General features: G+C 42.3%; 2 protein-coding genes across 11 annotated transcripts; one reads left to right on the forward strand and one right to left on the reverse strand.

Moving 5' to 3' along the window:
- Positions 1–42,727: 42,727 nt before the first annotated feature.
- On the reverse strand, positions 42,728–176,776 carry ZDHHC14 (zDHHC palmitoyltransferase 14). 8 transcript variants are annotated; one of them, XM_074990317.1, is made up of 10 exons: positions 174,729–176,776; positions 110,810–110,982; positions 96,815–96,973; positions 84,857–84,994; positions 77,506–77,554; positions 66,464–66,566; positions 59,702–59,811; positions 58,332–58,434; positions 46,604–46,707; positions 42,728–45,555 (listed from the first exon to the last, which is right to left on the reverse strand). In XM_074990317.1, the coding sequence occupies exons 1-9, from the start codon at positions 174,977–174,979 to the stop codon at positions 46,624–46,626; spliced, it is 1,170 nt and encodes a 389-aa protein (XP_074846418.1). In that variant the 5' UTR covers positions 174,980–176,776; the 3' UTR covers positions 42,728–45,555; positions 46,604–46,623. The 8 variants fall into 8 exon arrangements, 7 of the variants coding, with proteins under 7 accessions (XP_074846418.1, XP_074846415.1, XP_074846413.1 ...); XR_012645014.1 differs by having other exon boundaries at positions 45,542–45,555; positions 46,604–47,351; XM_074990318.1 differs by lacking the exons at positions 42,728–45,555; positions 46,604–46,707 and adding exons at positions 47,276–47,351; positions 55,988–56,089.
- Positions 176,777–177,176: 400 nt separating this feature from the next.
- On the forward strand, positions 177,177–233,098 carry TMEM242 (transmembrane protein 242). Of its 3 annotated transcripts, none has more exons than XM_074988700.1 (4): positions 177,177–177,385; positions 179,063–179,163; positions 192,709–192,846; positions 229,008–233,097. In XM_074988700.1, exons 1-4 carry the CDS (start codon positions 177,265–177,267, stop codon positions 229,104–229,106), a joined length of 459 nt encoding a protein of 152 aa, XP_074844801.1. In that variant the 5' UTR covers positions 177,177–177,264; the 3' UTR covers positions 229,107–233,097. The 3 variants fall into 3 exon arrangements, with proteins under 3 accessions (XP_074844801.1, XP_074844802.1, XP_074844800.1); XM_074988701.1 differs by having other exon boundaries at positions 177,280–177,402; positions 229,008–233,098; XM_074988699.1 differs by lacking the exon at positions 177,177–177,385 and adding an exon at positions 177,499–177,624 and having other exon boundaries at positions 229,008–233,098.
- Positions 233,099–288,358: the final 55,260 nt, after the last annotated feature.

A 288,358-nucleotide genomic window follows, 5' to 3' on the forward strand; every position in this document is an offset into this window, starting at 1 on the left:
ACATAGGCTTTGTCATAGACATCAGTGGGACTTCTCATATGACTAAGTACTCACCAGTGCCAGTAAGGATCATGTTCTCTCCAGTCTATAACTTCTCTGCACCTGACAACCTAACCGTCAACTGAGAACAATATTAGTCAACTTCCTCTAGCTCTAAATGATTTGCCCCAAATCCCACAGGAAGTATATGGCAGAGCCAGCAACAGACCACAAATCTCTTTGACTTGTGCCTTGCACACAAGACTACATGAGATTTGATTCTGAGACCACCTGAAACTGTAGCAAAAGAAGCACATCACAATACCATAAAAACTACATTTTCTCAGTTACACAAAGCCATGGACACACAATTGCTGTACAAATCCATTAGTAGAGCTACAGGCGAGTAAAGGAGCTCAGGACCACAACCCCCAGATAGGTGTGGCCGACTCAAAAACCACCCTGAGACACACCAACATGTAAAACTCCTGAGGTGGCCTGGACTTTGAGGTATACCTTGTCATACACGAAAAGAATGGATAACAAAAGAAACAGCAAAACAGGCCCACTGCTGAGGTAATACCCAAATGTAGAGGGAGGAAATGGACTAATCATTCCTAAGAGCTATGGTAAGGATTTATGCTGGGATTTAGGAAATTGGGTTCAATTCCTGGCTCAGCCACAGACTTCCTGGGGCAGGTCACATAGAATTAGAGAATGTTGACTCATTGTCTTACTATAGCCATATCTGTACAATGGGGATAATAGTATTTCCTTACATCAGATGAGGTTCATAAGAATAAATTCATTAACATGCATAGCTATTGCTGTAACGGTGACCATATCAGCTCAGAACTGTACAGAGTACCATATACTGGATGTAATCCTCTACGCCAGAGCATCCTAATTTTACAGTGAGGTAAGAAGAGAAAAGCCTACCCCATAATTGTTCAGCTACCAGTTAAGTGGTACTGTATTAACTCTCGGAGGGGTAGCCCTGTTAGTCTGGATCTGTAACAGCAACGAAGGGTCCTGCGGCACCTTATAGACTAACAGAATGTTACTATTCACCTACATAGATGACTACCTACCTACGGAGACGACGACGACTCCTTTTCAAAAGGCAATGATTTTTTTTTTTACTGCCTACAGTAAGAGAGGAGTTAATACCTTTACTACTGATGAAGGTTATACATTTTAATCCATAGACTAATTGTACAGGAGGTAATTAATATTCAAACTATGAATTCACACAGAATTTAATAGAAACAGTGACTGCACAGATTACAGAGAGCAGTAACAGTGGGGAAAAAAGGCCCATGGGATAACAACACCCTGAGCAGCAGACTCTGGGGCTACGGCTACACTGAGCTGTAATGTTGGCAGCTTGATGCAAATGAGCAGTCTCTAAAATGCAAATGATGTTCATTTGCATATCTAGATGGCTAATTTACATATTTACATGAGCTCATGCTGCCAGCAGAAAACAAGCAGTGTAGACATGGTTCTGTTGGCAAAAACCCCCTTTGTCAGCAGCTCCTTGTGCCGGGAAAAATCAGGGATAAGGGGCTACCAACAAAGACAGTTTTTGCTGTCAGAACCACATCTACACTGTGGCTGTGTCTACACTAGTGAGTTTTGACAACAGAAGCGGCCTTCCATCTTCGTAACTCAGGGACCATCTACACACACAAAGCATCCTGTTGACAGAGTCTCAACAGAACTCTGCATTTGCCTCGACAGTGTTATCCCTCAACAATTTGAGGACTACCACGCGGTTGACAGAGCAAGTTGTGTGTAGCAGCAAGCCGTCCACAGAGGTTGTGTTGACAGTTTGCCTGCTATATTTGGGGGCGTGGCAGAAGCATGCATGTGCATATACACCCATCACATAAATGTGCTCACTGAAGACTGTTCCCTGGGCTCACTGACTATCTGCATGTCTGCAGTGATACCTGGGCTGCCAGTAGGGAGGGGAGTTGGGACATCTTAACAGGGGAGTCGTGACTGGTGACCACTCTGGCACTGCCTGATGCAGCAACGTTGCTGCTCTGGTGTTACTCTAGCCACCTCCGTTCCTTTCCTCATTGTCTCCTGCTCCATCCCCTGGTCTATACCACCCTTTTCCTCCATCTCTTCCCCTCCTCCATACCCACCACCTTTTACCCTTCCCACTCCTGCAGACAGTCACCATTATACAGGAAACAGGCATGGATGTGACATTCCCTGCCCACCACTGCTTCCTCCCATCGCTTCTGCTCTTTGAAAATATGCTGGTGGGGGGAGGAGCAAAGGGAGAAGAATAGCGCCCCCCCCATCAGCAAACCAAGCCCAGCAGGGCAGCTCAGAATGCCGAGTGACTGGGTGGAAGTGGGTTGCCATCCAGGGTAGGCGGTTGCCAGGGTGGGGGGGACCTGGCACCTCCTTACCATGGGTCACAGTTGAGGGCACCCTCAGCAGCAAATGTATTCATGACTATATCAGTGGACATCCACGCAAAATATGCCGACTTTGCCCCAGTTCTACAACTGGAGCAATGTTTGGTCCCATGGGCTACTTCCTACCCTGTTTTCCTATGCTGTCATCTACTGGTTTTCTGGGCCTCAGGGGTATTTGGCCAATAGAGCTCCTGATAACTCTCTCTTTCTCTCTCAGCTTCTGCATATCTACCTGGGTCTTGGTGTGTCTAGCCTCTGTGTTGTGGGGCTCCAGCTGCTCTTGGGAAGGAGCCTGCAACATTCATCCTCTCTCCTCAGCAGTCAGCCCTGACTGAGCAGGGCATCTCTCTTTTATACTGATGCTCCATGTGGAGCCAGGCCCATGCACTGAAGAAATGGGGCAAAAGGGACAGTTGACCCTGGGCCTGGTGTTTCAAAGGGGCATGGAGCTCCAGCTGCCACCGCCGCTGCTACTTTGGAGCTCTGGGCCCCTTTGAAGTGCCGGGGCAGCGCTGCTCCATCTGGGGGCAGCTGTGAGGGAGTTGGGGAAGCCCAGTGCCACAGTCTGGGTGATGCTGAGAACTGACTGCTCTTGGCCTCACCTTTTTTGCTTTTAGTCCCACCTGCTCTTGGATGCGGAGCCGGGGCCTGTGGTGGCTGCGGGCACCACCGGTTGGCACGTGCCGAGTAGTGATGCAGGGGTGTCGCTTACTCAGCCCACAATATAAAGCTCATCTCTTCTTGTCCATGGCCAGAAAGGGTTACCCTGGCAGAGAATATGACAGTAATTTTTTATTTTTTTGGAAGGACCCTGGACATATTACTGAACTCACTCTGGCTTCTGCCATTGACAGCCTGACTATTAACACTGGGAGAAGGGGTACACACCTACTTTATTATAAAAGGCCAAATTCTGGGGCCTGCTCCAGTTCCCTTCTGCCATTCACACCGCAATGGTGTGCAATGGAGAGAGGCTGCATCTCTTTAGCTAGGGACAGCTCCTGCAGGAAGCGCACAGACTCCAGAGCGCCAGCTTCCATTTTGCCTGCTCTAAACCACAAGGGATGTTTTCAAGTTTATATCAATAAAGTCTTGAGTAGGCTTTTAACATTCCAATTCTGGTCTGTGAGGCTCAAAACAAAGCAAGATTATTTGTCACATAAACACTAAATCATTCACTAAGAGAACACTCTGCCAAGCTGCCTACTCATTTGGCCATGGCCTGCACTGAAGAGAGTTTGGATTTAGAAAAAGCAGATGATCTTTGGCTAAAGGAAATGCCCTTCTGTTAAAATAGCAAATCAAGCTCCCCTTACACCCTCTCAAACTCAGAAGATAGTGAGACTTGCTCCTTTGTTTTCTTATTTCTCAACATTTCAATGCTTAAAACTAAAATCCTTTAAGCAGTTCTCTAGCTCTCGTGGATCCTTCCAAGCAAGGGGTGTGTTGGATTAAATCCATTCACCAGCAGACTGGAACGGAAAATGCACATTTTTTTAAACCACGCACTGCTCAAGCAGTCTCTGTTCCTTACACTGATTCCAAAGACTTAGAGCTTAAAGCTCTTTTTTCTGCAGCCAGAAATGACCAGGATCTACCATCATGCTGGAAACATTCACCAGGTCTCAGCCTCAGAGAGAGAGGGGCCTTCTTTGTATGCAGGGATTGTACTGTGCTGTGCTCCTCTTCCAGCAGAACTGACAAATGTAAGCAAAGGGCAATGCACTTCCTCACATACAGGAGAAAATTTAATTTTTTTGCAGTGGTGACTGAAAACAATGTGCTTTTAGTATTTTATCATGAGAAATAAACACTATGGTGCAGTTCCAAAGCCCGTTGCAATTAATGGAAAGACTCCATTGACTTCAATGGACTCTAGATTTGGCCCTATTTGAGAGCCCCTTACCGCAGAACTACCGCTGGGTCTCTGGATTAACACCTACACTGAAACTGGCAGCTCTAAATACACTGGTCTTGCCATTAGTGCCTGTCAGAATAAAATGAGCAGATAGAGCTGACACTTAAAATGTTTACATTAGCAGACACCAAAAGCAATGAACACACAGCGGGTTGCAAAACTCTGCTATTCACCTCTACTGCTCCTGGCTCCCTTACTGTGTGTGGAATGCTACAGGCTGCGCTCAATTCATGAGTTGTTTTTACATGTGTAATTCCACACAATTCAGCAGAGTGCAGCAATTAAGCAACATTTGGATGTATTTTTCCATTGCTCGCTCACTTCCCTCCCCCGCCATTGTTTTTCTTCCCACCCTTTCTGTCGAGAGAGATACTGTGCCAAATTAACATCAATTTCTGATAGTCAAAAACTCGGAGGAGGTCTTGACGGGAAAAGATTACTAAGAAATTAGGCCACCATGGCGCGAAACAGCTACTACCTCGTATATATTCCAGAGAAGCCTGCAAGGAGTGAGTCAGCACTAAAAGTGTATGATACGCCTTGGCATGGAGATGTGAGTAGACAGTCAGCTGGGTCAATGGCTCTCTAGACTTGAGACTCTCCCTCAGAGTTCTGGTGGGAAATAAAGGCTAGAAGAACCACTGCCTGCTTGCTACAGAGGTACATTTACCCTAGGAAGTTAGGGGCATTGTTTCTTCAGGGATATGTAATTTACACCTTCCTGCGTTAGCTTTGACAGGTTGTTTCTGTGTCTTTATTTTTCCTTAACTTTCTTTAACACATTGCACAATTACTGTGTAACTACATTACAAGCCACAATAAAGCCACAGGACACAATCAGGGAAGCTGACAGACTTGCTGGGCCCCTAGACAAGGTGCTGGAGGAGCCTGTTCCATGCTCACAGAAGGCATGAGGCATCAGGCAGAAGCAGCAGGACTGGGGGCAGCTGTCCCTCTGCACTGCCCGCCCACACCTCACTCGCCAGGCAGCCTTCAGAATTACCCAGAGCAACTGTGCAGTGTTCCAGCCATGGTTTAAAGAGCCCCGAGTGCCAGCTGCCACTGCTGCCAGAGTGCAGTAGCTGGGATTCCCAAACCCTTTTGGATCCCCAGGCCCTGGGGCAGTTGCTGTCTTTGCCACCCATTGGCAGGCCTGCATGAAACAGTGCTAACAAGTCACATGCACTACTAAGCCCTCTTTTTCCTAGGTATTTCAAGTAACCAACAGTTTATTCAGAAAAGAAATTTTTAGGGAAAACAATAATTATTCTGTGATTGAAAACCTATGGCTTAAATTAATTCCTCTGCATGGAATCCTCTGCTACAATGGGGATGAATTTGTCCACAAGGCTTCATCTACATGGCATGCTGCTGCCAGCGGGGTCATGCAAATGAGGGCACTCAAAAATGCAAATAGGGCACTAATTTACAAATTGTGCACAGCACTTGCATACTCTTGCGTGATCACTGTCCTGGCAGAGGCTTCTGTCACCCCAAAACAAGCCACGTAGACAGGGTTCTGTTGACCTAAACCTTCATTGTTGACAGCCCCTTGTCCCTCATTTACATGACCTTGCTGGCAGCAGCATGCTGTGTAGACATAGCCCAAGTGTCCTTAAGACTGAACTGGTGTTTCAAAAATCAATATTCTAGTGCCTTGGAATCCTCTGACTTTGCTAAATAAAATAAAATGTTGCTTTAAAAAGCATGTTTAGTTTCTGTGTAAAGTCTTTTTCTGTTTAAGACATTTATGTAATTATGGTTTCTTTTTGCAAGATACTGACTAACAGCATGGCTCTAGCTTTAAACACATTAATGGGTTATGCCACTAGTTTGTGGCAAAAGGGTATTTAACACTATTCGTAAAGCCACAATTAAGCCATACTGTCCTCCATATAAATCTTCTGGCGTGCATACTCCTTTAGCTCACTTACTTCTCACTTCAAAATCATATGTGTTCAGTGCCAGAAGCATTCCACTCCAACTGACATCATCTTTGCCCCTGTAAATGGGCACACCCACATCAACAAACTCTAAGTCACTCCTGCAGCTCAGAGAAGCTATATTATCTACTTAGGAATTCTACCACTGGTGCGTTATTGTGAAATCACTGTTGTCACAGGTAATTTCCTTCTACATATTCTCAAATGATTAACTGACAGAAGTCATTTAATTGATTTTCTGACAGTTGTCATTGAGATTTGCATCCTACAAATTAGATTCTGAAAATTTTATAGTATTTATTTCTTTTAAATGGTGTGTTGGCTAAATTGCCCAGCATCCATTGAATCATCTTATTCTGCCATTTTTTCCCCTCCATTGCTGTAAAAAACACCCATGATCTGTTCATTCCACTCAGCGGTAATACCCACATATTAAAATTACATTAGCAGAGCATTAGGGATGTAGCAAACCAAAAGAAACATGAAGGATCACACCTGCCAAAGGCACTAGACACCCGTGAAAAAAAGGTGATATCTCACTGGCCTGAGATTTCAAGTATTGATCCTGACCTGCTTGCTTATTTGAAACAAACAAACAAACAACCCCCCCACCCCAGGATTAATGATTTTAATGTTCCTGAGGAGGAGCTGCTTTCCAGCCTTGAAGAATGAAATCCTCTATGGACGTAACAGATACAGTAGGGCAGCAACTGTGCAAGTTTGTTCCTACTGGCTGTCTTACATGTCTCAGCCTAACCTTCACTGGTTGGTCGCTATCTATAGATGAAAGAACAGTTTATTTCTCAAAGTCCATTCAGTTCTTGGCCTCTTTGCAGAGATTGTCATCCTGTGCATGGGTCAATGCTGAGTGGCAGTTCCCGTGAGTGGACACGGGGAGGGACAGCGTTCATTCTGGAGAAATGGACAGCAGGTAACTTTTTAAAAATTGACTCAGTTGCCTGAGTCCTATTTTCAAAAGTCTCAGTGTGGTTATGATCCTAAAAGCAATGGAAAGTCAGTTTGGGGTTTAGGCTTCTAGAGTAGATTTTTTAAAGGTGCTTAGGTGCCTAGTGAGATTTTCAAAAGCACCGAGTGACCTACGTCCTAAATCGCAGCTGTAAATAGGAATTAGGCACCTCAATACCTTTGAAGGTTTGAGCCTAGGACACTCTGGGCAAAATGTTTCAAAGTGCCTAACTAACTACAGGTTTATTCATAGAGTTTAAGGTCAAAAAGGTACATCAGAGCATCTAGTTTGCCCTTGTGCAGATGACATGTTGTTACATTTCACCCAGTTACCCCTAAATTGAGCCCAATAGTTTGTGTCTGACTGTAGCATAGATTCTGTCAAACGCATAAAGCTAGCACATTCTATACACTAGCGCTTTTCATCTGTTACCATAAGATGCTTTGTCCTTCCTTTGAACTAGTTCTGTAGCTCTTGCCTGCAGCTTCACCAAGTTTTTTCAGCATCCTTTTTAAAATGGGAACACCAAACCTGGACACAGTATTCTAGTATCAGTCTCACCAATGCCACAGGCAGTGGTGATGTCACCTCCCTTTGCCTACTCCCCTATTTACACAGCCAAGGATTGCATTACCCCTTTTTTGTCACAGCATTGCACTGGGTGTGCATGTTGAGTTACTTGTCCACTATAGCCCCTAATTTTTTTACAGCAGTGTTTTATTTGGCCACAGAACCCTTTTAAACTCAAAAGAATTTTGCAGAACCACATCCCGAGGCTCTACCCCCTTGGTCCCCGAAGCCACCTTCCATACCCAGGCTTCACCTGCCTCAGCCCCCCACCCCTCTGCTTTACTCCCCATCCCTCAAACACACCTCCCCCATTCCAGGATTTCCCTGCCTCAGCCCCAAACCAGCCTCCAGTGCTAACCTGTCCATGCTGCTGGCTGGGGAGCCTCCTGTGGGCAGCCGTGTGCATCCGCACCCAGCGGAAGAAAGGCTGGTGTGAAGGTGTTCTGCTGATGGAGGTGAGCTGAGCCATGTCCCCTGGGGTGGTGTGGCTGCTTAGGTAGTGGGGTGAGTGAGAGGCTCTCTGCAGCTGCCTACCTTGCCACCACTGAAATAATGGAACAAAATTAATTTGATTTAATGGCCAGAGCCCTCCTGCCACCCTGCTGGCCATTAAACCTATTAAATTTAGTTCCACTGTTTCAGTGGCAGCTGGGTAGGGAGCCACAGAGGAGTCAGCTATTGTACTGCAATTTTCTTGCAGAACCCTTTATTTTCACTCCATGGAAGCCCAGGGTTCCATGGAATATCATCTGGGAAACACTGCTTTACAGGGAAACAAAAAAGCAGTCCAGGAGCACTTTAAAGACTAACAAAATAATTTATAAGGTGATGAGCTTTCGTGGGACAGACCCACTTCTTCAGACCATAGCCAGACCAGAACAAACTCAATATTTAAGGCACAGAGAACCAAAAATAGTAAACAAGGTTGACAAATCAGAAAACTTATCATCAAGGTCAGGATATCAGAGAACAGAGGGGCAGAAGGAGGTCGAGGGGGGAGGAGTCAATAATTAGATAAAGCAAAGTATGTAAAAGAGCCCCTGTAATGAGCTAGAAAATTGTCATCCCAGTTCAAACCATGTGTTAATGTGTTGAATTTGAATATAGAACAGAGTTCAGCAGCCTCTCTTTCCAAACAGTGGTGAAAATTCCTTTTCAGTAAAAAACACAGACTTTCAGGTCATTAACAGACTGGCCCATGCCATTAAAGTGCTGGCTTTACAGGGTTGCGACTTTCCACGTTACAGTCCCCCTTCTTTGAGTATGGCCTTAATTCTTTATGCCTACAAGTATGACATTGCACTTAGCAGTATTAAAGCATATTTTGTTTGTATGGTTCCAATCTTCCAAGTGATCCAGATCACTCTGTGTGACTGCTCTATCTTCTTTATCTACCACCCCCCACTGTCTTTATGTCATCTGCACATGTTATCAGCAGTGATTTTATATTTACTTCCAGATCACTTATGAAAATGCTGTAGTGTTGCTCCTACAATGGATCCCCATGGAATGCCACTCGATCAGTGTTTTCTAATCTATGCTCTGCGGAACACTGGTGTTCCAGGAACAACTCGCAAATGCACCACGGTGGCCTAGCAACGACATGTGGCACATATATATATTCTCTGTTATTAAAATCAGATACAAGATTACTTCTTCATTGCTATAACACCTGATTAAATTACTTTGTTTGGTTTTTGTTGTATATGTTGCTGTTTGGTTTTTCTTTTTTATTTGGTCTGACAAGTTTTTTAAAGTGTTCTACATAAAAATATTACTGTTTGGGGTTCTGTGGTTGCAGAAATTTTAAGAAACACTGCACTAGATGATTCATCATTAACAACTAGCCAGTTCTTAATCCATTAAATGTGTGCTTTTTTGATACTGTATGGAGCTAATTTTTGAATCAGAATCTCATGCAGTACTCAGTCAAATGCTTTACAAAAGTCTAATTACATTTACGCAATAACCCCAATCAACCAAATGTATTATTAATCTCAAAGAATTAAATTGGGTCTGTTTTACAAAACTTATTTTCAATCAAGTCATTTAGAAGAGGGATAATATAATTACAGACAGTCACATGGGTAGTAGGTTCAAAACTAATAAAAGAAAATTTTTCTTTACACAGCGCACAGTCAACCTGTGGAACTCCTTGCTGGAGGAGGCTGTGAAGACCAGCACTCTAACAGAGTTTAAAATAGAGCTTGATAAATTTTTGGAGGTTAGGTCCATAAATGGCTATTAGCCAAGAGTAAAGTATGGTGCCCCTAGCCTTTAGTCAAAGGCTGGAGACAGATGGCAGGAGGCAAATCACTTGATCATTGTCTTCGGTTCACCTCCTCTGGGACACCTGGCACTGGCCACCGTCAGCAGACAGGATACTGGGCTGGATGGACCTTTGGTCTGACCCAGTATGGCCATTCTTATGTTCTTATGTAAATCTAAAATAGCAAAGTGCTCCTGAAGGGACCAATACATTGGACTCCCACCTGTATCACCAGCACCACATCCTGCAGAAGCTGTGGGAGGGGTAGGGTTTTCATTCTGAAATATTCTGTCTCCTGGGCTTGTTCATCTCACTAAGCTGTATAGTTTGGCTGTGTCAAAATCAATTTTTCTCATGTTATGGAAGTACTTAAGTCCTCTGATCTCTATTTTGTGCCTACATTTTTTTTTTTTACTTTAAAATTCAGTTATTTTTGAAATGGAGAATAATTCCAAAAACACATGAAAACAGTGTTCTAATTTCTCTCTCAGCTGCATAAATTGCACTTGGGCTCCAAGAGCAGAATTGGGTGAGAAAGGTCATCTTCCCCCCTGCCCCACTCTCTTACCTATCCCTTCTTCTAAAAACACAAAGGCTGCGTCTACACTACAGCTCCACTTCGAAAGGACGGTTTTCGAAACGGAATGTCAAAAGCTACCCTTACAAAAGGGAACGTCCACACAGGCAAATGGGGACCGAAGGTTCGATCTGGTCTTTCAAAAGTCCCCAAGTGCAATTTCAAAAGAGAGTGTCCACATGACCCAGGGAACTCTTTCAAAAGTACAGGGGCAGGAAGTGCAGTGGGCAGGGTCACATGGCGGATGAGCCCTTCCAGGGTCACCACCCGCCATCCCTTTAAAGGCCCTCCCTCCTTCCATGCCTCAGCCTGCACACACTGAGGGCCAGCAATCTGTCCCCAGGCATGCAGGGAGACCCAGCTGAGGAGGCATTCCAGGCCCTCATGGACCCCGAGCAGCACCCTCCCCACCACTGAGGCTGTGGCCATGGTCCTGGCCACTGTGCACCAGTGGTTCCCGGTGGCCATGCAGCTACCCACCCTCCTGGAGGTCGTCTTCAGGGGATGATGTCCCCAACCAGTCCCCCCTGTCATCTGCTGCCTGTGGAGCTTCCCCACAAGCAGTGACTGGTGGGACTGGCTGGTGCTGGAGGACTGGGGTGATTACTGGTAGCTACAGAACCTCAGAATGACCAAGGGGACATTCCTGAAGCTGTGCCACTGGCTTGCCCCAGCCCTCCAGCACCGCGACACCTGCATGAGGCCAGTGCTTCCGCGGTAGAAAAGAGTGGCCAGTGCCCTGTGGAAACTGACCACCTCGGACAGTCATCGACCCATCGACCACCAGTTTGGGGTGGGCAGGGCCACCTTCGGGGCCATCCTCAATGAGGTAAGCCATGCCCAGGTCACACCCACACTGCACGTGGGGAGTAGGGGGGTGACCCAGCAAGGGGCACCATTGGGGACTGGTGGGGCAGCCACCAACAAGGACTGGAGGGGAACCTCTGTTGGGGAGGTGGACGGGTGTGCATGTCTCATCCCAGGCTACACTCACGAGCGCGTCTCCCACTGCCCTGCAGGTTGTCCAGACCACCACCAAGATGCTCCTGAGGCAGCTGATCCACGTCAGTGACCTGGACGATGCCATCCAGGGCATCTAGGAGTTGGGCTTCCCAAACTGCTTCAGGGCCCTGGACAGCACCCACATTGTCATAAGGGCCCTGGAGCACAGTTGTGGGGCCTATGTAAACCACAAGGGCTGCCTCCACTGCAGGTTGAGGGGGCCATTAGTCCCAGTCACAGAACCCTGTGGCCCCCCTCTCCCCTCAGGTGCCCTGTGATGCCCTTGTCCTGAGGTTCCCTGCATGGGTGCTGAGGGTGCGGGCTCCCGCTCACTGGCTCCCAGTCCCTCCACAGCCAGCCGGCCTGTGGTGCTGTCCCAGCCTCGTGGTGCTGAGCGCCATGCATGGGTCCCCTGCTCAGGCCCAGGGAACGCGGCCACCTGGGGTGCACAGGCCCCAGGGCGGCAGCCATACGGGAGGGCTGCAGCCACCCAGGGCAGGACTAGATGCCCACTCCCCAGTCCCCGAGGTGGCTGGTGTACATGCCACCTACCTGTGGATCCCTCCAGGGGGTCAGATGAGGCCTGACTGCATAGTCTGGACGGGCCGTCGATGACGAGGGCTGCCTTGCTTGAGCCCTCGTCATTGCTGGTGGTATCCAGCCTCTGTGGTTGCCTGGTGCTGGCTGCATGTCTGGGTCAGTCCTCCCTCTCAGTCCCGTCTTGGGTTCCTGCTCCGTCCCCAGGTCTGTGGTATCCAGCAGCATGGCTGTGGGTCCCCCCTCCTTAGACCTAAGGAGGCGGTCCAAGTCCTTGTAATAGAGGCAGCTGGTGGGCACTGCCCCTGATCACCTGGCCGTGTCCCAGGCCCTGCAGTAATCCCGGTGCAGCTCCTTCACCTAGACCTCACCGGGTCTGGTGTTTGAGTGGGGTGACCCAGGCTGGTGAGGACCTTGGTGAGGTGCTGGCATGCTGCTGCATTCCTGCGCCAGACCCCCCATCTGGTGCAGGACCTCCTTGTCTGCCCCGAGGTCAAGGAGGTCCCACAGCTCAGCCTCTGTCCAGGAGGGGTCCCGGCGCTTGGGGGGGGGCTGGCTCCCCTGCTGGGAGGGCTCCCCAGTGTCCCTGGGGGGCTCCTGAGGTGGGCAGGGGTCAGGAGCTCTGGCCATGGTGCTGGGAAAGGCGCTGGGCTGGCTGGGGTGTCACGGATGCCAGCAGGATGAGCAGCAGCATGGACTCCTTGCTGCCTGCACACTCTCAGCTTCCTGCCTGAGGGTTTCTGGGAGCCTGCTTCCTTACACGTAGCTGGACGCTGGAGCCACAGAGCTCCACTTGTGCTGTGAGCGGCGCCGCCACGGAGGATTCCCTCTTTCGAAAGGTGGGGGGGGCTATGGAGCATCTATGGTTGCTTTCTTTCGAAGGAGGGCGCCCTTCCCACCTCAGGAATGGAGAATCAACTTCGAAAGAACTCCCCCCCCCTACTTTCAGAACTACTTTTGAAAGAGCACCATGTGTGTAGACACTCTGTGGGTTCTTTCGAAAGACTGCTGGCTTCCCACCTGGATTTCAAATGTACTTGCTAGTGTAGATGCACCCAAAAAGTAACTTTGTTGATTATTCATTAAATGTTTGAAAAAAGCCCCTCTTCCCCATTGCATTTCAGTTTGTAAGTAAGGGTATTATAATATGTATACATCTCAATGGATTTTTATCTGATTTAAAACTCTAGTTATAAAATTGCAGTCTGTTAGTCTGTGACACGCAAGAAAAAAGTGTTCTAAGGGGATTGGCACGATCATTCAGTCTTTAGGCATGGAAGGAAACTGTTTAAAACCCCAGGAAACTTCACTCATTAACAGACTCTCAAATTTGACCCCATGTCACTTGTTTGGAACAAGTCTAATATTCTACTTCAGCACTGCTGTATAGATTGCCCATAGTCACCTAGGGCTTGCTTTTCAAAAGGAATGCAGCTCCCGTCCGGGCACCAAAATAAATGTCCAGATTTTTTAAAAGAGTTTTGCATGCAACATACTGAGGTCTTTTGGTAATTTGTCTGAACCATAAGTACTAAGCACTTGAAAATCTGACCCTTTGTGGCTATTTCTGCCCTTTACAAACAGAGGAGGAGGAGGAGAAAGAGGATTCCACCATTGTGTACAGTGATAATTAAGGCGATTTGATCATCATCCATATTAGGTTTAGCTCATAACTTCTCTGGGGGCAAGGACTGTCTTTTTTTCTGTTTGTACATCTGGTCCATGGTTCCTAAGGGCTAGAATACAAATAATGTAATGAAGAATCTGGAGTCCCAACCCTGTTGTCACTGAAGTCCATGGGAGTTTTGCCAATGGCTTCAACAGAAGGCAGCTCGGGCCCACAGAAGAATGCAAGATTCAATGTTACTACAGGTTGAACCTCTCTTTTCTGGCACCCTCAGGATCTGACCGGTGCCGGATGAGAGAATGGGCCGGATGACAGGAGGTCATTATTGTCTAGCAGCACTACCAAAACTTCCACTGCTTACTTGACTCTTAGAAGACATGTGGGGCTAAATTACAGCTAAATGACAGCACAAAACACAGAAAGCCAGGACTGGTGGCCGTAAACAAACTTTATGGTACCATGAGAAACTTGTCTCACCCATGATAAGTGATCTTCTGGTTAACTAAGATCATGCCAGATTATAGATGTTGCTGGATGAGAGAGTTACGGATTAGACAAAGTTCCATCTGTATTAGTTTTTTACATTTCATACAGAGTATTCTTTCCTGACACTCACAGGGGAGGGAGAGGATTGTTACACATGACACTCTTTAGTCTGAGAGTACTTCCAGATTGGAAGGCTTATAATAGCATTCAGCACTTACATCAGGCTTTCCTTATTCAAAGTACTTCAGAGCTACTGAACTCTTCCTACCAAGCTACAGGCTATAGCAGCTCTAGCCAAAGCCCAGTAAACAGGAGTTTTTCCATTGGATTTCAATGAGCTTTGACTCACACCCCAAAGTCCAATGCACCTTCTGTCAACTTCAGTAAAGGTGCTGCATTATATCTGCCCCTTACACATTTTACAAAAAGTTTTGTCCAAGTTAGATACATTTTCAAATAAATCTTCAAAAAGCACTTTATCATCTTTGCATCTTGAGCATTATACAATGGCCCCTATCAGATCACTTTATTAGGTCAAAACAACAGCCAAATTCAGGAAGTCTGACAGAATGTTTCTTTTTGGCAGGCCAGTGAAGGAAATTTAGCGTCACTTGCAAATTGGTAAGATGGATATTATCCGGTATTTGACAGTCTGCTGTCTCGCAAAGAAAGCATTTTCTTTTCCTAGTCCTGGACACTCAGCCAGGTCGCTCTCACTTACTCGAGAAGAACTTTAAAAAGGGCTGGGTTATTTATTGACTAGTAGCAGCACAATGCTATAAGTTAGGTTAACCCTGTTTCCTGCATCAGTACACTGAGGTAATTGCCACAGAGGTCAAAACAGCATGTGTTAAACCCATAGCCTTGCAGAGTTGCTCATCATGGAGAGGGTGGAATGCATATGGCATGGCCAAACACATTATCATTTTGATGTCCTCTGAAATATCGGCAGCCTGTTTTTGCCAACACCTTGCATTTTGTATTGTGGACCCTCCTATCCTTCCATCCACAGATAGTCAGGAAAGGGGAAAGCTTAGGAAGGCTATTCTGATAAGTAGGTGGCTGTCATTTCTGTGGAACAGCTGTGAAACTGTTTCATGCTGGATTATGGTCAGAGGGTGATTTTTCTGTCTGGGGCCCCAAATGCATCTTTCCAACACCAACTCTTCAGTCCAGGAATGAGACTTTCAGATTATGCACACCCAGATTCTGTGTGCAAAACATCTACAGCTTTTTCAGTGCCTTTTGTCTGGGCTTGGTGTTAGAGATCTTCATCTGTTCATAGGACACTCCAGGGTAAGTAAGAGAGGACTTCAGAACAAATACTCAGAAGTGCCAAAAATTTGATACTTTCCAAAAAGAGTTGTGTAAAATACTCAGAGAGCAATTGTAACAGAGAGGGATCGGTGCTAGTCTCTATACTATCAAAAAAAAAAAAGGCAGTCAAGTAGCATTTTAAAGACTAACAAAATAATTTATTGGGTGAGCTTTCGTGGGACAGACAGCAATTGTTTTACATAATTTCTCCTTTACTGACCCTGGATTATTTAGGCAAAGGATTTTCTGCACAAATATTGCGTGCAGCATAAATAATTCATGGGACAGACCCTCTTCTTCAGATCATAGCCATAGCAGAACAGACTCAATATTTAAGGCACAGAGAACCAAAAATAGTACTCAAGGTTGACAGAAAAACATTATCAAGGTGAGCAAATCAGAGAATAGAGGGGCAGAAGGGGGGGGGGGGCAAATCTAATTCTTCACTCACCCCCCCCCCCCCCCTTCTGCCCCTCTATTCTCTGATTTGCTCACCTTGATAATGTTTTTCTGTCAACCTTGAGTACTATTTTTGGTTCTCTGTGCCTTAAATATTGAGTCTGTTCTGGTACAGCTGTGGTCTGAAGAAGTGGGTCTGTCCCATGAAAGCTCATCACCTAATAAATTACTTTGTTAATCTTTAAAGTGCTACTGGACTGCTTTTTTGTTTTGATAGTATATAGACTAGTATGGCTTTCTCTCTGTTATTACCCACATCAGGGTGTTGAGAACTCCTGCCCATGCCTTCTTTTTCCCAGCTCTGAGTCTTAAGGCAGTCATCAGGAAGGGGTGATTTAGGACTTACTAGTGTCTATATCTGATTGTGCCAAGTTTAGAGCTACTCTCCTCTATGCAGTGTAATGCATCTGCAGCACACGAGAGAATCTGGCTCAGTAAATAATTGTATGAATTTACATTAAGCACATTCTAATGCACCAGTCAGACAGATGAAGTCATGTACACACAGAAGGGTTTACTCTGGCTTTCACATACAGCATATCCTAGAAGTCTGTCTCATTCCTTTCCTTCTCTTTAAAAAGACAGAAGTCACACCAGAATGAGCCAAAAATTCCTCCTGAATTCTTGACTCCGCCTTTGACTTACTCAGTGGCCTTTCCTCTGTCACTTAATCTCCCTACCTTTGTTTCCCCCTTTGAAAATAAACACAAAGTTGGATGTGACTAAATTAGGCAATTTTCCTTTAGGAAACTGACACATAGACAGGTTTGGAGAAAAGGTCTCTCCAGAGAGGCTTGCCAGGAACAGAGAACAAAGAACAACGGCCAGACATGGACTTTGACATGCAAAGTAATAGTTAACCAGCCTTTAATCTTTAAAAACTTTTCCTGAGATGTGGCAGCACAGCTTCTTGATGACATAAATGTAAAGGTGTGAACTTTTCTCTCTTGCCTCTATTTACAAACAATTCACTGCTTTACTGCAGCTATACCTGGAATGGGCCTTTTGCAGTAGAGATGACCTCTGCTTCCAGCTTTCTCCCTGGGAATGAAGGAACCTCCCTAGTGACAGAAGAAGAGCAAATAGGTGGAGTCCACTATGCAAGCAGTGCCAAAGTCACAAAGAGAGATTCAAAGTGGGAAATGTTTACTCTCCTCAGAGATGGCAATGTCCAAAGGCTCTTACTTGCAAGTTTAGGAGCACAGGTTCATGCATCAATGCATCCACAGCTCTGAACAACTATAAATCAGAAGAAACAGCAAGTGTTTAATTTGTGCCAGGGTTTGTCAGGACTGAGCCCCAGAACTCAAGGGCTTGCTGCATCAGTTATGAATGCCAGAGAAAAACTTGCTTGAGCCCCAGCACATCTTTCATTACAAATGAAGCGCTGGAAACAGCTCCGCCAGGAGAGGACCAAAAAGCAAAGCAAAACAAAACACCAAGTTTGAGCCAACATGCACCAATGAGAAGAAGTTCATCCTAACATGGTAACAGCTACACTCTGTGAGCATCAACAGAAGTTATCCAGTTACCTCAACCATGACAAGACATAGCTTTGAGAGGGGGATGCCAACCAGGCCTGGCAATTCATAACCCAACATGTAGTATTGCCAACCCCAAGCCTTCAAAAAAAAATCACAAGTCAGCCCCCAAAAACCTCAAAATTGACTTAAAAAGCAAGAAATATATTAAAAAAACATTTTTTTCTTCAGTTTCCCAAACCTTTAGGTGCCCTCAGATCATGTTTTCAAGCTTTTCTCCACAACTCCAAAGCCCATTTTCATTTAAAAAAGCAAACCAACAAAAAGAGCTGAGATTATGTAGTTACTTGACTCCAGGAGTTGAGGCTTTAAAGAGACACCTAGAATGTCAAGACTTATGATAAAATCATGAGTTGGTACCACAGTAACATGTCAGAGCCAGTGCTCAGATCAAGAAAGAGAGGATTAGAGCTGATGGGCACTGAAGAAAGAGCTGAAATCCACTGTAAGTGATTGATATGTCCCTACGCCCATTTAGCCTGGATGGAGGGAGGTGAAGGAGATAACTGGCTGATCAAAGTGTTGGCAGACACAGACATTGGATTTGGGTATTGCCAGTAGCTGGGGCTGCAATTCCTGTTGCTTTTATAGCAACCCAGCAATGAGGCATCCTGCAGAGGCAGGAATCAAGCAATCTTACACATTTATTCTAAATTGCACTGAGCCCCAGATTGTTCACATATGCAGGGGATCACCTGTATGCTGGTTGTGCCTCTCTTGCACTGAAGGGCACAACCTCAGTTGCCTGTACAGTACAATACAGTCCTTCTCCAGGCTCCATGGAACATGCTTATGTGGTCAAGAGTACACACTGAGGAGGGAGTGGTGACTGGAAGGCTGCCCCAGCGGGGAACTAGATTCTTCCAAAGAAGGTGAGTAAAAAAAGACATAATAGCTCAGGGTGCAAGGGCAACCAGCACTGCAGAGCTGGCTGTGGTGAGCTCCAGACTGGAGGTGCAGGGCCCTCCATGAAGATGGGTTTGGATCTGCTAGTTTCCGATCTCACCGGCAGGGAGATGAACCCTGCCTGTATATCTCCTATGCAATTAGATAACGTGACATGGAAAGAGGAAGATCTACAAAATGATCTCTGCAGAGATTTCTTACCCAGAATCACTTTCAAGGCCTTTTCACCTAGAAGAGGGGCTGACCTAAGATAGCGTTTCAGATCTTTCTCAGCTTGGGAGAGGGAAACAGCCAATGCCTGCTGACAGCGTAAGTGGTTATAGTGACTAATGCACCCTGGGTTGACCAAAGCCACATATATAATAGAGTCACCTCAAGCATACATCACAGAGCCTCAGAAAAAGGCAAAGAAAAGGTCACAGAATTCCAGCTGGGGAAAGAATAAAGCTGATTCAGAGCATGTTCCTTTAGTGCATCTTTGGAACTGCAAAGTCTGTCTGGAGAGGAAGTCTTTGACTTGTGTTAAGATCATTCTCCATGGCTGGTGCCAAATTCTGCTCTCAGTCACAGACGAAAATTAAAAGCAATTCCATTCCCTCTGGACGTACACCAGAGTTATTCCAGATTTACATCTATGTAACAGAACAGAATTTTCCCCCTTTAACTAAAAAAACCCTACATAACAGAAAAATAACTGACTTGATGCATGACAGCCACAGAACTAATAGCATTCAATTATTGTTCTTGTTTCCACAGGACTGTTGCTATGCATCAACAACACAAGCGACGTCCTGTCCTGTGCAGTGCTCCCCATCCTCATCAGGGAGGAGGAACTTATGGTAAGAGCTAAACCCAGGTTGTCTGGGGCCCCTAGGTCACTTAAAGCCCCTCAAACAGTAAGCTGATAAGGTTCTTAATTTCTGTGGCAGAAAAGAGAAGTTACTCACCGTAGTAATGGTGGTTCTTCGAGATGTGTCCCCGTGGGTGCTCCACGTTAGGTGTCGGGCTCGCCCCGGTGCCGCAGGTCGGATCTTCCAAGCAGTTTCTGCTGGACTGCGCATGCGCTGGTGCGCGCTGCTCCCTTGCGCGCTCCCGGCCACGTGCGCGATCTGGTCCTCGCCAGTTCCTTGACCAAACGCCTCGGATGCTCCTGCAAAACACTAAACAGAGATCCGAAGCGGGGAAGATGGGCAGGTGGTAGAGCACCCACGGGGACACATCTCGAAGAACCACCGTTACTACAGTGAGTAACTTCTCTTTCTTCGAGTGTCCCCGTGGGTGCTCCACGTTAGGTGACTACCCAGCAGTAACTCAAAATAGGAGGTGGGTAATCGGATCATGTGCCGCTTGTCCCCGAGAGGACCGCTGTCGAGAGCTGGGTATCCTCTTGGAATACCCTGTGAAGGGCGTAGTGCTTGGCGAAGGTGTCATAGGATGACCGGGTCACCACTCTGCAAATGTCTTTTAGCGCAACACCCTTGAAAAAGGCTGTTGATGCCACCACCGCCCTAGTGGAGTGAGCCCTGGGAATGGCCAGTAAAGGACTCTTTTTGAGTTCGTAGCACATTTTTATGCAGGATATGATGTGCTTCGAGATTCTCTGTGAAGAGAGACCTTCTTTCGATTTGGGAGCAAGAGAGACTAGGAGTCTATCCATTTTCCGGAAGGACTTGGTCCTGTCTATATAGAAGGCTAGCGCCCTCCTCACGTCCAGGAGGTGTAGGTGCGCCTCTTTGCTAGAGTTATGAGGCTTTGGATAAAATGAGGGTAAAACTATAGGTTCGTTAATATGAAACTCAGAAGACACTTTAGGAACAAAGGCTGGATGCAGCCATATGGTTACCGCCTCCTTGGAAAATACTGTGCACGGTGGCGTTGCCGTAACTGCCGCAAGCTTGCTCACCCTGCGAGCTGACGTGATTGCGAGAAGGAAGGTCGTCTTTATCGTAAGGAGGCGGAGGGAAACCGTGGCTAAAGGCTCGAACGGTGGTCCCGTTAGCGCACTAAGCACCAGGTCCAAGTTCCACGAAGGTGGAAGCGGTTTCCGAGGGGGGTATAGGTTTACCAACCCTTTGAGGAACCTGGTAACCATGGGATGGGCGAACACCGTGTACCCTTCCTCTTCGTGTCTGAACGCCAAAATGGCGGCAAGGTGGACCTTTAACAAGGATAGTGAGAGTCCTCCTCTCTTGAGGTCCAGTAAATACTCTAATATTACAGGTATAGGCACCTAAAGGGGGGCTAACTGTTTGGTAGAACACCTTGCCATGAAGCGAGTCCACTTCTGCTTGTAGGTCTTCCTGGTGGAAGCCCTCCTGCTACTTTCTAGGACTTGTTGCACTTCCTCCGTACATGTGCTCTCTAGGGAGCTGAGCCATGGATTAACCACGCTTGTAGTCGCAGGCCTTGGGGGTGCGGATGCACTATGGACCCCTGGGCTTGCGTGAGCAGGTCCGGCGCCACCGGGAGAGGCATCGGTGGATGGTCCAACATGCGCAGGAGTAGGGGGAACCATTGCTGTTGATCCCACGTTGGGACTATCAGGATCATTCGGGCTCCTTCTCTCCTGGCTTTCTGCAAGACTTTGTGGATCAGCACTGTGGGAGGAAAAGCGTAAAGCAGGGGGCCCCTCCAGGAGATCACGAATGCGTCCCCCAGGGACCCCCGTCCCAGTCCTGCCCTGGAGCAGTATCGTGGGCACTTCTTGTTGTGTTGAGTGGCAAACAGGTCTATCTGGGGAAAGCCCCATGCGTGAAAAATCGGTTGTAGCAGATCGGGACGGATCTGCCACTCGTGCGTGAGTGCGAAACGCCTGCTCAGCTGGTCTGCCTTCACATTGTGAGCGCCTGGTAAGTACGAGGCTTTCAAGGTTATATTGTTGGCGATGCACCAGTTCCACAACCGGACTGCTTCCGCACATAAGCCACGGGACCGAGCTCCTCCTTGCCGATTTATATAAAACATGGTGGAGGTATTGTCTGTACTGATCTCGACTACTTTATGGTCTTGAAAGTGTCTGCAGGCATTGAACACCGCTCTGAGCTCCAGTATATTTATGTGCAGTGACTGTTCCGTGGAGGACCATAGTCCTTGCGTCACCTCTTCGCCCATTTGTGCTCCCCACCCTATGTGGGAGGCATCTGTAGTAAGAAAAACCGATACTTGTGGTTGGTGGAAGGGTACCCCGTTAGCATGTTCTTGGGGTTTACCCACCTTTGCAGGGATTTGCGCACCTCTGTCGTGGGTGACACCACCCTGTGAAGAGTGTGTGCTGCCAGTTTGTATACGCTCGCCAGCCAGTGCTGCATGCTGCGCATGTGTAACCTGGCGTTCTGTACTACGAACGTCGCCGCTGCCATGTGGCCCAGCAGCTGTAAGCACGTCAGAACCGGCACCGTAGGGCTGAAGGTGATGACTTGCACGAGGGAGCCGATGGCCCGAAAGCGTGTCTCTGGTAGATACACTCTCGCTGTAATAGAATTTATGCGTGCCCATATGAACTCTATGTCCTGTGTGGGGTCTATCTTTGATTTTGCCAAATTGATAACCAGGCCGAGCGAAGAGAACGTGCCTGCTGTGACGCGTATCATGCGTAGTACCTCCTCCTTCGAGGCCCCTTTGAGTAGGCAGTCATCCAGATACGGGAATATAAATACCCCCTGTCTGTGCAGGTAGGCTGACACCACTGCCAAGGTCTTGGTGAAGACTCTGGGGGCCGAGGAGAGGCCGAACGGTAGGACCTTGTATTGAAAATGTTCTTTGCCTATGAACCAGAGGAATCGTCGGTGAGCCGGATGGATAGTTATGTGAAAATACGCGTCTTGTAAGTCGAGGGCTGCGAACCAATCTCCATCGTCCAGTGCCGTAAGGATGGAGGCAATTGTGATCATCCGAAAGCGTTGCTTGTGCAGGTACCGGTTGAGGCCTCGAAGATCTAAGATGGGCCTCCAGCCTCCTGTCTTTTTCTCCATGAGGAAGTATCTGGAGTAGAACCCTTTCCCTTGCAGTTCCTCCGGCACTCTTTCCACTGCCCCTATGAGCATAAGATGGTCTACCTCCTGCTTGAGTCTTGCTTCGTGGAAGGCATCCTGCAGGTGGGGCCTGGGTGGAGACCGTGGCGGTGGGAGCGACTGGAAGGGGATCGCGTACCCCGTGGCTATGATCTCCAGCACCCATTTGTCTGTGGTGATCCTTTGCCACTGGTCGTAGAATGGTCGGAGGCGATGGTGGAATAACAGCTTCGGATGACATTGTGCAATGGTAGTGATGGCGCAGCCCTGGATCTGTGTGTCAAACTTGTGGCCTTTGGCCCTACCCCGAGGACGCACAGCTCTGTTGGGAACGTCGCCTGGGAGTTCTATATTGTTGATGTGGCCCTTGCTCGTAACCCCTGTGGTACTGGGGACGCTGTGGCTGATACTGGTACCGTCTTTGCTGAGGGTAGTACTTTTTCTTTCTGTATGGAGGGGTGTAGATCCCTAAGGTCCTAAGAGTGGCTCTTGAGTCTTTACTGGAATGAAGGACCGAGTCAGTTGATTCAGCAAACAGCTTCTGCGTGTCGAAGGGGAGATCGACGATCTTCGCCTGCAGATTCCTCGGTATACCCGATGTTTGGAGCCAGGACTCCCTTCGCATTACCACTGCTGTAGCTGTTGAGCGTGCTGCTGTGTCCGCAACATCCAGGGCGATCTGAACTCCCATCCTCGAGGCCACGTAGCCTTCTTGCACGATAGCCTTGAGCACCGGCTTCCTGTCCTCTGGAAGCGAGTCCATGAGGGAAGTTAACCTAGAGTAGTTGTCGAAATTGTGGTTCGCTAGATGTGCTGCGTAATTCGCCATTCTCAACAGTAGGGTGGAGGAGGAGTAGACCTTTCTGCCGAACAGCTCTAGCTTCTTGGCATCTTTGTCCGTTCCCCCTGTTTTGAACTGAGACGTTTTTGATCTCTGTTGAGACGATTCTACCACCAGAGAATTTGGTTGCGGGTGGCTGAATAGGAACTCCATGCCCTTCGCCGGCACGAAGTATTTCTTGTCTGCTCTCTTGTGGACAGGCAGAATAGTCGCAGGGGTCCGCCATATCGTGGTGGCGGACTCCAAGATTGCTTCGTCAAGCGGTATGGCTATTTTAGAGGAAGCCGGAGGTCTCAGATTTTTAAGGAGCTTATGGTGCTTCTCTTGCACCTATGCTGTCTGGATGCCTTGCGTGAAGGCCACCCTTTTAAACAGCTCTTGGAACTGTTTGAGATCGTCCAGAGGATGGACGTTCCCTGGGGCCGTAGCCTCATCCGGGGAGGACAGCGAGGAACCACTAGGGTACACCTCTCTGGACCCCTTCGGGTCCTGTTGACGGTGGTACATCCGCTCGCTAGAAGCTTGCGAGGAAAAATCTCGGGGTTCCAGAACCAACTCCCCCTGAGATATCTGAGGCTCTGTCCCCATTCGCGCTTGCCCTCGGGGATACGGAACCATCTGTGGGGATCTGTCCCTGGTAGTATGCCTATGGTATCTATGCCCTGCATGATAGGGGCGACCATGGCAACACGGGCACTGCTCCTGGGATGGTGACCTGGACCACTCCCTTGCTGCATACCCCCTACGTCTGGGGGAGCGAGATCTTCTGGAGACATGGGACGCTGGAGAGACTGATTTGTGATAGTACTCAAGTGGCTTGAAGCCCAAGAAGGGCGAAGGTGGTCCAAGCCATGGGGAGGCTGGCTGTAGAAATGGAGATGGGGGCTCCGGATAGGCTAGGGGTGACCCCTGCCTTCTCGTTGGAGTCCGCAGCACGAGCAGAGGGCTCAGAGAAAGCAGCTCTGCAGCCCTGTCTGGAGAGGGACTGCGGTGCCGTGTTTTCTGTGCTGCCTTTCCCCTCCCCTGTGGGGGTGGCTCCACCCCCTGACGCGTCGGGGATCTCGGCCCCATAGTCTGCACCGCGCTCGGCACGCTCCTCGGCGGTGCCGCGCGGGCGGTCTCCCCCAGTGCCTGCAGGCTGTGTGCCTGCGCGCTCTGCGCCGCCGGTTCCCTGGGTGTCGGTGCCGCTGTTTGTGGAGCCGCCGGTTCCGGTGCTTGCTTGGCCGCCGCCCTGCCCGCGGTGCGGGGCGGCTGTTTGATCATCGGAGGCTGAAACTCTGCCACGTGCGTCTCCGCGCCGCCGCCGATCAGCTGTAGCCGCGGCTGGGGGCTGTGCGCTCCACCCATCCCGCTCGCTGTTGCTGCCGGCAGGGATCGGGTTGGAGAGATTTTCCTCCAGTTTTGCGCTGATGGGGTTAGGGACGCGGCTTTCCTTTTATGGGCCCCAGAGGGTCCCTCCTGCTGCAGCCGCTCCGGCATGTCTGGCTGGAGGGCCTTGTTGAACAGCAGCATTTTCAGGCGCGTTTCCCTGTCCTTCCTTGCTCTGGCTGTTAACTTGGCGCAGAAGGAACATTTCTGAGTGACATGGGATTCCCCCAAGCACCTTATACACTGACTGTGCCCATCAGACGCTGGCATCGCCTCGCGGCATGACTCACATTGCTTGAATCCTGAAGAGGACATTGTGGTGAGTCTTTGAGTTGTTAATAGGGTATTTAGCACCTTCTCTGTGCTTGTTCCCCTCTCGGATAAAGCCTGCTGCAGCAGGAGGGCTAATGGCCCTAGGCTCCTGGCCTCCGGTGCTCCGCTTGTTACTAGGATTGGAAGCTTTGAATTCCTTCCCTTTCTTTTATTTATTTATTTTTTTTGTTGAAAACAACAACCGACTAACTTAATCTAAGACTGAAGAAACTTTAAAACAATTAAAACTTTAAATATGCTAACTCTGGCCGTAGCCTGAGCGGATTCCGTCTGCAGCCGATGGTGGTTAGAGAGGAACTGGCGGGGACCGGATCGCGCACATGGCCAGGAGCGCGCAAGGGAGCGGCGTGCACCAGCGCATGTGCGGTCCGGCAGAAACTGCTTGGCAGATTCGACCTGCAGTGCCGGGGCGAGCCCGACACCTAACATGGAGCACCCACGGGGACACTCGAAGAAGAACTGATGGATCCATTGACCTTCAAGGAACTCTTAGACCTATTGTAAATCCATCTTGACTATCAGCCCTACTCACCATCTGGGCTCAAGCAAATATGTGAGGATTATTTTAAAGACTGAATTAATGGGGGGAAGCAGAGAAAAATCAGTATCCTGTCTGGAATGGTCTTAGTTGCAGTCAGCATGGATTCTCTGATAGTCAGCCTGAGAATAAAAAAAAAAACATTAGGATGATTGTAGTAAGGCTAAAACAATGGGCTTGCATGACTACTGCTGGATTTTTCTATAATTACACACATACCAGAGAGCCTAAACTCAAACAGCAGATCACTGACACTTGGTAATACATCAGAACTGTCAAGGACTATCTGTGGAGGCTCTCTGGCATAAGAACAGGTGTATGTTGGATGATTTTGTCAGCAGTACTAAGCAGGAATGAGAGGGCCTCAGTAAATATGAGAAATTCTGTCAACTCTGGAGCCTGTCAGACATCTAAGACACAACCTACAGAACCAGAGAAGCAGGGGCACCATTTCAGATGGGGGAGGTTGATATGTGCATGTTGCAATGGGGGAACACGCTCAGTACAAGCCAAGCAGCAAGTTGAGCGGGGAGAGGAAATCGATCCCATCTGCCCTCCTGCCCACATTGCCGCTTTCCGGGAGCTACTGAGGCACTTGAAAACTCCAGTGTTTTGGCAGGTAACTTATCAATTAGCTGGCAGGAGCACTGCATCTAATTCTAATTCTAATATTAAAAATTAAATTAAATAGTAGACCCACTGAGCTCTAATACTAACATATTCTGACAGCTTGTGGCAAGTCACTTAAAGGACACTTGTTAGCCTTAAACTTTTAATGTATATTCTTAATTTGTTACTAACTTTGCATAGAGAGAGAGAGAGACTGCTGGGCTCTGTCTCAACTCTGGGAGAGGAATGGGGTCTAGTGGGTTACTTCAGGGAGTAAGTACAGTTAGGGTGCATCTACACTAGCTGGCTACTTCAAAGTAGCTGGCACAATGTCGAAATAGCAAGCGTCATGTCTACACGCGCTGTGCGCTATTTTGACATTGAAATCAACGTTAGGTGGTGAGACGTCGAAATCACTATTCCTATCCGAAGATGGGAATAGTGCCCTACTTCGACATTCAACATTGAAGTAGGGCGTGTGTAGACGATCCGCATCCCGCTACATGGATATAGCAGGGTCCTCCATGGTGGCCATCAGCTGAGGGGTTGAGAGACACTCTGTCCAGCCTCTGTGGGGCTCTATGGTCACCATGTACAGCAGCCCTTAGCCCAGGCTTCTGGATGCTGCTGCTGCAGCTGGGGGTCCATGCTGCGTGCACAGGATCTGCAACCGGTTGTCGGATCTGCGGACCTCGTGCTGTGCAGGCTGAGTGTGTTTGGGAGGTGCCCTTTAAGGGAGCGACTTGCTGTTTGCCCCAGAAGGGCTAGTCCAGCCTATGACCCCATCCGCAGGCTTTGCTGACCCCTTATTTCGATGGGGAGTGCTTGTGTGCGTATGGACGCTTCACATTTCATTCCGGGGTGGCTCCTTTTACTGCTCCCCGTTACTACTTCGACGTTGAATGTCAACAGCCCCAGCCCCAGAGGACATGTAGATGATATGTGTCGAATAGCCTATTTCGATGTTCTTACTTTGAAATAGGCTACTTTGACGTAGTGTGCTAGTATAGACATAGACCCAGTGTCTATAAAAGAACATTATAATGGCTATATTGGGAAAGACCAATGGTCCATCTTGCCCAGTATCCTGTCTTCCAAAAGTGGCCAATTCCAGGTGCTTCAGAAGGCATGAACAGAAGAGGCAATCATCATATGATCCATTCCATCACCCATTCCCAGCTTCTGGCAAACAGAGGCTAGGAACACCATTTTTGCACATTTTGGCTAGTGGCCATTGATGGATCTATACTCCATAAATCGACGTTGTTCTTACTGAAACCCTCGCAAAACAAATCAAGTGGTCCTGTAGCACCATAAAGACTGACATTATTATTTATTAGGTAATGAACTTTATCGGGAAAGACCCACTTCTTCAGATTGTGGAGGACAACTGAATGAACGTTGAGGAATCAGGTAAATAGGAAAAGAACGAATGTTGGGGGTGGAGTAGAGAGAGAGAGATCAAAAAAAGAAAGAAAACAGAAGGATCAGGCCCAAGCTAAGAGACTGCTTAGCTTATGAAAGAATTGTTTAGAATAACTGTTTGGGGTAAGAATTTCCATGTAACAATTTAGTGGGTTAGAACTAGCTAAGCATTTTTCATTTATTTTAATTTAATTTAGTAGCTTACATTGATCTGACTGTTTTTACTTGCAACTGCTTATATCCTGTACTTTTTATACTTAAACAAAAGTGTTTTTATTATCATCAAACTAGTGTAAATAATTGTTACATGGTTGGGATTGGGGAAGGATGGGAAAGCAAGCACTTTGCATCTCTCTTTCATTCATAAAAAGGGTGGATATCCTTATAAGCTTGTGCAGTGTAAACCTTTTGGTTTTTCTCAGAATTGACTTCCTTGGCTGCTGAGCACTTAAAACTGAGTCCTCTCAGAGCTGAATTGGTTCACTGTCTGTGTTGCAGGGGGACAGTAATCCCAACTCTGTGCCTTGTCTAGGGAGACCAGAGGATCTGGCCCAGCAAAACAGGGTGACGGGGCAAGAAGGCAGGTATCAGTGGCATGATCTACACCCTGCAGGATAACCTTAGGGGAACATCTGGGATCATTCTAGCACAACGGCTATTGCTGATTTACATACAAAAGTGCTGGAAGGAAAAAATTTCACAGCCCAAATCACCCACCCCATTGTCCCCAAGAAAGCAATGAACCAAAACTGAATATTCTTGAGCCATGCTTATATTCTAAAAATATGTAAAAGCTACATTTGAAAATGAGCTATTCATTTATAATATGGTGGCTCTGGTTTGATGTGGGAAGAGATCCCTAACTATTGGAATCTGGGCACTGCTGACAGTACTCCCACATGAACCTTCTTGTGAGGAAACAGTATAAACAATTACACTGATAACCTCGAAGGAGGCCACAGCTCCAGGAACATATGAGGACCATTTCCTCACAAATAGAGCTTGTGGTCATACAAATGTCCTTCATAATAAAATTACGGAAAATGTTCTCTAAAGAGAATGAGTTTCATACTTTCTTAGAAGATACCAGTGACTCTTTACAGGCAATGCCTGTTTTTTTTTTTTAAACAAGTACAACATTTTAAAGTTTCAAAAATGTTTCAGTTGGACACAATTCCTGTTTTTTAAAAAAAAGTGACAAATTTTCACAGAAATAAAAATGTAATCAGTCATCAAAATGTTTGGCTTGGCTCACTGCTGCTTCAGGACTTGGGGAAGCCCATGGCTGAATTTTATGCTCCCTTTGTACCAGCACCATTAGCAGTGTTCTCCCCTCTGGTTGTCATGGGAGATCTAGCCGTGTACTTTTACTCTGCTTTCATGTTTCAGTTCCCACGTGTGACTTTAGAGTGCAAATATGCACCTATGTAAACAACCCACCCACACTGAGGCCTCCTACAGTTTGTAACGTGAGCGTGCAAAACAAATCCTGATCTAGGTGGGCAAATTCTCTGAGAAGACCAAAATAATAAACATTTCCATGAAATCAAGCTCTTGGCATCAAAACTGAGCTGAATGTAGTACATCCTTTAGGGTAGGATTCCATTACTCATCTAAAACGCAGGCAAGAGGGCTCTACCAAGCTTGCATATAATTTTACCTTGTTTTGTCTTCCTTTTGAAATAAGGATGAGGAAATCATTGGTCCTTGAAAGGTGCTTTACATAGAGCCCTGGAGAGTTATGTCCAATATATTCAGAGAACATATAGAGCAAAGGAAAGGTCAATGTAAATTTCCTACCCTGTCAACTGTACTATCAATGTTCGGAAGAGTTTATTTCTATAGATAAAAGGACCGCTGAGGTCTCATGCCCATTCCATCTTTGGCCTCAGTATTTAGATTGACAAAATGGTTGTCAATTAGTAGCAATTTTTAGTGGCGGCTTTATTACTGTAGAGCTTAGAGATTTCACTCAAGATGCAGATCTCCTGTGCCAGGTAAAAAACACAGAAAGAGACCATCCGTTCCCTGTTACGTTAAAGGTGCCTACTAGGGTCTTGATGAATAAGCAGCCAGACCCCTACTGAAGAGATGAAGTAGGTTGAAACACCCTAGTTCAGGGGTCTGCAACCCAAATAACGAGAAGAGCCATTCATCTGAACTGAGTGACCAAACCAATACTGCCAGAGCCGCAACACATGTGCATACGGGACAGTCCTCCTCCCACAGTGCTTCCCTCATGTCACCACCTCCCAATACACAACTGTCCCACCTCCATGGAGCACCCTCAGGCTCTCAGCCACCCTGCCCACTCATACCACAGCTACCTCCTATGCTACTGCACCACTTCTCCCTCCCCACAGCTGCCCCCTAGCACTGAATGCTCTGGCTGCGTCTCCCCACCCCCACAAGCCATGTGCCACCCAGGGGCCACAGCCTGATCACCTCCCCCCACTACACACCAGTTCACTCATGGTCCCCACCCCTCAGATATGCAGAGGGAGTGAGGGTGCATGGTGGGGCTACTGAAGCGGGGGGAAGGCAGAAGTCATGTGGGGGCGAAGAAAGCAGCCACATTCCTGCTGCAGCAGCAGCTCTGGAGCTCTTCCCCCTTGCCTCTGCCAGGGGCGGGGGGGCTGCATTCACCCCACTGCCTGGCAGCCGCAGCCCCTGGCCCACTTGCTGTGCACTCCCCAGCCCCTGCCATGCTGGGTGAAGGCACATGTCACACACATCGCCCCCAGGCGGGGGAGCTTCTACGGCCCTGAACTCTCTCCGCTGGCACTTGGGTCTTGCCATGCCCTTCTCGCCCCCCACTGCAACCCTGAGCTGAGTATCAGCTTTTCCCACCATCCTCTCCCCCTTGATTTCACAGCCCAGCTCTGGTTCAGAATCTTTGCACTACCTGAGTCTGGGGCTCACGTGTGCTGCCCCTTGACCCTTCCTTTCTGTGCCCCTTTTCTCACCCTCTTGCAGTCCAGGCTAGGAGAGGGAGCTGCCTGGGCCTGGTCCCCTGCAGGGTGCACAGCTTGCAAGGCAAAGCGGCCTCTGCCCGTCACATTATGGCATCCAGAACTGCAGAGGAGTTGGCATCAGGAGCTACAAATGACTCCTTAAACAGCCACATGTGGCTCCAGAGCTGCTGGTTGCTCACCCCTACCCTAGTTTATCTATCTGGCAATTAAAGCACTGAAGTTCCTTTGTACTGCAGAGCACCTACACTAAAAGAGAAATGATACCGAAGATCTTGTTTGAAGGTCACATGTTTATAGAGCAGCTCTGCAGGGTTTCCCACAGTGTAACACTTAGCGATTGGGAAGCAAGGGAAAACTATTTTGCCCAGCAGCTGATTTTAATGCGAGTTCTAGAAAGAAAGTTCACACAGCTGCTTTTGGGTGAAGGGCATCAGTGCCTGACTTGAGGTTTCTGAAAGGAGAAGTCACCTGTACGTAATCTGTTAGCATGTCTGGTTTAAGGAACACAACTTGTGTGTTTTGTAAATAGGCAAATTACACTAAGCAAATGTCTGACTCCTTATCACTGCCTGCCATGTACTAGCTGAGTGTCAAGGTGCCTGCCTGCCTTGTAGAACACTCTGCCTCATTCTCCTTCACTAGTTCTCAAGAATAATTCAGAGGCTCACATTTATAACAAACCGGTTTCCAAGGTAGGGGTTTTACAACATAAAAAAATATTAAAAACATTTGAAGTCAAACCAATGCCCAATCTCTTTCAACCCAGCCTCTGACTGGTCACCAACCTTCTTCCATGAGGTCTGTTTGGTTCATAGCTTCCCCACGTGACCCAATTTTCATTCACTCCAGGCTCTCCTCACAGCTCAGCCTTGGCACATCCATTCCCTGGCCAGTAGTTTCTTCTCTTTGCCATCAGAGGATGGCATAGGTCCCTGTTTACAGGTCTCCCCACAGCTTTGCCCCCTATTGTCTCTCGCTTTAGATGGTCTAGGTGCTTTCCCTAATGCCCAACTGTGGAGCCAGCAATTAGTTGTAGGTGCACTGCACCTTGCTCCACCTTAAAAGAGGCCAGTTACCATATGAAACTAATTATTTTAATCATAGATTCAGACACATCCATTTTTCCCCAGGGACTTTAGTTCTGCAGGGTCAGATGATTCACTGTTGAAATATCTAATGCTGCCGATAGCATCAGCCATGCCAATCAATAAACTATTTACTGTATTAAGCAGGTCAATTAAAACCAACACTATGGGCGCTACATCAAATCAGGACTATAAACAAACAGATAAAAGATTATGCTTCAGATATCCCCACAGGCATACAACAGGATTTCAGAGGGGTAGCTCTGTTTGCCTGTTTCAGCAAAAACTAGGCTAAGACTCAGAAATTTACTTATGCATAAGCTTTCATCGGCTGGAACCCACGTCATCAGATGAATGAAGTGGAGATTTCAGCTTGGCAGAGATGTATATACACATACAAAGGTGGATGTGTTACACTACTATATGGTAGACCAGTGTTAATGAGGTCAATTCAGTTACAGTGGCATTTTCAAACCTCTGTTGGCTCAAGTAAGTGCTCACCCTTAAATACCCCCTGACTTTTAGGAAGTTTAGGTGTCAGTCTCTACACAGTGTGAGACTGGAGGCCACTTCCAGATGTGAAATTAAACTATTAAGAAACATTGGGTACATTTTGTATCTGTTTACCCCATCTCTCAACATGGAAAAAAGGAGCCTTTAGAGAAAATGAAAAGACGACCAATGTAAAATTGACAAAATGATTTTCACATGCAGTGTAGAATTAGACAGTGGACCTTATTGCCAAGAGACATCACTAAAGTCAAGAGTTCTTGCAGGGTTCAAAACCAGATTGAACATTTATGGGGATAGCAAGAATGCCCAGAGTTATAAAGGCAGGGAGAGGTGAAACAGGGGCCCACAACACTACCACACTCATAATCCAAGAAATCAAAAAAGCAGTCCAGTAGCACTTTAAAGACTAACAAAATGATTTATTAACCGATGAACTTTCATGAGACAGACCCACTTCTTCAGATCTGAATTATTAATCTAAGAACTTGGAAAGGGTACAAATTTCATATTTCAAGGCTTTTTACAATCTCTGTTTGAGTTAAGAAGAAACTTTCCTCCTTGGAGCAGGTACTCCATAACTGTCTACTGCAGGATTTCTTGCACCTGTCTCCGCATGATCTGCTGCATCCTCTCACTGCCAGGATATTGCACTAGATTCTGATCAAGGTTGACAAATAGTAGGTTGCATTTGTGATTAAACTTAAAAGCAGGAATAGTTTATACGTTCAACTTTTTGCAGAATTTTCATGCAACTCTACTCTCAAGCCGTCTGTACTGATCTTATGTTTTGTGAAAAACAGAATGATTTCAAATGAAACAGTAATTAAAAGTCTTCTGATTACTTTAATCAGAAAATAAATTAAATTGTCTGCAGAAACCTCTTTATGCAATCGCCACTGTGCCTGCAGCGAGCATTTATTAATGAGCTTGAATGATTTATTTGGCCAGTATGAATGCCACCTTCTGGCTCAGAGGGAATCGAATTAGAAGAAATAAATCTTTAAACCTGATTCCCTGTGGAAGACTTGGCGCCATTAGTTGATCATTACCAAAGCAAACTTACAGCCTCAGTCAAGTTTCTACAGCAACTTTCTGGCTTTGTATTAGTAACAGAGAGGGATGTAAAAGGGTAAACAGCACCCACTAGGCCAGACACTGCTGGGCTACGTCTACACTAGCCCAAAACTTCGAAATGGCTGTGCAAATGGCCATTTTGAAGTTTACTAATGAAGCGCTGAAATACATATTCAGTGCCTCATTAGAATGCAGGCAGCCACGGCACTTCAAAATTGACGCAGCTCACCGCCGTGCAGCTCGTCCAGATGGAGCTCCTTTTCAAAAGGACCCCGGCAACTTCGAAATCCCCTTATTCTTAACAGCAGATAGGATGGCCATTTTGAAGTTGTGGGCTAGTGTAGACACAGCCGTGTAGATGTAGCCAAAAGTTTTTGTACCTTCCTCAATAAATACAGAGCAAAGGGCAGAGCAATTAAAAAACACCTACATTTTTTCACGATCAATATTATTCAGGCATGGTACAACTTGACATTATAAAACATGTCCTGATTAAAATATACTGAATATTTTAGTTCTAGAAAGTCCATAGATCTTTAAAAAATATGTATCTATCCTTCAGTTAATGAGATTTGCCTCTGGTTGGTCAAGGCTTGTTTGTGTCCTCTGACACATATGGAATGTCTGCCAGGAAAGTAGCATGGCAAAAAAAAGTCTTTAGAACCCTGAAGACAAACACAAAGCTTTGGTTTCATACAAAGTTACTGTGTATGCATTTAGATTTTTAAAATTAATTGCAAGTTATGAGTCATCTTACAAAGGAAAGATTTTATTTTGTACCATATATTCTTTACTATTGTTTGCTATAAATATACTAAAGTACTTACAGGGCCTGTTTGGAAATTCATTTCAAGAAGCTATTTGCCTCAGCAGGTTCCCCACCCCCCCCTTAGCTAAAAAAACAGCCAAGTATTATTTTGCAAGAATATGGTAATGCTCACACAGAGTAAGATAGAATCCAGAACAGTGACTAATATTTCCTGTTTTTCTTAACACAGATTCAGCTGATCACTCAGTTTCCCTACAGTAACTGAGAACAGAATATTTTTTTCTCCCAAAGGGCATTTTGTATCTACACTCTGATTACTAACTAGTTCTAGACTTTTCCGTTATTGCTGGCAAAAAAATGAATCTTAGGACACACTTCCTGTCTACTTCTGCTGCCACTGAAGTAAGTCGAAGAAAATCAAGACACTGCAACAGGAAATACACTGATTGTCTCATGTTTTCATGTTCGAATAAGCCATATGTTCCAATACTATAACTTCTTTCACACAGGCTTGGGATCAGGGCTTTCAGTGGTACCCTTAAGAAAACCTAATGGTTACCTACATTTTGTAACTGTTGTTCTTGGAGATGTGTTGCCTATGGAATGGCAAACACTTGAAGAAACAATATTATGGAAGTTGATGATTTTTTCATTGAAACACTCTATAATAAGTAAAATCCTGGACCAACCAATCAATGGAAAAAAAATCCTTTTGATTCCATTGGGGCCAAGATTTCAACCAAGATGATCTGGCCCTCAGCAATAAACCAATACAAATATTGTAAAATTCCCTATTCCAATTAAAATCATTAGATTCAAGACAATTAAATCAATACATATTTTCTAACCTCATCAATGAAGCAGATTCATAGAAACAAAATCTTTCTACTATACAATTGATTTTCTAATTAGCATTGTATTCAAATGCAAAAGTAGAACCGCTGTAAAGGTCACCAGCATTTCATTTCAAAACTAAGAACATTTTTCACTTCCCCTCCACCCACCCCATGCATTATTTTTAAAGGTGGCTGTGGTCAGAAAATAGGACTGTAAAAAGAAACATCTTTTTATTGAGCATGACTGTTCTCTGGGATTATTGTGAATTCTATGTGCTTTAGTGACAAAAATAAGCACCATAGTTAAAGTTGAGCAGTGCCGTCTGTTCAAAGAACAACTCTTTTAAATGCTCTAAAATCCTCATGCTTCCTCAGATTGCCTTGAAATTGACTGTCTTATGATAGTGCTGAATAGAGTTAAGTGGTCCACATTTGGTATTCCTGAAATATACCCCTACCCTGAAATATCATTTTATGAAATCAAGAGGTTCTTATAAAACTTTTTTTTGCACACAATTTGGGCTTAACCTATGACTCTTAATTGTTCTCCATGTGATCCCAGTCACTCATCATTTATCTCAGCTAGCTCCCAGCAACTACTGATTATTTCTTGACTTAGGGAAGCAAAATTGAAAATGGAGTTAAGGCAAGAGTTTAGATCTCTATCTAATGATGTTTGCTAAAACTCAAGAACCAATACAAAAAAGCAGTCCAGTAGCACTTTAAAGACTAGCAAAATAATTTATTAGGTAATGAGTTTTCGTGGGACAGACCCACTTCTTCAGATCATAGCCATACCAGAACAGACTCAATATTTAAGACACAGAGAACCAAAAATAGTAATCAAGGTTGACAAATCAGAAAAATATTGTCAAGGTGAGCAAATCAGAGAGCAGAGGGGCAGAAGGTGTGGGGGGTGTCAAGAATTAGATAAAGCCAAGTGTGCATAAGTGTGCTATAATGATCTAGAAATTTCCCATCCCGGTTCAAACCATGTGTTAATGTGTTGAATTTGAATATAAGAGTTCATCAGCCTCTCTTTCCAAACTGTTGTGAAAATTCCTCTTCAATAACATGCAAACTTTCAGGTCATCAACAGAATGGCCCCCTCCATTAAAGTGCTGACTGACTGGTTTGTGAATCAGGAGTGTTTTTATGTTGCTTGCATATGATGGCATATATGATGTAAAGATCTTGTACTTTTCGGTCTCTGTCAGTAGGATCACAGCAAATGTGATTGTACCTAAGGGCTTGACTGTAAACAATGGATTTAGTTGCGTGTGCAGGATGGAAGCTAGAAGGCTGTAGGTAAGTATAGCGATCAGTGGGTTTCTGGTAGAGTGTGGTACTGATCAGGCCATCCTTGATTTGTACTGTAGTGTCCAGGAAATGTCTCTCTTGCGTGGAGTAGTTGAGGCATAAGTTGATGGTGGGGTGCAGATTGTTAGAGTTTCTGTGGAATTCTTCTAGAGTCTCTGTACCATGGGTCCAAATCATAAATCACATTTGCTCTGATTCTACTGACAGAGACTGAAAACTACAAAACCTTTACCAAATATTCATAAACCTGAATTACCCATCAGGAGAAATAAAAAAACAAAATCAACAGGGCCAGATGAATACCAGAGACCAGCTACTCCAAGATAGGCCCAAAAAAGCCAAGAACAGAACACCACTGGTCATTACCTACAGCCCCCAACTCAAACCACTGCAACGCATTATTAAAGACCTACAACCTATGCTTAATCAGGATGCCACACTCCAGAAGGCCCAAGGTGACAGGCCTGTTCTCTCCGACAGACAACCTCCCAGCCTTATGAGGATTCTCACCAACAGCCACAGTCTATACTGCATAAACACCAGTCCTGGAACTTTTCCTTGCAACAAGGCCCGTTGCCAACTTTGTCCACATATCTAGTCTGGAGATACCATCACTGGACCTAACCAGGTTATTCACAGAATCATGGGAACGCTCTCATGTTCCTCAACTAACATCATATGTGCCATCATGTGCCAACAATGCCCAGATGCTTTGTATATTGGACAGACTTCTAACTCTCTTAGACAAAGAATTAATGGGCACAAAACAGACATAAAAACACTTTTGATTCACAAACAGGTCAGTCTGCACTTTAACGGAGTGGGCCATTCTGCTAATGACCTGAAAGTTTGTGTCTTACTGAAGAGGAATTTTCACAACCGTATGGAAAGAGAGGCTGCTGAGATCTCTTTTATATTCAAATGTGACACATTAACATGTGGTTTGAACTGGGATGGGAATTTTCTTGGTCATTATACTTGGCTTTATCTACTTCTTAACTTCCTCCCTACCTTCTGCCCCTCTACTCTCTGATTTGCTCACCTTGATACTATTTTTCTGATTTCTCTCAACATACAGGGCATCCAGAACAATGGGCAGCCCTGCCTGCTGTGCTTCTGGGCGCCTGTTTTGTTGAGAAAGCAGCCAGGCAGTCCAGCCTCTCTGCTGAACAGAGTGCTCTTCCGATTGGCTTTTGCGTAGTGCTGCACTCTGTCAACAGAAATTTTGTTGGGAAATCTCTTCCGACAGTGACTTCTGTCGACAGAGCACTGTAGTGTAACTGTATCCTGTGAGTTTGAATGCTACCTGAGGCAAAAATCTGGGCATTATCTATAGTCATATTGTTACTCTGTTTTCTATGAGGGCAGTTATGCTCTTTTGGTATTTGTATGAGGGATAGCTGTTAATTTGTAGCACTAATTTTGAAGGGTGTCTATTTTCTGAAAGATGATAAGTTACAAATGCTCTGTGTAGATCAGGGGTCAGGACTTGTGGCTCCGGAGCTGCATGTGGCTCTTTAAGGAGTAATTTGCAGCTCCTCACACCAAGTTCTGTGAGGCTCCCGATACCATAATGCAACAAGCAGCAGAAGCCACTTTGCCTTGCAAGCTGTTCACCCCGCAGGGGGCCAGGCCCAGGCAGCCCCCTCTCCGAGCCTGGACTGCAGCAGGGTTGGAAAAGGGGCAGAGAAAGGAGGGGTCAAGGGGCAGCACATGTGGGCGCTGGACTGAGGTAGCACGAAGGCTCTGAGCCAGAACTGGGTGGGAAACTGAAAGGGAGGGAGCGGTGGGGGGAGGCATGGCAAGAGCCAAGTTCCAGCAGAGAGGGTTCAGGGCTGCAGCAGCTCCCCCGGCTGGGGGGTGTGTGAGTGTGACATGCACACCCCCCTCCCCTCCCGCATAGCTGGCAGCTGGGCAGGGGCTGGGGACAGCACGGCAAGTGGGCCAGGGGCTGTGGCTGCTGGGCAGGGGGGTGAGTGCAGGCCCCTCTGCCCCAGCACTGACAGCAGGGGGAGAGCTCCAGAGCTGCTGCTGCTTTCTCCACCCCCTCTACCTTCCCTCCCTTCAGGTTGCAGAGAGAGGGGCTCAGGCTGTGGCAAGGAGAGCATGGAGGGGAGATATAGAGATGTGCAATAGGTTCTGTGCTAGATCTTTCTGTACACCCGGATCTGGGGTTACAGAACCTCTTTCTCTCTGCCCCCACATTTATGCTGAAATCTGGGGTGAGGGTGTGAGCCCCTCTCCATGGCCTCCCACGTACACAGTGTAATTTGAGGGCAGCTGGCCAGTGTTACAGAAAAGGCTCTGTTGGAGATGGTGGACACTGTAGGGGTGAAGGGCATAGACGGATGTACGTCTGTCTACATCAGCAAGGAAGCATGTGACCCACTATTAAGCTTATGCCTGTAATGTGCATATAGCAGCAGTGTGCACCAGAGAGCAAAGATACTACTTTTAAATGACTAATCCCCAGTGTTTTGTTTTTTTTAAAATAAAACTAGAGGTGCAGGTACTCAGCCAGCTCCTCCCCCTCTCCCCACAGCCAGTCCCATGGCTGGGGCTGCCGAGGTGCCAGTACTCAGTAGTGGCAAGTACCAGCATAAGCAAGCACTGCTAATTCCTTTCTAAGTGCCAATGTCTTTATAAGTCAAGAAGGGGAGGCTTAGCTCATAGTTCAACATTGTCACATGGACCATGACTATCTTCTCACTCTTACGCCCGTCAGCAACTCTGCCCTCCCTAGACCTCAAAGCACAACCATAATCCTACGGCACTATACCCATATGAACAGCAGATGTTACCCTTTACAATTATCTTCTCACATCAACATCAATAACCGTGGGCTCGGTGCCCATTGGTGTCCGATGCCTCTCTCACTATTACTTTCCATCTTTCCCTATCCAGTGAAGAGTGGCTTAGTTTCTGCAGACTAGCTCCACACGAATCTACTACATCATCTATCCATTCTCTTTGGGGTCTGCCTCTCCTATCAAAACATCCATTATGCCGAACATTAGGGTCTTGATTTTTCATTCTGCAAATATGTCCAAATAGATGTAGCTTCCGTTTTATAACCTTCTGTAGCAGGTTCACTTTTGGCTCTATCTTCCTACATAATGCCTCATTGGTGACCTTCTTCATCCATCCTATTCTCAGAATCTTTCTATCACAACTCCTTTCAAACATCAATGTTCTTTTTTTAGAATCTTTTGTTATCACCCATGTCTCACATCACATTCACAACATGCTGCTGAATACACACGTTTTCAAGACACCCAGCTTTGTTCTTAAGTTAATTGCTTTGCTTTTCCAGATCTTATCCATCGCCTTCAAACTCACTCTTGCTTTCACTATTCTAGTCTCTATTTCCATCTTACAGTCTAGATCATACATTGTTGCTCCCCAGATATGTAAACTTCTCTACATTTTCTAGTTCAATACCATCCACGCTGATCTTCGTTCCTATTTCCTTATCTCCAAATACCATTGTTTTTGTTTTATCAATTTTCATAATCAGTCCATACTGCTTCACTTCTTCATTTAACACCAAGTTTGTACAGGGATATCTCATGTCCTTCCAGAGCATCAAGTTCAGCTACATTCAGTCCTCTGAAAACCAAGAAAAACAGCGATGCCCCCAGACATTTGTAATACATATAAAACATTCTACTTTCTCACTCACGAAATAGGCTTATGAACCCTATAAGACACAGACTAACCTGAGTTCTTGGCTATGGCAAAACTCATGTCAGGGGCATGAACGGGACATACATTTAGCCAGCCCCAGGACACCATCACATTTGATAAATTTTACCACCCTTAAATGCCTTTTACAGTGCCTACAACTTTACACAGATGATGTCACTTAATACTTTGCACTTATCATTATATCCACATGCCATTGTCATAACCTGGGCTCATTGCTTACAAACCCCATAGAAAGACACTGGTGCACTATTATTGAAAAAACCCACAGAACTGAGCACTGAAGTGATACTGAATCTCAGGGAACACTTACTTCTTTCTTTTGCTCAAATGTATAAAGTCAGGGCAAATAGTTGGCCCTGTTACCTTCACGCCCTGTGGGCAGGATTTCTTCAAATCACAGTGAGAGCTCTGCCAAGCTGCTCCAACTAATGCTTTTTCCATTCCAGAAAGCTAGAGCTAACTCAGTAGTACAGCTGGAGGGCCTGCAGAAAATCCTGGTGTCTACGACAGATCCAAGGGATCAGAGTTACGGTTGTGCTGGTATGTATCTTAATTGTATTTTCTGGTGTTCAGAGGACAAGCTTGAGCATAGCTGAACTCAGCCTTTTGGAATGGCAAAAGTTACGAGTGGATTACTAAACTATTGCTTGGTGAATTTTACTTCTGTTTACACAGCAGTGAATAGTGGCCCAGATTCTATTCTGATTTGTGCACCATCAAGCAGTTAATTAAATCTCATCAGTAGAATCTTTACTCACGGTTATATATGAGCCAGAGGAACTAAGCTTGAACTGCAGGTCCTAAACTCAGTTTGTAAAAATGGAAATTAGGAAAACTCTTTTTCTTACCAAGTGAGCAAATCTCACCTGGGAGCAATTCAGAAGCAAGCCTGGAACCCCATTATGCCAATGTAACAGTTAATTATACAAAATATCAGACCTATAACTATTGTCTAAATATCATGGGATGAAATCCTGGCTGTATTGAAGTCTATGGGGGTTTTGACTTCAATGGGACCAAGATTTTACCTGTTCTCCTTTATATATAGTACTTTAGTCTCATTGATTTCTCAATAAATATGCAGAGAGTCAGCAGATCTTAAAAACTGAAAAAGTGTGACAAAGGTGAGGGGGCAGGTCCGGTTTCTCTTAATGGGAGGATTTTGGCTCTCCTTTACCCCTTCTCTCATGTGCCCTCCACTCCCAAGTCTGACATTACATCTTCCTCCTCCCTTTTGTCTATAAATAGTTCCACATTATGGATTTATTTTAGTATTGGAATATCTTTTTACTCGCCATCTCCTGCAGTTCCACATTCTATTTTCTTCATTTTATTCCTCTCCCTCCTTCCCACCCTTGCTATCTCCTTCCTTTTGCCATTCATTCACACTCTATGTTCACTCTTCTCTCAATTGTCCCCTTACTGCGATGTTTTCCTTCCTTGCTTTACTCCAGAATCATGCTCATTTAAATCCTTCTGCAAACATCTGTTCACATCTGCTGCAGGACAAAGGGGAAAAATGCAACTAAATTGGATGAAGGCTTTCCACTTGCAAAAGTGTGAGAATTAATCTTATTCCACATTGGTTTGGTTTTCCGCAGGCTCAAGACATATTGTCACGTTGGTTCACAGGCAATATGTGACAGATCTGACGGTAGTCTTTGAGGTGCACACATACACAGACAGCTTGCAGTTGAGTGCAGCCTGAGCTGGCTGATTTCTCCTCCAGGTAGCCAAATGGGCAACCAAAAACTGAGTTTTTGTAACGCTAAAATAGGTAGTCCTTGAAAACAGGGTTATTTCCACTACAGATGGTTTATACATGCATAAGAAGAACCCTAATGCACTTAGATGCGTTCATATTTAAGGCTCAGCTGTACCTGAAATGGGAGGAAAGATTGAAATACACTCTCCTTCCACTTGTGCTTTTTAAAAAAATCAGTTGTTCAAGAACGGATGTTAGATTCCATATGGGTCTTGTGGATAAATATTGCATTTCTGTTCAGGATCAAGATCAGTGATGGGCAACCTGTGGCCTGCAAGAAGCCCATGGGATCTCCATCTGCGGCCCTTGGCTCTTCGCTTCTGGGAGGGAGGAGGAGGAGTGGAGATGGACTATGAATCAGACAATTCACAGTGCTCTGAAAATGCTGCAAGGGAGGGGGAAGAGCAGGGAGACGACAGGCTCTAGTGCCCCGCTGTGCTAGAGGCATGTGGTGGTGGAGGAAAGGGGCAGAGGTGGGATCCCTCTGGGTTGCAGGCTGCTGTGGCCCACTGAAATGAAGGAGGACTACTCATGAGACCCACTCACTATTTCCAGCTGCCCATTGCTGATCTAGATCCTGTTGAGTTTATTTTTCCACCTCTCATTAACATCGCAGTAGTTCCCTCCTACACTCCAAAACTAGAAGTAGAATGAGGAACATGCTTTCCTACACGCAACATTCAAGTTTTGTTGACTTTAGAGCCTAAATACACTGGCCCATGAGAAATGCAGCTTTGTTACTGGTTACTACTATGCTGCTACTGCAGTTAACATGGTGTCAAGAACAATTGAGACAATTTTTCTTTTAAAACCTAAAGTATTGTATAACGCATCAATTGCAAATGCCAAGATTTATGTACGGAAAAAATCTTTGTAGCATCTCGGTTTAAGCATCTGTCTTAAAGCTCACGCTGCATATACTTTCTTAAATTTATGAGATTGAAAATAATTGCACTTTGTCTGACCCATTCATCTATTAAGACCAGATGAAAAACATCTAATCTTCTCTCTACACAATTTTAATGGCTTAATTAACATAGTAATCACTTGGATTTGGAAATACATCTTGCTTGTATTATCAGTAAAACATACAATGTGCAAGTTGATAAAGGATTCACTGATTTACAAAATGCAATCATCTCTGACATTTATTACAATGAAAACATTATTGTTTAATCATTAGTAATATAAAGTTACTTTGAAAATAGGGAAGTCTGAGAAAAACAAGAAAAAAGGAGTGTTTTAAAAACAGATCTTATTTAGGAAGTATTGAATTTCATTGTACACCACCTTGTACTGTACATCCAGGGAAAACCCAAATAAAGGAAGAAAAATTGGTGCAAGATTAACCAGTATTGTGAATTTCTGCACATTTATAGGTACTTTTAATAAAAAAACATACATTTATTTTTCTATAAATATCAACTTTCATTTAGATTTTGCATGTATACAAATCAAAAGGTACCAGTATGAAGAACATTCATACTTTTTATAAGATTAATTCAATGTAAAGTATTAAAGAGAAGAAAAGAAAGAAGAAAACATAGCAATGTTCCTTGGGATTATCAGTTTGAATCTGTTGCTTGTGCTCTGCAATGCAAACAAAATACAATCAAAACTAAGAACCCTGCAGAGCAAAGAAGGGTTAGTCACTTTGCTGAATGGCACCATGTGTGCACGTGAATTCCATCGGAGGAAATCCACATGAGCGAAAGCAGTTGCTGTTGGGGAAAAGTAAAACAGAAGAGATGCTCTACACAGGAGTTTCAGTAATTCTGTCAATAGATTCCCTGATTTTACTGTTAATTGAGAGCTGTTATTACTGAAAATTAATTCAGTTCCAGTATTTTCCAGCAGATGTCCTCACAAGTCAATAGTGTCAGGGAGACCAGAGATGCCATCATAACAAAAACTTTAGGGTGAGAAAGCAAAGGAGAATAGATTTAAATGCAGGTGGTATGAAAACCTGTAAATGAAAACAAGGTAATAGCAAAAATACACTATTTATTTTAAATACAATATGGAAAAAAATTGTAGACAAGGGTGAAAATATGGCTTATCACTGGAATCTAAATGAATACATGGTTCTAAAATAGGCATTCACATTACTTCAGTCCTCTTGTCAGGCTTGCTATCTCCTCCTCCAGCACTAAAAAAACAAAAGGTTTTAAAAGTGATGCTTTATCATTTTAAACATTAACATGTGAAGATTGAACAGCATGTTTCAACTGGGGAACAGCATAAAACCTAATACAATATCCCTTTCTCCTAGATAAGAATGTCAACATAAAACTTATTGGAGGCACACAGTTGATGTATTTCTGCCTGCACTACTTGCTAGTGGCAAGGACATACGAATGTCACCAAACAGTTTCCTGTAAGCATGAGATGCCTTGGGTATTCCGGTGAGTTTCCAAGCAGATGAATTTATAAACGAAGATGATCCTTTGAATTAGCTCAATAGCTGTGGAGTTTTAATACCACACTGAAATATTTATCTTACTTGTTTCACACAGGGGACAGTCTTTCCTCGGAGCACTGGTATCTGTAGAATTTATAAAATATTAAGACCAGCTTAACAACAGATTCACTGATCTTGTCAAGTATTGTTTCTGGAAGGTTACAAGATAGTTGCCCATAAGGGCAACTGATTTTAAAGGCATTTCCCTTCTATTAACAAAAACAAATATTTCACTTACTGTTCAGTACTATGAGCAGAGAATAATTTTTCTTTTTTTTTTTTCCTAGCAAAATTGTAGTGCTTATGTCAGGAAAAACCGAACACTAACCAAATCAAATCAAATGTTGCAAAGTGCAGTGGATGTTTCATACCAAACTTTAGTTCATCCAAAATATAAACTTGATATGAAATATCCCCTTTTCTTCTAGCTCTAAGAGAATACAACCAATTTTATATTAAGCATTTATCATGTGCTAGGTTAAGAATACAAACTTTGTTTCTGAGATGTGAGACTACACTGTGTTGTACTTATCTTTATTATTTGGATGCTTTCAAATCACTCTGACATTCAATGTGCTTTGAATACCTAATTCCTTCTTTGAAAATTCTGCCCATAAGGAATACATTCTCCTTCCCCCACTAGAGCTAATGCTGTTAGTTTTGTGGAAACATGTATATCCATCTCCCTGAGTTCTTCTGCAGGCTCCATCTGTATAGTACCTGCCTGTCTAGCTGTAGATTTGAATCTATACAGAGTTCTTCTTTGGAGAGGATATACCCAAAAAAAGACAACATCTGAAGAAGAATGTCTGAGCAATCTTGCAAAATTGAATAGGAAAATAAACCAAGAAGCTATATCCTCTTGCATGAAAGCTTGCAAACATTTCAAATGGCTCACCAACACTTATAATGGTGGAGCATGCATAGACTCATTGAAATTTAGGGCAAGAAGAGACTTCAAGAGGTCATCTAGTCCATTCTTAACCAACTGTAAAATGGGACCCAAGAAATCAGTTGATGATATATCAAAGTTTTCTTTTTATATTTTCTATACCTACAACTAGGTGACAGTTCATATCACTATTTAGAGAAATAAAATTCGTTACAGAACCTCTAATCTGAAAGCTCGTTAGCAGGTAATCTGACTTTTCAATAGCATAGATGGCTGTATTCCAAGAGGTGTATTGTGCTTTTTTAAAAATATGGCATTTTTTTCACTTGATATCTGTGAATGACCATGTATCAATGATGCAAAAGTGGCATGAGTCTTGATCAATCAAGGAAACATTTTACATAATCGTAGTTTGCTCTTGAAATAATATCTTGAGCTTGCTGGAAAGACGCTGCATCTAATTTATCCTGAGAAGTTATTATTGCAGGTTTTAGAATCTGAAAAGCAAGACAGATATTATGTTTGAGTCCTCTCAGCTTATGTACAGGGTCTTCTCAAGTGTCCCTGAGTGGAGATATTTTCCATAAGCCATAACTCTTATTTTGCCAAATCACAAATTGAAGAACTGAAAAACTTTGTAATATAATATTGTAATATTTCCATTTTAAATAATGGATGAAAATATATTCATGAAAACTTATGACCAGGTGGCAGTTACAGTGTATCGCTTGTTTGTTCAGCTTCAGTCCATTGACTTTTCTCTTCCTTCTGAAGCCTAACACGCAGAAGCCTAGGTTCTAAGCTGATATTAAGTATGTTGCTTCCCAGGACAAACCTGCTCTAGAAACACTCACCAAAATGAACAACTATACAAAGCCATACATAATACTAAAGAAAAACAACTCATGGTCAGATTTTTCCTGTGATTCTGGGCTCATTATGCAAATATATCAAAGTCAAAAACATAACCACCCAAGGGTCTAAGTCATCCAAATGTGACCTTCTTTTGCAGTAAAATGTGTAAGGATAACTATACACATATCCAAAGAAAGAGTGGATGTCATTTTATTGGCTGTCCGCAGGTAATCTTATCACACACGGGAGTGAAGAATCTGTGGTAGGGCACAACACAATGTCTTATTCTAAACAATCAAATAGAAGGCTAAATGATATGTAACATGATACAAATCAGCAGCCCTCAATATTTTAGGTACCACTGATTAATTTAAAATAATATGTAATGAAGTGAAAAAAAATAACATTATCCATTGGTTAGTCTGTTGCACCATCTTTAAATGAAACAGTACTTTGAAACTCACATATAAAAAAGCAGCACTCTCTTTTAATACCAACACCACTGTAACACATACCTTAGCGTGGCATGCAAGTCCACATCTGCGATCATTTTTTGTATTAACAAATGGAATGGTTATTTCCTATTTCAATATTAGTAGCATAACATGTAAATGCAGATCATTCTGGCCACAAGTGTAAGCCTAACAAGTGTGTATTACAAGAGCATAAAACACATAGCGTGACACTTACATTCAAGAATCTTTCTTTTTTTATACTGTAACAAAGGCCATTCTATAGGCAGAATTCCAAGTTGCTGGAGCCAGATCTTCAGTTAAGAAGCTTAGTGATCTTTCCTGATTTTATTTAAAAAATAGAAGCAGTCACCATCAAAGCAGAACCATTAACAATCCAAACAAAAGAATGCCATAGTTCTGTTGAAAAAATAATGTGTTCGTTTAGCAAACTCCATTACATGGGAAAGTTTTCATTATATAGGCATGTTAAAAGTCTTACAGTGGTACTGTAAAGTCTTTCCTGTTGGGTAAACATTTGTACAACCACTAGGATATGGCATAGTATTATAAATAAAAATTGGTCAAACTGAGCTAAGCTTCACAAGACCACGCACTGAGTCTTCATGCAATGAATCTTGGCTGGCTAGGCTCAGGACGTGCAAGGTATGGCTGTGGGTGATAGGGCTCCCTGCTGGCAGCATACCAGGAGGTGATGGAGCTTCTTCTGGAGTCAGAAACTGATGACCTTCGTGTTCCTCTTTTAATGGTATCATGTCTGTCAAACCTGTTTCTGATGTGAGATTTGGCATGGAGGAAGGTGGTGTTGGCTGCCCTAAGGTTAGCGTGGCACAAGGAGCACCGATAGTGGTCTTTCCTGATAAAGGTAGCTCTTCACTAGCTATGCTGGGTTCACTCTGTAGTAGTGGCGTGGCTGCAGCCTGTAAAACGAATTTAGTGCTCTGAATGCACTGGTCTTGATCACACTGATGGGGTCAAAACCCACATAGGGCAAACAAAACAGAAATGGAAGGATGTGGACAGAAGACGCACAGAAAAAAATGGGATGTGAGAAGAAAGAAGAGAGTCATTAGTATCATTCCATAGTTAGCTGACAAAAGAGCATGCATAATTAAACCACCTGCATTCTGGGATAAAAATGAGAGTAGATTATGATAAACATCCCAGTGTATGACAGTCAGGGACTTCAGTTAACTCTAATGAGGTATTTTCTAAATAATTTTAACTTAGTTTTTATTTATTCTTATCTGAAAATCTTGGAAATGCAAGGTTTTGCTAGGTTCACTACATATTTGCACAGCATGGTAATCAGCCTAAGCAGTGAATACTAATGAACTGCTGTGATGAATATTCAGCACCTCATTAGGCTAACTCTCCCTGTGGCAACTTCGAAGTGCTGGCATGCTGTGTAGCCATACAACTTCGAAGTGCCCTTATTCCCTTTGGAGTTTGCAACTTCTAAGTTGCCATGGGGAGAATTAACCTAATGAGGTGCAGCATACTCATCGCAGCATTTAATTAGTATTCTCTGCTCAGGCTGATTACCACGCCCCCTTTGAAGAAGAGGGCTAGTGTAGACACAGCCTTTTGAGTTTTACAGTACTACATTAGTCTCCTTTTTAATTATTTTATTAGTCTTCATGTTAACCTAAGAATTACAGTGCTATAGAAGAGTTTCTTCAGGGCAAACATCCCTCTGAATACAATCAGTTTTCTAAAAACTAATCAAGTAATACAAACTCATTGCTTGAGATTTTGCTTCCCAGATTGTTTAAGCCATTAATATTTTTCAGCCGGGTGGGAGTAGAGGTATGTGCAAAACAATTATCAACCTTCAGCTTGATCACATGGACTTGATAGAAAAGTTCCTGTCCATGGTTCGCCATGCTGCTTATTCATTCGTTTACTCTTGACAGTGTGGAGGACCAAAACGTAGCTGATTTGTTTTCTTGCAGGCTTTTCAGAATTTTTTAAAACATAATGGGCCAAATTCACAGAAATGTAACCCCATCAAATTACACCAGGAATTAATGTGGCCTAAACTCTTTTTCCAGGACTGTATTTTTACAAAATCAGTCAGGTTGCTGAGTTGTAAGTCACAGTACCGCAATATGACTACCTAACTAAAAATTGAAATGCATTCATGGGCAACCCACTGAATGGTTAAGATATTGTTCTTTTTTCAAAAAATCTACACCAAGGCATCAGTCTTGGGGACTGGTGTACCACTCAGATCACCCGTCAAGCAAAATAGCTCTGCTGAAGATACAATAAAACGCAGTGCATGATGACCATATAATCACAGTACACAAGGTGAAAATTGTAAAAGAGCCTAGATGTCTCAGAAGCTTAGCTCCCATTTCCTTTTAGTGGAACTTAGTCTAAGCAATAGTGAAACTTTCACCCATCATGTAGTTTGCACTGTCTTTACATAGAACTTTCATCTTCCAGAATGATATATCCAGTGACTTTCAAATACAAAGACTACCTTTTCCTTCTTGCAGTCCTCTTATTCTAGGCTAAGTGGTGAACACTCTGGTCTGGATCGAGCAAAGCACTGAAGCATTCAAGTAGTCCCATATGACTTCAAAAGCTTAAAGCTGAGCACATACTACAATGCTCTGATGGACAGGCACAAAATGCTTATCACCTTGCAGGAACAAGTCCTTGATTTGTTATTGGTTGTGAAGACCCAGTCTTGATTAATAAATGGCTGTTTCACACCATCCCAAATAATTAAATTTATAACTTCTGCATCAACCTTATTAAGACTTTCCTCTAAAAATGGGGTCAGCATTTTAATCCTTCCAAAGAGACAACAAATTCCATTTCCTCTGAGAAGTGCTCGTCAAACACTGAATTCTGACATAACAAAGGCAATAACCCCTACAGCATACTCATAATAAATAACTTTAGTAGCTGATTTATTGCCTGAGTGATGTTTCAACATTTATCTTCAAAAGCAGATCATTACTTAATGTATTCCAGCACCATAAATATAAAATTTAAAATAGCATGAAGGTAATTTACTTCAATTTTTGTAATAGTTTGTATTAAATCATTTTTATTGAATTCTCATACATTTTAACTGAACAAACACCTAAAAGCTACTGGAGAAAGTAGCTTAATAAGCTCAATTAAAAAGGAAGCCATACATCTGTCACACAGTTTCACATCTGTAAAAGAGTAATCTCTTTTCTTCTCCACTTCCATAAATCCTCCCTTTATTTGAAACCCCCTCCACATTGCTATCAAGTCCCTCTGTTAAAAACATTCCTTCCAACAATCCTACGCACCAAAGTCCTCCTTTCAGTTGAGTGTTGACAACAAATATTGGGGAAAAATGAATCTAACAAGATACATGCTATCATTCACTATTCATTTACATTGCAATTTGCTGCATGTCCTTGAGTTTGCATGTTGTCCAGTACCCTAGATTTCAAAATCTTCATGGACGGCACTATGTCTTTTTAAATGTTTGTAAGTCATCTTCCTCATTGTTGGTGCTATAGTCAAAAGATTACTAAAGAACAATGTATTTCTCACTTCTTATTCTGTGAGAAGATGTTTCCTACCAAATGTGCAGTTAGGCCAGTTCGTATATACAATACAATAATTATTAAAGATGTATACATTGTTGACTTGTGTTAGCACCAACTTACTTTCATGTGTCAAGTAAAGAAAAGAGAACAGCTGGAAGATATCTATAGTGCCTAATCTACAGCGCCTCTTTCCCCCCCTCAGATGCACCATTTCCTTACATGGCTCCTGCTCAGGTTACCATTATTCTGCATTTCATGAATAGTGATGAAATATGCAACTTCAGGTATAAAATGTAACCGTAAACAACTTTCCACCATCTTAAACAGGCAAATCTTGGGATCTGTTCATTTTAAAATTTGTTCCAAGAATGGATTATAGTGGATTTATATTATAAAAGATATATGCATGCAATGAATCTCTCCAGTGTGTAGCATTTTTATACAAATATAGCACTCTTTGATTTGTGGTACATGCAAGTTACCAATGACAGAGCTGTCTACAAAGATAAAATTAGGGTATTTCTTGATTGCATGATATATTTCCTGGATCACCCAAAGTACACAGAGTAAAGTTAACAAACAGTACCCTCAAAGCTATTCCACTGAATTTTTCAATGTCCACATGCTACATGACCTCTGCCCACCCCCAATAGCAATGGGCTGCTAAATATTATAGTTCAGTTTCCAAACTGACTAGAGTTAACCCCTTCACTGCTGCTTCTCTTCTTGACTTCTGTTCTCTAGAACAGATCCTATTATATACTGTTTGCTATGCACGTCTTACCCCCTTTTATTGGAGCAGCTGAGCATGAAAAATACTGGATTAAAGTTGATTGTAAGCATACAAGTTCAACTGTGTACCTTATAAATATATCAATATGGAAATTTGTCATTTTAATGTTTATTTTACTCGAACAGCCATGTACCAAATGCAAACTAGACAATGTGGAAAAGCTAATTCTTTATTTTATTTCACAAATAATTGATATGAAAAATGTATGGACACAGATTTTTTTTTTTTTTAAAGAAAATGTGATTTTATGCCATACAACACATATTATTAGAGCTCTTGTTCATATTAATATAACTCGCATATTCTAACACTACCACCAGAAATTCTATTTGTGTTACATGCAAAATTAACTTCATAGCTAACTCTCTTTAGTAGCAATGATAGCTTGGAAAATGTTACGATTCTTGAAGTATTTAAGAAAAGTCTGAGCAACAGAGTTCTCTAATGAGTTACAAATGAACAGTAATAAATGGTTAAGAGGAGAATTGGTTGCACTGAATGATGAAGTTATGACCTAGTGGGCATTACTGACATCTAGTGAGATGAAACACAACAGGCATGTCAGTTTAGCTGGGCACAATCTACATATGAAAGACAGAGGGATGGAAGATGAAACTGCGTATCAATGTACACAATGACAGCAAGCTGTATTTTAACTATAGAAGATAGGATGATGGTACACTTGGTAAAATGGAAGGAACTGTGTTTGTACAGTGCCTAGTACAGTAAGACTCCATTCCTAGCTGGGGCTATTGTAAAATAAATATTTACTCATAAGGAAGGAAGGAAGAAAAAGGAAAGGGGAAAGTACAAAACTACAGACCATGAGAGTGAGAATTAAACTATCCTGGCTCAAACCTTGAAGTGCTAAAAGTCATAAGGCAAGTCCTCTAATGAATATCTTCATCCAGATACCTAGCGGGTAACAAACTGCTGTATAAGTACAAAAAATAATTCCTAGGATTTGTGGAGGGCAGCTTTATGACTCCATTTCCTTTCTTTCTGCAAGATGATTGGAGGACAGAGACTAATAAGGGAATTTGACACCAGAGACTGTTAACTACCAAGGTACCAAAGAACAGAGACCTACAATGCAATAATAATACAAATGTCAGATTTCAAAAAAAGTAAGTTTTAAGGAAATTTTAAAAATGGACCAAGAATGATGGAAAGGGTGGAAATATTAAGATTTACAGTTGGTAACAAGGTGGAGAATCCTAAAAGACAGCATTTTTAACTACAATTTCTCAGCGAGGGTGGGGAAATTTATACAGAATGAAAAATATTAAATGGTGCTTTATAATGGATTTCCAAATGAAGTGAGGGTAAAAATATCTTGTATTAGAAGTCAAATAAGGAAAAGATAAAGACAAAACGTGCCTCTTAGCTTAATGTTAGACACCAGATGTAAAGAGAGTAAGATTTATAGATTTAAGAGAGGAAAGAAATAACTAAATAGCAAGTAACAGGGCTGACAACAGACTTTTCTGGACCATGGGGGGAGATGGCTCCATGACCCCTGGGAAAGGCAAGTCCATGGGCAGAGGGAGTGGGGCTGGAGGCTAGTCACGCCCAGCTAGTTCTTCAAAGCCGCCGGGGCTACAGGGGGCATTGGTGGCAGTTTAGAGGGTCCAGCACTCTAGCAGTTACAATTGCCAGGGTAGCAGAAGCAGCTGCCAGGAGCCCTAGAACCTTTTAAAACTTGCTGGGCCCTGGGGCAGCTGCCCCATTTCAAACTCCCACCGCAGTTGGTGGCTCTGGAAAGTAGAAATAAATTAGGAGAAAGTAACAGATGATTCCATAATGGCTGGGACACTGGAGTCCTTGCTTAAAAAATTCCCAAAACATACCCCCACAAACCTATTTTAAACAAGAGAAGTTATCTGGACAATTGTGAAGTAATGAAGACCCCGTAAAATAGCAATGGATAAAGGCACAGGAGGAAATACGTGGGAAACATGAACAATGACCAGTCAAGATGACACGCTTCTTAGGGTAATTAAGGAATTTTTTAGCTCGTGAATTTATCAAAATATTGAAAATTATTTTGGAAAAGGGATGGAATGCTGCTAAGATATACCAGGCAGAGGCTTAGGACTGGGAAATGAAACATGGAACCAAGAGAAAAATGTTTGATCCTAGTAATTACCATCTGGTCAATCTAATTTGAGATCCTAGCAAAATAATGGAAATAGAGAGGAAAAACCTTTGTAAATATCTAGAAAATAATGGAGCCAGAGGTTTGCAAAGAACAAATTAAACCTAACATTTTCAGTGCTTCAGTGAATGAAAAGAAAGCAGATGTAATCTATCAAGATTTAAATAAATAATTCAATAGACTGCTACAGAAAATCTCAATGGCAAAATCATTGCAAAGGCCCTCAAATATAAATACCATTCCACAGACTGTAAGCGGACTGAAGATCATAAACAAGGATAGTGATAAAAGCAGAGTTTTGCATTGGAAAGAGAAGTGTAGCAGGTTACCATTGAGATAGGTCTTACAGTTATCTTAAAATCTTCAGTAATGATCCTGTAGATGAGAAACGCCATATTAAATGCACCGATGATGCTCTGAACTAAAAGATATGAGAAATGAAGATATAAAAAAAAGCAGCCAAGAGAGATTAAAAGATGGCAACTGGAATTAAAATAAGATTCTGCCTGAAAAGATGAAAACCAATGGGGACAATATTCTGAAACTGTGAACTTTAATTTAGACTGGAAATAAATAACGAGGGAGACATAGAAGTAATAGTGCAGAAGCAATTAGGTAAGTGATCACTGACTCATGGCAGAAACAGGACAATGAGACTGTGTTTTAAAGTTAAAAGCATCATACAGTAGGGTCTCAACATTCACAAGGGTTCCATGTTTAGAACCCTTGTGAATGCTGATTTTTTGTGAATATGGGGGGTGCCCGGGGCACTGGGGGCAGTGGCGGCTGCCGGCACTCCTGCCTGGAGCTCTGGGAGAAACAGCTGCTACCAGCGCTCCTGCCCAGAGTTGCAGGGGAAGTGGACGCTGCCAGAGCTCCTGCCCAGAGCCCCAGGGGAAGCGGCTGCTTGTGAATAACTGAATTTGCGAACATTAAGTTTGTGAACTGTGAGACTCTACTGTACTATGGCACAGAACAGAAAAGTGAAAACCGTTCTCTATGGCCGTTTCTACACAGGCCACTTTCTTTGAAAATGGCATGGTAATACACGGCCTGAAATATGCTAATGAGACATGGATGCAAATTCTCCATGCCTCATTAGCATAAGTCATGTGACTTGGAGTCTGGAAGACTCTTCCTCCGGACTCCAAAACGCCGTTTAGAAGCGTGGCCCCGGGGGGAGCTTCCGGAAAGAAGTCCTTCTTCCGGAGGCCCCTTCTTCCTGAAAATTTTTGGAAGAAGGGGCCTCCAGAAGAAGGACTTCCTTCCGGACGACCCCCCGCCCCGGGGGCCATGCTTCTAAACAGCATTTTGGAGTCCAGAAGAATGGTCTTCCAGACTCCAAATCACGTGACCGTATGCTAATGAGGCATGGAGAATTTGCATCCGTGTCTCATTAGCAGATTTTGGGCTGTGTATTACGATGCCACTTTCGAAGAAAGTGGCCTGTGTAGAAATGGCCTATATGACCGTGGTGTCCAACATGCTAGCCCCATGGGGTTATTTTACTGGTTGAGGGTGGCTAACTAGCTTGCTCAATAAAATACATTTTCAGAATAACATGGCTAGTTTGTGCTGACTGGACACCATGGTTATAGAGTTTGGAGGGACTGTCTCTGGAATTCCACATCCACTTCTGGGAACATGCTCAGCAACAGGGAAGTGAGATAGACCATTGAAAACAAAAAAAATGGCAAGTGGGTAGGAGGGCTTGACTTATGTGGAAAGATTTCTGGCTTGATTCTACAAAGATCAGAGATCGTTAACTTTACGTGCTATGATTAGTCCTACTGAGTTCAATGGGAGTACTCAGGGTACATAACATTAAACCCACAAGAAGTCTTTGAAGGATTGAGGCACAAGAAAGCAAAATGTGCAGCTAAATATTAATAAAGAAATTCACAAAACCCCCGACCCATAAATGTTCAAGAACAGAAAAGAGTATTTTAGGGCAGTATGAGGGTTAATTAGAAGTAATGCCCTGAAATTAAGGCAAATTTAGGCTGCTAATGGAGCAATGAGTTGTACTAGATCCAAGTTTCTACCAAACTCTCTCTTAAAAATGGCTCTGGTGGTTATTATAATGATCAGTGGCTATATGTAAATGGGCCAAACCCTTACCATGTCCCTTAACTGGACTCACAAGATGCAGGGCCAGTCCCAGAGTAGGGCCTTAAATAAAAACAAAACTAAATTAAAACTCCACTACAACTCACAACTCAGCCTAAGCATCTTCTCTCAGCTTGGTTGTTGCTCCAGGACCACCTGGCCATAGGTCTGTGGGGAAAAGCTCTCTCATATTTGGTACATAGACATGCTTTTGGTCATCTCTCTAAAGAGTCTGTAATCTTCTTGCTGCTGCATAGCCTTTCCCAGTAAGGACATTTGGAGCCAGAAATCTGGTGCAATGAAATCTGTGCCTTCCCAGGTAGACTTTCCATACGCTCCTCCAATATTATAAAATTTACTAATTTTATTAACACCCGTGTTTCAAGTTCAGTCCATCAAGCACCAGGTAAAGGTTCAAGTGCTTAAATGAATTCCTAGAGAAAGCAATCCACCTCAAAAATCACAACTGGTATTTGTTCTCCAAAACCTATAATCCATTCAGGACAGCAGCCTTCAAACAGCCCTAGAATCACTAACAACTTCTGACTTAAGAGCTCACCATGTATCTTTTCTGTCTGTCAAAAGCGTATAGGTTAATACCACTCTTCTTACTGAGCTGCAGCAACTATCTACTGAAGAGTAAACAGGTAAGGATCTGGGTCATTTTATGCTTCTCAGATTGCTGAGGAAAATCTGGGACTTACCAGTAGGTTGGTGGATAAAACTAGATTAATAAGTCTCTGAAACAGTTGTCCTAGGACCTATATTTGTTGTAGGGTTGCAAACAGGATTCAACGTGGACACCAGCTCCTACAAGACTTTTTCTATTTCCATTTTTGCAAAGGTCATCTGGAAACAGACTTTGGTAAAGGGGAGCAGATTGACTTGCTAAGCATCTTCAAAAGAGCAGACATCCCTAGGGTGGTGAGCAAATCCATCTCCTTCCTGTGATTAGGCTTTATAGAATCATAGAATCACTGTCAAGTAAGCAGGGCTCACCTGAGGAGGAGCCTGAAGTCAAGACTGGGGTCCATTGGAAGGTAGGAAAGCATGCATCCGAGGACAAGGAGTATGATGGGTGAGGGAAGGTTGGAAAAGGAGCTGTGAGGAGGAACAAAGATACGCTGCTTTGTAACTAGACTACTGGACTGGCTACAGACAGGAAATTACGAACTGTCTTCTGAACAATTTTGGATAGATAAAGAGAGATTACAAGATACTGAACAGTTCAACAAAGGGAAGATTTTTGGAAATTTAAATGTCATTTAGGCACTTAGCCACCTCTATAAGCCAATTGAAGACAGGCACTTTATTCCCATTTGTGCATTTGAAAATCTTCCCATAACTTGTATGCGATGTGTGGGTCTTTGGCATTTAAGTGCTAAGACTGGGAGGTCCTGAGAAACAAGATATCAGAGTCAAACTATTTTGATGCGTAAACACACATCCTATTCAATTTCTCAAGTGACCCAAGTTATTTTCAAGCATGAAAGCTGGACATTTGCCATAAAGGGTTCAAAGTGACTGTGCTCTCTTCTGTGGCTTATTTGCATCCCAGGTTTTTCTCACCCAGGTTCACTGAAATTCATTCCATCACAAAGCTAATCCTAGCTGATCTAATTCCAGTCCCTAACCTTATAATACTGTCTGCACACATCACTCTTTATACAGCTAAATAATTTGGCTCAATTCTTTACATTTGATCATCTCAGGACATTTCATGATCAACGTTGCGAGATCTTTCCACTTTTCCAGAGACATGAAAGCTGCAAAATCAGTTTGTTGACAGGCTATTTAATCACGAATATTTGGTAGTTGACGAGCATTCTGTTCTTATAAAACCATCTATGTCACAGTTGACTTCACCAGCGTCAGAGGTCCCAGGTGCACAAATACAACTGCATTAGTGAATTTAATTAAGCACACGAGTTGAAGTTTATAAACTATAGTATGGGCATATCTATGCTGTACAGTGTTCTAACAGAAGTTGGTTCTGAAAGCAAAGTCTAAATACACAGATGGTGGACTGGGATAATCAAAGAGATCTGTTGGAAGAGACTCCACATTATGTCGATACAGTTGTTTCAAAGTAACAGTACAGTGCGATATATATCTACTGCAAGTAATTTGCCTGTATGCATAAGAGTCCCTGCTAGAGTCCAAGGAACTGTATATTAAATTATTTCTGAAATTTGGCTGAGGCAGTTCTGAAATATTTCAACATTTCAATGAATTTTATAGTTTGAGGTCATCTTCTTGATTAGAACTTGCACTGAGGCATACCACGGACTGCGCTGTAGGTAGCTGACAAAATGCTTAAGATAAAGGCTGTGATTGTACATGAAATCACTCAAGTATTTCTTGTTAAAAACTGTATGAAATACTAAAACCTGTTAAAATTAACATTATAAAGAAACAGACAGCCACTCCACAAAACCCTTGCAGACATAAATGGTACGAATTCTAAAATCTCATAGCAGAATCTTTACAAAAGTTTAAGTAATAGGAGCATGTTCTTTCTTCAGTCAAAAATACAGACTGAAATTTTACTAAGAATTCTGTGGTGAGACTCTAGAAAGGAAAAAGTGCACTGAGTCCACACATTTAATGAAAATCTGATATTCTCACACTTTACATACACGAACAATAAGAGGTTATCTTTATTAATTATTCTCTTCTTGGCACTGGAAGTCATGCTTTCCTGATGTGAGGTCCTTTGCCATTAAGGGACACAAAAGGAACCATTGACACGTTTCTGGAAAAACTTTTAAAGCTTTGGATATGGTACTGAGGTTGCCTGTTGTTCATTAGAAATTCAAAGTTCCCCTCCTTCTCAAAATGAATCCCCACCTTAAACATCTTGTTAACCTGTCCTGTAGACATATGTGTCAGTCTAGACAAATATGCACTGCACAGGCAAAGGAAAAAATTGTATGTGAAAAGAATGCGACAGCAAATGGTGTACTTTTCTGGAAAACTGATGAATTAGGGTACATCCATGATAACTGAATAGTCCAGCTAAAAACAAGGCAGGTATCAAAAAGATTTGAAAAGTGACATTGTGTATTCAATAGCCAATGGATTTCATTTGCAGGAAAAAAAAAAATCACTTGTTTTTCTATTGTCCATGAGTAAAAACTATCATTGTATAAATATTGATAAAAATCTTCATTTTTTTTTTTTACTGCATAAGCTTATTGCAGTATAGTTAATAATGAATAACTCCACCTATCAGAGTGGTGGCCGTATCCAGTTAGTGTATTATTTGATTAGTTCACATGAAAGCAGAGAAGGGAAACATTCACAAGGATCTTGATGAACAACACTATGGGATGGTTCCTACCATGTTGCTCTGAGACTGTGTTGCCCCATACATTGTTATGCCATTTGATGGTGCGGCAGGCTGGGGTGTATCTGGCTGTATAAATCCTCTTCTGTCAATTAGACTAAAGAAAAATAAAAAACCCCACAAGATTGTTAGAAACTTCTGATTAATAATTCCCCACCTCCAATAAAATAGGTTTCAATATTACAACATCACATCTTAATGCAACATCACTACCTTCAAATGTGGATCGTAATGCAGATCTGAGAAATGTAACTTCACCTCCACTCACCAATAGCAAACGAAAATTATTTACCTGGAATTGCTTTCCTCCATGGATAGTGATTATGAGAAGAGGACATTTCTGGGTTTCTGCCTCAGGTGTAAAATTTGGACATTGACAAGCAAATAAAAAGGAGAATTTGGAACCCTTGAGGGAAAGAGATGGCATGACCCCATAATGTACTTTGCATCTGTCTCTTCTCCTGCAGTTCAGCATCTGAATTTGTTGACAAAGGCTGATACCCAGAAGTAGGACTCTATTATAATGTACTTAATAAGGAATTATCATGAAAGAAACAGGAGAGCACGAATGTAGAACATTTACCACTAGTTTTACTGATTTTATTTATCTCTGCCCCTACTGGAGCCTCCACTATAGTGATCACAAGCCGTGCTGAGCCCAGAGGAGTAAATACAAAATTTTAAAAATAGTCTTACGTCAACAGGGCCTACATTCAGATAGGTTTGTGTAGAAATTCAACGAACATGGGTATAAACAGAGGAAACAGTGTGAGTGAAACACAAAATGAACAGTCTGGTGAACAGCTGTCTGCTGGAATTCTGAAAGTAGTATGATCACACTGTGCATTACAGACTGCACTTCAGTTTTGCCAGTTAATAGCTCTAAACAAGACTGTATACACTTCTAAATAAACTGCACTTACAGCTTGTCTACATTGTCTGCACAACAGGAGTGTGAACAGCAGTGTGCAACAAATTGCTATGCTGCAACTCCCCTGTGAGATGTTGCAAGCACAAACTAAAATACAAAGTACAAGCAAAAGAGTAATTACATTATTCTGTTTTGTTTTGAGTTTCTCTTTCAACAGCTGTAAATACTGTAATAAAAAATAGAAGAATCACCAAACACATTTATGTTTCTCAGTGTATGAACCTGTACTGTTTTACTAGATCTAACTCCTGACTCAGCCATAAAATAAAATCAGAAACATGTTGATTGATATTCTTCATCGAAAAAAGGTCAGTTTCACTACATAGTACAATGAATCCCTGTTTTAGCTGAGCCAACTGAAGTCAAGACAAATATAGATCAGTAATTCTGTGGTCTCATCTTATACAAAAACGTTACTTTGAGTAACTCTTACCTTGGTGAGATGGGTCCGCACAATGCAGCACAACAATTAGTAAAGATGTTGCCATAACTGTATGGATTGTAATTTTCTTTACCTCTTTTATTTGACCAAGATCCTTTAATCTGAAGAGACATAAATATAAAATAGCAAATAATATGTCACATACAGTTGCTTAGGTAAATTATGAGTAACCACAGCAACAACAAATATGATAAACATGATTTATGATTTGAGGGGGAAAAAAAGAGGAAAAGCATATTTAAAGTATCTCTGTACCTTCTGATTTCAGCAAAAAGCATATCTATACCAACCCCATAGTCCAGAAAGGGCTTTGGGAGAATCTCTTTGACACAACCACATGCATACTATATCTACTAAGTAAATTTTCACATATACAGGTTGGAGCAATAGTTACTAAGCAAATCTGTAGCCATACATAGGTGAGCATGTGAACCCCATATCCCTTGCTGTCTATGGTGTTCCATGACTACAGACTGAATAATTCAAGCTTTTCACGGGAGGGATGCAAGCTCCTTCTTAAAGTCTGAGGAAGAGTTTGAGTTACTCTGTCTTGAAAAATTCATACCTTTGCTTAAAATGACTAACCAGTTCACTTAGGCTATGATTATACTACATGATAAAGTCAGCTTTAAGACAGTTAGCTTGATTTTACAATGTCATTGTCTTCACTGTAAATATCATTAGGTTGATGTTATGGAGCATGAAGGTCAATATTATAAACAGGCCTTTTCCCTGATGAGGGTTGCTCCAGGGACTGTCGAGAAATGTTTTTACCTCCACAGTGAGGCTGGAAAACTTTCCCCCCCGACCTTTCTTTGTACTTTACACAGATTCCTCTCCATTCAGCAGGACACGCAGCAGGAATTGAACCCTTTCTCTTCGCCATGTGGCTACTGGGGTCCGTGTACCCTCCTCCCAGACGCCAGCATTTTCCTTGTGAAGAATTATCCTGGGGACCACTGAGAAAACTTTTCCCCTGCTCCCAGACACTGGCTGGTTTCCCCTGCTTTAAATACTCCGTCCTCACCCTCAGTAAAATGGACAGTAGCTTACCACAGCCACAATAAGTTGCTCTGTCTAAGTGATGGCTTGTGCAATAAAGAGTTTGATTCCTTGTCATCCTTAAGAAGCCAAAAGCGGCCTTGCAAAAGGAAATTTCACTGATTGTAAAGACAGAGACCCATTCAGTCTATGGGCAAGTGCTCTGTGTGAATTGTATCTCAGTTTTGAGCTTCACTTTCCAGCAGGTATCCTCACTGAGGGAAACAGAACAAGGAAGTGCAAAAGATCCAAGCAGGACCTTATCTGACAGCAGCTGCGGCAGGCTGAAACAGCATCTGCTGCCAGCCAGATGGCCATAGTACAGTGGCAGCAGAGTGTCCTGGAGTTCAGGAGAGCAAATGTCACACCTGACAGGGCATGGTACAGCTCCTCTGGATTGTGAGAGACCAAACCAAGGTCCTGCACTCCATGCTGGAACTGCAGATGGACTCCCTATGCAGCATTCGGTTTGCTGGCTCCACAACCTGCTGCTCAGACTCCCCAGAATCCAGGTCACCCCGCCATCCTTAGCCCGGTGCAGTCTCCGAATGCAGGGAGGGAGGACAAGGACAGTCTGCTGCTCCAGCCCCAAGAACCACTGCAAAAAGTTATTCCATCTACCTTGACACTTCTTGTCCCTGTCACTTTACCTCTCCCCGCTCAAATAAACATATTCTTTGTATGACAACCACGGTCTGATTCCTTGGTTCCCATGTGGGGTGGGGTGCACAAATCATTGTGGGAAGTCTGTCAGAGGGAACTGGGCGAGGGTTGGAGAGCGCTGATAGCACAGCTGCTCACCGCTACGCAAAGGTCCACAGAGGACTTGCAGCAGACACACCCGGGCAGGTATGGAAAGGTTTGGGTCCCAGAGTGGGTCCTCAGTGGTGCCTGCTCCATGCATGAAGAAGCTAGGTGCCAAACCTGGCTTATTTCATGCACGTGTGCCTCTGCTAAAACCAAACCAAACCAAACCAAAAACTTTAGCCTTCCCACCCCCAAAAACACAAACATTCTTTTTGTGAAAACAACCTTCCATTTACATCCATTCTTTTTCCTGCACTTTAATCCTCTCCCCGCAAATAAAAGTATTCTGTCTGTGAAAGCCACGCTCTGATTTATTCATTATTCCATAGGGTTATTGGTTATTAAGCAATGCACAAATCATTTCAGGAAGTGGGGGGCTGGCACTACAACAGTCAAATATAGCAGAATCATGTGTCTGTTTGATCATTCATGAAGCTATTTTTCAAAGCCTCCCCAGTTGCCGCTGCTTCTTCATTCGCACTGGAAAATGCCTTTGTGGGCAGCTGCAACTAAGCCCTGCTCATGCTGCTTCTTCACCCGCACTGGAAAATGCCTTTGTGGGCAGCTGCAGCTAAGCCTCTGCACTCCAGGCTGTCATAAAATCTCCTGCCTGGATTCACAAAGGTTATGCAAAATACAGCACGCTGCAACCACGATGGGGATATTAATTTCTGAAAGGTCCAAACGGGTCAAAAGGCACCTGAACCTCATTTTTAAAACAGCCAAAGGAGCATTCCACCACCAGTCTGCACTTGTTGAGTCTGTAATTGAAGTAATCCTTGCTGCAGTCCAGGGCACCTGTGTATTGCTTCATGAGGCAAGGGAGCAGAGGGTAAGCAGGGTCACCTGATATTACTACAGGCATCTCCATGTCACCAATCGATCTTCCAGTCTGGGAAAAAATTCCCATCCAGGAGCTCTCTGTATATCCCAGAATTTCTGAAGATGTGCACATTGTGAACCTTTCCCAACCATCCCACACTGATGTTGGTGAAACAACCTTTGTGATTTACCACCTCCTGCAACACCATCAGAAAGTATCCCTTTCTGTTTATATACTTAGAGGCTAGGTAGCGGGGGCCATGATGTGTGCGCCATCTATTGCCCCATCGCAATTAGGAAACCCCATGGCAGCAAAGCCATCCACTATGATCTGTACCTCTCCCAAGGTCATGGTGTTCCTCAGGAGATGCCAACAGATTGCACTGGCTACCTGCACCACCATGGCCCCCATTGTAGATCTGCCCACCCCAAACTGATTTGCCACTGACCGGGAACTATTGGGTGCTGCAAACTTCCATAGAGCGACTGCCACTTGCTTGTGAACCATTAAAGCCAATCTCAATTTCATTCTAGTATTGTTGCACTTCAGGGTGGGGACCAGCAAATCACAAAGTTCCATAAAAGTGCAAAAGTTCTGCACCCACTGATGGTCATCCCTGGACTCAAAAAATATGTGGTCCACCAGTGTGTGCTGGTTTCACAAATCCAAAACCGCCACTCCAGGGTTAGCCATGTATCCAGGGCAGATAGCATTTCTAAGTTCCTGGTTCATAGTTGAGCGATTTCCTCTCCATCAGCCTCCTCAACCATCATTTCAGCCCACTGCCTTTGTCATCAAAGATAAATTTCGAGATGCTCCAGGAAGTTGCCATAACAGCCTGTGCAACGACTTGAAGCATTCAAAGATCCATGTTTGCCCTAGGGCTGTGCTGCGATCTCCAGTTCATTTTCATGTGGTTCGTGGGTGCTCTGTATTCTAGGTGAGTACTTCGCATTCTGAGACTGTGACATCAAACACCCACAAGCAACTGCAGCAATTTTTTCCCCATAACCCAGTGATACAAAACCCCCAGAATGCAACAGGCTAAGGCACTGTGGGATAGGAACCCACAGTGCACTGCTCACACAGTCCAACTTAGATAGGCAATGGAGATGCAGTAAGTCAACATGGAGAAATGGTAAGTCAACTCTCCGGAACATTTGTGGACAATAAACTTGGAGTTTATAAAGATCGAGGTTAAAAAGTCGAATTTCTTAAAAATCAATTGTATTTCATAGTGTAGACATAGCCTTAAATGCAGATATGCTGCACTGTCATAATTCCCTGTTATCTGAGGATTTTTCCATGGAAAGTGTTTTATTTAACAAAATGGAAAACAATTAGTTCTGTCTCTAAGACAAAGTTGACCCCAATTCTGAAACAGATGAGGACTGTTATTTCATCTCACCTGTCTTATATAAAAATACTGTGCATGTTTTTTCAATCTCCCACTACTTGCCAAGATAGTTATTACTGAAGAATGCTTTGCTTTGCACCTTTATGCTTTGTATTTTGTAAAATGCATAATTACAATTTAGGCAATAACCCAAATATATTTGACAGACACGAAAAGGCCAGGTTTGGGGTTATCAATTAATTAAAAATAGATAAAAAATAAAAAGTAAACTCGGAGTAATTCCTTCAAAAATCTTATGTCAGTATAGTTGGATTAAATGGCAAAACTGAATAATGCTCTCTTGTACCATCTGCTATTTACCTTTATTTCTTCTTTTAAATCTAAAAAATTCTTATTAATTTGGTTAGGAAAGACATTAAGTATCTGTCTCCACAGCTAGTTAAACGAACTGTTGTGACATTGGAACCGAAGGATCCATCCTCCACGTTGCACAGAGACTGTAAAAGTCCGTAGGCTGATCTCTGAACTAATGACCTTATTCCCTGGGAGAACTGCTCTCATTTGCCAGACCACTCAAATACATTTTAGTGTCAACGACAGAAAGTCAAAGACAGACAAGACACATGATTGATCTTGTTTTCAAAATCAGACTGGCACTGGTTGATACTTTCTGAAACTTTGTTCAAATGTGAGATGTTTCTGAATTAAAGTTAATGTAGGATTCCAGTGGAAAACATTGGAAAAAGGATGCTTTGAACAGCTGTATAGTTTAAGATTGCTGAGAGGGTGTACCCCGAATCGCAGTACAGATTCCGCGCAGAGAGGTCTACCGTTGACATGGTCTTCTCTCTAAGGCAGCTGCAGGAGAAGCGCAGGGAGCAGAGGAAGCCACTCTACATAGCCTTCATTGACCTGACCAAGGCCTTTGACTGTTCAAACTTTGGTCTGTTCAAACTTTGGTCTGTTCAAACTGCTCCACAAGATAGGCTGTCCTCCATGGTTTCTCAAGATGATCCAGTCGTTCCACGAAGACATGAGAGGAACCATCCAATATGATGGCACATTATCGGATGCTTTCAGAATCAGGAGCGGTGTCAAACAAGGATGCGTGCTTGCTCCGACATTGTTCGGGATCTTCTTCGCACTCCTCCTGAAGCAGGCCTTTGGATCTTCAACAGAGGGCATCTTGCTGCACGCAAGATCTGATGGGAAACTGTTTAATCTTGCAAGGGTGAAAGCTATGTCTAAAGTGTGGGAAGTCCTCATCAGAGACATGCTGTTCGCAGATGCTGCTGCTGTAGTGTCTCACACAGAAGACCAACTTCAAAAACTGCTGGATCAGTTCTCCAAAGCATGCAAGGACTTTGGGCTTACCATCAGCCTAAAGAAGACAAACGTACTCGGTCAGGATGTTGCTGAATCCCCGTCAATCAGCATTGACAACTATACATTAGAGGTCGTCCATGAATTCGTTTACCTCGGGTCCACCATCACTGACACCCTGTCGTTGGACACTGAGCTAAATAGGAGGATTGGAAAAGCGGCCACAACTCTGTCCAGACTCAGCAACAGAGTGTGGAACAACAACAAGCTGTACACTCACACCAAAATGCAAGTCTACAGAGCCTGCATCCTCAGCACCCTCCTTTATGGCAGCGAGACTTGGACCCTGTATTCCCGCCAGGAAAAGAGGCTGAACGTCTTCCACTTGCGCTGCCTCAGGCGCATCCTTGGAATATCATGGAAGGACAGAGTGACCAACACTGCCATCCTCGAGCAAGCTGGAATCCCAACCATGCACACCCTCCTCAAGCAGCGTCGGCTCTGCTGGCTTGGCCAAGTCCACAGGATGAATGATGGAAGGATTCCAAAAGACATCCTGTATGGTGAGCTAGCCTCTGGCAAAAGACCTCCCGGACGCCCCCAGTTGCGCTACAAAGATGTCTGCAAGAGAGACCTCAGAGAGGCAGACATCGAGCTGGACAACTGGGAAGAACTAGCAGACGACCGCAGCAGATGGAGGCAGGGGTTACACAAGGGCCTGCAGAAGGGCGAGATGAAGATCAGACAGCTAGCAGAGGAGAAGCGAGCGCACAGAAAGCACGCTAAGGACTTGCCAGACACCCACCACATCTGCAAGAGATGCAGCAAGCACTGTCACTCTCATGTGGGTCTTCATAGTCACAGTAGACGCTGTAAATGAAGTCCTCAATTGAAACTATAAAGGGCGCGATCCATAGTCTATGCAGACTGAAGGATGCGTACTAGTTTTCAGCTGAACTGAAGGGTATAAAGTAGACTTTTTGAAGGCCTGCCATTTACTTGCACTGTGTTGTTTTTTTGTTTCTTCTGTGTTTGTAGGTTTCTTTTCCAAGAAACTGAGCTAATGGGTTGCACTGAACTTTAGTTACAACCCAGTCAATGTTTTCCCAACAAATATACGCACTAAACACCTAATTAATCACAAAAGCAGCAGTCACTGGTTCAAATGTTACCAGGTCATGGTGCCCTATCACCTCCTTCCTCACTGAAATGCCCATACAAATATATACACAGATTTTTTTTTTTTTTTTTTTTTGGCAGGGGGTGGTGAAGCTGGCAGGGAGGATACTCAGTGGGGTCCACACAAAAGAAACTGAAAATACAAGCAACAAAAGCTAACAACCGCTTAATATTTACCAAGTGAAAAAAAGTATGCAACTTCATCATGAAGTTAAGAACTTACATCTTCATTTGTTGTTTGATTGGAGCTTATCAAATATGTATGAAAACCTGAGAGACCAACAATAGACCAAACAGAAAAAAAACACACAACAGCTTCCAGAACAGTGATTAATAGTCAAGGAAGTATAAACATTTGTATGAAATCTAACAACAATTAATAATAGCAATCACATAGTGATTTGGGCCTTTAAAGTACTGCTCTTTGAATTGCACACAAACATTAGCTGGGTCATCCTCACAACACCCATATTAGGAAAGCATGTAAGTACATAGTAGTACATAGTTTCACTTACAGAGACAGAGAGATTCATTGCATGACCTACTTAAAGCCATACAATGAGTAGGTGACAAAGATGTAATTAAAACTGTGTTTACATAGCCCCTAGCACAAAGAATGGTCCTCTGTCTTTGTGCTTTCTAGGTGCTTACAATAATCCAGATAAATAACAATAGTTGAGGAGATCCTGGATTCCAGTCACATGTGAAATCTATTAACTAGTGATAGACTGACGCTTGCAAGCTGCAAGTGACTTATGTTTTTCCTGTGGCTCTTTGCAATACATGATAACAAAAACACTGATTTAATTATTAACCAATCAGGATGCTTTTATTATGTGACTAACCAACTACAGTTGATAAAATAAACATATTGGTCAATGATTTTACTATGACAATAATATATCTAAACTAAGTATTTCCCTGCTATACTGTTTCAATATGGATATAGAACACTAAAAGATTTTCCTCGTAGGGTGGGGTGGGGCTCGGCACAAGGAGGTCAGTACGCAGCTGCCCTGGGAAGAGAGGACTACCTCAGCCCCCTCTCTCACTGCAGCAGCTTGGGGACAGGTGAGGAGTACCTCTCCATGACTGCTGTAGTTCCAGCAGGCACAGCTGAGAGAGGGGTACATATCCCCTGACTAGGACAAGTTCAAGTTAGTCTGCCCTGTGCTCTCCCCAGCCAGAGCGAGGACTGCAGCAAACTGTGCACTTTTCCCTGGATTTCTGAAAAAGGGGAACAGCCATGAATATCCCCATGTGAACTGAAGGGTGGTAAAGGAGCTGCAGCCCCCGCCCTCTGTAAAGGGTGCCTGGGAGTGGGGAGGGTTGGGGCTAGAGAAGTCCCAGATACGGGTGTGCATAACCCTAGCCAGCCTGGTGATTCTGTCCTTTATGGTCTTCTGAGCAGCACTCTCATTCCAGGAACATCCCATTTTTCTGGTACAACCAAACCCTTACCTTGCTTTAAGTTATAGTAAGAGGACACTATATAGCAAATTTGTTTGTTTTCTCTTACTGTTTAGGAAGAGTTCTTGAACAAATAGACAGCTGGATGGACTGGCAAACTCTCTCAAATAAATAGATTATAGCAAATGAAACAATGAATTCACATTACTGTGGCTTTTTTTGGGGGTAATGCTGATTGTTCAATTGACTCCTGAACCACTGAGGTTTGAGTATCGCTATAAGCCATTCTGTCTTTCCTCTGTAACTGGAGCAGAGATACTGATTATATGCTTTCTACAAAATCATAATGACAACTTATTAGCCAAAGCATAATATGTATTCCACTTGCCGTCCATTACCATCACAACTGTTCTATTATAAACATACTTGCTACGGAGAAGTGACAGAGGAATCTGTAAGGCCTGTTTACAGGTTTTATCTTTGTTAATTTTTCTACTGGAAACAACACAGCTGAAAGCACCATAAACCTTCTATTCATTACTTCAGAATGAACTTAAGCAAGATATTTCATCATTCAGTCAAATGTGCATCAAAACACATTTCAGTTTATGTACCATAGCTAGGAACTTAAAACTCTTGTCTTACTATTAATGTATTTATGTTTGATAGTCTATATATACACCAAAGAGGAAAAAGCTTAGTCTCCTTCCAAACTATATAACATGGCAATTGGAAAAGAACATAACAATTAATCTGTACCAGTAGTTTTCTAAACCAACTATTTTTCAAAATATTCACAAATATGGTCATTGTAGGCCACAAAATGCACTTTCATAGCCTCATCAATACTCGTCTACAGAAGAGAAAGAAATATGCATGACCCCTTAGCACTATGAAAATAAAGAAGCCAGAAAAAGAAGTACCAGGAATGCAAATTATAAACATGTTCATGCTATTATTAAACTGTCAACCATCATGACACTGCTGTGATCCAATAAACATGAGAACTATACATTACACAGTGGCATAAAACACTAAAATATTGCTGACTTGCAAAGACATTATAATGTCACTGGCAACAGCTTTGCTTAAACACAACTAAGTTTAAATGGCAAACTTTTTTCAAAGCCAAGCAGAAATGCAAATGAGCCAGCAATTCATTAGTTTTGCCTATGGTATAAAATATTTATATTCAGCTCTTTATAACCATCTCTTGCAGCAACAGGATGAATATAAGAACCATAATATATTTCCGAGCAGCAGGTTGGTGACTTTTCTTCCTCTCCCTCAGGAGTGATTTGAAAGGTCACAGATGAGCAAGAAAGAAGCTTGCATTAGGGATAAAGCAGTAGGTGCAGCAGCAGGCAGCTTGTGAGCTAGGACAGGGAGGCTATTGTGCAGAGAGGCCAGCAGGAGTTTGGCAGCAGCATAATACACTCAGAAGAATCTACCAACAGAAGGCAGCCTCTCTAAAGTTAATCGCTACAGGATAGCAAGGTAGAGCTCTAAAGTGAAATTGACAACAGCTCTACTGAACACCAGCTAACAGGATGTACAGGCCAATATTTAAACTCTCCTCTGAGACAGGGTTGGATTAGAAAAGACTTTCCATGTATCAGGTATGAGCAACACCAATTACCTTCCTATCCCCATAGTCAACAGTCTCCTTGGGACAGAGTTAGGAAGATACATATTTATCTTTTATTTCAACTAAGCCATTCTACCTAAAATACCTTCACCCATTTCTTTCTGTCAGCCCAACTGAACAATCATTTTAACCATGCCTGGGAGTACTTTTCAGAAAGACACCAGGGTCACCAGCTTAGAGGGTCAGTGGCTAAGTGCTCATAAGTACTCCCTTCTGACACTATTGTATACCTAGTATATTATGAAATATATGGAAAGTTTTGGAGCACTGAAACCCCAGAGCAACCTATAGGATGGGGTCACTTCCTTACAGGACAGAACACTGCCTTAGTAACTGTTAGTGATGTTTAATTAAACAAACAGTTTTATAGCATCTCATATTGTAGGTATTCTTGTAAAATGTTGCCTAAAGTCATCATTATGCAATTTCTGAGGAACAGGGATGAATTTAGGCTTACGTGACTTGAGTAAGTCAAAGAAGCATTAGGTCATTTTGACAGGCTGCGTTACCCTGCACCTGCCAGAGCTCCTGACGGAGGGAAAGAGACCTACCATTCTGGACATATTCTATTACCACCTCACTTCACACTTTCTAAGTGCAGAAGTGAACTGCTGAGCCTTGTGCTGCAGGACTCACTGGGTACGAAACTATACCTACCTATTTCATATAACTGGAAGGTACACCTATAGAGGTCATCGAGTCCAGTCCCCTGCCTTCACAGTAGGCCCTATTATCATTCCTGAAAACATTTTTTTCTTTAATCTATCTGCCCCAGACTCCGAAATGGCCCCCTCAAGGATTGAGCTCACATCCCGAGTATGAGCTTCTATAGTAATTTTTTTAATCAAGTTAAACATTTTGGAACTTTACCCTGTAGATAGTAAAACGAATTAAGTTAATTCACTCAAATAATCTCAGAGGGGTAGCTGTGCTAGTTGGTAGCTTCACAAAAAAAGGCAGTCCGGTAGCATCTTAAAGACAAATTCATTTAGTAAGTAATGAGCTTTCAAAGTAAGACCCAGGAATCTGAAAAAGTGGGTTCTACCCATGAAAACTCACTTAAATGAGAGGTGTTTAAATGAAGATGTAGGAATTGTGAGGAAAACAGAGGTATAATATAAAACATGTGACTAACTTCACCATGAAACCTCTATGAGGTCCATGACAGTTCCAAACCTGGAAGAAGGAGGAGGGTTGGTCAGATGAGTGTCAATGCACGGACCGTCAAACAACCGTATGAATGAAATCTGATGCCAGTACAACTAAATGATAAAAGATCCTGGCTTGGACGTTGCCTGGATAAACCAGGTCCGTGATACCAATCAAGTGATCGGGGTTGGGTCAATAAGTTGGCTACCGAAAAAAAATTACATCTAACACATTATCCATTGGAATATGGAACGTCCGAACACTGAGGGCAACTGGTAAATTAGAGCTGCTTTGGAAGGAGATGGAGAGATACCGATGCAATATACTTGCACTGGCAGAGATGCGTTGGATGGCATCGGGAGAGCTATGTGGTTGCAAAGTCATTTGGTCAGGAAACAAAATGAAGCATGAAGCAGGAGTCGGATTCCTTCTTAGCAAAACAGCTAGAAGAGCATTATTAGGATACAAACCAGTGAGTGCAGGAATGATGGTAGTGAGTTTCAAAGCAAAACCGCTCAACATCTCAGTCATTCAGGTGTATGCACCTACATTGGACAGTATGGAGGAAGAGATTGGGCTATTCTACAAAGACTTGACAAAAACGGTGGTGAAGATACTGAAGGAAGATATGTTGATCATCAGAGGAGATTGGAATGCAAAGGTTGGAACAGATAATGAAGGTTGGGAGAGAGTCACAGGAAGGTTTGGATATGGAGAAAGAAACAAACAAGGTGAGAAACTACTAGACTTTGCTACAGAGCATGAAATGGTGATCTGCAACACGCAATTCCAACAAAAGGACTGTAGGAAGTGGACATGGTGATTGAATGACGGGAAGTCCAAGAACATGATAGATATGATTTTGATAAGAAGAGGGATAACATCAGTACAGCAGTGCCAAACTTTCCAAGGAGAGGAAATAGACTCAGACCACAGTCTAGCGATCGCAAACATCAAGATAAAACTCAAAAGAAAGTATAAGACACAGTTTAAGAAAAGAAGAGACTTGCAAGGCTATGTGAGGAAGAAACAGGGAATGCATACAGAGCAGGGCTCAAAGAGAAGATTAAGTATATCACCACAGACATAGACCTAGATAAGAGAGTCGCAGGGATAGCCATCGCTATAGAAGAGGCAATTGAGCAGACTGTTCCAGAAGAAGAAGAGAAGATCAATAAGAAGTGGATTACTCAGAAGACACTGAAGTTGATTCAAGAAAAGAGAGCATTGAAGATCAGAAGAGATGTTTCCGAGATGGGAGAACAGCAATATAGGGTGAAATGAAATGAGTTAAGGAAAGCAGCCAGAAAGGATAAGGAGAAGCAGTGTGAAGATATAGAGAAGTATTATGGCGAATGTAAGACCAGGGAGGTGTATAAGAAAATTAGGAATATTAATAGGAAATGGCAAGTGAAGCAGATGGTGATCAAAGATGAGAATGAAGAAGTGATCATGAACAGGGAGAAGATTGTGCAACAATGGATGAGACATTGCACTGATCTACACAAGTCACAGTTGGACCCGAGCGTCTCAAGAGGGACTGATTGAAGAACTCAAAAGAGATATCTCCACCCAGCATCAAAAGCGAGACCGATATTTCGAAGGAGGAAGTAGAAAAAATAGTAAAATGACTAAACAACAACAAGAGCCATGGAAATGATAAGATCACGGGAGAGATGATCAAATACGGCGGAGAAAGCATGAGAGACTAAGATCACAGATAGAAGAACATATAGCAGATGAGCAAGCAGGGTTCGGAAAAGGTAGAAGTACCATACAGCAGATATTGGCACTAAGACTGATAGCAGACAAAGCTCGACAAAAGAATAAGAACATATACGCTTTGCATCAGTACCAAGCAAATTAGTAGAAACACTAGTAAACAATAAAATTGCAAGGCACGTGGAAGAGCACGAATTGTTGGGCAAAAGTCAGCATGGTTTCTGCAGAGGGAAGTCGTGTCTAACTAATCTATTAGAATTCTTTGAAGGGGTTAATAAACATGCGGACAAGGGGCACCCAGTGGACATAATATACCTAGATTTCCAGAAAGCCTTTGACACGGTCCCACACCAAAGGCTTTTATGTAAATTAGGTGGTCATGGGATAGGAGGAAAGATCCTTTCATGGATCGGGAATTGGTTAAAAGACAGAAAACAAAGGGTGGGAATAAATGGTAAATTTTCACAATGGAGGAGGGTAACTAGTGGTGTTCCCCAGGGGTCAGTCCTGGGACCGATCCTGTTCAACTTGTTCATCAATGATCTAGAAAATGAGGTAAGCAGTGAGGTGGCCAAGTTTGCAGATGACACCAAGTTGTTCAGGACAGTCAAAACCAAAAGGGATTGTGAAGAACTACAAAAAGATCTCAGCAAACTGAGTGATTGGGCAGCAAAATGGCAAATGAAATTTAAGGTGGGTAAGTGTAAGGTAATGCATGTTGGAAAAAATAACCCAAATTACACGTACTACATGATGGGGTCAAATTTAGCTACGCCAGATCAGGCAAGGGATCTTGGAGTTATAGTGGATAGTTCTCTGAAGACATCCACGCAGTGTGCAGCGGCAGTTAGTAAGGCAAATAGGATGTTAGGAATTATTAAAAAAGGGATCGATAATAAGACAAAAGATATTATACTTCCCCTATATAAAACTATGGTACGCCCACATCTTGAGTACTGCGTGCAGATGTGGTCTCCCCACCTCAAAAAAGATATATTGGCATTAGAAAAGGTTCAGAAAAGGGCGACTAAGATGATTAGGGGCTTGGAACGGGTCCCATATGGGGAGAGGCTAGAGAGACTGGGACTTTTCAGTTTGGAAAAGAGGCGATTGAGGGGCGATATGATAGAGGTATATAAAATCATGAATGGTGTGGAGAAAGTGAATATAGAAAAATTATTTACCTTTTCCCATAATACAAGAACTAGGGGACACCAAATGAAATTGATGGGTAGTAGGTTCAAAACTAATAAAAGGAAATTTTTCTTCACACAGCGCACAGTCAACCTGTGGAAATCCTTGCCCGAGGAGGCTGTGAAGGCCAGGACTCTATTAGGGTTTAAAAAAGAGCTTGATAAATTTTTGCAGGTTAGGTCCATAAATGGCTATTAGCCAGGGATAAAGTATGGTGCCCCTAGCCTTCAGAACAAAGGCAAGAGATGGATGGCAGGAGATAAATCACTTGATCATTGTCTTCTGTTCTCCTTCTCTGGTGCACCTGGCATTGGCCACCGTCGGCAGATGGGATGCTGGGCTGGATGGACCTTTGGTCTGACCCAGTATGGCCATTCTTATGTTCTTATGTTCTTTGTCGATTTTCAATAGCCATTTGAAAGTATAGATCAGAAAGTGACTTGGGTGTTGTTGGAGTCATATGGAGAGAATAGCAGACTGATAAGGTTGTTGAAGGGTAGCAATGACAATGCAGAGGCAGGGGTGAGAACATGTGGGGAGTTGGGAAGTTGGTTTAAAACAAGTAGTGGCACGAGACAAGGAGATCCAATATTGCCACGTATCTTCACTGCACATCTGGAGAGAGCGATGGACAAGATCAAGGTAGAGGTAGAAGGGATATCAGTGCATGGGAAAAGAATGAACAACGTGAGGTTCACAGATGATATAGTTATCATTGAGGAAGATGAGGATAAGCTATTGAAAATGGCGCAGGTGCTAAACGAAGAAGAGAAGCAGTACAGACGGATTATGAACATAGATAAAACGAAAACAATGGTATTTGGAGATAAGGATATACGAAGGAAGATCAGTGTCGATGGTATTGAACTAGAAAATGTAGAGAAATTCACTTATCTGGGGAGCAACATAACATATGATCTAGACTGTAAAAAGGAAATAGCGATGAATAGCTAAAGAAAGAGCAAGGTTGAAGGCAATGGAAAAGATCTGGAAAAGCAAAGCAATTAGCTTAGCAATGAAGCTGAGCACCTTGAAAGCATGTGTATTCAGCAGCATGTTATATGGATGTGAGACATGGGTGATAAAGATTTGAAGAGAAGAATACTGGCATTCGAAAGGAGTTATTATAGAAAGATTCTGAGGTGGACCCCACAGAGAATGGACAGATGATATAGTAGATTGGTGCAGAGCTAGTCTACAGAAACTAAGCCACTCTGCACTGGACAGGGAAAGATGGAAGGAAATAGTGAGAGAGGCATCAGACACCAACGGGTGCTGAGCCCACGATTATTGATGATGACGACGACGACGACTTTAGTTTGCAGGGAACTATGTATGTAACTCCCTGTTCATTAAGATGAGCATATAAAATGGAAGCTCTTTACATCTCTAAGAAGATAACTGATTTATACATAAATGCTGTACACACTGCAGTTATGCTCCATTGCTGAGAACAGTAATATTGTCTACTACAGCTAGAGACCTGTAAAACTTAGTTTGTCACATATTATTGAAATATTCCCTCTATTCACAATCCACCTTGCCCCAAGACAAAATTCCCAGTACTGTTGATGTACTTTTATTTTTTATCATTAGGAAATGCAACCAACCCATTAAACTGTCCAACATGTCACATTCTACAAGAGCTGCTCCTACAAAATGCTCTATTGAGCCTCTCAAACTGGCATGATTTCGAATGCAAATTATGAATAAAAAGCCTATTGTTCCTGTACAAGATCCACAAGGGTGGAATCAATTACCTTTTGATGTAAGAACAACTGAAAGCTTTTTCCATTTTGAGAGAAATGAAAGACTTTTCCATTATTAGAAGTGACTAATTCTTTTAGATGGAAATTGTTGTTGTGCTATTTAGGATAGATTGCATGTTTGTTCTTCCTAAAAACCACACCCTTGCTTAAAAAGAGGCTATGGCTCAGTGGAGACTCTCTCATGAACACACAAATCAATGAACGTAGCAGAAATTATGTCTGCAGAATTTATCGAAGTTGATATTTTAGAAATATTCAGGTGATAACATTCGGTGATCAAATCTTGTCACTTTAGCCTTTTACATATTTCTTCAGCAAGAACTGTAAAATTCTGCCAATTAATAAACTGATTTTCTCCTACAAGTCCATCTCAGGTGGAATGTGCGTGCGTGCTGTGGTTGATTTTTTTTGCTTTCAGTAGACAAAACTACCGTTTTTGTGTTCTTCTGGGCAAAAGTCTAATATGAGGCAAAACAGGAAAAAGGCTTTTCTTTTACAGAGTCAATATTTTTGCGCTGGCATTGTAAGTGATGCAAATTGTACATATCAGCCATCAACACATGCAGTTGGGGAGTTGGAAGGGCTGCAATCCCACAGAAATTTAAGCAGCAAGACAAATAGAAGTTATGTCAGCTTCCCAGCCTTTTCTGTCTGTTAGCTGCTCTCATATGGGAGCAAAAAAGCCTATTCTACCTGCAGTTGAAGAGTTGTGAAAAAGGCAAGAAGCTGGTGGAGAAAACTAAAATAGCACAGTGACGTTGAGGAAATGGTTACGACAGCCTTGCAGTTTAAGACAAAAAGGGATGGGAACAGCAGTGCACACGGAATTGCTGTGCTGCAACTTCCTGATGAGATACTGCATGCGTAAATTTCAAGGTTCTGAGCCCACACAAATATAGTCTAGGGATTTTTAAAACAGTTAACCATTTTAACTCATGGCCTGCTGTCCACCCCTACTACAGTCATGAGGCTCTGCTGCTAGTCCTGTTGTGGCTGTAGGGTATTGCAGCCTGGCCTGCTGGCCCCTCTGCAGCTGGGGCTGCTCCGGAGCTGTGTGGCTCGCTGCAATCAGAGTTCTCTGGCAAGGTCCAGTTAATCACTTGGCATACCAGTACATCTCTCACTTACTGGCATACTTATCAGTTAACCAGCAACAGAGAGGAAGCTGTGCAGTCTATATACTATCAAAACAAAAAAGCAGTAAAGTGGCACTTTAAAGACTAACAAAATAATTTATTTGGTGAGCTTTCGTGGGACAGACCCACTTCTTCAGACCATAGCCATACCCAGATGGTCTGAAGAAGTGGGTCTGTCCCACAAAAGCTCACCTAATAAATTATTTTGTTAGTCTTTAAAGTGCTACTTTACTGCTTTTTTGTTTTTATCAGTTAACCACATAACATTCCTGTGGCAGTCCTCTTCAAAGAGAACTATACTAGTGCAAATTCAGGACCTTTACAGTCATGCACGCATTGTCCACAAAGGGGAATTACGGTGGAGTATGTCAGTGAACTTTGCTATTTGCACCCTCTTAGTCCAAACTGCAGGGCTGTGTAGACAGGCCTTGAGCTACATATATAGGCTATGTCTAGATTGCTGAGAACTGTCAGCAAAAGATACGCAAATTGTGCAAAGCATTTGCATATATCTCATGCCAACAGGTCTGTCGGGAGAGGCTTTCCTAACATTTGGCCTGTCCCCATGGGGTCAAATGTCAGGTAAACCCCCTCTGTTAACACATCCCCTCTTCCTCATGTAACAAGGAAGACTGGGACATTGGTAGAAAGCTCCTGACGCAGCAGACTTTTGTTGGGAGACCGGAGTTTGCAATTTAGACACAGCCATAAAGGCAAAGGTGGATGGGGAGAGGGAATCTATGTAACAACTGTTTAGTTGACTTAATACTATTTAGGACACAGCAAAATCTGTTCTAAAGGACTGCCAAAGTTATCACCATAAATATACTTTGGAAATACGGGACTGTTTAATACCAGTTACTACTTTGGTTTTCTATTTTATAACTGACTTTTTCTATACCACCAAAAGTCAACGAATTCCAAATATTTTCCCTCTCACGAGAGTGTATTATTTAGCAAATACACATTTTCTGAATGGGTGCATGCCTTCAATAAATTGTAAATGAATACTAGATAAATTTATCTAGAATAGAATATAGTTCCTAAACAGTGAGAGAAAAAAAATTAAAAAGAGAAACAATACAGAAATGCAAGATCAAGAGGTGAAATCTTTCTTGAGAAAATCCCAATTCCATGTATCTAACAACTACAAAACAAACAAACAAAAACCCAGATACATTAAGAAATTATATGCTAAATGTAACAAAATCTACAGTGCGTTTTAATGAAAGGATATCTTGCTGGACTGTCTTTGAGGGCATTTAAGAATCCTGCTTGCTGTGATCCTGTGGAAAGAAAAAACAAATTTTACAAACGAGTTAGAGTTTTAAGTATAGGCTGCTTTCATCATAGATGACATCCATAGCTCAACAACAGTAGGAACCTGAAGATCAATTGCATAATTCTATTTTGGAAGTATTATAGCATACAAATTACTACTAATGTGAATTTGAGATTTTGCTGAAATTATTCAGCAAAAAAATGGCAAAGTTATAATCATATCTAACATCTTCAGGACATTTCTCAGTAATACCAGACTGATAGCTGCATAGTTTCCCATGAATAAAATGTCTAGTTATTTCTCTGTTCTTTTGTGTCCTAATATGGAAAAGAAAAGATTGTAAACTACATTTTCTTGTGATTTTTGAAGTTATTTTGGACTTGGAAATCCTATAAGATTTACACCTTGCTGTAGCCCAGATTTTCATTACTCCAATCTTACTCCGGGTGCAACCAGACAAGAATGTGCATAGGAGCCAAATACAGCTCTCTGGTTCTCAGGTCCATTCTGTACCACCTCTTGCCTGCTGTCTACATTATAACAGACTGAGAACTGTTAGTTGGGAAGCGCATGAGATGAACATGCTCTGAACTCACTCCCTACACCAAAGTCCCACAAAAGATGGTGAAGGAGATAGCAATGCCAGCTCCATGTTCACTGGGGATTCCTACACTGAGAAGATTTGTCTATGTTACAGTACCTATGCACTGAACAGACACCACAGCAATAAAGACAGCTGAGGAGAGTGCCCCTTAATGTGACACACATTACAAATCCCGTTGCATTCTACTGTATCATTTAACTTAATACATTTTAAAAGGCTTGTCTACACTACCACCCTCCTTCGAAGGAAGGATAGTAAGTAGGGTGTTGGGAGTTTACTAATGAAGTGCTGCCATGCATAGGCAGCACTTCATTAAGCAAATTCCCCCACCCCCGCGGCAGCTTCAAAGTTCACATCTAGCCACAGCTCACCTGTCAGTACTTCGAAGTGCCGGGGCAACTTCAAAGCCCCTTTACTCCTCAAAATTTTGCAAAGGGACTTTGAAGTACAGGCGAGTGAGCTGTGGCTAGACACGAGCCGGTACTTTGAAGTATAAAACTTCAAAGTTGCCGCCGCGGGGGGGGGGAGGGCGCGGAATTTGCTCGATGAAGTGCTGTGCATGCAGCCCAGTGCTTCATTAGTAAACTCCCAACACCCTACTTACCATCCTTCCTTTGAAGGAGGGTGGTATTGTAGACACAGCCAAAATGTCCCATTTCCCGCCTTAGCCAAAGGGGATCTGATGCGGAAAAAAAATCTTGATGATAATTTTTTTTTTTTTTTTTTTAAAGAGACACCATTTCCATGGATCACACTAGTGGTTTACAATGGTCACTATTAAAAAAGGGGAAAAAATGTTTGCCTTATTTTTTTCCATTCTTGAGCTTTTTTTTTTAAACAGGATTTGCACACTTAGGTCTTTGCTTCATGGCACAAGACTGGTAGAATTGCTCACCTTCTCCCAGGTTTGGGGCTCTTAAGGACACCAGTAGCACCTAGGTGTGTGAATAACACTCCCTGTTGGCAATCATTCATCTTTAGTAATTTTCTGATTTACCAGAAACTGATGTCTCCTCAAACCAAAAAAAGGCAATCACGAAAACAATTGCCTGAAAAATTAATGCCTACAAATGCAAGGATTTGAAGATAAAAATGTATATTGTAAAGGGTTTTCTTTCAGAAACTGAATGGAAGAAGGTGGTTGACCAAGAATCCTGCAAAAGCATGTCTTTAGAGAAGTAGAGTTAAAGTAAGCAATTTTCTCTTTTTCAAAGATACTCTATTACAGAATTCTCATTCCTGGAAAGAAAACAGCACAAAACAATAAGAGTATCATCAACCTACAGCATGAAGAAAGAACCAATCCAAAGCTGCTAATACATTTTCTCTTTCTTAAAATATGCTTAAAGGTAAGACAGCTTCCTGCCAAAAAAGTAAACAATGACAGCCTGAAGGATGAATACCAAAGAGAAAACAAGCCTCACAAATACGGCCAGCTCAAGGGACATGCCAATAAAATCACAAATCTTTAGGTGCTAGAAATTTGGACTTCAAGGGAGGATCTGCAGCACTGAGGGACTGAGGCAAGATTGCTCCAGTGCTTTATAAATGTATGGAATAAGGACCATCTGGCAACATTTTAATGCCTATAATAAACGTTTTCGTGAAATAGGCATGGAAGGCTAAGGAAAATATCGTCAAAATAAGTTAGCTCATTACAGCAGGACTCCATAAACTACCTTATAAAGGCATCTCAGGTGAGTTCACAGCTCCTTATTTGTTTAAAATTGGTAACGATTGTCTAGTGATCCTGAAAGCACTATAGATTAAAGTCAGTAACACTATGAAAATAACCTCTCATATCAGAAACATTGAACTCAAAGATACTGAGTGGCTCTAAAAGAGCTATCCTACGCTCACCAATATTCCATGAAATCAGCAATTTTTTTTTTAAATTGCGGTCTGAAAAGCATCAGTCCACCAAGAACCACACAATAAATGGCTAAAGATACACCTTTGGCGAGCTCGTGATGGGTTGCTGCTAAATGAACTCAAATTGAATTCATCTGTAAGTTAGATTCACACAGCAGAAGGCAGTCAAGCGGTTTTTGAAAACCTTTAATATTAAGTCCTTCTTTTAGACAGTTTCCACAAGGGTGAGAGAACAAACCATTGGCTTGAAAGCACTAATCCTACTGTTCTCTTTCTAGTAATCATGTCATCACACACATAGCTCCCAGCCTGTGATAAAATATACTGTCATGTTTCTGAGTCATCAGTCACAGCTAGGACTCTGAGGCTATGTCTAGACAGTGGGCGCTATTTCAGGGTAAGCTGGTGTCCTGAAATAGCTGCCTACTTCTATGCAACATGCCCATTGTCTCAAAAGAGTTTTCGAGAGAACAGGAATGATATTCTGGCATCCCTGTACACCTCATCGCATGAGAAGTACAGGGATGCCTCAAAATACTGCTTGATTTTAGCAGATGGTGCCATTTAGACAGTGCCACAGGCCAAAATAGCCTATTTTGAAATCTACTCAAAATAAGGTATGCAATTTGCATAGAATGAATTGCATAGCTTATTTTGAGTTTACGACACCATGTAGACAGTCTGACCCTCCTAGGGCCAGCTTCGGCCATCTGCAAAAGGTCTGAGAATCACACCTGACGGGGCTAACATGAAGCTGCAAGGATCAAGTATTTATCTCATCTGGTTTTGGACAGACTTGTAAAAAGACAAAGGAACATCCTTCACCATGGCTGAAAAATGACTTTCTTAAGGTAGTAACTCTTCAGTGCCTTGAGTAAAAGAAGAACGGGGGAGGGACAGCTCAGTGGTTTGAGCATTGGCCTGCTAAACCCAGGGTTGTGAGCTCAATCCTTGAGGAGGCCATTTAGGGATTGGGTCAAATAGATGTCAGGGATGGTGCTTGGTCCTGCCAAGAGGGCAGGGGACTGGACTAGATGACCTCTGGAGGTCCCTTCCAGTTCTAGGAGATGTGTATCTCCAATTTTTTTTTCTCACTGGGATGAATAGTGAAGGGAATCACATTGACTGTGATGAAATATCTGATTCACTGCTTCCTGATGCATGAGGCCACTCATGAGGCTCTAACATATCTACTATGGAATTGCTTGGGTAACAGAGCCCTCTCCCTCATTGCAAGGGCTTCCTGACACAAGAGAACTTTCTGCTGACTTGCTTACGTACAACATGGTTGCCTTGTTTGCCATTTGAATCAGGATTATTGTAAGATATATCAAGTCTCTGAAGATCTCCACTGAGTTCAGAACATTCCTTGCTGATTGAACTCTGACATGCAGTTGTTGCTTTTGGAAAGTTCAACTACCTGTATAGCGTACCTTGTCCCTGGGTGAAAACGCCTGAGATCACTGCTATTTCGACAGAATGCATTTGGATTCAGATTCCTTTTTTCTAGTTGAGAACTGTTTCTAGAGTATCAGGTATGCCTGGAGGTTTTTAGTTCTCTGGAGCAGATATAAAAGTCCTGATGATGCTTGTTTTCACTGGGCTCTCGGGGTGTGCTAGAAATAATTTTTTTGTGCAGATATATCATGTGTTTCACAACTACAAGTTTTGCTGTGAAAATCAACAATTGTAGCATTGCCAAACTGCCACTTGCTATTCCTTACACATCCTTTCTGCCAAACTGGCATTGTCCTGGATCCTGTCCTTTGACAGAGAGGCTTTTTGCTGAGCCACTGAGTGGTCTGCCTTCCTGCTAAAGGGATGAGGTAGTGGAGTAACAACCTGAAAGAGAGATAGAGGGAAGTACGTTTAAAGCTGAATGAATTCCAAAGTACTGCAGAAAGACTAAAGTCTCAATGAAATAAACTGAAGCTTTGAAAGCACCAAAGCACAGAGGTGCTTAAGTGGAGCACTGAAGCACTCAGTGCTAAATACAAAGACAGAGATTAGGAATCTGAGGCTCCTGGAGACTTTTCCTTTATCAGCACTTATCGGCAAACAGTAGCTAAACATCTGAAGAATTACAGGATGATGATGAAGAAGAAGAAAAGACTGGATATCAGAGGAAGGGAACACAGAAAGAGTATCTGAAGCAGCTAGGCACTAAGAGAGCTGAAGAGTTGCAGCTGCATTTTGATACAATTTCTGCAGAGAGCTCTTTTGAAGACTGCTGCCAACAAAGAACTGAATATACTCGGAAGTTGAGGTTAAAGACTTAGGGCTTGTCTACACATGCCCCCAACTTCAAAGGGGGCATGCTGATCAGGGGAATGGGTGATTACTAATAAAGTGCTGTGCTGAATACACAGCACTTCATTAGGCTAATTCTCCCCATGACAACTTCGACGTGTCAAACTTTGAAGTTACTGCATGCTTGTAGCTGTGGGCACTTTGAAGCGCCTTTACTCCTCAAAATTTTGGGGAGTAAAGGCACTTTGAAATGCCTGCGCTACTTTGAAGTCCCCATGGCTACACGCATGCCAGCACTTCAAAGTTTGACACTTCAAGTTGCTGTGGCAAGAATTAGCCAAATGAAGTGCTGTATGTTCACTGCAGCACTTCATTAGTAATCTCCCATTACCCTGATTAACATGCAACCTTCAAAGTTGGGAGCAAGCGTAGACCCAGCCCAAGTGTAGTAAATCAGTCAGAAGTGTGGAGGTTGCTCAAACATTTACCTGCCATCACTGCCCCTGAGGACCAAGCAAGCTTCAGTGCTTCATGCTAGAGTGAAGCCAGAGCAAAAATCCTACACAGATGTTCTTCTTATAAGAGCTGGCATTTAATGTTTAGTGCACAATATTTGCAACATCCACAATGTATTATGTGCTGTTCAAGCATAGAGTGCAAACATCTCTGCCCTAGTCTTAATCTATTTATCACCTCTTTGGTATATATTGATCTTTTTCAATGGTGACCACTGTAAAGTGATGGTAAATTGGTCAATTCATCTGCCTTATTGGAGATCAAATACTGGAGCAATCTCAAGGATTTCATGTACTCTACCAAAAAAACACCACTCCAGTCTTCAGGGAAACCAACTCATAACTGCAGAGGGTTTATATTCTCAGATAAGTCAGACTTTAAAATATATTATAAAAGGTAAACCAGAATAAAAACATGGATAAAAATATTCTTCCTCCTCAAACAAATTTTTACTAAATGTGTGTGCATCAATGCACAACAGAAGTCTCATGGGTTTAAATAATACATGGAAAAATATTTCCAATAATTAATTTTTCTTCTTTAGGACTATAAGGCTATGTCTAAACCTAGCCCCTTCTTCAAAAATTTTGGGGAGTAAAGGCACTTCAAAGTAGCATGGGCACTTTGAAGTGCCCGTGGCTACATGGAATGCTGGCACTTTGAATTTTGACACTTCAAAGTTGCCATGGCAGGGTATTTGCCTAATGAACTGCTGTATGTGCATTGCAGCACTTCATTAGTAATCTCCCATCACCCCGATTACCATATCCGCTTCAAGGAAGGGGGCAAGTGTAGACATAGCCTAAATATGTTTTTTTCTAATGACACCATTCCAAGTAATTTTCATTTAGAATGAATGCACACAGTGGAATGGACAGATTATGGCCATAGATTCCACACATTTCAAAACACTCTTGGTTGTAGTCTATATCGTACATTTCAGGAGATCTTAAATATTGTACATTTTTAGGAGTTTTGTGAAAATGCCTCGATTCTCTCTCTAAAAAGCATGTGCTGAAGCAGTTTTGTTTTTCATCAGGAAATCAGCTTCATTTTTGTAGGGTTCAAATAATTTTTTAAAAAACCAAAAAACCTATGTTCACAGATTTTTCTGTAGGTTCATGTCTGTGAGAATTGTCATTAAAAAAGCTAGCTACATAATATGTTAGACCAAAGCTGAAATTAACTATTTATATACTTTTTGAACGATAGTAAGGTATATAAATAAAACTCATAAGAAAGGCCCAATTCTGAGAGTGTCTTTTTAAAAAAAAAAAAAAAGAGAGCACCGTAATCTCCCCCGCAAGTGAGACACACCAGTAGTTTTAAAAATTCCTACTAAAAACGAACTGGAGTTTGAAAGACTTTTTCATTCATGAGAAGTTGAGATATTGGGATTCATAGGATTTATCAGCTATGGAAAAAACCCACAGAAATACCTCCAAACACAATCCAGCATACACATATAAAACCATTATCAATTTTACAATTATATATATCTAATACTGTCTTATCACATACAGCCTACAATACTTAAGGATGTTTTAAGAATGGCTTTGCATTCAAAAATGTCTATGCATTTCTACGAATATCTATGCCTAAGCAAACTATCTGGTAAAAATGCAGGATAGAGGGAGATATAAAACTAGAGAAGAAACCAACAGAGGTTGTAAAAATAGTTAAAACATATTGCTTAATTAAGTTTTTTTGAATTATGGAAGGTTCTTTCTGTAGAACACACTTACAAGGCCTTTTTTGTCCAAATGGGATTATTTGCAGTACAATGTTTTGGGCACAAAGCATATCAACTATTCCTCCAGTGAACTGCCCACTAGACAACAGAAAGCAGGAAGAAAACTAAAAATTGCTTTAAAGTTATGCCCTGCTACAGGAAGCGTGGCATAGGAATTCAGATTGCCATAACATGATCAACCACTGGAGGCTGTGAAGTTTTAGGGAAATGGTAGAAAAAACAAACCCTAGATGATCAAAAGATTAAAGTAAAATAAATAAAAACTCAAGCAAATGGCTACATACATAACCTGATTTCACCAGCATACTTACGAAGGATGACGTGGGTGATAACGAATGCAAATATAAAGACTGTCAGAAAGGACAGAGATAAAATAAACATATAAAAAAATCTGTAGTTTCTTTTCCCCACACAGTTGCCTACCCAGGGACAATGGTGATCAAACCGTTCTGAAATGAGAGGTAAAAAAACAATGGAATATAATTTAATAAAGTGCTACTTTACATGAGAAAATTCTCTAAATAGTGTATAACAAAGTGTGATTTGTTATTTGTAAACTAGTCAGAGAACTTCTTAGGAAAAAAAACCATATTTTAATAAAGTGTTACATTTATTTAAGACTTATTGCACGGCAGAGATTCTCTTCTGTTAAAGTACACGAATTAATACAACTGGCAAAATAAGCACACACATTCCCCCTATCACATATACAGTACCAGTTTAATTATCTGACTTTGGTCTCCAATGTAGTCTCTCTTTTCTGCTCAAAACTGTACTCTTCCTACCGCTATAATTTTGCGCCATATTTTTAGAGTATACATTTGAGACTTCTCTGCATGCACTACCACACCACCCATCACTCATGATGTATAAAATATTTTCTCTTCTTTTGTTATTCAATTAAACATCCTTAGTGGCAGCAAGAAGGAACTGAGGATGGAAAACAGTGAACCTTATATGCTGAAATGCAAATTTGTCTTGTCTCCCTCTTGCTGTTTCAAAAACTTGTTTGCTATTCTATATAAAATGAGGTAAGCACACATTCCTCAAAAATAGAGATGCTTAGCTACCCCTGCCTAACTGGGGCCATGTAGATTTGAACGTGTGCTATTAATATCATATGGGGGAATTCATAATTTTACATACATTATCGCTACAAACAGTTCATTATCATATTACTGACCAGCAAGTTATTAGTTTTCAAACAACACTTCACAAGGGATATTTTGTACAAATGATTATTAAAATATTGTATCTGGTATACACAGGGATGCATTTGGTCACAGATACTCAACACATTTTGGGAGTGTGTTCCTAAGCATTGGGTTACAAAAGGTGCCTTTCTGCATAAAAAAAATAAATTTGAAATAGCATTTCTGGAGAATGCCTTTTTATATGCACTCATTCTCTCACATATTGATATGCTGGGGAATCCACACCTAAGAGCATAAATTTTCAGTTCCAGCCCTGAAGGGTAAGATATCAAACCTTAACCCTGCCACTGGTTCGGGCAGAACAGTGTACATCTTATTCCTCAGATTTGGGTATTCAGTAATTGGCAGCTGTCGAAATGAGCAAATGAGAGCCAGTTTATATGACAGTAAAATTATAAGGAATGAATAAATTGGAAGTAGTTAGAGACATAATAAAAAGGGACATCACCACAACTCTGACATGAAGCCACTGAGAGCTCCACGCCAGTCCCAAGCCTGGACGAAGGAGGAGGGTTGGTCAGATGTGTGTCGATGCGCTGACCAAACAGGATTACCCAGAACACACTGAAGTTGGTTCAAGAGAAAGAGTGTTGAAGATCAGAAGAGATGTTTCTGAGATGGCAGAACAGCAATATAGGATGAAATGCAATGAGGTAAGGAAAGCAGCCAGAAAGGATAAGGAGAAATGGTTAGAGGAGCAATGTGAAGATATCGAGAGGTATTACGGCAAATGTAAGACCAGGGAGGTGTATAAAACAATTAGGAATATTAATAGGAAATGGCAACCGAAGCAGATGGCGATCAAAGATGAGAATGAAGAAGTGCTCATGAACAGGGAGAAGATTGTGCAGCGATGGACAAGATATTGCACTGATCTATACAAAGCACAGTTGGACCCGAGTGTCTCAGAGAGACTGACTGAAGAACTGAAAGAGATATCTCCCCCAAGCATTGAAAGCAAGACTGATATTTCAAAGGCAGAAGTAGAAAAAGCAGTAAAACGACTAAAGAACAACAAGAGCACTGGAAACGATAAGATCATGGGAGAGATGATCAAATATGGCGGATAAAGCACGATTCAGGAAATACACCAACTATGTCATAAAGCATGGAAAGAAGGGAAGGCACCTAAGGAATGGACAAGATCTGTGCTAGTGACAATACCCAAGGAAGGAAGGTGTTGAAAGATATCAACGATAAAGCAGAGGCAGCGGTAAGAACATGTGGGGAGTTGGGAAGTTGGTTTAAAACAAGTGGAGGTACAAGACAAGGAGATCCAATATCGCCAAGTATCTTCATCGCACATCTGGAGAGAGCAATGGACAAGATCAAGGAAGAGGTAGAAGGGATATCTGTGCATGGGAAAAGAATTAACAACTGGAGGTTAGCGGATGATATAGTTATCATTGAGGAAGATGAGGAGAAGCTAGCAAAAATGGTGCGGGTGTTAAACGAAGAAGGTAAATGGTACGGACTGATTATGAACATCGATAAAACAAAAACAATGGTATTTGGAGATAAGAATGATCAGTGTGGATGGTATTGAACTAGAAAATGTAGAGAAGTTCACATATCTGGGGAGCAACATAACGTATGATCTAGACTGTAAGAAGGAAATAGAGACTAGAATAGCGAAAGCAAGAGCGAGTTTGAAGGCGATGGATAAGATCTGGAAAAGCGAAGCAATTAGCTTAAGAACAAAGCTGGGCGTCTTGAAAACGTGCATATTCAGCAGTATGTTGTGCGGATGTGAGACGGGTGATAATGAAAGATTCGAAAATACAAATATTGGCGTTCAAAAGGGGTTGTTCTGGAAAGATTCTGAGAATAGGATGGATGCAGAAGGTCACCAATGAGGAATTATATAGGAAGATACAGCCGAAAGAGAACCTGCTGCAGAAGGTTATAAAACAGAAGCTACAACTATTTGTACATATTTGCAGAATGAATGACAAATGAAAAATCAAGACCCTAGTATTCGGCATAATGGATGGTTAGGATAGAAGAGGCAGACCCCACAGAGAATGGATAGATCATGTAGTAGATTGGCTTAGTTTCTGTAGACTAGCTCTGCACCACTCTGCACTGGATAGGGAAAGATGGAAGGAAATAGTGAGACAGGAATCAGACACCAATGAGCGCTGATCCCATGGTTATTGATGATGATGATGACATCACCACAGGCTGTGTGTGTTAGAAAATGGAGGGATCGTCTAGTCTTGTATTTGTTTATCTGTAGGATTACCTTTATCTCAGTAGATCTAATATACCAGAGGATTCAATTTTTCTGGCACATGTACAAATGCTCTATATTTACAAATATTGAAACAACAGCATCTAACTGAAGAGAGATAACCTTTTCCCCCCTCTTGGGAATCATCTCTTTCCATTTCCTAACTTTGTTGTATTTTATTTGACATATTTCCATGTGTTCTGTTTTAATTCTCCTCTCCTTCACAGATTTGTGGACTTGAAAGGTTCACTAACTTACCTGGCTCCGTTTAATCTCTCTTCTAACCAGTGAGTGAAACACTGACAGCTAAGCACTCTGTGATTATTCTGAGTCTCCTTTTTATCTTTTCTATAGGGTGGCAGCCAGTAGATACACCCATCTAATCTTATAATCTGCAGCATTATGACACTAGCCAGACAGCAAGTGTCAGATAACAATTGGTGGGTTTTACTGGTAATAGTGAGGGGGGACGGGACCCTCAGCCCTGCAACAGAAGGCGGGGAGAGAGAGAAGCTGCCTTTGACAGAATCTACCTATGACTTGATAAAACTAGGAGTTTTCATTTCTTTGTCTGATACTCACTGGTATTACTGGCTAAAATCTGCACTGAAGCCCCTTGCTTTAAAATTCAGGACACTTACGTTGTTAATGAATGAAAAAAAGGAAAAGCTAATACTGGCAACATGGGCAGACACAATCCAAACCTCTAGCACAACTGAGACTTCTAGAACTTTCAGTTTTTATCATTTCTTCATCAATAATATTAGAAGTCATGGCCTAGTAAATTCTACTAAACAAACAAGTTCATGTCATTTGAATTGTGTTTTCAATATTTCAGAAGGCTGAAACTGAATCACCACATATTTGGAAGAGGAAACTGCCTCACGTTTTTGCCTGAATGAAAAAACTGGGGCAACAAAATGAAGATCTTCCTGTCCTCAGTAAAATATACAAAGAGATAACATTTTCAGTTCAAAGGCATTTCAATTTTGATAATGCCTTTCCATCTCACATACACTTGCTACAGGGCAATATAGAAAAGCCCTTAGTTTTCACCAACAGCTCACCTTGCATTGATTGAAGTTACTATATATAGTTGCAATATGACAGAACACAAGATTCATTGTCCTGGATATCAAACTAGCTAAGTATGTTGAGATCCAAGACATCTGTGCATGCTTTGTAATATTTACAACTGTGCCTCTTTGTAGGCCTATGATGTCACAATATATGACTACATCTATTCAGGATTACAGACTTTGTACATGGAAAATTATACTTGCAGCTTTTGTTTCTTCTTGAAACAGCAATAAAACTAGTACAATAAAAAAAACTAAACACTCTTTGTAAGCTCTTTTTAAACACAGACTTTGTCTATTTTCTTCAAGATCCTAATGAGATAGATATACACAAAGGAACACAATAGTACTGGATTAAATCCAGTCATTTTACAATTTAGAATATTTTAAAAGCAATCTTTGTTTCTGATCCTTTATACACGTCTCCTATGAATTATTCTAACCTCATGTGATTAGCCCCATTATCTTTAGAATGGCTGTGCATCTGAAGAACATTTACACACAAGTAAGACTGCCTAGGCTAGATCCTTAACTGGCAATATTCATCTAAACATTTAACTATATATGACTAAAGAACATAATGAACACCAGAATGAAAGTCGGTGTCTTGACAAAATCTGCAAAAAAGAGCCACAGATATCTGCATCTGCATCCAGTGATGGAGACACATGTGGATATAAAGTAGGTATCCACAGATTAGCATGGCTCTAGTGATAACCTCTGTATGTGTGAAATCAACGCAAAATAAAATGAAATCAATTTGGATTCACAGCATAAGTGCATTTCCTTTGGCATTTTCTATTTTAGGACTGAAGATCCGCTTTATTTATATTCTTCACTTATCCATCGGTCTTTTAATTTAATATTAGTGTTTTTGTGCCATCTTCAGGTGAAGCTGATTATCTTTAAGGGCCCGATCCAGCTCCTCCAAAGTCAATGAGAGCTTTTTCATTAACTTCAGTCGTGGTTGAATCAGGCCCTATAAGAACTCTGTTATGCTAAGGTGGCACAATAAGTAAAATGGATGGGCAGTGCCTGTGCCTCCTCTCTCCAACCCCATGCCTTCCTCACTTTCCCCTAAAAATCGTACATGACTGTTTTAAAACTCCTTAAATGGAATATACATAGGAAAAAACAACTATTGAGGTGGTGTCCTACTTATGAAAGACAATGGATTGTTCTGATATATCTGGGGGGTGCATAGACACACCCACAACCATTTATCCAGGAAGCAAGCTGACAACATGACTCTTCTCATGAGCAGAAGTTCAGAGCCAAGCTTGGCTGCAAAGTGCTGGAAGGATTTTGGGAGAGCAGAGCTGTATCAGAAATGAAAGTATTTAGTTAAACAAGTCTAGTTTCTATAATGTGTTTTATGATTTTCTGTGATCATTCCCCCTCCATACTTCTGTCTGCTATGATTAGGCTCTCTATTAAATACACTTTTATTTGATTTCACTATAAACACATCTAAGATTTGTGTGTAAAGACGACAAGTGATCTGAGGAAAAACTGGTAAGCTGGTGTGTATTGCTTCTCTGGAAGCAACAAATGTAACTAGGTTAAGAATTACACATATGGAGGATAGGTCCATTAACAGCCATTAGTCAGGATGCTCAGGTACACCAACCTATTCCCTTGGTGAAGAGCAGCAGACCTACAACCTATCCTTAATCAGAATGCCACACTCCAGAAGGCCCAAGGTGACAGGCCTGTTCTCTCTGACAGACAACCTGCCAACCTTATGAGGATTCTCACCCACAACCACAGTCTACACTGCAGGAACACCAATCCTGGAACTCTTCCTTGCAACAAGGCCTGTTGCCAACTTTGTCCACATATCTATTCTGGAGATACCATCACTGGACTAACCAGGTTATTCACAGAATCATGGGCACATTCTCATGTTCCTCAACTAATATCATATATGCCATCATGTGCCAACAATGCCCAGATGCTTTGTATATTGGACAGACTTCGAACTCTCTTAGACAAAGAATTAATGGGAATAAAACAGAAATAAAAACACTCCTGATTCACAAACCTGTTAGCCAGCACTTTAAATGGAGGGGGCCATTCTGTTAATGACCTAAAAGTCTGCATTTTACTGAAGAGGAATTTTCACAACAGTTTGGAAAGAGAGGCTGATGAACTCTCATATATATTCAAATTCGACGCATTAACACGTGGTTTGAACCAGGATGGGCATTTTCTAGCTCATTATAGGGGATTTTTGCATACTTGGCTTTATCTAATTCTTGACCCCCGCCCCCACCAGATCTCTGATTTGCTCACCTTGATAATATTTTTCTGATTTGTCAACCTTGATTACTGTTTTTGGTTCTCTGTGCCTTAAATATCGAGTCTGTTCTGGTACGGCTATCATCTGAAGAAGTGGGTCTGTCCCACGATCATTCATCACCTAATAAATTGTTTTGTTAGTCTTTAAAGTGCTAGTGGACTGCTTTTTTGTTTTGATACTATTTCCTTGGTGTCTTTAAACCCTCAAATGCCAAAAGCTCGGACTTTATGACAGATGATGGATCACTGAAACTGAACTGTTCTGTTCATTCCCCCAGAAGCACCTGGCACTGGACATTACTGGATGACAGTATAAGGGCTGCATGGACCATTGGCCTGACCCAGTATGGTTCTTTTTATTTATCTGTGAATGTCCAGTTGAACAGAGACTGGACAGTCCAGGGTAATGCTTGGAGATTGGGTGTACCTATTGCTAACCTAGAGAGAGAGAGAGAGAGAGAGAGAGCGCGAGCGAGCAAGCAAGAGCACCTGTGTAGGCCTAGAGGGGAGTGCTTGTGTTGCCTGTGGGCAATGGTGTTAACAGGCATAGACAAGGTTTCCTCAATACTAACAGCAGACATTCCATTATTCTCCTCCTTAAAATGGCAGGTTCCCATACATAGTGTAAAAAGAATGCTCACAGATTATAAAATAACCTCTATTAAAAACATCACTTTAGATTATTTTTAAAATGAAATTTTAAAAATAATTTTATTTCCCCTGCTAATGTTTTTTGGGGTGCGGGTGGCATGTTTCTCCGATTGGAAAGCAGAAATTGTCCATTTGACTTATTTAGTAAAACATCTTGGTCAATTTAGTTTCGCTGTCAGGGTCTCATGCAGCAGCACACTGATGCTTGCAAACACTGCATTCATAACATTTGCTAAAAAAGGTTTCAATTATAACGTGAAAAATCAGAGAAATATTCCTATTTATTCTAGGGTCAATAAAAAGCTATTTTATTAAAAAACAAATTTGGCTTAAAAACTTTAACTTTGTTTAAGAATCCTAATATTAATACAAGAAAACACCTTTCCTTTAACATAACATCTAATATGGGGTCAGCAACCCCCAATATGGATGCCAACAGTGGCACATGAGCTGATTTTCATCGGCACACAAGGCAGGAGCGCAGCCCTGCCACTCCCTCTCCCATGCAGATGGGAGCTTGCTCAAAACCATGCTGTCTGTGGATTAACAAAAGACCAGCTTTTCATCTTAATTTATTTATTAATGAAGCTGTTGTTAAGTATGACTGTTAAGCTGTGTCTACATGTGCACGCTACTTCGAAGTAGCGGCACTAACTTCGAAATAGCGCCTGTCGCCGCTACATGCGTCGGGCGCTATTTCGAAGTTAACTTCGACGTTAGGCGGCGAGACGTCGAAGTCGCTAACCTCATGAGGGGATCAGAATAGCGCCCTACTTCGACGTTCAACGTCGAAGTAGGGACCGTGTAGACGATCCGCGTCCCGCAATGTCGAAATTGCCGGGTCCTCCATGGCGGCCATCAGCTGGGGGGTTGAGAGATGCTCTCTCTCCAGCCCCTGCGGGGCTCTATGGTCACCGTGGGCAGCAGCCCTTAGCCCAGGGCTTCTGGCTGCTGCTGCGGCAGCTGGGGATCCATGCGGCAGGCACAGGGTCTGCAACCAGTTGTCGGCTCTGTGTATCTTGTGTTGTTTAGTGCAACTGTGTCTGGGAGGGGCCCTTTAAGGGAGCGGCTTGCTGTTGAGTCCGCCCTGTGACCCTGTCTGCAGCTGTGCCTGGCACCCTTATTTCGATGTGTGCTACTTTGGCGTGTAGACGTACCCTCGCAGCGCCTATTTCGATGTGGTGCCGCGCAACGTCGAAGTTGAACATCGACGTTGTCAGCCCTGGAGGACATGTAGACGTTATTCATCGAAATAGCCTATTTCGATGTTGGCTTCATGTGTAGACGTAGCCTTAGTGACTTTAAAAAGTATCACTGGCATTTGACCATACATAGAGGTCATAAGGTCAAATTTCTGCACTACACCTGGAAAGGATGTTTATTTACCAAAGAAAAACTGTCTGCAGGCATCTATTTGTTATACAAACATCAAAGGTTACCTTTCTATACTCAGTTTAGAAATCACTATATGGAGATTTTTCTAATTGTGACTGTACAGTTCTTCCAATGTCTGCTTTATAGCTAAAAAGAACATTGTAATGTGCTGCAAATGCATTTTTGAACTGGAGACATCTGCTTGCTACATTATTTTCTTAACTGCACTAGGTTCAGGATCACCAACATGTTAATCAGCCACATTAAACCACAAACGTGTTCTAATTACACTGGAAAGCTACACTAGTTTGAATCGTGGTTAAAAATAAAAGGAAGTCAACCATACATTAATCATCATACTTACCGTCCAAGAATGAACTCCAGGAAAAAAAGCAGAAGAGAGGATGTAAATGTTATTTGAGTTTGCTATTTTAAAATACAATCAGGGTCTGATATAGCAATCACTTGCCAATGGCAAGTAAGAATTTCTGTAGATTTTAAAGCAAAATTAACTTTCTAGCCATTGCATTAGGAGAGAGAAATTTCCAACCAAACTGAGTGTGAATGACGCTGTGTAGTCCTCTTGAGTTTGCAATGGCTGGAAAGATGGGAACTGAAGATGCGAACTGTCTACAGACCGACCATATCTTGTCTGCAGACTTGCTTTAGAATTGCCACAAAAGAAGGCAAACTCCTTACACTCAGTTTACTCAAAACTGCAGAGCTGCTTTGTGCAGCTACTTCAGATGCAAGGCATGAGCCCACCATGATGCTTGCATCTGTCACACATGCAGACCAACTCTAGCAGCAGGTCAACCTATTCTATCCCTGCCCACTCCTGTTAAGTTCGATGCAGGGGGTTCACTGAAGACGTTGGCTCTCTGCTAGACAGAAGTAGTGAAGATACTCTACAGAAGGTCCCCAAAACTATTGCATCCTTTGTGCTGTGGAATGTGTCAGTGTTTCTTTCTCAATGAGTGGCCTAGGACCAGGATTTGCCTTTAAAGGAGGTGTGAATCGCCTACCTTCGTTTTCATGGAGCTGTTAACCCAAGGGTTTGTATACAGTTTTTTTCCCCCACCCACCAGTGTACATATACAGTAGTCCCTAGAGATTTGCAAGGGTTGCATTCCCAAACACCCTCGCATGACTCAAATTTCGCATAAGTCGGGGTGGGGGTAGTGTTTTTTCCTGGCAGAATACATGTTCTGGAGCTGGGGAAGCAGCAGGAGCACCTGGAGCTCCTTTTGAAATGTAAGTCCTCGGGTTGGGAGGGGTTAAACCTGGCGGTGGGTTGGGGCCTTGGGAGGGGATAGGGGGATTAAGCCTGGGGTGGGTTAGGGCTGCAGGGGGTTGGAGTGGGGGTGGAGTTGAGCTGGGGCTGCTCAGCCCTGGAGGCAGGGGTTAGACCAGGGCTGTGTGGGGGGTGGGGTGGAGGAGTTGAACCGGAGGGCCATGTGGAGCTGGGGGGTTAAGCCACGGCTGGAGGGAGCAGGATTTTGAGTTGCTCTTAAGTTGCGTTAATGCTAGTTAAGTGCAACTCAAAATTGCACATTTAGAGGGATTACCGGTACCGGTATAAACCCCTAATGTAGTTGCACTGCATAGTGTAAGAAGTGACCTGCACCTCGATAGCTCACTTGAATATAGATTGAAACTAGAGCAAGATGCACTCAGTGCAAGACGTTTTGGCATTGTTGCAGTGCATTTGAACTAGGCACATGCAGCGGTGCAATGACATCTGTGTAACTACAACAGAGTGAACTGTACTCTGACTTTGGCCTGATCCACACTTAAATTTTACATCAACACAGCTTTGGTGCTCAGAGGTGTGAACCCCCAGTGCAGACGCAGCTACATTGATGAAAGAATAATTCAGTTGACCTAATTGCTGCCACTCAGGGAGCTGGATTACCTGTAGTGACAGAAAACCCATTTCTGTTGCTGAGATGTGTATAATATGGTGCTACAGTGGCATAGCTAACAGAACTTCAGCTGTGGTGCATTGCAGAAGAGTCCTTCGTATTCGTCTACAATGGGATTTTATCATGCACTTTAGCCCTACCAGGGCAAACCTCTAGTATAGATGTAATTTATACTGGTGCAGGGGTCCGCAACCAAAATAGTCAAAAGAGCCATTTTTTCAAATTCGATTACAAAAATCAATGCATGTGAATGAGACAGTCCTTAATAAATAATGTCAAACTGTACTTTTTGTAACCCCTATTTTTAGATCAGTGAACACACGAAGGATTTGTACCAGTTAGAATGTTTGAGTTACCTTCACCCCTGTATTGGAGAGCAAATGAAGACAAGGAAAACGCTGTGCCTGGGGACAGGTTCTTGAGCAGGAAGGAGCAATGTTTGCATCAACTCTCCCCCAACTCATTTCCCAGGCTCTACCCCCCAGTCCCCAAACCTGCCCCCCATTTCCAGGCTTCGTCTGCCTCAGCCCACAAATCCATCCTCCCCATCCCCAAGCTTTAACCCCCATTCCACAAACCAGCCCGTCTACCCCCAGGCTTACCCCCGAGCCTCAAATCCACCCTCTCCATACCTAGGCTTAACCCCTTGCAGCCCCAAACCCACTCCCTCATCCCCAGGATTAACCTGCATGAGCCCCAAACCAACCCCCAATATTAACCCATCCATGGTGCTGGCTAGAAGCCTACACTGGGTGGCCATGTGCACCAGTGGAAGGAAGGCTGGCATGGAGGTGTTCTGCTGGTGGGGGTGAGCTGAGCCATGCCCACCGGAGGAATGTGGCCTCTCGGGCAGCAGGTCAAGTGAGGGACTCTCTGCGAGTCCCTGCCCTGCCGCCGCTCAAATAATGGAATTAAATTCAGTTGGTTTAAAAGCCAGATCCCACCTGCCACCAGGTCGGCCAGCAAGCCAATTAAATTTAGTTCTTCTATTTCAGCAGTGGCAGGGCAGAAAGTTGCAGAGGAGTCAGCGGCGGCAGCAGCATCCAGAGCTGCAAATGACTCTTTAGAGCTACATCCTCTGGAGCCACAGGATTCTGACCCCTGCACAGATGCAGCGAACGACACTGGTGTAAGTTTACCTGAGATGAAACCATGTCTTTAAATTAGAGGTTTGCAATTGGGCAGCTGCAACGATAGCTAAATAGCAATGCAGATCAGCCCTAGTCTCTCCGTTTCCCCCTGCAAAACTGCTATATGGCTGAATCTTCCGGGGGACCACATTTACTCTCCTCCAAAATCCTTACACACACTAGCTGGCAGGAAGCAGAATAACCATGTTAGCTAGTGATCTTCTGGATGATTTTATAACCTTGTGAGGCTAGTTCCTTTAAGCACAATGACATGCATTCACAGCAAGACCATCCTGCCTTCTGAAAACACTTTAATGAAACAAATTATGAAAACTGAACATGTACATTTTCTTTATACTCACCTACGCAGTTATCACAAAGGCTGCAATGAGAGGCACGAGGTGGGCGGAAAATCTTGCAAGTGAAACAGTATTTTAGTTTCACTGTTTGTCCATTGATGATTACTTCTTTTGTTCTGGGAGGTGGACGGTATCCTCCTGAACTAGAGCCATTTGCAATATCTAACAGGGAAATAATTAAACATTAGAGCAATAATTTTAATTCTCTTACCAGAAACAGGATAGACACATTACTGTCATTGTAATTTAGCTCAACAGTTACATATATTTAATATATTTTTGCAGATTTGGAACACTTAAAAACAGTTTCTCTTTGCCACAGACTGAATATCTGGACAAAACTCAATGCACTGCACCATAAAAAAATGAAAAAACAGAGCTAACTGTCCCCCCCTTTTGCAAAAACTCCCACAAAGCAATAAATATAAACAACCCCCACTCAAAAAATAGCCAGTCATGTAAAAACCTAGCCATCTCAGCTTTTGGACCACAAAAAACCAAAATCCCACATTTCTCAGACTAAACAGTACCTTTATTATTTATGTCATGTGTGATATCTAAGTGACAGATGTGACCACTAAAACCTTTGCAAGGAGGCTGTGTCTACATTTGCATTCCTCTTTCAAAAGAGAAATACAAACGAGGGAAATCAAAATGCAAATGAGGTACTGATTTACATATCTTGTGCTTAATTTGTATAATCTCTTTTCAGAAGAGATTCTTTCGAAAGAAAAAAAGGCAGTATAGATGTGGCTCTTTTGAAGATAAACACCATCTTTGAAAGAACCCTTCTTTCTATATTATTTCAGGAAAAAGGGTTCTTTCACAGATAGGGTTTATTTTTGAAAGAGCACCGTCTACACTGCTTTTTTTCTTTAGAAATAATCTCTTCCAAAAAGAGATTAGGCACATGAAACATGAGATATGTAAATCAGTGTCTCATTTGCATTTTCTATTTCCCTCATTTGCATTCCTCTTTTGAAGGATGAATGGAAGTGTAGACACAGCCGAATAGAATTCATGTAGTTGGCTCCTCAAAAATATGCTTGATATTCAGGGATATTTGTTCACTAAGGGTGTGTCTACACTTGCATTCCTCTTTAGCAAGAGGTATGCAAAGGAGGTAAATAAAATACAAATGAGGTATAAATTTGCGTATTTGGCACCTCATTTTGCATATTCTAATTTCAAAAGAGCTTCTTTTGAAAGAAGAAAGCTAGTGTAGATGCTGCTCTTTCAAAAGTAAACCCCATCTTTGAAAGAATCCCATTTTTGATTTACCTCATTTGCATACCTCTTTTGAAAGAGAAATGCAAGTGTAGACGCACCTAAAGAAACTGACTTGGCAAGTCATTTAAATGAGGTGGCAAGAGCGCCTAAGGATTGTTTTAAAAGAGAGGTTTTGCTTTTAGAAGCATTTTAAGGACTCCGATTAATAAGACAAAAATGCAACATTCAGGCTGAATTTAGTACGCAAACTAGACATTTATACAATGCTCACCAACATTACATCAATTATCAGAGCACTTAGCACATACAGCAGATAAGATCGTCACTCGTTCCGAGACCCCTTAAATACCATAGTATAATGGAATACGTTCAGCATAGTATTTCACTCATCTTGCTTTTCGCAAAGTTAAGAGTGAACGATACTTTAATGCAGCAGTTATAGCTTAAAGATTGGTTACAATAAAAGTCTCTGCCTGCCATCTGGCAAAGCAATAGCTTAGATTATTTAGGACATGAGCATTTATTATTCCTGAATAGGTTAATAATTATTCATAATAAAATCTAATAATTTAGTAACAAAACAATTTTTGCTGTCAGCCAAGCAGAACCAAGAGAGCTATGAGAGAGAACTGGAGTGAAATGGATTATTTTCTGATTCTTGCATCATAAACAGAATTATTAATTAAGTTTCAGTTTCAGGGCTACCTGAGCAGTCATGTTTTCTTTAAAATAGATAATGAATGAACCTTTTTTATGCCATGACATCTATGTACGCTCATCCAAGCTGTTACTGCAGGTATCATTTCACTTTAAATGATGTCTTCAGTAACACCTTGGATGAGCATACATAGCGATGTCTGCTGTAACAGCTTGAATGAGCATACATAGATGTCATGGCATAAAAAAGTTCATTAGTTTATCTATACTGTGGTATGAAACAGCTTATTTGCAATTGTAAGAATACGTATGTATTTATTATTATCGAATAAATATGGTTACAAATATTTACTATAGAAAGAGGGTCCTGAAAAACTTATGTTTCAGCACTCACTTCTGAAAGAACGCAGAAATGATATATGAAGATAGTTATAATATAGATCCCAGGGTTTAATGATTCCTAATCTGGGTTTACAAATGATTGTAGACCCATGAACCCTACATTAATAAACCCAGAGTCTGCTAATTCATGTTCTATTAATTCTGGGCTTACTTGGAAGTGTAAATACAAGCTACGGCTCTGCATAGTATTTAGGTTCACAGCACTAGTCCATTATAATGTGCTGATGTATTTTCCCATTATAACTAGAGAATTTCATTTAAGGTAGAAAGCAGCAGATAGGGTCTTTAGATCAATCACTTTAAATACACATAAGAATTTAATTTTAAAGTCACAAATGTGAAAAATGTGTCAAGTTAAGTCACTTTGGCAGTGATTAAATTTAATAAATCAATGTAAATTATTCAGTTACTTGACCTGAGTTGGGAACAGATTATATAGGTTTATACAACATGGCCGTGTCTACACTAGCCAAGACCTTCGAAATGGCCATGCAAATGGCCATTTCAAAGTTTACTAATGAAGCACTGAAATACATATTCAGAGCCTCGTTAGCATGCGGGCTGCTGCGGCACTTTGAAATTGACATGGCTCGTCCAGACAGGGCTCCTTTTTGAAAGGACCCCGGCTACTTCAAAGTCCCCTTATTCCTATGAGCAGATGGGAATAAGGGGACTTCGAAATTGACACAGCTCGCCGCTGCGCAGCTCACCCAGATGGGGCTCCTTTTCGAAAGGACCCCGGCTACTTCGAAGTGCTGCGGCCACCCGCATGCTACCGAGGCGCCGAATATGTATTTCGGCGCGTCATTAGTAAACTTCGAAATGGCCATTTCGAAGTTTTGGGCTACTGTAGACATAGCCCATATGTATATGATTAGGATGCTCTAAGAAGGGGGAAACAATCTTTGATCTTTGGATTCCATTTTGTTTAGAACTAAGCTAACATTGTGCCAGTCAGTAAAAAAATACTCATGCATACAGTATTGTAGTTAGAACTTCACAGGTACCATGAGTGATTCCAGCTCCAAATTTAAAATGAAGAAAAGCAAGGGTAGTTTTATCCTTGTCAGATATGAATTTTTTAAACATTAAAAATCTGCAGGGAATATTTACATATTTGCTATACAAAATACATCATTGATCTTAGGCTGCAGCATCATTAAAACGAAAACCTTTGCAACAGAGGAACAAAAGTGCCACACTTAAGACCAAAAGAGGTTACTTACAGAATACACACACACTATACATAATAAAAAGACAATGTCTTTTATTTTTACGACTACAATTCAGACAGTTAAGTACACCTGTATTTGGAATGATATTACCATTTATATAAATAGCAGTACACTTTAATTATATAATAAGAAAATCAGATTAATTCTTTGTGGAATTCCACTGACCTGAATGTAGTTATAATCAAGGATGTGTTTGACCTTAGGTGTCAAGGACAGACTAATAGACTGCAGTAAAAATGTAAAACTGTGAATTTGTCAGCCTATTCAGCAAGGTGCTTAAGCAAGTACCTACATTTAAGCATGTTAATAGTTCTAGATACCTGGATAACTGGCAAGCTCAAAATTAGGCAGCTAGAGGACATTGATTTTGCTGATGATGTCACCCTCCTTTCACATCAACATGAAAGCATGAAAGGAAAGGTCACAACACTAGACAAAACTGCCTCAATGACCGGACTGAGCATTAACAAGGGAAAGACCAAGACAACGCAGCTCAACCAGTCCAACATCATCACCATCACGCTAGGAGGTGATGACCTGGAATATGTGGAGCAGTTTACCTACTTAGGGAGTATTATGGGCATAGACGAACAAATAAGGATATCAAAGCCAGGATATGGAAAGCAACAGCTGCATTCAAGATTCTCCATCCCATCTGGAGCTCACAAATAATATCTGTGATGCTGAAATGGCAGATCTTCAACACAAATGTGAAGATTGTGCTCTTGTATGAATGCAAGACCTGGCATACTGAAGTCTTCAAATCACAAGCTAAAGACATTCATAAACAGATGCCTGAGGTACATACGTCACAGCAAATGGCAAGACTTTGTCACAAGCTTTGGACCAGAGCAGGACAAGAAGTAACTGACACTGAAATTAAGAGAAGAAAGTGTGGATGGCTAGACAACAGTCTCCGAAAAACCATCATTCAGCATAGTCCGTCAAGCTCTCACATGGAACCTGCAAGGAAAATGCAAAAAAGAGGAGGACCTCAGAGAGCGTGGAGAAGGTCCACTGAGGTTGAAGGACAACAACTGGGGTATTCTTGGAACCAGCTAGAAGTTTTGTCCCAAGACAGAGTGAACTGGAGGAGACTTGTAGATGAACTATGCGCCACACAGAGTAGAAGGGTTAAGTAGTAGTAATATTAGTAAAGTACATCACATAGTGGGGCTTTAATCAGGAGCAGTATTTCTTAAACTTTTGGTTGTGTCTACACTTGCATTCCTCTTTCAAAAGAGGCTTGCAAATGAGGGAAACTGAAAATGCAAATGAGGTCTAGATTTACATACTGTGCACCTAATTTGCATATTCTTTTGAAAGAGCTTTTCTTCTTTCAAAGAATGTGCAAATGAGGCTCCAGATATGCAAATATGTACCTCATTAGTATTTATGATTTCCCTCATTTGCATGCCTCTTTTGAAAGAGGAATGCAAGTGTAAACACAGCCTTTGAAACCAAGGAACACCTATGAAATTTTTCTTTAAAAAAACAAAACAAAAACAAAAAAACCTGTCAGACCAGAATAACAAGACCAAAAAACAAACAGCAACATATACAGCAAAAACCAAATGAAGTACTATAAATCAGATATCATAGCAGTGAAGAAGTTACTCTGTATCTGGTTTTAATAACAGAAAATATAGGTTGTCAGTGTATGATATCAAAAGAGGGTCTGACCCTCATGGCACACCTGGAAGCTGTTCAAGAAACACTGATCTAGAATACCTTATTAATTTAGGCTATCAATGAATTTTAGAGGATTGCATTTCCAAACACTGTTTTAGTCAAACATCACTAACACAAATGCTGAATGGGATTTTTCTGGAACAATTGTTAAGTAATGGTCAGCATAACATGATGGAGCAAAAGAAAAAAAAAGTTTTGCTTACAGCTATACCAAACCGGCACTATATCAAAGAGCTAAGAACAGGTCTAGTAAAGCCATGCTTGATGCCAGATTTGAGCACTTTTTCTGTAGTTCAGGTCATAATATGGATAGCACCTTCAGCAAGTAGATCAGCTTACACCCTAATGGAGGAGTTAATAATCCCTATTACAGTCATTTGCATAGCTTTGAATATTATCAGCTACTGTAAAATTATCCAGACTTTCTTGTCCATTCTCTCTCTATCACTAAGCCCATTCCACCAACTTTAAGGGCTATTAAAATCAACTTCAGTGCTCCAAAGAGAGCAGTAGCTCTAAATTTGACCATTCAGGGTCAAATATGGCACGGTGCAGACACCGTGCTGTTGAATTAGACATTTTTGGACTTCAGGAGGTGTCCTACAGTGCCCCAACATGATCACTCTGCTGAGCACTTTCAACTCTTGTGCACTCCCAGGTGCACAGGAACAGCTGAATTTCATTTCTTTTCTGACCAACATGGTGAGCCCAGCAGCACAGCTGACAATGTATGCCCATGGTCACAAATGAATTCCAGCATGAAATGTGCAGGAAATACTGAATCTGATTGCTGTGCGTGGGGAAAAGAATCTGTGCAGGAAGAACTCTGAAGCAACAGATGAAACACTGATAGCTGTGCCAAAATCGCATAGGGCCTGGTGGGAAGAGAATACAGCAGGGATACCCAGCAGTGTTGCATGAAAGTACAAGTGCTCAGACAAGTGTACCAGAAGACAGAGGAGGCAAATGGCCAGTCTAGGTCAGAGCCTCAGACATGCTGCTTCTTTGAGCAGCTGCATGGGATTTTAGGGGAAAACCCAACCACTGTCCACAAATGTCTGTGAACACCTCCCAAACGACTTCTGAGCAGCCTCTGGCAACAATGAGGAAGACACTGTAGATGAGGAAGAGGAGGAGGAGGAGAGTGCTGAGCAGGCAAGTGGACGATCTGATCTCACCAACAGCCAGGACCTTTTTCTGATTTTGGAGCGAATTCCATTCCAGGACCTATGGTGGGGAGGGCACCTCTGGTGAGTTCACATTTGTAATCATACTACAATTGGTCTAATGTAATCTTTGATCCGCACTGAGCAATTGGGATACAGTGGCAGCCAGACTGACTCCTCACTGTGAGCTCCCTGGAAAAGTTTGTTATGTGTCTGGAGATGGAGTGGGAATCCTGCCTGCACAGATCTACAAAGCTCTCAGAGGTACTCTGCAATACTCAGAATGTTTCGGGGAGGGGGAAGGGGCTACCTTATTCCATCCTCCGCAGAAGGGGCCTCCGGAAGAAGGACTTCCTTCAGGAAGATCCCCCAGGGGCCGTGCTTCTGAAAGGCGTTTTGGAGTCCAGAAGAATGGTCTTCCGGACTCCAAATCATGTGACGTTATGCTAATGAGGCACAGGGAATTTGCATCAGCACCTCATTAGCATATTTTGGACTGTGTATTACCATGCCACTTTCACAGAAAGTGGCCTGTGTAGAAACGGCCTGTGTGACACACTCAAAGGAATTTTTTTCAGATAAGATCTTCCAGAAGGACTTCTTTCAAAAGATTGCTGTATTGCAGACGTAGCCAAGATGATTGTAATACGCCACATATCTCTGTCCTCTTCCCGACCTCCATTATCAGACTCTAGCTATGCCTGCAACTCCTTTTCTATTCAGTTATATCTATGTTCCATGGCCTTCCTAACATGATTTCAGAACAATAAGGTTTTTATTGATTGTGCCTACTGCACTGGTTGGTTGACGGGGCTGGTTCACAGAGCAGTGCCTGAACAAAACAGGGGCAGCTGGGTAATGAGCACCACACATAACTGACATCGCCATCTGATCATTCATGAAACTGGTTTTCAAAGATTCTCTGATGGGCAGTATGCTCTCCTTATTCCCTGGTGTCTGGCTGCTCACAATTGGCTGCCGGGTGATCTGCCTCAACCCCACTCCCTCCCATTTGGCTAGAAATCTTCCCACCTCACTTTCACAGATATTATGCAGTGCACAGCAATCAGCAGTAACAATGGGAATGTTGCTTTCTCTGAGGTGTAACTTAGTCAATAAACATCATCCGCATCCTTTTAAATGGTCAAAAGCACATTCTACCACCATTCTGCACTTGCTCAGCCTGTAGTTGAACTACTCCTTACTTCTGCCCAAGCTGCCTTTTGATGGCTTCATAAGCTATGGGTAGCAAGGGGGAGGTTGGGTCTCCAAGAATAACTACTGACATTTCAACATCTCCAATGGTAATTTTTAAGTGGGTCTGGCCCATGAAAGCTCATCACCTAATAAATTATTTTGTTAGTCTTTAAAGGGCTATTGACTTTTTTTTTTTTTGGTGTTAAGACACAGAATAACCAGGCTACTTCTCTATTACTATTCTTTTTTCATAGACATTTAACTGTTCAAAAATGAAAACTGTTTGGGGAAAATTTACATTAAGTCAAATCCTGATCCCGGTAAAGGTCACTTCACAGGAGTTTTGCCATTAATTCAAAAGGTCCAGGATTTGGTCTAAAACAACATACTGATAAAGCAATATTTTTCCTGTGACAGTAAAGTGTTACTGTGACTCAAATTCTTCATGAAGGAACTCCCGACATCTGAAAGAGCACAAAAATAAATATGAAACAAATTTTACTACCATAAGAAAGATCCTCTTTTAGTGCAACCACCTAACACAGTGTTTCCCAAACTTAAAACATTTGCATACCCCTTTCAGGACTTCAGACATATCCACCCTCCCAGTGCCATCCCAGTGCTTATTTACTGATTTTTAATAATTTATTTTCTGCCACGTACCACTTGAAAACCTTCTGCATACCACCGGTGGTACACATACCACACTTGGGGAAATACTGATCTAAGCCTATGCTGCACACTTAATTATAAACACCACTCGGCTATGTGAAGGAAAAAACAACTAGGAGCTTAAAACAGTAGAATGGCAATATTTTGCTTATACTGTTCAGAGAAAGCAAAAGAACTTCTGACTATCAAAACACTGGAAATGTGATTTAAAAACCTTATGACTGCTGTTTACTGCCTTCCACTTGGAACTCGATCTATTATTGACCTAAAGATTACACTGACTTTTAAAAGACTTACTGTCCCAGTTTAGACAAAAACATTTACAAAAAGCCTAACTTTCCATCATCTTTTTGAACTCTAGAATTCTGTTAAACATGACGACACTATTTCCTCTTTTTGTCATGAGATTCTGATTCACTGAGAGGAGAAAAGGGAACAAGTAGGGGAGAGCAATCTGGAAGATATGCTTGGCAAGCAACAGTGTCTTTTTTATCTGTTAAAAAGATCCATAAAATCAGCCATACTGTAGAAGAAAATTAGTCAAATAACGGTTGGTTTTTTTAATATTGTGGCATTGTGGATTAGGCAGTATAATGGATACGTACCAGTTTATTAGTTTCAGTGCACCTGTTCATCAGTTCTGCTGAACACCAGATTCCAGTGATTTTGGGGGTTGGAGGGAAATCATCACAGCAAAAGAGCTGCTCTAATAGCCATCTTGAATCACTTTTGCAAGGTTTCACATAAGCTATAGTATTATCTTTATGTAAAATTGCTAAACATCTATGATTTTGTTTATTTTAGAAATGATTAAAAGAAAAAGTTGAACATAAAGGAGTAAGATTATACAGGATTTGCTTGGAGTAAATTACTCAAAAACTTCATTGCTACTATGACTAGTGTATAACGATCTAGTCAATTTCATTCACACTTCTATTAAAAAGATTATAATTTCATTTTTGAATAAATGCAAAATCAAAACAAGATAACAGATTGAAGACACCTTGGGAGGAGGTGTAGACTGAAGATTATTCTCAATTATTTTGTCCCGTTTCATTTTATTCTTTCCTCCTCCTCCCCCACCCCCCCGACCAAATACAGATTGCAGAGTCTCCTCACTGCTGGGGAAGGATTTATTTTATGAATGCACTGAATTTTTGTAAATTGCCCAAAGAATAATTCCTTAGAGGCTTCTATACTGGGATATTAATGATCACTATACTTACCATATTCCCTAAGCATCAGCTCTTCTCTTCCACCCAAATAACGATCATCTGGTTATTGTACCAACTTCCCCACCTTACCAGTGAGGAGAGAAAAAAGGGAACTAACCAGAGCTACAATTCAAGCACAAGTCACTCCTACTGGAGATCAAAAGAATGATCAAAAGTAGTAAGCATGGATTCACCAAGAGCAAGTTGTGCCTGTCCAGTCCGATTAGCTCTTACAAGGGGAAGTCAGTGGATGTGATATACCCTGACTTCAGCAATGCTTTTGATACAGTCTCCCACAACATTCTTGCCCATAAGTTAAAGTAGTACGGATTGGATCCATGGATGACAAGATGAAGAGAAAGCTGGCTTGACTATCAGGCCCAATGGATAGTGGTCAATTGCTCAATATCTAGATGGTGGTCAGTTTCAAAAGGAGCACCCCAAAGTTCGGTTCTGGGGCCACGACTGTTTAACATCATTATTAGCGACCTCTGTGAGGGACCGGATTGTACCCTCAGCAAGTTTGTGGATGACACTAAACTAGGGCAGATGTAGATACATTGGAGGGTAGAGATAGGATCCAGAGTGACCTGGATAAATTGGAGGATTGGGTCAAAAGAAATCTGATGCAGTTCATCAAGGAGAAGTGTAGAGTCCTGCACTTGGGACGGAAGAATCCCAAGCATTGTTATAGGCTGGCGACCTACTGGTTAAGCACTAAGCAGCAGTACAGCAGAAAGGGACCTAGGAATTATGGTGGATGAAAGGCTGGATATGAGTAAACAATGTGCCCTTGTAGCCAAAAAGGCCAATGGCATATTGGGGTGCGTTATGAGGAGCATTTTGAGCAGATCTAGAGAAGTCAGTGTTCCCCTCTATTCATCACTGGTGAGGCCACATCTAGAGTATGGCATCCAGTTTTGGGCCCAGCATTGAAAGGATGTGGATGTGCTGGAGCAGGTTCAGCAGAGGGCAATGAAAATGATTAAGGGGCTGGAGTACATGACCTATGAGAAGAGGCTGAGGGATTTGGGCTTATTTAATTCGCAGAAGAGAAGACTGAGGGGTGATTTAATAACAGCCTTCAACTTTCCTGAAAGGGGATCTCTAAAGACGATGGAGAGAAACTGTTCTCAGTGGTGACAGATGACAGAACAAGGAGCAATGGTCTGAAGTTAGAGGGAGAGGACGAGGATGGATATTAGGAAAAACTACTTCACCAGAAGGATGGTGGAGCACTGGAACGTGTTGCCTAGAAAGGTGGTGGAATCTCCATCCCTAGAGGTTTTTAAGTCCCAGCTTGCAAAGTCCTGGCTGGGATGACTTAGTTGGGGATGATCTTGCTTGATGCAGGGGAATGGACTTAATGACCTCTGATTCCATGATTTATTTTTCATTTTAACTAGCTATCATTTTTTTAAATGGGGGCACTGAGTCAAAGAGGAAATGCAGGTTAGGAATAGCCCCTGGACTTGTTTGCAACCACTTGCCCCACCCCAAGTTAATAAAACAGGCTATTTCCCCAGTTCTACTAGTGCCCTAATGTAACATCTGGGTTTAAAGAAACCTTCACTACAAAACATACTGACTGTCCACACTAGCAAGTTCTTTCAAAAGAAAGGGGCTCTTTTGAAAGCTCCCACAGAGCGTCTACATGCAAAAAGTGTTCTTTCAAAAGTAAATCAAAAGAATGTGGTGCTCCTTTTGAATTCGCTCTTCCTTTCCCATTTCAGGAAGAGTGCTGCCTTTTGAAAGCTTCTTTCAAAAGAGAACATGTGCAGACACTCCACAAGCTCTTTTCTCTCTCTTTTTTTTTTTTCCTCCCCCTGAAAGAGCAGTTCTCATAGGGCCTGATTTTTCGGTTCCTGGCCTGTTCTTCTGAAAGAGCAGGGGCAGTGTGGAAGCTCTCTTTTGAAAGAGCAGATCACTCTTTTGATCTGCTTAATTTGTGGGTGGATGCTCTCTTTCGAAAGAAGCTCTTTTGGAAGAGATCTTCCAGAAGAGCTTCTTTCAAAAGATCTCTGTAGTATAGATGTAGCCACTATGATTTGTTAAGATGAGCTTTCATGAGTTTTTGTTTGTTTTTGCTTTTGTTTAATTGACCAAAGAAAGAGGAAAGAGGACTTAAGAAATAGTCAAACCTCATCTAAAAATTATCAAGCTCCAATCTGGAGAATCATTGTTATTCCAACACCCTTGAAGCAGTACATGCTGTGCCTCTCAAGGTAAGAGCACTACAGCTAATTTAAAGTCAACCTATTTTCAACTTTCAATTTAGTTATATGTGCAAAACAATTTTTAGAAGTGAATGGTGAGATTGTGGGGCTGAAGATCTGATATAGTTTCAGATTATTTTTTTCTTCAACCCTGTATTTGGATAAGTCTCCTTAAACCTTTGAGAAGACCCTAACTAAGGCTAGGTCTACACTACAGTGGAAGATCAAATTAACGTACACAATTCTGGCTACATCAGTTACATAGCTTGAATTGAGGCACCTTAACTTGGGCTTCTCCGCCATCTCCGTAAGTGACATCAACAGGAGTGTGTGCTCCCATCAACTTCTCTTTCTCCTCATGGGGAGCAGGAGTACTGGTGCTGATGCAGGAACCCTGTACGTTCGATTTAGCACATTCCTACCAGGCACGGTAAATTGAACTCCAGAAGATTGACTGCAACAGGGTGGATCTTCCCTGTAGTGAAGACGTACCCTATCTAATGATAAGTCTCATCCTGCCTAGATTCCCATGCCAGCACTTAAAATCTTCTGTTATTTTAAATTTTTAGCCTTACAACATGGAGTGGTTTTTGTTGGGTGGTAAGCAAGAAGCTGAGGACAAATCTACCAATTCTGCTGACAAAAACTGAAAAAATAAGAAGCAAACCATTTGCCATTCAGATAGATGAGGCAACAGATAACAGTAAAGATGCTAATTTAATAACATACGTTAGATTTGTTGATGACAGGAAAATAAATGAAGATTTACTCTTCTGTAAAGAAATTACAGAGACAAGTAAAGATGAGGATCTTTTTGATATAATTCATAGCTTTATGAAGTCAAATCTCTTACAGTGGTTGTACAGTGTGGGCATATGCACTGACAGAGCATGCTCTATGTCAGGCTGTCATAGAGGACTTCAAGCACTGATACACCAAAAATCTCCTGGTGCTGTTTGGACACACTGTATGATTCATAGGCAAGCACTCGCTTTGCAAGATTTGAGCCCGGCATTGGAGAATGTTCTACAAGCAACCATAAAAGTTGTGAACTATATAAAAACAAGGCCTGTAAAGGCAAGGATGTTTACAAGGTTTTGTGGAGAGATGGGCACTGAACACAGCTCCTTGCTATTTTACTGTGAGTGAAGATGGCTGTCTCGGGGTTTTTGAGCTAAAAACTGAACTTCACCAGTATTTAACTGAGGAAAGGCACAGAAGTGCACACATTTATTGACTGATTTCAACATGCAGTTAGCATATTTAAGTGACAAATATCAATAAGCTGAATGCTCTCACTACCTCACTGCAAGGTGGTAGTAATAATATTCTTGAACTCTACGATAAATTGAAAGTGTTTATTAGGAAAGTTGAACTGCGGCAGAGCAAAATGGAAAATTCAAATTTAAACACGTTTCCTACTCTAAAACAATTTATTGAAAGCAATAACACATTAGTGAAGATGGGAAATTTTGTATCTTAAATCACCTTTCTTCTTTAAAATTTTACTTCATGAACTATTTCTCAGATATGGATATTGAAAAATTTGTTTGGATAAGGAACCCATTTGATGCTAACCTAACAGCTGGTACACTCACTACTACTGAGGAGGACCAAATCATTGATATCTCTTCTGATATTCCTTTAAAAATAAAATTCTCAACAATCTCTCTCTCTGAATTTTTGGATCAGTGTGCAAAACGAGTACAAAGAATTAAGCGAGAAGGCTATGAACATACTAATCCGGTTTGCATCATCATATTTGCGCAAGTCAGGGTTTTCTGCAGTTGCTGCTATCAAAAGCAAATATTGATCAAAAGTAAATGTGGAACGAGAAATAAGAGTGGCTGTCTTGACAATGAAACCCAGATTCCAAAAATTATGGAACCATGAACAAGCTCATCCTTCACATTAAAATATACTATTGCAAATTTAATATGTTTCTCTATTTCCAATAAATATTTAGTTATCAAAATTTATTGGCATATTTCTTGTCCAGTCCTAATCCAATAAAATGATTAGCTTTACCTGTTGAGCAGTGAGGGTGGGATCACACAAATTTATTTAGCATTTTAGGGGGTCACGGTATCACAAAGTTTGAGAACCTCTGCACTAGTCTGTCCTTCTCTATGCCCACTACTGTGGTCAGCAACATCTGACTGAAGAATTCCTCAGACACTTTCCTGCTGACTGAAACAGTATTATTTTAGAGTGATTACTGCTGAGACAAGAGTTTGTCCTCTTACAAATTGAGCTACATTCTCCCTCCATACAGCATATAAACACTTGGAAGAAAAGTAAAGGTACAATGACAGACCTTCTGTGTTACCTATTTGTCTTTCCAGGTCTGCAGCTTCATCTGGTGTTGCACGTGGGAGGACTCCAGGATCACTGAAACTAGTACGCAGCAAGGTCCCCATCACGAAAAAGAAGAGAATTCCACCAATTGCAGGAATAGCAGGTGTAATCTTCTCTGACAAATATGGACAGCTATAAGGGAAAGAGACAAAGAAATAATAGTTATACTACTACTGTCAAATTGTGCATTACATGTTCTCAGAAATTGTCAGTTATTAAATACCTCATTTAAGATTTTACATGCTACTAAATCTAGATTGGTTTAATATACTAAAGATTCAAAGAGCATAACAATCGCTGCACTATTAAGTAATATTCCCTCAAATATAAGAAAACACAGGTTTTGCTGCAGACTATGATCAGTTTCTACCCTCTCTCTTAGCATAAACTTTGTTTTACAGTCTGATGACAGGAAGCTGTGAGGGCAAAACTGAGAATATTTTACACATAAAATCAACGGATATTTTAAAGTGAGTAGATAACATATGACAAGAAATTCAATGAATTCTACAAAATGAATTATACTCTGCTGTTTGAGGAAATGCACAAGGACACACATAAATGCCACACATTTCCTTTTTGCCCCTTGGGATGCATAAGTGTTATGAAAATAGAATGTGGTGCCTCCAGCCTTTGTTTCTCTCTCAACCCATTCTAATTTATTCTGTAAGATGTTTTTTTTTAAAAAAAAAAAAAAAAAGTTCAACTCATATGGAAATGAACAAACAAGGTGGCCCACAGCAATGACAGTCATTTTACAGAATGGTAGAGGAGTTTACTACTATCAGATTTTAAAAAAACGATTAGTTGGCTGCCAGGCTAGCTCACAGATCCTTAACTTTTCCACTCAAAAAATCAGAATGGATGGAAGCACTGGAACCTAATTTAACTCACAATCATGTTGGTAATTGGAAATAGAGTAACCATTATCAGTTGCACTTAGACAAGTTACAATATCAAACTATGGTTAATCTCAGAACAATAGCTAGGTATTGCTGGATCATTCTAGAATATACATGGATTTAAGTAATCCAAGCAGTCTGTGTTATAGAACAGGGAAAGTCAAAATACCAGCCCATTTGATGTACATCTGATACACTGATGTATTTATGTAAACTTCAGTTTAAGCCAACAATTACAAAACAGAAAAATGGATTTCTAGCCCTCTTGGTTGAGGTTATAATCTTCCATATCTGAACCAAGTGTAACAAACATTGCCTTTGCAGATAATCAGAAACAATGACTTAGGGCATATCTACAATGCAATAGGGATTTGCAAAGTAGTCACACCAGAACTAGCTTGATTGATAGTTTCAGAGCAGTCTCCACCCCATGTTAGTCTGTAGCTTCACAAATAAGCAGTCCTGTAGCACTTTAGAGACTAACAAATTTATTAGATTATGAACTTTTATGGGTAAGACCCACTTCCTCAGATGAGTGGAGTAGGAAAAAAATTAGAATCCAGACCTAATAAACTGAATAAATCTAATAAACTTGTTAGCCTCTAAGGTGCTAAATGACAGCTTGATTGAGTTAGCTTGTTAAAAATATCAGAATAGCCAGTGTCATGGGCTTGCCAGCCAGGTCACTGACAGGGGCAGGTGAGGCGTGCATGGGGCATGAGTGGGAAGGAAACAACAAGGCAGAAGCCCTGGGCCCAGTAATTGAAGAGGACCAAGGACTCCCAACTGCTGCTACTGCTAACCTTGGCAGTGGCCAGAGTCCTGGGCCCTTTAAATTGCTGCTGGAGCCCAAGGTACTGTGGGCCAGCAAGCACTGAAGATCGGGCAGGGGGAGACTCGTCCCTAGCCCTACCTCTTCCACATGAAGCCTCACCCATTCCAGGGGTCCACAACCACCCTGTCCCACCTTGCCCAGGGGGCAAACAATTCTGTCAGCAGGTCTGTTGCCAGCTAGCTTGATCAAAGCTAACTTAGATATGCTACTGTTTAGCAAAGGCACTGTCCTCCACATCCTTCAATGGGATGCTAACTGACAGTCTAAACAACGACAACTTCAAATATTTCCAGGGCTGATCATTTTAATGTAGGAAATAGGGAAAAGGTGGAAATAATAATTGAAAGTTCAGTTATGACAGAAACACTACATTTCACTCTGTGCAAACTCCTACTGACACTGGTGGGAGTTCAGTTGTGGCTGGACCACAATATGTAGCCCTAAATTTTTACTCAAGCCCATAGCAGGTAATTCCATTAATAATGAAATACAGCTCCCAACACACAAAATTTGACACTGCTGTTATAGTAGCATGTTGGGGAAGAGTAGCTAAAGTACCAACAAAACATAATGCCTATAAATAAACTGACTTGGTTGAAAGGTCAAGAAGATCTAACACAATTTAAATAATTAGATGTATTTCACAAAGTTTTAGGAGTCAGTTTTTAACTTGTTTAATATGAAAGCCAGTCAAAACCAGCAACCTGCAAGAACCATTAATATAAATCTGAAACTATTATGGGTCAATGTAAGTCTTGCATATGCAAAATTATTAAAAATCAACCCACGGCATTAGAATCTGAAAGTACAGTACAAGTATTCTCTAATGATACATTTTGAACTGAACTGTTGGTAACACAAAACCTTACCAATAAAATAATAATCAATATTAAATAAAGCATGACACATTATTTTGGTTACATAAATTAGATTAGATTCCAAAGAAACAGCAACAATAAGGGAGGTGACTTGAGATACACCAGTGAAACTGTAACAAGCTATAAAGATTTAGGGCAAGCCCTGCTGAAAACGTTTAGCTACAGACTTCATCAAGGATTGCCATTCATTCTAAGAATACTTTAAGGATCCATTTCTTATGGTCACCATAACCATAAAATCTGTAATTGTTTGTTACAGATAATTCTCTTGTTTGCCTACAGTGCTTTGCCTCTGTGGTCTTTTAATCTTTTGTTATGGCAAGCTGGATGTTTTTACATCAATATCATGGATTGCTAATCTTAGGAATAACAAAATACTAAAATCTATAGATAAATTTCTAGTTGAAGCACAATCAAAAACTCTGGAAAAAAAAATCAGACCCATCAAAACTTGAAGATATTGTTTCGCTCCTTACAAAAGGAAAGGCTTGTCTAAATTTAAAACTAGGGCTGCCAATCTATTTTAAAATATCATGATTAATCAATTTTAATTATTAAAATATTGCTTCAATAATACCAATTTAAATTAGTTTTTCCACACCTTCAAAGATACTGATTTCAACGACAACACAGCATACAAAGGCTGCGTCTACACTAGCAAGTCCTTTTGAAAGACTGCGTCCACACACCAAAAAGGGGATCAAAAGAGTCATCTGCTCTTTCGAAAGAGAGCGTCCACACAGTCCCCACTCTTTAGAAACAGCAGTCCATGGACCAAAAATGAAGACTGTTCTTTCGAAAAAAGGGCCCTGCGGAGTGCTTTCAAAAGAACGCACGGAGTGTCTACACTCAAAAAGCATTCTTCGAAAGTAAATCGAAAAAATGTGGTGCTCCTTTCTGAAATCTTCCCATTTCAGGAAGTGCACCCCCTTTCGAAAGAAAACGTATGTAGACTCTCTGCAGGGCCCTTCTTTCAAAAGATCAGTTTTCCTTTTCAGTCCCTGGCCTGCTCTTTCTAAAGCATGGTGGCTGTGTGGATGCTCTCTTTCAAAAGAGCAGATCACTCTTTTGATCTGCTTTTTGGTGTGTGGATGCACTTTCATAAGAAGCTCTTTCGGAAGAGATCCTCTGGAAGAGCTTCTTCTCATAGATCTTTCTAGCGTAGACACAGGCAAAATGTACAGTGCTAACTTTGTTGCTGTTGTTTTATGTACTACATATTTTAGAGACTGATGAAAAAATCCTCCAGCAAGAGCTAGGACCACCAAAGTAAGTACACAGATTCCTTTTACCATAGCTTAAAGCAATGTAAAAGTTTGGCTGTGCCAGGAAAATGGGATATGCATGGAATGGGATTGGTTTTTATACAACAAAACAGAAAAGAATCAGAATTACCAAATTAAGTCCAGTAATCCCTCACTTTACGCGTCTTCGTGTTGCATGAAACTCACTTTAAGGTGATATAACCAACCAGGCTCAGGTTCCCCAGAAACGAGGCTGCACCCAGAAGGCGAGTGCTATATTTGGTTTACTGAAAGCGTGACACCCGTGACGGGAGCCCCGGAAACGCCGCAGTCACCAGTGGGGGGAAAACCCGACGTGTCGGAGCTTCACTTGGGGGAAAGGATCTGTAACAGGCCTCCTAACACTAACTAATAAAGCTTAAACTCATTTACATAAAAGATTGCTTAAAATTGCCTATGCATTACTCTTACTATCTCTTGTGGCCTAGTGCCAGCGTAGCCTTGAAGTTTTGGCAATCGTACTTTGTTTTGCAGCTGTTCACCTTGCGCAGACTGGCCTGTTTGGAATTCTCCTGAGGATTCACAGTGGGGTTGGACTGCACTCTCGACCGTTACAAAGTCTTCTCGCACCCTGCAGATGAATTGCACACAATGCAAAGCTGCTGGACTCTCAGCCTGCCTAGCTGCCTGCAGCGGCGGGCAGCTAGGCAGGCTAAGAGCCCCTCCCCTTTGCCTTCCCAGAGCAGTGCTAGGTGCCACTCTGGGAAAGCAGGGGGAAGGCTGTGAGCCCACCTAGCTGCCTGCCCCTGCAGGGCAGCCAGGCAGGCTAAAAGCCCCTTCCCCCTGCTTCCCAGAGCGGAGCCACTTGACAGCTGAGCTGGTTCACCCCCATTAAACCCCCTGTCAGCTCAACCTCTCCAACTCCCCCACCATTATCATCTCAGCTCTATCACCCCACCTACTGCACGCCCTGGCTCACCTCCCCCACAGTGGGGGGCTCCAGCCACACGACTAGGGCTTGCCTCCAACCCCCGCAGACCCAGCTTCAACCCCCCTGCCCCCCACCATATGCCCAAGCCCGAAGCCCCATGCGGCCCCAGCTCACCCTCATGCACGTGCGTGCGCAGGACTCCAAACCCAACTCCCCACTCAAGCACCCGCCCTGGTGCAACCCTCTTTAGAGCCTTCCACCGAGCTCAACCTTTCTCCATGGGGCCCCAGCTGTCAGCTGCTGCCAGCCTGTGCAGGGTTCTAACCCCCCTGCCAGTTCAACCCATCTCTGCCCCTATTCAGCCACCTTCCATACCCACTCCTCCTGGCTCAACTCCCCTCATCCCCAGCTCACCTCCCCCAGCTCACATTGGGCTCTCAGCCACCAACACACACAGGGGCTCCAGCTCTCAGCCACTGCAGATACATAAGGCTCTACCCCCAATCCCAGTTTACCTCATTCAATGCCACCCTCAATCCCGCACGGCCCCAGCTCCAATCCCCTGCTGCCCTAGTCCAACTCCCTGCATGCCCTGGCTCAACTGCATCCTCCCACGCCCCCTGCAGCCCTAACCCACACCAAACTTAACCCCCTGCCCCCTCCCAGGGCCCCAACCCATTCCCCCAAGCCCTCCCCAACTTTTATGAAAATGAAGGTACCCGAGGGATTACTGTACAACCCTCAAAATTGACATAACTGAGAAAATGTTAAGACACTGAACCAAGATCAGCCACAAAATGGATGAACTTGGAATAAGACTGCTTCTCAATAAACCTTACAGAAAAGAGATAAAACAGAAATTTGGAGTAGTGTTCTGTTTTGGCACAGCTAAATCAATGCTTCATGTTTGAAAACTAGAAGAAAATGTTATAGAAAACCAAATTGATTACAGCCCTTTTTTGTTAAAGCATAAGGAATTATACAAGTTTGCAGGGATGAACAAAAATATACAGTTGATGGAACTCCCATTTTTAAAAAATTTAAAAAGGAAACACATTCTAACAATCAAAATTAACTTCATAGAAATAGCACTGTATTTTTGAAAAATACCACCATTTAAATAAAGCACATATATCTTCCTTTCATTACAACATCCTTAACTGAGTTAAAGACTGGGCCAACAGCTGAGAAATCTGCTAATTGGATCTATAAAAATATAAAAAATAGAATTTTCCATTCCACTTATGTAAGTGCTGTAATGCAATCTTTAGTGCGAAAGTGTAACTTGCAAATTTTTACTTGGGGGAAATTAATTTGCTAATACTTGCAAGACACTAAAGATTCAACACATTGGGTGCGTCCACACTAGCTCCCTACTTGAAGGGAGGATGGTAAGTAGGGTTTTCGGCGATCACTAATGAAGTGCTGCCGTGCATATGCAGCACTTCACTAAGCTAATTCTCCCCCGCTACAACTTCAAAGTGCTAAACTTCGAATAACGGCGGGTTAGCTGCAGCTACATGTAAGCCGGCACGTTGAAGTTTAAAACTTCCAAGTTGCCCTGGGGCAGAATTAGCTTAATGAAGTACTGCATATGCAGCACAGCACTTTATTAATAATCTCCTGACACCCTACTTACCATGCTCCCTTCGAAGTAGGGAGCTAGTGTAGACACACCCACTATACAAATGCTACTTAACAACAACATAGAACCAGGAACCAACTGTTCTGATGTTCTATGAAAGGGACACCATCAATTTAATCATTTCAACCTGAGAATTTGATTCCTGTTAGATCAACTCACATGACCATGTGTGTAACACCAACAATAGAATTTCACTCATTTCCTCCTGTATCGAGCCACAAACCTGTGTCTGACGCCACATAATTACTCACAATTACTGTAAATGAATTTAAAACTGTATTTGTTTTTCCCATTGTGTTTATGGTCTTCATTTAACAAAAACTGGAATCAGTTCCACTCAGTTGCTCTCATGAAGAAGTGAAGTGAAGAACATAGTGAAAGAAGTTGCCCTACCATATTAGGTGCACGAATGGTGGATAGATCCTTGCAGGTCAGGAACTATGTGCACGTTGCAGGGTTAACATAGCTGCCCCATGCAGTGAAAACAGTAAGGGACAATTTTGATAAATTACTAACATCTGCACAGAGGACTATCGCCTGCGAAACTCACCTATTCTGGTCCAAACTGGATTTTCCAGAGACCAGAAAAACTGCCCAAGATTAAACTTATTTAGGAGCATCATTCTGATCCTGAGCTAAAGAATAAAAACTATATGAACTTGTAACTGCAAGGAAAACCCAGTTGTGGGATTGGAAGGACTGGCACTATGACTTGAGGATGACATCTGGTAAGCTATTTAAGGTTCTTTTATTGACTTTTATATGCTTTTTTTGTAATTCTTTCACCTTGAGAATAAATGTGTTTGCTTAGATTAGAAGGAGCTGTCTGATAACAGAACTGCTGGCAATGCATTTTTCATACCCCTCGAAAAGCCAAGTATAGGCAATGCCTGTAAGCAGATGGAAATCAAAATCAGATTCCTCCAATCATTCAGAGTTATGAAAACCTCTCTCTTTTGCTTGGTGTACAGAAAGTGGCTCTATTTGTCTGCAATTAAGCATTGATAGTTAAGCCTGCAGAAACAATATTTGATTTGTAATTCACTGCATCTCCCCATCATATCATAACAACCGCCAGTGAGGTCTGTTCAGAAATGCCTTGATCTTTCTGGCAAAGGTCTGCAATCTGCTTTTTCATCCATTTTCCAGTAAAGATCTCAAAGGCTGCACACTTCTTGCTGTACTCTCTTCATAGTTTTTCTATGTCCTTTTCTGCAGAACTTGGTGCCCTATCCAAGCATCACTGCACAAATGAAAGGGTGATTAGGTGTTAACAGGAGATGTTTTATCATTCTTTAGGCATATTTAGTTCAGGGGTCAGTGCTTGATAATTGTCTCTGTTCAACACCAGTGTGTTTTATTTTTATCCAGCAGTGACCAAGTAGTCCTCCCACACTCGGGTTAACCTTCAAACACAGATTCTAAAAATGATCTGAGAAAAGCAGACCAGTTAGTGGAAAAAAAATGCTGTAAAATTGTACTCTGCCCGTAGCCTTTGGGTTCCTTTATTGGGGAGATAAAGATTCAAGCTATGGTACAATCTCAGAAACTAATTTAGCAGTAAGAGTGTTGAGTGAAAGGTGTCCAAGAATGGTCCATTAATCTTTGTTCTTTGTCACCAAGCAACTAATTAATGACAGTTGTTTTGTGATCTATTTACGAGATGGGCTGATGCCACCAGCTCACTTCTCACACACCATCAAAGTAACAAAGAGGAAGCCGTGCTAGTCTATACACTATCAAAATAAAAAGCAGTCAAGTGGCACTTTAAAGACTAGCAAAATGGTTTATTAGGTGAGCTTTCGTGGGACAGACCCACTTCTTCAGACCATCTGAATAATAAACGATTTTGCTAGTCTTTAAAGTGCTACTTCACTGCTTTTTGTTTTGATACCATCAAAGTAACTAATAGGAAAATGATTTCTTTGGACCTCAGTTTTTGTTGCTCTTTTGTTGCTCAGTGCATCAGATTAACTATCAACTCAAATAAATACTTGGTAGATAACACAGATTAATGGAAATCCATGCTACAAGTAATATTTATTTGAAAAGGAAATAAACTGTCAAAACAGTGACTGGTATGAACTCTGTGTCTTCAGAGCTAGCCCTGGGAAACAAGTTGTCAGCAACCCTAACAAGACCTCCATTATGGCTAATAGGTGTGTGACCAAGGTAGAAAGAAAAGTCTACAAATATGTAGGGGAAGAGGGAAATAAAGGATCACAGACTGGGTTAAGCCACATATCACATTCAGACAGTGAAGCCGTGAGAGCTGGAAGTAAAACCAGGGGTGAATCGGTGGGCTAAAGTAGTGGTAGTTGGATGGAGAGCGGGAGGCAGGGACACCTAGAGAGCTGAGGGGGTGAGGAAGCATAGGGCCTGCTGTGGGGGTAAGGTAGTCCATATTTACAAAAAATGCACCCACACCCCAAAAATTCCTGCACACGGCCCTGCATGCCCCAACACTATTCAACACTTTAAAAAAGTCATTATACAAAGGAACACAGGGAACTGCTAACTGAACCCTCCCCGTATAAAAATTTAGACGAAGAAAATATTTCTTAAGTCCAAAAGTTTAAGGAATTCTTAAACCCAGTAGTCTAGGTCATTAACTAAACATTAATTTGAAAGGCAAAGTTCAAATCGGTTGAAATAACTTGATGACTAGCTTCCAAGAACGTGTGAAAACTTGGCAGAGATTGATTCTATAACACCAACAAACAGCAATTACCAAAAGCTAGAGAAACTGCAGGGACTTTCTTTATCACACCACTCACAAGGCAACAAACTCCATAACAAGAATGGCTAAACGAAAAAGCAGTCTTTAAAGAGCCAGAGGACTAACAAAATAATTTTGTATAATTATGATTATAAAATTGTTTTGTTAATTATTTTTAGTCTTTAAAGTTCTACAGGACTGCTTTTTTGTTTTGTGAAGATACAGTTTAACACAACTATCTCTCTGTGACTATTCACCAAGAATGGCTAAATTCAGCCTCATGGAATTTCATTGAAGTCAGGGTTAGAGAAGAGATGAATTTGGACCTAGGAACTTAACTGAATGTTGGGCAGCAGTGCTGAACATGACACAGCACAGATAACCACAAATTCCTCCACAGCATTCAAGTATGTGCATTCACATAACCAATGTGCTACAATCAAGTACAAGCATGATATGATCCTTCTCTCTTGTATTGCTACGTTAATTTTAATGATTAAATGACAAAACAAAGTAGAGGATCGTTATAATAATACAAAATGTCTAAAAATAGTTATTACAGCTCCAAACCAATGCAACCATATTTATTTATTCAAAGCAGTTTTTTTATACTGTTGATATATAAAATCGCTTTTGTTAGTAACAAATTTAAATAATGTAGTAGATAACTAACAGTTGATTTTATTTCATTTATATTGGGAACCTCAGTCCTATCGGATCATGGGCTCCTTTATAAAAGTTCAACAGATACAGCATATACTTGAAAAACAGAAGACTTTCAAAGTTATTCCTTCACAAGATGATCATAAAGAGTTTTCAAGTTCTGTTTCAGGACTAATTTTTGACCACTTTGAAATTATAAATGCATTTATTCTTTTTCTTTCCACATCATACAAATAAAACTGTTTTCACACTACCATCAGCTGATGAACAAAATTCTCTCACACACTTATTATTTATACTGTTTCGAATGGTTCACTCAAAGTTGAGGGGAAATTTGTTCTGACTGTAGACACAAAACACCATTTAGGTAATTCTAAGTCATTATAAACACAACAAAACCGACTCATGACAAAAAAAAAAAAAAATCCTACAATTTGAGGAAATGCTTGTTAACCCCAGCTTCATCCCCGATGAGTTTTTTTTTCCTTAAATAAATAAGATTATGAAACCTGATTCTCCATTGGTTCCTCCTTACGAAATATTACACATCAGTGCAACAAGTGCACAGTGGGTGCAGAAGGCCAACCTTGGTATTAGTAAAATTTTGTACCCATGTGCACAGGCCCGTCAGGAATTTCACAGGATACAAGTGCAGAATCAGGATCTGCAACAAGCCATCTTGCTGGGAAGGGAGAAATGCTCAAGATCTTTTTCTCCATAAAGGCTACGTCTACACTTGGGCAAAATTTCGAAATGGCCATGCTAATGGCCAAATCATAGAATACTAATGAGGCACTGAAATGAATATTCAGTGCCTCATTAGCACGCTGCCGGCCGCAGCACTTCGAAAGTGCCACATTTTGTTCCTGGGCCACTCATCTATACAGGGGTCCTTTTTGAAGAACCCTGCAAATGTCGAAATCCCCTTATTCTTATCAGCTAATTTGCATGGCTAATGTATATGTTCATGTGGATAATTTGCATATTCACAGCCAATATCAAACTGTGTAGATGTGGTTCTGCCAGCAAAAATCTGCTTTGTCAGCTGCCCCTTACGCCTGATTCTTTTCTGCACATAAGGGGCTGCCAACAAAGGGGCTCTTTTCCAGCAGAACCACATCTACACTACTGTGAATATTCACATTATCCTCACGAATATGCACATTAGCCACATAAACATGCAAATGTCTCTTTGCATTTTCGAGACTGGTTATTTTTTTCAAACTGTTGGCACTAGGGCTCAGTGTAGAGACAGCCTTAGTGTTCTGTGCTATTACTTAGCTGTAATTTACCCCTAAATAGCTACGTCTACACTGGGATGCTACATCGACATACCTTATTTCGATGTAGCGAAATCGAAATAAGCTATTTTGACAAATAGCATTCACACATCCTCCAGGGCTGGTGCCATCAACGTTGGACAGCACTACATCGAAATAGGCGCTGCAGGGGAGCGTCTACACACCAAAGCAGCCCAAATCGAAATAAGGGTGCCAGGAACAGCTGCAGATAGGGTCACAGGGTGGACTAGCACTTCCGGGGCAACAGCTAGCCACTCCCTTAAAGGACCCCTCCCAGACACACACAGCCTGCACAGCACATGGTCTGCAGAGCCACAGGCACGCACACTCCGTGAAGCACCATGGGCCCCCAGCAGCAGCAGTAGAAGCAGCCAGAGGCCCACACGCCTGCCCCTGGAGGAGCAGTGGCTGCCCTGCTCAGTGCCATGCAGGAGGCAGCTGACCATCTTTTATTTGAGGAAGATGAGCTGTCCTTGGGGGATGAGGAAGCAGCCCCAGCCCTTGCTGCCCTCCCAGCCCCCCCAGCAGCACACGCCGCCGGCTGTGGAGCTACCCCACGAGCACGGACTGGTGGGAGCGGCTGATGCTCGGTGAGTGGGACAACGACCGCTGGCTCTGGAACTTCCGAATGAGCCGGCAGACGTTCCTGGAGCTCTGCCAGTGGCTCACCCCTGCCTTACGGCACCAGGATACCCCCATGCGACGTGCCCTCACTGTAGAGAAATGGGTCAGCATCGCTGACTGGAAGCTGGCCACTCCAGACAGCTACCGATCCGTAGGGCAGCAGTTCGGCGTGGGCAAGGCAACCGTAGGGGATGTCCTCATGGAGGTAAGAGGACCTCGGGGGGGAGCCCTGGGGGGAGGACCAGACACACCCTGCACACCCCTCACCGGTGCTCTCTCATGTCCTTCCTCTGCAGGTCGTCCGCGCAAATCAATGCCCTGCTCCTCCACAGGCTCATGCGCCTTGGGGACCCGGATGCCGCCATTGCAAGGTTTGCCAGCCTGGGCTTCCCAAATTGCTCTGGGGCTCTGGATGGGACCCATATCCCCATCTGTGCCCTGGAGCACAGCAGAGGATGCTTCCTCAATAGGAAGGGATACCATTCCATGGTCCTCCAGGCCTTGGTGGACAGCTGGGGCTGCCTCTTGGACATTTATGTTGGCTGGCCTGGCAGCACCCACGACGCCCAGGTGTTCAGAAATTCGGGCCTGTGCCGCTGGCTGGAGACGGGGACCTACATCCCTCAGCGAGAGATCCCTGTGGGGGACACCACCATGCCCCTCTGCTTCGTCCCCCCTCCTGCCCTGGCTCATGCACCTTTACACGGGCCATCTCACAGCCAGCCAGGAGCGGTTCAACGCGCGCTTGAACCATGCGCGCCAGGTGGTCGAGCGCACTTTCGGCCGCCTCAAAGGGCACTGGAGGTGTCTCCTCAACTGCCTGGATGCGGGCCTCACCAACATCCCCCAGGTTGTGGGCGCATGCAGCGCACTCCACAACCTGGTGGAGAGCAAGGGAGAGGCCTTCTTCCAGGGCTAGGCTGTGGAGGCTGGCAGGGCTGACGTCCAGCCACCCGCTGCCCCCAGTCACCAGGTCAACCCTGAGGGGATCCGGCTCCAGGAGGCCCTGCAGGCCCATTTTGACCAGGCTGCGGGGTGAACGCTGGCAGGGCCAGCCGCAGGTGAGCCACCCACTGCACCCCGCCCCCCCATCATCCACATCACTGCTGGCCCCCACGCCCACACCACAGAGAACCCGAGAGCACCCCCCCACACACACTTCTGTGCAATAAATGGAATTTTTTTAAACAAAACCATGCAACCTGTATTAATTATTAACAGAAGAAGGGGGGAACTATGTACACGGGCAGGGGGGCAGGTACAAAACAGGGGTAGAACAAAAACTATTTACAAAGATGGGGGGAATATGTCCAAAGGAGGGGGCTGGAGGGGGGCAGCGTCCTCGGCCACGCACCCCCTATTGTCCTGCGCCTGGTGTTGGGGGGTGCGACCCACATCTCGGCTGGAGGCCCAGTTGAGGCTGCGTGGGGGCCGGGAGAACCGGCAGATAGGGCCAGGCGGAGTCCGGAGGCCCATGGTCCCCCTCGGTGGCAGGCCCCAGGACGGCTGATGGTGGAGGAACAGCAGGCGGAGCAGCGGGGGGAGGGGCCCAAGTGCCGCGTGATGTCCTTGAAGGTGCGCATGAAGGCCCCCCAAGCCTCCTGGCACCAGGCCAGCGCTCGCTCCTGGAGATGGAGCCACCGCTCCTCCACCTGCAGGTGCCGCTCGGACCTCCAGCTGATGCCGGAGGGTGGCGAGCAGCCGAGGGTCCGTGGACGCCCGCAGATGGCTCCGCCACTGTCGGGCTTGTCCTGGGGCTGGTCCGTGCTCCACCGAGGGGCTGGCCTAGTGCGATGGCCCTGGTGGGCTCTCTGGAACCACTGATGCTGCGCTGGTGGGCTCTCCGGGCCCTCCGATGGTGCAGCTACGGAACAGAGGGGGGAAGAAGAGTGGAGACAGCCGTTAGTCTGGGCCCTGACCTGGGGCCCTTGTCCCCCCACACCTCTGCTGCTGGTTCCTCATCCCCGTCCCCCGGAGATGCTGCTGCTGATGGGTGTCCAACCCCCCCCCCCCCCACCGTCGGGGACCCTAGCTTCCGCTCCCCCCATCCCCAGGAATGGGGCATGGCACTGTCCTGCTGCAGGGCAGGGGCTGATGAACTCTTCTGAGGGACATGCCACTGCTGTCCTCGGGGCCATGGTCATCTGGGTGTGTGGAGGGCCCTGGTCATGTCTCTTGTCCCCACCCTTAACCCCGGGGGTGTGCACAAGGGGGGTACATACCTGATAGTCCGCTCCCACGGTCGGGGGACACCCATCGGGGGGACGCCCTGCTGGAGCTGTGGGAGGGGAGGTCTATCAGCAGCCCCCCCGTTGCTGGAGGCCTCCTCCTCATCCTCCTCCGGTGCCCCAGAGGTGGGCTCCTGGGGGGGCCCCTGGGGTGCAGGGCTGGCCTCCGGGGCAGACTCCATCTCCAGGGCCTGCTGGGGCTCGTCGCCTGATGTGTCAAGGGTGGCCAGGGGGAGGAGGTGTACCAGGGGGCCCAGGATGGCCCTGAGCTCCCTGTAAAAAGGGCAAGCAGCGGGGGCGGCCCCAGATCGGCTGGCCATGTCCCAGGCCCGGGCATAACCCTGTCGCAGCTCCTTTACCTTACTCCTGACGTGGTCAGGAGTGTGGGCAGGGTGACCCTGGGCAGCCAGTCCCTCGGCCAGCTGAGCGAATGCATCCGCATTCTGCCTCTTGCTCCCCATTACCGGGAGCACCTCCTCCTCACCCCAGAGCCCCAGCAGGTCCCAGATCTCAGCCTCCGTCCAGGAGGGGCCCCGCTGCCTCTTCCCCTGCTGTCTGGCAGGCTGGGAGCCCTGGGTCCCCTTTGGGGGGGTGCCCTATGGGCACTTGGGGGGCTGGCTGGATGCCATGGGGTGCAGGATGGTGGGTTGGGGCTGCTGAGGGACGTGCAGGCTGGGCACGTGGCTGTACTGCTGCCTGCATGAGCTCTCAGCTTCCTGCACAGGAAATAAGGGGGTGGGGAGCTTTAAGGGGCTGCTGCACATGGCGACCATAGAGCTCAGGGGCTGGAGAGAGTGTCTCCCCTCAGCTGATGGCCGCCATGGAGGACCCCGCTATTTCAATGTTGCGGGAAGTGGATTGTCTACACATGCCCTACTTCGATGTTCAACGTCGAAATAGGGCACTATTCCCATCTCCTGATGAGGATAGCAACTTCGACATCTCACCGCCTTATGTCGATTTCAACTTCGAAATAGCGCTCGGCATGTGTAGACGTGGCGGGCGCTATTTCGAAGTTGGCACGGGTACTTCGAAATAGTTGCTAGTGTAGATGCGGCTAATGTCTTCTAAGAGCGCAGTAGGTAGCCAAAGTGTTGGTAATGTGCTAGACCAGGGGCAAGTAAACTTTTTGTCCCTGCAATTAGCAGGCCCCACCCAATCCATCTAATGTAATCCAAACCAACAGAAATTTTAGTCATGTGCATATATTAATACACAAAACCTTTTGGCATGAGTAAGAAAATAAGAATGTAGAATGTAAAAACTATTAATTGGTATGAATACATACAAATACATATAAATAAAAACAGTAACTTATTTCAATATTTTAATTAGATGGGTGAGCCTAAGACCCAGTTGATGAGCTAATCATGCTGTACCCCTTCTTATGAAATTTCACTCCTCCCCAAGAGGACCTGCCCCCCACTTTGCACATCCCTGTGATAGAGTATATTGACCTCCCATGATTCAGCAAATTCTCTCATCCCGGCACTGGTGAGGTTCTGAGGGTGCCAGATGAGAGTGTTTTAACCTGTACTACAACTTCTCTATGTAGAGCTTAGCTCAATCTCCATGTGATAAAAGGTTGCTGGCTACCTCATTAATAACTAAGGCTGATATGAACAAATCATGCTACAGTACTGCAAGCCCCAAATGCTCAATAAATTTTAAAAAATCTGCCATCTAGGTTTTCAGGCTGGTGTACATTTAAAAGCATTTCCTATGTTGATTAGTAGCATATTTTAGGTGGGATTAGGGTTTGTTTCAAAAACCAAAGTTGCACCAGCACCTTTTTCTTTTAATTGAAATTTTAGGTTCTGATGTCTACCACACAACTCCAGGAACTGAGATTTTTAAGCAAATATCAAATACTGCAAGATGCACAACCACATCAGAAAGAATTTATTTAAAAAAAACAAAAAGCAAACAAAAAAAACACAAAACTGTATGCTTGAAGGTCCAAGCATTTAAACCTAAAGCTGACTACTCAGATAGCACATCTAAAAATCTTAAAGAATTTTTAGAGATGTGACTTTATAAACTTTAGCAATAAACTAATGAGATATTTAAAGCAAATGTTAAACTAAGGTCCTGTAGACATAGTAATGCACAATAGTTTTGTGTCACTAAATGAAGAGTTAAGCACATGCCTGTTAAATGGCTTCATTACCACTTAATGGCTCTTTCACAGGTTCAGTGTTATACTATTAGGTTTGGCAAGTTGGAAGCCTTATCACTTTTAAATTAACAGCTCAACTTTGGAGGAAGAGTCACCAGTCTGCAACCTGCAACGAACTGCCATGGGAGCCTTCAGGAAGTGTCACCATAGAGATAAGAAGATGGGAGATGTTGAGCACTAAGACCCATGCCTCTAATAACTGCTGCCCATGATTGTAATTTAAAGTTCTTAATGGTTTGGGACCTAGATAGCTCAGACCTCACTTGGTTGACACAGAGTCTTAAGAAAACAAGTTATCTTAAATACAGCTGATAGTGGAATCTAACCTCTGGAGTTGTGTTGTTGCTTGGGTTCCCCTCAAGCTACATTACCACCAGCAAAAACAATTCAGTAGTGTTAGACTGCTTAAGTATTAGGAGTGCTTTTAAATTTCAGACTAGACAGCAGAACATCTTCAGCAGGATCCTCCCTTACCTCAGAGAATAGGAATTCCTTGGCACAGGAGGACCGGATCAAGTCCAAGCCTAACTTGTCTTATATAAAAAACATTAAGCAAAAAACCCAACTCACAATGTTTATTAAAGCCTTTTCTCAGGTCACCTTTTTCAACCTGTAGGTCCTGGCAGCATGTTTGCCCTTGACTTTGAAATTCACTCACATAGTAGTCTATAACTGTCCAAACGTGTTGACTTTATGAGCATTCTGCAAAGCTCATTTCCTTGAGCTCTAGGCTCGGCCAAAACGGCCAGGGAGATTTTAATAGTACATTTGATTTGAATTTTAATATTTTTGCTGACTGAAGTGTGGTATCAATGTGTCTGGAGAGACAGGAAAAGTAAGGAAGACAGACCTACTATTTTAGTTTTAGAAAAACAAATACCAAAAATTGATCTCTCAACAAAGATATCAATTACCTCATATATTACAAGAACAGTTTCCCCCCCCTTTGTTATTCATAGAGATCCCAGGCAGCCCACTTAAATTAACAGACACTTGGAGAAACTATTTTTCATTCCCCTCTCCTCCCCTCTGCTCTGTCCTAGCTAGCTGATTCTTCAGCTTTCAGCTTCTCGCTCTCTCTCTCCCCCCCCCCTCTCTTTTGTTATCATCTCTTTGTCTCAGTTTTCAGTTATTATTCATCAGGATTTTCCAGATCTGAAGTAGGTCCGTCTCACGAAAGCTAATAAAGTATACTGTTAGCCTTTAAAGTGCTACGGGACTGTTTTTTTTCCCCAGTTGCATTAATTAACAAAGGGAAGTTCACTAGCAACATTTCCTTAGTGACTATCAAGATATCATATCCTCTAATAGTCTGATAACACAGCATAAACAGGAATGATCATCTTGAAAAAAGTAATTAACTGAAATGACAATTACCCTACTAATAGACATTTCCTTATCCCAGTGATAACTGTTTCCACTATAAAGCTGTCATGTAGCACTTTAAAGACTAACAAAATTATTTTTTAGGTGATGAGCTTATGTGGGACAAACCCACTTCCTCAGATCTACAGCCTTACCAGAACAGAGTCAATATATAAAGCACAGATGTCCAAAAATTGTTATCAAGGTTGACAAATCAGATAGGAGAGCAGAAGGACGAGGGTGAGAGATGGGGAAGTTAAGTGTTAGGTCAAACTTCAAAGTATGTGAAAGAGTCCTTACAATGGGTCAGAAATCCTATGGCACCCTACAGACTAACAGGTATTTTGGAGCATAAGCTTTCATTGGCAAAGACCCACTTCCTCATCTGTTAGTAAGGTAATTGTCATCTCCCATCTTCCTTCATCTGATGAAGCAGGTCTTTGCCCACAAAAGCTTACACTGCAAAATACTGTTAGTCTATGAGGTGCCAGAGGACTTCTTGTTGTTTTTGAAAATACAAACTAACTCAGCTACCTGTCTGATATAATGGGTCAGGTAATTGCTGTCCCTGTTCAAACCATGTGTTAATATGTCAAATTTGAATATGAATGTTAGGTCCAAGTATTCTCTCTGTAGATGGTTGTTAAAGTCTCTTTTCTGCAGAACACAAACTCTCAGGTCTTTAACAGAGTGGCCCACTCCATTAAAGTGCTGGCTGGCACTTAAACATACTTTGATGTTTGACCTAACAGTTCACTTCCCCACCCCTCCTGCCCCCCTTTCTGCTCTTCTATTTGATTTGCCAACTGATAAGTTTTGGATTTCTGTGCTTCATATATTGAGTCTGTTCTGGTAAGATTATAAATCTGAAGAAGTGGGTCTGTCCCACGAAAGCTCTTCACATAATTAATTATTTTGTTAGTCTTTAAAGTGCTACATGACTGCTGTTTTGTTTTGATAGAATACAGACTAACGTGGCTATGCCTGTTTCCACTATACACTATCTAAATTGTCCAATTCAAACTGAGGGCATACTCACAAAAAACAGTCTTGTGGGCTATACAATTCTGAGATTATATCTATTACAGAAATGTACAGTATTCAGTACTTTAAAAAAACAGTGGAATCAAAAACTAAATCTTGGATGGAAAGTATCACTCTCAATGTTAAGTGTTTAGAAGACCAGAAAGTGACAACATTTATCAAGGAGAACAAGAAGAAAACAGTATGGCATCTATATAACTGTTTAATATTTTCTCATGAATAGTACGTTCTTCAAACTTGATGTCATTTAACCAATGTCCAAATGAGCAACATAGACTGGTCATCTTAACTAATCTGTGATGATCAGTTAATTATTTTACATACAGAACTTGAAGAAAGAACAAACAAGAAAAAGCAAAATATGAAATGCTTGCTTAGCAAACTCTTTTGTGCTGAAACAATGTTTGCATAAAGAAATTTACATTTAAAAATCACTGAGTTGAGTAAAATTCTTTAAAAGCTGTTTCATGTACAATTTTGCTTTCTAATATTTCATTGAAATTCCAAAGCCCTTACAGTGGAGTTATTACTACAATTTTGTCCAGCAATTACCTTAAAATACAAAATATCATGTAAACTGAACCAATTTTTAGATAGTGAATAATACCGAGTATAGGACATTACAGCTTTCTTTCTTAGAAAGTGTAACTTACTTCATTTTAAAATTCATCTCAGGTTTTGTCAGCCAGAAAGAGTCACAAGAAGGTGAAATAGCAAGTAAAGCATTTATCCTGTTTATCTTAATTGTAACATCTTTTTAACATCTTGAATTATATAATCTGTCACTGTATATATGCTTCCATTTAAAAACAAAAATCTCACTCATGAGACACTTCTGTCACTATTTTTATTGACATTTGCTAAATGATTTTACGACAGGAATTATTGTTTACCCCTTTAGAAAGCCTGTCACAGAAACCACAACAAAACTTAGCTACTCCACTGTTCCCAGAGTATTCTCTCTGGAATTACAGCTAGAGCTTCTTCGTATATGACTTCTAAATATCTATCAGGTCTTGTTCTCCTAATACAAGAGGAAAAAATAACTCTCCCAAGATGCTCACACCCACATAAATACACTTCAATTCTTGCCTGCAACTCAGTTTTTTTAAAACAGAAAATGGATAATGTAGACACAAAACCACAAAAGGAAGTCTCATGTACATGCTTGTGATTCCACACACAACTACTACTGCCAGGGAAACTAATGTAAACATGGACTACAAGAACGTACCAAACACAACTAGAAAAATCCCTACCTGGTAAACTCCTATAAAAAAAGGATAGCATTACAGATTATAAATGGTGTCATATCCTACTGTTAGTGACTCTCTCAAACTTTGTGTGATGGAGTATCACTTAAAATGGACCAGGGCATATGTATCCTACCCCATCACATTCACTTTATGTGATGCCATAGGGCAACTGTTGCCCTCTTTAGGTACCTTCTTCTCCTGCTCTTACTTGCCTGTAGCATCTACATCTTCCACTCCCAAACCCTACTCACTCCTGCTCCATTTTCCAATTGCTCTTTTTGCAATCGTTCTGTGGCCCACCCACCCTGACTGTTTTACCCTAAGACAACATGGTACATAGTAGGTGGAGCAGGAGGAAGAAAGGAGAGAAGAAAAGGACATACTCTGATAACTCCAAGTGGCAAACTAAATGTGCTCTTAAGTAGTAACAGAGACACAGCCGCATTAGTCTGTCTTCTAACAAAACAAATCAGCAGTCATGTCACTTTAAGGACTAACAAAATAATTTATCAGGTGGTGATCTTTCGTGGGACAGACCCACTTCTTCAGATCTATTGGTTATCACTGTTGGCTATAGATCTGAAAAAGTGGGTCTGTCCCATAAAAGCTCATCACCTAATAAATTATTTTGCAAGTCTTTAAAGTGCAACATGACTGCTGATTTGACGCGCTCTTAAGACAGATACAGCCAGGGGAGCAAAGGAGAGCTGTCAGGATCATTAAGCTGCAGCCTGAAACTGAAGCCTGAAAATTACTTCTGCCTACTTAATGAAAGATCACTGGGAATGGAAAGCAGGCTGCTTTCCCCACAGCAACAGGAGAACATCTGACTAGTGTAGAAATTACCTAAATCACGCAATTTTCTGCAACTTAGCAAGTGGAGCTGTTCTCTTCTGCCTGTGCTTTGGTTGGCCAAGTCTGTCCTGCCACAGATACCATTTTCTTGAAAAGCCTACCTCCATCAGGTTTTGGAAACAAAGTACAGGTTGAACCTCTCTCACCCGGCACCCTCAGGATATGACTGGTGCCGGATGAGAGAATTTGCCGTTAATGGGTAAATTACGGCTAAATAACAGCACAGAACACTGAGAGCCAGGACTGGTGGCTGTAAACAAGCTTTATGCAACCACAGGAAACTTATCCACACCCATGATAAGTGGTCATCCAGCTAACTAAAATCATGCCAGATTACAGATGTTGGTGGACAAGAGAGTTCCAGATTAGAGAGGTTCAACCTGTACTGTCTTCACAGAATTATTCAAAGATTACAAATGGGGCATTTTTTACTTGAAAGTTACCTCAATGTGAAGCCAAAAGACATACAAGATTCAGCTCTCCACTATTAACAGCTTTTCTATTAAAAAAAAAATTAATCAATACTTTAGAGCACGGGTGAGAAGACTTTTTATGTTGGGCCCCACCTTTAGTCCCTAAAATTAGCAGGGCCCCCTCCCAACCTGATGGAGGATCACAGAAGTGGATGCGGGGGAGGCACTTGGGAAGGGGGTGCTGGGGGTTCTCCAGGGAGTGCCCTGAAGGGGGACAGATGTTCAGGGAGAGGGCCCCACGGGTGCCCCAAGGGGGAGGGACACATGGGGGTAACTTGAAGTGGGGAGGAGAATTTGGAGGGATGGGCAGGAGGATGCCAGCTGCTCACCTGTATCACCACATCCACCCTGCAGGTGTTGCCCTTGCTGTTCTACTGTCCATGGAACTTGGTGCTGCTGTACTGCAGAGAGGTGGTGATTCCAGACTGTGCCGTGTGCAGGCAGGATGGTGCATTCCCCCCAGTGCAGCAGAACTCGCTTTGCACCGACATCTCGGGGGGTAGCCGTTCTGGGTGTCAGCTTGCTGTGTGGACCAGACTGGCGAATTTACCCAGCTGGGAGCTCACTGGCTGCCCCTGTCCCCTGACACAGGGCCTCCTGGAGATGCCTCCACACATTCTGATTGGCCCAGAGGGTGCTGCAGTGGGCAGGGCACCATTTGCATTGGTCAACATGCTCCCTGGGCAACAGTAGCAGTGGAGGCCACAGGCAAGAGAGGGGAGGTAATGGGGGCTGCGAGGGCACCATTGTAGGTCACAGAGGATGTAGCAGAAGTCACCTCCCCACTTTACACACCCTTGCTTTAGAGTCTGATACACTGAGACCTTGCAGGATTAGAAATGTGAGCTTTATTCTATTGGGAAGAAAAAGGTCGAAGCATCTCAGCAATCTCACGTTCTGCTGCTATTATTATAAGGTTTCAAGATAAAAATCAAATTTTGATGACAAAAAAAAAATTGTTCACCTTTGGGGGTGATTCACCTCTCTCTGCTTCTGAGGTGTATACACAGTTGACCTCATGATAATAAGTACCTGGGTTTTGCAGGTGGAAAACTAACTTTTGTAAATAAAACAATTCTTGAAAACGTCTTGAAATATTTTATGTAACATATATTCTGTATTTGCTACACGGAAGCGTGGCATAATGGTTTTACTGATACTGGTTGAGGTAGACCTGCATAAAACTCACTTGTGGCTTTCATCACACGTGACAAAAAGTAAAAAGCCTTTCCTAACCTTTTACCACATTATACCATGCATTCCATGTTTTATATATACATATTCATATACATGTTTTGAGTCACAAAGAGAAGCTAGTGTATGAAAATACATTAGCAGTCCTGGAGAACAAAGAACTCCACAGAGGAGCTGAGAGACTTGCTGGATTCCTACGCATGGGCAGAATGCATGACTTTGTGCTCCTGGAAGGGGCAAGGCCTCGGGCGGAAGACGCAGGGTGGGGCGGAGCAGTCAGCTCTCAGCACTGCCTGAAGCATGTTGCACCAGGCAGCGAGCGCGCTGAGACAGTGCTCTGCTGGCAATTTAAAGGGCCTGGACTCTGGCTGCTGCCCCGATGCTTGGGTGGCAGTGGCAGCAGCCAGAACCCTTGGCCCCAGGGAAATTGCCTTCTTTGCCTACTCCATGCCTCCACCCCCTACCCTGGTTGGTGGACCTGGGACTGCATCCACAAAACAGTGTTCAGCGTATGCAGCAATAGCACAGTTTCCTGTTTCTCTAGCACTCTGCTTTAACTCTTATTTAGAGGGAAAAGATTTGAAAAACAAAAACTCTACTCTGAATTTTTTTTCCCCTGCATTGTGCTCTCTTTGACAAACAGAGCAAAAAATAAGAATGGATAGATTAGATCAGACCATGGGTGAGCAAACTTTACATTGGGCCTCACTTTTGGCCCTGCAATTAGCCAGGCCCCACCCCCAACCTGTGGGAGGACCACAGGAAGGGATTTGGGGAGGATGCTCAGGAAGGGGGTGCTGGGAGGGTCCAGAAGGTGTCCTGAAGGGAGGTGGTGCTCAGGAGAGGACCCTGAGGATAACAAGGAAGGACCACAGGATGGTACATCCCTAGTTGCCCTCACTATTTGACTCAGGACCTCTGCAAATTCTGTTTGGCCCAATGGTGGTGGGGGACCACACGCGAGAAAGCAGAGGGCTGGCGAAGCAGCAGAATGTGGGGGCTCCTTTGCAAAAATCACACCCCCCGGGGGGGGTGTACCCCTGGATTAGATCATGCAAGGACCCGGAAAAACAAAACACAGCTGTGGGTCTAATTTAAGGACTAACACATTTGACATTGTGTACTTAAAGATTATTATGCACACAAATTCCCTATAAAAGCAATTAGATTGCTGTCTGACAAAGCTTTATTGTGTGTATCCATTACATAGCACAATACAACACTGTTTCTGTTCCGCCTGCTTGGGGAGACTGGCTCAGCTACAAGGAGTGAACACAGACTAGAGAGAGATGACTGTCATTTTAGATAATGGTGGAGCATTAGCTTTCTTCCAGTCTCCTGGATTCCAAAATGTACGGAAAAATCAATATTAAACAATCCAGCAGGCAACTCAGACAGCGTTTTCAAAACTCTTGGACACCAGTTAGCTGGGTCTGATTATTTAAAAATGTAATTCAGGGCTTGCCTATCAAAACATTTTAGCCAACATCCAAGAAAAAGATCTTTCAAATTCTGATAAAATAGTCTTTTATGGAAGTTATTGAAAATGAGAACGAAAATAAACGAATAAATGAATGAAATTCTGAAGTGTTCAAATTCTGTAATAAACAAGCCATTTCAAGGGCAATTTGATTAAGAGTAAACAGTTTCATCAGTGAGCAAAGCAAAAATTGGGCCCATGTCTGCAAGCAGTCATATTAGTTAAGCATAAAAGTTGCCGATACAATAAGTTTACTGCGCATTTGCACTAAGAAACAGCAGCACTGTTTCAAAAATACAAGTGCAATTAAAGACAAAGATGCAGTGGCAGGCATCTTATGTGATTGAAATATAAACATACAGATCATTGTTGCAACTATTATTCTGTATTTGCAACAAAAATCGTACAAAGTGTGCCAAGTGAGGTGTCTATGAAAAGCTTATGATTTACTGGTTATGATTGTGCTATTTGTATGCATGTATCATTTTCATATTTGAAGTTATCAGCAGAGGCGACTATGAGGGAGGACACGCAGGGAGTTGGGGGGGGGGGGGAAACCAAAGAACAAGTGGACCCCTGGCCCAGAGAAGGGGAGGGATAAACACCTCCGACCCAAAAACTGTCCTTTCCTAGTTCCACCTCTCTTTGTCCTTTCCCTGGCCTTTCCTCACCCCACCTCCTCCCCCAGCGGAGGCAGTCTGGGAGAGTAGAAGGGTCAGAAGACCAGCGCTGGCAGCAGAAGTCTGTGCCCCCCTTCCCCACCCAGTAGGAGTGAGGAGAGTGCAGCATGGCAGCCCCCAGCTGCTTGCACTGCTACCTGGACGCACTGCTCTGCATCCTGCTGGGAGTGTGTGGAGTCATCCCTCCCCCAAAGTGGCAACGCTGCATAGCAGTGCGCGTAGGGGTGGCTTTGCTGTGCTTCCACTGCCAGAGAGCTGGAGGTGTGGTGGTGGGGATCAGACTCCTGCTGCAAGTGCCATCCCTCTGGTCTCATCAGTCCCCCCTGCCAGCTGCCCTCTCCCACCTTGGATGGCGCATGGCCCCCCCATGCCCACCCCTCATGCATTGCCCCTGGTTATGCGTATTGGCTACATACCTGTATTTCAATATATTTGAGTCTGAGTAGCACCCATGGAGCACCTGGCCAACATATTGTGAAGGCACTAATGGCCCACAAAGGAGCAAAAGACTCTCAGTGGATCTTGGAAGACACTAATCCATATCTCATGAGCCTTCCTGAAAACATTCAAACGAGCATGCAGGTAATGGCTTCTACCTTCAAAGAACTGAGTCATACATGGAGAGATTTGCCCATGTGACAGCTCAGGTCCCTGGACACCTTCTTGTGGACTGTAATCTTCCACAGAAATAATGGGGTTTACGCCATGCAGCGGAAGGTATAAATGGCTACAGGAACTCCTCCACACTTCTTTACTGCTCCACCTTCTCTAGTGCTCAAGCCTCAGGACTACATACTTACGTCACTGAAGGCATTCTAATGAAGGGACTCAAGTCCTTTCAATAATTAGGAAGTAACCAGAGACTTCACTTAAGCCATATGTTTGCTCCATTGCCGATACAAATCTGAACCAAGAACTCTGCAATTGTTGTATTTGATTCCTTAAACAATTTTAACTCTCACCTTCTATTCATAAGATAAAGAAATAACTTTTAGATCAGGAGTCAGCAACCCTGAGCCTGGGTGCCAAGAATGGTATGTCAGCCCATGTTCTTTGGCATGTGAGGTGGCAGCTCAGCCCCAGCTCTCCTTCCCCATGCAGCTGGGCACATGGTCAAAGCTGTGATGCCTGTGGATTAACCAAAGACCAGCTAACGCTACCAACCACCACCTAAATGGCAAAGCTCTGCATCTTAATGTGTTTACTAATGAAGCTGTTGTAAGTAGGACTATTAGTGACTTTAACCTGTATGTAATGTCTGAGTGCGAGTGATACTTTTTAAAGGGTCAAATTTTTGGTACTGACCTCTGCTTTAGATTTTAAGATACTAAATGAGCGGCAAAGTGTGATTTGGTAAAGTCTGAGTTAAATATTGACCTGGGCATGTGGCTGATTCTTGGGGCTTGGAAGAACCTTTTATCTGATGAATCTAGGTTCCATAATGGCTCATCTTTATAAGAAGTGCTACTGGTGGCGATATAAGAAAACTGGAATGTCTAAAGGAATTGCTTGTATGACTTCTTGCTAGCCTGCGTGGTGAGACAGAAGTTCTCTTTCTGACTAGTGAGGTGTGCATTATAGTGGAGGACTACCAGTCTTGGACTGACACACTCTGGTCTCTAAAGTTTATGATGAATTGTGCCTTTAGAGATACTCAGTGTCCTATCACAGCATACCTTTTTACAAGAGGATTTATATTTTTTCATATGTTGTTAGTTTGTATTTCAGGGCATCTTGTCGTCACCAAAAGGAAACAGAAAAAAAAAACAAAACAACATCTCCACACAAATCTGCTGCCCCTATTATTTAAGTATTCTTTTTCCTACCAGATGTTAGCACAAGGGATGTTAATGGTTAACCAGTAAGCCTCACCCTAAATGGATAAGGCTTACTGGTTAAATTTAATTGGTGGGGGGAGGAGTAGAGTAACCCCCCAACTCGGGGCAGGAGGTTGCTTAAGCCCCTTGAGGTCCATTGTGGATGGAACCCTTCTCTGCAGTGGTCCGAACCTGAAAGTTATGAGGGTGAGGACACTCCAACCTGACCAGAGAAGTCGTGATCTGAAGCAGACCAGGATGTGTCACGGGCAGGGTTCTCCAGTCCAGCCAGAGCAACCCTGGTGTGTGGTGGCCTGAGCCGAAGAGCTGTCCCCCACCCCATTTAATGGGTTAACCATTTAAACAATGTTTAACCAGTTAACTAAATCGGATTTTACATCCACAGTTAGCAGTACTGTCCCAAAGTCGAATGTTTTGTGAATCTATGCACAAAACAATCAGGTTTGGTTTTCTGAAATTGAGGAAGAAAGGAGTTAAAATACACTGCCCATGTCCAAAATCAGAGGGAATCCTTCATGTCAGATCTTGACAACCCACTGGGGCCAATATAGAAGTGGCTTTGCTGGATCCTAAGAAGTATTGTCCTACTGGAGCACAAAGGTGGCGACAGGAGAACATCTCAATGATTTTAGATGTAAACCAAAGAAAGTGGAGAGATACTCAAACTTCCAATGGTGACGTGCAGGATTTTCCAACACATACATCAAACAGTGCAAATCTTTGTTACAAGCAATTCAACAGTTAAGGCTGATAGACACCATGCACTATGATGGAATTTTGGCCATCCTCTATCTGAAAGACTCATTTACATCTAGAATTTCTTAATGGGTGTGGTCTCTAGTCTGCAGTATGTTTTTAATTTGATGTTAAATGAGCAAAGTATCTCGAGGACCTTGAGGACATGAAGGATTTTTTTTTTTTTTTTAAAAACTGAGGTCTTTGGGGAGGGGTGTTTGTTTTCCTTTTTTCAACCAGGGAGGAGGAATTAAGGATTTTTAAAGTCTCTCTCTCTCTCTCTCTGAAATTTTTATAACAACCTTAACAAGCGGTTGATTACCAACTACCCTTTGGAAATATCTGCTACTACCATCATTAAAAACTTGACTAAAGGTACTATAAACTGTGCCCGAAATGGAAAAACACCTACCTATAGATTTAGAGGAAAAAGCAAAGGTGACCATTTAATCTGGGGCTTGTTAAATGAATTAACTAAGGCTTTGGATATGCAACAGTAGCCGTTCAGCAAATCTTACGTCACACAGAATAAAGAAATAATCATTTGGAGAATTTTAATCAATCAGTTATTGAACCTGGAAATGCAAAGTTATATAATCAGAACAGATTAAAAAGGCAGATGTTACCAAATCATGAGCACAACAGCTATATATATATATATAGCAATATTAGTGTGCATGACACTTCAGAGAACTCAAATAATGGGGTAAAAATATTTTAAAAGCTCCTACATGACTTAGGAGTCTATGTCCCTTGTCACTTAGGTACCTCTGAAAATTCTACTCCACCCAGAATTTTACAGCTTAAAAGAAAGCTGTAAAAAGTTGCGATTGTCCTCTCTCTATCGTGGCTCAGTATATTAGTATTACAAAAGAACTTCAGCCAGCTTCTATAAACACCTATGTCTCTTTCCGGTCAGAATTTTTTTCCAACACTAACTTACAATTAAAAAAAGGTGGGGGGAGCAAAAAAGAAAAAGATCTTCAGAATTAGAGTTGCTCAAAAGTCAAGCTGTCAAAACTAAAATCGTGTCCACTTCATCTTTTAAAAAACATGGATCATTCTATGATGAGTTAGGTCATCAATAGATATCTAGACTTTCAAATAAAATTCTGCATAACCAGTTTTGTGGCAGTAAGATGCCCTTTACTTTGCTGTTCTTTATATCATCATGTTAACAAGAACCATTGTTGACTCCAAGATAATGAAAAAGCATCTCTGTTACAAGGAAATCTTCCAATTTTCTCCTTTGTCAGAAAACATCTACTGCTAGAAGTTTTTGTTAGAAGCGGCCAGTGGGAACTGAGGTTTATCATCAGCAGACAGGAACAGTGTACACAGCCTTGTGGCCATGTGCCTCCCCCTAGGAGCTGATGGGACATACCAGCTGCTTCCCAGGAGCTGCCTGTGATAAGCACTCCCAGAGCAGGGTCTCTCTGTTCCTGCACTTGCTTGCAGGCTCCACCCTCGTTGCTCCCAGTGCCTGGAAAATCCAGTCAACCGCAGCAGCAGGGGCAGCGCCTGCATGGTCAAGGCAGCATAGAGCTCCCTGCACACCCCCAGGAGATGCGCCAGGTAGGTTCCCCTATCCGCTGCCCCCTCCTTCCCAGATACCATATCCCCAGCTCGCTCCTGCGGGCTACCACCCACCCAGACTCTGCACCCCCCCCCCAGTCCACTCATGCATCCGACATCCTGCCCAGACCCCACATCCCTAGTTTGCTTCCCAGCTGACCCCTTCCACACACCGAAGCCCTCATTTTTGGCTGCACCTCAGCGCCTAAGGGGTCCCACTAATCTACTAGCCCTTGGCCTCCAAAAGTTAACCTGAGCCTGGGGGTAAGCCCAGAGGCCTCTCGGAGCCACATCCACAAGGGTTTTTTTTTTTGTTTGTTTGTTTTTTAAATTAACCCCTTCTCACTTGGGGTCCAAGTCAGCGGGGCTTTTTTTCTTCTCCCTTGTGGGTGACTTCCAAATGACTCTTCTGTGGGTCAGTGGCCCCCAACCCACAAAAGGTACTCCACTCGTCCTCAAAGATGCCACATAGCTGCTATTCCCCCTTCTGTTCAGCAGAAGGTTAACTGTGCAACAACAGTGAGGAATGAGAGATGAAGCTTGCATATCAACTTTTAAGTTTTTACTGATCATCCAAATTGAGAAACCTCTGTTGCAACTTTAAACTGGGTTGAAACTGACCGTTGTCCACTTTGTAGTTTTCTCCATATTTCAGTTTTAATGACCTAAGTCCTAAATAGTAACCCTGAACCAACAACTAAATGCCCTGGATGTTAACCCTTTTGCTTCTGTGTCGGACATGGAATTGGATTTGACTCTGGCTGTTAGCCAGTAGGACTGCAGTATGTTGTGTGTGGATGCAGAAGCCATAGGAATGGTGCCTCTGGGCCAAGTTCTGGCTATTAAACTACACACAGGAGAGCCCTGACTAGATTAGCCTGAAACAAATCTAACTTTCTCCTCTTTACTTCTGGCTAATTGAGAGTCTGAGCTTGTGCTTGAGAAACTGCTGGATTCCTCTAGAAAGGCAGCCTCCAGCCAAGGAACTGAAACATCTGCTGAGGAAATAACTAGGGAGGCTGAGCAAGTGAGGCCCCTTAGATACAGATAGATGTCATAATTCAAGAGTTCAAAGGATTCAGTCTCTGATAGAGACTGAAAAGAAGTAGAACTTTTTATTTTTAAGAAAGTATTTGCGATACACTATTGAATACTTCATTCTTCCCTTTGAGAATCATTGCATTTTGTAATAAGAGCAAAATAAATTTTCCTACCTGCCCTACAGCTTCCCCAACTATGTAATTACTAGTAAAGCCCTAAATAAGGAAGAGATACAAAAATCAGTATAGCGAACTAGGAATACCCTACAAAACTGTATGTCCTTGCCTAGCCTCAAGTGGCAAAAAAGGAAAAATAAGAGACTTGAACAAATGCAAACTTTGCAGTCACAGAACGACCTTTGTTTCTGATCTTCTGTTTTTTCTCCAACTAAACTTATTGATTTACAGCATTCCAACACTGGAATTTTATTAAATGACATGATATTCAGTAAATCTGGTCACCAATAAAAAGTGGTCATCATTGTCTTGCCTGTAAAGACAAAGTATACAAAAAATACTTAAATATTTCAGACAATGCCTCAGTTTATTGAAAGAATTTAAAAAAAATTGTTTTTTGAATTTCTCTGAATGGACAATAGAAATGTATTGGTCAGTTATGTCTTCAGACTAAAAGCTAAAGTTGCACAAGTTTAAATTAAGATCTGTTTGTTAGCCTATTTTATTGATCCAAATGCCATGTGGATAATTTTAATCAGATTTAAACCTGTTCACAACAATAAATTGATATCTTTGTGATTTAGGTAAAATTTGCAGCGGTGCAGAATTGACTTAAGTTCCTAAGGGTATCTCTTCATATGTGGGGAAGAACAACATAAATTTCAGTGAATCTCAGAGCATGAGTCAGCTGACTGGAGCTCAGTCTATGGAGCTAAAGATAGCAGTGTAGATGTTTCTGCGGGACTATCCTACTCAGGCTCAGACCCACGACCCCTGCCAAGCTCCAAAAGGAATGTCTACACAGCAATTTTAAACACTGTAATGCAAGCACGAGTCAGTTGATCTTGTCTGAGACTTGCTTCTGTGAGGTTTGATGGTGTTTCTTCCACACCCGTGTGCTGTAGATGTACCCTCAGTGCCCAAGGGATTTTTGAACATTTTAACCCAGAGCTAACGTTACAAACCAAGTTCCAGTTTTAAATGTCAGACTGCTCACACCATGCTTTGCACTAGTTTACTTAAACTGATTTTTAAGATGCTTTAAAGTTAAAGTTGTACAGCTTTGAATATCAACATGTGCATTTCCAGAACTTCACTTTCCACTTCCAGTGTATGATCACATTACTGTAGGGAGCGTGTCGCAAATATACCAGACTAATGTGTGTTTTAAACAGTTTGTATCATTTTTAAAAGCTACAGAAACATTTCTAGGATTCATCATCCTCAACCACGGGCTCGTCACCTGTTGGTGTCCAATGCCTCCCTCACTATTTCCTTCCATCTTTCCCTATCCAGTGCAGACTGGCTTCGTTTCTGTAGACTAGCTCCGCACCACTCTACCATATCAATCATCCACCCATTCCCTGTGGGGTCTGCCTCTCCTATTCAAACTGTCCATTATGCTGAATACCAGTGTTTTGATTTGTCATTCATTCTGCAGATATACCTGAATAGCTGTAACTTCCGTTGTATAACCTTCTGCAGTAGGCCCTCTGTTAGTTGTATCTTCCTACATAATTCCTCATTGGTGACCTTCTGCATCCATCCTAGTCTCAGGATCTTTCTATAAAGAACTCCTCTTGAATGTCAATATACTTCTCTTTGAATCTTTCATTATCACCTATGTCTCACATCTGTACAACACGCTGCTGAATACCCATGTTTTCAAGATGCTCAACTTCATTCCTAAACTAAATGTTTTGCTTTCCCAAATCTTATCACCTTCAAATTCGCTCTCTCTTTCACTATTTTAATTGCTATTTCCTTCTTACAGTCTAGATCACACATTGTGTTGCTTCCCAGACATGTGAACTTCTCTGTGTTCTCTAGTTCAATTCCATCTACACTGATCTTCCTTCCTATTTCCTTATCTCCAAACACCATTGTTTTAGTTTTTTATTTCTAGGATTACATGGTAAAAAGTGCCAGTGGAGTAGCCACGTTAGTCTGTACCCGCAAAAGCAACAGGAAGTCCTGCGACACCTTATAGACTAACAAAGTCTACAATTGAACAAAGACTGGGAATAGCTGGCCAACTACAAAAGCAGTTTCTTCTCTGTGTTCACTCCTCCACATCAGCCCTGCCACATCCTCTCTGGCTGAACTGACCTCATCAACTGTCCTTCCTCTTAGTTGGTACAGTAAGCCCTTGATCTTATGGACCCCAATTTAGCAGACTTCAGAAACAATGGACAACCCCGTTGCTCCCCAAGTCTGCCAGGGTCCATAAAATCCTAGCCCCCTGCTCCTGCCCCCCCCCCCGACCAAAAACAGTTAAGGGACTTACCACTGTCACTGGAGCTATGTGTAGCTAGAAGAGCTGCCATGTGCTGCTCTCGCCAGGGGTGGGGCATGCGTGTGAGTGCCGTCTGCCCACGTACACGACCCACCGCAGCGAGAGGAGCATGTGGCAGCTCTGGCATTGATGGCAGCTCCTTCAGCCATGGACAGTGTGCACCAGGGTGCCAGCCATGGTCTGGCAGCTCCAGCAGTTCTGGCTCCAGTGGCTGCAGTCTGGTGAGTCCCCAGCTTTTTTTGGGGAGGGGACAGGGACTGTAGCTGGGGGAAGATAGGAGGGGTGGGTGGGTAGTAAACCCTTGGATTTAATGGGCTTTCACGATTAAACAGACAACCTCCCCCCAATTAGTCCGTTTAATTGAGGGTTTACTGTACTCCCTTTTTTTACGTGCCTGTATATTTATACCTGCCTCTGGAATTTCCACTCCCAAGCATCTGACGAAGTGGGTCTTCGCCCATGAAAGCTTATGATCCAATATATTTGCTGGACTATAAAAGGTGCCACGGGACTTCTCTTCATTTCTAGGATTCTGAATTTACAGGAAAGGGGCTGGCACTAATGTCACGTATTATCAACTCCACAAAAATCATACATAAAAGAGAAAGGATCAGAAAGCTGAACAGAGGCTTTTTGTTCAATAGCAGAACACCAGGAGAAAAAAAGTTGGTCGTACCATTTCATTAAAACAAACTGGGATTAGAGAGGAATGACAGGATAGCAGCTCTAGAAAGCAACATAGAATAAAAAAGGAAGAAATCTGAAAATAAGTACCAAATGCCACAGAGATGACTGAGGGGGAACTATGGAGTTATTGATGAATGAGAGTGTGAGACACTGATTTCTTCACTATGTTACAAGTTTCGGGTTCTGCATGGTATTTCTTCTATTGAATAAGCTATGTTCAGTGTGTCATCTCTCTCTCATTTTCTATAATTTGTTTCTATTTCTTCAATGCTGAGGTTCTTTTCTGAGCGCCTTAAAAAAACAAACTAGTTTTTACTATACATTTTATCTATAGTCCTCAACAAATTTTGCAAAGGAGGTAAACACTGTTAATTTTATTTTACTGATGGTGAAAATAAGGCACAATGAACCAGATATTTTTATGAGAAGGAGGAGACACTGAAAGTGACAAAAGGGGAAGAGCTCTGCAAGTCAAGACAAAAGAAGCTAATGAAAACAATCTTTGCAAATCTATATATTCCACGTGTATAGCCTTGAAAAATATACAGTACTACAGAACAAGGCCCTTTCTAATTTCGCTAGTATATGCTCCAAAAAAAGAAGAACTAGTAGCAGCGAGTTTAGAGATCTTATACTATTGTTGCTAAACAAATAAGCAGTTCTGGAACTCCTTAAAGACCAAGTTTTATTAGGTAATGAGCTTTCATAACTAAGACCCAATTCCTCATATAATTGGAACAAACAATTAGAATCCAGGGTTTATATAACCATAGTGGTTTGGGGAGGGAAAAAAAAGCGGTTACCTGTCACCAGTAAGACAAGCAGATGAAGCAAATGAAGTTAAGTAGGATGTGTGCCACTCCTGTGAATATTAAAAGTAGGGAAATTGTCCTTGTAACACACAAGATAATTGAGATCCCTGTTAAGGTCTAATTTTAAAAAGTGTCAAATTCACCATTGAATTCCAATTCAGATGTCTTCCTCTGTAATCTTGTGGTAAAAATCATTTTGTAGATGAATGGCAATGTTTAAATCTATTGAATGTCCAGGGAGGTTAAAGTGTTCCCCTATAGGTTTGTGTGTATTCCATTTCCTGATGTCAGATTTGTGTCTATTCTTCCCTTGGCACAGAGACTGTCCAGTTTGCTCAATGAACATAGCAGAAAGGCATTGCTGGCACATATATCACATTAGTGGATGTGCAGATGTACGAGCCCCTGATGATGTGGCTGATGTGGTTAGGTCCAGTGATGGTGTCACTAGTATAGATATGTAGAGAGTTAGCAATAGGGTTTGTTTGTTCCAGGCTTAGGTTCATGGGTTAAATGTTTCTGTGGTATGGGTGTGTGGCTGCCAGTGAGTATTTTCTTGAGGGGGCGGCTGTCTGTAGGAAAGGACAGGCCTCTCACCCAAGGCCTGTGGAAGTGAGGAATCATGTTCCAGTATAGACTGTAGATTGTCAGTGATGCACTGGAGGGGTTTAAGCTGTAGGATATAGGAGATGACAAGTGGTGATCTTTTATTTTCCTTGTTGGGCCTATTGTGAGGTAAAGTTAACTTCTGGATGCTCATTTGGCTTTGTTATTGTCACTTTTCCACTTAGGTTATGAAAAATAGAATCAAGGTAAGGAATATATCAAGAACAGCAGAAGTCCTTTTTGTGTATATCATGTTCCCTGATTCACCATAAGAAACGGGAATCTCCTCTGTTTCGGTGACAGAGAACAGAAAACTTATTTGTCCATGCACATGAAACTAACCTACACTTCTGCCAAAGACTGCAAGACTCAGTGGGTGCATCTACACTAGCCGGCTACTTCGAAGCAGCTGGCACAACGCCGACATAGTACGCGTCGCGTCTACACGCACATGAACTATTTTGACATTGAAATCGATGTTAGGTGGCGAGACATCAAAATCACTATTCCTATCTGAAGATGAGAATAGTGCCCTACTCTGACGTTCAGCGTTGAAGTAGGGCGTGTGTAGACAATCCATGTCTTGCTACGTCGAAATAGAGGGGTCCTCCATGGCAGCCATCAGCTGAGGGGTTGAGAGATGCTCTGCCCAGCCCGTGGGGCTCTATGGTCACCGGTGTGCAGCAGCCCTTAGCCCAGGGCTTCTGGCAGCTGCTGCTGCAGGTGGGGGTCCATGCTGCGTGCACAGGGTCTGCAACCGGTTGTCGGCTCTGTGGATCTTGTGCTGTGCAGGCCAAGTGTATCTGGGAGGGGCCCTTTAAGGGAGCAGCTTGGGGCTTTGCTGGCCCCTTATTTTGACAGGGAGCGCTTGTGTGTGTGTGGACACTCCACACTTCCTTCCAGAGCGGCTCCTTTTGACGTTCTTCATCGCTACTTCAACACTGAACGTCGATGACACCAGCCCTGGAGGATGTGTAGACGATATGCATTGAAGTAGCTTATTTCGATGTTCTTATGTCGAAATAGGCTACTTCAATGTAGTGTGCTAGTGTAGATGTAGCCAGTAGGAGGTTCCTTTCTAAACCTTCATATTTTCTATCGGAGAGGAAAGGAGTTATTTTACAAATCTTTTCCCATGACTTTTTTTTTTTTGACATTCAGACTGTAATGAATTACACCCATAATGGATTGCTAATTCAGGAAAGAAATTTTATGCCTCAACAGCAGCTAAATTATAGAGATTGCAAATAAGTTAAATAAACCAGTTGAGGACAAACACATTGACACAAACCTTTTTTTCCTTGACTGAAATACTAGAGAGATAATTTTTTCTATAAAACCTCATTGAATTTAGCTTGCCATTTTTATCCATCCACATAGAGAAAAAAAGAATGAGATAACACCTAAGAAGTAACATGTTATAGAAACTTGAAGTTCAAAAAATGTGTAAAATAATCACTGATGTGTTCAAAGGCAGGAGCTTCAGTCAGTCTATAGAAAGACAAATGTGAAGATTTAGCCCTTGGTTCCTGGACCAAAATAGTCAGTCTCTCTCTCGCTCACTCATACTCTCACAAAAAAATTACACAACAGCAAATATTATAAAGTCTTTGAGAACTGCATTCTATCCCTGCCTCTTTCACAGAGCTCCCATGTGCTGTCAGGCAAGTCACTGAAACTAAACTTTCACATTTAGCCATTAAGTTTGTCTTCCTTATTTCCTGGATGCTCAACTTGAAATTTCAGGGTACCATTTTACAGATGTTTTGAGCCATAACAGCTGCAACTGAAGACAATGGGAGCTGGCCTTGAATGTGTAAGTGCTATAAATAATGCTCTAAAACAATAATGTTTGAGATTTCTACAGTTGGGTGTTCAGAATCAGTAGATACTTTTCACCTATCTGCCAAAGTGTAAAACAGGGGTAATAACAGGCCCTCATCTACCAGAGATGTTGTGAAGCTCATCAATGTTTGTGACACATATTACAGTGATGAATCTGACAGGAAAACCAAGGAAAGTTTATCTTCAGAGCAGAATTAGTCTTTTCCTACTGAACAGTATGAAGTAAATTAAATCTACAGACACACACACACTGAACAAGAAAACAAAACATCCAATAGCTGTTGAGTACCATCCAAAATGGGCACCGCAAGACTACAAAAACAAAATGTGACCATATAAATTAAATGGTAATGTATACCACAACCTTAACTCTGGCATTTCCTAACTTTGAAACAATTGCTCTAAAAAAAAAAAAAAAAACACTCTAGCAAAACACAAACATTACACTGAGGTAACAAAATAGACAAACACTATCATGTGGTATCATGCTGACATCCACACAATTCAGAGCTGGAACCTTTAGGTCCAGCTCACAGACCTCTGTCCTTTGATCTGACCAAAAAAAAAAAAAAAAAAAAAAAAAATTTACCATCTCACAACTCTAAGATGTGCGCACATCTACAGAGTAATAAACATATGCAACACATCTTGCGATGTTGTGCCAGAGAAAGCTTTCCTGAGCAGTATGTTTAGGGGTGGCCACATGTGTACACTGTTTTCCCTAATGCTCTGAGCCAAGGGAAGAAGGATGGAGCTGCCTTTTCTGTCCTTGAGTTTCTTCATACCAGAATCTAGATGACAGACTGATGCACTGAAGAACAGGTTGTGTAACAGACATATGCAATGCCTAGTAACAAGGTGAGTAACCATTTTTTCTTTCAGTGATTGCATTTTACACTGAAGGTATTATTGATGCAGCTGGGGCTAGAATTCATCACAAGGTCTGCAAGACCACTCTCCTAAAATCTGTCATTAAGTCTTCACTTAATTCATAAGTAATTGCAGTATCTATCAAATGTGTGAACAAAGCAGCACATCAATGCTCCACAGCTGTCTATGTGCACCTGGATGGAAATCAATGCTAGCCATGATGGAGATGTAGAAGACAGTCCAAAATCTTTTGAATTGTTGATTGCATAGTAGATGCCCTATGGCTAACAATCCAGATGTGTTGGGGAGGGGGAGTGGAGGCAGGAAACATTTCCATTTACTAAGAAAAGCAGCTCTTGTGGATGGCTTCTCCCCATTAATTACATTCTGGACCACCACTGAACACCACAACTTCTCTGCGGTTTTTTGACATGAGCTTTTGACAACGAGCAACTAACTGAAAACCCAAAAAGAGGAAGGTGACTCGTGTATTAAGCTGTTTTAAACAGTGCAGAACTGCAAAGAGCTCTAAACCCAATCATCAGTTTGAACTCATCCAGTCACCCGAACTTTTATTGAACTTGAAATTTTTCACATGCTATGAAAGTAGGTAAAAAAGTTTTTTTTTCTTAAGAAAAAAAAAAAAACCAAAAAAAAAAAAAAACCAAAAAAAAAAAACAACCAAAAACTTATGACACGCTTAAACTGGAATTCCTAAAAACAATCAGCAATGGGATCTGAAAAGTAACAGAGAGGGAGATGTGCTAGTCTATATATTATCAAAACAAAAAAAGCAGTCAAGTAGCACTTTAAAGACTATTGGAATGTTTAATTTCAAGCATTAAGAGTAGTAATACTGAAAGTTAGACTGTTTTCTCTAAACAATTTCCTTGGAGACAAGAAACATTCTGTAGTCCAAAATAAGGCATTCAACACAACATGATAGCAAACAAACACTTCATTGTGTGGATTTCAGAGGAAACCATATCTTCCCAGAGGGTTTCTTTAAGATCCTGATCTTTCGGTAGTCCCACTGATATTTGCTGTTAATGTGTCTCTCTCCAATTAGCTGCTCTTCAAATTCTTTTTTTGGATTGCCTAACTAATTATACTTTTACACTTGCCAGAATATATGTTCCTTCATAAGCAAAATTTGGCTTCCTATTTTTTAAGGAAATCTTTTTGACACTAAACAGCTAAAAGTTTTTTGTTTTCGTTTTTATTCCTGGGGGGAGGCCTCTTAAAGTTTGTTTTTTAATTTGGGGATATATGTTTAATTTGAACCTTTATTATAGTTTTTAAAAAAGTGTTCCTATGCATTTTGTAGGCTTTTCGCTTTTGTGACTGTTCCATTTAACCTGTTTAAGGGATTTGCACATTTTTATGTTGTTTCCTTTCCAAAGTTAAATGCTACCTTGGTAATTTTCTTTGGTATTTCTCTTGCACACTCAAGAGGTTATATTTAATTAAGTTATTGTTATTACTGAGAGGTTCAGCAATATTCATCTCCTGGACCAGATCCTGTGCTCTACTTAGGATTGGGGATGTGAACAGTTAACTGGTTGATTGGGAAGCTTCAGCCTAAACAGATGAGGCTTACCAGTTACACTTAACCAGTTGGGGTGGAGCAGCCCTGTGTCTGCCATGAGCAGGGAGCTGCTCCAGTCCTGTGGGGGCCTGCCACAGGCAGTAGGTGCTACAGGGTGGCTGATACAAAGTGAGTCTTGTTCACAGTGGGCATTTGTCCCACAATTTTCAATCTCTTCCTGATATTTGATGCACTCTGCTTCTAGCCTTGCCAAATTCAGTTTATGGGTGCTCTTCTCATAGCATGCAAAGCACCATGAAGCATTCCTTATAAGTAGGCCCTCCCCAGTGATAGTCTCCAAAGTTTTAGTTACTAGTTAGTAATTTTCATTCCACCAGAAATGAGTAAAAATCATCAAGATAAAGTAAAAACAAAGAATTTTAATACATCACAGACTTTAAAATCAGAAGATACCATTGTAATCCTCTACATTGACTTCTTGCACATTGAAGATCACAAACTTCTGCTCCTGAGATATACCCCTAACCTTTTATGGAATGTATTTTATGTAACTATGAGCATTTGTAGATGGATTCCATTTTTTTTTTTTCTTTCTGATAAGTACTGCTTCATCACTCTTCTGTCACAATTAAGATAATTATCAATACCACCGAATCACTTCTTTGCTGATGCATGATTTCTTTTTACATAAATTTAACCCTGGTTAAAAAAAAATCAGGTATCCGGTTTTGAGAATTAACTGAACACTAATGCTAGCTGAGGGTTACAACTTAAATCTGAGGGGCTGTGTCTACACGTGCCCCAAACTTCGAAATGGCCATGCAAATGGCCATTTCGAAGTTTACTAATGAAGCGCTGAAATGCATATTCAGTGCTTCATTAGCATGCGAGCGGCAGCCGCGCTTCGAAATTGACGTGCCTTGCCGCCGCGCGTCGCGTCCAGACGGGGCTCCTTTTCGAAAGGACACCGCCTACTTCGAAGTCCCCTTATTCTGATGAGCTCATGGGAATAAGGGGACTTTGAAGTAGGTGGGGTCCTTTCAAAAAGGAGCCCCGTCTGGACGCGCCGCGCGGCGGCAAGGAGCATCAATTTTGAAGTGCGGCTGCCGCCCGCATGCTAATGAAGCGCTGAATATGCATTTCAGCGCTTCATTAGTAAACTTCGAAATGGCCATTTGCATGGCCATTTCGAAGTTTGGGGCACGTGTAGACATAGCCAGGGTGTGTCTACACTTTCAGTCCTCTTTCGAAAGAGATGTGCAAATGAGGTATAAATTTGCATGCTTGGTGCCTCATTTGCATATTCTAATTTCAAAAGAGCTTCTTTCAAAAGAAGAAAGCCAGTGTAGACACTGCTCTTTCAAAAGTAAACCCCATCTTTGAAAGAGCAGTATCTACACTGGCTTTCTTCTTTTGAAATTGGAATATGCGAATGAGGTGTCAAATATGCAAATTTATCTCATTTGCATACCACTTTTGAAAGAGGAATTCAAGTGTAGACACACCCTGAGGGTTGCATCGCTCATATGCCTGTATGAATATATAATTAAACTATTTTCAAGACTTCTCATACAGTACCTCTACCTAATTAGTCTAAGGCTATGTCTACACTTGCTCTCTTGGTAATCAGGGTGATGGGAGATTAATATAATATAATTGGAGACACCCATCTCCTAGAACTGGAAGGAACCTTGGGCAGTCATCTAGTCCAGTCCCCTGCCCTCTTGGCAGGACCAAGCACCATCCCTGACATCTATTTGCTCCAATCCCTAAATGACCTCCTCAACTATTCAACTCACAACTCTGGGTTTAGCAGGCCAATGCTCAAACCACTGAACTATCCCTCCCCCTTATAAATGCATATGCAGCACTTCATTAGGCAAAATTCTCTCCCCTCCTCTCCCCACCCCCCAGCAACTCTAAAGTGTCAAACTTTGAAGTGCCTGCATACTGTGTAGCTACATAATTTTGGGGAGTAAAGGCACTTAGAAGTAGTGCGAGCACTTCAAAAGTGCCTGTGGCTACACAGCATGCCGGCACTTTGAAGTCTGACGCTTCGAAGTTACTGCTGGGGAGAATTTGCCTAATGGAGTGCTACATATGCATCACAGCACTTCATGAGTAATCTCCCATCACCCTGATTGCCATGCCCCCTTCTTGGAAGGGGGCAAGTGCAGACATAGCCTAAGTTTGTTATATTTGTTACTATTTTGTTTGCAGAAGAAAGGACTCCTGAACGATACCCAACTCAGCCCATTTCAGATCACAGTGAATTATAAAAATTTCCACCAGCCAAGGGACCCAGACATAGGATTGGCCAGAGGGAAAGAGGAAGTCTCCCCTGCCATATCACAGAAGGGGACAACTGAAATTATGTTTCTTTGCTTTTTTTTTTTTTTTTAAAAATACAAATCAAATGACACCTTCCTTGCCTTTCACAGAGTACATGTAATTCCATGAGCAAATTAACAGACAGTCACACATTTAAAATGTATTTATTTCACCCTACAGTCATTAATAACCAGTGCTTTTTTTTTTTTTGTGGGGAAACAAAAAATAAAAAAGTAGCTGATACTCAGCTAGATCCCTTCCCCCCACCCTTCCCCCAGCCAAACCCTAGGCTGGGGTTTCTGAGGTGCCAGTTCTCGGTAACGGCAAGTACCAGCACGGAAAAGGCACCATTAATAATTAAAAAGCATCAATTTGTGTCCCCATGTATGCACACACACAGGATAACACATTAGCATTTACAAGAAAATAGTCAAAAGATCTAAACTTAGCCATATAGGTCAAATATTTTTGCTGAAAAATTCTCCTGTTATTCTGTCACTAACTTTTTACTATAATTTAAATACAAATACCTATATTTTTGCATGATGTTCTTAACTGCCAGTGAAACTAGATTTTTAACAATGCATTATATTTGTAGTTTAAACTAGACCTTATTTGGTTTCCTGATAAGTTAACAAAGTGGAGTCCCTAAATCACATGCACATTACCTGAGAGTCAAAAACAAGAAATCATACAAGGCAGATAAAGTAATGTGTTTAGTTATCTTAAAAAAAAGGGAAAGTAGTAAATAATACTAATCCTAAGCAGTACCCATGGTGGTGTGATGAACTACAATAGTTATTATACCCAAGTACAAAATTAATTTTGGATAACCCCCAAATATCTTAGCCAATGAAAGTGTATAAATATTTCTAAATCTATTTCTTCTCATTTAAACAAGCCTACAAATTCACAGCCACAAAAATAATGAAGCCCCATTGAAATTAAGAACCTACTAAAAGAACTCAAAAGAACTTGCTTACAAAAGTTTAAGAAGGTATCTCAAGTTTTCAGTGCCAGAATAAATAGTTATTTTATAGATTCAAGAGGGGGTGATACTCATTTATGAAATAAAAGAATCTTAAGTCTTCATTAATTTTGCTGCCTCAATCATGTTCTCTCGTCTTTTTGCTGTCCCAGAAGGAAAAAACCTCATGGTCTGAAACCAAATTTTTGCAGCAAAAGAAAAAAAAAAAAAAAAGTGACATGACATGGTAGACCTTTCCATGTTGATAGCACATTTTTAAAAGCATAAATGCAAAAATATCTATAGTCAAATCAAACCACCCCATTCCACGGTCTTAGACTAGGACTATCAGGATAATCTAAAGGAATTTAAGCCCCAAAACTATTGAAATTCAAAGGATTTGGGGTCCTAATTGCCCTAAATAACTTTGAAATCCTAACTTTAATTTCTTTTTATTACTCCATCTGTTTTGATTCTGAAGTAAAAATATACAGATTACTAAAGAAATACCTAACTAATACTGTATGGTTTACTTAAAAATGCAATACAACCTTCAACACATTTCTTCCCTTCCTGAAAGCATCCAGAACCATAAAATAAAGGATTGCTCACTCGTAGTCCCCAAGACAGAAACTGTCACATGTCTGACCAGAAAAATTCAGAACACAGAAGAATATGAATGAGGCTAAATCTTCAGTAACTGTTCAGAAAAAAGACCTAATATACATAGTATCCTCACCAAATTGTTGCATGACTGGGAAATGTTTAAGTCATCTCTAATAAAATCAATATTAGTTTGGCTTTACAAACCTTCCTGGCAAGAATAATACTATGTTAACAATCGTGGTCCTTATTTATCAAGGTCTTCTAATTAAAACACAAATCAACAAAGCCTACAAGCTTTATTAGCTCTTTAGAAGTACTGCTGACTCGTTAGAAATCAGTTCAAATTCACCAACATTTTTCTAAGGTTTCATCTACACCACACAGCTCTTAGCAACACAGTCATATTGGTAAATGTTGAGCAGCATAGCTGCTGTTTTAGGCTTTTTTGCTAACAAAATACTTCCACTGCCAACAAGCAGCCTTCGTGTTGTTGGCAGGAGAGTGTTCTTGGTGACTCTGCTGTTCCCACTGCACTTGCTAAGGTAAAACTTTGTCTTTGGGGAGCGCGTGCGCGTGAGAGAGAGAGACATGGGACTTAGCACCTCTGAACAACACAAGTTTTGCCATTCAGTTGCCAGCAATGACATATCCTAAGGTAAGTCTCATAAGTAATCAGGAAACTGGGATTGATGTGCCAACTGCACCCCATAATCTTCAAAGTATTAGAAGTGGAACCCTGTTTAGTGCAGTGATTCTCAACCTTTTCAGACTACTCTACCCCTTTCAGGAGTCTGATTTGTCTTGCACACTTGCAGTTTTACTTAATTTTACAAAATACTTGCTACTGCAAAATCAAACAAAATGTCACAACACATTACTATTGAAAAATTATTTACTTTCTGCTTTTTTACAATATACATGGGCAGCGTGTAATAAAGGCAAAGGAAGCAATGCTTTCCCAAATTGCCCACACTTGGTCCCAGACTGCTTGGATGTATGCTCCTCTCTAGGAAGATGGCTAAGACAGGAGCTATCCACTGCTGGAAGGCTCCACATTTGGGGCCATGCTGCCATGTGCAGAGGGAGGAGGGGGAGGCAGCTTCAGTTGGTGGGGCACTGAAGTTGTTAGCTCTTATTTGTCAGTTGAGTCACTGCAGAGCAGAGCTGGGGCTGCATGGCTGATCAGCTGCTCAGGGGGCCACCTTGCACTCTGGAGGCTAGCTGGCACCACCTGTTACCCTCTGGCTGCCTGGCACTGGGCAGGGGGAAGAGACGCTATTTGACACCTCAAAATAGTAGCATACTTAATACAGAAAATTACAAGGGTTCAGTATTTTAAATCTTAGCAACATTTCAACAATTTGTGTGCTGTTTGCAAGCAGTAAATCTTTTGATCAATAAGCTGTACTGAAGCAATTCAATAGAAATCCTTCCTACAACTGCCCTTTATTTCTTTAAAAATGTTGATAATATGGAACATAAAGAGAGCAGAATAACCTGCCACCTAAACAAAATGTGGTATTTTCAGAATCAGGATTGATATGCATCAAATCAAAGTGGAGCAATAAAAACAAGTAAAGTTAACAGCTCTCATGATAGTGCCCAAAAAAGCATCTGAATATTGAAATCTTGTGTTTCAGGGACTAAAAATTCCATTATTTATTGATGAGTTCTAGTATAGATTCAAAAATTCAAGGCCAGAAGGGACAACTGTGATCATTCAGTTGGACCTCATGTAAAAGACTGGCCAGAGAATTCCTCCCAAAATAATTCCCATTATTTCTTTTTTAAAAACATCCAATAATGATTTAAAAGTTTTCAGCACTGGAAAGTCCATCAGAATTCCTGATGAACTGTTCCAATAGTTAATTATTCTGTTAAAAATTTACACCTTATTTCCAGTCTGCTTTTCGCTAGCTTCAATTTCCAGCCACTGGATTACGTTGTACCTTCTCTGCTAGATTGAAGTACTTATGAAATATTGTTCATGGAAATACCTTATAAATTTGAGAGGTTTTGATATAAATGAAATTGACTTGTAACATTCATATGATATTGTGAGTAAACAATGTGTCAATGGCTGTACTGTATGTTTTTACAAAGAACAGGAACTGTGATTATAAAAAGACCACCCCACCAAAATGAGATATTACAGCACTTCATAAAATAAACAATTTTTGTTGCTTAAAATTAGAGAAAAGTAAACCACTGCACATTGCTTTTAAGCGTCATCTAGCTATGATGTTGGTTTTCATACACTAAAACCAAAGTACTTCAAAGGTTGCCAAATGAAGGAAGTAAAACAAAAAACAGTGATGACAGTGTTTTCAATCTAATGTAACTGAAAACATAATTCTGTCAATATTAAGCAACATGCAGGAAGCAGGTTTTCTTACTGAACCACAATTTACAGTGACACTGTGTGACTCTTAATGCTAGCATATATTAAAGCCACAGATTACATTCCAAGCTACTGAGTTAGCCAGAATAAATCAAGTACCATTGGTATTGTGAATTTTTTTTCTTTGAATAAAACCTAAATGTGTATGGGTCTTAACAGGCTGACATGTAGTTTAGAGCATTATTCTTGATCTGATTTAAATCTTGTATTACAAAAAGCTAATACACACACACACACACACACACACCTTTTTGTAATGCAAGATGTATACATCATGTATAGGAAAATACTGTATAGCTCTACATATATAGTGCAGGTTTTTAAATTTATGAATAGTTTGTAGATTTTTGTCTGCCCTGGTTTAAAAGTATTAAGAGAAATCAATTTCTTTAGGAAGGAGATTGCCACTACCAATACACCTTATACATGTAAAACTTCATTAGAGGAGTTCAAAATACACATTTTTCACTTTTTGAGGTTTGGAATGACACTTGTGTATTCTTTATTTACTGAAGTGTACCTCCTGTTCAAAGTATTTTTCCTTTTTTCTATGCAACAGAAGTCTATGAACGACCTGATTTTGTGAAAGATTAAAGCATTATATGGCTCCATCTGAGGTACGAGTCATGGCTTAACAGATGGAAATGAACATCAGATTTTCTAGCTTATAAAAAAAGTTAATATAAGGCTCTAGGAATAGGCATAAGGTAAACAAACTAAATATAACCATAACTTTATTAAACAGCTTCCATTCAAGCAACTTGAGTGAGTAATCCTTTCATAAGTGATACAAGTTTTATATATTTCTTTTGTATAATAGTGCGGCAGACTGGCACGCGTACTTCTCTATCAGTGAATTGCAGCAATGAACTTCTACACCTTTTCTTCCTTACTATTATGGGGATGGTTTTTACAGAGACTGACGAATAGCAGTAATGTGGGATTCTGATAGTGCAGTGGCTCTCCAACTTTTTGGCCCAAGGCCCATCTCGCTCAACACAAACCTTTCCATGGCCCACCAGCCGACCACCCATGATGACAAAATGCCTTCACTTACCTCTAAATGCTTTAAATACTAAAGTATCCATATTAAGCTATTGGATCATAAAAATGTAAATACACGACTATAACATAAGGGGTATATATTTTACTTAGACCTTTTTATGTTGTATAACACAAGGACAATCAGATTTTAAATAAAGTAAAATATGAATTTATGTCCAAAACAAAAAGTTTAACATTATCTTCATTTATGGCAGGGGTGGGGAACTTTTTTGGGCTGGGGGCTCCTGATCTACAGAAAAAAAAAAGTCAGCTGGGGGAGGGTCCTCGCACAAAATTGAGAAGCAAGAATAAAAACCATCTACTTTCACTGATTAGCCTCTGCTGAGACCCCTCACACCCCTTGCATTCCAGCCCCATGGGGTAAAGGAGGAAGGACCCAGGTTCAGGGCTTCCCACAGGCCAGACTAATTCTTCTTGGGGCATTTAGTGTGCAGAAGACAGCTGCCACAGAGCAGGAGGGGGATGTGAGTGCAAAGTCTGGGTGGCAGGGAGAGTGCAAGAGCGGGTCAGGGGTTGAGGAAGCTTGTTCTTACCTGACTCTATGCCCCATGCTGCTACAGCCAATCCAGAATCTGACCAATGGAAGCAGCAGGGAAAAAACCCAATGAGCAGCTTCCTGAACTGCCAGTCCCCCAGCTGTGGGGAGCAGTGCACAGAGATGCTTCATCTGCCTGCCAGACGGATCCGGCCTGGAAGCCTCAGAGCTCTCCTTCCCTTGGTTCCCCTCCCCCTTCCACCAGCAGGAAGCTTTGCAAAAGACATGGGCTTTTAAACAAGAAGTCAAAGAGTATTTTCACTTCTTGACGGTATTACAGCCAGTCAGTTTCCTTGCACAGTCTTTATAGCTGTACAAATATCATTTTTAGCCACAAACTAAACATAAATCCAAAATGAGATAGTTTACTGGATCTGAATTGTTGCAAAAAAACAAAAAACACCAAACTTTTGGTTTAAAAATAAACCAATGGCAAGAATGAGTGGGTTCTTCTCTCCTCCAAACTAATCATAGTCAAGTTCTTGTGCCTCTTGGCCTACCTTTGGCAAGTAAGCCATACTGAAGTGAAGTGTGACAACATATCTGCCTTGAAGGACATGCACATGCATAGCTACACTAATAGTTTTCCTTTGACTCTGGACTGTTCTCTGATCACCACTCAGTCCGAGACAGCTACGCACATGAAAGCTGCACTTTCAACTATGCATTAGGGATGTTAATGCTTAACCAGTTAACCTGCAAGCCTCACCCTAAACGGATGAGTTTTACCAGTTACAGTTAACCAGTAGGGGCTGGAGCAGCCCCCTCTTCCACAGCAGGCAGGGGGTTGTTCCAGCCCTTCAGGTCCACTGCAAGTGATAGGTGCTCCAGTGGAGCTGGAGCAGCCCTTGCCTTTGGTGGGCTCAGGCATGCCACAGGCAGGGGCACCCCAGCTGCACGTGAACAGTCCCTATATGTGATGGCTCCAAGAGTGGGGATGGTCACCCTGCCTTGGACAGGGGCTGCTCCAACCAGGCTGGAATGCTCCCCATGGCATGCTAAGGACCACAGCTGCTCCAGCTCAGCTGAAGCGTCCCTGCCCATGGCATGCCTGGACTGCCACGGACTGGGGCTTCTTTGGCCTGGCTTGAGCATCCCTGCCCACAGTACGCCTGAGGGTACTCCAGCCCAACTAGGCTGGATGGTCTCCCCAGCTGTTTTCGCATGTTTAATAAATTAAATTTAATGTTTAACCAGTTAGCTAAAGAGGACTTTGCATCCCTACTATGCACATTCAACACTCCGTTTCCACACTGTATCATGGTTCTCTCACAACTTACTCAAAAACAAGAAGTCCTGTGGCACCTTATAGACTGACAGATTTTTGGAGCATAAGCTTTCCTGGGCAAAGACCCACTTTGTCATATGCATGAGTGATCTAACAAAGCAGGTCTTTGCCCACGAAAGCTTATACTCCAAAATATCTGTTAGTCTATAAGGTGCCACAGGACTTCTTGTTGTTTTTGAAGATACAGACTAACTCAGCTACCTCTCTGATACTCGTCACAAATTACAGGAGGGGAAAAAAAAAAAGTTTCATTTCTGTTGAAAGAACATCACTAACTAACTAACACCAACAGAAGTATAAATTTAGATTTAAAAGATGACTGGCCAAAGATAATGGGGCACTTTTAAATGTAGTTCATATTTGGTGTAAGTGTAAATGTTTGAGCTTCCCACTTGCAACACATTTTATGCATACAAAGACAAAATTTCAAAATTCCTTGAGAGACGGAAGCTACTGTTGGAGAAAAAAATTGATTTTGTAACTGTACAAACAGCATGCATTTAAAGTGACAGGGAAACAAAAACTGAACACATTACATACCATGTAGTGCAAGCTCTATCAGATATAAATTTACTATGAATTTCAATTTCACTGAGATCCAATCAGTTTTAAGTCATTTTCCTGTCTCTAGTTTTTTGACTGTTTACATATCTATTTCTACATCAACTATTACTTCATTATGCACCATTCTTAATATTTTATTAGAAAACCAGGCTATTTAGTACTGGAAGATACTTCTATTTGTAGCAATTGCTGTTTAAGCAATGTCAGACTCACTCAGCTGAGTCCTATGTATTATACGGGATGTAAAATTAAAATTATGCAGCAGGTCACTGCCAATTTGTGTGACAGAGCTGTACTGTACGAAAGAAAAAAAGGCACGATTAGAATTTATGAAAAGAGGGCCTTTGCAAGTTGCACACAGAACTACTCCTGCATTCCTCTCAGTCTCCTCAAAAAATAAATATGGTTACTAACTGTAACTGTTGTTGTTTGAGATGTGTTGCTCATGTCCATTCCATACTAGGTGGCTCACCAGAAGTAGGCTTAGTGTGCATAGATGTGCCATTTACAATACAGCTATCCTAAAACTGGTGTCATCAAGTGAATGGTGGATGATGGCATTGTGGGGAAACAAAGGCATGAACTGATGAAACATGTTGCAGATTTGCAGATGTCCTAGATTGGTACATGCACGAGGAATGTTGCTGAAAAAGCCTGGGAACTTCTGGAACGAGTGGTCATAATGGCCAGAGGCATAGCCTTTGCCTGTTCACAGCAAGCTCAGGTGCAGGCTGTTATCCAGGACATGATACTCTCATCCTTCTCTGCTACAGCTACAGACAGTTATTTGGCCTTGCAGGGCAGCCCATTGCTCTCAAGTATGAAGCCAACATCCCTCAGTAGTCTCCTGAGATTTTTGGAAAGATGACAGAAAGATGAGTGTCCTGGTTGCTGTGGAATTGACACACTACCTTTGGTACACAGGCTGGATGCGGGTACAGCTGGGTCTTGCTTTTTGAAGATTATATAAAGGTCATGTCCTTGAAAAACACTATCAGGGTTTTGATCTCAGAGACCCTTCTGGCTGAGGTAATCACTACCTGAAAGGTGATCCTGCAGAACAGCAGCAGTATGAAACATAATGCTAACAGGTCAAATGGAGTCCCTATGAGCATTGACAGGACCAGGTTTAAGTCCCGTGCGGGGGGAAACTAGTGCGATCAGGTGTCTAGTTATTAGGCAAGACGACCCAGACCAAAAAAAAAAAAAGAGACCCCCTGATGGCTTTGGTCAGCACCACTGATGGGTCCATTGATGGGTTGGAGGCACCTTACCGCTGCACTGGTAGGCTTCCTGCTAGCCTCCATGACACTCAGCTCCTGGAAGGCAGCTGACAGCCCATCCCCAACTTCTATGTTTAGGGGCAGTAGGGAGCTTCACACACTGCCCCCGCCCAAAGCACTGCATGCAGCTCCCATTAGTCAAGAACCAAATCATTAACTTGAGAGTAGTCTTCCCTGGCCCTTTAAAAGCTTGCTCATCATCTCGTGGGAGAACACTAGCTTGCTATTCACTGCAGTGTGGAAGTCTGTGATGGCTGCCAAGTGAACGTCATATGAGAAACCTTGATGTTTTAGGTAGAGCAGATAATCCCAAACAAACTGCAGAAAGGATGAGACAGAAATTCCACTCGGAGCCCAACAAGTAAAACATTTCCATTGGCCAACTTGGTAGCCTGGTGGAAAACCTTCTGCCACCTAGCAAGACTCATCAACCTGATTTTAAATAGACCTGCTTGTCAGGATCAGCCATGCAGCAACCACCCCATTAGGTGCAGGGAAGCAAGGTTCAGGTGAAATAACCAGCTGACGTCTTGTGATAACAAGCAGCAAGTGGAGGTACCATTGGGACGTCCAGAAGCACAACAAACCACTGCTGGTGTGGCCACACTGGAGCTATCAAGATAACCTTTGCTTTTTGATTTTGAAGAGTACCTCATGCACCAAGGAGATCAGTGGGAAGGCATGTCAGCCTACCAGAGCACAAAGGCCTCAGTAAGTGTCCATGTTATGCCCATGCAGTGAATTAAACTGATGGCATTTCCTTTTCTGGCTGATGGTGAATGGTCCACCTACGGAAGCTTCCACTTCTCAAAAAGGACACTGGTGACTTTTGGGTGAAGAGACCACCCTTGGCGAGAAGAAGAATGGAGATAGGAAGAAGGGCTGGATGAAAACTGAAGGGTGTAACCAACTGTTACTGTACTCAGTATTGTATATGATCATGCCAGACTGAAGGATGAGAGGCAGTCTGGAATCGAGAGGGGCCCTACATCACAATTTTCTTGTAAGAGATTGGGGGTTAGGGAGCTGATGAAAGGGGGGGATCATAAGCACAGCAACAAACAAGTGATGACTGAAGAATCAGGGCAGATAGATTTGTACAAAGGGTACCAATACTACAATGCTCCGTATTTTCCTTTACTGCATTTAAAATTAGCTTTCTGAGCAGGTGCCATCCCAGCCTGCTTTAAAACTTGTTGACATGCAGAGTCAAATAATCAAACTTGAGGAAGGGGCAAATTCTCATGCTCTAAGACAATGTTAGCGTCTGCAACCCAGACCTTGTTTCTACTGATCTTAACTTGTAGAAGCTTGGTTATTTAAACAACCCAATTTTGGATCTAATGTAACCTGATAGACTCTGATTAAATATTGCAAAAAAGAAAAAAAAAAAAAAAAAAAAACCACACTTATCTTCCACAGTATTTCAACCTCTTTCTTAATTCAGAGACTTGTGAGAGGAAATAGTTTTCCTTCCTACATTCATTTCTCATTTTTATTTAACGGAAACAATTTTAATGGATATAATAAAGCACTCCTTTATTTTTTTTTTTAAATTTAGGTACCATTTAAAGAGAGAAATTAAGCTAATGACTAAGACAGTACCAGACTGAAAGCTACTGAAAACAGAACTGAAATCATCAGCTTTTATATCCGACAGAGTATTAACCATATAGGCAGGTGCATTCCAAACTACACTCCCAACTAACATGCCTCAACACCAAACTGAAAGGATTAACTCCAACAACAGATTTCTATGCCCATTAAATATTTGGCTTTTGGGCCAATTTACAATGAATCAAATACTTGTGTTAAAGCTCATTTTCGAAGCCTAAGACTATTTCAGCTGTCAAATACCTGACCAGCAGATGTTGCTTGAATTAATCTATTCTTCATAAGAGTTAGAATGCAGGAACTCGTGCTCCCCCTTCATAAACAACAAGAGTATTAATACCCTGTGGCATTAACAATGAAGAAAAATTAGGGGATTATGACAAATTAAGAAAAGTCTCTGTAGAAAATATGCCTTTAAGTCTCTTCAGGGGGAAAAATAAGGTTATTTTTAAATGATGTGTAAAATACCTTTGGACTACCACTCAGCAATTTTAAATTGTGGGTAACAAGGTTTTCTGTGACATAGAACAGAAAACTGCGTACTCGGAAGGATGTGCTTACTTTTCAATCATGCTGGAACCTAGCCCATAACAGTTATCGTTCAAGGATCAAAGCATGTCAGCTGCTATTTTAAGGACAGACTTTATATTCTGGTTTTCCAATTCACAGACAACTTCCAGATACTGAAAACTCAATCAAGAGTCAGAATCAATAGAAATGGAGACTTATGACCCACCCTAACTCAAGCTTCATATTCCTTCTCCTAAATGCACTATCATCCCAGCTCACACACACACACTTTGGTTTATTATAGGACTAGGAGGAGAACCTCAGGCACTTTCCCTGATATTTTAATAGGGATTGATGTACAAAAAAAATGCATAAAGCAGCTTGACCTCAAGAGGAACAAAGAATCTTTGTGTTCTGCATAAACAGTTCTTGGATTTTATTTAGATGAGGGCACACAGTAATCACCAGAACTATCTGACGAGACAGTGAGAACCTTTGGAGTCTGCTTCGTTAAAAACGATCAACCTCATATTACAGTGAAAGTGACTGTCTCAACTAGAGTGCAGGACTTCACAATTCCTACTCCTCTGCCACCTTAGCTGGCAATTGCTTATGCTCCACATAGTTGTAAGTGTCTATTTTAATTCTAACTTCCATACGTGTAGTACATGTCTAGTTTAAGGATGCATATTCAAAACAAACACCACACAAACAAAAAACCCAACAGTGGCAGAGAGTCTTAGAGCCCAGCTCTACAGATTTGGGTTTGCTCTATGGGGCTACAATGAATAGCCCAGACATTCCAGTTCAGGATCGGAGACCCATTAAGGAGAACGAGGCTGACAGCATGGATTGCAGTCCACAGTGAAACACCTAGACTTATTTTTAGCCCAAGCCCCAGAATCCTCATCTTGGCTTGGAGACTTGCTACCATAGTTTTGGGGATTTCTTTTGCACAGCATAGATGTACTGACTGCTGCATTCTATGGCTGTGTCTACACTAGCAAGTTCTTTTAGAAAAATCCAGCCCTTTTTCAAAAGAACACACGGAACATCTATACACAAAATGAGCTCTTTTGATCCAAAATTTAAAGAATATGGCTCTTCTTCTGGAAGCCCTCTTCCACTCCTGGATCAGGAAGAGCACCTTCTTTTGAAAGAAAACATGTGTAGATGCTTTTTGGAAAAGCAGTCCTCATGGTTCCAGATTTTTGAATCGCTGGTCTGTTCTTCCGAAAGAGCGGGGGCTGTATGAATGCTCTCTATCAAAAGAGTGGATCACTTCAATCTCCTTCTCCTTGTGTGCCACCTAGCAAGACTTGTCAACCTGGTTTTGAACAGATCTGCTTCTCAGGGATGAAAAATGGGGCCTGATGTAATAAGTTTGTTTACCCTGGCCTCAAGAACTTTCAAAACAACTTTTTTCAGAAAAAAATCTTCTGGAAAATCTTCTTTCAAAAGACCTCTGCAGTATAGATGAAGCCAAAGTGTTCAGTTTCCTGGCAACACTTCTCCTTCCTTTCTTCCCACCCACCAGCTTTAAGGCAGAAGTAAAAACTTTACATGATAGAATCAGAAAAAAAAACCCAAAAAGGAAGAGTTTATGGGTTAAAAGACTGCTTGTGAAACACTTTCAGCAATTAAACATTCCTGAAACAATCTAGAGACCCCAGTCCTATTGGCTTATAAGCAGGTAAGAAAATGAGGAAAGGAAAAAGCTTTAAAAATTGTTAAGGGCTAGCTGTACAGGAAATTGACCCACATATCTGTAGCAAACCACCACCACACATGGAAATTAACAGAGAATAAAAAAAGAGACTTTATTCTAGAGTAATCACTTCCAATGAGGTAATACGTAGCACTTAAGCATTTTAAAATAAGTTGCGTTCATTCTTCAGCCTGAAGTGGCCAAATAAACAGTCTCCTGTATTACATATAACCAGTATGATATTAGAACTAGAATACATTTTAAAAGAAATCTCAGTTGAGTACAGACAATAGGTTTCATTGATTTGTGGGGTGGAAAATGTTAGAATTCACTGAGGCCAATTGGGAATGGATACATACTTGACACAGTTTGTTCCAAACTTTTACATAACATGCTTGTATACAATGGATATTTTATGTTCTGGTCTTAACAAGCAACAATAAAAAGTTTGCTTTGACTGGTTCCACACCCAAAGTTTGCTTAGCCTTGGGGAAAGTTCAAACCTATAATCACTGGAGTGCAAATGCATGAGCCGTATGTTGTCTTCAGAAACCAACACAAAGCAAATACCCTATAGCTGGTTTATTACAGAGCTGCAGTAGTGATGCTACACTTATGGAGGAGTTGCTGTGATTCTAATTCACTCTTTTCTTGAATGCAGTTTTTTTTATGTAAAAGGGGAGTCGGTACTCAGACAGCTCCCTGCCCCATGTCCCCAGCCAAGTTGCCAGTTCTCAGTGCCAGCAAGTACCAGCTTAAAATGTGTGAAAATTCTTATTCTAATTCCATATTAGAAAGCTCTGCTTTGCTAGTATAACTCCCTCTATGTAGGGCTTGTGATGGCTTAGCTATGTTGTTAAAAATAAATAAATGCTCCTTAATCCAAGGATGTGCAGAAGGGTGATGGGGGTGTGAAATATCATAAGAGGGGGCCCACCACAATCAGATGTTGAGTCTTAGCCTCATCCATCTAATTAAAAATATTGAAATATTTTACTGTTTTTATGTATGTGTGTTCACATTATATACCATTTAATAAAGTATTTACATTATACATATTTTCTTACACATGCTGAAAGGGTTTTTTTTCCCCTCTCCATATGAACATAACCAAAACTCCTATTGGTTTGGATTACATTACATAGGTTAAGGAGAGAGGGGGGCCCTGCTAATTGCAGGGATGAAAAGTGGGTCCTGATGTAAAAACTTTGCTCACCCTGGCCTTAATCAACATGGCTATGCTGCTGAATTAACAAAATTTAAAATGGAGACTCTTCTTCCCCAATACATTGCCATATTGGATCATGAATGTTTGAGAAGAATTAGTCATTAACCCACTTGTTAAGAGTACTGAACAAAAAACACACTAGCATTGATTTCTCTCTATTCCCAAGAGCTCACTGGAAGGAGGGCAGATCAGTACATTTAAAGATTTAGCAAATTTTTATCAATTCATACTTTATAAGTTATCTTTGCCTCTTGTGCCTATCTTGCGCCATCTCTTTAAAAAATGTCCACCTGAACTGCATTTGCTGTTCAAATACAATGTAAACAATGAAATAATTTTTGACTGCTTGAAGACAGTAGACTACTACTGATCAAGACGACTACCAATTATGTTAAATGCATATTCAAAATTCCTAAACAGTAGTAAGCCATTTTTCAACTAACTTGATCAAATAGTAACGTAGCTCCAAATAGACGTGAACATCACTCTTGAATGGTTAAAAGCAGTGTTTCCCCAACTTACAACATTTGCCCTGTCAGGACTTTGACCTTATTGGTGTTCTCCTATCCCAGAGCCGTCCTGTTATTTTCCAAATTTTAGTAATTTATTTTCTGCCACATACCCCTTAAAGTCCTTTTCCATACCACTGGTGGTACATGTACCACACTTTGGGAAACACTGGTTAAAACAATTAGCTCATCTATTATGGTTTACATTCATTACAAGAAATACACTCATAATACTTTGGTTAAGAATTTAAACCACGCAATTTACAAGTTGCAGCTTTTATGAAAAAAAAAAAAAAAAAAAAAAAATCAACCTTCTATGGCCAAACTTTTCTCAGTTAAAATTCTCAGTGTTACATTGCACTTGTACTTTATGTCAAGTTTTTTTTTTAATTAAGAAAAAAGAATGACTGCATACAGTAACTATACTAGCAGTACTTACATCAACATTAAATTGAAGTGGGGAGAGTAAAATAAAAAATAGTTGTGATCTCATGAGTTAAGCTCATTATGCAATATCTCATTATTGTGTCACAGTACTTAACATGCATCAAAATTACAGTCACTAATCAAAAAGAAAGAGCAGGGACATGGAAACTGAATCTGTTATATTACAGCAAACCAATCTCTTAATTAAAACTTCAGAAAATAATGGAGTAAGTGATGTAGAAACTCCATTTTGAGATATACCTAGTACCCACACAACGGAAGTGTCAGAGGAGTCAAAACTTCAGCATGTGAAGCAGAAGCTCAGGCCCACCCCTCCACACTGCTGGGAGCTTGCTCAAAGCCTTAATGCCTGCATATTAGCAAAGGACCAGCTAATGCTACCAACCACCACCTAAATGGTAAAGCTCTGCATCTTAATGTATTTATTAATAAAGCTGTTGTAAGTAGAACAGGTGCAGGACTGAGGGGGAAAGAACGGTTTTTGACCTGGGGCAGGAGATTAGGGTTCAGAATCCAGGAGAGGGTATGGGTGCAGGAGAGGATTCTGGTCTGGGGGAGAGGTATATAGGAGGGGGTTACATTCTGGGAGGCAGCTGTGACCTGAGGCAAGAGAGAACGGTGCAAAGGGCATGAGTGGTAATCTGAGGTCAAGGGCTCAGGTGCAGGGTACAGCAGCACGCATGAGTGCAAGAGGATTCTGGCCTGAGAGAGTGGGGTATAGGAGGGGTACAGGGCCTGGGAGCGAGTTGGGGTGCACTAGAGAGGTGCCAGAGGCAACCTCTGCTCGGAAACCACTTTTCTTAAGCAGCTCCCAGTCAGCAGCACTCTCAGGCAAACTTCCAGGCTTGCTATCAGCCCTAGGCCACTTCACGTGGCTCTGTGCTGTAGGCGAGTCTTGGCATGTTGTACCCACCCCTTGCAAAATCTCTCAGCTACTAATGATGGGAAACCAATTGGCAGGGTGGGGACAATGCACAAAGCCTTCCCTCTCCCCCAAACTTCACCCACACTGCTGAGAGCCACAGAAAGCAGCTAGCCACATTGTGGGCCAGATCTTGCCCACCCCAACATATTTACTCTTCGACAGTGGTTTGGAGACTACTGCATAAACGTAGCCTTTTTTTTTTTTTTTTTTTTTAAAAGGTAAACATTATAATAAGAACCATTCAGTATTGATAGAAATTGAATAAAAAGCAAATATGTTCCAAGAGCAGACAAGGCTCTGAGGAAAACGATGAGACCCAGAAATCCAGGTAATCTTTCTATTAGGTAATATTTTCTATGTCTGCACTGACACCCACTGTGTTTCTTAAAAATGACATTGACAAAGTAATTGTCTGTGTTCTAGTCACAAATTCCTTCCCAGAGTGCATGAACTTTTGGGGTAAATGAAGGCATTTGGCCTTATGTTTTATAAGGCACTCAAGGAATGATCCAAAAAGCTTGTGTGTACACCTAGTCAGCAGAGTCTGGCCTATATTTTTAAGGAGACAAAACAAAAAAAGTTCCCTTTTAGCCCATGATAATCTCTAAGGTGCATACTTAAAAAAATATTGAAAACAAGCTTAATTACTTGTATACCCATGGAAATCACACTCAATCAAGGAAAGTCCCCCCAAAAGATAATTTACATGACGCACACTTACTGCCACAAAGATATACAGAACTCAACATTTCTCATCTTGGGTAATTTGAGGTGGGGCTGATGAAGATAAAAAGACATTGGAGTGAGGGTCAGAAAATGGGCATCACCCACAAGGAAAATACCTAATACTTGCTGCAATCTGGAATAGTCCAAGTACAGATAATGTAGTTCAGAAAGTTTTTTTTTTAAATAAAGTTCAGGGGTCTGAGGTCTCTGACATGGATGCTATAAGCAGAATTTAGCGATTTCTACCACCAGGTAGGGATATTATTTTTACTCTTGCATCATTTAAGATGATTTTAGAGCAGCACTTTACATTATTAGTTACTTTCTGAACCATCCATCCTTCCTACACTATGAATATAAAGTAATAATTACTATTCTCACAGACTTTTTATTTGCTGATCGGGGCCTTTCCCTTACTTAGCCATGAGCCATAAAAAGAGTTAACCTAGACTAATTTTAATTATTTTAAGTTCATAATTGTCCCTAAAAGCAACTAGTGTATTTCACCTGGGTGTGTAAAGTAATTTCATTAGTTTGCACATCTTAATGTGTACAATACCTGTTGGTACCTTCCGGGTGAGAAGTGCTAAATGTGGTATGTTATTAACAGTTTTAAAAGTGAAAGTCAGCACAGGTAACATTTGGTACGAAATAGGATGTGGCTTAGTGATCCCCACAGCCAACAATAAGAAGATTGACACAAAATAATATTACTATGATTTCTCCTGTGGAATCAGGGTGGGACAGACATCTAATTTCGTCATGTTATTTGAAATATGAAGAATTATTTTTACTCAGTGGGAATTCCAGTAAACAGTTCAGAATTGTGAAATGTATCACTGAAATAATCATATTGCAATACTATATTTAACACCACCAGGTTGCTGGAGTATTCCATATTGGGATAAAATAGGTTCTAAACACTCATTTGATTTTCACTACTCCCACAAATTTGACATGTTTCTAACATTTGATTTTTACCACATTATCTCTTTTAAATCTCTCAATCATGTATTAGGAGGAGACACAATCAATTTAAATTCCAGAAAAGGAGCCAACGCAAGGCGTTACCATGATACACCAGTCAAAGCAACATGTACCCTATGATATTCTTTCAATAAAGTAATAATTTAGATTTATTCTAAGTCTTGATGTGCTCTATCTTCAATTAGATACGGTATAATAGATGTAGTTTTAGCTATTCAATTATTGACTTATAGCTTACATTATTGCTGTCTAGATCAACTACACAAGCACACAGCTCCGATAAAAATTCCAGGTTTTTTTAAGCACAACACTCGAAGTTTCCTGAAACGCCAATAAATAAAAACCAAGGGCACAGATCTGTAAAGGTAGTTAGCATTGCTTTGCTCAGTGATTAAAGGCCTACATGACAAACACCCAAGTCTCATTTTCAAAATCAATTTAAGAGCCAAAAGGTACAAGATGGGCGAGTAATACCTTTTATTGGACCAACTTCAACTGGTGAGAGAGACCCAATTTAAGCTACCCAGAACTTTACTTCACATCTTCTCAAGAGCCTAAGTCATCTCTGACAAATAAAACTTAGGCCTTGCAACACTGAATGGAGCAACACCAAAAAAATTTGGACTAGCTCCTGCATCCACCAGTTTAGTTTAATATTGTTTCATATTACACCTAGTATGCTAATATATCTAATCAAATTGACATGAATACACAAAACTTTTTAGTGCATGGATTGCCTGGGAATTAAACAAATTACTCATTTAAAAAAAAAGCTAAAATTATCAGATAATCACTGTAATACCTCACATAAAAAATCCTTGTCCCCAAATAGCATAAAACAATTTTGTCACATAACTAAAGCAATGGTTAATTACACAGTGAAATCACTTAGCTTGCTAACATGAGTGTTGATTCCTCAAGATTTTGGTGCAGTGAGTGACATATCACATCCATATGGTGTTTTTACTACTATTTTCACTGTACAATCTCAATTATATATATTATATGAAGCAGCATAAATCAGGAAAAGATCTCCTAGTCACACTGGTGGTCAGAATGAGAAGGCAAAGACTAGATCACCAACTGCCAATTAGAAGATGTATTTATTGACAAACCCCTAAGCTGCATCCATTTAGCTGAAAAATTGTTTTTGTATCAAGCTAATTAAACCAGTGCAATTCATGCGGATGCATCAAATGAACTTATAACTGCCTTCCAATTTGAAGTGTATCCAGAATGACACAGGAACTGGTTTAATGAGATTGAAACAACACTATGTCTTAGTTAAACAAATCAATTTAAGCTTGTTAAGACAAGGTCTTGTGTGTATAAGTTTACAACAGAGATGCTATTTTCTAATGTTATAAAGGTTGAACTGTACATATTATTCTCCTGTGATTCTACAAGTAAATGTACAAAGTAGATAGGTTTTCTTCTTCCCTGGATGTGTACACGTAATTAAAGCCAATAGTTAAAATAAACTAATAAGTTGTAATGACACATCAATTTAGTTTGAGACATGCAACCACTTTAATTGCATTAGCTGGGAAACGTGGGAAAAATTGCACTAATGCTGTTCAGGTTTTTATCTATTCTGAAAATAGGATTTTTCCCCCCCAAGTTTGTCAAGATAATAGATGTACATGAGCACTGATTAATTCTAGAAATAAATATAAATGTAGTAGACAAAAGGGAAAAAATAAAAAATACAAAGTCCATTTATCAGAAAGAATAAATAAGCATAGAAAAGGTTGGAAGAGTCAGCACCAAAAGTCTCAATCAATACACTGCATAAGATTTTATAGACAAAATATAAAAACTCACATTTTCATAAGGGACTTTCTAGATACCCACCATAACATATGAAAATGTTGAACACCATCTTCGGAAAGCTGACACCACTGAAGTGTCAAGCTGAGCACACAAAATCACTCGTCACTTGTGAAAGTCTGGGCCAACATTCCGTGGGCCCCAAAGATTTTACAAAATAGGGCCTCACCTTGGAATCTTTTACACAACCAATGATTAATTTTACACTCCATGTAGGCAAATCCTTCAACCTGAAAACAATAGGAATTTACATATAGACACAAAATATGTATCTGCATAGAAATACTTTCAGGATTTGGGCCCAAGGTTGCACACATTGGCTAGAAACCTTGGCTAGAGCCTGATAAACAAAAGGGCAGTGAAAAGGCAGCTTATAACAACAGCACATCCATTTCAGCTTGCTGTATGTGCTCCTTGAGCACTAAGCCCTGAATCTGATTCTGGTTTGAGCCCACACACCCACCCACAAATAAATGAGCCTGGGTCAGGTCAGCAGGTATTGAGGACCGAGATCCTAGGACCTTCCTTGGACAGTGTGTCAAACCCCAGCTCCAGCACTAACTTCTGTCCAGACCCTTTCATTTTGCACAATGGACACAGCTCAAGCCATGCAACAGAGTTCAAAGGTCCAATTAGTGCAGTATGGAAGTGTCAGGATAGCTGTAAAACCCAAGAACAGCATCAGCAAGTTCAGGTTTACAAAACAGCGTGGACATCTGAGCATGGGCTTAGAAAAAAACAAGACCACAAACCAAGTCCCACAGACCTTGGTTCACAATGCTATATAAATTCATGAATCTGCCTATGTGGGGCTGTTTAGAGAATCTGGGCCTAACAGACTACATTTAGACTGACCCTACAGCAAAAGCATCCCCCACACCAAAACAAGTCTCAGAGCTTGAGTCAACTGCCATACTCACACACAGATAGGGCTAAAAACATCAGCACAGATATTCTTGCTGAAGCTGGAACCCTACTAGTGCCTCCACCTGCAGCAGATTTCAAAGTCTGGGCTACAACCCAACCAGGACCATCTATTATTAGCCCTGTGGCACATGCCCTATAAACCCTGCCTCAGATGACTCAGGTGCTGAGACTCCCTGTTGAGTTTTTTTCCTTGCAGTCCAAATGTATCCATTGACACCTTCAACAAAGTCAATTAATCAATTGCACTGAAAGGAGACACGTAATACAGTGAACCTTTTCACACCCACCATTCTAGCGTCCAGAACCCTCAAATAACCCGCATTTTAAACCATAAGTAAATTTTAGTTAAGTTTTCCATAAGTACAGTGTAGTGAAAGTAAATACAAATACATACAGCAAATACAGTGTAAGTTTACAATTTACAATACTGCAGTTGGTGGTAAATAAAGTACTGTGCATACATTTTTATATCTAATCTTGTTTTTCTTTAACATTCTGCATTGCTAGGTATACCTCTCTATTATCCAGAATATTTGCCTATCTGGCAACTTCCCTGTCAGAGGGCTACCAGATATGAAAGAGTTTAGTACATCTCCTTAAAATGGGAAGACACAAAATATGCAATAATGGTCATAAGTAATGGGAGATTTACCATTGTTGACCACGTTTACTCAACTAGTCAAAGAGGTTCAACATGTTTCACAATGTCAATAGTAAAAATTTACAGTAAAAGTAAAAAGTAATACCTTCAATGTATTCCAGGTAATATACTTAAAAATCCACATAAGCACTGAGAGTGTGACCTCTCTCTCTCTCTCTCCCCCCAACCTCCTCCCCCTGATGAATTTATCTTCTTAAATGCTACTGATAAATTACAATTTCTGCGAGCCAAGGGGTTGGCAACCAGCTGCTCCAGAGCCGCATGCGGCTCTTTAAGGAGCCACTTGTGGAGTCAGGAGCAGCACTGCTTGGAACCACTTGCAGTTCTGGAGGCTGATACCACTTAAAACAATGCTCACAGCTAAAACTGGATTTAGGTTTTTTGTTTTGTTTTGTTTTTTTTTGTTTAAACGATGGCAGCCTCCAGAGTTGCAAGTGGAGTCAGTCGTGGCAGGGAGCCCTGGAAAAGAAAGCCAGCAGGGCAGGGGGCCACATGCACGCTGCACATGGGGGAACTCTAAGGTTCCAGGGGACCTGTGGGGACAGGCAGCCAAGCCTGCTCTGTGGGAAACATGCCGAGATCAGGAGGCAGCAGCAGCCATGAAGAAGAAGTGGCAGTACACAGAGCTCTTCCTCTCAGACAGGTAAATCCTAGGGATAGAGGGTGGGTTTGAGGTTGATAGGAGTTAAGCTTGGGGATGAAGGAGAGCAGTTTAGGACTGATAGGGTTAAGCCTGGGGGTGGGTTTGAGGGATGGGGAGGTAAAACCTGGCGATGGGAGTAACGACCTTGTAACTGGAACAAATCACCGTGTGTGTGCTGTTCTTAAAGTATGGTTAGACAGTCCTGTCTCATATTCATATGCATTGCAAATCTTGAAGTATTAATTTTACAAGTGAATTTGAAAAAAAAAAAAAAGTCTCTTCTTACTATTTCAGCTGCAGACCCCTGACCTAGCCCAATTCAGAGACGATTAATGCCACTACTTAGCTCCCTAAAGACGGCAATCATCAGTATACACTATGTCATTGAACCACTATACAAACTTTAAAATATGATTTATAGAAATAACAGCAAAGTTAACATTTACATAAATAGTTCTAATTGATTAGAAGGCCAGAAGTCTGAAACAGATTCCTTGGTTACCAGAGACAAGACAAAAAGAAAGTCTAGACTGCATTTGTACCAGTACAAGAAAGAAGCACAACCCTTAGTGTGACTGTAACAATACCAATACAAGTTAACTTATTTTTTTTACATTTCTGGGAATAAACTATGCTCATATAACTGTCTTCATTTTAAGGGGATTGTATTGATTTAATTATTCTAGTAAAAAACAAAGTCATCCCTAATTCAAACAATAAAATTATAAAATCTGAGTGTGAACCAGACCCAGGTGTCCAATTCTTTACTGTCCTGCATCTTGTATGCTTAATTTCACTAACACAAAACAGGATAAAATTCACCACCTTCTGATTTGATATCTTGCACTTTGGTCTGCATATAGCACAGTTATTTACCTCATTGTAATGGAAAACTGACCTCTAAAATTGATGTGAAGAAAGTTTACAAAATATCTCGGTAAAACAAAAATATTGTGAATCACAGGTGGAGTTCCCTCAAACACAGATACAGAACAAGTCAATGTACACAGCTAATAGACGATGGAATGACTATTTATATTTGGAGTTGCCACTGAAACACAGGGGCTCCAGAAGCATAAATACCTTATCTGGACCTTTTTTTTTTTTTTAAATAAAAAAAACCACAGAAAACAGATAGTCTAATAGTTACTACTGCTAACTTCATAAAAAATAAAAAAAGTAATCCTAAGCAGTCCAGTGAAAAGAAGGATACTTTTCTGTGCTCAACTGTGACAAAGCAGGTGGCAATTTTGCATGTCAGTTCTGATTCTTGAGAAATTAACAGACAAGCAACTACATTTGCTTCGACACATCTTATTACATACCATAAACACATGAATTACATTTTGAAAGTAATTATAGTGCAACATTGATTATCTAACCCATAATCAAGAGCATTTTTTTTTTTTTTTTTTACTTAAACAGGGTTGTAGCCCTTGATATCATACTGAACTTTCTCTCAATCATACATCACCTGAATTCAATCAAATACCCTTAACACCTGCATTGATTCAAACTACACTGCATCTAGTTTTCTTCCAGATTTCATACTAGGAGTAAGAAGGCAGGAGAGAACTACGGCATTAGCATCACTTACTCAAATGCAAAGAAGAGTCCACTGGTCACCAAGATGAGAACCAGAGTCAGGTAGAAGACTCCAGTCTGCCGGGCCATCATGATCCTTCCATTGCAACAGAATTTGTTTCTCCCAGGGAAAACCTCCCATTTTCTCTTGGGAGCTGCTTTCTTTTTCTTATGGGGAGACTCCATGGGAGATGAGGAGCTGTGTGTGCTGATCTGACTGTACTCACAGTCTTTCATGGGCCCACTACCACCTCCAGAAGTCATCAAGGGAGTGTAATGACGGAAAACCCCACAAAACAAAGACAGTCTCCTGATGAAGATAATCCTCCCCACCAGCCCCAGTTAAAAATAAAAAGCAAGTCTGTTACCAGGTAAGTGGCAACTGCATCAGACAAGCCTGGACCAACTCTTGAAAGAACAAAGCTGTCATACTAGACATGCTTGGGAGGCATTCCTTCCCTGTCCACCAAAATTACAAACTCATTTTAAATGGTCTTCTAGGGTTATAAAAGCAGTTTATCACAAAACAGGAAGGAAAAACCCAAAATAGATTAGCTGACCACAAAACTTAAAAAGCTTTAGTCTTTAATAGAGTGGCTGTCCTTTCCCCAAAGGAGCACACCTTGGAAGCTCTCTGCAGAAATCCAGCTTTTGGGTAAAGAGCTTCCGCACTGAATCTCTCCCATGCACAGAGATTTGTTAACGCTCCTCAAGAAGCAGGTTTCCCCACAAAAATAATAAAACAATGTATATTCCTAACAGAAGATCCTTCCCACCCACTCAGAGACACCACAGGAGGCAAGCGCACAGAAACCCAGCTGCAAAGCCAGCTCTGGAGAAACACGCTGTAGCGGGATTATTTCCTCCTGTTCAGTGGGAAGTGGCCACCTTCGCTGTTTGTTTGAGGAGACGAATGTTTACCGCTGGTCTGAGAAAAAACGTTTCTTATAGTTCAGTTTCTCTCTGCAGAAAATGAATCAGCGTCCGGAGGGAGCAGAGTCAGTGCCAGCCCGCGACACCGCTGGAGTCTGTCCTCCTCCTTCCCAGTCACACACAGACGAGTAACTCGTCCCCCACAGTGGGCGGTGTCAGCGCCTGGAGGTGGCTGGGTGGGTGGCCGTTTTCTAACCCACGTCCTTCTAGACAACAAGTCGCTGCCGCCTCCATATGCCGTTGCTCCGGATCGATCCCGCCTGGCAGCCGGTTTTCTGCCACTCCTCTGAAGAAAGCGACTCACCGCGCGTAGGCGGTGCCTCCCTACCCAGGCCGCGTCCTCCCCATCGTCTACTCCGCGCGACGCCTCGCCCTGCCCGCCACCTTCCCCCAGTGCCTCGGTCAGACGCGGTGGGGACCTGGGCTGCTTCTCGTAGGGCAGCGAGGCTGGCGGGTTTCACCCCGCATCCTGCCACCTCCGCGCAAAGGGCGAGCTCGGGCTCGGGCTCGCACCCACACCGCCCAGCGAGCGAGCGACGCCCGGGAGCTTCCGCGGTTGCCCGGCCCAGGTGAGCGGAGCCCTGCGCAGGTCGCAGCGGGGGTACCGCTCCCCGCGGCTCTGCCCTTAGCCGGGCTTGGCGCCGGCTGCCAGACCCGGCAGCAGCTCCCGCTTCATCTTCGGCCGGGGCACGACGGCTGCCGCTGCCAAGGGGGCACCGAGCCCCTCCCCAGCCGCTCACGCTTCCCGGGGAGCAGGGAGGGGGCCCGGCCAGAGCCTGCTGGCCTCAAGCCGGGGCAGGGCTCGCTCCTCGACTGCACCCTCACCGGCCCCGCCTGCAGCCCCCGATGCGCGCCCTGACACCGATGCCCGGTAGCCCGCAGCGTCTCCAGCCGCCCCCTCTGCCGGCTGCCAACCGCCGGGGCCAATCAGCTCCCACCTGCCGTCAATACCCGGCCAGCCCTGACGAGAAGGGCCCCGGCCCTCTGGGAGCTGTAGTCCCGCCCTCGTCCCTCCGCGCCGCCAGACCCGAGGAGGGAAACGGGGGCGGAGGCGGCTAAAGGACTACAACTCCCGGCATGCCATGCGGCTGCCCCGTGCTGCGTAGGCGAGGACCGCCCTAGGGGGCTGAGTACCAAGCCGCTTGGCGTAGGGAGTTCGGTCTTGCGGGATCCTGCTGCTCTGCAGCCCCTTCCCGTCTGTCTCTTCCTGCAGCTGGAGGGTGGCCGACCTGCTTGGCCCAGCCAGACGGGGACAGCTTGCAGCTCCCCTCTGCAGCCCTGTCTGAGACACACACACACACACCCACCCACCCCGCCCGCTGGGGGGCGCCCACTTCCCTCCGGCGCTTTTCACGGCCTCCCTCCGAGCGAGGTGGGGTTGCTATGAGGGGAGGGGTAGAAAGGACGCAGGTCACGCCCCGCCCCGCTTGCCGGGAACCCCGCCCCCACCAGCCGACGCTAAGAGACAGGCGCTGCCCCACCCCGCCTTGGCCAGCGGATCTCGGGAGCCTGGTTTCTGTGCGAGCCGAGCGCTGCCGGGTGCGGAGTGAGCGCCTCCCTGCCCATCTCGGTTCCCATCCGGGTTGCAGGGCGGAGCCTGACTCGCAGACCCGAGCATGGGGATGGCGGCTGGCGTGGGAGGTCCCAAGGGCGCCCCTGCGCCCGCGGAGGGGGTGACCGTGGCGCGGGCGGGGTGCCCACCTGCAACAGCCCAGGACAAGGTCTTCCTTATCAAAGGTGCAGCGAGCTGGAGGGTGGGTGTTTAAAGGTCCCATAGCACAGGGGGAGGGGCAGTGCTACTAATTTGCGAAGCGTCCTAACCGCAGCCGTAATGGGAAAGCCCCTGGTCACTGAGAGGCTGTACCGCTGGACCGGCCCTGGGGCTGGCTGGGATGCCGCTGGCTGGAGCAGGAAGGGCGCAAGGATGCAGCCTCCCCCTGCCCCGCGTTACTGCACAAGGGTCTATTGCTTCTCTAGTAAGTGCGGCTGCCTTAGTCACATCTTGGTATTGACAGCCTGTGCCCAGGGATCACCCACCCCTACTTCTGCGGAATGGTTCCCCCTACTCTGCTGTCACTTCAGCCCCCCTTTCTAGCCCCAGAGGAAGCAAGGGAACAATGCGTTTGAGCAGTACCTGATTCTGTTGTAGCTTGTTGGGAGGAAAGGGCTACAAGCCCTGTTGGAAATGTCTCTGAAGCTACCACACATTTCACAAAGCCATCATCACTGTATCTGACCCCTTAGGCCCTGCCCTCAGAGGAAGCCTGCACAGCTGCCTCAAAAGATGAGCCTGGGTGCTAAAATTCATGCTGGTGCTGCAAAATACAGACTGAACAGACACCTGGGATTTGTGGTTTATTTCAACAATTTGTGACCCTATTAACTAGCCAGTGACTGGGAAGTTGTCCAAAGTGGTCCTTTGAAATATGTGTTAATAATTTATGCTAACATATCTGTTTCATCGTATATTTAACACTGAGTACATTGTCCAGACCTGGAGAATAGTTCTGTATGGCTTGAAAGTGTGTGGCTCTCAATAACTCAGATTGGTCCAATACAAAAATGAAACCTCAGCCACCGTGTCTTAGTCTGGCAATTACAAGTCATGCTTCCCTTCTTATCAAGGCCTGGGGAAGTCCCTCAGCTGGTAGCATGGGGTAGCAATGGTTCTTCAGGACACAACAGGGTCAAAGCTGGAGAACAGCTGCTGACTGTGGCTTCAAAGACAAGCAGATTTCCATTTGGCGATTTGAACTGATGAATGCTCCAAGAAACAGTTATTCTAACATAGCTCTTGAGAGCTACGCTGCTGTGGGGGGTTGTTGCACAGAGAGCACTGTAGAGGAGAATGATCTTACTGGAGACAACCTGGAATGTGATTTTGTCTGACTTTTCTGTAGATGTACATAGTGTAGTTGTAGCTGGGTTGGTCCCAGAATATTAGAGACACGGAGGGCAAGGTAATATTTTTATTGGTCCAACTTCTCTTAGTGAGAGAACAAATCTTTTGAACCACTCAAAACTGACCAGAAGAGGTCTGAGTGGCTTGAAAGCATATTTCTCTCAACAACAGAAGTTTGTCTAATGAAAGATATTGCCTCCCTCATCATTTCTATATATGATCAGTCTCTGCATAGATTTGCGAGGCTATATGGGCTTTCTTGTAACCAGGAGTTTGAAGGAGCAAATCAAAGTTTTAATTTTCTGGTATAACCTAATCACTGCATTTTAAAGTACTGTATTAAATTATTAACCAGTTCTTATCATACATTAGATTGAGAAAGTGGGCAGTTTGACATGTTTTCCTTTCACTTAGGCAGCTACCGATAGATGTGCACTTTTGAATTTTTTGATCACTTACACATTTTTATAGCAAAGAAATTCCTATTTTAATTCCTTAAATTTTGTTGGCAGGTGGAGTTTTTCTAGGTACTGTTGCTGCGGCTGGAATGATAGCTGGGTTTGGTACAACACTTGCTATGGCTAAAAAGAAAAACCCCCACTGGTTCAATAAGGTTTGTTCTTGTTAAAGTACTATACAAGCATGATAAAATAAAAATAAAACTTCATGGTATTATTGCATGCTTATTTTGGTTATACTAAATATAATGATAAAGTGGTTTTATAGCCTGGGAGGTCTGATTTTACATCGTCAATGATTTCAGGAGTTAATCCTGAGTTAGGTGTCAGTGCTCTTTACTTTTTTAGTGCTAGATCTGGGCTGGTTATAATAAAACCCATAAAAAGTTTATTCAGTCTGCTGTGATCAAATTATTATAATCCAATGAAAAATATTAAATGTGTTAATTCAAGGCAACTACATGTGCATTCCCTCTCTATAGTCCATCAAGGTCCATACTAGGTTTCTGTGTCTGCATCTATTGTCTCTCAAGGTAGAGACACGTCTCTGTCTTCTGACTGGGATATTCCAGGCTGCACAGCTCCCTGAGTATAAAATTAAATTCACTAGCAAAGTCAAGACTGCCAAAGAAAACCGTTTTGCTCTCTCTTCAGAGACAATAACTGGGGTGAAAGTAACTTACATTCCTTATAGATTCATATTGTTTTCCATAGGCTCGGGGGGAGCTCAGGGCAGTCTTGTAAGGAGTGTTTGCAATGTGATAGTTTGGGTAAGAAATTTAAGTATGCAGTGGCGTGCCAGGGGTTCATAGCAATTGATTGGAGGGTCGGGGGGAGAGGCAGGAGTCAGGGTTGGGAGCACGAGGAGAGATGCAGGGCAGAAGGTTAGGGCCTGTGGGGGGCGCTCAGAGTTGGAGAGATGTGAGGTGCGTGAGTCAGGGCAGGGAGTTGGGCATGTGGAGGGGTTACATGAGTCAGGGGTTGGAGTGTGCAGCAGGGCTCAGGGAAGAGAGTTGGAGTGTGTGGAGGTGGGCAGGGGGTTTGGAGTGTGGGGAGCTCAGGGAAGGGGAGAGGGATATGTATATGGGGAGAGCCAGGGAGGAAGGATGCCATTTAGGGAGGGTGGGTTTGGTGTCTGCATCCCACCCCAAAATGTATACCAGGAGACTGCTTGGTCAGCAGCCTATCAGCCCTTCTGGTCACTGTCGGGAAGTGAGAGGGAAAATATTACTCCTCTGCCCCAACCTCCCCGGCTGAGAGTGAGAGAATGCATGCACACTATGAACTTTCCTCCACTCCCATTAATGATGGGAAGCACAACCAGCCTCTTAGTAGGGATCTCAGATGAGGCTGGGGGGAGCCTCCATCCTTCTTTGTCCTTCCAAAATGGTGCCCTGGAGTGGGGTCTGGGCTGGGGCAATCCTGGACTGGTGGGAGTCATGCCCCCAACTGACCTTTTTCACTTGCCTGGCAGCCTGCTGCTTAGTGCCTGCAGCAGAGCCCCTGGGGGCCGGGCTGAGAGTGAGCCCCACTCTTCCTTCAGCGGGAAGTGCCTCAGCTGGCCAGCCTCTTGCCAAAGTGGTAAACTGGTGTGCACTGCTTCACTTTCACCTCTGGTTCAGAACAGCCTTCTGTTAATAGAATATCGGAAAAGGTATGATGTAGGTCAGCATTGAGGTACACTAGGAAAGCTTGCTGAGCATATTCCTGCCTTAGACTTACCTTTAGCAAATGCTAAAATAATTGATGAATATTAAACTTCACTCAGCGCATAGTTAACCTGTGGAACTCCTTGCCAGAGGAGACTGTGAAGGCTAGGACTATTACAGAATTTAAGAAAGAGCTAGATAAATTCATGGAGGTTAGGTCCATAAAAGGTATTAGCCAAGGATAGGAATGGAGATGATGGTAGGAGACAAATCGCTTGATCATTGTCTTTGGTCCACCCCCTCTGGGGCACCTGGCACCAGTCACTGTCAGCAGACAGGCTACTGGGCTGGATGGACCTTTGGTCTGACTCAGTATGGCTGTTCTTATGTTCTTAAACACCCCTAGATTTAAAAAAGAAGGAAGCCAGGGTAATTGTAGAGTGTGTATATACAATATTTTATGGTAATATTGTATTTTGTGTGGCATATTTAGTTTTGAAAATATACAAAGTATTGACTTTTCCCACTTAGTCTAACAACATCCAGATTTTTTTAACCTTCAGAGCTCCTTTGCAAAACTCATCTTCGTCTCTCTCAGCTTTTGGAGCGAGAAAGGCTTGTGGGTATAATGTTACCGTATCAGTTATAATGTTTTGTTTTGTTTTGTTCTACTTGGGCGTGTGTGTAGTGTATCATTGGCTTTTATGCATGTAATTATTTGTAATTAGTTTTGTGATACTCAAATTTGTAAGTGTCATTGGCTTCTATGAATGTAATTATTTGTAATTAGTTTTGTGACATTCAATTTTGTAAGGTATGTAGAAACTAAGACCGTTGTCTCATTTTAAATCTATTAAGAAGTAGGCACACTGTATAGGAATGTAATTCCACAAATTATATAAATGCTGTTATAAATACCATGGTTAGTTTAATTCTGTTATTTTTTACCATCTTCTAATAATGTTACAAAACAATTTTTTCATGATCATTACATTAATACTGTGTATGCTCTTCATTGGCTGACTGCTCAATGTTAAATGAATCTAGAGTAGCATTAAAGTGATTGAATGAAGTGAAGGATTTTCCTTTTCGCCTAAAACCTATATTTACTACTCCCCCTGCAACTGAACTAAACCAGTTTATTGGCAAAAATCAAAAACTGGAACCAGAACCTTAGAGAACGTAAAAAGGGAACACTTCTTTTCGTCATGCTGATTGTGAGGTAAGTGACAACACTCACATGCTTTCAAACTCAACAAAAGAATGGCTGAGGACTAGCCTCCAGAACAAAAGTAGCTCTGTGATAGCATTATTAATTGAATTTAGAAATGTGTATTTTAGAGCATTGATCATCATTTGCAGCAACACAACGTTTAAAGGATATTGTACAAAAATAAAAGCATAACCATGAATAACTAGCTTTAAAGTTAAAGGCAGTCATCACAGACATAAAATGAATATGATAGTTGGCAACTTCTCATCCTGGTGGGTGGGGGTATGTGTGCTCAGGCCCCCTCCCCACTCCAGCCCTACCTACACTCTAGGCCTTCCCCCAAACCTCCACCCCACGTCTGTTCCACCTACATCCTCTCACTCCACTCCTTTTCCCAAGCCCATTGTCCAACCCCTGCCCTGCTTCTTCTCCACTTTCTCCCCTGAACGTGCCTTGTCTCTACTCCTTCTTCCCAGATCTTGACCCCACAAATCAGCTATTTGCAGCACTTCAGAGGTGCTGAGAGGGAGGGGATGGAGTTGGTAAACAGGGGGCCTCTGGCATGCCAGAAGTGTGGGGGGAGTGGGGATATTGGCACCAGTGGGTGCTCTGCACCACTAATTTTTCCCTGTGTATACTCCCGCTCCAGAGCACCCATGGAGTCAGCACCTGTGATGAGAGACTAACAGCAGAGGTAAAAGTCTGCTATGATGCAGAAAAGTATTGAAGTAAATAAGTGAATAAAATACACTTATTTATGTCAGACTGTTGGTGAAACCATAGCAGAATTTTCAGAAGCCTCCTCAATCCAGCTGTAGCTTTGAGCCCCCAGCAGCTGACCTCACAGCAATCTGCTACATACCATAAATCCATCTTCTTGTCGGTTTTCCCCTTCTACAATGATGCTCCACCATTCCTTACATGACGACTTTTTTGAGGTTATTTCCATCACTGCCTGATACGACCACAACACACAAGTTTATACCTTTTGATTAGGAAAGTAGAAGACATGGCTCCAACCCTGCAGAAACTTACATAAATGCTTAACTTTACACCCATGAATTGAATGAGAAATCAGTGTGATTACTCATGGGAGTAAAGTTAAATAGGGTTGCCAACTCTCCCAGGCCAGATGGATCAGCACCGTTGCCTCAAATGGCATCCAGTCTATCTGGTCAGGAGAAATGGTAGCCCTGTCTATGAAGTATATGTAGGACAAGCTTTCATAATGTATCTTGATCCTGACTTGAAACGCTCCAAAGCAGAAACTGCCAGTTAAGATATTTGTTTTTAAAATAAAATCTGGTTACCACTAAGAATTACATGGCAAGCTCTAAATTTCTTTGTCTTCTGATTTAGGCTTCACATCTACGATGATTTGTTCATGTGTCTACCTGTACTCATAGTAGGGCCAACTATGCCTTGTGCAGACCACTCTGCGCCCAATCCAGCAAAGCAGTTGGGCATATTAGTTAGTTAAGTTAAACCCATGAACCCCAAGTGGGGCATAGGTCATCCACAAGCTCCTCCACCTGGTTCTATCTTGGGCAATGGCTTCAATCTGGCCCCAGGAATATCCCAGTTCTTGTGCTTCTGTGACTGTAGATCTCCTCCATGTTATTCGGGGTCTTGCTCGGCTGCGTTTCCCCGAGGATTCCATTTTAGGGCATGTCGAACAATGCTGGATGGGGGTTTCCTCAAAGTATGTCCCAGCCATTCCCATTTTCTCCATTTTATTTGGATCCCCACTGGCTCTTGGCCTGTTCGTGTCCACAGATGTTCATTCGTGACTTTGTCTTGCCATCTTATTTGTAATATGTACCATATACTTAACCTTATAAGCAGCTTCAAGGCAATGGGTGTTTGTTTGTTGACAGGGAGCTGCTCAGATGGAGACAAGTGCAAGTTTGGAACATTTGTCCCTAATACATTTGAAAAAAATATCTTCAGTTCTAGCGTGTCTCCTCACCCTATTGCCGTGCCTGTTGCTCAACTCCACCCCACTCCAAGAGCAGAAATTTAGACCTATATTTTGAGAATCAAGTTGGCTAATTATCTTTTTTTCCTGGCCTGTTTTAATATGTTTTTAGCAGTTTGTTTGGATAGAGGTAGGTATTTTAAAACCTTGGAGCTATGATAAAGAGAAACCGTTGAGTGCTGACAGTAAGTAACAAACATAAGTAAAAACCTTATTCACTTAAAATAGCAACACGTAGCTATCTGTATTTTTAATTAATGAAACTTTTTTTAAGCTATTGCATTATTATTTCTGAAACATTTCTCCTACCAGTTCATTCATCACTTCTGATGATTTAAATAGCTTGTCTGAACAGCCTATGACAAAGATTTCTGTGAACACCACAATTTATTTGAATATTTAATATCCCAGAGGAGTTTGGCTTGTGACTGAATTCTTTTGAACTTCTGCCAATAAAGCGAGATAGTTTCTTCCATTATCACTTTATTTCTAGTGCAATGAAACATTTAAATAACATTCATTTTTGCCAACCATATTCACAAATAACACTCGTGACTCCTACTTAAAGACTTAATGAAGAGGATATATTTTGCCCATGAATTTTCATGTTCCAAAATAAGAAAATTGTCAGATTTTATTATCTGAAATATTTAGATAAGGAAAAGGTCAGACAAAGAAAAAAGTCATAGGATTACTAAAAGGGATAGAATCATTGTTGTGAACATTTCTTGGCTACTGTTCAGAGATCATAGGACTTTTATATAATGGAATTAGTCTGAATAATCACTGTAGTTTGTCTTTGTGCACATTTATATGCACATATACAGTGCATTTTACCTTTTCATGCTACTTTGATTTTATATTATATGCACCAGTAATTCTGTGGTGAAAACTTAGCCAACGGTGTTTGAGTTGCCCCCCCGCTTAATAGCAGTTTGTTAATGGCTTCTACTCTTCAGTTAGGCTATGTCTATGCTTGCCAGTTTTAGTGCAAAATTTATGGGATTTTTTCCAAAAACACTACACCAGTGTCTTCCCTGGAAAGCCACGTTTTGCACTGAAATGGCTCCGCACAAAAATAGAGTTACCCCAACAAAAGTCTCTCTGCATTGATGTGCTAGTAAGACTCTTGATTTTACCAGTCTAATTGCCTTCCAGAGTTGTCTCACAATGCAGTGGCCAATCTTTGAACCTCAGCAGTTCTGTCTGCAGGTATGGGCCTCTCTCCTTTTGCTCTGTTCTGATGCTGCTCCAGGACACAAAATGAATCATTATTGTTGAATGCTCCTGCTGCCTTCTACAGTACAAACAGAGGAGTGTCAACAGAATGTGCTGTACAGATCAGGGAAAGAAGCAGGGACTGAGGCCTGGGTCCCTCCTTACTCCCTGTCTCTGGTTGTCTCTGGTGGCTGTCAAATGCACACATCCACTCCTGACACAATAATGATTTGCTTTGTGTCCCAGAGCAGTGCAAAGTGAGATAGCTACTACACTGTGCTCTCGTCAGTGATGCAAGTGCTGCATACGTAAACACACTCTGACAGCTGTGCAGAACAGTGTGAAGACAAACTTAGATTAGGCTATGTTAAGAGTCTGTGGCTATGTAGATTGCTATTGAATATTGCATTTGTGACCGTAAACGTAATCTGAAAAATCATGTTTAGAGCTAAATCTTAGCAATGTAAAAAGTGAATGAAAACGGCTAATGTTTATGATTCTCCAGGATTATTAAAATATATAGTTTGATTCAAAGTTGAATTACAGGTTTTGATCCTATTCCATTGTCAAAATATAGAGTGGTAGGTACTCTACAGCTGCGTCTACACTAGGCAATTCTTTTGAAAGAGTAGGCCCCAGTTTGAAGTAGTGCGCAGTGTGTCTACTCACGCCATGTGCTCTTTTGAATGTGAAATGGACAGTAGGTGCCGCAGGTCTTGAAATCGCTCTTCCAAACAGAAAATAGGAAGGAGCCACCCTTTCAATGTCGTTTTTTGAAAGAGGACGTGTGTAGACACTCCACATCACACTTTTTCGAAAGAGCGGAGTCTGCCATGGCAGCGATCACCTGTTAGGTGGAGGCATGCTGCCCAGCCCCTCTGGAGCTCTATGCTCTGTGTGTGCAGCAGCTCTTAAAGCCGCATGGACCCAGAAACCCCGCTGCAGGAAGCTGGGAGCGTGCAGACAGCAGCCATTGCATGTGGTGCCCCTGCATGCCTCAGCCAGACCACCAGCAGCTATAGGAACAGCATGGCCACCGGTCAGCCATATGAGGAGTCCCAGGCCGCCGCCTCCGAGCACACCCAGGGCTCCCAAGGGTCCAGCTGGCAGGGCGGGGGGAAGCACGCCCCTTCCTGATGGAAAAGGAGCTCCAGGAGCTGCTGGGGCTCTGGCAGGAAGAGCAGGTGTTCTAGGTGGTGGGGACGAAGAGGTGGAACGCAGCCACTTTTGCCCAGCTGGCTGAGGGCCTGAGTATCCCGGGTCACCCTGCCCGCATTCCTGACCAAGTCAGGAGTGAGGTAAAGGAGCTGCGGCAGGGTCACGCCTGGGCTCAGGACGTGGTCAGCTGGTCAGGGGCCACCCCTGCTTCATGCCCCTACTACCAAGAGCTCAGGGTTTACTGGGGCCCAGGATGATCACCTCCCCACCTGCCGTCGCAGACACTTCGGCTGAGAATCCCCAGCCAGGAGTGGAGCAGGAGCCAGGGCTGTTGGCCAGCCACTCACCACCGGGGCCGGAGACGGAGCCAGGCACAGCAGCAGACTTGTCCAGCAAGGAGGGGGACCTGGTTATAGATCTCCCCTCCTGCACTTCCAGCTAGGCATCGGGCAGACGGCCATCCCCCAACCTCAGCGATGGACCCTCAGGTATGTACCCAATGGCACACACCTTGGATCAAGGGGCAGGGGCACTATACACGACCGGGGGCCCCCTATATCCCCAGCAGACCCAGGCCCGCCAGGGTCCAGCTGGACCACAGCCCTTGGGACAGCAGCACGGCTGCCAGAGCCCATCAGCACCTGCTCCCACAGACAGCACTGACAGGGGACGGGGACCTGCTGTCCACAGAGGGACAGGGGGCATGGGCCATGGGGCAGGGGTCAGTACTCATGGCTTTTTCTTCTCTTCCCTCTTGTTTCCGCAGCCACGCCATCCGAGGGCCAGGAGAGCCTTGCCCCATCAGTGGTCCTGGAGAGTCCCCACCAGAGAAGAGGGACAGCAACCATCCAGAGCCACCCCGAGCACCAGGATGGACCTGATCACGGTGGAGCCAAAGGCGGCTGGTGGAGGACCCCCACCTCGCCACCTCCATCCAGCACCAGGTGGAGCTGGCAGAGTGCTGGCTCCCTTTCAAGGAGGGGGAGGCCGTCTGGCTGCAGGTGGCCTGGGGGGAGTTCCTCACCATGTTCAGGGGCATGGCAGCCGTGTAGTGGGAGCTGCCAGCCCAGCTGCCCCTCCTGCCATGGCTCCACCTCCCAGCCCTGCCAGGGACTCTGCATGAGCGGGGGGCGGGTGCGAGCGCTGGAGCCGGGGCTGACGCGGGTCACGCCCCTCCACCCCCGCCCTGGAGTGATGGCCCACCAGGCTGGCCACCTAGGTCTCCCTTCTCCTGTAAATAGTTAGCACCCCCCGTAAATAGTTGGACATTGTGTTATGCTTAACACACAGTATTATCCACACATTTGTTGTAGTGCAAAATATATCCATTTATTTTTCCAAAACCCGTGCGTTCTGTGTGCTTGGTGGGGGGACAGTGTGCGAGAAGTGCAAATGAAGGGGGCGCAGCAGGGGAGGAGTGCGGGGGGTGTTGACGTGGGGTGTGCAGGGTTGGGGGGAGTGTGCGAGAGACCCGCCGGGGGTGGCCGGGGTGGTGCTCACTGGGACCCTGCTCGAAGTACCGTCACAGGGCCTCCCAGATGCAGTTCCCGTCCTGTTGGGCCTGGCAGCTAGGGACGGCAGCTGGCTGGGGGTAGCCCATCCTGGCCTCGGGTGCCCACCCCTGCACGAAGGCCTCCCCCTTACTCTCCACAATGTTATGGAGCATGCAGCAGGTGCCCACCGCCTGTGGAACATTCAGGATGCCCACCTCCAGGGGGGATAGGAGGCAGCACCACCACCCCTTCAAGCGACCAAAGGTGTGCGCAACCACCTGGCGGGTGTGGTCGAGCTGGCCGTTGAAGTGCTCCTGGCTGGGGTTGGGGTGGGGTGGATAGAGCCACATGAGCCAGGGCTGGAGTGGGTATGCCACATTAGCCACCAGGCAGAGGGGCACGGTGGTGTCCCCCAGTGAGAGCTCCCTCTGGGGAATAGAGATCCCCGTCTCCAGCCAGCGGCACAGGCCCAAGTTCCAGAACGCCTGCACATCATGGGTGCAGCTGGGCCAGCCCACGTACGTGTCCTGGAACTGCCCTCGGCTGTCCGCCATGGCATGCAGGACCGCCGAATGGTAGCCTTTCTTGTTTCCTGTCTTGAACTGTCCTCCACTGTGCTCCAGGGCACGGATGGGTATGTAGGTCCTGTCGAGGGCCCTGAAGCAATTCAGGACCCCAGTCTGGCGAAGCCCGCGATGACTGCGTCTAGGTCCCCGCTGTGGATGACCCTCTGGAGGAGAATGGTGTTGAGGGTGTGCACCACCTGGGTCGGGGGGGTGGACCATAGGCACCTGTGAAGATGCGCAGGGTGTGCCTGGCATCCGCCGGCACCCTCAGCCTTCCCAGGTCCCCACCCCCACAAGTGGATACATGCCCATGACGCCTTACCTCCAACTGTGGCATGGCCAACACCATATGGGTGTCCTGCAGAGCGGTAGCTGTCTGGAGTGGCTAGCTTTCAGACAGCTATTGCGACCCTCTTCTCCATGGGGAGGGCGTGCCACATTTGGGTGTCCTGGTGTCTCAGGGCCAGGGACAGCCACTGGCACAGCTGCAGGCAGGTCTGCCGCTTCATCTGGAAGTTCCAGAGCCACTGGTCGTCATCCCACTTCCCCATGACCAGTTTCTCCCACTACTTGGAGCTGGTGGGGTAGCTCCAGAGCCAGCAGAGTGCCCGGGGGGGCCCAGAGGACCCCATGGTCTGGGGTGTCCCCTTCTGTCCCTGGGGAGGGGGGGGCCTCCCCGTTAGGAACTGCAGGGCGGCCACCACTGCTGCAGCCAGCAGGGTGCTCATTCCACTGGCGGCAGCCAGCAGGGTATCAAGCTGCTGCTGCTCCATTGCTGTTCCTGCAGGCACTGTGTCTGTGGGGCTTGTGACAGCTCCGCAGGCCTCGTGCCACACAGGCTGAGGGTGTTGGAGAGGGGCCCGTTAAAGGAGTGGCTTGCTGTGGCCCTGGAAGGGCTTGGCCTCCCTGCGACCCAGTCTGCGGTGTTTCCTGCCCCGTTCTTTCAAAAGAGGGTGTGGGTGCGTGTGGATGCTCTCTTTCAACGGCCTGGACAACCCCTTTCAATGTGGCACTTGGCCCTCTTGATGGCGCTCATCAGCGGCACCAGCCCCAAGGTGTGTGCAGATGCTCCCCTTTGAAAGGGCATCTTTCAACTACTCTCTTTTGAAAGGTGCCCTTTCGAAAGAGCGCTCTAGTGTAGACGTAGGTCTCATTCTTACATAGAAAGAAATGCAGTGCAAGAGGGAAAAGAGCAGAATCTATATTAAAATATTCAGGAAAATTAATTCAAGGTGACATGCAAAAGGAAAAACTTGGATTTGTGTACTTGGTTTTTTGCACTTTTTTATCATGTTTAATAAAGGCTTAACCAGTGGGTAGATTTTTTTTTTCTGATTCACATTAGTAATATCAGTGCCCAGTCTTGTCTTTTCTGATTTTGCTGGAAGTGGCATTGGAGAGCCAAAGAACTGGTATGGGTGTTTTCTTACCCTTAAGTTAAGGATGTTGATCTGTCAGCAATGAGATCTTTTCTCACAACTGTTTGGTTACTGTTTTGTAAACAGTAATGGAAACAAACAAACGTAACAATTCTCAAGTTTTGAGCATGAGCTTTCGTAAGCACAGACTTTTGTGAGCATGAAAGCTCATGCTCAAAACTTTTCTGTTAGTCTATAAGTTGCCACAGGACCCCTCGTTGCTGTTACAGAGCCAGACTAACAGGGCTACCCCTCTGATAATTCTCAAGTTTGTGACTCTCAACTATTCAGGGTTTATTTTTCTGGTAATTATGAAGATATAATTCTAGTTCATCATGTCATCCATTATCAAGAGATTTATAAAGTTTCCAGGAAAAAGCAGGTACATAAGAAAAGGTTTTTAGTAAAAAAAAACCCACCACAATCTTCAAAATATATTATTACAGGATCATAAACCTAAACTTTTTCCCTTGCCAGATCATCTGTTAAAAGCAAGAATCCAAGAGCTATAAATGCTTGAAGCAATTTTGAAAATGAAGCTAACCTTGATACATAGTTTTAATGCATATTTTTCTTTGCTATTCTTTGTAAAGTGTGAAAATACTATTTAAATTTTCTCACATATGAATTTTCTCAGAGTTCGTATTTTTATTAAATAACTTTATATGAACCTATTTGTTTGCATGTTTACACTTCCAATTACTGTTATCTTTGTACAATAGTGTCATGCCATTTTATTTTTGAAGAGCATATTTTGTTATTCTCCAAGAATTTTACCTGCTAACAGTGTTACCATGTAGAAGGCCTTGCCTTGACGATCCATTCCTTTCATTTCAATCTGTTGTTTCAGAATTCTGAAAACAAAACAAAATTACCATTAAACAATTTTATACAACGTGTGCAAATATTGATTTATTTTATTGCGCAGGTTTGAATCTTAATATTTCTAGAACAGTTTTCTTTAACCTGTGGGCTACAGACAGGAAAGTTCTTTGTTCTCTTACCTGTAAGCACTTTGGTGCTTAACAGTCCCATTGGGTGCAAAGGGAAGTCTCAGGTTTATATAGTTAAGCACATGAAAAAGCTTCTAGAATTGTCCTGCTTGGGAGCATTTTTAGGGTAGACAAACTTTGCACTTACCAAGGTTCATCATCAGCCTTTTCTGGGGTCTGACTAAGAATTTTGCTTCACATAATAGTTAGCATACAGAAGTTGTAGGGTCCAGTTCTTTATTCCTTACTTGAATAGTTCCAAGAATGTCAGTGTGATTGTTGAGATAAGTAAGGGCTGCTGATTTAGGTTTTTAATTGTTAATATGCCCGTGTGTTTCTGCAGGCCTATACGTACAACATCGGTTGATCCTCACAAAAAGAATGTAATTTACCAATATGCACTGAATTTTCCTTTTCCCCCAAGGCCCACCTTTTTTCACCCAACTTTGCTGCCTCTCCTGAGGTTCCACTCTCCCACTGCCTCTTCCTGCCACTACTCTGCACCTTCCCCAAAGACCCTGCTAGCTGCTCTTCACCCTCCCAACAAGCCCTCCATGAGTCCAGTTATTTGGCAGTGCTGCCTATCCCCTGATCTGTGGTGCTGTCCAAAAGCTCAGCACCCACCGTACCCACATTTGTTTTCCGTGTATCTGTTTCTTTGCTGCTACGTTCTATATGTTACAGGTGTCCAGCAGAAAATAGGTACATTTAATCAGATAGTGTGATAACTGTAGGTAAATGTTGACTGTTCAGTGTAAGCCATGCTATGTACTCCTATTAATAATAGTACATTAGTGGTAGTAGTACAACACCCAAAGGTCTCAGATCACAACTGGGAACCCATTTGCCTCAGCACGAATGGATTTTCCCAAAGAAAAATGTTCTGTATTATTAAATTTGTCAACCCTGATGTATTGGCATTTTGACAAATGGTTAAAATGAGTCAGCCTGACACTGCAGAGGCTGAACAGGATTCCACATATGCCAGTCAATGAATTATTTGGACACATGAGATACAAGCTGTGCCAGATGTTATTTTTTTTAAAAATCCATTTTCAGAACTCTGTCAGGTGATGGTCCTCTCCGTGACTCACTCCTGAAGTACCTGCTTCACATGGGGCTGAAGGTCACAAGAGTCCTGCTGTTTCTTTAGCCTTCTCTGCTGTTATCCAGGGCACTAGTGTAGAGATTTGCAGATTTCCTGTGCAAGAAGATATCAGTTCCAGAGAGGAGTTTTAGAACATTATTACACTCTGACTCCTAGTGATCTGGGACTGTGAGGGTGTTTCTAGGTCCTTCTGTGTTTCCTGATTCCGACTCAGTTACTGTATCTTCTGACCCAACTAGTTTGTCAGTCATTCAGCCCTGCACAGCAGATAACGTTAGGGTTCCCGGAGGCCGCAAGTGTGCTACCCACCTAAGTTCCCTCTCAGCTACGTGGCCACACACAGCAGTTTATGAAGGACTCTGCAGGTACCCCAGGCTTAACTCCAGAGTGGGAAGAGGGCTAGGGGAACAGTCCTCTCTCCCCACTGGAGCCCTGAGGCCGGCTGCACCCCAAACCCTTCATCCCTGGACCCCACTCCAGAATCTCCAGCTAGAGCCCTCACTCTGCCACTCCCTCAACCCTCTAACTCAGCCCAACCCCCATCTCACATCACCTCCATATTGGTGCACATGTGTGGAGGAAATCGCTGTCCACCTGTGCTCTTGAAAACTACAAGGGCTGCTATTGAGTCTCCTTCCTGAAGGATTAACAGCAGCTCACCCTGAGGAATTCTTGGGAGGGTTCCAGCCCAGCTCTGGGCATTTGGGTGTGGCGGAGATGACAGGAAGGGATTCAGCTAACACTCTTGGCTCTGTCCTGCAGAGCTACTGTCAAATGCTGTTGAGTGTTCAGTTCACTAATAGAGTTTGCTAAAGAGACAAGTGCCTAGAGCTATGTTTTAGCTTAGCTTAGATATTTTAAAATCTCTTTTTTTAACTGAATCTTGATCTTTTTATATTGATTATAGGGTATTACTGCCACTGCTGCATTACCAGAGAATGGTTCATCGCTGGCCTTACGAGCCTTAGGTTGGGGTTCGCTGTATGCCTGGTGTGGAGTTGGGCTGATCAGTTTTGCCATCTGGAAGGCTTTGGGAGTTCACAGTGTGAGTACCATGCATCATTTCCTCACAAACTGTGATCAAGGTATGGAATGCCTTTCATGGGTCCTCCACACCACTTGAGCCCTGCAGAGTGCCATTTGCAGGGGTGTATACACTCACAAAGATTGGTTGCTCTGTGGCCTCTGTGCACCAGAAATGGGGTCCTCATATTAGCCCCAGGTACAGTGCTGTGGGTGATGTGGAAGAGGAGCTATTCATATTTTACTTATTCCAGAGCCTTCACATAGAGTCTCTATTTCAGTCATAAGACTAGAAGAGTAGCCACAGTTTCTCTGTGTTGGGGGTGTAAATTCCAAGCGATCCATTACTTAGCTCCCCCCACAATCTGAGTTTTGCCTTTATCACAATCTGTTTAATTGCAGCACCCTTCAGGTACGAGGTGTCCAAGTTCCAACTTTTGCATTAGTTTGTCAGTGACGGAAGAGCCATCAGTTTTCTTCACTGGTGTGTGGCCATAGATATTAAGGGGGAGAGTGGATGGAGTTTTCATGTGAAATAGGAGGAGAGGGACTCTTGTGATGTCAGGGCCAAGGAACAAGGTAAACATCCTTATGCCACAAGGCCTAGGCACTGACTCCATGGGTACTCTGGGGCTCGGGCATCCACACGGAAAAAGTAGTGAGTGCTAAGCCTCTGCCAGCAGCCAAGTTCCCCTTTCTTCTCCCTTCCCCTCTTACATGCCTCTCACCCACCAGAGGCCCCACTTACCTCCTCCACTCCTCCCCTCCCAACACCTCTGGCACGTGGGAATGGAGCACACTCGGGGGAAGAGATGTGGCCAAGGTTGGGGGAAAGGTGGCACAGGGGTCACACCTGGGATAGAGAAGAGGTCTAAGCATCCCTTGGCTAGTTGGGAAGTTGATGCTTATGTCACAAGGGACAGATGACACCTGGTTTTCCTTGTCCATGAGATCCCCGTAGGGGGCTAGCTGCCTGATCTGGAATCACTGACCATAAAATACATTTTTTCTTTTGTAAAACAAGAGAGAAGCTGTGAGAGCAGCTGACTCTTATGAAGACTGATGGTCTGTGGCTTAACTCTGCATGTGGATATTAGTGTGTCAAGTTTTGGTGGTAGCCTTTGTTTCTTAAAAAATACTAAAGAATTCTGCAGTAATATAAACTATTTTGGGACAAGGAATATATTTTGTTGTGGTTTTGTGCAGTAGCTAGCCAGGTGGGAGTTTTATTCCATGTTTTGTAAAGCATAGAGTGTTTTGGAAGAGCAAGTTAACATTTGTCTTGCAATTTATATCACTCACATGACTTCCTACATCCAAACAGAATCTCACTGTCATCAGACATCCACCCTGCTATGATCAAGTTGTAGGATCAGGGCCTAAGATATCTTAATCACACAATTAACATTCAGTCTGATCCCTCCCTTCTCAATTGTTTGTTTTCTCTCCCAATAATTTATTTTTAAACTTCTTAGGAGAGGCAGATGGAAGGTTGCACAAAGTAAATAATATAATACGCTTAGCTCAGTACAAAAATGCAGAAGAGGAGATAGAACCTTGTACCTTAGAAATAGGTACAGTTGTAATGATATGGCATGTATCTACTCCATAAAAATCTAAGTTAAAACACCTATTGAAAGATTAGTCAGGGAATGACTAGTTAAGAACATCAGAGAGGTAGTCTGTATCTTTGAGAACAACAAGAAGCCCTGTGGCACCTTACAGACTAACAGATATTTTGGAGCATAAGCTTTCGTAGGCAAAGACCTGCTTCATCAGATGCATGAGTGGGGCAGGGGGTTCCAGAGGGGTATTTAAACAGTGGGGTCCCAGTAAAAGAGGGGGCCAGAGCTGACAAGATCTATTCGGCAAGGTGGAAATGGCCCATTATCAAAAGAGGAAGAAAACAAGTCAGATCAGACAGGCCCATTGTCAGAGTTTAATGGGGAGATATTAACATTCAGGGCTGAGAAGCTGCATTTGTAAGGGGTGAGCCACTCCACCTCTCTGTTTAATCCTTTGTTGATGGAGTCAAATGTGAAAATAAATTGCAGTTCAGAGATTTCTCTCTCCATTTGATTTTTGAAATTTCTTTGTTTTAGGACTGCTACTTTTAATTCTGTTACTGAGTGTCCAGGGAGATTGAAGTGGTCTCCCACAGGTTTCTGTACATTGCTGTTCCTGATGTCTGATTTATGTCCATTTATTCTTTTACATAGAGACTGTCCAATTTGGCCAATGTGAATTGCAGTGGGGCATTGCTGATGCATGATGGCATATACTATATTAGTAGATGTGCAGGTAAAGGAGCCCCTGATGGTATGGCTTATGTTAGGTCCTGTGATGGTATCACTGGTGTAGATACATGAGCAGAGTTGGCAGTGAGGTTTGTTGCAGGAATTGGTTCCAGTCTTAGAGTTCCTGTGTTGTGATCTATAGTTGCTGCTGAGAATTTGTTTAAGGTTGGCAGGCTGTCTGTAGGCGAGGACAGGCCTGCCTGCCAAGGTCTGTGACAGTGAAGAATCATTGTCCAGGATGGGTTGCAGATCACTGATGATGCGTTGGAGAGGCCTGAGGTAGCGGCTGTATCTGATAGCCAGTGGTGTTCTATTGTTTTCGTTGCGAGGCCTGTCTTGTAGCAGGTGGTCTCTGGGTACCTGTCTGGCTCTGTCAATCTGTTTCCTCACTTCCTTAGGAGGGTATTGTAGTTTGAGGAAAGCTTGGTAAGGTCTTATAGATGTTTGTCTCTGTCTGATGGATCAGAGCAAATACGGTTGCACCTTAGTGCCTTAGTGATCTATACAATGGATCGTGTAGTGTGCCCTGAATGGAAGCTGGAGACATGTAGGTAAGCATAGTGGTCCGTGGGTTTTCAATATAGGGTGGTATTTATGTGACCATTGCTTATCTGCACAGTTGTGTCCACGAAGTGGATCTCTTGTGTGGACTGGTGCAGGCTAAGGTTGATGGTGGGGTGGAAACAGTCGAAATCACGGTGGAACTCTTCAAGAGCCTCCTTCCCATGGATCCAGATGATGAAGATGTCATCAATGTAGCACAAGTAGAGGAGGGGCACTACGGGAAAAGAACTGAGAAAACGTTGTTCCAGACCATCCATAAAAATATTGGCATACTGTGGGGCCATGTGGGTGCCCATAGCAGTGTCACTGATTTGAAGGTATAATTTGTCCTCAAATGTGAAATAGTTGTGGGTGAGGACAAAGTCACAAAGATCTATCACCATTTGTGCCTTGGTCTCACCAGGGATAATGTTCCTAACAGCTTGGAGTCCATCTTCATGTGGGATATTGGTGTAAAGGGCATCTACATCCATGGTGGTCAGGATGGTGTTTTCAGGAAGGTCACCAATAGACTGTAGTTTCCTGAGGAGGTCACTGGTATCTCAAAGAAAGCTGGGAGTGCTGGTAGCATAGGGTCTAAGTAGAGAGTCCACATATCCAGACAATCCTGTGGTGAGGGTGCCAATGCCTGAGATGATGAGGCATCTGGGATTACGAGGTTTATGGATCTTGGGATCTTATCCCACCTGCATGCATCTGACGAAGCAGGTCTTTGCCCATGAAAGCTTATGCTCCAACATATCTATTAGTCTATAAGGTGCCACAGGACTTCTTCTTGTTCTAGTTAAGAACACAGATTTCTCAGACTTTCCCACCATGCACACAGGTGTTAATTTCCATATATCCCCATCATGCAAGTTATTGTAAACGAGCAAACTGTTGTCACTAACACCCCATATCAGTAAAATTAATGTTCTGAAGTCCCACTGAAGTTAATGGGAATGAAGCATATACCTAAGCATGTGTGTAATGCTTTCCTGAAGGAATCCATCTATTTATGTGACACATACTGCTGTCCATTACCTTAATATCTAAGTTGTCTTCTTTCTTCTTTAAACCCTTGTACTCTGTGAAGAGAATAGGTCATCTGCAAGTCTCTTCCACTTCACTCCATCTTGGGACAAAACTAGCTCACCCTAGGAGTACCCCAGTTGTTGTCGCCTCGGCTAGGGTCACACTGCAGAGGGGTTAAGCCTGGGAATGAGGGGGTTTGCAGGATGCAGGGTAAAGCTGGCAGATATGAGGGGTGGATTTGGAGGCTGAGGTGGTAAAGACTAGAGATGGGAGGTGGTTTGTGGGCCAGAGGGGGTAGAGCCTGGGAATGGGGCAGTGGCGTGGAGGGTTGATGTGAACATTGATCCTTCCTGCATAAGAACCTATCCCGAGGCACAGCATTTTCCTTGTCCTCATTTGCAATCCAGTCCGGGGTGAAAGTAACTGAAACTTACTAACTGGTACAAATCATTGTGTGCTCTGTTCTTATAATAGGGGTTCCAAAAAGTACAGTTTGATGTTATTTATGAAGGACTGTCTCATATTCACATGCATTGCGGGTCCTGAAGTATTGATTTTTGTAACTGAATTGGAAAAAATGGCTCTTGTCACTGTTTTGGGTGCAGTCCCCTGATCTAGATGTTATGGGGATTTGTCTCTTAGAAATAGGCACAATTGCAATAATATGGCATGTATTTATATCTTTCTGTCTTTTACTCCATAAAGATCTAAGTTAAAACACCTATTCACTGTCTCAAGATAACATGTGTGAGTCAGATGTTAGCAGCAGATACCACTGTCAAATTTGAGAATGTCAAGCTCGCTTTCAAAGGGAAAAGTGGATAGATGGCTCTTGGTATAGAAAATTGGTTTTGTTCCTATTGCTGAGGCACTACATTAAATTTTTCACAGATGTTGATATGGTTTTCCAATTTTAGTAAACCACTTTATTGCTAATTTTCATCTCTTTGAGGTCATAAACATTTTTTTCTTGAGGTAATAAAAATAAACAAAAACCTACACTCTTTTGTCCAGCAAAATCTGTGGTCTGGCAGGACCACAGATATTCCAGGACCAAAAAGAGTCCTGGGGCTGGTGAACCGGCCAAAAGCCTGGGTGGGGCCAGAGACAAAGCATCAACCTGACCCATGGCAGTGTGGGGCCTGGACCTGGAGGCCCCACCTGCCCTGCAGAGGTGTAGGGTCAGGGCTGTAACTCCATGGTAGCCCCAGGTAGACTGAGGTTGTGTCTACATTACCACCTTCCTTCGAAGGAAGGATGGTAATGAGGCTGTTCGGCGTTTACTAATGAAGTGCTGCCGTGCATAGGCAGCACATCATTAAGCAAATCCCGCCCTCCCGCAGCAACTCCGAAGTTTTAAACTTCGAAGTATCAGCATATGTCTAGCCGCAGCACACCCGCCGGTACTTTGAAGTGCAGGGCAACTTCACAGTCCCCTTACTCCTGAGATGCCCCGGCACTTCGAAGTACCGGTGAGTGCGCTGCGGTTAGATGCATGCTGGTACTTCGGAGTTGCCGGGAGGGGGGGGGGGGGGGGGGGAATTTGCTTAATGAAGCGCTGCCTATGCACGGCAGCACTTCATTAGTAAACACCGAACAGCCTCATTACCATCCTTCCTTCGAAGGAAGGTGGTAATGTAGACACAGCCTGAGTGGAGGCCAGAATTCTGGGGGAGCAGGGGGCTGGGGCCTCCTGGGACAAGCCCTGGACCTTCTATGGTCCAGCAAATTCTTTTGTTCGTCCCGACCATGTCAGACCAGGCACGTGTAACCTGTAGTAATTTTTGTTGTCAGAAGGGCGTTGCAATGCAAGCAGGTTTGAGAATCCCTGTACCAGCGTACAACCAGAATGTTTTGCTTCCAAGGGGTGCATTGGTCTTTATCTCAGAAAAAGGGAAAACAAGTAGAAAGACATAATTTCAAGGAAGATGCAAAGAAAGAGGTTTATGTAAATACATTGCTTAGATTTTTTTTTTTAAATTTGATGATTGTTAGTATTCTTGCCAGCAACTGACAGGTGTGAGAAAAGCCAAGCACAGTGTGCAAGCTTTCCAGCATGTCCCTGTGAATGGATCTGAATCCTGTCCTTCAATTCCCCTACTATTCCTGGACTCTTCTGAGCAGACTGCTAACAGTGCAGGATTGTATAGTGGCTTGATATAGATGGCAAATCTCCAGCAAAGACTAGGTTGAGGCCACCAAAATCATTTCACTTGTGACCTAAGACACATTAGAATCCAGCTCTTCAGCAGAGAAGAAAGTAGTGTACAAATCCACTGAGCCACAAGCAATACCACAAGTTTGTGGTTCTGAACATACTGGAACTGGACAATCAGACTGTGTGTGGAGAGAGCGAAAGAGAAAAAAAATGATTTGAGTATTGATCAAACTGCCAAGTTCAACAAGAGAAGTTGGTCATATAAATACTTTTGGGAGACAACCAAACATATTTTTTGGAAAGGGAGAGGCTATAGCAGTAAAGCCAGAGTAAAACTGATGCCATGTACAGTAGGCTGATTGTCATTTGTTGGTTTTATAAAAACAGACTTTGAAGGGCCATATGATCCTTCACCTATTTTCTTAACATTTTTGAAAATACAATATACCCACCCTTATAAAATTCAGTGGACAGGTGGAGATATGAACAAACTGCTGTATAATCTTTCTCAAATCCAAACTATTTGTAGTTTGGTCTGATTGGTCCACACTTTTTGATCTGTCGGGCAAGGTAGGAGAAGAGAGTGGGAATGTAAGACTTCTTCCACACCCTCAAGACATTAGTGGAAAATCTGGTGCGAACAGGCCTTTCTTATGAAAATCCAGAAATAACAATCTGGTGATTGCAATTCACATGTCAAAAACAGGTCCTCCGGTCACTGAGTTTTTCAATATCCCTTGTAGAAAAAGACTCTCATGGTTTGAATTGTACCATAGACAGAATGGCACACTCTCAGCTACCTTGAAACTCTCCACAGTTGTTTATCAAATAAAGAAATAATTAAACCAGGGCCCCGGCTCTGAGGCCCTCAAGGCACGCTTCAGGTATTAATTAAATTAACTTCACAAATTCTGTGAATGGTATTTTCTTAATTTACAGATGAGGAAACTGAGACATGGAGCAATTAAACCACTTGCACAAAGTCACACTGGAGATGCTTAGCAGCAAAGCCATTAGTAGAGGCTTAGATTCCTGATTCCAAGTCCTCACCCTTAAATTTAAATCTTTTCTCTCTAAATAATAGGTTAATTCTTGAGACAATTAAATCAATTTAATTTTGTCTCCAGCTACTGAGTAGCCCATGACATGATTGCCATTGCTTACATATTGCAACAATTGGCACCATATTGACACCATCTTAGATACACTGGGTAAAATCCTGACCCCACTGAAGTCAATGGCAAAATACCCATTGTCACTTGGGCCCTAATTTCACTTACATCTTAAATTAGGAGGGGAGTGAGGGTGTGGGGATGTTAATTGTCCTGTCTGAGATAATTATGAGCATCAAAGGAAGGGAAGCAGTCCTTGTAATGTGTGAGGTATTTGATGTCTCTGTTCATACCACGCCTTAATGTGTCAAATTTGAACATGAACTCCAACTCACAAATTTCTCACTCTAATCTGTTTTTGGGCCATATGTTAGATGCTACAAAACGAACAGGAAGACATGGCTCTTGCCTTACAGAACCTACAATCTGATTCTGAATTAAGAAAAAAGATGAAAAAATACAAATAAGACTGACATTTGGGTTTATCTAGCTACTCTTGGGGCCTAAGCCTAAACCCAAAACCTTGCAAAAGAAATTGGAAAAGCTAGATTGTTAAAGACAGTGGTGGATTAATGGTTACCTTGCCTTTTTGGTTAAATTACTAAAGGTCAGACTACGCAGGAGGCCTGGTTATCAAGAGACACTGTTTCTGAGTTGGCTCTAGAAAAACTAGTTCATTTTACAAATGTAAAAGAGACTTTTCAATAGTAAAGTTGGTCAGTGTGCGTTTAAAGTCTATAGTTGATTGGAATAATGGAAGGTCACTGAATAGACTGGGGAACATTTTGAAACTATTGCTGTGGTTTTAGCCACTCAACAACTATAACTTTGTTTTAAGTAAATTGTGATTTAAATCGTTGGCTGAATTTGAAGAGTGCATAGTTGCAAGGAGAGGGGCTGAACAAATATGGGTTTAAGCTGTATTTGCTATCCTCTGACCCTGACCCAGCGTCCTAACTTACTTACACTGGCTACCAGACACCCAAAAGGGCTGTTGTAGAACCTGGCAAACACCATAGGGAAGGGATGTCCACACACCCTTTTAATACACTCCTATGTTGGTTGCTGGGATGGGACATGTAGGAGCTGCTGTGCGACCTGGGGAGTCCTCCCAGAGCTGGCTAAATTGGTTTGGTTCCATTTATCATTGACAATGTGTTGCAAAGTACCTAAAGATAGAAGAAACTGGGCCAATTCATTCATCAATAGGAAGTATTCACATTTAACGCAGAGCATTATGTACTGAAACATCAGAGTATCAAAATAATTGTTAGGAATGTGAACAGTATCCATCTCCTAAACAGCTTCAGTGAACATTTATTCAAAGCATCTTCTTGTGGTCATTCTTGCAGCTTAATTACCATGGTTAATATTATTATTTTAAAAGGCCTGGAAGGAGTCATTGAGTCACAGGCTCATACTGAAAGATAATTAGCACTTTGGCTACATAAAGGAAAAGCACCTCTAATTAAATGATTCATGTAACATAAATTAATGCTGTAATCTGAATAAAGTGCTTCTGATTTCCTATTTATACTGTTTCCTATTTATACTGTTTATAAGAGCAGCAAGCTGCATACTGAAATTTCAACGTGCGTGTTAAAAAAAATCCATCTTTTAAAAATACAGATTTTCATGCTGCTAACAATTTGGCAGTTTTTCTAAGGTGGAAGCACTGCAATATTGGATTGAGTCAAGCCCACCAGTGGGGGGGGGCAGGAAGTGAGTATAATCCTGAATGTCATCATCATGAAAAAGGTGTTTTGTCAGGGGTTCCTATAAAATACTCATATTTGATTCCCTTCTTAATTTCATTTCATTCTCTGTGAAAGTGATTGACAGGACATTAGCCATTAGGCCAATGCCTTGGAAAACAGGAAAACTAATTAGCAGTTTGAGACATCCAGGGAAAGCGGGTAAGATGGGCAATTAATAGGCAACTGTGTGAGGTTGGCAGTGTCCTTGGAGCAAGAGAAGAAAGTGCAAAAGTTACCTGCATGATTTACTGGGTCTGAGAGTTGTCTGGACTCCTCAGAAAATGTTTTCTGTACATTGGATTTGCTTTAAAGAATCCCAGCCATGGAACAATATAGCAAATCAAGAAAACAAGAAAATTAGAGCGTCTGAATTGAAAACATTAAGAAATAATCACATCACATTTCTCAGGAAATCGGTTAAAGATACTCAGTAAACCATTTCCAAGAGCAGGGGAGAAGCCAAATAGCTTCATAACCTGATGTACATTGGCTGAATATGTTTAGTGTTGCTCTCAGGCCTCTCCAAAAGACAACTTCATTTATTTATTCACTCCACCACCTGTACACCACTAAGAGAGGGCACAAGTAGGAGATAGATAACCAGCTCCTGTGGACAGGCTGTGGATTAAGTATTCCTTGTGCCTGTGAAAATTTTCCCATGCAATATCTGGGTCCTCTGAAAAATTTGGCTCTCATGTATATATCAAAATGCCCCATCTAACCTATCCACGTACTTCTAATCTGCCCATCACCATAGTAACTAGTTTCTCATTGTCGTTAATCATATATGCGTTGAAAAATTTTATATACTCTGGAGAGCAACCCTGAGATTACCTTGGGGGAATAACAGAATATCCTCATGGAGTAGTACTGATTTTTTGTGGCTCATCTTCATTCATGGTCATAAAGCTGAGCTGAAGTTACTTAGTTGATCTCAGACTGAGATTTTTTTTGGTTTGCTCACGTTTGATGGTTGTTCTGTATAATTCAATATGAAAAACGTGTATTATGATTTCATGCCAAGTTTGAATGAAACCTAATTGTTACATGTTCCATGGTACTTTGTTTTTGCAAGGGAGAGAGTTTGTTCCAAAAAGGAGAAGAAGAAAATAATAACAGCAAGGTCCAAAGTTTGAAGCAGATTGGAATTGTTGATTAATATTTCATCTCCTATAATCTCTCTTTCTGACTCTTGAAATATTGCCAAAATAAAATCAGTAAAGGTAAAGTGCACTAGTACATTTAAGAATCAATGACTAACTGTATACTGTTAGTAAGCTTGATCAGGTATTTTTAGAGCATGATCATGTTTGAAAACTCATAGGGACATGAAGTACTGCACTTTGTAAATCATCCTTAGGAAATTAATTTCCATTTTTCATTACAGTGGCGCCACTCGTGCTGTTAGCATTAAAGTAAGTCTATAATACCATAATGCTGTAAATGGGGCTTCATTTTTAGATCAGAAATAAAGTTTAAATATTAACCACTGACATTGTCTCCCCTTCTGCAGTTAGCGGTCTGTAATATTCCTTGGAAAAATGCTATAAATTCTCTTGACCTTCTGGAGCTTTTATTTTTAACCTTTTTGCTTTGGATCTTGGTTTGTTTAATTTTTCATCAAAGCGTACAGTTCCTTGATTGTAACAGATTTGTCCCTGGTCCTGTAAAGAGCTCTTTATAAGCACAGGGTCTAGCTGTCCGGCACTTCTTCAGGCCTGTAAGCATTGCCTATACTCAGTTGCCTGTCATCTTTTCATTCTTAGCCTAATGCTGTATTCATCATTTTCAATCAGCCAACCCTCCCCAGACATTCCATTTCCCAACTTTCCTATGGTTAGGTATGGCTGCTCACAGATCTTAACAGAAAGTTGGTGCACGGTACAATTCATTCTGCTGTCCCTAGTATTAAGAATAGATGGTATTTTCAGTGTTCTGTGCTCCCTTGACAAAGTGCATTTCATTCTTAATTGATTGCACTGTCTGATAGTATTATTTCAAGGGATAGTGCTGTCAAATAAGGTTGTGCTATTTATTGCTTATTGCGAAAAATAAAAAGGAATTACAAAGTAATAAATTTTAAAATATTATATCTCTATCTTAAATAACAATGGTTGCAGAAATGAAGATAAAGAAGAAATCACAAGATCTCTCCTTGTGACAAAACATCTCTCAGCTTATCTTTGCAAGAATAGGACAAATTCTTTCTGGAAAATTGTTTCCCTCACTTCTTTCCTTCTCCTGAAAATTCAGTATTTTAAAGAATATTATTTTTGCCTAAGAAGTATACTTATTTTAACAAAGTTTGGTTTCAAATTCAGACCTGATGCCAAGGATACTTCAGGTTTAAATGTGATCCAGTATGTACTCACCCATTTCATTTTAAGTTAAGAAAAATTGATTTTTTTGTCAGTTGTGCTCCTACTATTCTCCTATTCCTAATTTTATTTTGATAAATGATATATTATTTCAAATATTACAGTAGTACAGTCATTGCAGTGTTTTTTTGAGTCTTCAGACAGGCTTGAAAATATGCTGAGGCTATGTCTACACTTGCCTCATACTTCAAAGGGGGCATGGTAATCAGGTGGATCGGAGATTACTAATGAAGTGCTGCAACGAATATGCAGCACTTCATTAGGTTAATTCTCCCCTGTAGCAACTTCAGAGTGCTGGCATGCTGTGTAACTATGGGCAATTCGAAGTGCCCGTGGCTACACGGAATGCTGGCACTTAGAAGTTTGATACTTTGAAGTTGCTGCAGGGGAAAATTAGCCTAATGAAGTGCTGCATATTCATCACAGCACTTCATTAGTAATCTCCGATCAGCCTGATTACCATGCCCAAGTGTACACACAGCCTGAGAGTGAATGGACGCACTCCCCATTAATCCAACTGTCAGCATTAATTTTTCTTGTTCATTGATAATGTAGGAGGATGTAGGAGGGAAAAGATTGGAAGTGAAACTCTCAAGGGAGAACTGGAGATGGCTAAAGGGAAGAAGACACAGAAAGGGGAAAAGAGAGAGACACAAAGACAATTAAGTGGTAGGAAAGGAAGGATGAGGAGGAAAAGGAAATAAATGGTAGAAATAATGATGATCCTAAAGGTGAAATTATTTTCCCAGTAAATAATTCTGTATGTGACAACAAGACACTCTGGATAACATTTTCAAAGGCACCTAAATTACATTTTTGAAAGTCATGGAGATACTTAGGTCAGATTTTTTATTGTATGCATCTGCCTAAAGACACAGATAGGTGTGTAGGTATTTTGAAAACCCCATTTGGTACTGAAATCCCATGGTATTGAAAATGTTACTCTTTAATTTTTTTAACAAATAAATAACAGCTAATGGTCAAAGCCTACCTCAGGGGTCTGCAACCTGTTGCTCCAGAGCTGCATATCGCTTTTTAAACCACTTCTTTGTGGCTCATGATGCTATAATTGCAAAGTTAAAAACAAAAAACAAAATGAAAACTCACCTGATTATTTTCAATAATCAGTGAATGCCTAAAAGCCAAACAATGAACAAATCATATCTCAATTGCAAATGATGTGATCTCAAAACATTGGATAACTCCCGCTAGCGTCCTCTAAAGAGAGAGAAGTTTCAGGAGTGAAAGTCAGGAAGACAGTGGTACAAACACACATAAAGGGTGAGGAAATAGAATATGTAAAAAGTTTGTAAATTCCTGCAGTAAACTTGTGTTGCATAACAAATGTTTGTGCGCTATTCTTTAAATAGAGGTTACAAAAAGTATGGTTTGATGTTATTTATTAAGAACCATCTCGTATTCATATTCACTCTGCCTCTTGAATTGTTGAGTTTTTTTTACCAAATTGAGGAAAAATGGCTCTTCTTGCTATTTTGGTTGCTGACCCCTAGCCTACCTCAATTTTTATGGAAACACTCCATTGACAGAAGTGGGAGTTCTTCTGTGCTTAGGTGGTAGTATGTAGTCCTAAACAAATGACTCAGCCCATGTGTGAAAGGAAACATCCTTACTCAAGAACAGTGACACAGACGTAGCCGTGTTAGTCTGTATTCTATCAAAACAAAAAAGCAGTCATGTAGCACCTTAAAGACTAACAAAATAATTTATTAGGTGATGAGTTTTCGTGGGACAGACCTACTTCAAGAACAGGGATTCTCGAATGTCATTGCACTGACAACAAACATAACTACATGACCCCACGAGGGTGGACCAAAACCAAAGCCCCATCACCCTAGGTGCACGGGGCCAAAGTGGAAACCCAGTCAGGTGGGGCTCAGACTTCAGCTCTAGTCTTGGACAGTGGGGGATATTTGGGCATATGAGGTGTAGAATCACGTCACAAATCAGGTTCTGAAGGTGTTCTCTCAAACTCCACGATGAAGGTGTTGGTTTTAGTCATATGGTTTTTCAGCATTCAGTTAAAAAGTTAGCCAACATGCTGGAATAAGATGAGATATATGCAATAGTCCTGGGTCCTCTTCTTCCTCTTTTCCAGTGCCAATAAGGCTTTCAACTCTGTGCTTAACCTCCTCCTTCTGATGTGTTGATTAGAAGTGAAAAAGTAGTTGTACTGCAACACACTGTGTGTCATATACAAATAACACCTTGGGTCCAGGAAACACAATTTATCAGCTAGTGTTTACCCACCTATATATAGTCAGATAATTTAAATGTGTTGCGATGTGATAATAGGTCAGTGCTGGTAGGTGAGGAGATTTGTCACCTTAAGGAAATTAGTTTTCCCTTTGTTTCAAGACCTGCCTTTGTGACACCTCTCTGTTCCAGACAGGATAATGTATAGTCATCTCTAGTGGCGTTAGCATTTTTCCAACACTGAAATAACATAGTGCACCTTTTTTTTTTTTTTTTTTGGTAAACTAAAAGTGTCTGTGCTACAGGCTCACCTGTCACATGTCATCAACCTGTGTGAAAAGTGAGTTAGATGTTTAAAAAAATATGGTAGCGCATGAACGTGCAGTGGTCTATGAAAATATAATAGCTCATTGTTGTCTGCTCTGGTTAATATTATTATTAATATTCATGATTCAATAAACGCAATGCTTTGCAGCTATTTTAAATAATAGTGTCAAAAAAAGACTACACTCATCCCTCATTAAATGAGTACTTTTCTTATGGGTACTCACTTAAACGAGGGACACACATACTTACCTTTGTTCACTGGATGAGTGAACTCCCCCCACTATTACAAGCCTTACCCCTGCCCTGCAGCCCCAACCTGCCACAGCCCGACACCCCCCGCTGGACCTGCACACCTAAACCACCTCAACCATAACCTGCCCACCAGCTCCCAGACCCCATACCACTGCAGCTTTAACCCCCCACTTGCCCCAAGGACCCAACCTGCAGCAGCCTGAACCCCACCCCGCCCGTCCACCCACCCCCCATGGATCGAACCCGCCACCAGGTTTTAACCCTCCCTTCCACATGGCCCCGAACTGCCCCCAGCCTTTAACTCCCACCCCCCAACCCAAGGTTCACTTACCTTTCAAAAGCAGTGCCACCTGCTGCCACTCTGAGCACTTGGAACCAATCAGAGACTTTTATGTGTACTTTAATGGTAATTTAGCATCCCTCTTATGAGTTTTCGCCTATGAGCAGAAAGTTTGGGAACGAATTGTGCTTGTATAGCGAGGGATGAGTGTAATGGATCCAAAAATGTTAAATTATCTAGAATGTAAACTATACAAATCAGTTTTTGAGGAGAATTCTCAAATGCTTGATTGAAGATAAATTTTTGAGGAGAACTTAGACATGTCCTATAGGGTTTGGAAAAGAATATTACAGTAATGAAGAGTGATATGAAAATGGATTAAACTAGAAAACAAAAATTCATAGCACTCTCTGAACGTCCACATACAAAATAAGCTGCAGCAATTGTAGTTACCAAAATGAGACATTACATACAGTGTATTTTGCTCTTTAAATAAGAGTGTGTGTGCTCTCTAGTTCCACTGTGTGTGTGTTCTTTCACTTCTTGAACTTGGCTCCTCTCCTTAGCAAGGATTGAATAGGCTCTGTTAGACATCTTGTGATTGGCTCCTTTTCAACTGAGTTAAAAACAGAAGTAGTTGTAATATCTTCAGATATCACAACTTGTGAATGGAAAATGATACAGTGTAGTAGATTATTATTTTATTTCTCACATAATGAAGGAGAAGATCTGCACCATGTTGATATCTTAAATTATCATCACTAAGAATCTGAGTTAGCACCATTCATCTCAGTTAGGTGTTATTGTTACATACTCTGTGTAGACTTGAGTGGCTCTTATTAGTTGCACTTGGTTTATGTATTTGAGCTTTTCAATCCTACCACAACAGTTGAAGAGGTGATTTAAGAAAAAAATGGAAGCTGAGATTCTGTAGAACAAGACAGAAGGTTCAGAGAGGCACCAGTAGGATATATAGACGTTACCTGTTTCCAAGCTCTGCATCCAGACATATAGCTAATGATCTGTCATACATTAGCTGTTCTTTCCATTGCGTTTCTATTATACAACTTCCCCAAGAGATTGTACATCATTACACACAATATGATCATTAACATTGTCAGTGCAGTCAAGACAGCTCTCCAGCAGTGCACCAATAAAGGCCTGATGAAGAAAAATGCCTGTCAGCGTGTTGCCTCTATATGTGTGTGTGTGTACATGTTTGTGCTGAGATCAGGGAGAAAATAAGAGAAGCCCTAGCAGTTCACAATGGAGGCTTAGAACAATAATAATGCGCCTACATCCTGAAAAGTAACACACAGAGTATTGAACAATAGGCATGCTGGGGATGATATTACTGCTGCATTTACTACGTGCTGATGAGGAATGTCATCAGGTCTGCAAAAGAAATGACTTGCACACCAGTCATGCTGGTTAATGCATGAAGATAGTGAGATGTAGGATCAGCTCTTTTGGAAGCACTGTTTGTTTAGGGATCCAACCTGCTTGCTTTTGGGAGTGGTTTCAGTGCCTATTGAAGATAGACCCATGCAAGGAGATTTATAATATAAGTCCTTTATAATGGTCAAATTGGCTGAGTGAATTCTTGATGCCAATTTAACAAGGAATGCCAGCAACCCCAGTAGTTAGAGACAGCTGGGAAACAACGGTTATATGGAATGGCATATTTTGGCTCCTTTTGCCTTGGCTTGAGGTTATGTACCATTCAGTGTTTCTTCCGTGAACATGGACTTAACTAATGCCTAAGATGGGAAGATGCAAGGAAAGGAGAGGATAGAGCTATTAGCTGTTTTTACATGCTTGTATAGTGCCTAGCACAATGGGTCTTCAAATGCAATCTAACGTTTGTATTAGGATAAGGCACAGAAAACCTGATTGCATTTGAAGACCCATTGTGCTAGGCACTATACAAGCATGTAAAAACAGCTAATAGCTCTATCCTCTCCTTTCCTTGCATCTTCCCATCTTAGGCATTAGAAGCCATTCCATTCCATTCCATACAAACGTTAAACAACCACAATAGCAAGTTGCAACAAATCAAGTAAATGGAGGGAAAACCAGGAAGATGGGGCAGAGTTTGGAAAGAATGTGATTAGTGAGCAGTAGACACAAGGCGTGGCTGGGTGGAAAGATAACAATGGAGCTCAGGTTAGAAGACTTCTATTGGTTTATAGTTACAAATCGGTAGAGGTGGTAATTGTACTCAGGGCAGCAGGTTTGCAGAAATTTTGGTGGCGCGCAGAATGCCTAGAGCCCGCACCTCTCAACCACTCATACTCTTTTCCCCTACCCTCCTTCACCACCGTCTAAGGCTCCAAGAGGGTGTTTGAGCCGGAGAGTGGCATGGTCTCTGGAAGAGAATTTGGGTGCAGGAAGTGTGTGCAGTGGGGCTCTATAGGGGCTTGGCTGCCAGCGGTTGGTCTTGGATGCTGGAATGGAGTCTGGGTGCTGGCTCTGGCCTTGGGCAGGGGATGGGAGTCCTGGTTTTGGAAGGAGCTTTGGGGGCAGGATGGGAGGTTGTGTGGAGAGGGTGCAGGCTCTGAAAGTAGTGGCGTGCACAAGAGTGCCATGCTTTCCTGGGGGCATCTCCCTCTGGCAGTGGTTCCTGGGGGGCCAGTCTCCAGGTGCTCACAGTCCTCTCAACCATGTTTTCATCCCCTCCACCCTGACCCACCCTACCCCATTGTCCCTGGGCAACTTAAAAACACCTCAGGGACTTCGCTGCCACCACTGGTCTCTGGGGCTGCCAGCATGTGCATCCCTGTGGCTGGGGAAGGATGGGGGTGTCTTCATGCTGCGTGCTGCTCCCAGCAGTTGGAGCAGCACCCAGCATGGAGACACCTGCCCTCACCTCCGCCGGCTGCAGGAATGCACATGCCAGCAGCCCCCAGGGAGCCAGCAACCAGAAGCCACTCTAACCCTGCTGCACTGCCAATGGTGGTGGCTGGGCTCCTTGAGGCATTTTAAATTGCTCAGGGATAGCAGTCAGGGTTGGGGGATCATGCGGGGTGGCTGGAGGTGGAGGGACACACAGGGCAGGGAGATGGTAGGGAGTGGGGTTTGTAAGGCAGCAAATTTTGGTGGCGCCTGGCCCTGAGCCAGGAATATTCCTGATGCTGGGGCATCACTGGCCCATGGAAGTCACTGCCTGTGGCTGCAAGGCATTCAAGCAGTCTTCAAACACAGAGAGAGCTGATTATGCTTCCATACCACATACTGCTGAATATGAAAAGTAAAGATCATGAAAACATTTTGTTTTGTCCCTGGTAGACATGCCCTCGGGGCTGCCTGTGAGTGCAGGGTCAGTGGAGCTGTGTGCTTCCCAAGCGGGAATGTTAATGAATAGATAATTTTCTTGGTCTCTTTAACAAATTACGTAAATCTGCATAGCCAGAAAGAGCTTCCCTCTTAGATGACAAATGAAAAAAAAACAAATACACACCCCAGCCTGAGATTTACTTTATAACAACTCCCCTACTTCCACTCCTTCCTTTGACCTTCCTGTGAATTACCTCAAATTCCTTCTACTAGTAAGTCTTCTGTATCATGGCCTTCTGTATCACTTCGAGTGTTTTTTTCCTAGCAGAAAAGTTGGCCACAACATACAGTGCTCTACTCAAGCATCCCTTCATTCTTAATAGGAACAAGTGAAGGGAGGCAGAGTCTTCAGTTCGGACATAAGACAAGTGCAAAACAATTTTGTTTAAACACAAAACACTTTATCAGGCTATAGTGGGGTACAATGGGGATATAACTGTATGTTCCCACCCTCTTTTGTTTATATGCTAAGCTCCAGCACATCACTTAGTAGCCAAAATTGTGCTTTCCAGAGCATAGTGCTGACTCTTAGTCAAAGCACTCTAGCAGTCCCAGAGGATAGCAGAAAGTGGTCCTAGTCAGTAATTTCTGATAATTTCTATTTTATTGAGCTTAGTTTATGTTTTCTTGAGAAGTACAGATTTACACTGACACCAGCCTAACAGCCTATCTGTATCCCACTGAAGTATGTTGTTCCACTTACATCATTTCCATTATCTTTTTGAAATCTTCTGCTATTAGAGAAATTTATATATTCTATGTCAGGTAACGTGCATTAGCACTGATTATTGGGCAGGTGTCACCCACAAGTTCAGGGTCTAACTGATCATCATATTTGCGGTCAGCAAGTAATATTTTGCGAGGTCAGGACTGTAGAAACCCTAAGGGCTTTTTGCTTTCCTCTACAGCATGGGGCCTGGGTCAGTTGCTGGTTTGAATGAGAGTAAATTATGGATTCTGTTTAACCTGAAGTCTTTAAATCAAGATTTGAAGACTTCATTAACTCAGACAGAGCTTATGGGCTTATTAGAAGAGCAGGTGGATGAGGTTCTCTGGCTTGCAATAAGTAGATAATCATGATGGTGCTTTCTTGCCTTAAATTCTGAGTCTGTTGTACAATCACAAATTGCCACTGGTAAATGGTAACCACTTTCATGTATTTGTTTCTCCTCTCCTGATCTCATTATGCACTTACTGAACTTAAATACAAATGTTTAAAGTATCTGTAAGTACAAAACCCAAAGTTTACTGTAAATGAAAAGTTCTCATGGACCAAAAAGTTCCTCTGAATGCAAATAGCATATGTGAGGCAAATCACTTTTGATTTTTGTTTTGGCAAACCTTTTGATAAAGAAGCAAGGGTTGAATATCAAAACAGCATCATCCGTGGTTTAGAAATTAGTTTCCAGAAATAGCTCCTAAGTATCTCTCACTCTATGGAAATTTATATTTTAACATTGCTATCGTTCCCTTAGCTGTAGTTTGCATGTGTTGTTAGACATAGACATAATCATTTTGACCAGAAGTTGCTGATTTTTTTTTCCTGTTTCCAGGGAAACAAGTTATATGCATTTTTGGAAAGTTATCAGTTGCAATCGTCTGAGCAGAGGTACAGGCCTGCAAAATGTTCGGTTCAAAATGTTAGATCATTTAACATATAATTGAGAATGATTAAATAGCAGACCCAAAAAATCAGTTTTAATTGGTGGGAATGCTGTCTGTTACTTTTAAGAGTGAACTTAAAATTACTTTGCACATAAAAATGTTAAGACTACAATTGCAATTATGTTTTGTACCTTGAGGTCAACTTTTTCAAACCTGTGTGCCTAAACTTTGATTCCCACATGCATACTTAAATACCTAAATAAAAATTGGTCTGCACCTCCCATTGGCTTCAATAGTATTAGTGATACCCAGACCTTAAGTCTTTTGGACTGCATTGATCTGACCCTAGTAGCAATGTCTCTGCCATAAAAGTAATTAATTCTAATTTGTACATATAAAATACATGGCAGGATATGGTGAGAGTTTCATTTAACTTGCTGACCACATACCTGGAAGTAGATATCTGCAGCACGACTGGGATCCCACGGGGCCTGGTGCCAAAATTGCAGGAATGAGATACAAATTCAAATGTGAGAGTGGATGTTGCGTTGTGGGATAGGAATGCAAATAAAAATGGGCTCTACTTGGAAGTATAAAATTAAAGCCATAGGATGTTACAATATTTAAAAGTTATTTAAGTGTTAACAGAGATGGCTCAAGGAAAGGATTCTGTTAGAGCAGTGAAACTTGAGTTGTTCTGACAGAATTGGAGTAATTAAGGATCAAAACAATGCCAGCAGTTACAGTGCACAGCTATAAAAGAAGAGGCATTATTAGACTGGGTCTTCATATTTGTCTAGAATCAAATTTGTACTTACTTCCATGCAAAACAAAGTCTTCCCTAGGAGACTTCAGCAGAGCAAGAGCACACTTGTATAATGGCCACCCTGTAAGGATAGTGCTATTTAATGAGCAACAAAAGATCTTGGGGCACCTTATAGACTAACAGATATTTTGGAGCATAAGCTTTCGTGGGCAAAGACCCGCTTCAGATGAAGCGGGTCTTTGCCCACGAAAGCTTATGCTCTAAAATATCTGTTAGTCTATAAGGTGCCCCAAGACCTTTTGCTGTTCTCGAAGTTACAGACTAACACGGCTACCTCTCTGATACTTGTCTCTATTTAATGAGGGAACTGGAGAGAACATCTTTGATGAGTCTGCTTTGTGTGCTGCACCACAGCTACATCTGCTGGCAGGAGATAATAAGCACACTTAAAATTACATTTTTACAAACATTTTACTTTCTTGGACTTTTTTATATGTTTACACAGACATTTCACACACAATTACCTTTAGTACTTTTGTGTTTTGTAGCAACTTACCTTAGCAAGCTTTGTAGCAATGGTAGGATAGTACTAGTTCTGTATTGACAAGTTTTCTGTATTTTTTGAATAACTACCAAAGAACCTTGATCAGCACCATTTTTTCTTTAGAATGCGTTGCCAGAGGTATTAACCTGTGTGATGGGTACAGGTGTCTGTTAGTGTCAAGTTTATGACCACTTAATGTAATGCATCATCTACAGAAAAGGCCAGAATTTAGACTAATGAAAAATCTAGCACATTGACTTCTCCTGTCTTTTATAGTATAATTTTTCCTATAATTTGGTTTTATTAATGTGTTCATGTAGTTGAGAAGCAGCTGTGAAGCATGACTCTGCAGCTTGGCTGGTGATGTTTCTTTACTAGTTTTGAAACAATTATGGGCTGAACATATATTGTTATAGTCCTAAGACTGCACATGAGCAAAGCTTGTGTCTCCTGTAGGAGAAACCACAAAATAGTTGTTGACTGTTTGTAATTTTGCAAGTCGATGTGGTGGCTCCAGTCACCAGATGTGGACCGGCAGTCAGCCATGCCCATGTTAAAATTTTGTCCCTGTCTTTAGGGCTTCCTTTACTGGAGGTAGATTCCTTTATTGGAGGTAGAAAAGTGTGTGCAAGGTAACTCAAATAGTGTAGCTAGGAGTTAAGACTGATTTCTCTGGCCCACTGTTGCTACCAGCTAGGACTTTTTCCAGTTTTTGAGACCTTCACAGGGCCTCTCTATAACCTCCTGCTCTTGTAACCAGAGCATATCCCATCATTTTCCTTACTCCCAAGGAACTGGATTTTCCTTTATATTGTATAGTTGAGATCATGTGAGCCAATAGTTAGGTGCTGACCTAGCTGCCTTCCATATAGTAATTCAGAAGAAGAGAAGCCATAGAAGACTGTAGAATGTCTCTGATGGCAAAACAATGGGAGGGTAACATCTTATCCAAGTTCCAAGACATGATAGTTATACATTTTGACTAGTGCTACACTCACCCCTAGTGCCGGCAGCTTGATGCAAATGAGCAGTCTCAAATTCAAAATGGGTGCTCATTTGCATATTAATAGCAGCAAGCAAGTAATGAAGATGTGGCTCTGCCGGCAAAACCCTCTCTGTCGCCAGCCCTTTATGTCTGGAAAAAATCAGGGATAAGGGGCTGCCGACAAAGGGGTTTTTGCCAGGAGAACCACATCTTCATTGCTTCTTTTCCACCATGAATATGCAAATAAGCTGCTCAAATATGGAAATGAACACCTGTTTTGAATTTTCGAGACTGCTCATTTGCATCAAGCTGGCGGCACTAGGGTGAGTGTAGCACTAGCCTTTCAAAGTGTTCCTTTCAATATGTGGTTAAGCCCTTGTACCAACCTGTCAAGCTGGCAATCCAAGGTTCTTAACAAGTAGTGCTTCAGAAGGGCCAATGCCTCCTGCATTAGCTATGATGTTAAATATAGATTTTGCAGAAGAGTGCAGAGGAGAAAAAAACATAGTTCACCTTAAATCAATTTAATGTCCCCCCTACTTTCATGACCAAAAAACAGAACGGAACATTCAGGTAGTTTTTGTCAGGAATTTTTAGATGCTAGTTTGTCAAAACCCAAACTTTTCATGAGAAAGGGACAATTTAAATTAATTTCCCAACTCAAAAATGTTGAGGGGGGCAGTTCCGAAGATGTCAATTTTGCATTTTGACATTTCCTAAATGAAAAAGTACATTTCAGTTCTAAACAACTTCCTTAATTAAATTTATAGTGAGGTCAAAACTGCAACTAACCATTCTGAAATGGTGATGAACTGTTTTGATTGATCTGAACTGATTTCTTTTTCTTGTTTTAGTTTGCAGAAGTTTGAGATTTTTTTAATCCTGATTCAGGATATGATATATTTTGGAATCTCAGATATTTTCGTGGGATAAGAAAGTCATTTTCCACCCAGCTCTCTAAATTATTCTCTAATTCTACAACTAGTTCAACCACAACACCCACTTTTTATTGTTCCTAAGCCACGTTCCAAATCTGTATCTAAAACGAACTTTCAGTATGTATTATATGTTTTTGAGGGATGTTAACTGAGAATGCTTAACCAGTTAACCACGTTACCTGAAGTCCTGCTGCAGCCAGGTCCTGCTACAGGCAGGGATACTCCATCCCAGCGTGTCTGGCCACTGCCAAAGTCACTGGCCACTTTGCCCTTCTGCTTCAGCTGGGGAAGGCCTGTGGGCCAGGAGTTTGAGATTTCCGGAGTAGGTAACCACTCAGCATGACAGTAACCCTCATGCTTATTAGTTAACTGTATAACATCCCTGATGTCCATTAGTTCAAACTAACTAAGGCAGGTGGGGAGTGTGTAGTGAGCTGTGCTGTAGTACCTTAGACTAGCCCTGATCTAGTAAATCTCCTAAGCAATATGCTTAACTTCAAGTGAATCATTCAATTAAAACTCTCATAGAAGCATAGAACTGAAATGAAACTAGAGATGTCATCAAGTCCAGTCTCCTACACTCATGGCAGGACCAAGCACCATCTAGACCAGTGTTTCTTAAACTTTTGAGACTATGGAATACTAAACAATAATATTTTTATGTGGAAAACCCATGAAAATTGTCTTCAAAAAAATGGTCAGACCAAACACAACCCAAACAGCAACATTTAAAGCAAAACCAAAATGAAGGCATTTAATCAGCTATCATAGCAATGAAGAAGTAACACTGTATTCTGTTTTAATAACAGAAAATTTATACCAGCAGTTTATTTTTCCAGCGAGTTGTTCAGGAACACCAGTGTTCCGCCGAACACAGTTGAAGAAACACTGATCAAGACCATCCCTGACAGGTGCTCTCAGAGTGAAAGTAACTTAATTCTTACAGGGAACTGTTGTATTGTACTCCCTGGTGGAGCTCAAGGCAGAGGGCTAGGGTGCGTGTCAGTTTGGGGGCTCAGGGCAGGGGGCTGGGAGAGTGGAGGATACAGGCCTGCTGACGCGAGGGGCAGCTGCCCTAGGGCCCAGCTTTCCTGGTTACTGCTGCTATGGCAGTGGCAGCTGTGGGCGTCCTGAGCCCTTTAAATCATTGCTAGAGTGCCGTGCAGGATGTTCTGGGTGGTGTTGAGGGCTGGTTGCCTCCAGCCCCATCTCTTCTGCCCAAGGCCCCACCCCTTCCAGCAGCACAGAGCCGCCCGCCCTCATCTTGCCTAGGGCCCTGGCAAGTCTGTCAGCCCCACTTGGGGAGATGAGTTTGGGAGTGGAGGAGGGGTAAAGTGCTGAAGCCCCTCCTTCAAGATTCCTACCAGGATCCTGCTTGCTGTACCCTTTCCCATCACTGTCAGGGAGTCGGGGAGAGGGGATCAAGTGCACAATGTGGGTCATTTGCTCCTCTGCCCCTCCTATCACCAGCCAGGAGGGAGAGGAATGCATGCGTTCCATGTACTTTGCTCTCGCTCCCTTGCAGGGATAGAAGGGGAGCAGCAAGCAGTGCCCTGCAGAAATGAGTGGCGAGGGGGAGCTTCAGCCTCCCAGCCCTCCCTAAATTATGCTGTGGGGCAGCTTGGGGCTGGAGCAATCCCAGACCAGTGGGCTGCACACTCCCAGCCAGCCCCTTTAACCTGCTCTGCTGGCTACTGCTGAGCTTATCAACCTTCAGCGGAGCACAGAAGCCCGCTGTGCCTTCTCTTCCCATAGTGGAGTGCCCAGCCGGCGCTTCCTGGGGCAGACCGCCTTACTTTCACATCTGCCTGCTCTTAAAAATCCCCAGTGCTGGATGTTCCACAACCTCCCTGGGGAATTTATTCCAGTGCTTAACCACCCTGAAGTTCTTCCTACTGTCCAGCCTTAGCCTCCCTGCAATTTAAGCCCATTGCATTTGGAATTTTAATTCCTCCCGCTTGTAACAACGCTTTAGGTACTTGAAAGCTGTTATCATGTCCACTCTGATTTCTCTCTTTCAAACTAAACGAACCCAGTCTTTTCAATCTTCCCTCACAGACCACATTTTCTAGACCTTTGATCATTTTTGTTTCCCTTCTTTGGCATTTTTCCAGTTTGTCCACATCTTCTCTGAAATGTGGCACCCAGAACTGGACACACTGCTCCAGTGGAGGCCTTGAGACCTTAGTCCACTTCTTTCCAGGTCTGTGAACCTGTGGTGACATAGCGATTATCCCCACCAGGGTTACCAAGATGACAAAATGCATAATGGATTCTTTTTTTAAACTAGTTATCTAAGTATTTATATTCTAAAATTTTATTTTAAAGGGTTCTGAGCTCAATTCTCTTATTGGCTACATTGGAGTAAGTGCCATTAAAGACAATGGGAATTGTGTCTATGTATCAGAGTAAAATTTGGCTCACTGTGAGGATATTTTATCATTACTATCATGCATTATTGTGATACTAAATACTTTGAAAACTTGAAACAGAAGATTAGTACCTTACAGAATGGGGCCAAATTCTGCAATGTTATTCCTTTGGCATTACCTCATATCGTACCTCTTCAATTAAACTAAGCTATAGTACGCAATTTTTTTTTAAAGTGAAACACTTAAACTGATTTGTTGGAACTAACATGACTTGCTGAATATATCTGACCAGTCACTTTACTTTCTTTTATCTCTCTTTAAATTACAAGCATTTGGGAGCAGAAACCTGTTTTCTTACATGCCTTCACAGCACAGGGATTCTCAACATACTTACCATTGTAGGCTACCTATGTGGCCCACAAGTATCAGAGGGATGGTTGAGTTAGTCTCTATCTTCGAAAGTAACAAGAAGACCTGTGACACCGGTTAGTCTATAAGGTGCCACAGGTGGTCTTGTTGCATATGTAGCCCACAGTGTATCACATAGGCCACATCAAGCACTACCAGTATGGCCCTGAGGATGTCACATAGACCATATCTGTGGGCTGACCGAGCTGCAAGCAGCCCCTGGGCTGTGGGTTCAGAACTGTGGCTTAGTGTCATGTGCACGTAGCTCCTTGGTCAGTTTAAAGGCCGGTATAGACCAGGACCGGTTTTCAAGAGGAAATACTTTCCCTCTCATTTTGAAAGTGTCCTCCAGGGTCCATCCATCAAAGCATGCTACTTACTCCATTCTTTTTTCTCCTGACACCTTGGAAAGCTTGCTTGACTCAAAGTCTGACACCCATGTGGCAGACTGCCAGGCTGCCCCGTTTAAGCTTCCTCTTATACTGTACTCAACATAAATACTTAACCAGAAATAGTCACATGGTGACAATTGAGTAGAATTATTAGTTCTAGAAGAGATTATTACATCAGAAGAGAGCTCTGTTACATAAGAGACCTTGTGTCTTGAGCCAGCATGTGGAAAAAAGAACCTTTGTATATGTAATTGTAAGCTAATTCCAAGCAGCATCACAAATCAGTTATTGCAAGTGACCATATGTGATGATGACAAATTCTCTATGAGCTTTGATTCTAGTTCCCTAACAATTGCAATAGTTACAATATGTCACCAGCATAACACACTAGAGAGAATGTTTAATACTTAGGAAGTTTTCCAGCCATTATGGTTGAGTTGTGGTCACATATTTTACATTAGAATAAGCAATATATTTTTGTTTTAATTAAAGGTAAACCCAGGGCAGCTGGCAGACTTAGCCAGGTTCTGGAGCAAGGTGTATGTGTGTGTGTGTCGCAGGGGCTGTCTCCATGCCCTCAGAAAGGGCAGGGCCCCAGATGAAAAGGATATGTTTGGGGGTCAGTCTCCCCTATCCTGTTTTTTAGCACTGCACAGTGCATGCAGCCTGTGGTTCCACAGCAGCTGATGTAGTGGGGGTGGCAGCCAGGAGCCCCAGGCCTTCTTAAATCGCTGGGCCTAGGGACAGCTTCCCCTTCCCTTCCCCTACCTTGGTGGGCCTGAGTGCAGTTACAGCATTTGGTAATTGTCAAACATAAACTGAATGCCTATATTCTAACGCCAGCTGATTATGATTCTTCTTCTATCGCGAGAAGTGTCCCTACAACTGTAGAGCTGAAATGTAAGATAATTAACAGTACAGTTAAACTGAGTCATTAAAGTCCTTTTGCTTGTGCTGCCTTCAGTAAATCAGTTTTTTTTTCTCTTACCACCTCAGAAATAGAGATGTTCTCTTTCAGCTAGGAAAAAAACAAGGATGATTCATGAAGGATATTTGTGGTGTCATTTTTTCTTGTTGCTTACATATTTATTGTAAGGGAAGCAGGGAGAATTCTGGGGAGAATCACATGGTAATTCATGATAACTAGAGCTTGTCATTTTTGTGACATTCTAATAGAATGTTCTGGTTTTCATTTATCCTATCCTTTGGAATATGTTTACAGTACAAAACCATTGCACAGCTGTTTACAGAACACAGATAATATCATTAAAAACAAAGAAGACATATGTGCCGTTGTTTATTAGTGAAAGCACTTCCATAGATTTGCTGTGTGGCCTAGGATAGGGTGATTTAACCTCTGTATCTCCATTTATCCATATGTAGAACAGCAGTAATATTTTCCCTCTATAGGACTCAGGTGTCCACTTGAATTTTAGAAGATCCATGCTTGTAAATACAACATAAAAGTAGCATTAAATATGGCTAAACTTCAAAAAGGAAATAAAATAGAAAGAGACAAGACCTCAGAGAAAGCATTCCTTGCACATTCATAAGGCTACATTTACACAGCAAGCTAGTCATTTGCCTCTTCATGTACACATACTCGCACTAGTTTGCGGAGAGGTACCAGTGTATAAATAGCAGCGTAGCCAGGGCAGCATTGGTAGCATCAGCAGAGGTTGCCATGGCACTATTTATACTCCTGCTAATTAACTGAGATCTAACATGAGTATGTGTACAAGAACTGGGGGTTCACACTGCAAGCTTTTAGTATAGATGTACACTAATAGGCACTAAGTTTTAGAGAGCTGAACCAAGCACAAGCATGTATCAGGAAAAGGGCTGAATTTCGACAGTGAAGGAACAATTGCTGTTATCAAAGCAGTGAGTTACTTTGAATACAGTGATCCTTTTTTCTTATTACTTTTGTTTCATTTGAATCCTCACTGAGGTTAAATGGGTACCATTTCTTTTGTCTGATCATATTTCCATATGAAGTACACAAAACCCAAACATGACTATTCTTTATTCTATTAAGTTTTTTTTTGCAATTTATTGATTAAATAATGTAATTCAAGTCTTCTTACTTTTTCTCCGATCTAGTTTTCTTAACAATTTGTTTTATCTTTATAGTATTACCATATATAATTTTAAAAAACAAGGTAGTTTTATTGCTATAGTTTAACATCTCTCTCTTTTTGCTCTCAGGATTTGGCTATAGTACTTGCGCTGCCTGGTTAGAATTTATGTTGCGAGGTGTTGTTGTTTTCAGATATGTGTTGTGAATACTGCCCCCAAGTAAAAATATAGTCCATAAGCTTCCACCATACAACTTCCAAATAGAAGAACACAACAGGATGTTTGCTGTAGGCTTACAGTATGAATTCTATTCTGGTTGATTTTACTGGGGCTCTCTCTGCCACTGACAGCAGAAGAAACTGTAGCAAAGTGCAGTGAAAGCTCTTTTATCCCTCGCTTTGAGGTAATGTTGCTGGTGCCGGTTAACCAAATATGTTGATTGACAGAGTTATACATTGCCAATGGAATACCAATTTTCAAACAATTGTAATAAAATAAAATAAAATACAGGTACTCACCAATGCAGTAGTAGGAGAGTGGTTGGTTTCTTGAAGTACTTAAAAAAAAAAAAATTGTCAGACCAAAAAAAACCAAACTGCACCAGACACAGCAAAAACAAAATTAAGTATTTTAATCCAGTATCATTGCAGTGAAGAAGGAACATTTTATCCTGTTTTAATAACAGAAAATATCTATAATCAGTGTAAACACAGGATTTCAATCCTTCAGGAAGCTGATTTAGGGGTCTGGGACAAATAGATTTAAAAAAAAAAAAGTCAGGGATGGTGCTTGGTCCTGCTGAGAGGGCAGGGGACTGTACTCAATGACCTTTTGAGGTCCCTTCCAGTTCTGTGAGATACGTGTATGTATTTTCCAAACATTCACGGCACACCTGCAAGTTGTTCACAGAACACCAGTGTTCCTTCGGAACATAGTTTAAGAAACACTGCTTAGGTGTATATTGATAAAGTTTTTTATACAGTAGATCATCTTATGACATTACATATCACTATGGACAGAGCCTGACGTACACTTATGATCACTACATATACACACTTAACAAACTATTCTGAATATAGTTTAATCTTTCTTTGCTCATTCAGATGGTTCTTCACCACTCTGGCCGTGTCTACGCTTACTAAAAACTTCAAAGTGGCCATGCTAATGGCCAAATCGAAGAATACTAATGAGGCGCTGAAATGCATATTCAGTGCCTCATTAGCATGCTATCGGTGCCATGTTCGCTCTCCTGCGGCTCATCTACACCAGGGTCCTTTTCGAAAGGACCACACCAACATCGAAATCTCCTTATTCCTATGAGCTCATAGGACTAGCTGCGTGGGAGCAAACCGCAGCACTTTCAAAGTGCTGCAGATGGCAGCATGCTAATGAAGCGCTGAATATGCATTTCAGCGCCTCATTAGTATTCTTCGATTTGGCCATTAGCATGGCCATTTCAAAGTTTTTAGAAAGTGTAGATGTAGTCTCTGTGACCTATGTCACTCCCCAGACTGTGGCTTCCTCATCTGAGCACAGACCTCTAGTTGTACCCCTTTCCACAGTCTCCCCCATTTCAGGGGGACCTACCAGTCTATAGTCGAGCCACTCACCTCAGAGGCCAATTGCAGTCACCAAACTAGTCCCTTGTTCAAGGTACAAACTGCAGTCAATGTTGGCCACTTCTCTCAGCATAAACAGGAGCTAAGGCAGACGGGTGACCTAGGCCCACCCACTACTGTGAGTCCAAACCATCAAACTCTATAACCATCAGTCACTCACTGGTTCTTCTCAAATGCGTCTATTCCCTGGACCACTTCCTCTGTAGCTCCAGCACCTTATCTGCCCTTCCTGCAGGGCTTCAGGATGGCAGCAGACAGCCAGAAGCTCCTGCTGCTCTGCTACTTTGCCCAGGACTGCTCTAGTCATGGTGCTCCTAGGCGGCCAGTTTTATTTCTTAACAATCCAAGGAGTGACTGCCCTCTACTCTGTTGAGCAATCCTACATTTATGGCCCCTTTTGACTCTGATTGGCTGGTGCAACAAGCCGCATCCTGACTGGCTCATTTGGTGAGCCCTTCTTTAATTTCAGGGTTCCTTGTAGGCTCCATCTTGCTTGCTGTAACCCCTCCTCTTCTCCATGTGGGGCAACCACCACACTACACTATGTTTCCTGACTCAAATGGACTTAGGTGAAATTCACCTTTCTGTAGAGGGTCAGGACGAGCTTCATGCACTGATGAAGTGGGAAGGTTGGATTTAAGTGATGCAGATGCCTTGTGCCAGTGCAGAGGAATGAATTTCACGTGTAGATTATACACCACTCCCAAGCATAAATTACTGCAAATATATATATATATATATATATATATACACACAGAGAGAGAGAGAGAGAGAGAGAGAGAACAGACACAGACACATGATCTTTTTGTCTGGCTACATAAGACTTTTACGTTTTTCATTGAACTCAAAGATTCAAATTGCAGCATTCAGGGAATACAGTTGTGTAATACTCATCCTGAGATTTTGTGTCCATTAACCAATATGTTTAATATGTCTATATATTTAGGTTTTTTGTTTGATTATGAAATTAGGAATATCATCGCTAGTGTACAGAATCCAGTGTGATTCAGGGAAAAAGACTGATATTAACACTATGAACCAATTTTCATATTTGGTCACATTTTGATGTACTCTCAAGACATCCATGAAAGAAAATTAGTCTCCATAGTGTGAGAGAACACACTTCAGTGGAAATTGCTTTTAGAACTTTACTCCATTTTCTATAGCAAACCATAGCATGTCTCTCAGGCTATGTCTAGACGAGAGAGATTTGTCAGCAGAAGTTGACAGGTCACTGCCAGACTGCCAAAGTGTATCGAAAGAGCAACCCCCTCTGTTGACAGAGAGCAGCCAGACTGCCCAGCAGCGCTCTCAGCAAAATGGCCTATCGGCAAACATGCAACCGCAAGTAGAGCAGATAGGTTGTCCAGTGTCCCAGAAGCCTTTTCTTTCAACAGATGGGCCCCCAGAATGTTCAGACTGGGTTTTTTGTCAATAGATCTGTCTACAGAGGCATTCTTCCTTGTGGCGAGCGGGGCACGGCTGTCAACAAAAGTGCTTTGTCTGTTGACTTATTGTTGATGGAATGCCTTTGGAAATTTGGACGCTGCATGGGTTTTGTCAACAAAACAGCCATTTTGTTGAAAGCACCCTCTAGCCTAAGACATAGCCTCAGTGAAGTAAAAGGTAAGTCTCTCAACTCTCAGCTATGGCAGGCAAACCTCATGCTGTATTAAGCTGTAACCCTCACAGCTTTTGGACTAACATTCCTTTGGCTTCCTCATTCAGCACCATTGAAAATCAATAGCTATTTTGTCATTGACGTCAATGGAAATCAGATTCGTGCAAACAGACTGACATTTTGCAGTTGCATATATTGTTTGCTTCAAGGGAATAATATGTATCTTCCAGATTTAGGTCTCTGCTTCTTTTGATTTAGAAAAAACAAAACAGACGTTTCTAGTTGTTGCATACATTCTTCTTTGGTTTCTCTGAATCTGAGAAAGGAATAACCTTATAAACAAATTAAACATTTACAATTTATAAAAAATAAATTAGTCTCTTTTGGCATTGCTCAGAGTTAAGAGGTGTGATCTTGCTTCTGATTCAAAATAATCTCCAAAATCATCCTTTGCTATAAATGTAAGGAGGTGTAACTTTACATTCTCAAACTCACATCTAGTAATGGAATCCCTACTGTGACCACAGATTTAGAAATACAAACATCCATATTAAAGCCACCAATGCTACTACAAAGAGGTAAATAATATACCTTGAAGAATTTATCCAGATTGAGAAAGACTTCTTAAATGGTTTGTGATAAATGTCATCTACCCACTCATTCAAAATTGACTGGACTCTCTCTTCTATTTGCATAATGTCCTGTAGCAAATACAACAATTATTTACATGGAAAAGTAACATTAGGAGGGTCTTTACTTATTTGTATATGTCAATGTGATATACCAGCTAGAAAATGGAGGCTTGGAATCATCTAACCACCAGCTCTCTGAAGTGCACCAATATTGTTTGAGAAAGAAACAGGATGGATTGATTTACATCAGAGTAATTTAAATCACTGCTTTTAATCATGTAAATCAGCAAACAGGAAATCCTCAATTTTAAGTGTGTTCTACATTTACAGTAAACTATTTCAATATTTGACAGCACCAGGACCAGGATGTTCCCATATATTAAAATATTCTGGATAATACAGAGGTATACCTAGCAATGTATAACACTAATGAAAAACAAGATTAGATATTAACAAACAAAAATGTATGCAGAATACTTTACCAACAACAGTAGTATTGTACGCTGTAAACATATAATGTATTTGTTGTATTTATTTATATTTACTTTCACTATACTGTACTTACAGAAAACATAAATTTTCATATGGCTAAAATGCTGGTTATTTGAGAGTTCCGGATAATATAGAATGTTGGATATGAAAGAGTTCACTATATTTTTTTTTAGTTATTTTCCAGAGAAAATCTTGATTCTCATTGATCAGGGACCATTAAATATGTAGTTTTGCAACTATATATAATATTCTAAATTTCATACTACTTTTTGCCAACCAACATGATACACTTTATCTGTGAACATTTAAGTAGTTAAATAGTTTAAATTAGATTTATTCAAATTCTTAATTTTTTACATTTATGTTAGAAAATAGTGAATGATGAATCTTTTATGAGAATTAATGTTTTTATTTGTGATTAGTGTCAAGCTGTATTTGAATAGCAATTGAAATTAAATGAAAGTGCAGAAGATAAGCACTTCCAGTTTTGTTTTTTTAATTACATCTACTTTAAATGTGCTGGATACATAAAAATGTTTATCAAAAAGTGAATCAAAATATGTTTTGGATTTAAGCCCGATTTATTAAACAAAGGCAGTACTGCCCTAGTACTTGTAGTTAGTGAATTAAAGTGTTGGTTTCTGATCACCATCTCTTTCATCTCATTCTTAAATAAACAATGAGGAGACCTTTTGTACCTTGAAGACTACTAAGGCATAAGTTTTTGGGAGTAAAACACACTGAAACATCTCACACCTGGTTTTTATATAGGCTATATCTACACAGGCAGCTTATGTCAACAGAAGTCACTGTTGACAGAGGGATCTCGACAGAATCTCTGTTGACAGATTGCATCTACACACAAAAGTGGCTTGGAACAGGAAGCCCGTTATTCAGCGGGAGTGTCCACATGTGCCATCAGCTCTCTCAACACAACCGGACCCTCTGTTGACAGAACAGGCACTGTGACCCAGAAGACAGGCTCTCACGGAGGGAAAGCCCTTCCTGGAGCACTGGTCCTGTGTGCCCTTAAACGCGCCCCCCACCCCCGACTCATACTTCTTGCCCACGCTGAGGCTTGCCTACCTCCTTGAGAGAGCCAGCAGGCTGCCCACTCTGCTCTTAGAATATGTGGAGTGGTACATGCTTGCCTTTTTTAAGAATAGCTCTAAATTTCTCTATGCTCACCAAGAGCTGCATGTTCTAACTGGTATGACAGCAATAATTTTGAGATTTGGTGGAAGGCAGTAAAAATAACATTCCTGCAGTAAAGATAACATTCCTCTGTGATTCTCTTGACAAATCTAAAACCTTTGAATTCAGGATAGGGCCACCTCTCTCATCTGTAGGCTATATAAAATTGAGGTCTGATTCGAATGTAAGGCGTATGAATACTGTACTTTGCTGTACTATTTCAGAGTATCTAACCTCATTTGACAGGGAACTGAATGTAAGAAATTGTTACTGATACAAGTACTAAAATAGAAAACTAATCATCTTTAGAATCTGGATTTTGTATTACGAATATCAACCCTTAAAGAGAACGTTCCTTTGAAAAGATTACATTCTAGGATTCAGGTAGATGCTCTACCCTGACCCTTCTTCCATTCATTTTATTATGGATGGACTGTTAAGTGCTCTCTGTAATACTGTGATCCCAATTTTTATGTGACATCAGTAAACATGGTCCATTAAAAAGACATTATTTAATGAAAGATGCTCATAGATCCTCTTTTTCCACCTAATGTGGGATCATTAGGTTGAGATAAAAAATAAGTCATCTGTAGCTATTAGAAATCATGTAAGTCAGTAAGGTAGAGAGGACTCTCAGAAAGAAATCTGATAGCAAGAGGTGGAACAGTCACAACAATATATTTGGTATGAAAAACAGCATCAGGTTTTGCAATATCAATAATAAAAAAAAAGTTCAGTTGTCATGTTTTACTAGGGATGGGATGTTTTACTAGAGAATGCGATACAAGTTATTCAAGTAGGTTAGGGTTAGACAGTATGTTAGAGAGGGGCCTGTGATGGTGAAAGGAGCAGTGAAATGTACAATACAGTGTACTGGGTTCAATTTACTAGATTTAATTGAAGATCATTGCAGTTGAACTATATGCCCTGATATTGCTATCAATAATAAAAGAAAGGGTAATTTCAAACATTGTGTAACTCAGTACATTGCACATTAGCTTTTCTTAAATTAATTTTGATTCTAGGCTATTGGCATGTATTGTAGGAATCTGGAGAGTAAAGATAATTGGGTAATGTGAGTTAACAAGAAAGGTTTTATTAGGTGCGGTTCTGTCAGAAGAGCACTGACTTTTAAATGAGACGAACAGGGTTTAGATATAAAATAGAAAGCATACTAGTCACTTTAAACAAGCAAGTAAAGATATGGGGCCTAATTCTTGAATCTGATATGAATGATCCAAAGGGGGTGTAGGGTTGACCAGAACCCTGTATATTTCCTCAGCATGGGACAATCACCAGTTAGCATGTATGGGGTCTCTCTGGCTTACAGGGCTAGTGCCTAGAACACAACAGTACTACAGGGATCCCCAGCTGTTCAACAAACTTTCTGGGCTATTGTCAGCTAAATGCAAATCAGAGCAATGCTGAGCTTGCTGTCAATTACTTTGGGGATTGAACTGAGTCCCTTGTCAAGCATAGGTGGGCTGGAGCAGAGAATTGGGCTCATAATCCCTGAAAGGTACTGACTTGTCCCCAGACCCTGAAGGACCCACTGCTGTAACCAGACTCTCCAGAAGCAATTTCAGTTTCCAGTTGTAGGGAAAACCACACACCTCTTATCCCCCCACTAGTTCCTCAGTCAGCCCTGAGATATAGCTGCCAGGCAACCTTGAGAGTTGATGAATTGAGTTTGCATTCAGTGTCTTGTCCTTGATTACCAGTTCCTGCCACTTCCTAAAAAGCTGACTAAAATATTCCCTTCAGATTAGCCTTTTCCTTTGCTTTCCAGTTGTGGCTGTACTTCAGTGGTGCTGTATAAAACAGTGTAGAATGAAAAGTACTATGTATACATTTTCTATAGTGAGAAGCCTTTTCTAAAGATATAGGACATAGCTACTATTCTGCAAAATTTGACGTTCGATTATACTAGTGGTTGTCAATTTTTTTTTAAATTTGGGGAACCCTAAAAGGTTTTGTTTTAAAAAAGTTTTCGAATGGTAGTGCAAACTCTTTTGGAAATCTTTAGACCAAGGACACACAGGGATCTGTGGATTACAGGTTGAAAATTACCAAATTAGACTAACTCTGGAGATGGTGACAACAGGATTACAACAAATAAAGATTTGATATTTATCTTAATATGCAATGAATGGTACAAATTATGTTTAAATCTTTCAGCAGACATTTTATTCAGTGAATTTTGACTTGGTAGACAGAGATAAGAATGTCAGAGCTCATTTTTCCTTGCTAATGCTGTAGATTTTACATGCTCCCCTTAAAAAAAATACCAGCTTTCTATTGCATGCCATTTATTCACATCATAGAAGAAAACAGGATTAAGTTATGTAATAGAGTTGAGGGATTTTGTGTCCCCTTTTTTACTCATTCATATTTACAGACTACCAGATTTTCATTGTCTTGCTCCCTTTTAAAATATTTCTTAATCTTTTTTTCAGCAGATTATGCGTTACAGGCAACAATCTGTACTCCTGACATTCAAGCAATTTCCTTTCCTCCCCCAAGTAAAAATTCCTAGTTTTACTCTATCAATGTAGTGAATCAGTTGAAAGCAAATGATCTAGGGGAGACAATCTAGATAGTTTTGCAGAGTTATGACTTGAGGGGGATGTCCTGTAGATACATTAGTTCTCTGTATGATTAATTGAGATAAAATGTCTATAGATAAAAAGTCTTTGATTTGAATAGCTTTTTAGGTCCCTGTCTTTTTTCTTCACCTCAGGAAACCAGATTTTGTTGAGTAACGCAAGGTTATGAGGTGCATCTGCCTTGATTTATTTCCTCTACAGTAACTGATGATTAAATTAATGTTTTTAACCTCTCTTTTAGATGAAAGAATTTCGCAATAAAATGCAAACAATATTTCCAGCAATTCCTAAAAGTGCAGAGCACTCAGTTGAATGGGAAGACTTACTGAAATCCAAATGAAAGGAGCAGAAAGGATTCAGAATTGTATATTTTGGTGGAAACACTATAGAACTGTGGAAAAATCCCATCTCAAAATAAGAAAGAACATCAGACTGATTTGAATGCATGGAAGTGAGCAAATTAGTGATTGCTAATGCTAAGCATGAGGACGGCAGTTATTGTTTTAACAGCAAGAGAACTGTTGCATGTTTGCTGTTACTTTTTCAGCATTGCCATTGATGTTGAATTGTGGAGAAAACTACTATAAAGGATAACTTGGGCTGAATTTGAAAGAAGAACTTAACTGTATGAAAACATATTTCAGTAAAACAAAGCAAACATCTAAAAATAAATTAATCTTGAGGGGATATTTACCATAAAATATAGTTGCAAACTCGTATCTTCTTTTTCTTCTTTGAGAAAATTCTAGTTGCTTTGGAAAATAAGGAAACACAGTAATTGCACTGACATTTACCTGTCAAGGGGTTGAGTGCATCACATCAGATCAGTTAATATGGTCTGTACAAAAAACTATTACCTCAATTCTTGAAGATAGAAGAGATGCCTAAACATCACCCATGGAGAGAAAGCTGAAAACACACCAAGGATATACAGAAAAGATCTATCTGGTTTTCTCTAGAAATTGAAGGATTGTTTTTCTATAAAATATATTTTTGATCCACTGTCTGTTTTTTTTGGGATGCTGTAATAACAGGTCTAATGGTTTGCACAAGAACCTTTCAGGAATACGAAAATGCTATAAAATAGTGCAGCATCTGGTCTGCCCTATATAACAAACACTTTTCAACTAAGAAACTATGTGGGCAGATATACTTTTCAGCATCTGTGTGGTTCCTATGGCTCTGCTACCTGGCGAGTCCCAAATAATATGTCATTTTTCATGCTGAAATGATCTCATTGTGTGGGTGTAAGCTAAGGAAGAAAAATGTCTAATTCAAATGTATTTGCAGAAATGTAGATCTAAAACAGTTGTAAAACAATCCCTTGCTAAATGCTCAATTATCAGATTTTTTTTTAAATTAATTGTTCAAGGTCCAATTAGTCAGCCATTAAGTTTAATAAATTGCTCTTGAAGTGTAGCCTTTGTGTTTAAACCTTTTCATTCCGAGGAAAGATATTTTTTGCAAAAATCTTAAAGGTCAAATGAATAATAGAGTAGCATGGTTTTTTGCTGAAATAAACCACAAAGATATTATCTTTGGAGAAACTGAAATGTAATAACTGACAGTATTTAAATAGCTTATCCAATGCAGTTCAGTATTAAACAAATCATGGTGAACACACTTTTCAGCACACAAAGATGGCATTCTTTTTTTATTCCTGTTAGTTCATATATTTACTAGCTGCTGTACTGCCTACTGCTATGGCACCTTGGTGCTGAATTGCCAGGATTTAATAAGATGGATGTGCTGTTTGCAAGGCCCAAGACAATAAAGTGCTAAACAAAATAAGTGCATGTTGCATCATGTCCTTAAGATGGCTAGGCTCTGGTTAAACTGCATTCTTACTTCCACATGGCTAACAACATTCTTACGAATAGCCTATCCCATATGTGGTAGTGTTTTTAAAAGGTCCAGAGTCTGCCACCCTGAAGAAGTACTTATATTCTGGATTGACTTCTTCGGTGTTCCTAAATTCCACAGAAGTTACTACTTGTCTCCTCCTAAGCCCTTAGCAATAATCACAGTACTACTAAGGCCCAGTCTACACTACAGGGTTAGGTAAAGGTTAGCTGCCTTGTGTCTACTTACCTGTGGTAGTGCATTTACTTAAATTTGACTCCTGCAGACATAATACCTCTATAGTGCAATTTAGGCCTTGTCTACACTACCTCGGGCCATCAACCTAAGTTATGCAAGTTTAGCTATGTGAATGGCATAGCTGAAGTTGACGTAGTTAGGTGTGTTTACCACAGTAAAGGCACCATGGTAAATTGATGGCTGATGCTCTCCCACTGACTCATCTTACTATTCTTCTTCTGATGGAGTACCGGAGTTGACAAAAGAGTGTGTGGCAGTTGCTTTATCTTGTCTATACAAGACTGTTGACATTAGAAACACTGCTACTGGATTTCAGAAGTCATCCCACAATGTCTCACACTAACAATAAAATTGATACTCCTAATGAGGATGCACACTATCAATGCAAGGCAAGTGTGTGCACCCACAAGTGATTTAATTATTTCAGTGTCTGTATGCTGATGTATGTTAGAGCAACATAATTTTGTTGTGTAGCTATGGCCGAAGTCTACAGACTCCATACATGTCTCTTTCAGAACCATTTTTGAATATTTCTCCATATTAAGTAATATATATCAGATTACATTAAACAGCTAGGAAAATCACAGATACAATTTTTGAACTGTAAATTATGATTACACAGCAATCTGGCACAATGGTTTTAGGATATTAAAGCTAACAAAAATAACTATTGAAAATGAAAAAAATACATAGTTCAATTTATTATGCCAACCATAACTCTGCATCATTTATTCATGTTTTGCCCAATGCAATTCTACTTCTATGGAAATGTCCATGTAAAAGGTTTGTAAATTGGATGACAATCCATGTGACAAATATGGATTCCTCATCTCTTTTAGTATGTGCTGTGGATATAATCCACTGGGTATCCATGCATGGATGCTACTTAAAACCATAATAATATCTCAGAAAGCGTGCATACTTCTGCACAGAAGAGAAGCAGGAAGGCAAGAATTACATAAGTATGGCTAAATGGCAAGGCTCAAGAGAGTTATTCAAACCAAACAGAATTTGGGAAATCTTAATTCTAGTGCAGTAAATAAAATGAAGCATACAGTAGAGCAGGTAATACATAAGAAGAAAATTAGAAGTGCTAATGGATTTCAAAGAACAAGCAGTGTGATAAAATGAGGCCAGATAGGTTGAAGAGGGGAGTGGGAGGCAGGATACATAAGTCCTAGGATGTTAAAGGCCCTCTTTCCTATCAGCCGGGAAAGGGTTATTTCAGCTCAGTTAGGAACACCTGAGTCCAGGTAAGTGCTCTGTCAGACCCTTTTAAAAGTCCCCTCCTTTCTGAAGGGAAGGAAAGCAAGAGGGAGGAGTGAGACCACTCACCTGCTATTACCAGGTTAGCTGCAACTTCTTCAGGAAGCGAGCCTAGGTTCCTTTCCATTGGGAAAACAGCCAAGCCTGTTCTGGCTAAGGGAACACTCCTTAGTCTTAACCTCAGGCTTACCTTGAAGACTCAACCAAAGGAATGCTGACGGGCAAAGGCAAACCTTGCCTGAGTGGGGCTTATTACCCCACGTCCGCCATCGCCAGATGGGAGAAATGCTAAGGCTGGCGAGAGAAAAGAGGTGCCTTGCTACAGTTGCTAACAGTATACAAACAAGCAAGGTTTTTAAGTATCTCAGAATAAGGAAGCCTACAAAAGAATTGGCGGGTCTGGTAGCTCATCATGTTCCTTCTGTTTAAAAAGTTATTTGCTTTTGACTGCTCTCTGCAGCAAAAGCCTAGCCAGGATGGCGAATAAAACCCAGGAAAGAGAGGCAGCCCATTTATAATATCACTTCCTCCAATATAAAGGGCTATAGTGATATAAAGTAGTCTGGATTAATTGTGGAAAGAGTCAGGCTGCCTCAGGGCAGCTTCATTTGTGTGTAAGGGTCTGTCTACACTATGCAGCTTTTAGCAACGAGGCTGTGCTGACACCACCTTGTCACTAAAAATCAGTGTGTGTGAACACTATTTGTCAGCACTTTTGCCAAGAAAATACTTTGACTCCATTATGAGGGGGTTTTGCTTGTGGACAGAGCAGTCATCACACTTTCACTTGCTGCAGCAAAACTTTATCATTCATGGAAGGGGGCAGGTTAAGCATGTATGAGTGATGAAAGTTTTGCCAATCAAGTGCAAGTGTAAACATACCTCAAATCTGTGTTGTCTTCATTCACTTCCATCTTACTCTCGAGACATGCTCTCTCATTAATACAAGTTGCTACAATAAAAGTTACTTCACCCACTTTGTCTCCAATATCTGGGATCGACAAGGCGACTACAACACTGCATACGCCATCAGTAATAAGAATCAACAAATCCTGTGCATGACATATGAAGTCTGTTGATAAAACTAGTATGCACAATCCTGTGTTCTTAGGAAAGTGTGGAGTTACAGGAATTCAAAAACACCGAGAACAGGCAATGTACATCGGGAAAAATTTACATATCGCACAGTCAAAGGATCCTGAAGTGTTTCCCAGGCACCCATCATAGTCAATTCTCTGCAGTAGCATGTGGAAAACGAACATGAAGCATGGTGCTCCTCTGCAGGAGATTGAACTGTTCGATCCATGACATCTGGGGCTCCTTCTTTCCCTGACTAAAGGTCTCATGGGCCCTTAATTGGTAACTTCCACTGATTTAAACCTGCTGAGCTCCTGGCCAGATTCAGGCCATGAAAATGCAAAGAGGCTATATTTAGATTGCAGGGTTTTGTTGGCAGAAGGTTGTGTCAGAAGATGTCTTGCAACAAAGCTTTTCTCAACAGAGCGTGTCCAGACACCAAGGTGCATCAAAAGTGATCCGCTCTATTGACAGAGAGCAGCCAGACTGCCCGGCCACTCTACCAGCAAAACGGCCAGCCAGAGTTCAAGGTCACCAGTTCCTCCTGGGAGCCCTGCTGAGACGCTCACTTAAAGGGACCCGTCCCCCCACCACCCATTTCCTGCCTCTGCTATGGGCATGCCTACCTCCTTGAGGGGCTGCTGCGCCCCACACCACATGCTCTACATGCTAGCAGCCAAGAGGGGTATCTGGCCACAGAAGGGTCCCCTCATAGGTGGCAGGTGGACTGGGAGCTGCCTAGCCCTCCCTGGGGCCCACACACACCCCTGCAGCTTGCAAGACTGCCTGGGGGAGCAGGCGCTGCCTTGCACCTGCGGGCTTCCCTGCGTGCCACGTGCCACATTCCTCAGTGTGTCTGGGGTCAGGCTGGCGCCCTTGTGGCTAGCCCACTTCCAGCTACGGCAGGTGCTGGGAGAGCCCCCCGACTCCATGAGCTTGCAGCAGGATGCTGCCGTGTCTGGACGCTGTCTGCTGGATCCACATGGCACACACTACCGCTGTGTGTGGTTCCACATGCTGGGACCTCAGAGTGAGGCTCTGTGCAAGCCAGCCACGCAAAGCTTGCAGCACACCCCATCTGCACCCACCTCCCGTACTCTGGGGTGTATGACACGCATGGTACTCACCGGAGACACCCTTGCCCAGCTCCAGCAATGCCCGGGAGGTGGCCTGGCAGGGACCGGGTCCAGGATGAGGGTTAGGGCAGGGATGCTGCCGCCTCCTTCTCCTCCTTCTATGGTGGGGGGACCTGGAGCCCCATGTCAAGGCTGAGACATGGAGGTGATGTGTTCCCCAGCCCCTCCCCGGATGTTGTTGAGCTCCCTGTAGTAGGGGCATGTTGCCAGTCCTGCCCCAGACCACCAGGCAGTATCCTGGGCCCACACATAGCCCTGCTGAAGTTCTTTTACCTCGCCTGGACCTGCTCCAAGGTACAATAGGGGTGGCCCTGTTTGGCCAGGGTGGTGGCTATTCTATTATAAATCTCCACATTTCTGTGGTGAGCCTTGAGGTCCCGCAGGCAGTCCTCCTCTGCCCACAAGTCCAGGAAGGCCTGGATTTCTGTCCCACTACAGGAGGGGCATGGCATTTGGACCACTGGGGTGGGTCCTGGGACCCCTCAGGCTGCTCCCTAGCAGGCCCTGGGGAGTCTCAGAGGGCCTCTGCCATCGCATCTGGCTGCAGCTGTGAGGGCATTGCAGTGAGCAACTGTAGCTCTGCTGCTCCTGTGCTCTCAGCTTCCTGGCATGGGTTTCCTAGGCTCCCTGCAGATTTAAAAAGGGCAGGAGGCAGGAACTACAGTGTGCTGATTGCTGTGGTCAGGGTGTCCACCTGGGCACCCATGTGGCATCCCAGAGGCCTATTCTGTTGACAGAAGGCCTCCCCAGAATGTCCAGACTAGCCTTTCGTCAACAGATCATAGAATCATAGAACACTAGGACTGGAAGGGACGTTGAGAGGCCATCGAGTCCAGCCCCTGCCCCAATGGCAGGACCAAGTACTGTCAAAACCATCCCTGATGGACATCTATCTAATCTGATCTCTCTCAGCAGTGGCGTTCTTCCTCATGGTGAGCAGGGCACAGCTGTCAACAAAAGCACCATGTTTTGCTGACTTCTTGTCGACAGAATGTGCTTTGCAATCTGGACACTCTGCAAGGTTTTGTCAAAACCTGCAATCTAGACATAGCCAGAGAGCAGACTGGACTGTGGTTTTCCAGGTTTCATTCAAAAGCCCCCAGAAACTGAAACGTGGAGACCCAAAGAAAGATGAAGAGTTGTATCAACACTGCAGAGTTTGAACCTGTTGCTATAGGGATTCAAAATGTTTCAGACCTGATGCACAGGCCAGCAAGTGATCCCATCTGGTTAAAATGGTCTATACAAGCATTTGGAATTAAGCTGACAGAAGTTTTTTGTAATTTGTCTATTTCTTTTATACCAGGGGCATATTGCTAAACATTTTCCTCTCCCATTAACTAATTTAACAGCTAATGTTATTCTTTATGTGAGCACCATCTGTGTACTGTGTTCTGAATGTTCCTGGCTACGGAAGAGCAGAAACTATATGGAATTTCAACTTTGCCTTATTGTGATTATCTTGGGCAGAGGATGACAAACAATCACATTTATCGCCTGGAGCATACTGAATCACCCTATTAACCAGGAAGACATTTTTCACAGACTTAAAAAGGAACAAAGCAGATATTATCTCCCCGGAAGCAATCCATTTCATGTGTGCTGAACACTAGAAATATAAAGAGGGGTGAATGAGACATTTCCCCTTCACATCCAAATTAAGAGGGATTTTAGTCAACAGTGTCTATTTGAGGGGTTAATCCTGAAATCCTCCACTTGCATGCACACAAGAACTTTTGTGAAAAAAACAGAAGAGAGCTTGAATAGAATTAATTTTTACATGAATACAAAATACAAATTTTTTTTGGCTATTTATTACTAGCAAATGGGGCTACTTGTCATTCAAATTTCAAGAGAACAGATCAGATATTCATTATACTGGTAAATAGACGACTTGGACTCATTCCATGCTATGTGGTGTTCTGATAATCTAGGGGCTGATGCAGGACACAAGAATTAATAGTTTAAGTACATAAAATAATATTCCTCGTATGGCTACCTATGCGGCCTTAGGCCACAGCATACTCAATTCAGAGGAAGCAGAACCAACCCTAGGTGACTGAAAGAAATTATATATTCAGAGGCCAAAACTCTTCTAATGCAGTGTTCTGGTTAAGTGAAAGGCATGAACAAGTAAAATTGCATTACATAAATAAAACATTACAGTACAACAAATTTAAACCTTTGAAAAGAAGAAAATATTATTGGAAACCAAATTGACTTTAGCCTTTTCTTCTTAAACCATAGTGAATGATAAGAGTTTAGGGATGAAGGAAAAAAAAACACAAATGATGGAATTCCCATTTTAAAAATTACTAAAAAAAAAAAAAACAAAGGGACAAATTTTAACAATCTGTTTTTTTTTTTAAAAAAATCCAAAGTAAAAAGTAACTAAATAAAAATAACACAGTTTTGAAAAATATAATCATTTAAATAAAGCACATATATTTCCCTTTTATTTTCTCAAACAAACAAATAGAACTGAGTTTAGGACCTCAGCAATGCCAGGTAAACCTGCTTGCTGTGTGATTTTTTTTAATCATTTATCTCAGGAACAATCTGTAGATCCAGGACCACTCATTTAAATCTTGTAGAAGAAACCTAAACAATTTTCTTCGTGAGTGTCTGTGCTTTGGCCTTATTAGCCCTGACCTCATGCTTCACTGCTCTCCATACTTTGTTTCCTTTTATGTGGTGCAGTTGCCCCTCCCACACATGCACTTTTTACTTTGCTTTCCCCATAATTTCCTTTCCCACCCTCTATGTAAAAATAATGTCCACAATTTTTAGAATGTAATAAGTGATTCTAGGCACCTTGATTTTGAATGTCAAACTTGAGAAGCCATAATAGGGGCTAGCGTTCAGAGAAGAGTACTCAGCGCTTTCTGAGAAGTAGGATTCTTCCAAGCATTTCAGATTAGGTACTCAATTAATTGAGGCACCAAATTAAGCTGGTGAGATGCTTGTTCTGCATGTGTCCACGCTTAACACCTCTGGGATTAGTGAGGTTGAGAAACACCTATTAGTCAGGAATGATGGGGACCCACTGGTTTGCAGACGTTTTCCCTGGCAGGCAACAGAGAACATGGTGTGCAATACAAGCCCCACACACCCCTCTTGAGATGCACAAGAACCTGTTCTGGAGCACTGATGTGCCTCTGTATCTGATGTGCCTCTGTATCCTTCCCCCTGCTAGAGGATCTCCATTAATTCTGCAGCCCTCCATAATCACTGTGCAGGGTCTTTGGGAGTACTATGTTGAACGGAGCCTCACACAGACAGATGGGACAGGATAGTGTCACAGGAAGTAGCATAGGAATGTCCCTTTTTGAGCTCTTGTACTATGTGTTCTGACCCCCCAGAGCTCCTGATCATAATGGTTGAGCAGCCACTCCATGTTCCCAATGGTGCCTGTATGACTGTCTTCAGGGCAAGATGGCAGAGAGCTCTGGCACGGAGATGCCTGACACACATACAGAGCCTTCCACATCCTCTGCAAACAGATGGACTTCAAAGACTTCTGCACCTATATCCTTAAGCACATGACAGGTTCTGTCTCCCAACTCCTCCTCAGGGGAAGGCAAGTGGCTTAGCCAACTCCCAATCCTGCCTCAGCCACCCAGCTCCCTTGATGACCTGTACCTCCAACTAGCTGAAGATTTTCAGGCCTCTCTAAAGACTTTCAGATAATTAAGGATCTTTTGTATTTCAAAGCTAATACTTAGCTGAATAAGCTGTCACCATAACATCTGACTGATGGTGTAATCAATAAGGGATGGGAAGATGAGCTACCATAGCGTAACTGGAAAGGTTAATGGTCTCATACAGAAGAGCTTTTTCATCTGTAGTTGCTATGATTGCATGACAAAAAAATGAAACCAGGGAGGAAAGCTTAAGGTTCCTCACTGCCTTCAGTAAGAATTAATCAATATGGAATATAAATCCATTAAATTGAAGTTACTGTAAGTGACTTAGAAAAATTCCAGGTCCAGGTGTTTAACTGATATGCACAGAAAAGTATGCCCTGGTAACTGTAGCTCTGTTTGATATGTATGAGGGTTTTAACATTTTATAATGATAGTGGTTGTACTTAGTTAAAAGCAGCAGTTTAAAAAAGTAAAATCCCAGAAAACACTGTTTTCTCCAACTCCACATTATGTAGCATTTCAGATTTGATACACATTCCTTCCAAGGGTTTGCCGCCTGGTAACATTAGAAGTGTCATTCAGAAAAGATGTTAAATTAAAAAAAAAAGTTGGGTTTAGAGATATAGATAGACATGATTGACTGATAATGAGTGTTTATGTTTAATCTAAAACAAAATCTGGAGCTGAACAGGAAGTGTGGTATAGGAGGGTATTGGGGGATACATTTCTTAGTGAATCCTGAGCAGAAATGCAGAGTATCAGATCTTAAGAGAACATAAAATACTCTAGAAAAGGTAGAGATCTACCCTTAATATATCTACATCTTAATATATTCAGTGTTTTCCTCTGACATAAACATAAGGCTTATTCCCAGGCCCACCAACAAGAGGGGGCAAAGGGATCTGGCACTCCAGCCACCTCTGTTGCTACTTTGGCAGTGGGGAGGCTGGAGTTCTGGGTCCCTTTGAAGTGCTACAGCAGCAGAGCTCTGGCTGTGTGTAGCTGTGAAGGAGTGGGGGTGGGGGCAGGGGCAGGGAAGTGGTCCAGGCAGTGCTGAGAACTGACTGTTTTTGGCCCCACCACTTCTACTCTTGGACCCACTGTTTCTGGGGCACAGAGTCCGGCTCCCTCCCACCTTGCCCCAGGACTTGCAGCAGCTGTCAGTGCTGTTGATTATTCCATATATTTTTACTCAATCTCTGAATTCATTTTGGGTGGAAACCATTACACATTAATGATCAAATATGCTTAAACTGCAGCTCACCTGTTTTCTCTCATTATTAGATGTCTGGTGTGAGGCAGCTATATTACAGAATGTCATTTATAATAGCTTAAGATAATGTGTTAATGTTCTTCCATCCTGCACCACTGTATGGCATGCTCAGTGCTTAATAAAACAATAAACCTAAGCTTAAAGAGGCATAATCATGCAGTTTGGATCTAATATTTTACTGAATGGTAAAGGCCACTATCCTTAATTGCTGGAGTAACTTTGCTTCAGTAAAAATGTAGGAATTAGTCAAAAATACTCTCCAGTTTATAGATTAAAATCCTGAGACGTTCTGATCATCATCAAGCCCCATTTGACTCCAACCTGCATGTTGATTTTTAATAGCTATCATCATTCCACTTTTCCATTATGTTTTATAGAATGGATGATCCCTAATTAGACACCCCTGGCCCCAGGGGATCACTGTGCAAAACTTGAAGGCCCTCTGGAGCGTGTCACTTTAACACCAAACATAAATTACATAGGCATAGATTTAACTAGGTGATTGCTGAAAGAAAATGCAAGAGAAAAATGGAGAGAAAAAGTGATGGGTATCACCATTTATATACATTCTACAATGTGTAGGTGTGTGAGGAGAGCAGTGCTGCACAAGTAATAGATTTAAAAACAGAAATAAATTATTGAGATCATGTGTGTACTTCACTAATTTTAGGTAAATAGCTCTGCCGAGCAGTAGGCCAGGGAGTGATGCGTTCCCTCTTTGTATGTCTTTTTTCCTGCCTCGCAAGTTTCTCTCTCTCGTCACCAGGCCTCCTCTTCACTCTAAGTACTGAGGCGCTACCGAGGCTTGATCCTATCCATTCACAAGTTCTCAGTTGTCCGATACTCTAACAAGCACATACTGGTGGTTCATGGAAAGCTGGATGGTCACACAGTGTTGGCTCTATTTTCCAAATAATAAATTGCATTAAGAAATATACAAACACTTTAAATATTTTTCAGAAATTAGTTTTCCATTTAAACCACTGCAATTGCTGTCGCTGCCACAGGGTACTATGCTACTGCCTTTCGAAGGCACTGGTACATATAGTCAATAATTGGACACAAGACCATCTCTATGTTAAACTGATGAAGAAGTTTGAGAAGCCCAGTAAGAGTTTTTTTCCCATTCAAATAACATTATTTAAGCAAGGAAGGAGGCAACATCTCTTGGCAAACAAACAAAATGCACTTCACTGGAAATTTATTCCTGAAAAATAGGATTATCAATAGTATAGAGTTACATGCAACTTCCTTGGGAACCTTTGCTAAAAAATGCTGCCATAAGGTGCAGTCTAACCCAGCCCACAGGTAAAAACCTTGTTCTTTAGAAGTATTTATATGTTCCCCAAGTCTCAGACTAGGACGATTTTGCCAGGCCTATAAAGGATGAGTTCCATCTAAGATAGAGAAGTTGCCCAACGCTCCTGGAGTTTGCTGACTAAATTTTAACACAGACTTTCCAAGAGCACTTTCAAGCACATCACTTCACCTGACTGTGTTAATGTGTATTGGCTAAGTGCGTATGCAGAAATGCATGTGTGTACTCCATCCACAATAAATAAATAACTTTTCTGGTCAGTTTGGTAACTGAATTTTAAGAAAGTGTTTCTGAGAGACCCTTAGAAGCAAATTTCTTTTCTGATACATTTCTAAAATAAATCTTTCAGGCCAAATAAAAACATTGTGAATGGCTGGTTTTAAATCTCTCTCAACACACCAGTGCAATACAATCTCTTTCCTTCTCATCTACAGCAGTTTCTATCACTGAAGAATTAAACAGTGTTGTATGTTTAAAGTGCATAATCTTGATAGTACAACAAATTTCTGCAAAAAGGCATACTGAAGATGTGCTCCTCACTCCACTGAGGTGCTACTTCAGCAGCTCTTCAGAGATACAAGTTCTGTGCAGAAAACCAGCAACTCCGAAGTTATCAGAACACAAGGCTACAGAAAAAGGGAAATCGAGAATGAAAGTAGGTATGAGGTGCAGTTAGGAAGTTAATTGTTACAATGTATTGAAAAATAAATCTGAACAAAACAACCGAACATGCAATGCTGTCCTGTAATATCTTTGTAATTAACTTTTATTCCCTGGCTTATTTTAAGTTGCTGTGCTGACAGTCAACCACATTATTCTTCTCATTAAAAACAGCTTCATCATCCTCAGGAGATGTTCAGGTCTTTCAATATGCACATTCTGTAACATCCCCATAACTCTAATAATGTGTCTAGTAATATCGAGGCCATGAGTTTTCTTGCATTACTTTTGCAGTATCTATAGTATTCCCCTTCAATTCTGAATATAAAACATCTTCAGGTTTCCATGCATAGACTGAATGGTTTTCAGATGTCCTCATAAAACAGCCATTGCAGCTTCTCGAAAGGGCAATAATTATAATCTCGTGTCCCCATTCATCCTAGAATATTAAACCAAAGCCTTACCTAGCTCTGCCATAACTTCAAGATCTTTAAAAAAAAACTTTGTTGCCCTGTTTATGTTACTTTATATTAACTAAGGATTTGGGTGTAGAATTTATGCCAGCTGCTATTTGCATTTGATAAGAAATATAGCTTTTTCACTGTTTCACATCCATTAGCCAAAGATGATACGCCTGTTACAATGCAGAAACAAGCCTGTAAAAACATAGGAGAGTGCCATTTTTCCACAATGCCACACAAATATATGTCCTCCCACATGTTTGGCTAGTAGTCCATGGCCATAGACACTCAAGATTTCATAACACGGTGTTTTTGGATAGATGAGAATTTAGTTGTTTCCAAACATCCACCACTTTCGGGTTTCCTAAAAGTGTGTCCTGAAATATATTTGGTGATGAGCTTCCAAGGAAATGGGTTACCTAATAAATTATTTTGTCTGTCTTTAAAGGGCTACATGACTTCTGGTTTGTTTTGCTGAAATATACGTGCAAGAATCATCATCCCTTTCTCCTCTTTGAACTTTTTCCTAATTATAATCTAACACAGTCCGTAGCACTTTCTGCCCAGGCCCCCCACCCCTCTCCTGCACCCCATCCCTCCAAGGCCCCTCCACCCACAGCCTGCTCCTGCACCTTCCCTCCTACCCAAATCCCACACCCCAAGCCCACTTCCTGACAGCCCCCTCCCACACTGAATCCCTCATTCCCCGTGCACACCAGCCCAAGCACCTAGAGGGGCCCACAAAATGTACTAGCTCTGCCCCCACCAGGTTCTGAGGCTGGTATGCGAAGGGAATGAAGGGAGTATCTCCTTTTCTTTATTTTTCAGCTGGTATCCACATCAGTAAGGGGTTTCTTTGTTTGTTTATTGCTTGTTCATTTTGCTTCTCACTGACTGATTTGTCTGTATGTCAGTGGCCCCCAACCTGAAAAAGCTGCCCCACCCCTGCCTTAAGCACATGATTAACTATGTCAGTGCCTCTCTGTGCTTCTCAGAGAGGGAGTCACTAAAGGTGGTACAAGGAGCTATCTTCTTTTCTTCACCGTTCCCAAGTCACTCTTTACACTGCACTTGGTGGGCTTCCTGACTTGGCTGAGATGTAACCTTGGGAACGAGCTCAGGACCTATGTTTAATTTAACTCTATAGCATTTCTATGGTGGCAGCATTATGTGTTTCTAATTCTGACTTTTCCTCCACTCCATGCCCTAAGCTTTACTGGCAGACTTGTTTGCAGTACAGGGATACAGGATGCCAGGCCACAGACTCAGCCATAGAAAAAGCACACACACTTCAGTAGAGGGGGGCTCCTGCAAAGGTACAGCCTGCTTGTCTAAATCCATTATTTCCTAGCACCTAATGTCTCTACCAGGGAAAGATCCAAACTAACCTGTTCACAGACAAACTCTCGGGCCAAATTCTCCCTCTCCACTTCCACAGTATCCAAAGGGACCCAAACAACCCTTTGGGCTACTGGCAGGGGGCGGTCACTACCACTTGCTCTTTTGATTCACTGCGGTGTTTTGGTCCCTCCTGTAACTACCATCCCTTATGCAGTGGGTAGAAGTATTTGCAGCCAGCTCAGACTCTGTGTACACTGTAAATGGAAGTATGACAAAGGGAACCATCTCAGCCATGAATAACCTAACAAAGCTCCTGTTCGCACCTTTTTCATCCTTATGAAGCAAATATGCAAACACTTAAGCAGCTCCGAGCTGGATTAACATACAGAGATTTTTTTTTGAAAGCATTTGTGGCTGCCTGCAGAGTGACCTTTAGGCCTTCATGAATCTGGCAGAATGCAGATGAGGAAAGCGAGACACATTATAAGGACAGATGCCATCTTTCTGTGTCTTACTGTCACCACAAGAGAGCCCACAGGAAATAAAAATCTAACCCAGTCAGTCACAGCTCAGAGCTAGGTATCATGTCCATAAATAAGTATATGCAAGCATGCCTCTTCCAGCAGCACTTCCCATAGGTGAAGGGATGAACAGTTTTTGTGAACACACACCTTCGTGATTTTTTTGCTTTAGTGATAATAAATTAACATTTCACTCTGCTAGGCGGGGGGCAACTTAAGCTTATGGGCATGTTATGAGAAGGGCTCGGAATACCACAGAAGCAGCATGTTCACATCACAGGGAGGGAGGGAGGAACAGCTAGCATTGTTCTTAGTCATTAGCTCCTTCCATCAGCTGGTGCTCAAAACACCATCAATAGGTTCCAAATGGAGCTACATTAAACCCTCTTGAACTACAAGGAACTACAAGGAACTTCTGAAAGAAAGTATAAGAAATTTAATTGCCAATGTCATGGTGGGGAGGGGAGCAGAAATTGTAAAGGGGACCTGGTAACATAAAAGGGCCTAGAGCTCCCACTGCTACTGCAACAGTGTTGGCAGTGGCTGGAAGCTCCCTGCTGCTTTTAAATGGTAGTAGTAGTAGCTGCTTATGCATAGCACAGGCCTTTGAACAGGGGCTTGTTTTCTGGTGTGGTGTTCCAGTTTTGGAACATGGGTTTAGATATTTGGTGGTGGTTGTTGTTTTTATTATTATTAAAATGAAATTTTGAAAGTATATTTAAAAACTAAAAGTAGAAACACTAAAAGCAAAGAAATACTATAGATTAGACCCTCAGATGACATAAACTGACATAGCTTCCACTGATTTCAGGGCTGATTTGCACCGGCAGAAAATCTAGACTAAAGACTAGTTATTTGTTTGCGTTCTGGGTACTTGTATTTTTGACCCTAAAAATATTAATAAAGTAAACATATTTCGGACCATGTGTACATGAGGATTTCAGACTGGGTCCCTTTCCTTCTCTTCTCAGAGCCAAGATTATATAAATCATGCATTTTTTTAAAAAAAATACTGAACAGAAATGAATTGAAAACTTTCTACTCTGGTTTCTTGTAGCACTTTACACATAGAAACCTTCCTCACTCATGATAACATCATGTCCTTTCATCTCACTGTAGCTGGTCTACTACTGTTTATTATTTTGCATTAAATAGGTAGAGGAGTACTGTATTTTGTTATTGTGGCATACATTTGTGTATTTGATGTGCATATGCATTTGAAGTTGCAGGGAACATGTTTGTAGTCAGCAACATAATTTTACAGAATAATGCTTTATCTTCTTCCTTTAGGGATAGCCCTACAGTGGGGGATCAAAATTTCCCAACTTTCAACAGTGTGTGAAGTTTTCACTGTAATTTGTTGTGTTTGAAGCTTAGATCAAAGCTAAAAGGCTTGGAAAACATCTTTTACATCTGAGAAGCAATAGTTCAAAGTTTCCTAATTTACTGTTCTTTGTTGTACTGCTTATTTTGAATACTAGTATGTGTTATCCAAGACCTTGATAAGTTGGAAAGTACTGAAACCTTCGGAAAATACAGCTGTAAAAGCACTGCAAAATAAAATGCAAACATTAAAACTGCAGCTACCAGTATAAGAGAGAACCCTGGTTTCAGTGCCTTACAAAGCAGTCCCAGACACCCCTCAAATGCTATATTCCCAGTGTGGAGTTTAGGGTAGTGTTGTCTCTGGTCTAGCAGGGTGGATTAACAATCAGGGGACTCAAATACCATTCACTCTTACCTGATACTAACCTTAAAAAAAACGTTACTCAGGCAAAGAAAAAACATTTTATATAAAATATTAAGTAACTACTCACATTTCTCCAGCAGAGGGCCACCTAAGCATGTGAGAAAATAGTCTCGCATTTCACTAATCAAGGTTTTCTGCTATAGATTGTGGCAGAGATGGTAGAATCTGCTGTCTTTTTCTTTTAAATAATTGTTCAGGCAGATGGAGACCTACGATGTAAATTTTAGGGTCAGTGCTAAAATACACACACACACACAAAGAAATATTAAGACAACATCAAGAGTACACAAAAATGAAAGGTTAGAAATGCAAAAATTGAGCTTCCAACTGCAATATTAACTTGCATATGATCCCTCATACACAAAAATGGGCTCAGAGGGGAAGCCATGCTAATCTGTAGCTTCTCAAAAATAAGCAGTTCTGTAGCACTTTAAAGACTAGCAAATTTATTTATTAGGTAATGAGCTTTCATGGGTAGGACCCACTCCTTCAGATTTAGAGCAGAGAATAAGAATCCAGAGTTTATATAGTGGGAGGGATGGGAAGGAAGGAGAAGGGGAAGAGAAAGTGGGGCAGATCACCAGTCATTAATGGGACCAGTGGATAAAGTAAATTAAATCAAATGGGATGGGTGCAATTCCTGTGAATATCAAAGGTAGGGAAATTGCCCATGTAATGCATAAGATAATTGAGATCTCTGTTAAGCCCCAGGTTGAGGGTGTCAAACTTGCAAATGAATTACAATTCAGATGTCTCCGTCTGTAATCTTGTGGTAAAATCCTTTATTGAATGTCCAGGCAGTGTAAAGTGTTCCCCTATGGGTTTATGTGTATTCCAATTCCTTATCAACAAATATTTGAATAGTGGTAGTGTCTATAACCCCCAAATATTGACTGCGGCCAATTGTCATAGGCACTATACCCACACTGATAAACATGTCATGGCACAGAAATTAAGGCCTCTGTGACAAAGTCCCTCATCAGCTCCTGTGGGTCCCTGCACTTCCTGGCGGTTCTCTGTTGTGCCTCAGAGACTCATGGAGACCCCTTATCTGCCCAGGCCTTTCCAAAGGCAGGTGTCTCTGCTTAGTGAGCCATCCTCATCACAGGCAAGTCCAGAGTAGGGAGGATAAAGCCAGTCCCCTTGCAGGCCCGCCCCTGCTCCAGTGGAGTGATCCCTCTGGGGGAGGGTGGGGGGAGTCCAGAGCCGTCCTATACCCTGGACTCCAGCCCAGGGTCCCTATGAGGACAGGAGACAACTGGCAGGGCCTTCACCCCTGCCGCAAAGTAGCAACCTCACCATGGGCCACTTCACCCACTGCTTCCCCGGGGTACCTTCTCATTCATTCATTCATTCATTCATTCACTCACTCTGCTCTGCTCTGCTCTGCTCTGCTCCTCCGGTGCGCTTTCCAAAACGTTGCTTCCTGCAACCAGCTAGGGGGAACCTTTCATAGGGAGTGCCGGGCCTCAACTGACCAATGAGGGCTGATTCCTAATAAGGCCCCAGCTGGCTGTCCTAATTGGCCTAGTTAGGGAACAAGAATGCATTAGCCCACCACCCTGCATATCTTCCTTCTAGAAGGTTTCTAAGCTTCCAGGTAGGGGTCTGCCATACCTCCTTCTGAAAATACTTACATATGTGAATAACCTTTCCAACTGCTTTCAGGATCAGGCCTTGACTTTTTTAAAATCCTCCCCACTCTGGAAAAGCGATCTGATGAGATTATGCAAATGAAGCATGAGATTTGTAAATCAGCACTTTATATGCATTTTTGATTTCCCTCCTTTCCATTCCTCTTTCGAAAGAGGAATGTAGTATAGGGCCATGGCTATACTAGCTCCCTGCCTTTCAGAAGGGGCATAGTAATGAGCCACTTCAGCAGATGCTAATGAGGCACCACCATGAATATGCAGCACCTCATTACCATAATGGCAGCCGCCAGCATTTCAAAAGTGCTGCTTTTGAAACACACACTGCCCATGTAGACAGGGGCCTTTCAAAAGGACCCCCAGACTTCGAAAGCCCCTTCTTCCCATTTGGTTTTGGAAAGAAGGGGTTTTCGAAGTCCAGGGGGTCCTTTCAAAAGTCCCTGTGTACCTGGGCAGTGTGAGTTTGGAAAGCAACACTTTCGAAATGCATGTGGCTGCCATTATGCTAATGAGGCACTGCTCATTACCATGCCCCTTCCAAAAGGTGGGGGCTAGTGTAGCCATGGCCTAGGTGTAGCCCATGCACATAAAGGAAACATGTCTGGTAGTGACAGACTCCAGACAACATAAGTTAATGTAACTGTGTTACAGTAAAGTGAAATTTACAAAGACAGGAAATGCAGAAGTTAAGGCTTCAAGAGTTTATGTGAACTCAGCCACTTTGCACATACACTTTAGCTCCTGATAATCTCATGCTTCATTTGCATAATCTCATCTGACCGCTTTTCCAGAAGAGATATTAAAAAAAGCAGTGCAGATGGGGTTCTTCAAAAAGAAAAACAAAAACAGCCTCTTTTGAAAGAACCCTTATTCCTCAAAAAAATTAGGTTTACAGGGTTCGGTCAAAAAAAGGTGGTTTTTTTTTTTTTTTCCAAAAAATACTCTTCCAAAAGAGCAGTCGGACAAGATAATGCAAATAAAGCACAAGATTTGTAAATCAGCACTTCATTTGCATTTTCTATGTCCCTCATTTGCATTTCTCTTTTGAAAGACGAATGTAGTCTAGACATAGCAGTGCGGTGCACTATTCACTATCAAAATAGCAGAGGATGAGAAAAGTCTACTGGACAAGCCCAATCACACTGGAGTTATCATGAAGCTACCAGCCTTCAACAGTGATGGAGAAAGTAGAAGGTGTTTTGGAACGGGAAAACCTCATGTTCTGCACCCACCTATTCAAAAAAGTCCTTTAACAAAAAAGGGAAGAAAAGAACTGCCCCCTCCTCCCCGTTGACAGAGGGATCACCTGGACCGGCCATGACAGCGGTGGCTGGAGCTGAGCAGCTCCTTTCCCTCCCCCTTAACAGGAGGATTGCCCTGTCAAGATTCCTATGTCTCCCATGGGGTAAAATGCTGTTCCTGTCAACGGGGAGGGAAGGAGCCACTCAGCTCCAGTCGCTGCTGTCACGTCAGGCCAGGTGATCCCCCTGTCAAAGGGGAGGACAGGAGCTGCTCAGCTCCAGCCGCTGCTGCCGCAGTGGGGCTAGTCGATCCCCCTGCTCGTGAATAATTGAATTAGCAAAAGTTAAAATTGCGAATGTTGCAACCTTACTGTATTCAAGAAGTGGGCATGCCGGGGATCTATATAGAGGCAATAAGATATTCTCTGTCTTATTCTCTATCCCTTTTTTAATGATTCCTAGCATTCTGTTTGCCTTTTTGGCTGCTGCAGCACATTGAGTAGATGTTTTCAGACAATACATGGACGTTGTCTGAGAAAATGATCCCTCCTCGGTCACCTGTTGCAAGCTTCTGGCAGACAGAGGCTAGAGACACCATCCCTACTGTGTCAAGTATCAGAGGGGTAGCCGTGTTAATCTGGATCTGTAACAGCAACGAAGGGTCCTGTGGCACAGGACCCTTCGTTGCTGTTACAACCCTACTGTGGTAGACCACAGGCTACAAGCTGCAAGAGCCTGGTGGAGGGGCAGTGTTCTGGGAACTGGATTAATGCCTTTCTGTTCTCCACCTAGGCTTGCAGAGGTGCAGCCAGTGCAGGATGTTGGGGCTCATTAAGAAACAGCCTGCAACAAAGGCTAATTAGGCATCTGTTGCCAGTTAAGGCTCCCAGGTGCCCTATAAAAGCTTTCCTCTCCCCCACTCACCCCCTTGCCAACAGAAGGGGGGAATGATTTGAAAGGTGGACAAGGAAGAGATACCTGAGGTTCGAAGAGCAAGATAGTGCAGCCAGGTACCAATGGAAGCTGCTAGAGGGAAGTGGTGGGGAGCAGTGGCCCAGAAAAAAGGCCTCTGTGTTTGGGGCAGGGGTAAAGCCCCACCCACTGCCTCTCATTTACAGTCCCTGGGACAGAGTCCAGAGTAGTGGGTTGGCCTGGGCTCTCCCCACCCTTCCCCTAGAGTGCCACCCTAGGGGAAGGACAGGAGCATCCAAACCTGCTGAAGGGGGTCTTGTTCCCCACTTGGGACTTGCCCGTGATGAGACTGGCTCAGTAAGTGGGGACCCTTGCCTTTGGCATGACCCAAGGCAGAGAAAGGGCCACTGCGAGTCTCAGAGGCACACTAGAATCTGCCAGGAAGTGCAGGACCCAGAGGGGGGCTGACAGTGGACTTGTCACGCTACCCATTCTAGCTAGTAGCCATTCATTGATGGACCTATCCTCCTTGAACTTATTTTGTTCTTATTGGCACCTGGTTATCGTTCAGGCCTTTCTACCATCCCCTGGCAAAGAGTTCCACGGGTGACCGTGAAGAAATAATTTCTATTGCTTGTTTTAAATCTGCTGCCTATAAATGTCATTGGGGGAGCTTCTTGTGTAACATTTGTGGAAAAATAGAATCAATAGCACTTCCTTATTCTATTTTTCCCCACCATTCATTATTTTCTAGATTTCTAACACACCCCCTCCCCGGAGCAACAAGCTAAGTTTGTCTCCTCTGCAGAACACTTGAAGCAGCACAGTCAGAGACCAGAGATACAGAAGTCTATGCTGTTCACATGGGCTTTGCACGGTGTGAAAATCAAGAGCTCAGTTGCTCTCTTGTTTTCATTGTCAGCTTCGTCACAGCAAAGATACTATCAGAAAGGTTTAAAAGCAAAAGAGAGGTTATATTCTATTTAATGTTGATACTCTAAATTAAAAGAATAAATGAGTCATCCAGCTGTATTTAATTGGCAATTAACATAATTCTGGTCCAGTGTAGCTGAAAGATAATGAAAGAGCTGATTGCAAATGAACCAAGAGTAATGGGGGAGGTCAAATAGTCCCAAGCCTCCAAATGAAAAACCAGTTTATCCTCTAACACTAGATGCTTTGATTGGTGAAGGTCTTTATTATGCCATGAAATTCACCCATCACAAGGAGACATGAAAGAGGCTTTTGCTCTGTGTGTGTGTGTGTGTGAGAGGGTGAGTAGGTAGCTATAAAACATGTACCAGAAATGGTTGGGTACCCCCTGTGCGTTGTAGAACTGCAAAAGCCAGTCCACTGAGGAGAAGTAGAGGAGCAGATGTGTGTGATGTCCATGAGTTCACACCTCTACAGAACACATGGTTACAAATCACACAGAGGGTATGATGCGCTGGCGGCCTCTGTACTGGTCCAGGGGATGAAGAAATGGCTGGAAAGATAACCCATACTCTGTCCATAGGTTGGAAGTTGGATAATGTCTCCCCTGTCCATAAATTTCTTCCTGTTTAGCCTGGCTGTGTGTGGTGGAAGTGGGTGTATTCCACCTATAGTCCTTTTCCCTCCCTTCCACTCAACACCTAAGTTTATAAGCCTTTTAAAACTTAAAATCCATTAAGCAAATTGTCATCTTGTAAAATAAATCCAATGTAAATAGTACTGTCAACAAATACTCATAACTGGGGAAGGCATGAGAGACTGTTCTACCTCTTGATAGAATTTAAAGTAAATCTATATATTTTACCCCTTCATCTTGAGAGGAAAAAAACCCATTATTGCGTTATAATTCTGTATAAAATTGCAGATGAATCTGGCTCCTGGCAACAGATGTCACATAATGGAGTAGAGGTGCAGCAAAAAGAATATAATTTGTAGAAGCCTTTCACTTTTGTCAGTGTTAATTGCTGTCACACCAAGGTCCTTTGCTTCCCAGTTAAGCAAAGTTATTTCAGATTTTTAGGCAGAGGACATGAGCTTTCCTCATGTGCGTTCTGCCAGCTTCACACAGGCCTAACATAAGCTTAGATCCAGACATAAGATGTTAGAAATCAACACGCTTTTTATCCCATGTATTCAAGTAGAGCTGGCCAAAAAATGGAAATCTATCCCATAAAAAATTGCACTCATGATTTATACAAAAAAGAAATCTTTCTAAATGGGGACAATGTCAGTTTTTTTGAAGGGGACGGGAAGCATTTTAGGGAAAATTTTCCACCAACTCTAGATGGGAGCAAAGTAGATCTGCCTGTAAACAGTTAATATCTGAAGTGTGAGAGGATAGCACTTGAGTATGTGGCATAGTGTATGGGTTTTGCAGGACCAATGAACTTCTAGCTGTTGTACACTACAAACAACCTTTGTGGGTTTCTTCAGCATCATAGAGTTGGACAAGACCTCAGGGGGTCATTTAGTCCAATCCCCTGCTAAAAGCAGGAGCAATGCCAACTAAATCATCCCAGCCAGGGCTTTGTTAAGAAAAACCTTAAAAACCTTAAAACTTAAAAACCTCTTAAAAACCACCAACTCCCTAGGCAACTCACTCCAGTGTTTCACCACCTTCCTTTGTATCAGCTTTACACACCATTTACTTGCTATGCTACCCTGTGGAAATATACATGATCAGGCAGGATCAACTGAGAACATAGATGCATAGGGTGTGGTGGAAGGAGTCATGTTGCAGGAGGGGCTAAGGGTCAATGTTTCCTCTAATCTTTGCCATACTCATCAGCCACACAAGCACGCAGCTTACAGGAAACGCTGGTGAGGGGTGCAGCACTTAGCTGTGGCACCCTGCTCTGGCAGTGGCTCCTATGAGGGGGGCCTATGAGTTTTGCTGCCTGCAGGCACCACCCCCTCAGCTCCTATTTGCCACAGGGGTGCTCAGGGCAGCAGTGCTGCACAGAGACATGACTCCTCTTGTCCCACCCACGGGCTGTAGGGACGTGCCAACAACCATGCATGGAGCGAGAACAAACTGGAAACCATTCTAGCCCAGTGGTGGCTGTGGGGGCCCATGGGCCCTTGTAAATTGCCTCAGAGTGGCAAGCGGGACCAGAGGGTGCACTATGGGAGGCATGCGCGCACGGCAGGCAGGGCTGGAGGTGAGACCTGGCCTCCAACTTTGTTGGAGCTGGGATCCTGGGCCAGGAATATACCTGGAGCCTTAGCATCAGGGGCCTATACAACTTGATGCCCCTGCAAAGTAAAGTGGAAAGGACTTGAGCTGCATGTGCATATTGGCTGCTGCAGTACACTTTAAATGTAGGATTTCCTTTCTAGATGAAATTTCCTCAACTATTTGGATTAAAAAAAGATCCATAGTAACATCAATAGTTGTGCTTTTTTAGTGTCTTTTGTAGAAAGATTCCAAAGCCCTGTGCAAATATTAATGAATTAAGTTGCAAAATGTCTGCAAATTAGGGACTATATTCCCCCTTTTCTGCAGCTGGGGCAGTTGGCATTTAGAGAGATCAAGACCTACATTTTCATAATGATCTGTGAATTTTATGTGCCTGGTTTTTGGGTGCTCAGTTGGAGGCACTCTGGTGACTCAGATTGGTCAGCCATGAAATACAGACTTTATAAGAAAATTAATAGCCACTTTTGTTCAAATTCACCTATTGTCTGCAGAATAACATACATTTCTACATCCTGTCTGCTTTAGATAAATTTCCAGTTCCAGCTCGAGCTGAGGACATACAACATATTCCAAGGATACAATCAGTTTTCATAGCTGCATAAGAGAGAGATGTTTTGGATGGAGCCCAAGCAAAAAAGCCCAAACAAACACAAGCCAAAATTAAGCCAAACAAGTCATAGCCATAGAAAGAAGCAGAGCAGAACGACAAAGCCAATGAAGAAGAAATCCACAATGTGTCTGCCTGTGTATCATGCAAATTAATACTTTTGAGATAGTAGATAAACTTATCTTTGTTGTTAAAAAAGGTGGGGGGGACACTCTTCCAGCTCTCATGGCCCACCTTTTCTCTGCTTTGTCTGAAATTAGCCACATTTTCTACCACTTTAATAACTGGAATGCAATTTGGAAATTATCTGTTTGCATTAGTACTCACAATGAACAATAACTCAAATTTTGAGAGTCAAGGCTTCAATAATAAAGCTTGATTTTCTTCACAATCAGATGCACACACACATACACGCACACTCACGCATGCACACCATGTGTCTTTGTGAATAGGCCCCAAACAGCTGCAACTGTCCCAAAATTAATTGGATTCTGGGTCATTTGCATTTTGATATAGTTTACCAACAAAAGATGGAGATAGTAAATTTATTAACGTGCAAAAAAGAAAAAAAAACTGTCAGGGAAAGTGAGTAGCATTTTGGGTGAGCTAATAATCTAAATTTTAATACATGCAGTTCCCTCCAAACTCCTCACCTTATCCTACGGCAGTAGACCCTTTAAGGTGGGAATTGAGATGCAACTAAAAATGCAGACAGCTGTTAAGGACTCCTACTGATTGCCTAAGGCCCTTACAATACTGCATCTGGGTAGGCATTATGATTTGATAATGGCCATTTTCAGACAACACCCAAGGCAATTCTAGGATTTGCTGTCACAATAGACATACTACAAATAAAGTCAGTATAAATAGATTAAGAAATTGACAGAATAACAAGGCAGAAAGAATTAGAATGAATACACAAATGCCAGACGACAACTAAATGTATTGTGCTGCAGAGATGGGATAAGGAAACTGGAGCTGGAGGATTTATCTGCTGACTGTATGGCTTCAGCCTGCTTCCTGACTATAGGGATGCTTATTGCACTGGGAAATGAAATCTTTATTAGATTTCTTATCTATCTGCCTTTCCATTGTAAAACTTTCTTTCTCCTAAACTGAAAGCAAAAGCTCTTACTCTGGAGATGAAAAAATATCCCTGTTTTTTTCAAACTAGTCAATTAGTGACTAATGGGCACAAATGATCCTGTGGATTTTGGCATGGGTAGTTGGAAGATAATATTGGCCTGATTTTCGGAAAGCCACACTAGCCTCAACTCCCAAAGACATCAATATGAGTTGGAGTGCACAGAACCTCCAGTCCTTTGTTTACCTCACACAAGGATTTTCAGGGAAGCCTTAGAAGGGATTCATGTGTGGTTTAGCATGTGGACTGCTCTGTTGATTCCATTATTGCTTTGTTCTTTTGCCAGAAATAGATGGAGTTTGATTTTCTTACCTTTACTTATGAGCTGTGAAAAACAGCAAGTTAGCACTGCGGAGATGAAAAGAATAAACAACACCAACACAACTCCCCACCCACCCACCATCACAAATCACACCAGTCGCAGATATATGAAAACATGGCCTCATCATTTGGCATGCAGAGTAGCTACAACTGATACAAGATTTATTGGTTACCTCCTGTGATGTGCCATGCTAGTGTAAATTTTTATATAGCAAGAGTAAAGTTAAGAACAGATAAATGTGAAGGGAAGTTAAATAAATAATAGCTGAGTTTAACTACCCCACAGGAGCTGGAGCACAGCTTCTCTGCCATGCCACAGAACCAGGATGGGTTGGCAGGTACCAATAGTCTGCCAATCACATCTGAGCAAAGCAAATCCAGTTCCCTCAGTGAAACTATACGTGTGGCACCTTCGAGGGACTTTTGAGGGGTTAGGCTATTTACAAAGCATTCAAGGATGGATGTGCGGAATAGTCAGCATGTCCTTAAGTTTTTGATTTCAGCGGAGTTCAAACACCTGCTTGGGTGCTTTGCTGAAGTAAGTTTCTTATGAAAATATATGTGCAGAATGTGTGTGTCATCTGTATGTGTAACTTTTCCCACAAAATTCTGTAATAAAGTGAAATCATCTCACAATTTTCATATTCCAGGATTCAAATCAGACTAATGAATGATTGTGTCATTTCTTTCCCCATAAACCTGAGTGCCTTACAGTGCTTTGTTGTTCTAGCCCCCAACCTGTCTGCCCGCAAGCAGCTTACCAGCATGAAGACCACACTGAAAATATTTGTGTGTACAGTTCCAGTCCTGGCCCACCAGCTTGGACAACATCAGTCAGTCAGAAACAGTGCAGTCACACTCTGGCTCCTACCAGTCTTGGTTACGACTTGTGGGATGACCACCTACATCCTCACAGCCCCGAATTTCCCCCAAAAAATGTTCTGTACTGTCTAGCCCTCTCTTTGGCTATCTAGATATTAGAGAGGAATTACTCCTTACTCCATAAAGGATCGATACTCAGCAATTTGCTACTTTAAATTAAAGTTATCAAATAGCTCAGTTTAAGCACAATACCGTATCAGTTTAGATTAAAAATAAAGCAAGTTTTGTAATTATGGAGAGAGGTTTTAACTCAATACAGATGCAAGATATTAAAGTCAGGAATGGTTGCAAGAGAAATAAAGCTAGAACACTTCCTGGTGACTAAAACTTAAACTAGACTTGATTCTAGGTAAAACCCTTACCACACATTCCCAACAACATAGCTGACCTAATTACCAGATCAGGATCCCCCATTAAAGATCTGGTTATTTTGCCATCTTAGGTCAAAAAGAGTGATCCTTTAGAGTGATTTTCCACCCACTTTTCTTTTGTCTAGTCACCTCTGAATCAGATTTTTCTGAGGATTACCCCTCAGAGCAAACATTAAATAAGGCAACATGGAGTCTAGTGATAAAGGTTTCCCCATGCTCTCCCTTCTTCTTTATGTATGCTGAAATGCAGATTTTTCCTTGTTTGTCATTTCCTCTTGATGAATCCAGGATCCTGTTTATTAATTGCATATAAATTACAGTAACAAAACCTTCCCTTGTCTAGGATAGACCTGTTTGATAAATCTTCTCTAATCAGAGCTTGAGTTTAAACATGTACTAACATCATCAAACAGAGAAATTCACCTATGATATTGCTACACACATTTCACCCAGATATTATCGACCCACAAATTACTCATTTTCAAATGATACCTCAAAAGTCATATTCACTAAATAAGATTATTACAATAGTGTGTTGAATGTGAATACTGGAGTGCTGTCTGTCACAAACGTCTTGTTTTGTTCTTCTTTCCATTTCCTCCCTTCACTGTTCTTGTTCTGAATCTTGATGTCACAATTTCTTTATATATTCCAGTGTGTTCCCTCAATCTGATTATAATTTAAAGTTTATATAACTGTCTTGCTTTTATTCTCTCCCTTCTTTCTCTCCGTGTGTTGTATTCTCTTCTTTTCTTTCCTCTTGTGCTTTTTCAGTCTCTTCTTTTTCCTCCCCTATAATCTTCCCTATCATTTCCCTTGCATCCTTCAATATCCATTCATTTTTTTTTAATCTTATCTCCTCAGTTTACAATCTATCTGACCCACTTCCTTGTCATTCTCATCAGCCTTTCCAGGAAGAAAGAATAAAGCAGGAAGGAGACATTACCAAAGGCAGGAGGAATCCGATATTATGGCTTGAGGAAAAGAAATTCAGTTGCTATTAAGCCCTCAGAAACGGGGAAGGAGGAAAAGGCACAGAATAGCTATTTTGGGGGAAGTGGAAAAGGAAGCCACTATAGGAAGAAAAGGGGCAAAAAAAAAATCACACAAAGAAGCAGGAAGGTGAGTGGGGAATTGAGAATGCTAATGCTTTTTATTTCCAGTTTGACGTTGCCCTCATTTTCTGTGGGATCTGAAATTGGAATGGATCAAGGCTCCATTTAATCTAAATAATCCCTTTTAAAATTCATCTAGGGAATGGTACAGGAATACCTTGATTATAATTAGTTTGCTGACATTTAGAAATTAGATGAAACCTATAGCCAACATTATTTCTGGCAAATTACCTGGACACAATAAGATACATAATGGAATGATGAAGTAGTGAGGTATAACAGCAAGCCCTTATTTGTTTAACTTCCATAAACTTTACCTGAAATTCTACCAAAGTATTTGGGCAGCACTGAAAGAATCAAATAAGCTGCAGTCTCACATCCATGCAAGTTTCTGAATGACCTGGGCTCCCTACATTTGTCCTGCTAAAAAAACTTCATGATGTCCCAGTTTCTGAGCACTCAAGAATGGTTTGGACTGTTGGGGTGAAATCCTTATGTCCTTGAAGTCAATTGATGTCACTCCCATTGGCTGCAGCGGGGCTAGGATTCCACCTCTGGAGTGGGTTAGTTATTCATTGGTGGGGAACTTTGGCCACTGGCTCAAGATAATCTCATCTAGTTTGTTTTTATTTACACAATATACACAATTCAAAAAACTAATTATGGTGGATTAAAAACACTAAAAAAGAAGGTGAAGCAGGAAACTAATAGTCCTGGTCACTGAGGCAAAATTATTGCAGTGTGTGAGGAAAGGGCCAGAGCCACTGAGAGGAAAGGGGAAATGGAAGTGTGTATGAGAGAGGTATGTATGCCACAGACTTGAGATGGAACTAAAAGAAGCAGATAGCACCAAGCATTGACATTGACTGGGGATGAAGAGCGAGGCACACCCACACTGGGGCTTAAAGAGAAAAAGTAGTTACAGGGTTTTAGTGGGTGCAGGGATGAGTGAGGGAAAGGTTGGGTTACCAATATTTCCCTATGTGAAATACAGGACACCCGGTAAAATTGCTTGGAGTTAACTGAGTACGCTGGCAATCCATTAGAACTATGCAGTGCAAACATTCATTAGAACATTAAGGTGACTGAGCAGCCATTTAAACAACATACTGCATTATTATAACAAATAGGTAAAAATTAAATACACACCTACAATTAAATAAATAGTCACGGAGAAGTGGCTGCGTTAGTCTGTATATTCACAAAAAGTAGTCCTTGTAGCTCTTTAAAGACTAACAAAATAATTTATTAGGTGATGAGCTTTCATGGGACAGACCCACTTCTTCAGATCTGGAAATTCTGAATTCAAGATCTGAAGAAGTGGGTCTGTCCCATGAAAGCTCATCACCTAATTAATAATTTGTTAGTTTATTAAGTGCTGCAGGACTGCTTTTTTGTTTTACAATTAAGTGGTTATTGCTCTATAGAAGTTCCTGCCTTGTATTTATCTTGCTGTCCTCCAGAGCGTGGGCTGCTAGAGAGAAGGCAGGTGGGGGAGGGGTGCATGCAGGAGCCAAAACAGAGGGAACATGGGGGAATGCTAGGGTATGTGAGTGACCTGCTGGAAATCAGTGCTGGCTGTGTGTGAAGGAGGGCAGGAGTCAAGGATAGAGGGCAGGCATCTGGACAGGAGGCTAGGAGCAAGAAGGAGTCCTGGGGCTGGGTTCTGGAACAACATAAGCCATTTGATATTTTTGCAGCAGTATAAAAAGAGAATGAAACCTATTAGGCCAATTTAACCCCTCTGCCCCATTTAAATTTCACTGGAGTCAGTGGATTTACAGCAAATAAATTATGGTGCCTCTTTGTTTCCTAGTTACTGCCGTTGGGCCACCCTTTCCTCCTCCCCCCTCCATACTGGTTTAGCTAGCTTCCCCATTCCCCAGGGCAGGACCAGATTAAGATAAGGGCTGCACCTTACTTGTTCAAATATCCCATCCCAAATAAATGCTAAAACTTGAAGCAAATCACTTCTCTGGAAATCCTACTCTAATTGAAAAGTCAAACAAATAACCAGGATGTATGGTAAAATTCTTCCAGTTTTTTATTTGCCATGCATCAATTAGTAAAGTAACACAGGATATTTAAAAAAAAATTGATCATTTTTCCAACAGCTACAAAACTACTAAAAGAATTATATTGTAAAAAGAATTCTTTCCTTTCTAAACCATTAACAACTATGCGAAGTGAGGCAGCCAAACGTCCTACCCCAACCCCTATTTCTCCCATCATCTCACCTTTTTTCACCACCTCTCAAAGAGTGGGGGGCTGTGGCTCTGGCCATTGAGGGAAAGCACATGTAGAAAGAATGGAGCAGGGGGTTAGCTCCCAGACACTTCTAAATTGCCTGGGATCCTGCGTACTTGCCCTCTTTGCCCTGCATACATCAGTGGGCCAGGCTGAGCCCCCTTCCACACTCCAAACCCTGGTCCCCAGCCTGGAGCCCCCTTCTGCTGCATCCAAGGCCCTTTATTCCAGTCTGTACCACAGATCATGCACTCCTGGCTGGAGCACCCTCACCCCATCTCATACCCCAGCCTTCTGGTCTAGCCTGTAGCACCTCCACCCATATTATGAACCCATTATTTTTGTGCTCACCCCACGTCCTAGGGGCCTCCGAAAAAATCTAGTAGCACTGGCCTCCAGAAGAGTTAATACAGCTGTATTGGCCCTCATCCGTGAATCACCTTCCTAGTCCCCTTCTTCCTACCTCTGCTCCCTCCTGAGCCCTACCCCCATCCTTCATGGGACTCCTCCATGATCCTCCACCTAACCCCTGACCTGGGTCAAGCTGTCCTTTGCTCCAGAGACTTGTCTGTTTGCTGCTGCCTGTGAGCTACCAAGCTAAGTGCAACTCACCCACCAGCTGTCCCCCGTTTCTCCCAATGGACTACCCACTATTCCCCACCACAGGGCCCTGGCCTCTCTGTCCCAGTTATATTACCTGATGGCAGTGTTTGTATGTGTGTGTGGAGCGCAGGGGAATATGTGAGGCACAGCCTACTCTGTCCTTCTCAGGCAGCGTGAGCAAAGCATGCACAGCAGCCATGTAGCTTTGCCTTTGCCCCTCCTCTATTGCCTTGGGGGCTGCTGGCAACAGCGTGTTTAAACAATCTGTTTAAAGAGCCCACCCGCCTCCTCCAGCATCTCTAGCTAGCTCTTTAAATAGACAGCCCCAGATGTTTTAAGCATTGTCTTTTTAAAATTCAGGTCCCTGATTTGCAACACATGGGACAATTAGCTTGTTATTTAAATAAAGCCGGGACACTCTTCAGGGAGCTAAAAAAAGGGGACAGTCCTGGCTAGAACAGGATGGATGGTCACCCTAGGGAAAGGAGGCAGAACAGCCAGAAACTGCAGACAGTCTGTGAATACAAGGTGAAGAGGACACATCACAGATTTGTGCTGGAAAGCCCCATCCAAATAGGTAGTCTGTTTATACTTCAAGCTGGAGTTGGATACTTTCCAAATCGATACACACAATAGTTCTTATCAAGGCAGCATGCTAGAACCAGGGCATAACTGGGGAGGGGCAGATGGCACTAGGCACCCTGAGAATGAAACCAGAAGAAAGCACTCAGAGTAGCTAGCCCCTCCTGCCCCCACAGCTACCTTCTATTTTTAGTATACTAGCTGGTCAGATCTAGGCAGGTATGTCTCCCTGAGCTGGAAACTACAATTTGAAGTGTAGACCTAGCCACTGTTACATCCCTATGTGTCAAATCTTTTACAGTAAAATACAACTCAACTTTTAAAACAGTATGAAACAGAGGCACGGCTGAGACTAATATTTACCATTTACAGTGTTGATTTTCTAATTGTCAAGCAGACTCCGAGCTTCCTGTCACACCTGGCCTGGTGGCTATTTTGCAGCTTTTCCTCAGGAGGAAGAGGAAAGCCCAACAGCAGCTCTGGAAGGCTTAACCCTTTTTTTTTTTTTTTTAACCACCAGTACAAATTCTATCATGTCAAATTATTCTCCCAAATTACAAATAAAAATGTTGAATGAGTAGCCACTACAAATCTATTAAGTTATTTTCTATTCAAAACAACACACATTGGGATGTATACTCAAATAGTCATAGATAGGGCCCTACCAAATTCACAGCCATGAAAAATGTATTATGAGACATGGCATCTTGTTTCTCCCAATGTCCCAAAATCTAGTCTTTTGTGTGTTTTCACCCTGAACTATACTAATTTAATGGGGAGACCCACATTTCCCAATTTGGGGGTGCTGACCCAAAAGATAATTGAGGGGAAGACCACAAGGTTATTTTAGACATATTGCCACCCTTGCTCCTATGCTGCCTTCAGAGCTGGGTGGCCAGAGAGCAGTTGTTATTGGGTAGTGCCCAGCTCTAAAGACAGCAGCACAAAAGTAAGGGTGGCAATACCATACCATGTCATCCTTAGTCCTGCACTGCTGCTGGTGGCAGCTCTGTTCTCAGAGGTGCCTCCCAACCAGCAGCCACTGCTCACCAGATGCCCAGCTCTGCAGTCAGCACAACCAACAGAGAAGCAAGGTTAGCAGTACCCCAACACCCCACAATAACCTTGTGACCCCCCACAACTCTTTTTTAGGTTAGGACCCCTACAATTACAACATTGTGAAATGTCATATTTAAATAGCTGATATAATGAAATTTACAATTTTTAAAATTCCACGACTATGAAATTGACAAAAATGGATCATGAGTTTTGTAGGGTTCTAGTCATATGTGTTGGAGATGGAAAGGGTCTATTAGATCATCTAATTCCTATGTTGTCTTTATAGAATTGTTCTTTATAGTGCCTTTTATATTGTTTTGTGCATTTTAGTTTAAAAAGGCAAAGAGATCGATGTGCTGCTACTTCCCTTGGAAGACTATTCCAGCAAGATCTTATGAGACTGAAGTTTTTCTTGCTTCATCTCAACCACAGATTTTCATTGTGTAGAGTTTAAAGGAAATCCATTCAAATCTTTTGATCTAGCTAAGCAAAATATCTATTTCTGGTTTGGAAAGTTTTCTGGTGCTCTATTGGGCTTGAATAATTCAGAAGTTGTTTGGGTTAAAAATTTAAAATTGGGGAATGTGCTGGGCTGGGGCCTGAGCGAAGATGAAGTGTTTTGCTAAATTTGACTGTGAGGACTAATTAACACCATGCTACTGGAAGGACACTTCACCCCTAGACAACACCTCAATACTTCTATGAGCTCCACATTGACAGACTGGTATCTAGGAGGTACAAGAAGGCCCCATTCAGATACCATAGCGATGGGAATAAAGGGAATCTCAAACTATGTTGTTGAGATTAAAAATAAATCCAGTCCTTTGAAGGATGTGTAGAGAAAGTTTTATGTGATTGGAGAACACTTTGACAGTTACTACACAAAGCTCTCAATCTCACAATGGCTATGGCCATGCTAATGACCAAACTGAAGAATACTAATGAGGCACTGAACTGAATGTTCAGTGCCTCATTAGCATTAGCATGCTTCTGGCTGTGGCGCTTCGAAAGCACTGCTTTTGAACGTGTGTGGCTTGGCGCAGCTATACGGGGGTCCTTTTTGAAAGGACCCCACATATTTTGAAATGCCCTTATTCCCCTCAGCTGAGAGGAATAAGAAGATTTCAAAATGTGCGGGGTCCTTTCGAAAAAGACCCCTGTGTAGCTGCGCCAAGCGGCAGGCATTTGAAAGTGGCGCTTTGGAAGCGCCGCAGCCGGAAGCGTGCTAATGCTAATGAGGCACTGAATATTCAGTTCAGTGCCTCATTAGCATTCTTCCATTTGGCCATTAGCATGGCCATTTCGAAGGTTTGGCCAAGTGTGTCCACAGCCATTGTGTGTCTACACACAGGTCCTGATGCAGGCTGAGGGCCTCACTGACTCTGAGCAATTGAAACTTGGCACCAGTTAGGCAGCTGATGTTTTGTGATTATCACTTACCCCATATATTATAACCTTTTCATTGTTGCCCTATGATTTCCCCACCACCTTATTGTTGGGCTAACCTTTTAGACAGTTGCCTGCTAAGGTTGGAAGCTCTTAAAGGCAAGGGCTGTTCTTTTTCTTATGAATGTGTATGGCTCCTGACATGATGGGATTTTGACTTCTAACGGCTATGGCAGCAACGATAAATACATAAAGTAACAACACCTTCTTGAACATGAATGAAATATATTCCTTGCTGTTATTTCTCATTAATGCTTCTAGCTTTTAATTACTAAAAAAAACCCCAAATTTTAACAATTCTTTTTAAAGAAATCTGAAATTAAAATTAAATTAATAAAATAATACTATATTTTTTAAAAATACAATTATTTAAACAAAGCATATACATTTGCCTTTATTTTCCAGCAAACTCAAACTCTTACTTGAGTTGAGGACCCAAGCAATGCTGGGTAAATCTGCTAGTAAAATATATTGTAGAGAAACATAATTAAACAACAAAGAAGTTATCAGTGAGGCAGGTTAATATAGTTTGCCCAAATCCCTTACTGTTTTGTGCAGTTATCCAGTCATAAGCTAAGCAAGATCAGCTTGGGATAAATCTTGGGTAGGAAACTGCCATTGAGGAACATCTAAGTGTTGTTTAATTAGTTCATGTTTATAAATCAGATGAGGATACTGTGGAATTGCAAAGCAATATGATTTTTTTTACTAACTTACCGTAGCTGTGTGCTATAGGTTGGGGGCGGGGGCAACAGAATTGCTGGGCCCCTTGCCAAGTAGGGAGAGTGGCTCCATGCTTGTGGAAGGGGCATGTCCTTGGGGAAACGACAGGGCTGGGGCAGCCAAACCTTAGTGCCACCTGGACTGTGTTACCCCTTCCCACCACACCCAGCCTTTAGCACGACCAGGAACATGCTGCCTGGCTGCCATCACAGTAGTAGTGGCAACATCTGAGAGACCAGGGGAGGCCTGGCTAAATGTCAAATATACCCACATGCAGAGAACCAGAACAAGACCTACACACCATGTAAATCCAATTTAAGCTCTGAAAAGTGGGTTTAACAGGTGCATAGTCCTGGAGCTTGCCCTCTGCACAGGGGCGAATGTCTTACTATCAGTGGATATCTGTACCAAGCCCAGGATCCTATAGACCCTCCCCTAAACTTTGTCACACTTTGTACTATACATTGTTTTCTTGCCTTAAATAGAGGGTGCGTTAGGGGCCTGACTCCCATCCCTCCAATTAGAAAATTATGGACTCTTCTAGCCAATTTAAATTATTTAACTTCATCCATTAGGTCCAAAACAACTTCACCAGGCAAACCTGCCTTCAAAATAATGTAGAAACTGCATTTTACTATAAATGTAACTTTAAATTGAATTTGGCCCTCTCCATAGCGTCTGACTAACTCATGTTCAAATCAAGACAGAGTGAACTTATCAGTTTTAACTCAATTAAAGTTACACACACATACAATTGTGATCCATATACTAAGTACGTTATGCATACGTTAGCGCTGAGCCTAACTTTTTCAGCAGTGACTAAGCACCCTTCAGTCATTACTAGAGCCATTAATTTAAGTAGCAGTGTTGCCGGGATGTACTGTTCTCCTAGCATGCCAAGGATGTCCACACAGCCATTGATTTAAGAGATAATATCACTTGCTTCCAAGTTTATGAGGCAATAAACAGCTCCTGCATATTGATGAATGCTGAGGTGTTTGCTCAGCACATTTGCAGGGGACATTTATTACCAAGTGCTGTGCTTTAAAAGCAAATGAAATTGCAACTATTCTCACTTTCTTTTGTGGGGGGGAAGAAAAAAAAACCTGTTATTTAATTTGTTCCTCTACTACTACTTCTCCTGTGAACCATTAAAATGACAGACTTAGCTCTGCAAGTATCCTTCCGTGTGAATGGCTTGAGACTACAGTCTGGGTTATTTTATGTTGCTTTGGGTGAAAATGTGTTCAAAAGGGGTGAGATTGTCAGAGTACTTGAGAAGAATGACTGAGATTGCTTTTTAGGTCTTTATTAGTCAAACATACCTACAATATTCCACCTCCAGGGTGAAGTTCAAGTTAGCCCATCAGGATGTCTACATGGAGTTGTTATGCTTACACTCACATTTATTCATCCTCCATATAATATACAAATGAATTGGTTTTAATCTGTCAATCATAGAAATATCATTGACTATAGAAGAATCTTTAAAGTGTTCACCAAGTAGAGTGCTTTTTGGAATCTATGCTCTTTTCCATGTTCCATATTGTGAAGGAAATGGGGCGGGGAGAAAGGAAAGAGACTGACTGCAAGACTGCGTGCCAACGGAACTATTATGAGGATGCCAAATGGAGAGAGCAGCCCTTGAAAAATTCATTAGACGATCAAAACCACAAAACTAATTTATGGCTGCAGCAATCAATTCTATGCTCGCCATTGCCTTAATAGAGAGTGATTACGAAAAGAGTGCATTTAAGGCTGTAGTAAAAAGTTATGCAAAGATTTTTTCGGTAGATATTTCATTCAGCTGGGGTTTGGAGCTAAAATAGGAAGTTTGGATGAAAAGTTGGAATACAAAATGTAAGTTGAAAGACAGAGTATTTCCTAAAATATAAGAAGGTTTTCAGGAGAAAAAGAAAAGCCAGGAGGGCTTTAGCATGGTGTTAAAGGTAAGCAGCAGCAGACCAATGTGTTATTTTAAAAAATGTTCATTTGAGCTTTTTAGTAGAACATGAAAAAATCATTCTTTGTCCTAAAAGTCTGTTCCTAGGATAGAAAAATAGCTTAAAATACATTATGATGCAATTGTTATTTGCATTGTGTTCTTTCTAATTTAGGAGCCAACCCTACCAATCTTACTCAGGAAAGAGTAAGTGTGTATATGTTATAGTCTTATGTATATAAGTAGTACCATAAAAATCAGAGCATCAGTTTTGTATCACAGAAAAGCCTTAGTGAGGTCATGCCGCTCAGTTAGAATGAGGCCTTTCTAGTCGTGTGTGTCTGAAAAGTATTATGCACCACTGTGGGTCTATAAAAACACTGAATAACAGAAATTTAAAAATACAGCTCCCTCTCATCAACCATTTTCGGTCACATTTATCTGTCACTTGATCAGAAAAATCACCCTAACTTCAGCATTTAAAGATACCTGTTTCAGAACCATGCTAGCTGCTGTGGTGTTTCCACTTTTAATGGATGGTGTGATGGATTCCCCACCTCCCCACCCCAGACATGCTTTAAAAAATGGGTTATGAATATAAATATGCATGAATCAGAAACTCTTCGGACAAAATGCAGCTTGTAACCTGTTGTTTTCAATTTTATAACCTGGTGCATCTGTAAATCCTGTTTTTGTGCATGTATCATTTTTGTGGTTGAAGTTATAAGTATTGTCTACATATTTGTGTTCTAACTGTTCATCGCTGTGAGGACCTCAGCTGGAGGTGTGGCTACCCTATAGTGAGAGTATGGCTTGTGAGGCAATAGCTGTACCTAAGGGCTATGTCTACACTAGAAGTGTATACAGAGAAATCTTGACGGACTCTCTGTCGACAGATTGCTGCTACACACAACTTGCTCTGTTGCTAGAGAACTGACAGACTGCACTGCCCTCTGGTGACAGAAAGTGAGATGGCAGCTCTGCAAACAGGGTTGTCCAGCAACCCTCTCTGTTGACAGAAGTGTCTACACTGCACTTCTGTCGACAGTCGGCAGAGTTATGTCTCAAATTTTTGAGGGATAACTCTGTCGAGGCAAAAGCAGAATTCTGTTGAGGCTGTGTTGACAGAAGGCTTTATTGACTGTAGATGCTCCCTGAGTTATGTCGACAGCACTTTCCAGTGTAGACACAGCCAAGATCATTTCTGACCTGAAGATCTCACCTGATATAAAGGCAGCTGTTTAGGGTAAGAACTCATAAGCAACTAGATTTTTTTAGGGGATCAGAATTAGCTACATGTCTTCTCTTTTGTTTGATCTGGTAACTAATTTTGAACTGCCTGGTTTCTTAGAGCCACTTAAATCCTACTGTTTGGCTTAATAAAAACTATTGCTTAGCAGGGGCTCGAATTTCAGACTGGAGGGGGAAGGGGTGCTGGACTGGTCTGACTTCTTCTCTCATCCTCCCTCCCCCCATTCAAAAAAAAAAGCTAAATTGGCATCGTTAACAGCCTTTTCCTTATGTTAATTATGTTTAAGCTGTGTTTCTTCTATCCTGGTCCCTAAGAGTTGAAATCGTTGGAAGATTAAATTATTTGTGAATGATGGGCAGAAGTCACAGCCAAGAGGTGGATGGCAGTGAATGGTGACTGACAGCCAGCAGGCCGGTGGTGGAGAGGTATGAGGAGCACCCAGCCTGGAAGCAGCAGTGAGCAGGCGAATGACAAGTAACCAGTGGAGTGAGTAAGATGCCACCTAGGATGGGAGGTGAACTCTGTGAATGTACCTCTGAATAATGAGTCTGCACTGACCAATTGCAGCAACTGTGAATGAGGTGTAGAGAATTGGGCATGTGATGGAGACAATTAGATTGCTGGACTCTATAACCTGAGGGCAAAAGGACACTGCTCACCTTACTTGGGGTGGGACTTCTACTCATGGTTCATGTTTAAGAACCCTGTTTGTGGTGTTTTACCAAATTAATGCCAAGTTACTTCCTTCTCTTTACGAAAATATCTTTTCCACACTCAGGCTGTGTCTATACTAGCCCCCTTCTTCGATTAATATGCAGCACCTCATTAGGCTAATTCTGCCCACAGCAACTTTGAAATTGCAAACTTTGAAATGCTGGCCTGCTATGTAGCCATGGGTACTTCGAAGTACCTGTTCAACTTTGAAGTGCCCTTACCCAGCCTCAGACTGTGTTTGTGAGTAGGAAAGAAGTACTGCCTCTCAGACATGCCCAGGTTACTGAGTGGGGACTTTGTGTTGGATGGATGAAGAGGAAACCCTAGATCAGTGTTTCCCAATTTTATTTGGCCACAGAACCCTTTGAAACTCAAAAGAATTTTGCAGAACTCTATTCACAGACTCTACCCCCTTTGGCCCACAAACCCGCCCCCCATCTTCAAACTTTTCTCACCTCAGCCCCCAAATCTGCTCTCTATCCCCAAGCTTTACCCCCCCATTCCATAAACCAGCCCCCCCCCATCCCCAGGGTTAACCCCTCTCAGCCCCAAACCTGCCCCCCGCCACGTCCTCAGTATTAACTTGCCTCAGCCCCAAACTGGCCCCCAGGACTAACCCATCCTTGTCGCTGGCTGGGGATCCTACACCAGGCAACCATGTGTGTCCAGCAGAAGGAAGGCTGGTGTGGAGGTGTTCCACTGTGGGGGAGGTGGGAAGCTGAGCCACACCTACCGGCGGGGTGTGGCTGCTCAGGTAGTGGGGTGAGCGTGGGGCTCTCTACGGCTCCCAGCTCTGCTGCTGCTGAAATAATTGAACTAAATTGAACTAATGGCTGGATCCCTCCCACTGCCCTGCCAGCCATTAAATCAATTAAATGTAGTTCTACAGTTTCAGCAGCGGCAGGGAAGGAAGTCGCAGAGAAATTTTCTTGCAGAACCCTTATTTTCTCTTCACAGAACCCTGGGGTTCCGCAGAACACCATTTGGGAAACACTGCCCTAGATATTGAACACAGCCCTGGATGTTGCTGGCTCCACCTGACAGAAAGATTACTTGAAGGAATCCCTCCAGGAACAAAAGGGCTTTTCTAGGTTAAAATTAATTGTACTTGCGTAAAGAACACACACCACAAGCATATATTCCTAAGAAGCTGACTCTAGCTATGGATGAGAGATATATTTTAAAGGAGAAAAAAATAAAGAGGAAATACAGCTAGCCTGCTGATTATGTGTGATTTCCACATTTAGCAGCATAATCAGGTCTCTTCAGAAGTAGAGCTGCTAATCATTTAATTATTAACAGAAAAGGAAAGATGAGCTCCTTAGCACCAGGGTGATAAGAAAGGAGACTAACTTTGAATTGGGGCAGTGGCGCACAACCTTCTCTTCTATACAAAGAGCATACTTAGGTGTCAAGCTGAAAAGAATATGGATGTACTGGGGGAAGAGAGGAGAAAGAGGAAAGCTGGCTTTTATTTAAGAATTACTCTGTGCAAACTTTCCGATGTGGATTTGGGTGAACCCTCTACCCCTCTGAAAACAGCTGCAGTTGTTTTTCTATTTTAATACCGTTTGTTATTTCCTGCACAAGCCTGAACTGTGGCTCACCCTCCAGAAAGCAGACTTAGAACTATAAAAAAAGTGTCTTGCTATAAAGAACTCTATAAAACCGTATGTTTTAATTGCTTCCTGGTTTCAGCAAACTGTTTTATATTTGAAACATAACACTAGGATTACATTTTATTTCATTGGGCTTTTTATTATTTTAAACATAAATTATTGTGAGATATTATTGTGTTCAGAGGGTGTCTTTGTGAATATAGGTGGCACTTGGTGCAACTGATAAGGTGTTTTAAATAGTCGTACCTCCCATCCAGCTTTTAATTAGTTACACAACTTGTCATCAAGCCCTCTAAACGTAATGCTATTTGTATCACAATACTTCAAATACCAAACAGTTAAGTGGTATTTTTTCATCATTAAAATATGGTAAGTGGATCAGTTAAAAAAAACTGTTGGTAGGTGATTATATCCATTTGACAGAGACAATATCATGTGGTAATTCAGAACTAAGTAGTTTATGACTACTATAAATTGTACCACAGCCATGTCAAGCTGTTCAGTTCTCTTACATATCAGTTTTCATCTGATTTTAGTTAGTATAATTAAAAAAAAAAATCACTGGGTTGACTTTTTTCATGAGCTAGAGATAAACACTGAAAAGGTTGGTGCGGGGGTGGAGATTAAAATCCAAGGTCTCCAAAGCAACATTCTCTGAAATGCTTCTGGTTCCATGCACAGTGAGTTATATTGGCAGAACTTCAGCATCTCAATGCATGGATGAGATGACAGCGTCGGGAGGATGGATTTAGGTTTACTAGGAATGGGAAAACCTTTTGAAAAAAGAATAGCCTTACACGAAAGAAGGGCCATTCCACCTAAACCAACAGGTTGTTGGTGTGTAAATTTAAATAGAGCTGTCAGAAAGGTGCAGAGGAGCACATGGTTAGGACAGACAGGTCCCTAAGGAAGGATTTATTTTTTAAGGAGATACTCTATAACCCACTGAAGAGGAGAGGATAGAAAGTGATAAAGTGAAGTCAGGAACGTCAGAGAAACAGTCAAATGAAAGAGTCACAATCAATTGCATCGCATGAAAGCAGATAACTATATATTGACAAAATATGTGTCCTTGTGTACAAATGCAAGTAGTCTAAATAGTAAGATGGGTAAACTTGAGTGTTTGGTGTTAAATGAAGATATTACTATAACAGACATCACAGAACCTGTAAAATTATGATAATTAATGGGACAAAGTAATACTAAGATACAAAATATAAGAAAAATAGAGAATGTACATAATCAAATATAGAAAAAATCTTCAATTAATTACATAGTTCAATAGCATCTCTATGGAGAGAAATCCCATGCTTGTGTATGGGGCCAGAGTTGGAGCCAAGATGGCCATTTGAAGCTGGCCTCAATCTTTAAGGGGGCATCAAATTAAGACACTTATTAATTTTTGGCATTTAATCAGTTTCACAATTTGTTTTTATGTGCATCCCTCAATAATTAGTGCATTTACACAGAATAGTCTAGTAAAGAATTTGTTAAATCAAAAATATTTATACTATGTCTCATTCTATTATACATAGGGGCCTCAAAAGCTGAAAGTGACGTGGGCTTTGATGAACCTCTGAGAGAGCCTGTGTTGTATGAGCAGTATCTGAAGGAATGCATACCTTGCAGCTAGCTAGAAGCTGGGGAAGAGATCCTGGTAGTATCTATGTAAATACAGTTTGGTCCCACTTTGCTTAGCTTTGTTAGGCAGTCAGCAGAAGGAGTGGTATTTTTCTCATTGTAATCAATTTAATTTGCAACCCAGCACCAGCTATGGCTGTACTGAATGCCAGGGTAACTGAAATATGGTTAGTAACAGAGAGATGGCCGTGTTGGTCGGCATTCTATCAAAACAAAAAAGTAGTCATGTAGCACTTTATTTTGTTAGTCTTTAAAGTGCTACTTGACTGCTTTTTGGTTTTGAAATATGGTTATTAATATTTGTAATTTTGTGGGAATACAGAACAGCAGAACTGTGCTAAATTGTTCCGAAGGAAAGGGCTCACAGCAGGAAGAACCTTGTTAAATAGGGGCTCTACTTTCTGATCTCTGTGGGTGTGTCTACACGAGCCCCCTCCTTTCGGAAGCGGCATGTTAATGAGGGAGTTCAGAAGATGCTAATGAGGCACTTGCATGAATATGCAGCATTAGCACGACGTGCTGCTTTTGAATCGCACACCGCCCATGCAGCCATTTGTTTTGGGAAGAAGGGGCTTTTGAATATTGGGGGGGGGTCCTTTCAAAAGGCTCCCAGCTACACAGGCAGTGCGTGATTCGAAAGTGGCACTTTCAAATTGCTGCAGCCACTATAATGCTAATGAGGTGCTGCATATTCATGGCAGCACCTCATTAGCATCTTCCGAACCCCCTCATTAACATGCCCCTTCCAAAAGGAGGGGGCTCGTGTAGACATACACTATGAGAATAGATGGGTGAGGAAAGTTTTTTTTTTTCTGATCAGGAGGCTGCATACCCAACCCTACCTGGACTGCTTTGACCTCATTCCTCTCCTTTCAAAAAACATAAGTAAATGGGCATCATTAAAAGACTCTTCCATATGTTAATTGTGTTGGCTTTATATTTTTTCTATCCTGCTTGCAAGAGTTGAAATCTCTGAGAAATTGAAATCACTTGAGACTGATGGGGCAGAGGTCAGACCCAAGAGGTGAATGGCCACCTATGGTGACTGGCAGACAGCAGGGTGGTGGTGGGGAGATGAGCTGAGAGGGTGGCAGTGGAGAGGTGTGAGGAGAGTCCAGAAGGGCGGTGGCGGAGGGTAGCGACAAGTGTCCCTCTTTACCTCCCACCTACCTAGGATGGGAGGTAAACTCTGCTGCTGCCTGTCCCTCTGAACTGTGGGTCTGCAATGACCAAGGGCAGCAACTGCGAGTGGGGTACAGAAAAAGTGTGGACATGTGAAGGGGACATTTAGATTGCTCGACTTAAGAACTTGTTGAAAAATGCACAGTAATGTACTTTGGCAAACCTAATCCCAACTAAACATACAAATGATGAGGTCTAAATTAGCTGTTACCATGCAAGAGCAAGATCTTGGAATCATCATTAAAAGGTCTATAAAAACACTCATTCAACAGTAAAAAAAATAAACAAAACAAACAAACCAACCTAACACAATGGTAGGAACCATCAGTAAGGGGACAGATAATAAGACAAGAAATATAATGCCAATATTCAAATGCATGGTATGCTCACATCTTGAGTACTACAGGCAGTTCTGATCACCCATGTTTCAAAATATCTATACATTAGAATTGGAAAAAAAAATACAGAAAAGGGAAACAGAGGTAAAAGACAAGTTTGTGATGGCTTATCCAGAACGAAGGATGAATTGGAGCCAGAATTCCCACAACCAAGCGTCCCATGTATCTATAATGTTAGAGGTTATTTCAAGCATGTTTAAATATTTATTCTGTAATTATAATCACTATGTTGTCACATTCAGAATGGAGTTGTACCACCTGACGAAGATTCCATTTTGGGTTCAGCCTTCCAGGATTGTCAGTCACCAACAGTTGGGAGCCAGAACTAACTGGTTTTTCCCGCCCTTTTCCCTGAGCATTCCATTTACCTCAAAACTGTTTTCCCACCAAGGGCTCACCAGGTACAGGTTTTCCCCCCTAAGAAACTATAAAAGACTGTGACTTACGTCAGAGGGCGGGCTGTCCATCACTATCCACTGCAGTAGCACCACGCTGTCCGTCCATGGCTGGCTGGCTGCTGCCTGCCAAGGAAGGAGAAGATCACCATTCCATCCATCCATCACATTGCATACCACCTGCATACCTGCAAGCTCTTAGCTTCGGGTGTTCTCTTTCAGTGAATTCACTGAAAGGGACTCCTCAGTGGTCCTCCCTGAGGACTCCACAGAGTCTAAAAGTCATAGGTCCTGAGCACCCACCTTCCTGACTTAAGCCACATATCTGTCAGCAAACTCACAGCGCTGTGTCAGGGCATACTTACAATATCAATTGTCCAGGGTAATTGTGCTGGGCCTGGGCTTCACGCCTATTGAGACAGTCACTGTTCCACAGTTGTATGTTTGTTTAATTTGTTATTGTTTACTAATTCTTTCCCTTTCTCCCAGATTTGTACACTGATGCTTAATAAACTTGGCCCCATTTTAAAATCACACTTTTGCCTCCTTCTTATGGAGGTAAGGGAGAGGACAGTAGCCATCTGGGGTAACCCACAGGTGATAGACCCTGGCCTGCAGGAATGGATTTGCTTCTTCTAGGGTGGGGTTTAACACACACTCATACATATATATCAATTTTTTTTGACTCCTCACTAACAAGCTGATGAAAGGTGCAAGGAGTAGCAGTCCCATATTACAGGAATCTTGAGCAGAATGTGTCAGATTCTCTTAAATTCGTAAACCCCTTTCTGGCCCCAGTGTGTGTGTGTGTGTGTGTGTTACTAAATGTAGTCCCCAGTGTGTGTGTGTGTGTGTTACTAGATGTAGTTTGTGCAGCGCCAGGCCCAAAGCGGATAGCATTGCTAATGCTAAGCATTCAAAAATCATGAGTCAAGACCCAAGAAATCATAACATTTGATTAAAAAGTCATAGCTGAAAAAAAATGATCAAGTGGGGAGGGAGGGTTAACCTTTTGTTTTTGAGACTACGGGGGGCACATTTTAAAGCTTTTGCAGTGGTCACAAGGTCTAGGAATTTACTGTGAAAAGCTGATCACCAAACTCTAAGAACAGGGGCTTTGCAAGCATCAACAATATTGCTAGCATCATGCTAACCAGCCCCATCTCACATGCAGAGTTGTCCTGTCCATAGGACAAACTGGGATGACCACCCCAGGTTCTGCTGTTTTGGGGGCCCCCATGGTGGCCACCCCAGCCATTCCATAGCTGGAGGAGGGAGCATTACCTGGGGCAGGGCGCAGTGGTGGCCAGCAGTATCAGGGGGTCACCTTACCTCAAGCCCCTCTCATCTCCTGCACGCAGGAGGCAAGCAGCATGAGTGGCAGACTTCTCTGCTCTGCCATGTCCTTCTGGACCATTAGCCCCTCATTGCCCCACATCACTAGGACGCAGCTTCCGCTCCCCACCACGCATGGAGAAGCCAGGCTCAGCAGGCCAGGATATTTCACCTTCCTCAGCTCTACCATAACATAGGAGTTCAGAAGGCCAGGAGGGCACAGTGGAGTGGAGCACCCTGCCAGTTATGTTGCCCACATGGTGAGTAGGTGGGGTGACCCGCTACTGCTGCCACCACCAACTGCTGTCACACCCAGCCCCAAGTAATCCTCAGCTGTTGGTAGGGGAGGAGGTAAGGGGGCAGTGTGACAGGTGGAGCAGGGAAGGAGGTGGGGCCTAGAATGCAGAGAGGTTGCCTCAGGCCCCATGCCTGGGGCACTGATGAGGGTTGCCCCAGGCGCTGCACCCTCTATCCTGCCCTCCAGGATAGACTTGCTCACATGTGATTTCACATTGCTTTTCTCTCCTGCCTTTTAGTACAGTTAGTAGCCAAATTAACACAATTTTCAGCAGCTAGGAAATGAGACGTGCAAGTAACAATGTACAGTGGGACTGTCTGGTATTTTCATCTGACTCTTCAAACATTTCACACTTTTCTTTTCGCACCCCCACTGTTCCTCTGTGATGAAGCAGAAAGGGCCTTTGGAATCTGGCAAATCTTCTTCTGGGGATGACTATGACTGTGCCTGCCCCTTCAAGAGACATGTGAGTACCAGTTGGGAATTTGCGCACAGCAAGTTCTCCCCAACTCAAAAAGGAATCTGGTGGTGGTGCATAATTTGGACAAGCTCCTTTTTATCTTCCAGCTCCAACAAAAAAAGGCTCATTGAACAGAAAAAGCCCATATAGGGGATGAGTGAAAATGCTGGGAGCACTTAGCCCTGAGAGAATTCTAGCCAAGGTACATTTACGAATTCATATATTCATTGCTAACCTTACCCACAAGCATTATTTTAACCATGTCTGCAGTGGTCCTTGTTCAGTTACTCAGAACTTTATATTGTCTCATTCCTGAGGTGTTTTGGTGGTGTTTTGATTTGATCATTATGGATCAAGCCCAACCCTGATTTACAGCTTCTTGTAACCATGCTAAGGAGAATGGAGATGGATGGAGAAAAGCAGGGTCTATCATGGATCATATTATGCATTGGCCATGAACAGTTGTTGAACTGAGCAGAGTGGGCATAGCACATTCCAATCAGGGATGTCATCTAGTTGAATCCTTTCTCCTCAAAGAGAGCAGGGGTGGATGTTATAATACACATGTGATGGTGTAGTTGAATTTATGATTCATTGAAAAGCTGAGAGAGTAAGAGATAGGATAAGAGTTAAAAATTAGTGGAGCAGAATGTAACACTAAAGGGAAGGTAGACAGAGCAGAACCTTATGGGTCTCTGCTGTGCTGAAAATTAGATATTCTCAGTAATGGGCTGAAGACTGGGTGATACGATGTTGACTCGACTTTCAGGACTCGTAGTTGAAAACTACTTTCCTTAAATAAGAGCAAGCCCTGCTGGCCTTTCTCTCAGGAAGCAACCCCCTGCAGTCTAGTCTTTTCCTTCTGTGTGGGATCAGGGAAATTGAGAAAAGTGGAGACAAGATGTGATGAACTGATCTGGGAAGCCATGATTTTTTTTCGAAGTCTCCTTTTAAAGACACCAAAAGGATGCAGAGAGCGGGTGGCGTAGTTCATCCCCTCATTATCTGATAACTAATTTCATTTCCTTAAGATCAAATTTAGCACATGTAAGTTCATTCCCACATTTCTTATTTTTAAGTCCAATTTCAACATAAACTTCAAGACATATCAGTAGTCCCTTTTTGTCTGGACTAATTCAGTCTCTCTATATGGTTCTAAGGCACCTGTTTATAACATTTGTTACCAAAAATAACTTGACCTATTTTTCATGCTTAATTTCCAAGTAGGCAAAAATGATCCAGATCAATTGTCACAACATTCCTCCGGAGACCCCGAAGTTGTTTATTATCACTGAGTAGTGTCAGAGAGGCTGGTGCCACTGCCTTGTCAGGCAATGAGGATAAAAGTGCTGCAGGGGCAAGACAGTCCATTTGCTCAAGTTCTTCTTATTCCTCCTCTTGCTTCTGACAGGTGTGGAGTTCTGCTGTCTGAGATGACCTCAGTCTCAACCTCTGAACTTGGAAGGTTTCAAATACTGATCCCAAGAACCTGAAAAGGGTCAGTGCAATGGATCTTGTGACAATGGTGGCCCGTGACACAGCTGGAGATGGTTACATCCCTTGCAGGATGGGTGCATCTGTCTTTCTTATAAAGCGTGTGGGTAATTCCCAGTTCTATTCTCCCCAACCTGGGTCTATAGGGCCACCCACATGTGTCTGGTTGGGTGCCCACTGTTCAGCCTCAATAAAGTCACCCCAGTCTATAGAGCAGTGAGACCCACTGGCCAGAGTCTGCAACCTTGGCCCACTCTGCATGGCACCGTGTCCCTGTGGCCAGAGCCAGTAAACTTGAATTCAATACACTCACCGCAGTCTACAGGGCAACGTGGCCTAAATGGCCAGAGTCAGTGTGGTCCATCCCACACCACTGGGCAGTGCAGCCCAATGGCCAGAGTCCATAAGTTCAATGTCACCATAATCACACCAGTCTAAAAGGGAATGTGGCCTAATGGCCAGAGCCAGTACATTTGCCCCAATTCACTCTGGGCCGTGAGGCTCACTGGTTAGAGGCAAGACGTGGGAGAGTCATCACCGTCTGGCAGGGGGGGAGCTTCACCAGTTAGCCATCACCTTTCCCGAGCTACTTCCTAACACCAGCCCCCAACTACAATATGGATCCCTGGTTCTCTTTCCTGGTCCAGAGTTTGGCCACGCCTGGGTGTCTCCAGTCCTTGTGAGGTTATAGAAACTTTTCCTGGTCAGCCTTGGTTGCTGTGCCTTGGCATCTGGGTTCTCACTGCAGTCTTCCTAGAACGGGCAGTGTACATCTGATGGGCTGCTTGCTTTTATACCTGAGCAGTTCAAGCATGCCCAGTAACACAGAAGGGGTGTGACTTTCTCAGCCCTCAGTGCAGAGTTAACTCCCTCTTGCTCATTGAGGCAAGTGTGCCCTATTATGTGATTTCCATGGAGAAAGGTATTCTGAGTGCTAAAACAAGTAGCATGGCCTGTGGGAATGCAAAGGAGTCGAAGAAACTCTGGGACCCCTGCTGGGACTAGTCTTGTGCCTCAGTGCAGTTGGTCAAGCTATTGACTCATGCTCACACAAGGAGTACAAGTGCTGAGATTCCATCAGTGAAACTGGTGGTATTGGATGGCTTGTAATGCCTGAGCTGGTGAACAGCACAGCTGAGACTTAAACCAATGATGTGGGCTCTTCTCTTGTGATTACCAGTTCCAAGCATATCCATGACTCTGGATCAGAATACACAGGAAAGTCAACGAGAATACTGTACCCAGTCCTAGCGGAAGGAAAATAAGAGGTGCTTCTGCTTCTCTGCAGAGCTGATGGCGACATTTTAAGTTGGACAGTGGGTGACAGTATAGCCAAGTGATCCCTCTTGCTGTGATCAGCAATTGCTTCCTTCTTCCTCTTACAGATCCTGAAACTGGTCTTGCCCCTCTGGGTTGGCAGTTTCAGACCATCTTGGGTCTCATCACCAATAAGTTAGATCTCTGTTCCCCCATCAGTTGTGTACAGAGGAACGTGGCAACACGGGGTCAGACTGGGGCCTCAGTGAGCATTTCATCACACATCTCCTGAACCGAATGCTTGAGAATACGAGGTTCAGGATGGAAAGGAGTGGCAAATATTGCACTTTATATGAATGTGTGGCTCCCTAAAGCAATATAGACAACTGTAGTGGAAATAACTACCTGGGAGTCCCAGGGGCAGGCCACACAGGACTTGGAACTGGGTATCTAGGGGATACTGAAAGCCCCAATATAGAAGGTAATGAAAAAAGGGGGATGGAAGAAGCCTCCTCCTTCTTCTATTTAATATTACCTCAGTACACACCAAAATTAGCTAGCTAACTAGAAAAATTATACCTTTATAGAAAAATACTGAATTGGAAGCAAGAACACTAGTAAAGCTGCAGACATGGGAGAGGAGTTTTGTCTCAGATGAAGGGAAGTAGAAAAGTGGCTGGAGAGGTAGCCGATCTTTGCCATAGGTGCTGGCTCCATAAGTATATCACATCTCAAGCACTGCTTATTAGAATGTGGGGTGTTCATCACCCTTGAGCCACAAGGAGGAGACAGGAGTATAGTGAAACAAGAAAGCAGAATGCACCCCCTGCCAAAAACAAAAGTCAGTGCCTGTGCTGTATGTTAACCCTTATGACTTCAGTTTGGGGCACAAGGAAGTGCAGTCTGCATGCATGGATTGACTGCCACTGTTCGTGAAAAGTCACATGCATACTCATAAAGGAATAGACATAAGGACCTTGAGTTGAAGATAAATTTCTGGTTATAAACATCTCAACAATTATCCAATAAAATATTAACCAAGGCATTAGAATATATTGGAACCTGTAAATATTATTTTATTCACTTCCCCAGCAAAGAAAATATTTTTTGTATAGGAGATGAGGTTAGAAACCTTAATACAAAATATTTCAACTTTTGTTAATTATGAAAGGAGAAATGTAATTAATCATAATAATTTTATAGCAAGTCTTTTTTTCAATTAAACTGGGAATCTATAATTTTTCTGGAGGAGTTTCTGAAAGATCTTAGATTCTTGTAGATTAAATTCAGTAAGTAAAAAAAGCTCTATAAAAGGTTGTCACATACCACTGTATTGGTTCAGTTTAAATTCTTAGAAAATTCTACCATTCAAATTTCTTATTTTCCAGTAAATGAGTCTTCCTAAGCATTATATGCAGCATATGGTCCCAATCCTACAGCACACTCTGACAATTCATTCAGAGTTCACCCATTTTTTGGTCAGGTTGTATTTGAAATACTGCAGAGCAGGCATCTGTGGGCCCACATACTGACACATTCACACTTGTAAATCTGATTAGCAGACGTTTGACTTGATTAGTCAAGTGTGAAACTCAATGCATTCAGACATTTGAAATTCAATATTTCCTGGAGCTGTGTTAATAGATTTGCGAGCTGAGCAGTGTGAAAATGAAGCAGCAGAAGCCACAAATTCCTGTACACAGCATCTTGTTTCTGGATGTGCTGGGGCTACTGAGGTAGGAACTGCATATTAGCTCCACTCTTTCTCACATGCTTCTGTTCATTGCTATGCTACCACAACTTTTCGAGAGTTTATTTAAATGAAAACCAATATTTTGTGCCACGTAGCTATAGCAAATTCCAGCAGCTCTATTTTCTTCTCTGTGCATATCTGAGGCCAGGTCTACACTACAGAAAAAAAATCAAGTTAAGGTAGGCAACGCCAGCTATGTGAATTGCATAGCTGGGATTGAAGTATTGGAAATTGATTGTCCTGCCATCCCCACAGTGGGAAGTCAACAGGACAAACTTTCACATTGACTTCCCTTACTCCTCATGAGTACCAGGACAGATGGTAGAGCCCTGATGGTTCGATTTAGCATGGCCTCACTAGGAGCACTACATCGAAACCTGGAAGATCAACCCCCACTACGCTGATCTTTCAGTAAATATAAATGTACCCTGACAATCTCTGAAGAGCCTGAATACTGTGGCCAACCTGCTCCTTCATTTCAGAAAAATGAAGCACGTACCCCATTTTCCAAAGCTTAGCCCCCTTACCATGTTTCATCTGCACCCTGAGACCTGGTTTCCTTTCTGGCCCCTCTGTAATTCAGAGTTTGATGATAATTTTTATTTGTGTTGCTCCATCTTCTCCCCCATCATGTCACTTATTTTTAAATATCAACACAAAATCACTCTTCTTACATTCAACACCCTCAGTAGAGCATTTATATCACCCATAAAGGAAGCTCTGTGAAATCAGTTCCACAGTAATGATACGCTTGATATGATCTTCTTAGGAACATTCTTAAGTTTATAAATTTCTCCTCATGTACTTTTAATGTTACAGAAGAAAGAAGCTGAGTGCTTCTCTCACCTTAAGGATGCCAGAAAAGATGCACATGACTACAACTACAATATAATCATAGTTAATTTTGACAAGAGTCATGCAGGGGACCTGATTACGCTATATGGAGCCAAAGGTGCATATGGTATTTTAGAAGCCAATACAGTAAAAAGACATGCCCTTGGGATTTTATACTGTAAAGCCCAGGCTATTGGAATGAAATTCACCCTACACTGATGTAATTGCAGTAGTGCAAACCCTTAGCACAACCATGCTCCCTTAATGCAGTTTAATCTGGAAATATACAGCTTACTTTAGTAAACTGCAATAGTGCATAGATGAAGAGTGGGAAGGTGCACCAGGGGTTACACACACCCCTTGATGCTGTGCTGGGGGAGGAGGGGCAAAGGGTTATATTACATCAGTCATTGGGGTAGGCTCTCGCTATGCCGCCCACGAAAGAGAGAGGAGACACAACACTGCTTGAGACATAGCTTCCAAGGGACTATTCAACAGGGGGGTGGGGGGGTGTGCTCCAGAGATCTACATTTGAACCAATTCTACAACACTGGGGCCATGTCTACACTTGGGCAAAACTTCAAAATGGCCATGCTAGTAGCCAAATCGGAGAATACTAATGAGGTGCTGAAATGAATATTCAGTACCTCATTAGTATGCTGCCAACCAAGGCACATGGCTCATCTACATGGGGGGGTCCTCTTCGAAAGGACCCCGCAGACATCAAAATCCCCTTATTCCTATCATAATACTTTTTCTTGTTTGTTTTAAATCTGCCTATAAATTTCAGTGAGTGAGCTTCTTGTGTCATGTTAGTGAAGGAGTAAATAGTATTTTCTTACTCTAGTTTTCCACACCATTCATGATTTTCCAGGCTTCTAATATATTCCCTCCCCACACACACTCTTTTTCCAAGCTGAAAAGCCCCAGTCCTTTTAATCTTTCTTCAGAGGGAAGCTGTCCCTCACCCCAGCTGATAGGAATAAGGGGATTTTGATGTTTGCAGGGCCCTTTCGAAAAGGACCCTTGTATAGATGAGCCACGTGCAAGCAAAATGCAGCACTTTTGAAGTGCCGCAGCTGGCAGCGTGCTAATGAGGCACTGAATATTCATTTAAGCACCTCATTAGTATTCTCGGATTTGGCCATTAACATGGCCATTTCGAAGTTTTGCCCAGGTGTAGACACAGCCTGGGTGATTGGGAAACAGAAGTGTAGATGGAATTCAGTATTGATAAATGCAAAGTAATGCACATGGAAAAATATAATCTGAACTATATATATATATAAAAATGATTGGGTCTAAAACAGATGTTATCACTAAAGAATGAGATCTTCGAATCATTGTGGATATTTCCCTAAAACATCTGCTCAACATGAAGTAGCAATATAAAAAGATTACATAATATTGTAAATTGTTAGAACACCACTAGATAATAAGCAGAAAAATATCATATTGCCTCTACATAAGTCATGGTATGCCCACATCTTGAATACCACATGCAGATCTGGTCACCCTCAACTAGAAAAGATATTTGGAAAAGGTATAGAAAGAGCAACAAAAATGATTGGGGTAGGGACAGTGTCCATATGAAGAGAGATTAAAAGGACTGGGGCTTTTCAGCTTGGAAAATAAATGACTAAAGAGTGTGGGTGCGGGGGGTCGGGGAGGGCGGAAATATATTAAAGGTCTGGAAAATCATGAATGGTGTGAAAAACTAGAGTAAGAAAATATTATTTACTCCTTCACTAACATAACACAAGAAGCTCACTCACTGAAATTTATTGGCAGGAGATTTAAAACAAACACAAGAAACTATTTCATGATCACTTGTGGAACTCTTTGCCAGGAAATGGCCCAAACTATAACAGGGTTAGAGTTATGGTGTTGTTGGGAGACGCAGACGCCTGGTGCTGGCCCTCCAGCCTTGCTAATCCCCAGGCTGCCTTGGCTTGGAGTAAGTGGCACTGGGGACAGAACAAGGGTGGGGCTGGGAGTAGAGTAAGGGCAGGGAAGGGGGTGGTACTTGGGGCAGATGGAGATTGTTCCAGCCATTCCCTGAGTGGGAGGGGCATGTGGCTGGGTCTCCCTGCAGTCTTCCTCACCAGATGCTTGCGCACCTGTATAAATCCCATGTACATTTCTGGCCTGTCTCCTCAGCCTATTAAGGACTGACACTATGCCCAGAATCCACTTCAGGCTCCTTGCTCAGGGCTCCAGCTTTATCTCTTTCACATAGAACTAGTACAGAACGTCAATCGCTCCTTCCCCCTAAGCTGGGATCTTCGGCAGGTACCTATCCATTTCCAACTTCTTCCCAGGCTATTAGCCACTTTCCTGAGAGTCTCCCTGCTCCATGGCCCACCACAGGAGCCCTCCTGCTTTCACTGAAACAGGTGTAAGTGGACTGTTGGCCCCCTCCTAAAACTTAGATTTTGTTTGTTTGTTTATTTCACCATCTCCCAAGACCAAAAGAAAGTGGAAGGGCCAATGAGATATCAGGACCATGACCATAGGCAAGTGGCACCTTCTCATACTGGTGAGGGTCGGGGGACACCAACCAACAGGAAGGACACATGCCCTCAATGTGTCTCCTCCAAGCCCCAGCTCAGGGCCCTTGTACTCTTCCTGCCCCCATCCTCCATCCCATGTTACCTACAGGGGAGAAGAGGGTCTGTCATCCCACTGTGCCAGCCCCCCAACATGTTTGGTTGCTCTCCCAGGCATCCTTGTGACAGCAACCCTCCACCCTGGAATCCTGAACCCAGCCTTGCCGGGATTATGAGGACTCTGCCACACTTGGAATCCTTGAGATCAGGAAGGCCTCTGGGTAAAGGGCATGGGAGCTAGGAGTAGGATCCTTTCACTAGCCAATTTCACCAGTGTAGTGTATAAGCAAGGAAAGTTCCCCAGCATAGAAGGACTACTCTCCCCTGATACAGGGTCTTCCTGCCGGTGTCTCCCTACTCTTGCAAGCGCTCCAGCACTGGCTTCTATAATCAACTGACCTGTCATAGGTGTCGCTGAGCTCAGTTCCCCTTAAAAAGCCAGCTGCCCCATGAAGTCCCACTTTTGTGCCAGTGTGAATGTCCTTAATGGTCCAAGGGTCAGATCCTGAGAAGTACAGCAATTACAGTCAGTGCTTATTTTGTGCCAGTACTGGCTGTTATTGAGTACTGGCATCTCAGCAGCCCCAGCCGTAGGAACCCTGGGGAGGGAGATGGGATGGGGAGCTTGCTGAGTACTGGCTCCCCCTTTTTTTTTTTTAATTACAAAAAAAGCACTGCTTACAGGTACTCAGACTCCTCAGAATCAGATCCTGAATGAGGTCATAAACACAATACAAAAATAAGAGCAGATCATGGCAGATAGGAATAAGTAAGAGTAGGAGGAAAGAGATTTGTACATACAAGAAAATACGCAACTGCTCTTGGGTGAGGATTCATCAAAAGATTATTTGTGTTGATTTGATTTCCTTTTCTGGCATGCATCTTTTTTGGTGACTCAGGGTTTTTTGGGGGTTTTTTTTTGTACTATATGTTTATTTTTATCTCAACTGTTGTTGGATGGACTCATCAGAGACAAGTTTAAGGAAAGATGAGAAAGAAGACACAATGGTTGTTTTGTCCATAAAGGATGTACCTATCAGCATGAACAATAAAGCAGATCTTGTAAGTACTTTGGCTGATGATCATAGCTGTACTGTTGTTGGGATGTATTTGCAGATGGGTTGTTACAAGCATCCAGTGGCCTTGAGACTAACAAGGGAATGCTTGCAAAAAAACTTCCTAATTGTAAATCTTAATAACAGTATTTGGAAAATTATTTCCAAAAGCAGGTGAAGGAAGAACAAGAGGTGAAGTATAGATGGAACACTTGAGTAGAACAGAGAGCATGATGGTAGTTCTACATAAAACAAGAATGGGGATTAAGCAGCAAAAATTATTGATGCCATAGTTTTAATAATCATTAATAATGCATTAAACAGCTTGGGTCAAAATAGAGTCTCTGATCAAAACAAAAAACAAACAAACAAACCCCCCCCCCTACATTTCTGAGACTACAAGACAAAAACAATGGGATCCAAATTAAACAAACTTGTTTCAATATATGAGTTTATTTGCCTGCCTTAGCTCTCTCTGCCTGTGCTGCGTTGCCGCAGGTCATATATCTTAACTATACCCTTTCCCTCTGGCCAGACGAGTCAGTTCATTCTAATGCTCTGTTCACAAGAAAAGTTTTATTTTTCTGTATAACCTATACAGTATATGTAAATTAATATAATTATATTGGTTTAACCCCTCCCATGGACAGTTTTATCCCTTTTTTATAAGTATAAAAGTAACTTTTTGAGTTTAGCTTAGGTTGCTTGCAAAGGGGTTTCAGTCAAATTGAAAAAAGCCATTCAGATGCTGGACTATGAGTATCCACAGAGGGGAAAACACTGCTTTAACTATACCTGTATAATTATGTTGGTATTACTGACAAAACTTTCTTGTTTAAAGAGATCCTCATTCTCACTTTGTAAACTTTCATTGGAATCTACAAGGAAACATTTAAAGCCAAACCAAAATTTTCATTGAACTGGAAGGCTAATTCATAAAAAATTGATAATATTTGTAAATGCATTTTTTAAAAAAATCTAGAGGTGTGATACTAAATTTAACCTGCGTGAACCCTTTGAATATTTGAATGTCATTTGATACAGATTGAGTGCATCCAATGTCAAAAGAGCATTCTTTGTATCATTGGCATTTTTGCCAAGCGGTCATCATTGCGAAATTTAGCAAAGATGTCAGTAAAATTGCATCATATTACACAGTACTAGCTGACAATACAAAGACAATTTTAGCATTTGTTTATATGTAGGGTCGGATATTGTTTGCTTTAGAACAGAGGTTCTGAGACATTTTCATAGTATCGATCATATTTGCATACAGAGCTAGTCTTATGGACGCTTCCCTCTCTCATTCTCTACGTGAACCATCCTCTCCCATTGGTGACAGATCAACATCCCTGTGACAACCACTAGCAGTTCTTACATAGAAAAGTAATGTTATGAAAGTATTTAATACAGTGTTAACTATCAGTGTAATTCATCAACTAGAAATAAAGAGAATCAAATACCACGAGACCAGCCTGCTCTGCACAAACTACCCATAGCACATGGACTTCAGTTTTTGTGTACCTCAGCTTGACAAAACTAGCCTACCAACTACCAATGCTATTGACTTGATTTGGAGTTGTATGTCAGTGAAATGAACAGGAATTACCGAATTATGTCTTTAAAATAATGTGGCCAGCTCAATTATTGAGGTCACTTGCCACTATGATAGATTATATTGAATTCCTGGCTGCTTCATTATCTAATATTGCATCAAGAACTTAACTAAAATAAAGCAGATATTAAAGATTATGCTTCATTTTATGAAAAAAATCCATTAAAGGTAACGATAAGAAAAACAAATCCATTACCAACAACTATTTATTTATTCAAAGGTAGCATCTAACAAAAAGCATTGCGACTTTTGCCTGCAATTTTTAATGTTAATTTAAATCATGGGTTATTGTCAACAATGGTTTAATTTAATCATTGATATTAATATGCAATGCATTTGCAGTTCCATATAAATATTACCTTTAAAAGCTTTCCTGAATTGGAAATATTTTTAAATAATTTGCTTGTCCTCTTTAATTATTTCTTATTTAAGAAATAATAAACTTAGCTATTTGGTATTCAGATGAATACTAGGAAGTACCAGTCACTGCATCTGGATGGCTCAGAGGATTTGTAATAGAACAGAAAAGCATTTTCCCTGATAGCCCGCTTGTTCACATATAGCTCAGGTAGCTGGTGTCCCTGGAAGTTATCTGATAGCTGTTTGGTGAAATGAGTTAGCCTCTAATCCTGCATGGAGATGTACAAGTCCATGTGCATGCGTAGCATCCTGTTAACTTAAATGGAGCTCAAAACAAGCCTCTGGAGGGGACTGTATGGGCTAAACTTAGTTACAAAATGACAGCTGTGCATATTTCACAAACTCTGCCTGTCAGTGTCACCCCAGGAGTGAATGGCTGCAGTACCTTCTCAGTCCATAACATGATTTTCACTGTCATGATTCAAGTAGAGCAGTTGAACAGTGTTCTGAGGCTTATGCTGCTGCTCTCTGTTCTGTGGATAAATACAGGTCCAAAAATAGAAAAGACCCTGTACACAGCTTGTTTGTCAGTCAGAAGAAATTGGTGACTATTTTTATCTGTTTTCTGCTGCAAAGCAACATTTGGCATTCACAACCTTTTAACTCTTTCTTGTTCATCTTAATGCACTGTATGTGTGGCACAAATTAAACATTTCTATATTCTATGCTATTCTATAACTGTGCTAGCATATAGAATATGCTATTCTATAACTATGCTAGCATAGTTATCTTGTTTTAAAGAATGAGGCAAGAAAAGATTAGCTATTTGGCCTGCTATTTCAAAATTCAGTCAACTCCCTCCTTTTCTGTAGATTGCTTATTTGTTATCTGGACTCCTTCTGACTCCATTTCTTATGTAAAATTGGAAGTTTCATTGTTTTGATCTTTCCAACTGATATCGCTCTGTGCAGTGCTACTAGGACTACACATCCTGATCTGACTGGAAGCGAATGATCACAACAAAGAGAGTAAACAGGAAATAAATATTCTCATGTGTGATTTGCGTATATAGTTAAACTAGAAGCACATGGCTTCTTCATTTCTGCCAATCCTTGCCTTCATGTACATATCTGTAAAATATACAGACATATCTTGTGCCTGTTTGGCAGATGTATTTAGAGGTTGTGGTGAGCCACTGAGCCAGATTCTGCACTGGAATAACACCACTAAACTGGGTTCCTCATTTTTAAGCATGGAAAGTTGGAGTGGAGGACACAAAACAAACATAAGTAAGATGATGAATGGATTCCAGAAGTGCCCTTGTTATCACACTGCCCTTAACAGTGTATGTTGGTTCTTTCTTTAAAAAAAAAAAAAAAGTAAAAAAATTTTAAGAAATGCTCTACTCTGCTCTGATTAGGCCTCAGTTGGAGTACAGTCTCCAGTTCTTAGCACCCTATTTTAGAAAAGATATGGAAAAATGGGAGAGGGTCCAGAGAAGAGCAACTAAAAGGATTAAAGTTCTAGAAAATATGACGTGAGAGAAGATTAAAAGAACTGAATTTGTTTAGCTTGGAAAAGAGAAAGCTGAGAGGGGACATGATAGCAGATTTGAAGTACCCAAAAGGGTGCTACAAGGATGAGGGAGAAATATTATTCTCCTTAGCCTCTGACAAGAAGACAAGAAGCAATGGGATTACATTGCAGCACGAGAGAAACTCCCCACTCGTGTATTTGATGAAGCGGGTCTTTGCTCACAAAAGCTTATGCTCCAAAATCTCTGTTAGTCTATAAGGTGCCACAGGACTTCTTGTTGTTTTTGAAGAAAAGTTTCCTAACTATCAGGGTGGTTTAAGTACTGGAATAAACTGCCTAGGGCAGTTGTAGAATCTCCATCATTGGAGATACTTAGGAACAGGTTGGATAAATATCTAACAGGGATGATGTAGATGGTGCTTGTTCCTGTCGTGAAGGCAGGGGACTAGACTTGATGACCTCTTGAGGTCCCTTCCAGTTCTAGTATTCTATGATTCTATGAAAATGTCCAGCATTTTAACAAGATTTTCATGGGCACTATGATTTTTGATGCCTCAAATTTTAGGTTCTAAATCAAGAGACTTTTCGCAGGGGGGGCAGGGGAGAGTGGTGCTGATTTCCAGAAAGTGCTAAATACTCATCCTCTGAAAATGATGCTCAAGGTGTCTCAGGTTGGGCTTCCCAAATGTAGGTATCTAAAGCCATTTGTCACTTTGGTAAATCTTGGAATTTTTAACAGCATTTTCTCTTTTTATAAACAATACTTACAAACGTATAGTATTATTTCTCCCACAGATAACCTGTACTTTAATGAACTAAAGCTCGAATTCACTTACATTTAAGGGGAAAAAAAGATACCCACTCTGTCTATAATTCATCAAGAATTTTTCAGTGATTTGAGGTTTGAAGACTGAATAACTGAGCAGTAAAAGTTTGGAAAACTGAAGGATTAATAGTTTTAATTAAATGCAGCCTCTAGAGCTCAGTAAAAACATTTAAGCATTGTTATTTACCTTAGCATGAATCATCAATGTAGTGAAGATAAATCTGGGTAATGAACAATGGCATTACATTTTTAAGACTTGTTTCCTTCATAACACTTATTACTTACACATTTATGTATATAAATAAAGGTAATGTATTATTCAGCTTTGAACTAAAAGGATCTGAAAGCTTAGCCTTATGTAAACAGAGC

Source organism: Carettochelys insculpta, chromosome 3 (genome assembly GCF_033958435.1).
Source record: "Carettochelys insculpta isolate YL-2023 chromosome 3, ASM3395843v1, whole genome shotgun sequence".
NCBI classification, from domain to species: domain Eukaryota; kingdom Metazoa; phylum Chordata; order Testudines; family Carettochelyidae; genus Carettochelys; species Carettochelys insculpta.

Coding starts and splice junctions, on each gene's coding strand:
- TMEM242 (XM_074988700.1), top strand. CDS start 177,265: ATGGGGATGGCGGCTGGCGTGGGAGGTCCCAAGGGCGCCCCTGCGCCC. Junction 177,386..179,062: donor CAAGGTCTTCCTTATCAAAG/GTGCAGCGAGCT, acceptor TTTTGTTGGCAG/GTGGAGTTTTTCTAGGTACT. Junction 192,847..229,007: donor AGGCTTTGGGAGTTCACAGT/GTGAGTACCATG, acceptor CCTCTCTTTTAG/ATGAAAGAATTTCGCAATAA.
- ZDHHC14 (XM_074990311.1), bottom strand. CDS start 174,979: ATGACTTCTGGAGGTGGTAGTGGGCCCATGAAAGACTGTGAGTACAGT. Junction 59,812..66,463: donor ATCAAACAACAAATGAAGAT/GTAAGTTCTTAA, acceptor ATGTCTCTTCAG/ATTAAAGGATCTTGGTCAAA. Junction 58,435..59,701: donor TGCGGACCCATCTCACCAAG/GTAAGAGTTACT, acceptor ATTTTTCTTTAG/TCTAATTGACAGAAGAGGAT.